This window comes from Drosophila innubila, chromosome X (genome assembly GCF_004354385.1).
Source record: "Drosophila innubila isolate TH190305 chromosome X, UK_Dinn_1.0, whole genome shotgun sequence".
Lineage (NCBI taxonomy): Eukaryota > Metazoa > Arthropoda > Insecta > Diptera > Drosophilidae > Drosophila > Drosophila innubila.
In genome coordinates this window covers 30381696-30670053 of record NC_047626.1, presented here as the reverse complement: position 1 = coordinate 30670053, position 288358 = coordinate 30381696, and the positions used below count along the sequence as shown (strand labels likewise).

General features: G+C 34.6%; 16 protein-coding genes, 4 long non-coding RNA genes and 1 other non-coding gene across 37 annotated transcripts; 9 read left to right on the top strand and 12 right to left on the bottom strand.

Moving 5' to 3' along the window:
- Window positions 1-46788: 46788 nt before the first annotated feature.
- On the bottom strand, window positions 46789-48058 carry LOC117793619. The gene is made up of 5 exons (XR_004618292.1): window positions 48018-48058; window positions 47461-47574; window positions 47253-47310; window positions 47072-47178; window positions 46789-47010 (listed from the first exon to the last, which is right to left on the bottom strand). It is a non-coding gene; the product is annotated as an uncharacterized LOC117793619 (long non-coding RNA).
- Window positions 48059-53524: 5466 nt separating this feature from the next.
- Window positions 53525-53596, bottom strand: Trnam-cau. Its single transcript has one exon. It is a non-coding gene; the product is annotated as a tRNA-Met (tRNA).
- A 16216-nt stretch (window positions 53597-69812) lies between these two features.
- LOC117793445 (zinc metalloproteinase nas-7) lies at window positions 69813-72763 on the top strand. The gene is made up of 4 exons (XM_034633758.1): window positions 69813-69985; window positions 70055-70228; window positions 70295-70731; window positions 72510-72763. The coding sequence occupies exons 1-4, from the start codon at window positions 69835-69837 to the stop codon at window positions 72687-72689; spliced, it is 942 nt and encodes a 313-aa protein (XP_034489649.1). The 5' UTR covers window positions 69813-69834; the 3' UTR covers window positions 72690-72763.
- LOC117793444 (serine/threonine-protein kinase fused) lies at window positions 72703-75651 on the bottom strand. Its single transcript, XM_034633757.1, has 5 exons — window positions 75304-75651; window positions 74487-75235; window positions 73798-74421; window positions 73162-73730; window positions 72703-73101 (listed from the first exon to the last, which is right to left on the bottom strand). Exons 1-5 carry the CDS (start codon window positions 75412-75414, stop codon window positions 72752-72754), a joined length of 2403 nt encoding a protein of 800 aa, XP_034489648.1. The 5' UTR covers window positions 75415-75651; the 3' UTR covers window positions 72703-72751.
- Window positions 75652-80008: 4357 nt separating this feature from the next.
- Window positions 80009-84079, top strand: LOC117793687 (C-mannosyltransferase dpy-19 homolog). The gene is made up of 7 exons (XM_034634070.1): window positions 80009-80176; window positions 80236-80497; window positions 80994-81315; window positions 81396-82772; window positions 82839-83032; window positions 83110-83235; window positions 83310-84079. The coding sequence occupies exons 1-7, from the start codon at window positions 80131-80133 to the stop codon at window positions 83512-83514; spliced, it is 2532 nt and encodes an 843-aa protein (XP_034489961.1). The 5' UTR covers window positions 80009-80130; the 3' UTR covers window positions 83515-84079.
- A 12094-nt stretch (window positions 84080-96173) lies between these two features.
- Window positions 96174-118488, bottom strand: LOC117793993. Its single transcript, XM_034634456.1, has 6 exons — window positions 118422-118488; window positions 111713-111849; window positions 105872-106399; window positions 105637-105766; window positions 104968-105117; window positions 96174-96746 (listed from the first exon to the last, which is right to left on the bottom strand). Exons 1-6 carry the CDS (start codon window positions 118486-118488, stop codon window positions 96508-96510), a joined length of 1251 nt encoding a protein of 416 aa, XP_034490347.1. The 3' UTR covers window positions 96174-96507.
- On the top strand, window positions 118487-119569 carry LOC117793992 (putative gustatory receptor 9a). The gene is made up of 3 exons (XM_034634455.1): window positions 118487-119203; window positions 119260-119436; window positions 119495-119569. Exons 1-3 carry the CDS (start codon window positions 118487-118489, stop codon window positions 119567-119569), a joined length of 969 nt encoding a protein of 322 aa, XP_034490346.1.
- Window positions 119570-131480: 11911 nt separating this feature from the next.
- On the bottom strand, window positions 131481-147106 carry LOC117780887 (uncharacterized protein DDB_G0283357). 6 transcript variants are annotated; one of them, XM_034617584.1, is made up of 12 exons: window positions 146540-147104; window positions 143944-146483; window positions 143179-143859; window positions 134871-135306; window positions 134729-134805; window positions 134196-134664; window positions 133723-133911; window positions 133391-133579; window positions 132643-132738; window positions 132432-132483; window positions 132256-132371; window positions 131481-132188 (listed from the first exon to the last, which is right to left on the bottom strand). In XM_034617584.1, exons 1-12 carry the CDS (start codon window positions 146894-146896, stop codon window positions 132027-132029), a joined length of 5364 nt encoding a protein of 1787 aa, XP_034473475.1. In that variant the 5' UTR covers window positions 146897-147104; the 3' UTR covers window positions 131481-132026. The 6 variants fall into 6 exon arrangements, with proteins under 6 accessions (XP_034473475.1, XP_034473467.1, XP_034473483.1 ...); XM_034617576.1 differs by having other exon boundaries at window positions 143179-146483; XM_034617592.1 differs by lacking the exons at window positions 131481-132188; window positions 133391-133579; window positions 133723-133911; ... (1 more) ...; window positions 134729-134805; window positions 134871-135306 and having other exon boundaries at window positions 132264-132371; window positions 143179-146483; window positions 146540-147106.
- A 4354-nt stretch (window positions 147107-151460) lies between these two features.
- On the top strand, window positions 151461-153129 carry LOC117782868 (RNA-binding protein NOB1). Its single transcript, XM_034619951.1, has 2 exons — window positions 151461-151619; window positions 151684-153129. The coding sequence occupies exons 1-2, from the start codon at window positions 151545-151547 to the stop codon at window positions 153064-153066; spliced, it is 1458 nt and encodes a 485-aa protein (XP_034475842.1). The 5' UTR covers window positions 151461-151544; the 3' UTR covers window positions 153067-153129.
- A 1198-nt stretch (window positions 153130-154327) lies between these two features.
- Window positions 154328-155940, bottom strand: LOC117782873 (NAD(P)H-hydrate epimerase). Of its 4 annotated transcripts, none has more exons than XM_034619973.1 (3): window positions 155921-155940; window positions 154716-155192; window positions 154328-154635 (listed from the first exon to the last, which is right to left on the bottom strand). In XM_034619973.1, exons 1-3 carry the CDS (start codon window positions 155923-155925, stop codon window positions 154413-154415), a joined length of 705 nt encoding a protein of 234 aa, XP_034475864.1. In that variant the 5' UTR covers window positions 155926-155940; the 3' UTR covers window positions 154328-154412. The 4 variants fall into 4 exon arrangements, with proteins under 4 accessions (XP_034475864.1, XP_034475873.1, XP_034475855.1 ...); XM_034619982.1 differs by lacking the exon at window positions 155921-155940 and adding an exon at window positions 155418-155516; XM_034619964.1 differs by lacking the exon at window positions 155921-155940 and having other exon boundaries at window positions 154716-155369.
- On the top strand, window positions 155503-157091 carry LOC117782898. The gene is made up of 2 exons (XR_004617337.1): window positions 155503-155688; window positions 156264-157091. It is a non-coding gene; the product is annotated as an uncharacterized LOC117782898 (long non-coding RNA).
- Window positions 157092-161039: 3948 nt separating this feature from the next.
- LOC117793778 (zinc finger protein 54) lies at window positions 161040-162434 on the bottom strand. Of its 2 annotated transcripts, none has more exons than XM_034634173.1 (2): window positions 161968-162434; window positions 161040-161914 (listed from the first exon to the last, which is right to left on the bottom strand). In XM_034634173.1, the coding sequence occupies exon 2, from the start codon at window positions 161772-161774 to the stop codon at window positions 161175-161177; it is 600 nt and encodes a 199-aa protein (XP_034490064.1). In that variant the 5' UTR covers window positions 161775-161914; window positions 161968-162434; the 3' UTR covers window positions 161040-161174. The 2 variants fall into 2 exon arrangements, with proteins under 2 accessions (XP_034490064.1, XP_034490063.1); XM_034634172.1 differs by having other exon boundaries at window positions 161040-161903.
- Window positions 162435-168391: 5957 nt separating this feature from the next.
- Window positions 168392-172684, top strand: LOC117788221 (probable nuclear transport factor 2). 2 transcript variants are annotated; one of them, XR_004617746.1, is made up of 5 exons: window positions 168392-168613; window positions 169129-169200; window positions 169289-169387; window positions 169539-169712; window positions 172393-172684. XR_004617746.1 is itself a non-coding variant. In XM_034626921.1 (4 exons), exons 1-4 carry the CDS (start codon window positions 168506-168508, stop codon window positions 172504-172506), a joined length of 393 nt encoding a protein of 130 aa, XP_034482812.1. In that variant the 5' UTR covers window positions 168402-168505; the 3' UTR covers window positions 172507-172684. The 2 variants fall into 2 exon arrangements, 1 of the variants encoding a protein (XP_034482812.1); XM_034626921.1 differs by lacking the exon at window positions 169539-169712 and having other exon boundaries at window positions 168402-168613.
- A 110-nt stretch (window positions 172685-172794) lies between these two features.
- On the bottom strand, window positions 172795-173721 carry LOC117788204. 2 transcript variants are annotated; one of them, XM_034626903.1, is made up of 3 exons: window positions 173591-173721; window positions 173296-173419; window positions 172795-173225 (listed from the first exon to the last, which is right to left on the bottom strand). In XM_034626903.1, the coding sequence occupies exons 1-3, from the start codon at window positions 173642-173644 to the stop codon at window positions 173008-173010; spliced, it is 396 nt and encodes a 131-aa protein (XP_034482794.1). In that variant the 5' UTR covers window positions 173645-173721; the 3' UTR covers window positions 172795-173007. The 2 variants fall into 2 exon arrangements, with proteins under 2 accessions (XP_034482794.1, XP_034482801.1); XM_034626910.1 differs by having other exon boundaries at window positions 173105-173176.
- Window positions 173722-179659: 5938 nt separating this feature from the next.
- LOC117788198 (microsomal glutathione S-transferase 1) lies at window positions 179660-180892 on the top strand. 2 transcript variants are annotated; one of them, XM_034626879.1, is made up of 2 exons: window positions 179660-179810; window positions 180382-180892. In XM_034626879.1, the coding sequence occupies exons 1-2, from the start codon at window positions 179679-179681 to the stop codon at window positions 180706-180708; spliced, it is 459 nt and encodes a 152-aa protein (XP_034482770.1). In that variant the 5' UTR covers window positions 179660-179678; the 3' UTR covers window positions 180709-180892. The 2 variants fall into 2 exon arrangements, with proteins under 2 accessions (XP_034482770.1, XP_034482781.1); XM_034626890.1 differs by lacking the exon at window positions 179660-179810 and adding an exon at window positions 180076-180270 and having other exon boundaries at window positions 180382-180858.
- Window positions 180893-182945: 2053 nt separating this feature from the next.
- On the top strand, window positions 182946-188645 carry LOC117793299 (E3 ubiquitin-protein ligase RNF185). Its single transcript, XM_034633586.1, has 4 exons — window positions 182946-183125; window positions 187468-188065; window positions 188138-188304; window positions 188388-188645. Exons 2-4 carry the CDS (start codon window positions 187539-187541, stop codon window positions 188486-188488), a joined length of 795 nt encoding a protein of 264 aa, XP_034489477.1. The 5' UTR covers window positions 182946-183125; window positions 187468-187538; the 3' UTR covers window positions 188489-188645.
- Window positions 188646-200647: 12002 nt separating this feature from the next.
- On the bottom strand, window positions 200648-236976 carry LOC117793295 (protein scalloped). Its single transcript, XM_034633583.1, has 12 exons — window positions 236581-236976; window positions 235221-235571; window positions 218042-218169; window positions 217328-217466; window positions 207954-208084; window positions 204860-205561; window positions 202654-202694; window positions 202401-202578; window positions 202226-202288; window positions 201982-202154; window positions 200912-201146; window positions 200648-200787 (listed from the first exon to the last, which is right to left on the bottom strand). Exons 2-12 carry the CDS (start codon window positions 235327-235329, stop codon window positions 200674-200676), a joined length of 2013 nt encoding a protein of 670 aa, XP_034489474.1. The 5' UTR covers window positions 235330-235571; window positions 236581-236976; the 3' UTR covers window positions 200648-200673.
- LOC117793297 (serine/threonine-protein phosphatase 2A activator-like) lies at window positions 225559-227023 on the bottom strand. Its single transcript, XM_034633585.1, has one exon. It carries the CDS (start codon window positions 226956-226958, stop codon window positions 225672-225674), a length of 1287 nt encoding a protein of 428 aa, XP_034489476.1. The 5' UTR covers window positions 226959-227023; the 3' UTR covers window positions 225559-225671.
- On the bottom strand, window positions 234748-248001 carry LOC117793296 (serine/threonine-protein phosphatase 2A activator). Of its 2 annotated transcripts, XR_004618244.1 has the most exons (3): window positions 246379-248001; window positions 238911-238919; window positions 234748-234763 (listed from the first exon to the last, which is right to left on the bottom strand). XR_004618244.1 is itself a non-coding variant. In XM_034633584.1 (1 exon), exon 1 carries the CDS (start codon window positions 247910-247912, stop codon window positions 246425-246427), a length of 1488 nt encoding a protein of 495 aa, XP_034489475.1. In that variant the 5' UTR covers window positions 247913-248001; the 3' UTR covers window positions 246200-246424. The 2 variants fall into 2 exon arrangements, 1 of the variants encoding a protein (XP_034489475.1); XM_034633584.1 differs by lacking the exons at window positions 234748-234763; window positions 238911-238919 and having other exon boundaries at window positions 246200-248001.
- On the top strand, window positions 237789-249561 carry LOC117793300. 3 transcript variants are annotated; one of them, XR_004618246.1, is made up of 3 exons: window positions 237789-237921; window positions 248875-249019; window positions 249074-249561. It is a non-coding gene; the product is annotated as an uncharacterized LOC117793300 (long non-coding RNA). The 3 variants fall into 3 exon arrangements; XR_004618247.1 differs by lacking the exon at window positions 237789-237921 and adding an exon at window positions 248710-248791; XR_004618245.1 differs by lacking the exon at window positions 237789-237921 and having other exon boundaries at window positions 248749-249019.
- A 29446-nt stretch (window positions 249562-279007) lies between these two features.
- LOC117793831 lies at window positions 279008-280508 on the bottom strand. Of its 2 annotated transcripts, none has more exons than XR_004618315.1 (2): window positions 280362-280508; window positions 279008-279626 (listed from the first exon to the last, which is right to left on the bottom strand). It is a non-coding gene; the product is annotated as an uncharacterized LOC117793831 (long non-coding RNA). The 2 variants fall into 2 exon arrangements; XR_004618316.1 differs by having other exon boundaries at window positions 280385-280508.
- Between the last annotated feature and the right edge of the window lie 7850 nt (window positions 280509-288358).

Here is a 288358-nt window from a genome sequence, read left to right as displayed (position 1 = left end):
CTTTAGAACTAGTTGTCGAATTCGGATGATCGAGGTATCAATTGACGCGTATTTTTAATTAGAATTTTCAAAAAATAAAAAATTTTAACAAAAGGTTTCAACGGCCCCATTAGCAGCAATCATTTAAATTTTCCCCTCCCACTTACACCCCCTTATCACATAATCCAGGTGAATTAGAAAAAGTTTTAGTACGCCATTTTCTTAGTTTGCACTAAGCCTAAACAGGCGTAGCAAATTGTCAATATTAGCTGAATATATTGCTAGTCGCCTTTCGCACCCTTCGTGCTGCTTTCGTCACTAGCGCGAACTGCCGTCCGCAGTGATCTCCCCCATCTATGTAGGTTAGCAGTTATAGTTGAAATTCTTAGTTGCGGCATCTCGCATGCAGGCCCCACACGGTATTTGCTTATATTGTATTTTAGACATCTTGAGATAGCGCGCACGCAAATCAAAAATTGTGAAACCCTTTGCCAGTGATGGAAAAGTGTTGTTAAGATAGTAAAGCAGCATTTACTGATATTATTGCAACAACTATCGATTAAAATTAATGCCATGCTTAGATATTTCGATATGTTGGCAGAAGTTTTGTAAATCCAAAAAAAGCCATTGCAACTTTCACTAAAGCTAGAATTCCCGTCACCCGCTAGATCACAATTATTCCCGCTTTTGGCATTCGAAAAACGTCAGATCTGACGGGAAAAAAGCTGACGTGGCAACACTGTCCAACACCTATGCCCCAGCGACTACACTAGGCAACAAATTTGAAATTTTTGGCTATTAGAAAAACCAAACCCACTTTTTTGATAAATATAGGGCCACAAACGACGAAAAACATTTTTTTTTTTGCTGTGGTGAGATTTTTTTCTTAGAATTTTTTAAATTTTTTAATACTTTTTTCAGAGGTGAGCCCACATTTGTCATCATTACTTGAGAATGCCAAAACCGATTTTAAAAAGCTTTACTTTTTCTGAAAGCTAATGAATATATCTATCATTCATTTTTACAAGTTTAAGACTTAAACCAGTTTAAGAGATATCAATTCTTGAATTAATAAAATGATGATTTTTTTTTAACTTTTTTCAATTTTTTTTTACTTAAAAATTCGAGGAAAAGTCGAAAAAAATTTATTACATTTTATTTTCTATTCTACATAGCTGCATTAATTACGCGTCGTTTAAGATATGATTCATTGAAATCTATGAAGAGACGACGATATAATATTATTTTGTGTCTAGGCATGTTTTTGTCGACGTTGATGACTTCCTTGTGGAGCGGCATGACCTTTAGTATGAAAATTTTTTGTAATTTTTGAAATATCTTAACCAATCTCACACAATATCCATTTCTTGTTATTTTACACATGTTGACCATATTTGGTTCAAATCGGTCTTCTATATCATATAGCTGCCATACGAACTATCGGTCGAAAATCCATCTTTAGGATGGAAAGTTGTGTTATTTTTTGAGATATATCAACCAATCGCACATGCGGTATATCGGGTCATGTGTTATATATCCCCACCAAATTTGGTTTAAATTGGATCACTATTCAATATAGCTACTATCAGATCGATCGGTCGATCATCAGCCTTTAGTATGAAAAACTTTTTTATTTCCTTAAATATTTTAACCAACCTCACAAATTGTGTATTCTATGTTGTCCTTTATATCTGCACCAATTTTGGTTCAATTCTGTAAACTATATCATATAGCTGCCATAGGACCGATCGGTCCAAAACAGCGGTGCCCAAACACATACATTGACAGTTGGCATTTCAGATGTTTGACATATTTTCCGTGTGACGTAGTTTTATAAAGGACAGATCTGTTCAGAAAAGGGCTAAGTTGGCAACACTGCTGAAGTGACAAAAAAGAGGCGCGAAGCCGAAGCACATGGCGAAGCACACGAAATGCGTTTATACTGTGTATGTGCTGCAGAACGCCGGCAGAGACAAATCCTATGCTTACTGTATAGGAGGCTGGGCACCGCTGCTTTAAGCCCCCTGCTCGCTTTGCTCGCCTACCGCCGGCTCGCAGTATGATACCCTGTGCCCAGGCACTCTGATGCGGTCCGGACCAACATAGGTGAATATTCTATCCATTTGCTTAAGAAATTTCAAAGAAAAAGAAAGGTTGTCATACTTATTCGAACCTACATACAAAGTTTGAGTGGGAGTTTCAGTGGGATAAAATATAATACTAATAGATAACGTTAATTACCACAAAAAACGTATTATCTTAAAAACTGTGGGTGTGGTGGTTTTCTGAGACCCTTTTGTTTATACAGACGGACGAACGGTTTTTGACTATTTGTAGGGGCGAAAGGGGCCGTGACAAAAATTTAAAACAAACTTGTCCTGTTCCAATGACTTTCTTCCTGTTACATACATTCCAAGGAACACAATATACACTCAAAAAAAAGCAGTTCGATTCGTTCTACAAAAAAGATTTCTTAAATTAATCCTGTTTCGATCTAGAAATTTTTCAAAACGATTCATTCTCTAATTTTCTTACTTTAAGAGCGATTCATTCTTAAAGCATAAATAGCCGTTAAAAACTAAAAAATTATAACAAAATTCTTAAATTAAGAATTATGTATACTAAATAAAGACTGTTTCGTTTTAAAGTATAAGCATGCTTAATCCTGATCCAAAAATACTGCGGTAAGAACGATTGCTTATTAGTTTAAGTACAAATCGTTCTTAACTTAAGAACGACAATATTTTAACATAATGCCGAAAACAAGAGCATTTCATCCAAAAAAAATGTATTTGTTTGTAAACTGTTTGTTTGTATTTACGTTTACAAAAATAGAGATTAACAGGTATTTTATTAAGTGCAATATGACTTGAATCAAGATCTTTAATTCTTATATATTTTTGCGTTTGGTGGCTAAGAATTCTCAAGTGGTTCTGGCTTGTCTGCTATGAGAAGCTGTTCGACGGTCACTGAAAAATTAAGACTGTAGTTGAGGACTCTATATAACAGAATAATTTCTGTAGTCAGTCCTCACTTACTTTTCATGATGATTTATGATTTGATCATAATACCATTTTTTTTTTTATGCAAAATGCTCATAATACCTTTTTCGTATTTTTATTTTAAGATGTTTTTGCACTCAGTTATAGAATTTAAAGGACTTGAATTGAGTATAAAATATACTTAAGTCTAGAACGTCTTGAAGTAATAAGTCTGAAAAGCGCTTAAAGTAAGTACAAACTGTTCTCAAACTTATAATATTTTGGGATTATATCGAGACAACAATATTCTTAAATCAATCATGAAACGTACTTAACTTATCCGAACTATCTTGATATCAAGAATTTTTAGAAATTCTTAAATTTAGAATTATGTTCTTGAATCAGGAATATTCGGGCTTGGCTGACTTTTGACACCGGAAATTCTTGATTCAAGTACGAAAATTTTTAATTTTTCTCTCAGTGTACCCTTTTACTTATTTTTTTAATAACGGGTGTACAATTGAATATGTATGATTACAAAATAAAGAAAAAATTAAAGCAAATTTTACGAACATGCAATTTACTTCTTATATCTCAACTACAAATTTTTGACACATTTTCTTCATGTGTGCGGTGTTGCGTTTGTAGTTGCCCTATACTGTCCCAGCACTGTGTATATTACCTTCGATTGAACTCGAATGTTTGCCTGGTTTTTGTTATGTTTTACTTTATTGCGGCGCCTGGTTTTTCTGATGTTGGTGCCCATATTTGCTGGCGATGCTTGTCAACAACATCCATGTCGTTTCAAGTGCGAATACGAATATATTCCCGTAGTCGCACTCGTAATCCCATGTACATTTTAAAAAGTTGGTCAAAAAGTTTGCGTGTTTACGCGGTAACGACAAATATTTAATCTGCGCACCGGCGAGCGGGTAATTCGACCACCCTTTCGCTTGATATGTGACACCGGTGGTAGGGTAAGGGGCCCCAGTGGGTTTTCACAATCACAAGAACTGCAACTCGCACAAGCAGAGACATTCAGAATTATATTAACATACATACCCCCGTGTCTGTTTTTTTACCCGTTAGCTTAAAATGGGTATGCATATTAGTATGTATTGTAAAATTATGTTTGAAGTAATGTTCATCCATAAACTACTAAAGGGTCAAATAGCTATCAACATACCTACTAGAATGACTCGTAACTTTAATCCTTTGTATCTTCAGCTGTGCACCATTTTACTAAGCATTGCATGAATTTCTTTGTTATTATAACAGTCTGTACCATAAATAAGTTTCGAATGTCTTCCGCTTGCTATTAAAGGCTCTATATTATTATTTCAAACTAATCTTACTAACTACTTATTATTATTATTAAGGTGGGGATACCTGCACTGCGACCCTCTGGATCTATTGTGCCCCCTTCTGTGCCTATAGCTCTTCCATCAACCCTATTTCTCTCACAAAGTCGAGAACTTTTGCGGGATTGAGGTCTACGATGAGGTCCCAAGAAAGCTACATCTACGTCTAGCTAGAGCAGTGCATCCTGCCAAAAAAAATTGTACGCCCTATTTGAATTGCCTTCGTGGCTGATTTGCTTGTTGTATTGCAGTCGTTTGGCCAAACTTACCGCTGTTCTTGGCCAGCTGTTGACTCATTTAAAATTTGTTAATGCCTACGACGAGGGCTTTCTTTAACAGTCATCTACATACATACCAGATACACACACCGTGGGGAGACTACAAGTGTACAAGTGGGCCTGTCATTTGCATTTGTAAATCACTTTGCGCACAATTTGGTGCTCATTTGCCTATTTTTGCGTATTTTGCCTATTTTTGAGAAGGTGGGATTGTTTCAGCTGAAATATCATATTAATTCATTTGTTTTCTTTACGGTTTCTGTATGACTGATTTGATTTGTAGAGTAGAGGACGGACTGTAAGATAAATAAGGGAAAAGTAAGATCAAACGATAAAATAAAAAGATACAGACGAAATTGAATCAAATCAAAAGTTATTTTGCTAGTGAGGGTGTATGAAGTCCTAACTTTTTACAAAAATACACTTAATACAATAATAAACATCTAAACATCTAACATCTCTGCAAGAGTATCAAAGCTTCGGCGTGCCGAACGGTTGAAAAACCACCTCAGTCCCAATTAAAAGGCTTTAATAATAACATTAGGCAACAGCCCAAAAATTAAACGAACGAAGCCAACTTTTTTGGATCGATTTGGGGCCACAAACGACGAACGACGGTAGTTTTAGAGCTATAAATTTTTGAATTAAGAAAATTATTATTTTTTGCTTATTTTTTTTCAGCTTTTTTCATTAAATTTTCGTATCTACTTTAACCCGAATAGCCCTAGTGTTACCATGTGGTAACAAGCGGTAGGCATTTAGTAAAAAAATTTTTATAGACAACATATTAACATTAGATTATCTTTTATATGATATTCTAAGAGTAAATTGTTGTCTTTAACTGGTAAAAAGTTGATTGAATCAATCTCTTGAAGCTAGCTAATCGAAAAATGCGCATTAAGTTGTTTACTATCTTCTGCAGTGCAAAAAAACGTCAATCGTTTAACTAATTTTAGTGCTGAACTATATGCAATGCACACGTAATTAGAAAGGTAAAAGAATGCTCTTTTTAATTATAAAAAAATTCGGAAGTAAAAACACTTTTTCTCGGTAATTTTACGCTTTTCTTTTTCTTGTTACCATATGGTAACTCTAGTACCGACAGGGTACAGGTTTTTTATTATATTTTTTATTTTATTCGCATTTCTGTATTCTTTTGTTCATAAAGTAAACCGATTTGAACCAAATTTGGTCAGGATGTACACTGATAAAAAAAATGTTCTAAAATCAAGATTTTGGTCTCAGAACTAAGATTTTTGGTCTAAAAAATGCGTCGAGAACATCAAATTCTTGAATTAAGAGAACACATCTTGATTTTAACAACATTTTAAATAAGACCAAGTTCTTATTTTAAGAATAAATGTTCCTAAAATAAAAATAAAAAAATTAAACAAAAGAAATTTATTTTTTATATTTATATTTTTTTATTTTTAAATTTTGATTTATTTATATTTTATTCTGTTTTAGTTATTTTATAAATGTTATTTTAATTTGTTACGAGGGGGATTCGAACCGCCGCCTACTGCTTCACAACTGAAGCGGCCTCTCTAACCAGAGCGCCACGGTGCCATCATTTGTTTGATACGAAATAGTACCTATTTATACTTTCCTAACAATTTAATTAATTTTAATTCTTACATTAAGATTTTAAGATTTTTTAGATTAATAATCTTAGTTTTAGTAATTTGGTCTTAAAATAATCTTATTTTAAGAACAAAATATTTAAGATGAATGTTCTTGATTTTAGAAGTTGGTCTTTTTTTTTCAGTGTACAGAAGCAACTTATATGCATATTGTGAGTTTGGTCAAGATATCTCAGATATACCAAGGAGGAGCCCCCCTGTTGGATAAAGATTTGTTCATTAGACTTTTTCTCAAATATTTGTATTTTGTAGTATTAAAAAAACCAGTACCCTGTTGATACTATCGTTGCCATATGGTAAACGACAAAAAAACGATCCTGTCTATTATCCTGACAATACGCACAAAAATTATGTTTTTTTCGGATTCACAACCTCAAATTTATCAATCCTAAAAGTTTTATGAAGAAACTCGAAAAAAAAGTGGCTCAGGGCTACTCGGGTTAAGATATGATTCGTTCCTTATGGAGCTGCATGTCCTTTAGTATGAAGATGTTTTGTGTTTTTTGAGATATCTTAACCAATCTCACACAATATTAATTTGTTATTATTTTACACATTTTAACCATATTTGATTCAAATTGCCATACGAGAGATCGGCTCAGAATCAGCCTTTAGTATAAAAACTTCTGTTGTTTCTTAAGATCTATCATCCAATCTCGCAGGTTGTGTATCTGTTAATGTGCTATATATCCCTACCGAATTTGTTTCAAATCGGATGACTATTCAATATAGCTGCCATAAAAAACTTTTTTATTTTTTAAGATATTTTAACCAAACTCCCTAACTGTGTATTCTACATTGACCGTTACATCTTCATCAATTTTGATTCAAATCGGTCCACTATATCAAATAGCTGCCATAGGGCCGATCGGTCTAAAATCAAGTCTTAGTATGAAAAACTTTTTTGTTTTTTTAGAAATCTTAACTAAACTGATAAAATATGCATATAAGTTGGTCTTATGCATCCTTACGGAAGTTGTTTCAAATCGATCAACTATATCATATAGCTGCCAAAGGACCGATCGGTAGAAAACCAAGTTTTAGTACGAAAAACATTTTGGTTTTTGGAGATATCTCAAACAAACTCAAAAATTGGGTATCTTTAATTGCCCATTACATCCTAAATAATTTTGGTAGAGATCGGACCACTGTATCATATAGCTGCCATACGAACGGACGATAAGCAACCTTTAGTATGAAAAACTTTTTTATTTTTTAAGTTACCTGTACCAAACAAATTGTAAGCCTCGTATCATCTTATACAACCTGTCCAAATTTGGTTGAAATCCGACCACTATTACATATAGCTGCTCGACCAATCAGTCGAAAATCAACATTGCGTGAAACTTTTTTTTGTTTGTATGCTCATTACTTATCCGTCTCTCCATAGATTTCAATGAATCATATATCAAACGACGCGTAAATAATGCACCTATGTAAATAAGATATGGCACCTATATGATATAGTGGTCCGATTTCAACCAAATCTATCAGTTTAGTTAACCTATATGATATAGTGGTCCGATTTCAACCAAATCTATCAGTTTAGTTAACATAACTCAAAAAAAAAAAATTTTTCATACCAAAGGCTGATTCTGAATCGATCCCTCCTATGCACAGTGATTGAATAACTCAAAAACCAAAAGATTATTTTCAAATTTTTTTTTTGTATATGCATTTTGATCCAAAAGCCCATAAAAAAATTAATGATTTTTATTAATTTTTTTTTTTTAATAAAAACAAATTTTTTAATTTAAAAAGAAAAATCTTTTTTTATTTTTTTGTTGAAAATTCAACAAGTTGTATATATAACAAAATTTACTCAGAGTCGGTGCTCAAATTCGATTCCGAGTTTTTCGGCTTATTAGAAAACTTTAATAGACAATTTTTTAACTAAGCTTCAGAGTTTTTCACCTAAATATGGTTACTAAAATGATCAACAGTTTTTACAGCTGCAGACTGCTGCAGCTAATTTTTAATCAATTTACACAGAAGACCATCCAAATTTTCAGATAAACTCAAAATAACTGTAGTATACGACAGTCCCACTAAGTTTTACTTCACCAAAGTTAACCTTCTAACGGGTAAGACCGTCTGTAGACGGTCATCCGTTTTTAAAATATAAATGGAAAAGTAATAAATATTTCTGCTATAATATATTTATTATATAATGAGAATTGATTTTCTGACGTTTAAAAATATATATAAAATTATTTTCCGATGAACCGTTACATTGAAATTGTGAAAAATACCAAATTTAATTATGACCAAATAAATTGCAATTTCAATCGCCAAAAAAAAATATATTGTCTAAGTCTATCGATTTGTGAATAAGACTGCTAGTAGGTAACATTATTCTCTAATGAAATGTAGAAAAATAAATACAAAAATACAACTAGAAGAATTCTTAAAAAGCTAAAAACTGAAGACCGTCTGTAGACGCTCTTGGCGGTTTGAGCGAAAAAAAATATGGCCGTTCGCTTGTATCACAAGGGAATATCGAACGCGACTTTCGGTGAAAACTTTTGCTATTTGTTGATTCTAAAATGTTCTTTAGTTGGTAATTACTAAAATAACTATTAATATTCAATTTTCTTAAATTTAAGTGTCTGTTATTTATAAAATATATTAATTTATAAGCAATTTTAAATGAACAATTGCTTGAGTTGATAGATTCTGTAGAAGCGATGATAAGTTTAGCAGTTATAATAGTGATAGGACTCCGATTCTGTTGTCGACAACATTTGATCTAGAAACCCATACTATTCAAAAACCATTAAAAAATTGGAAAATTATTTAAGATACTTCAAGATCCTCATTGCATACTTCTCTCTAAAGCATTCGATCTTCATTGCCCATACTTGAACCAACAAGTCCCCAAATCCAGTCAACTTCCCGCCCAGTTCTGCTCCAAGATTCATGGAGTTAACGTAAATTCGGTATTGTGGGAAGATAACAAGTGCGGTAGGCTGGCATCTATATATTTTGGAATAGCACCACTCTTCAGAGCCAATTCCAATGAGGAAAGAGCTAAAGCAGTGCATTATGGCAGGATGCTGAAGTTATATATAAAAATCAGTTGCCTGCAAATAAATAATCAAATTTGAAGGAGTCCCTTTGATGAATGGCCTTATGGGCAGTTACAATCCAAGGACGATTATAGGAAACATAATGAAAGCTATTCTACTATATGATGAGTGGCTTTTCTATCATTTCGTGAACATGAATTCCACTAATGCAAACATATTATACAGGTGGGTTCTCGAATAGAAAGTTTTCGAATCAGAGTATGTGATCGGAGAGCAGCTAAATCATGCTGAGTTCCTTACAAAAATAGCAGCAGGAATTGTTTCCTTCAAGGAAATGGCCTGTAATGACTTGACCGGCATAGAAATCACTGGAAACGAGCTGCTAATCTGATATCAGATATGATAATGCAAATCATTTTTCAATTTGGCTAGATAAAAAGGAAAAATATCCATATATTTGGTATTTTGGTAGAAGTGAATTTATACAAATCAGTCTCCCGAAATTTTTTTTTGAGACAACCATTACAAAAATTAATATATATTTTAAGACATCTAATATAAAAAAAAAACCTGTAAATAGAGACCGTCTACAGACGGTCTTCAGTACTTTGCACCTGACGGTCGTTCCAACCAACGGAAAATTATAAAATTTAAAACTTAATTTTATTTAACCTATATCTACTTATAAAATAAATATTAACTTGATTGAATGACTATATCGATTTTGCCTGTTAGAGGGTTAAGACTTACTCACAAAAAGGTTGCTACAAAAGTTGCTATTTTAAGACACAAATTAATAATATAAAACATATGCACAGGTCACAAAACAATTTTTTTTCTTTAATTACATAGCTTTAAATTTTATAAAAACCAAAATCAAGTTGCGTACTGATCAAAAATATCGATTAAAAATGTAAAAACAACATTTTTATGCTAATTGAACATTTTGGTATCGGCGGGAAATCAAATTTTGGTAGATTTCAAAGATCGAAACATTTCATTTCGTTACGCTAAATCGGCCAAATCGACCACTGTCCTATGGCAGCTATATGTTATAGTAATCCGAGTCAAACCAAATATGGTAACAATGTGAAAGACAACATCAAATTGATATTCTGTGAGATTGGTAAAGGTATCTCAAAAAATACAAAAAATGTTTATACTAAAAATCATGCTGCTCCACAAGGAAGTCATAAAAATCGAAAAAACATCGATACAGATAAAAAAAAATTTAGATCGCCGTTTCGCCATAGATTTTTATGAATTATATCTTAAACAACGCTTAATTATACAGCTATGTAAATAAAATAAAAAATTCCATGAAGCTTTTTTCGAGTTTTCCTTGAAAAAAAAAAGCTGAAAAAAAGCTAAGCAAAAAATTAAAATTTTCTTAATTCAAAAATTGATAGCTGTAAAACTACTTATTTAAATCTAAGACTGTGCATAAATGAAATATAGATATATTCATTAGCTTTAAGAAAGAGTTAATTTTTTGAAAATCGATTTTGGCATTAACAAGTAAGGATGACAAAAGTAGGCGCACCTCTAAAAAAAAAGTAAGAAAAAAGTCAGATTTTTTAAAATTCTAAAAAAAAAAAAAAACCTGTGCCATAGAAAAAAAAATGTTTTCCGTCGTTTGTGGCCCCAAATCTATTCTAAAAAAAGTGGGTTTCGTTCGATCTATAGCCAAAAAGTTCAAATTTGTTGCCAAATGCAATTACTGATTAATAATAGTTTAGAAGTCACAATATAAAAGTCATTTTCATTTATCCTTTAAAAGGACTCATTAAAACCCAAGTTCTTGGCTGTTGATACTGATTAGGAATAGATATACTTTATGTAGCTCTCATGCCTGTTACACACATTTTTATAAAACCAATATACCCAATTTCTCCATTTTTAATGATCTCAGGGTATAAAAAGTTCTAAAAGTAAAAGTGATAAATGGAATGGATACACTGGGGCACGAAGCGCTGCTGGTGCGAGCAGCAACAGAATTTCGTTTTATTACATTTTTATTCAAATTAGAATACAAGTAGGTGAAATGTCATTGAACTCGCGACAGCAACCGAAAAGCGAACGACCATAAAACAGCACCGATGATGTCGCAGCTTTCAAGAAAAATTCTTCTCATTTTCTAAACGACAAAAGTATTGGCATCGCAGAATAATGTGCAATTAATTAAAAATTAAGAAACTTATATTTTGTAAACATGCCTCTTTGTTATGTACAATAACATATTTAAAAAAGTCATGCATTCAATGCATTAAACTTCGAGTGTCTTTATTATCAATTTGTAACATTTATTAATATAAACTGATTAAATCCACGACTCGGTAGATATCGAATGTTTTTTCAAGCCTTGCCTCTTGCTATTTACGTTATTATTTTAAAAAATGGTACAGTATTGTAGGCAAGCCCTGTTCTCTCAAAAATGGGCGTTTTATTGGATCAATATCTGGTTTAAAAGGGGAGCAAGTTTTCGGCACTATTAATTATTTTAATTTATTTTCAGAATTTCAGTATAAACATGCGTGTCCAGTGTATATTCAGTTGAAACATCAGTACTGGACAAGGCTGCAAACCTCCAAAATTCGAAGTTTCCAAAGTTCGGCGGTTCGAGCCATAGAGCAAGACATCAGTTCGGTTCGCGAATTGGTTCAATTTCATACAAAAAAATATTTGTATTTTATACATTTTTCTCTATACTTTGAACTTATTAAATTTTTTTTAAGAAATCAAATTTTGAAGATTAAATTATGACTTATTTTAATCCGCAGTCACAAATAATTGCGTAATATTAAAAAACCATTAAATTTATGTAATTATTTTTTTTTTTTAACCGAACCTTTTATTTTAGAAAGCGGTTCGGTTTAGGTTCGGGTTCGCAAAGTAAATAAATTTACGAGATCGGTTCATGATCCGGTTCAAGCTGCTTAAGATCCCGAACCGAACCGGTTCTTCGAGGTTAGGTTCAGACCCGGTTTGCAGCCTTGGTACTGGACATTGAACCCCACATCAAAACAGTTCCATTATCATGTATAACATTTGAACATTAGGTTGCAATTACTGTTAATAAAGCTAAACCTTCTCCGTTCGGATATTCAAAGATTTAAATAGAAAACAAATTTGAACTTAGTTTCGTTAGAGAATAAGTTCTCGCTCTAAAACTTCAATGGATTAGGACATTGTAGTATCCACCCTACTATATTATAATCAGGGGTTTGGTTTTCGGTTGGTTTGGATTTCTGTGACACCCCTGCTGTATTTTTACCAAGGCTGCAAACCACCACATTTCAGAAAAGGTTTGGCTCGGCGGTTGGAACCATAGAGCATGACTACAATATAATAATAAAGTTTAATATACAAATTTTAAATAATAATATTTTTCCAATTGCTTTTTTTGACATTATATTATAACTATCATTAATGCAGACAGATAATAAAATATGTACATTTTTTTCTTAAATTTCTTTCATATTTAAAAAAATTGTTTTCTTTAATAATAAACAGAACAAGGGGACTTCGCCCTCTGCTCGCTTTGCTCGCGGTGAGGTGCGGCTACATTCGAGTACGCTCGACAGTAGGATACCCTGAGCCCAGGTACTCTTTTATAAAAGTTGATTTTCGACCAATTGTTCCTATGGCAGCTATATGATATAGTCAACCGATTTGAACCAAATCTAGTCAGAATGTTCAAGACCAACATAAATGCATATTCTATTAGTTTGGTTAAGATATCTCAAAAAACAAAAAACTTTTTCAAACTAAGACTTGATTTTTGTCGGATCGGTCCTTTGACAGCTATATGCTATAGTGGACCGATTTAAACGAACTTCGGTCAGAATGTACAAATCTAAGTTAAATGCATATTCTATCAGTTTGGTTAATATATCTCAAAACAAAAAAACATTTTCATACTAAGACTTAATTTTCGATTGAGAGCCTCTATTGCAGCTATAAGATATAGTAAACCGACTTTAACCAAATTTGGTCAGGATGTATAATACAGCCCAGATGCATATTCTATCAGTTTGGTTTCGAAATCTCAACAAACAAAAATCATTTCATACAAAAACTTCATTTTCGATGTATCGTTCCTATATCAGCTATATAATATAGTGGTCCGATCTAAAAATAAAAATAAAACTTGATCTGCCTATGGTATCCGGGAACCTAAATACCAAGTTTGAAGTCTCTAGCTTTTATGGTTTCTGAGATCGACGCGTTCCAACAGACGGACAGACAGACGGACGGACATGGCTCAATCGACTCGACTGTTGATCCTGATCCAGAATATATATACTTTGGGGGGTCTGTCACGCCCCCTTCTGCCTGTTACATACATTCTGCCAAGCACATAATACCCTTTTTTGCCCATTTTGGCATCAGGCCATAAAAATACGCTTGTATTTTGTTTTTACATTTACGTTGTCAAATGAAAACAAAAAAACTTGCGAAAGCTTGTTCAATCTGTAGTATTTATTTTTTTTGACCAAATATAAGGACGATCAATAGCAGTGTTAAAATTCCAAACCCATGTTGACCGCTGTCAATATTTTTGTCCCTATAAAATTACGACTTAAACGTTTAATTATCCATAAGCAATGACTGTATAAGTTATATTTAAATGTGACAAAATCCAACGGTCAATACATTTGTCCCTGACTGTGTAAATGTTGTTATCAGCGGCACCCACTTGGCAAACTGCAAGTTGCAAGTTGCAAGCTCAACCCAGAATCACACGACTCTTCACCATGGCGACGGGCTGGCGAATGGCGACTGGCGAGCAACCTTCGCCGGACGCTTCTCATAAGTGATAAGCGCAGCAACTGCAACCAGCTCAAACATGTTTGAGACAAAACAACCTAAAATCACTCAAACGTCGGCTTATGAGACAGAGAGAGAGATAAAGAGAGGAAACATCACTCTCGCAACAAAGAGCATGCAAAGAGCGCGTGCGAACACCCTGAACAGCTGATTGCAGGTTGAGAGTCCCACGCAGCGTCTACGCTGCACAATGACGGTCGGAGATAAAAGTGGCACAGAGACAGTGCGCTATGGGACATTTTCGATTTCCCGGAACAACCAAAACATTTTCCAGACGTCTGCAAATTAACTAAATTCTGATGCAAATGCAAAAAATTAACAAGCGGGAGTGTGAAAATAGATAATAGTAATAGATAACGTTATGTATAGGAAAAAAAGATTACACTAGGCAACAAATTTGGACTTTTTTCTTCTGAATTAAACCAAACCGACTTTTTTTTCTATGGCAGAGATTTTTTTTTTAATTTTTTAAAATTTGGCTTTTTTATCTTTCCGTTTTTTAGAGGTGTGCCCACTTTTGTCATAATTTCTCGAGAAGGCCATAGCCGATTTTCAATACTTTCCCTGAAAGCTAATGAATATATCTGTATATTATCTATACACAGTCTAAGATTTAAGCCAGTAGTTTAAGAGCTATTAAATGTTGTTTTTTTAAGCTCATTTTTTTTAGCTTTTTTTACTTATAATGCAAGGAAAACTCGAAAAATTCCTGAGCTTCGGTTATAATTTTTTTTTTGCATAGCTGCATTAATTGAGCGTCATTTGAGATATGATTCATTAAAATCTATGTTGAAACGGCGATATAACAAAATTTTATATCTATGCATGTTTTTCTTTATTTTTATGAATTCCTTGTAGAGCGGCTTGTCTTTTAGAATGAAATTTTTTTGTGATTTTTGAGATATCTTAACGAATCTCACACAATGTCAATTTGTTGTTATTTTACAAATTTTTACCATATGTGGTTGAAATTGGTTTACTATATCATATAGCTGCCATAGGAGAGATCGGTTCAAAATCAGATCTATCGTCTAATCTCGTAGGTTGTGTTTCTGGTAATGTGTTATATATCCCTACCAAATTTGGTTCAAATCTTCAATATAGCTGTCATAGGAACGTTCGGTCTAAAATTCAACTTTAGTATGAAAAACTTTTTAATTTTTTAAGATATTTAAATCAAACTCACAAACTGTGTATTCTATATTGTCCTTATCATCTTCACCTATTTTGGCTCAAATCTGTCCACTATATCATATAGCTGACATTGAACCGATCAGTCTAAAATCAAGTTTTAATATGATTAAATTTTTTGTTTTTTGAGATATCTTAACTAAATAATTGCACGATCGATACAAACGGTCAATAAGCTACCTTTAGTACAACCTGTCCAAATTTGTTTGGAATCGAAACACTATAACATATAGCTGCCATGGGACCGATAAGTCGAAAATCAAACATACTAAACGATGGGAAATTTGTATAGCTTTTTTTTACAAGCAAATTTTAAAGTTCAGATCACCATCCTAAAAGCATATATTTTATCAGTTTGGTTAGGATATCTCATAAAATATAAAAGTTATTCATACTATCACTTGATTTTCCACCGATCGTTCCTATGAAAACTATATGACATAGTCGACCGATTTGATCCAACTTTGGTCATAATGTGTAAGACAATAACAAATGCAAATTCTGTGAGCTTGGTTAGAACATCTCAAAAAACACAAAAAATTTTCATTCTACAGGTCATGCAGCTCTACAAGGAAGTCATACATATCAAGACAAACATGCATAGATAAAAAATTTTATTTTATTGCCGTTTCTCCATAGATTTTAATGAATCATATCTTAAACGACGCTTAATTAATGCAGCTTTGCAAAAAAAAAAAAAATTAAAACCGGAGTTCAGAAATGTTTTTGAGTTTCCTTGAATTTTAAAGTAAAAAAAGCTAAAAAAAAAATAAGGCTTAAAAAAAACATTTTCCTAATTTAAAAATTAATAGCTCTTAAACTACTGGCTTAAATATTAGCATTCTCGAGCTATGATGAAAAATGTTTTTCACCGTTTGGGGCCCCATATATGTCCAAAAAAAAAGTCGGTTTGGCTAGGTGTGCAGGGGTGGTACAGAAATCGAAACCAACCTAAAATCTCCCAAATGTCCATACATTTTTTGGAGATTTTTGGTTGGTTTCGATTTCTGTACCACTTACTGTATTTTTAAAAAACTGTATGTGGTGATTTTCTCGACTTGAAAGGGAGGAGGAAAGAAATGTCGACATATTCGAAATGTGTCAGAATAGAAAAGACAATCTAAATAAGGAATGTAAAAGACTATAGTTTATTCTATGCATTGATGTTTTCCGATGTTATTGTTGCCCTCGATATTTACCGATTTGGGGAATAAATCGGTCAATTCGTTGTTTATCATTTTTATAATTATTTAATGGCCTGAATCCCCTTTTAGGGCATGGTCACTTGGTTCTTCCAACGTATCCGACATTATCCTCTCGATCGTTTGAGTGGAGTGTTTTAATCCAAACGTACGATGTGACCCAGCCAGCGAAATCGCTGATTGTTCATTCGACTGACTATATCAATATCATCGTACAGCTCGTCTTTCCACCTGATAAGATGGGTTCCACCAAAGAAAACAGATTCAAAGATATTGCAAACAAATTTTCCTCTCGAACACCGCAGAAGCAGCTGCGCCTCATTGCTTCATAATATTTAAATTAAAGGATAATGTGCAGTCGATCAATTTTTGATTGAACGAACAAGGTTTCTATTTCAAATTTATAGATTTAAAGATTTATAGATCGATGATATCTTTCCGATACATTGACCTTCATATACGTACATACATAAATCGCTGTCAATTAAGAAATCAGCTGAAATAATTGAAATCGTTATTTCCACCCAAATTTGAGTTCCAAAAATTAATTCAAAAGATGCCATTTTAGGATGTTTTAATGTGTTTATCTGCAGATATATATAATTTTCAAATATTTTACTGTAAAGTCAATCCAAATAGCCCTATTTTGCTTAAAAGCTATTAATTAATGCCAGAAACATACAAATTTCCCATAGCGCAGAGTTGGAGTCAAGGGTAGCGACAGCAACAGCAAAGCTTGAGTTAGATAAGAGGTTAGACGAAGCAAAAGCTAAACTCACATCCGCCTCAATGTCAGCATGTGCCCCTCGTGTCCTAAATTTGAGATTTGGCACAGCAACAGCTATAAAAAAAAGAAAAATTTGCCATATGCAAATCTAGTGGAGAGTGCAACAGCAGCGCAAGGCGGATGTTGCAGCGACGGCTGCTGCTGCCGTTGTCGTATTAATTTATTCATGTAAAGTTCATTAACATTTGGTATGAAGCACGAGGGGGCGACATCAAGCAGCTCTCACCTACTGTCTCTGAAGCTGCTGTTGCTGCTGCTGCTGTTGCTATTGTTGTGTCTTTACTTTGCATAGAAATTCAAACGTTCTGCTTTCGCTCTGCAACATTTCAGCAGCTTTAATAACGTGTTCGTACCCATCTCTCTCTTTCTTGCACACTCTTGCTAACACTATGAGTCGTTCAGAATCATTTCAAATTGCAGATATTATAATATCCGTAGGAGTAGAAAGTTGGTAATCAATCAAGTGTAAGATAACTTTCGCTCTGCTTGAAAATTGTTGCAAGTTTTCTTGGGTGTTCGTTGCCTAAGTCTTTCATATTTGCAGCCCGACACAGTGAAAATCCCGGAAATGCGATATAATATAGCACACATGCATTTAACCAAGTTATCTACCCACCCTAGTAACTATTCGAGACACATTCGAGATCAATCAAAATTATTATGATTGAAGCCAGACTAATGTTACTAAAAAACTTTTAATATTTACATGAACATTTAAAAAAAAAGGCAATGAAAACATTAAAAAAAAAAAAAGTGGGCGCGGTTAGAATCGGTATATTGATTTTCTATAAAAAAAAAAAGTACCTACAATCACAAATAATTTCCTCAGTCACAATAAAGTGTAGAACTTTCTCGATATTTCGAAAATTGTAAGCTCAAACATTAATTTATCTAGTGTGTAAATTTATGTTTGAGCTTACAAGTCAAATTGTAGCAGATTGTAACATGAACCAAACCCAATTTTGTATACATATTCAGCCCCAGATGACAAATAACAGTATTAAAGCATTTTCTAATTCTAATTATAGTATAATTTGTAATTGTAATTTTTAATTTGTAAAACATTTTTTATAATTTTAATTTAATTTTACACTAAATAAATAAATAAATTTTCAAAATAGAAGAACATTTTTGACAATTTTTTTAAACTTTCTCGATTAGTAAGGAACAGTTAAAATATTACAAATTTATATATAATTTTTTAGATACTATATTCCCAGAATTTTATTTTATGTAAAATTTAAAAGAGTTCTACCTGGGGTCTTTTTAATATTGATTTTTTTTTTTTTTGTCATCTGGGACCCCATTAGTAATATGGTGTCTTAGTGCTCCCTCACACTTTACTTAACGAAATTTAACATATCAGCACATAAAACTAGGGCCAATCAGAAACGCGAACCTTAAGATTATAATTTAATTTATCTGTCTATTGCGAAATATTTAATCAAACGAATCGTACTTTGTGCGTAATATGTGGTACACACTGACTGTGTGCTTTCGCCAAATGCGTAGAGAAATAAAAAAAATATAATAATAATAATAGAAATGAATTTCCCCAATTAAACAAAAGCTAAATTGAGGATAGAAATTTCTAAAAATCTACCTGACAACCGAGTTAGACGGCTAGCCGCAGCCATATGTTGCAAGCGCAACAATAGCAAAAATGAGAAGCCAACCCAACACGGCAGCAGCAACAGTCAAGACAACTACAACTCAAAAATATACTTATAAACAAACTGCACAAATATGAAAAAAACGAGATTTTTATGAGTAAAATTGCAGAAAGCTCACAATAACTAAACTGAAAAACAAAAACAAAAAGAAAATAAGCAACTGGAAACAATCAATAAGCACAACAACAACAACATCAACAACAAAAAAGTCGATTGCAAATCATTCCCGCCAATGCAGACAGCCATGCAATTAGTCATGGACAACGACATCGATGCTGGCAACTCTGCTGCTGTTGCTGCTGCTGCCACCGCATCCACTACTGACACACTGACTCGAGAGTGAGGCAACTGTTGCAGGTGTTTTTTTTTTTTTTACCGCTCAGCTATTGCAAATGTGTGACCATGAACGTGAAACAAAACAGCAAAGTGAAAAATAATTGATTCCGGAAGGAAACTGCCTTAACTGGTTTTAGCCATTGGCTTTTTTTCATTTTATGCATTAGGATTTCAGTTTGGAATATTTTATGTATTTGGTATTGATTTCATTTTAGCCAATTGTGTTGAGAAGTCACTTTTGCTGTTGTTGTTGTTATTTATGTTGGTGTTGAACTTTGCAATTTGGTGTCGTAACAGAGGAAAGCGTTTCCATTGACTTTACTGCTGAGTGAAATTCATTTCATACTGTTGTCACACATTTCTGGTCAATAATAAAAAAGTTGCTGCTGCAAAAGCTAACAACCAACAACAGCAACATAGGCAGTAGTATTTGCAATTTATACCCTTTGCCAAGGTATTATAATATTGTTACGAAATGTGTTCCGCCATTACATATTTTGATTAGGATGATCAGCTGACTTAATCACTGCGGACGGCAGTCCGCTCTAGTGACGAAAGCAGCACAAAGGCTGCGAAAGGCGAATAGCAATATATACAGCTAACAATAAAAATTTGCTGTGACTGTCCGATCAGATCGAGTTATATACCGTTCGAAAGGTTTAGTCCTAACTAACAAAATAGCGTACTAAAACTTTTGCTTACTTCCCTGGTTTATGAGATAAAAGGATGTAAGTGGGATGGAAATTTTAATGATTGGAGCTAATGGGGCCGTTGGGGCATTTTGGAGAAATTTTTATTTTTAAAAAATTCTTATCAAAAATACGTGTCGATTGATACCTCGATCACCCAAATTCGACAATTAGTTCAAAAGATAATTAAATTGGAAATTTTAGTTTGAAATTTTTAGTGGACTTCTCAAAATGACATGAAAAGTCAGTTTGTTTGTTTGTCTGTTTGTATCAAAGCGCTAAAAAAGCTTAAATGTAATGATGGGGATGATTCTTTTTCGAAAATCTGGAAATGTTTGTTCTACGACTTTTTGAAAAAACCGCTAGTTAAGCGCGAAAACGGAATTTTCCCACTAACATTTAAACGCCAACAGTTTTAAGGAATTTTAAGCGTACCTTTAAACTTTTTTTGTAAAGTACTCAGGTAAAACTTTACAGGTAAAATAAGGTTTTATAGCTTATATTCGGGCCATTTGTGACAATATGGCTCTAACGATTTTTGTTAAATTTTAATATCTTGTAATACGTACAATTTCGCGTTTTTCGGTATATTAATACATTAATATTGGCTGTATGGTTTAGAAGATATAGCCTGTTAACTGAATATATAAATTTTTATTAGATTTGAGAGGACAGCAGCAACAAGGCAGGCGTAGCAGGCAAAGTTTGAGAGTGTACTTGACAACTTTTGCGTTGCACAAAAAACCAGTGTTGCCAGACAAATTTGTTTTGTGGCAATGTGGGCATTCATTAGTTAAACGGATTTTAATGTTTGGGTCTTCCTGCAATTATTTTTATTTATTTTTTTCGTCACGAAATTTTTGTGGGATATGATTATGCTAGAGATGTTAAAACTAAACACGATGTAACGGGCATCGATTAGTTTTTGATGATTATGCATCGATGTTTTGCAGTATTATTGGGGGCATTTAACAAGTTTTTTCATCAAATATCGCTGTTGATAAATCAGTAATCAGAACCTACTGAATGACATGATACCTTTTTATCACACTATATTTCGATGCATTATTGATGATAGGAATACCCAAAGACGTAGGCAGCTTTGTGCGTAGGGGGGGCCAAAAAATTGTTTTTTATTGTATATTTACACACCAAGAATTTATAGAGATTTTTTAAAGAAATGATTTTAAGAATTTCGGAGCTTACAAAATGTCAGTGATTTCATATTTTTGATGTACAATATGTATTTCCGAAGTCACTGAAGTCGATTGCCATAAAATTATTTCAAATTTCAACTAAATAAAATGAAATAGTTTAAATGAATGCAACAAGTTTAAAATTTTACCAAATCTCCACAATTTTTTTAATGAAATTTCTTAGTATTGGTTTCTTGATTCAGGGAATATAAAATTTTTAGATTGCTTTTAGAGATTTGTATGAAACACGTGAATATTCGTACTAGCAATACAACCTCGTGATAATATTAGTAGTCGTGAATTTTTTGCAAAACTATATAAGTTAAGATTTTTTCAGAGAGTTTTATGTGCGCACTCACCATACATTATCTTAACTTATCCATATTTATTGAATAAAATAAAATTGATTTTCAAATAAAATAAAAATACCTATCAGGGCGGCTCTACAAATTTATAAGAGGGATAGAGCAGCCGAAAAGCAATTCTTGGTGTTCCTGAAAAAAAGAAACCATGTCTAAAAAAACTTGAGAGATTTGACAAAATAAAATGTTTATTAAATTGAACTAAAATATCTTTAAATTGAATAAGAATGCAAAAAAAAAAAAAAAATACGTTCGAAAATATTAAATCTTCGACATTTTAGGAACACCAACATTTCATACGGTTGTTTTCAAAAACATTTTTCTTCAAAATCCCTAGAGATTTCTGGGACACACCTGTATAGCAAACTAAAAATTTTTTTTACCAAATACTTTAATAATTGAAAATGTTGTTAATATTTTCTTTAACTTTTATAAATAGTACCACAGCTGAAATATATACTCAAAACCTTTCAAGCACTAAGTTTGAAATTTTTTTGTTAGCTGATGTGAAGCTAAACACCTTTGATGGCCGGATTTTCAATGTCTACTTAAGAGGTTTGTTAACTATATCAGAGATATTTTGACGTAAAATGTATAGAAATTAATGTGAAATTTGAACTGATCTCTTTGATAAACTGTAAGGAAACATTGAAAACCGGCCCTGAGTGCTGTTTACCGATTTTTGGGTAAAACACCGGTCACTTCAATAACACTAGGCAACAAAATTAACTCTTTTTCATATGTGAAACATATTCAGAACACTGCAACGGGTATAAAATGTTGTGATTTTTACACTTTGGTCGAGCTATCGGATCGTGTTCGCTTGAGCGTGGGCACGAAACGAACGGTCAGTTTGAGCAACGAAACCCGAAATTATGATGTTCGTTTATGATCGTTCGTTTTTGTTCACTCACGAGTGCTGATCGAACCAGCATGCTTGTGTTCGGGTCGATCATGTTACCCGAGCTACGAGAGTCTCGAGTAGCACTCGAGTCTCGATTTTTGGGTATGTAAACGGGTATGTGTATGGGTCAGAGAGCTGCAACGGGTATGTTTGAGTATGATCGAACACTACGATTAGATTGGCTCGTGATCATTTGTGAGCTTTAGTTTCGATCCGATCACGTTCGAGTAGCAATGATCGAAATGATTTTTGAGCGTTTGTGAAAGTTCGTTTCGATCGAGTCTCGAGTCATGATCGAGCTTGCTGACTGATTTGATTTGATGCATACCCGTTTTGTTATAACTTCATAATGCCCATACCCGCTTGAATACCCAAAACCGCGACTCGTCAACTTACCCATATCCTAACATATATTTGGGTTCGTGCGTCGTCATAAACGAGCCTCAATCGAGCCGAACAACTAATCGCGCTCGTTACTCGATCAGTGTTGCCAAAGACTCTTTCCACCTCTGCGTTCGACCATGGAAGCGATAAAAGAGCTAGCGCAAATGATGCCAGTGCCGAAAATCTTTTATTTCCCGTTGTATCCACGAAGTTGGACACTTCGGCCCAAAAGCTTGTGTAATTCTTTAAATTTGACTACTTAATAAGGTGGACGTTCGAGTATTGGAACAGAATCTCTTCAATATTCGTTGATTCCACCTTGCTTGGAATATAGCTATAATTCCCGCTAGACGCTATTTTACAATTTATTCCGCATTTGCCAATTGCAACCCGCTAGATCTAGCGGGAAAATAGCTAAATTGGCAACACTGTTCTCGATCATAAACAGAGAGGCTCGGAACTATATTGAACACGTTGCGACTCATCCGCTGAGTTGATTTGATTGAATTTTTCGTACTGCTGTTCGATCATACGCGATCATACCCGTTGCAGCTCTCTGATACATACACACTTTTTTTATTGGGCCTCAGATGACGAAAGCTTTAAAACTTTTTTTAAACATTTGTCATTATTACTTGTATTCTAAAACACACAGATTTAAATTACGGTAGTTTTATAGCTATACATTTTTGAATTAAGAAAATGATGACATTTTTGAGATTATATTTTTTAAATATTAATAATTATTTATTTATTTATTTATTTATTGTCAAACTATAAGCAGCCGACACTTAACTATACATTTAAATTAACAAATAAATTAAAATATTACTGTGTAATGTAAATGTAAATATAAATATTCTGGGAGTATCTAAAATGAAAAAGAAAACGATTGGTCCAACATTTGTTGCAAGGATTGGGGAAAACCCAGAAAACCCCAATCAGACCAAGATAAAAGTTAGAGATTAGTTAGTTAGTAAGATTAGTTAGAAATACTAATATAGAGGCTTTAATAGTAAGCGATGAACACTCGAAACTAATCGTACGGTATAGATTGTTATAATCAGCACACAGAATACGAAGACGTTCATGCAAAGCCCAGTTAGTGGTGCAATGCGGAAGATACAGAGGATTAAAGTTACGAGCCAAACTAAAAGGTATGTTGAAAGTGATTTTTTCCATCAACCTAACTGAGTCTACTTGACCCTGTAGTAATTTATGGACGAACATTACTCCAAGCATAATTCTACGATTAGTAAGAGAGGGAAGATTGATTAAGCGAAGTCTTCTAGAGTATGAAGACATCTGAATTTCTGAGTTCCAGCTGAAGCCGCGAAGAGCAAATATTAAGAATTGTTTTTGAACCGATTCTAGCCTGGCACGATGTGATTCGTATTGAGGGGACCAAATGCATGATCCATACTTAAGAATCGGGCGAACAAGAGATGTATATGAAAGCCTAGTAATATAAGGATCATAAATATCGCTTAATAAACCCAAGAACTCCCATAGCTTTATTGACTGCAACAGCAATATGTTTATCGAACTTCAGTTTATGATCTAGAATTATATCCAAATCATTTACTGAGCGTTTAGAATCATTTTCGGAATCATTTAAGCATTCAAAGATAATGCCATTAAGTGAATATTGACAAATATGCCGAAAGGATCTGTAGAAAGTCATTACTTTACATTTTGAGCTATTTAAATTTAGAAAATTAGCTTGACACCAAAGAAACAGTGCGTTTAAGTCCGCTTGCAAAACCTATCAGAGAAAGGTTCACTATAGGTTAAACAAAGCTTGACGTCATCCGCATACATGAGTGAACGTGAGTGAAATAGAACAAATGGAAAATCGTTTATAAATACGTAAATATCAGTGGACCAAGATAACTTCCTTGCGGTACTCCAGACGTAGCTTTAATGGATTTTGAAAATGATGTTTTGAAACTAACTCTTTGAGTTCTGTTACTTAATTAATTGGATATCCAAAGAAGCCGGGAGAGAAGAAGATCTTAAGTATTGTTTACAGAATCGAAAGCTTTACTAAAATCCGTATAAATAAGTTTGCATCTTTTCTTGAACCCTTTAATCACAAGAGAAGTAAACTCAAGAAGGTTAGTGGTTGTCAATCTACATCTCATAAACCCATGCTGAGTAGGGAAGATAATAGAACCACATAAATGTTAGAGATGAGAAGTTATTATTTTCTCAAGCAGCTTCGGAATTGCAGAAAGCTTAGCAATACCCCTATAATTCTGAACGTCGCACTGAATACCCTTTTTGTGAAGAGGAATAATATAAGAGTCTTTCCATAGATTTGGAAAAGATGAAGAGTCAATTGACAAAGTAAATAACTTATGTAGCGGTCTACACAAGGAATCCGCACAGTACTTTAATACGGAATCAGGTACACCATCGGGACCTGGTGTATGTATTGGCTTAATTAATTTAAGCTCACAAAGATGCGAGCTCTTTGTGATTGCGGAACTGTACATACAGTTTATACTGTTCAGCATGTAAGGGTAAGAGTGACCAGCATGGGGACTACTCGTAGAGTATGTAGTTTGAAAAAAGTCGGCAAACAAATCGGCTATTAGGAAAACTAGAAACAAATTATATTAAATGGTTTGAATCTTAATTTAAATAGCTGCATATTTTGGGAGATACTTAAGATATAATTTATTAATCGATGCAGAAAGGGCACTATAAGGATATTTTATAGCTAGCGATTTTTTTTTGTCGATTTCGATAACTTCCATGCGGAGTTGTTTAGACCTGCAGTATCAGAAAAATAGACTACACCTTTCGATCGGTATATAGCTCGTTTTAATCGGACAGTCGAAGCTAATTTTCCATTCTTCCTGTATATTTTGCCTTTCTCATACTTCGTGCTGCTTTTGTCGGAAGCGTGGACTGCCGTCTTTAGTGACAAGAATAATATAAATGAGTATCAAAATAAGAATCCATAGAAAACAGATCTTCTTTGTGAGAGAAATTGATTTCGTCATAACACTTTCTTGACGAATACGTATGAATTAGTATTTATTGTATTGCAAATTAAACAATGAAATAGTAATCTTGTGTATTTTAATACTGACGTTAAAAAACTCTTCACAAGTTTTAACATTCTTCAAGCAACTTGCCCTCGACGGCAGCTTCTTCTTTTTTGAGATGTTATAATTCCAAGCAAATTAAGTAACAAGAGTTTTCGAACTCTCGTTAACAGGCGCGATAAAATTAAAAGAACCAAACCCATTTTTTTGGATAGATTTGGGGCCCCAAATGATGAAAAAAATTTTATTTTTTATACAGAGATTTTTTTTTTTAATTTTTTAAAAATCTGCCTTTTTTTTTGTTCCTCTTTTTATAGGTGCGCCCACATTTGTCATAGTTACTCGAAAATGACAAGCCGATTTTCAAAAGCTTTTAATTTTACTTTTTCTGAAAGCTTATGAATATATCTATAATGTATTAATAAAAAGTTTAAGATTTAAGAAAATTACGATTTTTTCTTTAGCTTTTTTTTAGATTTTTTTTGTTTAAAATTCTAGGAAAAGTCGAAAAAAAATTTTAGATTTAATTTTATATTTTATTTACATAGCTGCCTTAAATATGCGTCGTTTAAGATATGATTTTTTTTTAATCTATAGAGAGTTGGCTAAGTAATTAGCACTTAAATAATGAAACAAGTTTTACGCAAAGATTGATTTTCGACTGATTGGTCCAATGGAAGCTATATATTATAGTACTTCGATTTCAACCAAATTTGAACAGGTTGTATAAGGCAATACGAGGTTTATAATTTTTAAGTTTGGTACAGATAACTATAACTAAAAAACTATTTGGTTAGGATGTAATGGACAATTAAAGATATCCAATTTATGAGTTTGATTATTAAGTTAAGATATCTCAAAAAACAAAAAAGTTTTTCATACTAAAGCTTGATTTTAGACCGATCGGTCCTATGGCAGCTATATGATATAGTGGACCGATTTAAATCGAAATTGATGAAGACGTAAAGGTCAAAATAGAATACACAGTTAGTCAGTTTGGTTGAAATATCTTAAAAACAACAAAAGTTTCTCATACAAAAGTTGGATTTTCGACTGATCGTTCCTATGGCAGCTATATTGAAAAGTCATCCGATTTGAACCAAATTCGATGGGGATATATAGCACATTACCAGATACAAAACCTGTGAGATTGGATGATATATCTTAAGAAACAGCAGAAGTTTTCATACTAAAGGCTGATTCTGAACCAATCTCTCCTATGGCAGCTATATGATATAGTAGACCGTTTTGAAAATCAAATATGGTCAAAATGTGTAAAATAACAACAAATTGATATTGTGTGAGATTGGTTTAGATATCTCAAAAATCACCAAAAAAAAAATGTTCATATTAAAGGTCATGCCGCTCCACAAGGAAGTCATAAAAGTCAAAGATAAAGTACATCTTAAACGACGTGTAATTAACGCAGCTATGCATATAAAATAGAAAAGAAAATGTAATAAATTTTTTTCGACTTTTCCTCGATTTTTAAAGTAAAAAAAGCTTAAGAAAACCATAAATTTCTTGATTCAAAAAATTATTTCTCTTAAGCTACTGGTTCAAATCTTAAACTTTGTACTTATGCATTATAGGTAAACTCATTTGCTTTCAATAAAATTAAAGCTTTTGAAAATCGGATATGTCATTCTCGAGTAATGATGACAAATGTGTTCACACCTCTGAAAAAAAGTAATAAAAAACCAAATTTTAAAAAATTCTTTAAAGCAAATCTTACCATAAGAAAAATGTTTTTCGTCATATGGGGCCTCAAATCTATCCAAAAAAGTGGGTTTGCTTCTTGTAATAGCCAAAGAGTTCAAATTTGTTGCCTAGTGTAATTAATGAAATTAAAATTAAATTCAAAACAGAGCAGCGACCATTGCACTACCTCTATTTTTAAAGTTTGGAGACTTGAAATTTTGTATTTACGTTAGTTAGACTTAGATGGAATTAAAATTTTTTTTTTTAGTTTGACCATGTCCTCACCTTTTTTGCCCATCATACTGGAAAATCAGTTAGGGTGTTCACTTCACAGTGACAGCATGGCAGCGGGTACATGTGCATTACTGAAATCGTGAGCATCCCTATTCCAGTCCTGCCCAGGGATTTATATTTCAGTTACATAATTTGGTTTCAACTAGTGATGTTAGTCCAAACTTTAGATCAAGTTTTATATCGAAATAGAAAATCTCTAGCTTAATTCTGCAAATTATCTACGATCAACAATCCCCAGTTAGTTGTCGATTTTTCATGTAAATCGATTAAATCAACTCGGTAGATCGTCAAAAAAATCATAGAGTTAAAGTACTCGATAATCGTTTCCGCGAAAATCGAGTTGTCGATATTTCGAAATATTTTTACATCACTAGTTTCAACTTGTTTGAGCTTCCTGGTAATCTAGATGCTAGAGTTGACGATCTACGTGCAAAATTTGCCGGTTAAGATCTGGAAACTCTATTAATATTTTTATACTCATTACTTTAAAAATAAGTAAAAGGGTATATTGTGTTCGTTGGAATGTATGTAACAGGGAGAAGGAGGCATCTCCGACCCTATAAAGTATATATATTCTTGATCAGCATCAACAGCCAAGTCGATACAGCCATGTGTGTCTGTCCGTCCGTCCGTATGAACAAAGGATCTCAGAGACTAAAAGAGATAGAGACACCAAACTTTCACTCACAGACTTTCTAAATACCCCACGCAGATCAAGTTTGTTTCAAATTGAAGCCACGCCCCACTCAGCCCCCGCAAATAACGTAAAGCCGTTCGCTCGTCTGTTTGAGCAAAGGGATCACGGAGACTTTAAGAGAAAGCAAAACCAAATTTGACAAACAGATTTCTATATACCTCACGCAGATCCGCCCCCAAAAATCGCGAAAAACCACCACACCCACAGATAATACGTTTTTTGTGGATATTAGAGTTGCAAGTTGCTATTATCTATTATCCTATAAAATCGCTGCAAGATCGGACAAGTAGAACAGCAGTATTAACGTGCCAAAGTTCTTGAAGTAAAATAACCTCCTCAAAGTATGCAATAGTTTTAATATTATTAGACTTAACAAAAATGCATCAAATAATTCTCAACTGGTTCTGACGACGCAAATATGACATTCGGCTTGAATCGCCAATCGAGGCAACCCAATGGTACTGATGATTGGGACTGGCATCTCTTGAATCAGCTGGCCTGTTACTCAGTAGAGGGGTCGGTAACCAAAGAGATTTAACAGTTGACCTAAAATCTTATGTATTAGGTTTCAACTAAGTCACAACAGCAACACAATATGGCATTCAAACCTTTTTATCATAGTTGCGCCTTAATATTCTCAACTAGTTCTAGTCACGCAAAGATGGCATTAAGTTTAAATTGTTGGTCAACTAGCAGAAACTGTACTGAGGATGGAAAATTTACATCTCTTGAAATCATGCTCCTTGCATTTATGCAAGTGTTGTGTTGCTTGCTGAAGATGTCATATCGACAGTAAACCAACAAAAGCCACAATTTTTGTTTTTGCTTAATTTATCTCATACAATATTTTGTAAACCATAAAAGTTTGAATTGATTTCAAACTATGCAGAATTTTTTTCTTAGACCTGAAGCAGAAGCAGTTGCTACTTGAATTAAATCTGAAGCAGTTGCTAATATAAAGCAGTTGATAACCTGAGGATGTTGAAACAATTGTGAACATAAAGCAGTTGATAACCAATATCAGTTTTTAACCTGGCGAAGCTGCTAATTTTTAAATTTGTACAAAAACCTTCCTTTTCGAGTCTCATAATTAGGAGGACGAGGCAAATTGAGCAACAAGCCATGCCCCAATGGGGATTCAGGGCCTATAATAATAAATTTTAAATAAATCATAATATTAGCTAATTCTCAAAAAAAAATTTTTACAATACTTTTTTATATATTTAAATTAAGTATTGTCGGGATCTCGACTATAGCCTTTCACACTTGTTTTTATTTATTTTTATTCAATGCACCCATTATTTACGATTTTTATATTTATAATATGTAAAAATACCGTTCTTTTTTTGTTGTTTTGAGTTGCAAAATAAATTGACGGTTGCATTGTTATATTTTCCTATAGTCAAACAAATGCTTTTGTGTCGTGATGTAACCCAACAGTGTTGTCAAAACTTTAACACTAAAATATGCCAAAAATACTAACTTTCGATTGAAATTATCGACATTTAATCGTGTTATTTATCATCTTTACATGGGCATATTTGCCTGGATTTTTGAAGTCAATGGTCTGGGTCTAGCACCCTGGCAAACAAATTTTCAGTTGTTGTGTTGTGACGTCTGGCATATGTGCCCACTGCCATGCTGCCACTATCAAGTGAAAACCCTAGGTTTTATTGGGATAATTCCAGATTTGCCACATGTGTGTTTTTTGTTTTATTATAAATGAATATAATAATTTCCAGTTTACAAATTAAATAATAAGACTTTGTGTTTCAGTATTAATTCACTTCTATATTCTCTTTGAATGTTTTCAATGCGCACAAGCTCGTCGTCTAAAAGTAACTAACTTCAACTGACTCGCGTCAGACTGCCAATACAGAAAGTCACAGGAATTGTCCCGTTACATGAATGTGATGTCTTTTTTTTATTAGTGATTCAATGAGACTTTTGCATATGTCCATATATTGTCATAAGTATCGCAAAGCAATTATATCTTTGCATCATACCACATATAGGCATGCTCAACACACCATCTCAAGAATTTCATTGATTAAATAAAATTTAAAAAAAACAATATTTCTTATAAGTCGAGTTGTGCATCCTGGGATTAGGGAAAACCAGGAAAAACCTAACCAGAGCGAGCATGGGGCGGAGAAGCTCACCCTTTTTGTGCACCTGTGCTCACCCTCTGCACAATGCCAATTTTAGTTTTTTTTTATTTATATTAATTTATATTTTTATTTAAAATTTATTTTTTAAACTTTATTTTTGTTCGTCACAAAATTGCTTTCGTCACTAGACTTTTACCTCGTGTAGAGGTTTTTTTTGTGGTAATAAGATACGTTAAGATTAGATAATATTTTTTCAAATAAAGATAAATATTTTGCTTCCTTCAGGGAATCGCAGCTCTTGCTTTTGGTAGCGTATTTATCATGGCCAACTGCATGTCTGTGAACAATATTTGTTCAGATAGTCCCAATTTTTGTCTCAAATGTATAAATCTGGCTGCCGGTAGTGGTTTCGTCAGGATATCAGCCAACTGCATGTCTGTGGAAATATACTTAATAGAAATTATTTTTCTCTCAACTTGTTCTCTAGTAAAGTTATACTTAATATCTATATCTTTGTAGATTATTGGCTGTACTTATGCAACCTTGGTTATCTTCAAAAATGTCTATAAGCTCATTTAACTCAAGCTTTATACCTTTCATTACTGATTTCAACCATAATGCTTCTCCAACACTTTCAAATAGTGCCATATACTCTGCTTCAGTAGGTGAAGCAGCAACTGATTTTTGTTTCATGGTACTCCAGCAAATAAAGAATTACTCAAACATTTTGAAAATATAACCAGTAGTACTTCTCCTGTCTGTCTCACTTTCTGCCCAACAAGAATCTACATAGCCAATAATAATATTCTTACAGTCAATGCATTTTTTAAAGGCTAACTTTAAATCAACAGTGCCCTTTAGGTATCTCAGAATACTCTTAAGGCATTGCCATAGTTCCTTATTATTATTATTGGTACACCGACTTTGAATACTTATTGATGTACTCAAATCCGGTCGTGCACATAACATAATGTACATAATGTAACTAATTAAATTTCGACATGACGCTTTGCATGTTTCTTTTAATTCTAAATCTTCATAATTGAGTTTGCTTGGAAGTGGTGTAATAATTTTTTTTATTTATTTACTTGGCTTCCTAGCACTACAAGAAAAACTTATTAATTATTGTGCTAGTCACGACTACAATTACCATACATGAGCAACATATTAGTTCTTAAACCTAAAAATTTAAATTTAAATGTGAACATAGCTTTGAATTTTGTAATTTGTATAAATTATTAGTATTATAATTATGATTGTATATTATTAATTTATAAATTATTAAGTAAGTGTAAATTATATTAGATTATGTTTTTGATTTTGCATGTGTGCAAAAGTGTTGATCTAAATTTGAGTGCGCTTCTGATTGTTTTTAACTAGTTAGGTAGTTCGTTCCAGAGGCAGAAAGTCTATGTCTTATGCATAAAATATTATTTGTTCGTCTAGAGCTTATAAATTTGAGTATATCATATAAATATATTGGGACTTTTGTATCATTCATATTAAATTTCCTTAAATCATTATTTATGTAGGCAGATTTACTTAAAAACAATTGATCTTCTTTTCTGTCTACCGATAAAATATCGAATATCCATTAAATCGGTCATTTTAAATTTGTTCATTAAATATGATTGGAACCCAATACCTATATATTTTAAGAAATATCTCCATTGTCTATAATATAAATACAACGATCAACTCCTAGATTTACCAATTTCCTTTAACACATCTTCAAATACTTCGGACCAGCACCTAGCTGCTTGCTTAAGAACATAAATAGCCATATTTAATTTGCATACTGTATTTTTATCTGGTAATTGAGGAGTTGTCATATAAATCATTAGGTGCCAGAATAAATCGAAAACTAGAGACTCGTGCAACTGGTGCAAATGTTTCGTCGCAGTCAGTCAAGTATTCTTGCGTAAACCACGCGCAACAAGTCTTGCCTTATATTTCACTAATTTGCCAAATTCATCCTGTTTCTCCGTAAACACCCATTTGCAATCAACTATATTTTTGTTTTCTGGCATCTGTACTAACGACCATGTTTTATTTTCGAAATGATTTCTCAAAATAGGCTTTATCATTTCGATGCTTCACTTCTTCGTATGTGCTGGGAATATCATTAAAGGCAGTGTGAGCATTCATCAAGCATTTTTTTAATAATCTATAACAGAGGTGGGCACGAAATTTGCAATCGGGCGCACTACAACAGCATCTACAAAATCTTCTGAAGTCATAAATTAAAGCAAAATGGACACATTTATGACTCTGTGCGTCGCGACGAAAAATCTGTGTGGTTGTTGTTGGTTTTAACAAACCAAAACAATTGTACACTAAAAGAAGTTCTAATTAATTTTAATTGCAAGTTGAAGGTAAAAATCAAAACGCATTAGAACCAACTTTACTTTTTTCACACAGTGTACAAGACGCTGCTGAAATTATAAATCATAGCAAAATGAACACTTTTATGACCGTACGCGACGCAGCCGAAACTCGAGCATTTGCTGTGTGTTTGTTGTTTTGTTTTATTGGGTTGGTCATAATGAGTTGCGCGCAGCGTCAAAAGTTGTTGTTGTAGCCGGAGCACTGGGAGCAGCGAGAGCAAGTGCTTGCCCACCGCTGATCCATAAGATATTACCTTTTAATCTTTCACTTTGTCTGTTTTCTTTACTTTCTATATTTTCTTTTAATTGATGAGATTTATCACCAGCATTCAAAACTGGACCGGCATTCTCGAGTTTTGTGGAATTTTCACTAGGTTGTTAATCTGATTTTTTAATTTTCAGATGTTTCATTGATTAATTCAATATCCTCCATTTCTTTCAATGGACAAACCAACTCTTCATTTTTTGAACTTGCGTCCAGAAAATCAACCTCTTGTTCTTCATTTGGACTTTGCAAACCAGAATTTTCAACCTGTTTCACACTATCAAGTTGAAACATAGAGTCTTCAGACTGTTTGTCACAGTCATCCACAGTCCTAGAATTTAACATATTGGTTTCATCCACCACAACATCTCTAGCTATCGAAAACTTCCTCGATTCGTGACTCCACAATTTGAAACCATTTGGCTCATTTTTCATCGAGCTTTCGTTTTTTTACTTTATTAAGTATACTTAGAAAATATGACCAAAAAATATGAAGCACATTTGGCTATAATTCATGACCGCATCGTTATTTTTTTGTTAACAAAACATCTACAATGGATTTCAAACTATGACCCCAAGTTCTTGATACATGAATTTCGATACTTGAAATATAATAGACGTTTGAAATTTAACAATATTATATTAACATGCGAAACGAGTGATGCTCCGGTGGCACTCTGTAGAGTCACTGCTTCAGTTTCAGAAAACCCAGGTTCGTTTCTCACTCTGGCCAAGGACAGTTTTTAAGGGTAATGTTGGAAAAAGCAGTTCTAATAATTTATATCGATAGTTATATTTATCGTGAAGCAAAAGCGCTCTGCTCATATGTGATCTGGCCACACTGGTTCAGTGGAACTACTTGTTCTGATCTCTCTCTGTGTGTATGGAAATTGAAGTGACAAGACGTGTTTTACAAAAGAGAAAATATATAATTGAAGTTAAAGTAAATTACATTGTGTTATTAATTGGATACGGTATTGGAAGCTCTACAGACGGTGCATTTGGATTACGAATGCTGGAGTTATATACAAAGGCTGCTGCTAAGTATTCTGGTGGTTCTGGTGAAATAGTGACGCTTGCTGGTCACATACACATACACAGACGCGTGTATTTTCTAATAGGTTATGGGCCCAGACCACGCCATAACTGCAGCTAAGTAAACTTATCATATAATTTCATATTTTAAAATATAAAATGGAGAAGTCAAACAAACGAAATATAAAGCCATTTAATGGAGAGAAATATTTCATCTGGAAATTTCGCATAAGGGCATTATTAAATGAATTAGATGTGTTGAAGGTCATAGACCAAGAAGAAGAAGAAGAGAACACTTCTACGGTAGAATGGAACAAAATGGAGAAATGCGCAAAAAGCGTAATAATTGAGTATTTAAGCGACTCGTTTTTAAGTTTTGCTAAAAGTGAAGACACTGCAAAAAAGGTTTTGCAAAATTTAGACTCAATCTATGAAAGAAAAAGTTTGGCGTCGCAATTGTCTATACGCAAGCAATTGCTGTCTTTAAAGCTTAAGGGTGATACTCAGTTGTTAAGCCATTTTACTTTGTTTGATGAACTCATTGCCGAATTGCTAGCGTCAGGTGCCAAAGTGGAAGAAATGGACAAAGTGTCGCATTCATTGCTAACTTTGCCATCCTCTTACGATGGCGTTATAACGGCGATTGAAACATTGGCAGAGCATAATTTAACTTTGGCGTTTGTTAAAAATCGACTGTTGGATCACGAGATCAAGTTAAAAACTATTAGCAAAGATACGAGTTTAAAGGTTATGCAGGCTATAAAGAGAGACAACAGATCTCAATCTTCTCATAAGAAAAATAGTAAATTTGCTTTCATTGTGGCAAGTCAGGTCACTTTAAAAAGAACTGCTTTGCTCTTAAAAGAGAGATGGAGAAGAATGGAAATGACAAACAGGCACAGATGACGTGTGCACAAGTTCAAACAAACCAACAAGGGTGTGCATTTATGATGAAGCGCGCAAATAGCCTACATAATATTGGATTCTTATTGGACTCTGGCGCTTCTGACCATTTAGCCAACACTGAAAATATTTTTGCAACCATCACTGAATTAAGTGAACCTATTAAAATTGCTGTTGCCAAGAATGATGTATTCATTTATGCAATTAAGAAAGGCACAGTGCAACTGTACACAAATTCAAATGAGAAGATTGAGCTAAAAGATGTTTTATATTGTCCTGATATTCCAGAAAATTTGATCTCAGTAAAAAGGATGCAGGAAGCAGGCCTTACAATTGTGTTTCACCCAGGAGGTGTAACTGTTAAATAAGGTAACAGAAATATAATGAAAGGAGATGTTTTTGGAAATGTTCCAATAGTGAATTTCTTTTCTGAAAAATTAGCTTGTGTTGCAAATGCAAACAAAATTAATAACTATAGTTTGTGGCATGAGAGGCTAGGCCATATGAGTAAGGGAAAGTTCTTAGAACTAAAAGCTAAAGATATGTTTGACGATACAATCTTATTAAATAATATACAACCAGAAAATGAGTTATGTGAAGCTTGTGTTAAGGGGAAGCAGGCAAGATTAAGTTTTGAAAAGTTTAAAAATAAAGACCATATAAAGCGACCATTATTTGTTGTACATTCTGATGTGTGTGGTCCAATTACACCATCTACTGTTGATCATAAGAATTATTATGTAGTTTTTATTGACGAGTATACGCATTATTGCGTAACATATCTGTTGAGTTTTAAGTCTGATGTTTTTGCTGTGTTTCAAGACTATATAGCAAAAAGTGAAACACTGTTCAACGTAAAAATGGTCAACTTATATATTGACAATGGCAGGGAGTATCTATCGAATGAAATGAAAGAGTTTTGTGTTCAAAAAGGCATAAGTTACCATTTAACTGTTCCACATACTCCACAACAGAATGGTGTATCCGAAAGGATGATTAGATCTATAACGGAAAAAGCTCGTGCTTTAGTTATAGGGGGTAAGATCCAGAAATCGTTATGGGGCGAAGCTGTGCTAACAGCCACATATTTGATTAATAGAAGCCCAACTAATGCATTACGTGAATGCAGAAAAACACCATATGAAATGTGGCATGGTAAAAAGCCATGTCTGAAGTACTTAAGAGTTTTTGGTTCGACAGTATACGTTCTCAATAAAGTGAGAAAGAGAAAGTTTGATGACAAATCATGGAAAGGTATACTTGTCGGGTATGAACCAAATGGATACAAAGTATGAGATGTGGAGAATAACAAATTTGTTATTGCAAGAGATGTTGTGTTTGATGAATCAAACAAGGAAAATTCTAGAGCTGTGGTTGTAGATTACAACATAGATTTCCACAATCAGGTGGAAAATATTGAACCGGCTTTTCAAGACTCTGGTCTGATGGAAAGTGAAAAGGTTCGGGAAGAGTCTGATATTGTAGTATCAGAAGTACAGCCTAGTGATGTGGAAAATGAAATGGAAAATGCCGATCCAGAAATATCTGGTGTTATATCTGAAGATATAGAGGAACCAAGAAAAAGCGATAGATTAAAAGAAAAGCCGAAATTGTCATATAGAGATATGATTAAAAATTGTGTCATGCGTGCGCAAACTTTTATTGGTACTGCTCCTACATCGTTTGATGAAATAGATAACAGAAGTGATAAAGTACAGTGGAGAGAGGCTTAATTCTCAAGAGATTAACAAAACCTGGTCACTAGTAGATATGACTAAAGATAAAAATATAGTTGATTGTAAATGGATTTTTACAATAAAGCAAAATGAGTTTGGCATGCCAGTAACCATTACCTATTTAAGTCTTAAGACAATAATTCTAAAAATGAGACCAAACTTCTTAAGAAGAGTTATTCTTATTTATAGACCAAAAAGTATTAAGTTCCCAAGACCACAATTCTTAAAAAAAGACCAAAGTTCTTAAAATTTTAAGAAGAATTATTCTCATCTGTATGACCTAAAATATTTAAATAAGCGTTTAAGCGTTTTGGAATTATTATTTATATTTCTTATAATTACAAAATAAAATTATATTTTTGATTATATATGCTTTTCGCGAACATATGTTTTAGAGTTGTAGAGGTGGACTTGTAAAATCATTTATTGGTTTAAGGCGCCAACTTCATATGATTGAAAATGATGATCGAAGCCTTTTACACTAATTGAGTTGCAAACAATATACATTCTTTCGTTATGAATAATAAAATAATTATTTTTATATAATTCAAAATACATGCTTCTTAAAGCTAGGTAATCACTATTTTTATACTGTGTTCCCTTATAAATAATTTCATTAGCAAATACACAACATTCTAAGTCTATGCCTTGGTTTGCAGATAAAATTATATGAGCTTTGTCGATGACATTTTGACTTTCAACAGTTAATACTTTATTAATAGGTTCACTACCATTATCATTATCAAACAAATGTTTTGAAAACTTGATGCTTGCTTTTAATGCAGCTGTGTATGGCGGTTTTCTTCTAGAAGTTATATTATTAAAATATAGTTTTGATTCCTTATGCTTTGCCTCAAACCTCATCGTCCATAAATATTTAAGTGGTCCACACTTTTTTATGGCAGTTTTATAATGCACCATAAAATGGTGTTTCGGTTTTAATGCACCTTATAGTTCAGTGTATTTACTATGATATTTTTTTACCAAAAAATTTAAACGACATAAATCTTCGTCAATAAAAGATTATTTGAAAAGAATATCAATTATTTGAAGAAGAATTGTAAAAAGTTTCCAATAGGAACAAGATCTCCAATCATTAATAGAAGAAAGTGAACAAAATAGCGTACTTCGCTGGCAGTCATTTTTAAAATAAATTTTTTCAAGTTTGCAATATTTAATGGATTCGAAATGTTTCCGATTTCGATTTCGCCAATATTAAAGAGTTGCTTTCCTCCATTTTATCATTAATTAATGATGTTAATATATTACAAACATCATAGGCACATACACCCTCGAAAATGTCATGCATTATGTCAAAGCAACAGTTTTCAGTAACATTAAAGTTTGTTAAATCATCAAATATACGCACGTCTCTTACACCTGTTTCTTGAAAATCATTTTTGCGTAAATCCAATTCATAACTAACTTTGTTTCTTAATGATTACCTTACACACATCATTTTGCATTTCCATTTTTGTTCTCGAGCATGCTCGACAATATCGTTTTGAATTGAACGACTGAACAGAGCCCATTATGCTATTAACGGGCAAATTGTCTCCAACAACTAAACCAAGAATAAATCTTATCTTGCGAACTTTTCCATCAGTTACGATTTCTATGCCATTTTCCAATTGTTTCAATTCACGTACAAAATAATAAAGTGCGTTAGTACAACCCGTCGAAGTACAACCCGTTTGGAAGAACTATATCAAACTTATATAAATTCACTTACAGCTTAAATATTTGCCCACTTACAAAATTACTTAAAATGTTTTCTTTCAATAATTTTGTAGTATTTTCTAAGGTATACTCTAAGAGTTTAGGCAACTGAAAAATGGATTTAAAAGTAAATTCTAGTAGCATTATATAAATGATGGCAGTCTTAGCCCCAATGTTGGATTTCCGTTCCAGATAATTTCAGTTATATTATTGCTTATAACAAATTTTTTTTGGATATTCAAACAAATGTAAACTATGCAAAACCTTTAACAATCTGTGCTCAGTTTGAATATGAAAGGACTTTCGCAAAAATGTAGAATACAGTAGAAGTCTTTTTTACTTTTTTTTTATCTTTAATACAACTTAAAAATGCCATTCCAAAAGCAAGGATTTTATCATTATACAAACTTAAAGATAATTTTAAAGCCTATCTCTTCATCTTATTTTCTATACAGCGTATATTACTGTCATTTTGCTCATCGTTTACATTTCCATTTGCAAAACATTCATTATTTATAGATTCATTTAGTAAAGATATTTCTTTATCAATTGACATTTCACTTACAGTAGAATTACTCAAAATATTTTTAGAGTTTAGTTTTACAAAATTAAAAGTATTTTCATTTGTACCACACTTATGTATTCTTTCCAACTGAACTCAAAAATTTCGGAAATCACAAAAAATTGAATTGCAGCTATTTTCTACGCAACATAGTTTAAGATTTTTCTTAGTCAGAAGTTGATCTTCTTTAAAATGTTTAATGAGTACTTCAGGTTTAATTACTTGCTTTTTACACAGAAAACATGTGTACTATATATCTCCATGTTGACGATTGCTTTAATTTGCAGTGCTTAAATACCAGAGTTGTTCCTAATTAACTACTTTTTTAATGAAATCGTCATTTCACTAGCATTAAAAAAAGTAGTGCTAGTGAAATCGTCATTTCACTAGCATTGAAAAAAGTAGTGCTAATGAAATTTCATTTCACTAGCATTGAAAAAAGTAGTGCTAGTGAAATCGTCATTTCACAAGCATTGAAAAAAGTAGTGCTAGTGAAAAATTATTTAATTGGCATTAAATTAAAAATTTTTCGTTGGCATTAAGTAATGCCAATGAAAACCCATTTTAATTAGCATTGAAAATAATTTTTTTGGACATAAAAAAAAATAGAAAAATTTGGAAAATTGTTTATCCGATAGCTTTGTCCGATAGTTTTATCCGATAGTCTTATCCGATAGTTTTATCCGATAGTTTTATCCGATATTTTTATCCGATAGTTTTATCCGATATAAAAACTATCGGATAAACATATCGGATAAAACTATCGGATAAAACTATCGGATAAAACTATCGGATAAAACTATCGGATAAAACTATCGGATAAAAATATCGGATAAAAATATCGGATAAAAATATCGGATAAAAATATCGGATAAAAAATATCGGATAAAAATATCGGATAAAAATATCGGATAAAAATATCGGATAAAAATATCGGATAAAAATATCGGATAAAAATATCGGATAAAAATATCGGATAAAAATATCGGATAAAAATATCGGATAAAAATATCGGATAAAAATATCGGATAAAAATATCGGATAAAAATATCGGATAAAAATATCGGATAAAAATATCGGATAAAAATATCGGATAAAAATATCGGATAAAAATATCGGATAAAAATATCGGATAAAAATATCGGATAAAAATATCGGATAAAAATATCGGATACGACTATCGGATAAATATAGGAAAAGCTATCGGAAAAACAATTTTCCAAATTTTTCTATTTTTTTTAATTTCCAAAAAAATTATTTTCAATGCTAATTAAAATGGGTTTTCATTGGCATTACTTAATGCCAACGAAAAATTTTTAATTTAATGCCAATTAAATAATTTTTCACTAGCACTACTTTTTTCAATGCTAGTGAAATGACGATTTCACTAGCACTACTTTTATCAATGCTAGTGAAATGAAATTTCATTAGCACTACTTTTTTCAATGCTAGTGAAATGAAATTTCATTAGCACTACTTTTGTTAATGCTAATTAAAAAGTAATGATAATGCTTATGGACCCAACTCTGTTAAATACTTTATCAAGGAAGTAATATTTGAATATTTAATATCAAACTTTGCATTAATGTTGTAAAAATATTGTTGAATGAAAAGCCAAGAATCACGGCAAGCTAAAGGATAATTTAGTTTTATAACTTGAAACAATTTTAAGCATACGTCTATACAATCTAGCAAAGTGCGAAGTTTTATCAAATTTTTATCAAAATATATATAAAAAGTCTTTAAATTTATATCAGTGTATCCTTCAACAATTATAAAGGGCTGCACAGTCATACCAACGACATATGTTTTGTTACTGACCATAGATACCTTGTTGGTATAGTCATTAATATTTACTAATCGAAGAATAAAGCTTTCTTGCGATTCGATTAATGTTGCCTTCCTGTGTTGTCCTTGAACCGAGCCCTTGACGGAAGAACCCCATTCAATAAAATTGCCAACAAATAGTCTTCTGCATCTATTAGAGAATTTAAAAAATCATATTATTTAATTCAAATGAAAAATTAAAGTTCTTGAGTTGGTCAGATTCTACAGAATAAAATAAAAAAGGAATAAATTATTAATTTACATATTTAAACGATGATTATACAACATATACAATGTAGATAATGTAGTTTTTACATATATGTCTATATAAAATCTCAAATACACGTACCTTTATTTTTTGTCTTGGCATCGGCAAATAGTTCTTTGCAGCGCGCACTTGTAAGACTTTTTTTGGTAATAGTTAGCAACATTTGTTTTAAAATTTTTCCATTTTGAAAGCAGAAAATCTTGCTTTGCGGGGTACAATTTGTCGAACTCAATATATATCTGAAATTTTGTACTTGAAAACATGTAAAAATTTTGATTGTCATTTACTTACCAGATCTGAAACCCTTAATCTTTAAGCTTTGGCCAGTTGTTAAGAAATTCAATGGAATCCATTGAGTCCAAAAACTTTGACGCATATGAAAAGTAGCGCCCCACTTCTCTTTTACTTCTTCCCAATCGAAACAGTCTCTCTGTAGATAGTTTTTTAGGAAAATTCCAATTGATAAGTCCACCTCGTCGCTTGGGGTTTTGTCAGCCTCCGACTCCTCCACAACAGTTGAGCAAACAGATGCCTCATATTTCACCTTCTTGCTCCGGTGATTGCGATATCTGGCTATCAGTTTTCCTCCTGCATTGCCTCTCCCTTTTCTAGGAATAAAATAATATATAATAAATAAACATAAAATTTAATTATAATTAATAATCGGTACTGAAATTTGAGATAGTATTTGTGAGCTGCAATTAAAAATTTAACTGCGTTAATGTGTCAATGAAATTCTGTTGTTGTTGTGTTTTATAATATCGCCAATGTTAAGTTTGGTAATAAAAAAACAAATTTCGATTTGAAATCAATTTATTTACATCATTAGTTTAGTTGTTCATAATTTACCTTCATAGAATTTTCACTTGGAAATATGGTGCAGATTTCGTCAACTAATTTCGGAAAGTCATTTGTTTCTATGAATATATTATTCCGTACAGCGTCTTCAATAATCAGCTTGGCTAAAGAATTTCTCAGAAAGCTTGTCAAGTCGTTATTCTGTTGAGCATATTCAAGCAATATTTTGCCAATAGCGGATTCATTAAACACACAAATTAAATCCTTGATAATAAACAGAAAATAATTTTAGAAAATTTGCTCTACAAAAAAAATTATTCTTACTCGTTGTACCACTCTTGAGGTGCTTTCGGATATTCCCGACACCGACGAGGGACATTTGTGAACAACCCAGTCAAATACCCTTGAAGAAGTCCGAACTGAAGGAAAAATATACAAAAATATAAATGACTTAGGGCCGGTTTTTCAGTGTCTATTTAAGAGGTTTGATAACTATACAACAGATGTTTTGACGTAAAATGTATAGAAAACAATGTCAAATTTGACTTTATCTATTTTATAAAATTTACCGGCCCTTAGTGAGCACATACGGTAAGACTAGTGTTGTCCAAAAGTAGGATATAAAATACTTTTCGTAGCACACGTGATAGGAAGAAGTATTTTATAGTCTACTTTGGACACCACTGGTATAGACCAACTCAACAAAATTTTAGTTTGTTTTCGTAGTTTTTTGTCAAATCGCATCCAAATGTACTAATCAAATTTAAGCAACAGTAGGCAGGCAGTTAAGCAAACTATTCGAATTTAAGTTGAACTTACCTCAGTCTTTCGCCAATGAAATAATTTTTCACGAAATTCTATCCGAAGACCCATACGGCGGTATGGCCTCGCGCAAATCGTCCTTGGCAGTTACATATTTAAAAATTAAAATATTTATTTTTGATTATTTAGTAATTTATTAATAAAAGAGGCAACATATGTTAAAGGAAAAATAGCAGCAATGACACACACGTACACAATCAAATCATATCAAAATTGCTAAAAATCACAAAGATATTTAGCAACAGAGTAGAGTCGAGTAAGAATTTTAGAATAGTAATAATTGGTAATAAATGCGATCATCACCGTTTTAATGTTTTTTTTAGCACTAAACAACTTTGTATGATTGGTTAACAAACATTGTGAATATGTAGGTATACGCAAACAGTTGGTAAAGAAAGTGTCTTAACAATAACAAAAATTTACACAATTTCTGTTGAAAAAAATATATATTGCCTATGGATTTTTAATTTCCTAATTTTAATGAACTTAAAAAAAAAACAAATACGTCAAAACACTTCCTTGGCTAGCTGTATTCGAACGGTCAGTTCGAATCAAATCGTCCGCAATCATGCTGATCGTTTGTGAGCGTTCGTTTCGATCCAATCACGTTCGAGTAGCAATGATCGAAATGATTTTTGAGCGTTTGTGAGCGTTCGTTTCGATCGAGTCACGAGTCATGATCGAACTTGCTGGTTGATTTGATTTGATTCATACCCGTTTTGTTCAAACGATCGGATCAATCATCGAGTCATACTCGAGTTGACTCGTTCAGAAAATGTGCGAGGCAGAGCGCGCACGTGGCAGCGTTTGCGCTTGCAATGATATGTATTTATGCGCGTAAATATGTACATATATAAATGCAATAGTATTTATGCTTAAGACGTTTATTGTAAAATTTATTACGGGCTGCGTATACATACGTACATACATATGCGTATATATACATACATGCAATTACACATGCCCATAATAAAATAATACTATTTTAATTTTTGTAAAGACTGGAAAAACTATCAAACTTTAAATTATTTAAAATAAATTATACTTTTATAATATTAATTAATTTAATTTTTTCATTTTACTTTTAATTTAAAATTTAAATTTTTAACAGACATTTTTCATCATTTTATTTTATATTTTATAAGCTATTCTAAGTTGAAATTAAATAAATAAAAAAATATTTAAAACTAAATAAATAATTAATAATAAATAAATAAATTATAAATAATAGTTTTAATAAAATGTCTGTACATAATTGCGTTCATAAAAATATGCATTTACATAAATATAATATAATTACATAAATATAAATGTATGTACATCTATGCGCACATTTACTTAGAAGAAGAAGCAGGAAAAAAAATACAAAATCAACAGTGTCGTTTTCGATCGTACTCGAACAATCACAATCAAATCAAATCAGTCAGCAAGTTCGATCATGACTCGTGACTCGATCGAAACGAACGCTCACAAACGCTCAAAAATCATTTCGATCATTGCTACTCGAACGTGATTGGATCGAAACGAACGCTCACAAACGATCACGATCCATGACGATCGCTGCTACTCGAACGTGATCGGATCGAAACGAACGCTCACAAACAATCACAATCAAATCAGATCGTATGACTCGAACGCTACTCGACCCGAATTGTTCGAAACCAAAAAAAATCATACCCGCGACTCGATCGTAAACAAAGAGACCCGTGACTCGATCGAACCCGTTGCGACCGAGTCTCTGAGTTGATTTGATCGAACTTGTCGCTCTGGTGCTCAATCATACTCGAACATACCCGTTGCAGTTCTCTGGTATGTATATATGCACATCTCAAATTTACATTTAATTAATTAATGGATTTAACACTTAATATATTTGATTAATCTTAAGTAACGTAACTACAGTAAATTTATAGGTTTTTTGTTTAGTGGTAAAACGCAATAATTTTTTAAGCAAAATATGTACTTACAGAAATATGTGAATTTAAGCATACATATGCAACTATATTGTATATTATTCTGTGCTAGTTTGGTACATTTGTACATATGTACATGTATGTACAAATATTCATATGCATTAATATGTGTATATTGCCGACTGCAGGCTTTGAGAAAATAAGTGTACTTATGCTTTCTCAACCTCCCTTTGTTTAATAATTTTTCTTTAGTCTTAGACATATGTATTTGCAGTTACAAATTTTTCTTACATTTTAAGATTTTTTAGATTAATAATCTTAGTTTTATTAATTTAGTCTTAAAATAATCTTATTTTAAGAAAAAATTATTTAAGATGAATATTCTTGATTTAAAAAGTTGGTCTTTTTTTCAGTGTATATCATATAGCTGTCATAGGACCGAACGGTCGAAAATCAAGTTTAAGTGTAGAAAAATTGATACCAAAATTAGAACTTATGTACAATGGGAAACTTATGCTGCAAGTCAGCTATGCTTAAGCTAAAGCTTCTTTTCAAAAGCTCATATAAAACGGCTGGTGTGATCAAAAGCTCAATGGTGTAATTGAAAAGCTTAATGCTTGGATTATGCTTACGTTGCAAATAAAGCGTGAGAAGCTAGATCGTTTAATGTTTACGTTACGGAATGCGCAGACGAATCGTTATCTTTAATGTTTACGTTAGAGCTGCGCAGAAAAATCTATTTCTTTGTCTTCAATGTTTATCTTAGAAGCTGGAGCTGCGCGTTAATCAAAAGCGGCATCTAGAGGGTGTCTGATAAGAGGATGAAATCTTAGCGATTGGAATGGAAATCCAATTGGGAATTGCAAGCTGGGTGATAGATTCTCCCTTTCTTAAAAAGAATCGTCCCGATTCTTAGTGATTTCGTTTTAGGAATTCGGTTTGTTTATTTAATTTATATAAAATATCAAGCTTTGGGTTGGGGGGTGGGGTACTGTTGTGATTTTGATTACGCGGTAATTGTAATTTGAGCCATTTAAGGGGACTTACATTTGTTACTTGGCGATATTTTAAAAGCTTTATGATAATAAAAATTAAAATTATGATGAATATAAGAAAAGTGATTTTTGTATGGTTACTCTCTAATTTAATAACAATTATTGATAAGAGATTTGTATTTTCTAATTGTAGTTCGGTGTTACAATTAGCAATTTTATCGGTTACAAATAATTTCCCATCTGTTTGCGATATGGCCTTAGCTTGATATAGCTTACAATTATAATTCATAATTGGAAATTTGATAAAAACTATGATTAAACCTTCACAGAGAAAAAAAAAACAACGTAAATCTCACTATATACACTTTGATTCAAATATTTTTACGAATGATTTATCACCACATATGTTTGTAGTTGATTCAAAGTGTGTACACTTAAATCTCTGTTTTAATATGAACATATTAATATTAAAGTGAAATCATAATTAATTTAAATATTAATACAAATATTATATACAAATTATATACAAATACGTTTTATAATACGTTTTTTTTTTTTCATTATTTAATTAAGTAAAAAATATATTTTATTCAAATATGTATCATATTTAAATACAACATTTTTATAATTAAATTTAGCATTTTTCATATTATATTCTAATATGAATGGTATTGAAATTGACTAGGATTCATATTAAAATTTAATATGTATCATATTGAAACTAAGCTTGCCCATATTTTAAATTACTATTATTCAACTTTAAATTAAATAAGTTATATATTTGTTGTCCTAAATATATTACATATTTAATTAAAATATTTCAGTATTGGAATAAAACAATAGTTATACATTTTTATTTTTGTTTATTGCAAGCTTTAAAAAAAACATAAAAATTGTATAAGACGTTACATACAAATATATATTTGAAAGAATATACAGCCAAGGCAAGAAGAACCAAGAAAGTACAATACTTTTGTGCCGTCCACAAGAACAAAAGGTTGAAGCTTGCCTTTGCAATTCGTAAGCTTATGGGCCAGACTTTCAGACTCAGGCAAAGAAACCTTTATATGTTGTAAAATTATATAGTCCGACGCATCTGTTGTAAAAATAAAATAAAAATTAGTCATATGAAAATCAAAATTTAGAAATTTGATTACCAATTGGTTCTGCAAGCCAAATATCATAATTCCAGTATTGGAAGATCTCCATATATTTTTGCGCTCAGCCTTCTATGGGACATTTTCTGGAAATTTGAGTACACATTCTGAAAATAAAAAATAATGAAAGCAAAAAAATGTATATAATTATTGTTTCGCACAAGTAAATCTTGTTCCTTACAAATTGCAGCCGGAACTGATCTAAGGGTACGTTGGGTATTTTCTAAGGCAGCTCAAAACTTTGGTATCGTCGGATCATGTATCATCATCGATAGGTCACCATACAAAATTTGAAAAAAAAAAACAAAAACCATAAAATATGCATTATACAAAAGTTCGAAATGTTATTGTATAATTGTAATGTAATTAAGTGTAATTAATTTACTCACCTCTGTATATCGCCAAAAGTATAATTTTGTTCTAAGTTCTGCTCCGAGTCCAATGCGTATTTGTTTTAGTCATTCATTCTTCATTTTTGGTTTACTTCGAATCTATATGAAAATCTAAATTAAAAATTTACAAATGCTAAATTTTTTTTAATTAATTTTTTTATCAATGTTTGTATATTCATATTTGTATGTATGCATGTGTACCGTCTGTCAAAAAGGTTTTTCACCGGAGATCAAAATGATTAAGGCCTTTAATATAAATTAAATTTTGTATTAAAAATTATAACAAGAGCCATTGATATTTCTATTAAAATTCAGACATATTATTTTTCTTTGCAATAGCAGTTAGTTATATAATTTTAGTTGTCGAAAATTCACTTCGCAAAATACTTTCTTTATACACAGAATAAGCGTTTGCTATACAACGAATATCACAAACACAACGGAGAGTGAGAGCGAGCAAGACATAAATCATTTTATGCGTTCTCTGCTCACCTGTGCATTTTTTTTTTTTTTGACACTAAGCCACTGCACTAATCACAGCACTAAACACTTACCTGTTCTTGCACAAATTGTTATTATTTTAATTTGCTTTATTTTAAGATAAATATTATTTTGCTTTATTTTTTCGCACTCCTGACGCGTCCAGCTCGGCCAACAAACAATTCGCACTAAAACTTCTAAGCAGCTCTGTCGCTGCTCTGCGTCAGAGATGAAGAAGAGTTGCGATTACCGTTATGTCTTGCAGCTGCATGTGAAGATAAGAACGCGTTCTCTGCATTTGGCACAGTGTGTCAAAACATGAAATAAACACTGTAAAATATTACTTTTTGTGCGTCGGCTTTTTATATTGGTTTCAATAGAAACACTAAATATTAAAATCACGGCGCACTGCAATTAATGTTTTTATTATTTATTACCATACTAAACTGTATATTTCATAACCATAGTAATATGATATAATCTGCATTAATGTATTTGACATTTTTTAAAGGCATTGAGAGCCACTATGCAACGTAAAAAAGAATAAGCAATTTTCGTTGTCAGCATATGCATGTATAAGTGTATTCAAATCTGTTTGCAAATTGTTGTTGCTTCTTGTCTCTCTGTTTTCTACGTATGAATGTATGAAAGTTTCAATGATTTTGATGCACGAATATCTACATATACAGATACATATATACATGTATGTGTGTATGTATGTATGTACATATAATTTGGGATTTTTATAGGCAACTCCCTAAAGCTTACATACACATACATACACTCACATGCACGTACATGCATGCCACACGGACTTCTATAAAGCCCACCTGGGTCAAGTCTGAATTAAATTTTTACCATGCCACCTTTCGCCCCTGCAACAGAATTGTCTTCAGACTACACACATACGTATATACATACATACATACATATGTATGTATGTATTTTCATCACATTACCAAACATTTATTTGAATCAAATATAAAAAAAAATTATATATAATATAATGTCTTTTAAAAGGGTTGTAATTTTCGTAACTTCTTTGAAAATTGCAGAATTAATTTGATTGTGCTTATTATTATTTTGAACAAGTTCATTAACTTTAGTTTCAAAAGGTATCATGTCATCATGATCTGGTGCTCCTGTAATCCATTTAATTTAAACATTTTGTGGGGTGTAAGTTGTGAAAGAAGTGTTTTGAATAAATTTCATTCCATGGTTATTTCCCAATCAATGGTAGTTTTTCTATTTGTAAAAAAAATTTAACTCTTTTTCAAAAATGTCACTATAAAAACTAAGATTAGTTACGTGAAAAACCTCTCCATATGTTTCGTGTCAAAAAAGATTTTCTGTATCCTCAAGTAAGACATAGTCATCATTTGAGTAATTGATTATATCGGAACCGCAAATCGTCAATAAAATAGATATGACACAAAAAACGTTCATACTAAAAAGTACATAAAAAATAAATATAAATGAATTAAATTTAAATATTATCCTTATAAATTATAGTACAATACTATATATAATTTTTATACGATTGTTTATTTTTTACTTTATTTCCTAAATCTCCTTTAACTACATGCTTTTTGTATATAGGCTGTAGTTTATTTCGTTCTCCATGTATTTTCTCCTAAATGATTTCGCCCGTTTAATAGTTTTAAGGTAATCTCTTTTCGTTGTGATACCCTAACATTTTTGCTTGAGTTGATTCTAGTTTGTCTGGTAAGTTTGCATGATTTATTTATCGCAAGGTTTTTGTTGGGTTGTTGATTGGATTGAGGAATTATATTCTTTTACTGCTCGGTAAATGAGCTCGGAATGGTCCATTATATTATATTGAAATTTCAATTAGTGTTGCATGAACTCTTTCTACCTGTCCATTACTTAGACTGTGCCGGGGATCGGCATAATAAATGGTTAAGCCTGAACGAGACATGGATAATCATTATGGTTTCAACATAAGGGAAAGGTTGGATTAATTATAACCCTTTATTTGCCATTTCTGATTTGTTAGCGATTTCTTTTAAGACCAAGAACTTAGAATACGCGTCTACACAAGTTTTGAATATTAATTTTTGGGCATAGAAAAAGTCAATGTGAAATTTTTTCAGCCTATCTTTCTAGAATAAGTGCTTTAGAAATAGGGATTTGCTTAGAATTTCTGCTATATTTATTTTTGTTACAAATTTCGCATTTTCGTTTGTGTTGTTTAAGTTTCTTGTATAATGTGGGCCAATAATAGAACTTAAAAATTTGACTAAGATTTTCGTCGAATCCTCTGTGAGCTCGAGCATGTGTTTCTTCGATAATAAACAATGTACATATTCAATGTCTTGCACAAACTTCCGTGTGAAAAGAAACTTATTGGTAAGTGTACTTTTTAATTTAGTTTCAATCTCATATAAGTCTTCGAGACAACAATGAATATCTGTGGTTAAATTTGGTTGGATAAATTCTTTATGTTAATTAAGTAATCTACTGTATCGTATTCTATAAATCCACAAAAAAAAACCTCTAAACGAGGTAAAAGCCTAGTGACGAAAGCAATTTCTAGCCCCAAAATTTCTGATATCCAATTTTGTGACGAACAAAATTCATTTTAACAAAAAAATTTAAAATAAAAATATATATTTAAAAAAAAAAAGCCAAAATTGGCATTTGGCACTGCGCAAAAAGTAATTTTTATGTACAAAGAAGCTCACCCTTTTTGCGCACAGTGCATAATGCCAATTTTCGTTTTTTTTTTTTATTTATTTATATTTAAAATGTTTAGGTTAAACTGAATTTTGTTCGTCACAAAATTGGATATCTGAAATTTTGGGGCTAGAAATTGCTTTTGTCACTAGACGTTTACCTTGTGTAGGGTTTTTTTTTGTGGGATGCAAATATACAATTAGATTAAAATATACATAATTGTATTAATATTAATTATGTAATTTGCATGGCAAAATTCCATATGACGCGTCATGACGTCACATTTTTCAATAGAATCGGACAGAAGCTGATTGCTATGCATGAAATTGCATGAGAGGACAAGCGATTATTTTGCAGCACTCCTTTTGCGTCATTGCCGAGCACTGAAAGCTGCAAAATAATTATTTAAATAATTAATATTTCCGATTCCTGACCCATATATTCAATAAGTTTCTGCTTATCATCATTGTAAAAAAAAAACTTAACATTTCCGCTTTTAAAATCTTATAAAATTAGATTTTTGTCTTTTATTTCAAATTTCGCGCGCACTGCAGCAGCCTTTGGGAAGCTCAAATTTTTTGTGTGTGTGTGTGAGAGAGAGAGAGAGAGAGAGTGAGAGAGGAAAATGGGTGCTGCCCAGCTTTGCCAATTAAGCTATTTCTAGATCTAGCGGCTTGCAATTGGCAAATGCGGGATAAAGTGTAAAATAGCGACTTGCGGGAAAAATAGCTATTTTCCAATCAAGGTGGAATCAACCAATATTTAAGATATTCTGTTTCAATACTCAAACGCCCACCTTATTAAGTGGTCCAATTTAAGGAATACCACAGTTTCGTGGATGCAACAGGAAATAACAGATTTTCGGCACTGACATCATTTGCGCTAACCCTTATATCACTGCCATAGTCGAAGGCAGAGGTGGAAAGAGTCCTGAGTCAAATTACAAATGTTTAAACTAAGCTTCGAAGTAGAATGGCTGTTTAAACAATAAACTCAACTTTACACATAAGATAAGATGAGTGCTGTCATAATTATGAAGTGCCAGCAGTATGCTTAAAAAAGATAGGGACTAATCAGACCTACATAAGTTCAGCTGCAGAAGACGATATGCTTGAACAACTTAAAAAGTTTTTAAAAATACTGTATTAGATCAATAAAAAATATCGTTTCACTACTCCAGCGTTTTTTTTTATCTACCAACAAAATTTTCTGGCTATTTTTAGCTTTTTCCAAAGGTTAGCTTAGCTTTTTTATGACCCGTTGAGTTGGCAACACTGGTGCTGGCAGAATGAAGGCTGAGCAAAGTTGTACTTTGTAGATATCTTAACCAAACTGTTAGAATATGCATTTAAGTTGGTTTTGTACATTCTGACCAAATTTGGTTTAATTCGGTTCCATATATTAAATAGCTGCCATAGGAACAATTAGTCGAAAATCAACCTCCTTTACCTATTATTATTATCTATCATCCTACTTAATCACATCAAGATTAGTTAAACAGAACGGGTGAAATAGCTGCTTTAATTTTTAAAGCAATACAATATCCTAAAAGTATGTAACGGATATTCCTATAGTCGGGGTCTCGACTATAGCCTTTCCAACTACTTTTTTTTAACAAAAATTTTGTTTTCTATTATATTTATTAATTTGATTTTAAAATTTGGGTTTAAATTAACTTTTTATAGTAGTAGGCTTGCACATATCATAAAACTAGGCAACTGGCAAAAAATGACACAAACCAAACCCTTTTGACTTGATACATATGGTCTCATATAACAGAAAAAAATTTTTTGGAGCTTATTCCTTGAATTCTTAAATCAAAAAATCTTTGGAATAACCTAAATCTAATTCTTAATTTTTTTCAACTAAGATGTAAATTTGTCGGATTATATTTAAAGCTGTGTGTGAACGAATCACCTACATATAGTAATTGGGGATCCGATAGGCAGCAACTTAACTGTCATCAAAATCATACATATGTATATGTTCATTAGCTTTTTTGGAAAGTAAAGCTTTTTAAAATCGCTTATGGCATTCTTTAGTAGAGATAAAAACTGTAGGCGCAGCTTTAAAAAGATAATTTTTTTTTAATTTAAAACAATTAATGGGGACAGGCGTAGCTATCAGCTTCTGCTGATTTTTGCCATGCAAAAATACATATTTATATATTAACACAATTATATTTTTATCAAATTGTATATTTGTATATACATAAATTATACATTAACATTTTCATTACATGATATCGATAATATTTTTGCTTATCGCTTAATTCTTATTTGGTACCAAAAAAAAAATGGGTACTAATTCGTTCTGTCTTTGCGCGCGCCTTGCATACAAACGTGATCATGCTGTCTCGCTCGCACGTTTGATTTGCCATGCAAGTGTAATTATTGAATTAAATGTAAATTCCGAAATAACTTCTCTATTTATGGGTCAATCGCTTTGAAATTTTCAGGGTTGTTTAACACGCATACTTCTCAACTGATTGTTCAGTTAGGGAGTGCTATGTCAAAAATTGAGCCTGTAAATCGTTTTTTTGCAATTTGTGGGCGAAGGGGGCGTGGCATCAAAAATTGGAAACAAACTTGACCTGAGTATGGTATTCACAGACCTGCATTCCAAATTTGAAGTCTCTAGCACTTATAGTATCTGAGATCGACGCGTTCAAACAGACGGACAGACAGACGGACATACAGACAGACAGACGGACAGGGCTAGATCGACTCGGCTGTTGATCCTGATCAAGAATATATATACTTTATGGGGTCTGCCACCCCTCCTTCGGCCTGTTACATACATTCTGCCAAACACATTATACCCTTTTTTGCCCATTTTCAATGGGCTCAGGGTATAAAAATGTAAAAAAGTAATAATTTCCACATAGCAGAGCAAGGTTTCGATCCTCGGTCCTCTGGGTTATGGGCCCAGCGCGCTTCCACTGCGCCACTCTGCTCGTTGATACAGTGGTGAGAAAATGTGCTTTATAAAATCACTTGAAATGCTTGAAGCAAAATTATTATACCCACTGCTGGTTAAACGGGTATTTATTCAAACGATCAACAATTACGTGGCAAATGTAGCTTTTTTTGCTAAATGACTAAGTGATTTAATGTATGCGGGTATAAAATTATTTGCTTAAGTGGGTATTTTAGAAGGCTTTGCAATTTGTATAAAAAAAGTGGGCTTTGTTCATTCAATAAGAAAAAAGTTCAAGTTAGTTGCCTTGTGTAATTTTTGGTGAGGTCCCGTGGCTATCTAGCTAAAGTCGCTAACCTGTCACATAACAAGAACTACAGCTGAAATATAACTGGGTTCGATTCCTACACTGCCACGTTAAAAACCTGTTATATGTCTATAGCCAGGCACTCTGTACTTAAAGTTGATTTTCGATCGATCGTTCTCATGGCAGCTATATAATATAGTGGCCCGATTTGAACCACATTTGGTCAGCCTGTGTAACACCAACTTAAATGCATATTCAGTGAGATTGGTTGAGATATCCCAGAAAACAATAACATTTTTCATACTAAAACTTAATTTTCGACCAAGCATTCGTATGGCAGCTATATTATATAGTGCACCGATTTAATCCAAATTTGGTCAGGATGTGTGAGACCAACCCAGAAGATGTGTTAGGACATCTCAAAATACAATGAAATTTTTTGTACTGAAACTCGATTTTCGACCGATCGTTCCTTAAGGCAGCTATATGATATAGTGATCCGATCCAAATATAAAAACAAACTTGATCTGAGTTCGGTATCCAGGAGCCTACATACCACGTTTGAAGTCTTTAGCTTTTATGGTTTCTGAGTTGACGAGTTCAAACAGACGGACGGACGGACAGATAGATGGACAGACAGATGGACAGATAGACAAAAATGGCTCAATCGACTCGGCTGTTGATCCTGATCAAGAATATATGTACTTGTGGTGATCTGCCACGCCCCCTTCTGCTTGTTACATACATTCTACCAAACACATTATACTCTTTTTTTGTCCATTTTCAATGGGCTCAGGGCAGGGGTGCTCAAAACTGCCTTATGGATGTGCACGCACCAATACAAATAAAATAAATCGCACGCACACATAAAATTTAATTTTCTTTTGTTTCAATGTGTACACTGGAAAAAAAATGAACATGTTTCTCCAAGTGAAAAAATGAAATTACAAATAAAAAAATTAGAATAAAGAACATGCGTAAAACAATTCACAACATAGTGAAGCTTTTCGTTTTCAGTGTATACGGGAACAATAAGGCAACAACAAATTACATTCGTATTAGCGACGAGTCACTCATGCAACAACAAAGGCTTACACTCGGGAACAACTGAACGCATTAGGGGCAAGTCAGTTCACAGTATGTACGCAGGTAAAACGCTGGGACGAGGAACTAGGCCAAGACAAACATCCTGGTTTGAACTGGGCGATAAAAGTTCAAGAGCAATGGGAATTGTTCAAAGCCCAGCATCAAATCTTACAGACAAATGAATCATTGTTGAGAGGCGAATACTTCTCAAAAGGAGCATATGAAAATACTCAATTTATCAAAAATAGAATAATGACTGAGTTAAATAAGAAAACAATTAAGCAATCATTGAATGAGACAATGATAAACGAAATGGAAGAAAATGAATTTCGAAAAGAAGAATTTAACCAAGCGGTTTGCACATTACAAAGAACGATGAATCGTGTTGGAAAAGACTATAAACAGCATCAAAACGACTATGACGAAATCAAGGAAGATTTCGATAGACTGACGGAGCTTTTCAAGGAAATAAGGAAACATGGCCAAGCAACTCCATCAGTACGGGATCAATATGAAGAACTCAACGAAGCGAAAAGGGAAAAGATACGATGGCTAACCCAGAACAAACCTTCAGAGCAAAAGATAAAATTGAAACCAGTGGAAATACCTGCGCTTTTTGGAGATATTACATCATGGTTCAGCTTCTAGGATACGTTCACTCAAATGATAGACACGAATGTCGATAAGGCACATCAGCACCGAGAGCTACGAAAATTTGAGAAAGCTATTTTCAAGCCATTGGAACCGCATTTATGTTAAGATCTGCCAGTGAATTCGACAAGAGTGTTCGGAATATGTTAGATACAACAAACAACAGTCTGCACGCAATAAAAGGAATGGGAGTCCCAGTCAAGGATGCCGATATTATTTTTAATTTCCTTTCAATCTTGAAAAAAAATATTTTAAGTACAAAAAAATCGTAAACTAGCTTAGTACAAATAACTGCGATGTTTCTGGAGGTATCTTTACGAGACTCACGGATAATATATTTTCCATGGTCTTATATATTCTGACTTAGTTTGGGTAAAATCGGACAACTATTTCGGATAGCTGCCATAGGAATGTGAAGTCAGAATTTTAAATTTAAGATCGATTTATACTTAATTCAAGATTTTTAGTACACAGCAATCTTAAAATTTTAAGATCGAAACGGTATAAATTCAAGTACGGTCGCAACTAATTTAGGGATGGCAAATTTTTCTGAGTGTACATACTGACCAAATTGGTTTAAATCGGTCCACTATATTATATAGCTGCCATAGGAACGATACATAGAAAATGAAGTTTTAGTATGAACAAGTTTTTTGTTTGTTGAGACATCTTAATCAAACTGATAGAATATGCATGTAATTTGGTTTTTTCCATCCTGGCCGAAGTTCGTTTAAATCGGTTCCATATATCATATAACTGCCATAGGAACAATTGGTCGAAAATAAACTTGTATAAGAGTATCTGGGCTCAGGGTATCCCACTGTCGAGCGTGCAATACAAGTCATTTCTTTAAAGTATTTTTATTTATATTAAAATAAATAACGGGTATCCTATGGTCGGGATCTCGACTATAGCATTTCCGACTAGTTTCTTTTAAATATCTAAACCATCAAAATCAAATTTGTAATGCAACAATTTGGCCACATTTTGTTCATGGCAACTGATATTGCCCGATCTGCGGATGCATCAAAAGGCCTGAGCCGCAGTAGCAGCAATATCATCACCCAAACATATTTTATGTATTATCTGAGATGTACTTGTTCTTTGTAGAAAACTTGACACACTTTGTCCGTCAACGGATGGCGACTTAGCTTTGGTCTTATCTCCAGTGAAGCGGCTCGTTGAGCTGCGGAAAATTCAAGGGAAATCGCTGCTTCATTCGTGCTGAAATGCAATTTTCAATTGAGAAAGTTTGGCGGTCAAAGATCGCAAATTTAACACAAGCTCCAAAGAGGGTCTAAGTTGAAGGGAAACATTATTTAACTCTATTTCTGCAATAATAAGGCATCAAAACTTTTCGAATGGCTTAGAGTCAACTACACTAGGCAACAGCCAAAATCTCAAATGAACCAAACCCACTTTTTAGACCCCGTACCTAAAAAAAATACAGGGGTCTTTTAAGTTTGCTTACAAAAGTGTGCGTAACAGGCAGAATGAGGCGTGGCAGACCCTATAAAGTATATATATTCTAGATCAGCATCAATAGCCGAGTCGATATAGCAATGTACGTCTGTTCTGACGTTGGTATAAACACCTAGATCTCAGAGACTAAAAGAGATATAGACACCAAGCTTGGTAGGTAGGTTCCTCTTCATTGCAGACAGATCAATTTATTTTTTTTTTTGTTTTTTTTTTTATAGTTGCCATAGGATCGATCGGGCGAAAATCAAGTTTTAGTATGAAAACCTTTTTGGTTTTGTGAGATATTGATTGAATAAGCATTTTAGTTGGTCTTAAAATATACATCCTGACCGGAATTGGTTCAAGGCGGTCCATATTGCCAGCGCCGTTTAGTGGGGGGGCAAGGGTGGCAACCGCTCCGGGCGCTAAGATATTAGGGACGCCGAAAACATGACCAAAAATTTAAATGACAAGTTTGAAATATTTCAAGAAGAGAGTTTGAACTTGGCAAAAAGATAGGATCTTCCAAAAAAAACCTCTTTACGAGGTAAAAGTCTAGTGACAACAGTCTTTCCATGCCCCAAAATTTCTGATATCCAATTTTTTAACGAACAATATTCAAACGAATATATAAATTCAAAAAAAAATATATAAATTCAAAAAAAAAAAACAAGTGGGAGAGGCTATAGTCGAGATCCCGACCATAGGATACGCTTTACTTATTTCAATATATATAAAAGTACTTTAAATAAATAACTACCTAGTAAAAACTACTGCATACTTATAGGTGATTATATTTAAATAATAACTTTATTAATAACTTTGGTTAGCTATTACTACCGTTGTACTTGTCCCATCTTGATGCGGTTAAGTAAAATTATAGATAACATTAATAGATAACGTTAATTACCACAAAAACTGTATTATTTTAAAAACTGGGTGTGGTGGTTTTTCGCGATTTGCGGGGGCGGAAGCGGGCGTGGCATAAATTTAAAACAAACTTGATCTGCGTGGTGTCTATAGAAATATGTGTGCCAAATTTGGTTATTCTGCCTCTTCTAGTCCCTAAAATCCTTTTGTTTAAACAGACGAATAGACGGTTTTTTGTGATTGCGGGGGCGGAAGGGGGTGTGTCAAAAATTTAACAAACCTGACCTGCTCCAACGCATTTGGAGTCTGTGGGTGAAAGTTTGGTATCTCTATCTCTTATAGTCTCTGATCAAGAATTTCTATACTTTATAGGGTCGGTGATGCCTCCTTCTCCCTGTTACATACATTCCAGCGACCACAATATACCCTTTCACTTATTTTTTAAGTAACAGATATAATTACATTCTGCACCATGCGCACAAAGGTTGAGCTTTTTATTACCTTAAATTTTGTTTTTTCGCAGTGTCGAATGGAATTTTTTTTATAGATATATTTTTGTCCTAAATCTATATATTCAATTGAATACTGTTCGTCACAAAATTTTATATCAAAAATTTTGGGGCATAGAAAAACTCGTAAAGAGTATTTTTTTTTTTTAATATATAAGAAATTTTTGAATTTAATATGCTTTGACATTGATACTTTGAATGAATGCTATTAATAATCTCCAAATATTACTCCAAATTTAAATCACTGCGGACGGCAGTTCGCGCTAGTGACGAAAGCAGCACGAAGTGTGCGAAAGGCGACTAGCAATATATACAGCTAATATGGAAACTATGACTGTCCAGTCGAGTTATATACCGATCGAAAAGTTTAGTCCTAACTTACAAAATGGCATACTAAAACTTCTTCTAACTCACATAATTCATGAGATACGGAGGTGTAATTGGGAGGGTCAAAATTTGGTAAATTTTTTTATTCTTTAAAAATTCTAACCAAAAATCACCCAAATCCGACAAATAGTTCATAAAGATAATTAAATTTGAAATTTTTAGTGGACTTCTCAAAATGAGATGAAAAGTCAGTTTGTTTGTATGTTTGTATCAAAGCGATAAAAAAAAAACCTTAGATGTAATGATGGGGATTTACTCCATTTCGAAAATCTAGAAAAGTTTGCTTCAGGACTTTTTGAAAAAACTGCTAGTTTAGAAGAAAAATGCTTAAGCCCCAATAGTTTCCAAACCAAAAAAGCTACAGTTATGTCCTATATATCATTGGAAAGGTGAGATTGGCCATTAGGCGTACTTTTAACCTTTTATTTTAAAGTACTTAAGTAACATTTTACAGGTGAAATAAGGTTTTTTAGCTCACATTTTAGCGATTTTTGAAGAATTGACACATGACATCTTAATCAAGTTTAAATAGGTTGAAGTCAATATATTTTGTATATCACACTTATCTGTAAAAGTTCGTTCCGGCAAGGAATTACCGATTAAGTGTATATATACATATTTTTCGTCACAAAATTGGTTATTACAAATTTTAGGGCTGAAATATGCTTTCGTCACAAGACTTTTACCTCGTGTAGAGGATTTTTTTGTGGGTATCAATTCACAATTACGTCAAAGCAGGATACTTTATGCTCAGGCAGTTTGAAGCCGTTCGGCACGCCGAAGATTTGGGGCGTTATATTTTTGACTGATTGTTTTAAACAGCTATATAATATAGTCAGTCAATTTGAATAAAGTTTGGTCGGAGTGCAAAACACCACTTTAATGCATATTCTGGCAGATTAAGATATCCCAAGAAATAAAAAAGTGTTTCGTACTAAAACGTGATTTTCGGCCGACCGATCGTATTAAAGCCATATGATATAGTTGACAAATTTGAGCCAAATTTGGTCAGGATGTATAATATCAGCCCAGTTGTATATTGTGAAAGATTGGTTGATTAGCTCAAAAAACCAAGAAGGTTTCCGATAAAAAAAATTAAAACTAACCTGATCTGAGTACGGTATCCAGGAGACCGCACACCAAGTTTGAAGTCTCTAGCTCTTATAGTCTCTGAGATCGACGCGTTCAAACAGACGGACGGACGGACAGATAGATGGACAGACAGACGGACGGACAGAATAAAGGACAGACAGACGGACATGGCTAAATCGACTCGGCTGTTGATCCAGATCAAGAATATGTATACTTAATGGAGTCTGTCACGCCTCCTTCTGCCTGTTACATGCATACATGGGCACAGGGTATAAAAACCTTAAAAACTGAAAATTTTACAAGTTTTTTTTAAATACCTTAGAAAATTTAAACAATTTATTGGCGGTTATTTTTTAACAAGTCGTATAAACATTTCTAGGATTCCGATAATTAATAATTTCTCATCATAAATTCTAAGCTTTCTTAGCACTTTGATACAAACGAAACAGACAAACTGACTTTTCATCTAATTTTGGGAAGGCCACTAAATATTTCAAATTTAATTATTTTTTGAACCACTGTCGGATTGGGATGATCATGGTATAATTCAACGCGTATTTTTTATCATTAAAAATTAAAAAATTTAATCAATATGCTTCAACGGCTCCATCCACTGCAATAACTTCACTTACACCCTTTTATCTCAATTACTAGGTGAGTTCCCAAAAGTCTTAATATGTTAGTTAATACAATACCTTTCGATCGGTATATAACTCGATCTGATCTGATAGTCGAAGCCAATTTTCCATTCTTCCTGTATGTATTGCTAGTAGCATGACGCACTCTTCGCGCTGATTCCGTCACTAGAGCGGACTGTCGTCCACAGTAAAATACGCCATGTGTTTCATAACGATCGGGTTAAGATTTAAAATATTTTAAGACAGACGGAAGCTTATTTTGCTACGCCGGACTTATGATATCCTTTTAGAATCCAGCGAGTTTGGTTAAGATATCTAAAGGAAGTATCATGCTAGTTTAGACTTTTTTGAATATTAGTTTTAAATTTTAGTGTTCTGTACTTTAGTTCTGAAATTAAATTGTTTAGTTTTCTTGCCCTAATAGCTAAGTAGATACATACTTACGAAAAAAAAAAATATTTCATTATGTGCTGTAGTTTTGTTAAAGTTAACAAATTAACGTATGGTCCTGGCTCCGGTTTCATGAAAATTGTAAAGTTTTCCGTTATTAACTAATTTATTAACTGAAAACTATTATAATCTTATAGTCATGGGCTCGACAGTAACTTTCATACTCGTTTATTTTACAATAAATAAATGAATTTAGCTAAACATTTGGCACAGCACTGGCTGTAACTAACTTCAACGCCAACTCCCACACCAACTTTAACTGCATTTATGCAATGCCAGCACCGTGTCGCTGCGTCATGGTTAAGAGGTCGCTGAGCCAACTGGTGGACTATGGGTTTGGACATCGGTTCTTGCATATACTTCTGTACTTTTGCGACCTAAATATTTATGTATCGTCTACAGTGACCTACTGTTCAAAGTAATATTGGTGTGCAGGTCTGGGTCAGAGAAAGGGAGAACTCGTTTGTGGCGAGAGTTCACTTTTGCTACAGTCGCTTAGATAGTCTCATGCACTGATTGCTCAATGATAAAGTCATCCAAGAACCAATCCAGTAGGAAATCTCAGCACCGATCCAACATTTGTCTGCAGCAATCAGCGCAGCAATCAATCGACATCCGACAGATACCGTCAGGTTCAAAGAACTTTGATTATCACCACTCACTGTCTCTACTTGATCGATGATTAGCCTTTAATGACGTCACCTGTTGACATGATTGCGTATGATCACATTTGCCGATGTGAAAAACAAAGAGTTTTTCACCTGTCGACATGGTTGTGAATGATCACATTTGCTGATGGGAATAACAAAGTTTTTCATACGGCAACTTTTTATTTACTCGTCGCTAATTATTTTAATCTAGGTTTTAAGCTCAAACCTTTCTTCATATATATTCTTGATCAGGATCAACAGCCGAGTCGATCGAGCAATGTCCGTCTGTCTGTCCGTCCGTTTATTTCAATGCGTCGATTTCAGAGACCGTAAGAGCTAGAGATTTCAAACTTGGTATGTAGGTTCCTGGATACCGTACGCAGATTAAGTTTGTTTTTAATTTTGGATCGGACCACTATGTCATATAGCTGCCATAGGAACGATACATTGAAAATGAAGTATTAGTATGAAAAAGTTTTTTGTTTGTTAAGATATCAGAACCAAACTGATAGAATATGTGTTGATGTAATATGTTAAATTTAAATGTATCGATAAACCATATGAACTAGTTCTTTAAGTTTAAAGTGTCATCTCAAAAATGCATACGCACTTACTCATAAGCGTCTAATTTGTTTAAACTCCAATTCTAAAGAAAGAATAAAAGATCTACTTTAACAGGTTATGAGCCGCAGATGCGTGTTAATGCGCAAGGCTAAAGAAAGAGTTATGGGGATTGCAAAAGTTTCAAGTATAAACTCATTGGCTGGTGAGGCAGATTGGCCGCTTTGGAAGAGGAAGATACGTGATAAGCTAGATTATCACGATGGAGCTCTAGATGTACTGGATAATAAGATTGTAAAACCAGAGCCACTACCAGAAGGTGCAGCTGCTGCTGAAATTAAGAATTACAAAGCAAAGTGTGATTTGTAACGTAAAGCAAACAGCTATGCTAAAACAATGATTTCGGGTGCAGTAACAGATGCGGTGTATCAGAAGATAATGGACAAAGAAACAGCACATGAAGCATGGAAGGCTCTAAAGCAGCAGTTTTAAGCCACGTCCAAGGATCAGTTTTTTAAGATCTGTTCGGATTTCTTTTCATTCCATTGGTCACAAGGTAAAGATGTTTCGAAACATATTGCAAAGCTTAAGAATTTATGGATCGAATTAAGCAATGGACTAGAGGCAAAAGATGAACACAGACTTCCGGATTTGATTTTTGTAAGCAAAGCGTTGCATATTTTACCCAAGAGTTTTGAGAATTTTCGTCAGAGTTGGATGCTTTTGACTAAAGATACTGAGAAAACAATTGACGAGTTGAAAATGCAGCTATGCATGTCAGAAAGAACATTAATAAAAACTGATTCAAGTGAGATTGAAAGTCAGGAGGCACTTGTGCTGAACACTGGCAAACGAAACAGACAAGCTGACTTTTCATCTTATTTTGGGAAGGCCACTAAAAATTTTAAATTTAATTATCTTTTGAACCACTTGTCGGATTGGGATGATCATGGTATCATTAAAAAAAAATGTAACCAATATGCTTAAACGGCTCCATCCACTGCAATAACTTAACTTACATTCTTTTATGATAAAAGTTTTATCTCAATTACTAGGTGAGTTCCCAAAAGTCTTAATATGTTAGTTAATACAATACCTTTCGATCGGTATATCACTCGATCTGATCGGATAGTCGAAGCCAATTTTCCATTCTTCCTGTATGTATTGCTAGTAGCATGTCGCACTCTTCGCGCTAATTCCGTCACTAGCGCGGACTGTCGTCCACAGTGATATGCCATGTGTTTCATAACGATCGGGTTAAGATTTAGAATATTTTAAGACAGACGGAAGCTTATTTTGTCATGCTGCACAGTGGGGCAGATCCTCATTTTGCGTGTCAAAAATCAGATCTTTTGAACCAGTGAAGATATTTTCAAAATTTAAAATGCATTTGATAGAAAACTTCATAAGCTTTAAAATGAATGTTTATACAGGGTGTTTGGCCCACAGATCGACTTAGGGTTGTTGGCCAAAGTTGAAAAATATTTTCGGTGCATTTTTGACATGTAAAATTTAAAAAAAAAAAACATTTTTTTTGTGTGTAGTATATTTATTTTAATCTTATTTTATTATTAAACAATATTTTTTAACATATTAAATAGTTTTAAAAACCTAATAACAAAATAAACAAAAAAAAAATTTTTAATATTGCATGAGCTTAGCTGTGTAAATATTTATTTTATGCCTGATTTTCTTCAAAATATTCATCAACATTTCGATTAATATCTAATAAACTTAACACTTCGGGACTATAATTATTTTCTTCTAAATCCTTTCGTGATTTAACATGTCTAAAGGATAAAACAAGTGGATCTGAAGAGGCCGACAGCATATTGAAAAGGTCTTCATTCTGTCTCTCACGTGAAATCTTGCAAGTATTCGTGTATCTAAACTTTTTATATTCCTTGTTTTTGCAATCATGTGCTTCTCCAAGCGGTAGGCATTGGTACTCAATTAAATCTCCGCCATGATCCAAAATCCTGTGAACGTTAGGTGTAAGCAACTTCTTGGGGTACATTTCAATCAAAAGTTGCTTTGTTTTTGATGCATACTCTTCATATTTTGAGCAATTTATCATTTCCTAAGAATTTATGACATTAAGGATAACAGACAACCTTTTAATAATATCATTGTGATCAGCTGTTATTTGAGAGGTCACTTCATCATTAGCAAAAAATCTTCTGGACGTATTCCCATCATTGGTATTTCCATAATTGTGCTTTGGGTAGTCCACCTTTAATCCAAGCCTGTTAGTAAACTCTGCTTGAATAATCTTTTTCCGGTCAGCTCTGATTTCCATCTGTGTTTGTTTATCGTCATATTTTTCTCCTGGCCGTGGAAGTGTGTACGCAAGCTTCAAAATAAAGTCCATACACTTTATTCTACAATGTAATGGAGAAATTCCATGCTTATAGCATTCCTTATCCTGCGTTGAATCGTCCAGATTATTTTCCTCCGTTGAATCGTCCTTTAAAGAATCATCGAGATAATTTTCCTTCATTGAATCGTCATTTGTAGATTCATCCAGATTATTTCCCTTCGTCCAGATTATTTCCCTTCGAATATTGTGATTGAGTCTTTTTACAAATTGCACACCTCAGGGGTGACTTATTATTTGCAACATCATTTAAGACTTTTCCATCAATCATGCATTTACCTGTAATACATACCTGCTCAAAATTTCCCAAACATAATTTGCGCAAGTTACAATAATGCTAATGCATTCTATTCGCATCTTTATTTTTTTGCATCTTATTCATTAACAGACAGGCATACCGAAAACGTATGTAATTGCACTGCGCTCATCTTCTTCTCACACTAATAATTGCGAGGTTGCTTCAGTTTTTCGACTAAAAGTGTGCTTAAGCGCACCCAGATGCATGAAAGACCGGGGTTATTTCGTAAGAGAATTGATTAACATAGACTCCTGTGGTAGTGGGATCGAGTCCAAATGAGTCCAACTTCTATTCCATCAAAGTCAAAAAATAGCCGGAATTTTGTCAATCTGAAAAGTGATTTTTTTTTTGGTTTGATCCCATTTTTGTCGTTTTTCGCTCAATGCTTGGCTTAAATCGATCATATGTTTTTGGTAATCATATGTTGTTGGTTGACTCTTTCGCCGAATTTCAGAAGCTCGAGGTACACCACTCCCTTCTCATCCACCCAAACATAGCATTTTCGTGATCTTTTAAATTTGGGATAAACATTAAATTCGCCACTTTTAAAAAATTGAAAGCCACGTTCACAAGTCTTGACAATAGGAAAAAGATCGCCGTAAGTCTACATAAGCATTTCATGACTTTCCGATACTTTTTTTTTTTTGTTATAAAATTTAATCATTATTCCCCGCAAAAGCTCTTATTTTTGCTGAAAGTTCGACATGGTTAACTCGAAAATAAACTATGTTACTAACTTGTAAGCAAGTAAACTAATATGTTTAAAGATGACAGTCTAACCAACAAAATGACGGTTGAAGCTTGCAGATATCTTGTTTAGTTTTTATTCTACATCTGCTGAAAGCAAATCGACATTTTAAACTTGCACACCTGGTATGTAACAAGCAGAAGGCGACGTGGCAGACCCCACAAAGTATATATATTCTTGATCACGATCAACAACCGAGTCAATTGAACCATGTCCGTCTGCTGTCCGTCCATCCGACTGTCGATTTCAGAGACCATAAGAGCTTGAGACTTCAAACTTGGTATGTAGGTTCCTGAATACCATACGCATATCAAGTTTGTATCCAATTTTGTATGCCACACCCCCTTCGCCCACAAATCGCTCAAAAAGATTTACAGGCGCAATTTGTTAGGTAGAACTCCCTAACTGAACAATCAGTTGAGCAGCAAGCCTATTAAACGACCCAGAAATTTTCAGAGCGATTGACCCATAAATAGAGAAGATATTTCGGAATTAGTTTTAATTCAATAATTACATCTGCGTGGCAAATTGAAAGTGCGAGCGAGACAGCATATATCCGTTTATATGAAAGCCGCGCGCAAAGTAAGCGCACAAAGAGAGTACGAACTGGTACCCATTTTTTTGGGTACCCTGCAAAAATGAGTACCCATTTTTTTGTGTACCTACTAAAAATCGAGCGATAAACAAAAATGTTAACGTTATCATATAATGAAAATGTAAATCATATAATGTAAATTGCGCGCGCAATGCAGCAGACTCTGACAGACTCTAATTTGTTTCGAGAGAGAGAGTGAGAGAGGAAAATATGTGCTGCCAGAATTTAGACAAACTAAAATTGTAGTTTGTGGCTACTCCGATGGATCGGTAGAAAATCAAGTTTTAGTATAAAAAAGTTGATAGAATATGCATTTATGTTGGTATTGTACATTCTGACCAGACTTGGTTCAAATCGGTTCCATGTATAATGTAGCTGCCATAGAAACAATTGGTCGAAAATAGACTTTTATAAAAGAGTACCTGGGCTCAGGGTATCCTTCTGTCGAGCGTGCTCGACTGTAGCTGCAACTCATCGCGAGCGAATCTTTATCTTGCAATTTAATAAGGAACTAATGTTTCAAACATTTTGTTGACTGCATTTTTTAAGTAAATTAAAGGAATGTAACTAATTATAACTCATTTTTTTCTAGAAGTTTGATATATTAAAGTATACTTTTATGTTTTATTATAGTTATTAACTAAATTCTATCGGTAAATTACACTAGGCAACAAATTTGAGCTTTTTGGCTATTACAAGAACCAAACCAACTTTTATGGATAGATTTGGGGCCCCATATGACGAAAAACTTTTTTTTTTATGGTGAACATTTTTTTAGAATTTTTTAAAATATGGCTTTTTTTTATTACTTTTTTTCAGAGGTTTGCCCACATTTAGCATCATTACTCGAGAATGACAACCGATTTTCAAAAGTCTTAGTTTTATTGATAGCTAATGAGTATATCTATAATTCATTAGTACAAAGCTTTAGATTTAAACCAATAGTTTAAGAGACATACATTTTTAAGTAAAGAAAATTATGATTTTTTTAATTGTATGAAAAAAGAAAGAAAATAAAATAAAAAAATAAATAAAACCTCACCATAAAAAACAAATGTTTTTCGTGATATGGGGCCCCAATTCTATGCAAAAAAGTGGGTATGGTTCTTGTAATTTTTTGGCTGTTGCCTAGTGCTATTATTGACCTTATTCTAAAATATAAAATTACTTGAACAAATCTTATTATTAATAATACGTTTTTTAAGTATTTTCAATATAAAATAATTTATATATAATTAATTACTAATTCTATGTCTAAAAATTATTTGGCCATTCAATAATGTTATCTAACTAACATAAGTACAAAAATGTATACGCGTATGTAACCGCTTGCATACTTGCATATCCATACACAGGCTCGTTAGATACCCAAAGTAACGGTCGAAAGGCTCGAAATTTGTAAAATACAAAAATGATAATAACACATCAAAATAATTCCTAAAATGGAAAACTACATTATTTAATTATGGATTAAGAATAGTTTTATCCAAATTACTCTTCACATTTCGCAGACTTTCGCATTTTTCTCGATGCATTGTTTTCTATAAATAATCCGAAAACGACAAGTCTTCAAAGCTTGTCTTTTCTAATAAAAATAGTGTTGATGAAATGCATTAAACACGCAAGAAAAGATTTTTAAAAATGTACTTTTTAACATTTTTTTTCATTTAAAAATACAAATGTCGCATTCTCGATCCTGGAAATGCCTATATGCATTTTCATACATACATAAAATAAAAATAAAGACACTATATAATTAATATATTATTATAACAATTTTTTTTATTGAATTAAATTTTTACATGCTGTTCTTATTATTCCGCAAACGTCTGTACATACACATTTTGTTCCTAATTGCTTTATTTTATAAGCAGTCTTTATGTATGTATATTTTTCTTACAGGCCGGAACTATAGATCTAAACTAGCAATGTATACAGGAAGAAAGGAAAATTTGATACGACTGTCCGATTGGATCGAGCTATATACCGATCGATAGGTATAGTCTTCACTAAGACTTTTGGCAACTCGCCGGGTTCTTGAGATAAGGAGGTGTAAGTGGCAAAGGGTAAATTGCAAAAAAAAAAAGAATTTGGCATTCGCCACATTGCGCAAAAAGATCTTAAAGATAACTTTTTTTTTTGTACTAAATTTAATATCGTTCGTCACAAAATTGGATATCTGACATTATAAGGCTTGGAAATACTCTCGTCACTAGACTTTTACCTCGTTAAGAGGTTTTCTTTTGTACAATATACCCTTGTATTCTAGAAGTAACGGGTATACAAGCGATTATTTAATGTTGCATGCAACTTTCGAAATCCCATACAACTTGCATGATGCCATCGACCATGTTCAGACGGGGCTCAAGCGGCACCTGGTGATGGGCGAACGGCACACTGGTGACTGTGCTATTTACATATGCGCGCACTGTTGTCGCTGATAACCCAATATCCCAGTTAAATATGAAATGAAAAGCCGTAAAAGACAAGAGAATTTAAATACGCAGCGAACGCCGAAAGAGAGAGCACAATGTCAATTATTTTAAGAAATAAAAGAAATAGTCCTCACACTGAAACTTAGATACTCTATGAGTATCAAAAGAGTAACTCAATAGTTAAATTGATTCACAAAAAAATACTAAATATAAGTTTGTTAAAACCAAATAATAAGTAATATGTATTACACATAATTTCGAGTTAAATAAACGAATTGTGTAATACAGCGGTGGGCAGAATATTTTTAGTCGATTAACAACATTTACAACAAAAGCCTCAGCTAGAGGCTATAGACCAAATGTGCGATCAAAAAAATAACAAAAGTTCACCGTCGGCGTTATTTGTTTTTGTAAGCTCGCTCATGATCAGCGGTGTGCTTGTGCGTCTGGCTGTCGCCACTTACCAAAACATAGCGGCCACAGCACTAGAATCCGATTAGATTAATTGAATTGAAAACTTTAAACTCGTTTTGAGCTTAGATACTTTTGAAGTAAACGGGCAATATATGGATACATTTTAGACCAAGTATTAATTATATGTTCCAAGAAAATTTTTACTATTTTGTAGAATAAAAAAAAACAAATCAAATTATTTTATTCCATATTTCGTCGGGCTTTGGATCGATTGAAGTCGACTATTCCCTTTCCTACTAATCTAAATATTTAGATAACTCAATTTGAGCGGATACTTTGGAGAATTGTATATTAATAATTGACACCTTCGGTAGGTTTTACAATATGTAAAAACTATTCAATTTTTTAATGTAATGACAACAAGGTATGTATTTCACTTTCCAAACGTTTCATGTTATACCTGTTAAATAGCTGATATACCTGCTTACCATGAGAGCAGAGTTAATCCGTTATGCATAAATCCAGAAGTGTGGGCGATGATATTGGTTGGTTGGTTGGCGGGTTGTTTGGTGGTTTCGTAGGCACGGTCAATTACGAGTACTTAAGTTTTTCAATTGTCGCTTTGTCGCCACCTTTTGTTTGTTACCGTCTCCGCCTCCGTTTACAACGCTTCGCGTCTAATTGTAGATCGTGGACACATATAAAAGCAACGAGACACTCGGGCCGGCGTTTCTTTTGCCAAGACAATGTGGAGAAGCGAGCTTATCATACACTGGCTGACATTGGTCCTCAGCATGGACATTGCAATAGCCATGGCTGACAAGGGACGCTTTGAGTCGGCGGTACCACCCGCGCCCCGTTGGGGCGCCAACATGCAGATGCTCCGACGACACAACAGTATGTGCACATAAAGAATCAATGAATGAATGATTGTGAATTATAACCATGAGCAATGGCTTCTTATAGGCGCTGCCTTTGACTATTGGACGGACGACAGCGATAGCAACATATGGGAGCACTGCGGCCTCTTCGAGGGCGACATTATGCTCCATCGCGAATTTCTGCGCAATGGGCTACTCAACGAGCGACAGACGTGGCCAGATGCCGTCGTGCCCTTCTACATAGATTCACAGGACTTTAGTGAGTAGCTACATTTATTGAGCATATATATAAGATGATTCAAGATTTTAAGAAAACTGCGCACAGCGGCCAATCAGACTATGGTTATACTCAAAGGATTAAAGGAATATCACGAGCGCACCTGCATACGCTTCCGGCCGTACGAGTCAGGTGACAAGAATTGGCTACTTATCAAGGGCAACTATTCAGGCTGCTGGTCAAGCGTCGGTCGTCGCCAAGGCGGTCAAATTCTCAATCTTAATACACCGAAATGCGTCACGCACGGCGTTGTGGTTCATGAGCTGTTGCACGCTTTGGGTTTTTACCATCAACAGAGTGCCACGGAGCGTGACGAGTACGTTAAGATCAACTGGGAGAATATCTTGGACGGCCATGCACACAATTTCAACAAGTACTCGCGCACACATATCACCAACTTTGGTGTGGAGTATGACTATCAGAGCGTAATGCACTACAGCTCCAGGGCATTTAGTAAGAATGGCAAGGCCACTATTGAACCACTGGTAAGCACAGACAAGCCATACCTTGAAAACGCGCAATGAGAAAAAATAATCTTAAAATTGAACTCATAAGGATAATAAATGAAGGGATTAAAACCGAAATCGAAACCATAGTTGAAATTAAAGAAGCATTGTATATAGATAGACTTTCTTTTAAAACTTCCCCGAATTTTTTTGTAAACCGAAATTTTACCAGTATTTCAAAACCGAAACCCACAAAAAACCCGAAAACCCCATTTACAAAGAGTTTTCGTATCCGATAACTGAAAACCAAATCCTAACATAACCGAAAACGGTTCGATTTGGGTTGATACCCAGAATAAATATGTCAATTGATATTATAATATTGTACAATGCAAGTAAAAGTTAGATAAAGTTTATTTCTAAACACTATAATTAGTCCCTATGTCTTATATGTGTCCGTCAATCTTTTTGATTGATTGAAGATTGTGATAAGTTTTGACTAACTCAGATGCCCATAGTTAAAATAAAATAATAGGGCTCCGCCCCCTTCTCGCTTCGCTCGCTCTAAGGTGCGGCTACAGTCGACCACGCTCGACAGTAGGATACCCTGTGCACAAGTACTCTGTACTAAAAGTTGATTTTCGACCAATTGTTCCAATGACAGCGATATGAAATAGGTAACTGATCTGAACAAAATATGGCCAGTATGTATAACACCAACTTAAATGCTTATTCTATCAGTTTGGTTAAGATATAAAAAAACACTTTTTCTTACAAAAACTTGATTTTGACTAATCGTATCGATGGTAGCTATATGATGCAGTAATTCGATTTGAACCAAATTTGGTCAGGATGTATAATACCAGCCCAGATGTATATTTTGTCAGATTGGTTGAGATAGCTTACAAAACCAAGAAGTTTTTCATTCTACCACTTCGACCTATCGTTTCAATGACAGCTATATTATATAGGGGCCCGATTCAAATATAAAAACAAACTTGATCTGCGTATGATATTCAGAAACTTACATACCAAGTTTGAAGTCTCTAGCTCATATAGTTACTGAGGTCGACGCGTTCAAACAGATGGACAGGGCTAAATCGACTCGGCTTTTAATACTGATCAAGAATATATATTAGAGTGTACCGATTTGTATGGGCCAAAAAAAATTTACAAATGGTACCCCATATTCGTAATCTACGGTCAATTCTAAGATGTTTTCACCAAAAAACCATAGCTTTAAAATCAATTCTTAGTCCCCGGTTTTTGATTTCTTTTTTTTATATTTTTAGCATGAATTATTACAATATCTTTAGTATTTTTCTGATTCTGAAAAGATTGGTTTCAAAACTCGTGTTAGGACCAGAACTTTCAAATACAATGACAAATTGTTCCTAAAACATAAATTTCTTCCTTGCAAGGACTAAAAACTCAAAATTTTTATTCTCGAAAAGCGGGGACTAGGAATCGATTTTAGAACTATGGTTTCTTGTTTAAAACATCTTAGAATTTACCGTAGATTACGAATATGGGCTACCATTTTTTTCTCGAAAAAATCGATGCACCCTTATATATATACTTTGGGGGTCTGCCACGCCTCCTTCTGCCTGTTGCATACATTCTGCCATTCTTCTTGCACCCTTCTTGCACATTTTGAATGGGTATAAAAAAACAACTTTTTTATTTAAGAAATATATTATATAGGTATGTTAAAAACCAGGTATAGTACCAGATCGGTAAATTTTTTCCACTCCACTACACAAACATTATATTTAAATATTTGTTTATCCATTGCTAAAACCAATTATTTTACATAGGATCCATACGCCTCGTTAGGCCAGCGACGCGGCTTGTCTGATAAAGATGTGTCCAAACTCAACGAGATGTACGAACAGGACTGCAATGGAAGTTACCTGTTGGGCTTTGATAGCTTTGGCAACTATCTAAATGAGCTGATTGATTACTTTCAGGGTAATCTGCAGGATTTGTTTGGCTAGACAACAATTATAATTTACATTTGAACAAATCAAATAACATTTAATAAAGTATAAGCAGTTGTCTAGGCAACAAAGAAGCTAAATTGGCTGAGCTCATCCAATGTCTGGGAGGCCTCAAAGCGCGTCAATTGACATGTTTGCTGATCCGCCAGTGCTTGTAAAGCACTCTTTAGCTCTCCATTCCAGATACACTGGACGCCACGTAGACTGAAGCGCGCTAATAGTAATAGCATCTGACAAGCACGCTGACGCAAGAGCTCGTGACGACTCTGCAGCAGAGTACTGAATCGCAGACGCGGATCAAATACAATCTTTTCTATAAGCTCAGCATTCTCTGGTAGCTCACGCAATACGCAACAGAAAAGAGCTAACATACAGCTTGTCAGACGAACCGCATTGTTGTCCCTAAAATCTAAAATATAAAAGACAGATTAAAAAGTTTGAATATTATTGCTGTCAGTTATCCACTTACCATGTGTAAGAAAATTGATAAACATATCGTTGACTGCGAGTATTGCCATAGCATCGCAGAATTGACTAAGGAACTGTTGCTGCTGATGCACCAAATGGCAAACCAGCTCGTACAGACTGCATGCAGTACTCATCTCCTCAGTATTCAAGTCGGAAACACTGCGTAGCGTTCGACTTATCGATACTCCGGTAGCCGTTGGCAACGATGCAGCCGAATCCGTCAGCTGTCGCTGCGAAAGAAGTAGTTTGCAGGCGTACATAAGATTAGGTACCAGCTTGACATCAATATAAACGCTTTTAATAGACTCTGCTGTCAAATGCTCGTCCAGTACAAAGGGTAGAGAAAGCAACTGTGCAACGCTCTGCAACACTTTGGGTATGGCCTTAGAGTTGCGCAATGGCGCCACAATAATACTGACTAAATTGTGCTGTTTAAGAGAATCAAATTCCCCGTCAAGCAGCTCCTGTATGGATCGATGCAAAAACGCCAGCCACTCGTCGTTTTCAATGGGTGGACTCTGGGATTCATCACAACTATCCCACCCGGGCAAAAGACAGGGAGGCGAGTTACTATAAATAAATACCAAAACAAAAATTAGATCACGATTATTTGAATTATGCAATATACGAGACTTACTCGCTGCTGAGTTTCTCATCGTTGTTGGAATGTATTGATTGCTTTAGCTGTTGAGACCTCTTATCTTGTAGCTGTTGTGAATGCGAATGCGATTGCTGTGTTAGCATCTCAGTGGTTTTTCGCTGAGTCTCTGAGTCAATGCTTTGGCCCAGCCGCAATGAGAAGTTATCCAAATTTTGGCTGAGTTTTCGTTTCTCGAGATCCTTGTTACGAGATTGTTTAATATTAAATGACATCTTCAGCTTAGACTTCATACATTTAGCTGCGCTTGTGATAGGCATTTCGATTGGAAAATTGTCGTTAAGATGATTAAGTATCATATTTGAGTTTCCGCTAACGAAGCAAGTCTGTGAATTAATTAGTGGCATAACATCACCACCACCAACACCACCGTCAGCAGTAGCAGCAGCTATGACTGCATGGACGTTTGGCATCTCCCTGTAGGAGACATCTGCAAATGGCACAACAACTCGTTGCACATTATCCTCCATATCAGTTTCAAGCTGCTCAATATCACTGGGGGCAATTGCGTTGATACTGTCCCGAGAGGTTGTCAAGTTTTCATTGATTACATCGCTCAGTTTAAGCGCGGCCAGAACATCACCTAATTCTGCACCTATATGGCTGCAAACAAATCATGTTCAGTTAAGAAATCTAATATATTGTACATTGTATGTTTGTAAACACACCTTGAATGATGTGCCTTTTTGATGTCCTTGGCTAGCTGGGGATTTATGAATGGTGAGCTTTGGGCTGCCTGCACTTCGGCTATGTAGAGTTTGCCCTCAACAAATGGATGACACAGCAGCTGCGTCCAGGAGATTCGCATGCTGGGATCCTTTTCGAGCAGACCCTGCAAAAAGGAGCGACAATCGCTACTGAGTGTACTTGGCCATTTGACCTCCTCGTGTTTGATCAACTTCACCAAATGAAGTATGGACGTGGCACAGAATGGCGGCTGCGATGCCATGCTTTCATACGCAATGCATCCCAGTGACCACATATCCGCCTGATGATCATACGGCTGTTCGGCAAGTAACTCGGGTGCCATATAAAGTGGGGTTCCCTTAATAGATGTCAATACATGAGTGCCCATTGTCATGTTGCGAGCCAGCCCAAAATCACAAAGCTTCGCGTGCATATTTTTATCTAAAAGCACGTTTTGCGGCTTTAGATCACGATGAAGTATGCGATTCGAGTGCAGATAATACAGTGCCGAGACCAAATGGCAGACAACTCGCTGTGCATGCTCCTCAGGCATAGCACCATTAAACGATAAGTATCGATGTAAATCCATAACTGCAAACTCTGTAACCACAAATAAATCGAACTTGGACTCGAAGGATTCGACCATTTCAATCACATGTGGATGCTTTAAGCGCGCCTGGATGTCGCATTCTCGTCTCAAATTTTTAAGTTCACGATTCGATCGCCCACGCTGCAAATAAATGGCTTATTATCAGCAACCTATTACATTTGGATATTATATGAATTAATTAAACACACCTTTGATATGACTTTGATGGCAACCACTTTGTCATCACCACGCCGCTGTGCTTTATACACACAGCCAAATGAGCCTTGGCCTACCAACGAGCTCACCGCATATCGGTCCATTGCGAATAATCAGCATAAACAAATTCCAATTAAAATGCGACTTGAAATGAGCTACTGTGAGACTGTAACTATTCTGTTTTTGTGTTATGCTGCCACCGTACCTTAAGGTATTGTGATCTTATTTGGCCGTCCAACAGTCTGGAAATCGTCAACACAAATTATGTTTTGCATGTCGAAAATAATTATATATTATAATTAATCTGCTCTTCTGTTAAAAAGAATATAATTGTTTGATAATGCAGTAGGCTTGTTGATAATATATCAAAATATCAATATATCGATATTTTTACAAAAACTGATATATTTATATCGATATTTTTTGAACAAATATCGAATAAGCGACATTTTTTTGGGATTTTTTATTTGTGCGTTGGTCATTTTGTTATCTGAACAAAATTTAGTTAATAGCCTATTTCCACGACAGCACACTTGGCTCATTAGACGCCATTTTCATCATTTGACCCAAATGTGGACTTTATTTCAGTACAAAATCCGAATGATCATTTTGGCTCATTCATAATGAATGTGAAGATTTTTTGTCATTCGCCCCGGCGAATTTCAGTATTTTTGTATCGGGCACGCGAGGCTTATCGATAAGCTCGTGAAAAAAAGCAATTATCACCTTAACCAGCTGTTTTCTTCAATAAAAACGGTAGGCATTAAATTTGCGCCAATTATAATATCAAAATAAATATTAAAATGTTGTTATTGTCTGCTTTTTATAATTTGTGCACAGAAACCGAACAGCTGATTTGCTTTGGGTGTCTTAACAGTTTCACATTTGGTCGTGGAAGGCCAAATATGAGCCACATTCAAATGTGAGCAAATGTGGCAATTGTGAGTGGTCGTGGAAATTGCCTATTATAGCATACCAAAATCGAACTAATAGATAATATTGTAATGTATGCTTAATGTAATCTAGAATATATAAATATTTTATATCATTCCTTATTGTATAGCAGAGAAGCACTTTTTGTGAGAAAAAAGGAAATAAAATAATAATATCAATTAAATCAAATATATCAATATTTTAATGCGATATATTAAATACCATTTGGATATATTTTGAATACAAAAAATATTATCAATACGATATTTTAAAAATATTCGACAGATGAACTTATTTAGTACTTCATGAACTATATCGTTTATTTTGTTCCATATTTGTATTTTATTTCTTATTATTTTATTACATATATCAATGAAGTGCCATATTGTTAGTCGAGTTTTTGCTATTATTTTAAATAAGAAATTGATTCAAAAAAATTAAATTCTAAAACTTATAATCATTTGCTATTCATTCCTATCAAAAGCTTACTATAAATTTAATGTTAACAGCCTATTCATCGTTCATTGTTCATTAACAGCTGACCATCTGACTAGAAAGACCTATCAATTCATATCGTTCATCGTTCATGAACAGATGATCAACTGAATATAAAGACCTATTCTTATGGTGGGTTTACAAAGGGGCACGGAGAGTCATTTTTGACAGTGGCAAGGAGCAATGTGAACACAAATGATGTGACATAAAATTCAAGTGGCACAAAAAATGTGTCACTTTTAATGTGAACACCTGTGCCATTCCGTGTCGTTTATTTTTTTGCGCACGAGCTTGTTCAATGTTCAATTTTTGTGAACTTCCTGAAGCCGTGGCGCTGTGTGAAAATTACAAGTATTGTTCACATTGACGGCAGTCATTTTGGCTTGGCACACCGCTGTGAAGCACATTTTAAGTGAATTTCAATGTGAACACTTTGTCTAGTCACGGGCTGTCAGAAATTGCCTCAGAATATGATGCCGCATTGTGCCCCTACGTAAACACACCATAAGGATCAACGGAATTGAACCAACGGAACTTATTGCGATAATATATATTTTAAACATTGTCAATAAAAAATTGTTAATGTTATGAAAACAAAATTTGCATTATTTTATTAAATTCAAATGATAGAAATACGTTATCAACGCTTAATATTTATCAATTTTTTTTATTGGAATTTTGTTAAAAAATAGGGAACATCGGACACAATCGATACATCGAAGTTTTTGACCGATGTTTTATGTACCATCGAATTTTCATTTTGTAAACATCGATAAGCATCGACATCGAAGTTTCGACCCAAATTTACATCACTAGTTCATCGTTAATGAACAGCTGAATAGAAAGCTGTGTTCATTGCTCATCGTTCATGAAAATAAAAAGCTGAACTAAATGACTGGCTTAGTTCACAACTCAAAAACGATTCAACGATTGAACTTATTCAGAAAATTGAACGAGAAATCCCACCTCTATTGTTGAATGTGTTGCCAACTCAGTTTTTCCCCGTTAAATCTGGCTTTTTTTAAAGTCAAATTGCGGGAAAAAATCGAAAGCAACGGGCAGCGGAAATTCTAGCTTTTTTAAGATATATATTACTTTTTTCCGCTTTTTTTTGCAAAACGAAAAAAAATGTTTAATTTCCAGGGCTAACATAATTAAATACCAGTAGTATGGATGATTTATCGAATTTTACATAAGCACTTAAATGCGTTCTATTGAAAAAATTGCCATATTGGATCCGCCATTTTAAATTTTTAAAAATTGACTTCAAATTCGTAATCAGCGACCCCAAAAACTCCCGAGTACCGAGTTGTGTTGAGTTGAGTCCGCCATTTTAAATTTTTAAAAATTGACTTCAAGTTCAACATCGGCGACCCCAAAAGCTCCCGGCTAACGAGATTCAAACGAATCCGATGAATTTTTCAAAAAAATGTCCGCCATTTTTTTTTTTTGTGTTATTTCGAAAACCTGAAGTGCTGGGGCAAAATGGACTTCGGGTTCGGATTCAGCGACACAAAATCCATATAGTAAGCATATTGAGACCCCCAGTTCAGAACATCACTTTTCTTGGTGGGCCGTTGTTTTAGTTCAATTTACTAAATATTTAATTTTGTCAAATCTCTCAAATCTTTTTAGATAATCAAAAGCAATGGTTTCATTTCTTCAGGAACACCAACAATTGCTTTTCGGTTGCTTTATCGTTCTTATAAATTTGTAGAACACACCTGATAGGCATTTTTATTTTACTTGTAAATCAATTTTATTTTTTTCAATAATTTTGGGGCATAGAATATTGCTTTTTCTATTCTTTTTTATATAAAATTTGTGGAACATGCCTGAATCCTCTTTTAAGATAATGTATGGTGAGTGCGCACATAAAACTACTCTCCGAGAAAATCTTAACTTATATAATTTTGCAAAAAATTCACGACTACTAATTTTATCACGAAGTTGTATTGCTAGTACGAACATTCACGTGTTCCATACAAATCCCTAAAAGCAATTAAATTATTTTATTTAGTTGAAATTTGAAATAATCTTCTGGCAGTCGACTTCAGTAACTTCGGAAATACATATTGTATATCAAAAATATGAAATCACTGACATTTTGTAAACTCAGAAATTTTCAAAGGGATATTCTTAAAATCATTTCTTTAAAAAATCTCTAGAGGTTCTTGGTGTGTGGATATACAATGGAAATTTTTTTTTTTTGGCTTCCCCCTGCGCACAAAGCTGCCTACGCCCTTGGCTGTGTAATTTATATCCCACAAAAAAACCTCTATACGAGGTAAAATTCTAGTGACGAAAGCAATTTCTAGCCCCAAAATTTCTGATACCCAGTTTTTTGACGAACAAAATTCAGCTTAATATTAAAATGTTAAATTAAAATATAAATTAATTAAAAATAATAAAAAAAAAACGAAAATTGGCATTGCGCAAAAAGTGTGAGCATCTTTTTACATAAAAATTACGTTTTGCGCAGTGCCGAATATGTGTTTGTTTTAGCCAAAAAAAGGAAAATGCGTTATCGATAAACAGCAGAACGTATCGCAATTGCTATCGTTTAAGACCATAACTTTTGCGCAAGTAGGGATGTCGAAATATCATTGAAAATACATTGATGGATATTTTATTGTGATGATATATTTTTGGGCAATATTTTTTTCTGGCGATAGTATCAATATCGATATAATTGTGCGAAAATCTTGCTTTTGCCGTTGTCGCCAAATTTTTTTCGTGTAACATGAAAGCAATATTAATATAATGAACTGTGGCAAAATGGATAACACTGCATCAAAACCCAACCCGTGTTATGAAATATGAAAAATTAGTGGAAACACAACTAATTTTAAGTGAAAACACGGCAAATTTCAGGTCGCGCCCAGATATTTATATCATCGATATTATCGCAGTTTTTTTAGTCAAAAATATCAAAAATAAATAGTTTTTCATATCGATATATTTTTGATATTGATATTTTATAAAATATTAACAAAGCGTTCGATACAATGACACAGCTCTATAGCTAAAAATGCATCTTTTTTATATTATCCCAAAGGAGTTGCTCAATTTATTTTTTCGTGCGTTTTGCACGAAAAAAAAACCAAACAATTGCTAAATATATATTTAACATGGCCAGATTTCGGGCTAATTTTCAAATAGCCAGAACTATCTATAAAATAGCTAAGTTGGCAACAGTGTCTGGTCATCAATTGTGAAACAGCTGTTTTTTCATATAACGAAACAAGTCAGCTGTTTTAAGTACTTTGTTTACGAGTAAACGCTACATCAACATCGAGGGGGGATCAACTAATTAAATCAATCAGTAGTCTAATCAAATAATGATAAAACGAATCTACTGAACAGATAAACGCAACCCCAAAGGACTAAATATGCGCGAGCCAAATTTCTACGTTATTTTATCGCACGCGCTAATTGGTAAGTAGTGATGACTGATTTTATAGCCGGCCGCTTCAAAAATTCTTCGTTTCCAAAAGGCTCGGGTTTTTTTTTCCTGTACATGCATCATGTACGCGTCATCTTCGAAACACGCACTAACCTACGGCATCTCAACCAATTGGAGCGTGAGTCGATGTTGCGCCGCGAAGATGCTCTCTATTACACATTCTACAAGAAGCTAGCCGATGGCCCGGACTTCTGGCATGGCTATGAGCAGCTGAAGAATGTCACCGACATTGAATACCCTCATAGCGTCAATGTATTGCAGCGTTTTTATGTGCTGCCTGAGTTGGTTACCGCGTAAGTTTTAAATCGAATATATTTTATTCAGCACTTGGAGAAAACTCTAATCAGTGATGATTTAACTAAAATATCTCAGATATCTCAATGATATCAGCGCAATGATATCAGCGGTTAGCTTCTAACTCATTATATACAATGTCCATTATTCTTATATGCATTTACAGATACATATAGAGCCATTATATTCGAATCTTTATTTAAGTTTAAATCGAATATGTATCACTATATTTTTTCCAACACTTGGATAAAACTCTTATCAGTGATAACTAAATTGAAAGAGATATCTTAGTGATATTAGCGCAGGTGGTTAGCCTTTAACTCATTATATACAATATCCATTATTCTTATATGCATTTTTTGTTAATATCTAACATATGGATACATATAGACATGCTCAATTCAGAAGCTTTATACTCGAATCTTTATTTTAGCACCGATGATATGTAATGTAACTACATAGCTCTTTATATTTTCTCTCTCTCTTTGTGTGCAGATACTTTTTTCATGTGGTGAGAGCCGGCTTTAATCCAAGCGTGCAGCCCATGCAGTTTTATTTGGATTTCGTCTGGCTAATGGGCGGGGTCACGCTGCTGGTTCTTTATTTATATGGGACGCTTCTGAGTGAAAATGTATTTGGTGGCATTTACGGCGTTCTTTCTTATTTGATGTTCCACAGCTTTGCTGCCAAAATCTACGAAAGGCCGTTAGCTCGTGAAAATTTTGCATTTCCCTTTATATTCCTTCAAATGTTTTATTTGTGTATATGTATTGGCCGTGTTTTACATCGGCAAAAGCATACCTCGCGCCTCGTTATGGTGAGTGTATACCTGATTTCTAATGATTCCTAAAAAAAAGACATCTAATCATGTACATATTTTCTATTTTGTTACATTAGATATTTGTGATGTCACTATTTACAGCTTGTGCACTGTTGTCGTGGCAGTTTTCCAACTTCATATTCACAACACAGATTTTAATTGTTATGACCTCATGGAACATCAGCTCGATGCCACTGGGACTGGCCAACGCATTTGCTTTGGATTATTCGCTGTCCCATTTGCTCGGAAATTGCTTAGCCTTTGTGCTGTCACATGGTAATAGCCAACTGCTCTTCACCTGGCAATTAAGCGTCTCCCTTAGCCTGTTTCTGATAACAATTGTACGGCAAGTCCGCAGCCAGCGATCTTCCAATGATCTGCTGCAGTGCGACTATTTCTCGTTTAAATTCATATTGCTGGCCTTTCTCTTCGCTAGCAGCATGCAAGCTAAGCTAGTGTATGTGCTAAGCAAATCTGGACTGCTGAATTGGCAGGAGAATATGAACATGCACTACTGCGATTTGTGGGCACATTGGGTGCTACAGGCCAAAGTTAACTTTGTTACGAATCTGTCTGCCTGTAATCCGCTTTATGCCCGCGTCGCTTGGTCGGAGCTATGGCAACTGGTTAAGACGCTTATTGTAAAGCCATATTGCATGTATGGGGTCGTAATGCTGGCCATGTTTTTTCGTAAATGGCGTAAAAGCAATGTTCCAACATCGCCAAGTCAAGAGCAGCGCGAGCGTGCTCGCAACTATGTGCTGGAGGACTTTCTCGAAGAACATCATGTATCCATGAGCGATATGTCCAACAAGCAAACTGAACAGCAGCTACAACAATGCTTTGCCCTGCTGGAGAGCTGCGATCACGACTATGAGCGTTACAAGCAAGAGAAGGTCAAAATGCAAGAGGAGCAGCAACCGGAGCGTGATGATTTCATGCAGGATATCAAACGCCTAAAGGCGCAGATACATCGCAATAGTGATAAACAGCGTAAAGAGCGCGAACAGGCCAGCGAGCACAATCTCAAAGATGCTGCTCCAATTGAAACGGACACTAAAACAGAAACAGAATCGATAACGGAAACGGAAACGACATCTGCAACGAACGAGATGAACGAACCTGAAAGGGATGACGCATTACCATCAAAAGCCTTTAGCACAGAGGCTACCAACGGCAAGCGCCGCAGCACGACAAATACGCGTCGCGATTCTATTGTGCCTACAGCTAATGCTCAGATACTGAATCTGCATTATATGTACAGTTTTATGCAGATGATTGTCTTCACGCTGATTGGCCTCACTGTGCGCAAACTGTTTTTCCTCAGCTTCACTCAAGGCTGTGTGATAGCGCCAACGATATGCTCCAAGGTCTGGTATCATCGACAGCGGAACATATTTTGGTCTGTGTCCTTGGCTGTATTCCTGCTCAGCATGTTTGACCCGGGCATGACGGTAAATTGTTGACCATACATTTACATAAATATATTTTAATCCATTGAAGGTTTTTATTTTGTGCAGAATATTCGCGATGAGTATTTTCCCTCGCGATATGCAAACCCATCGGATGATCTTGAAGGCATGGTCGAGTGGATAAAATTGAATACGGAACGCGATGCAGTTTTTGCCGGTCCGGTGGAAATTATTGGCACCGTGCACCTCACCACCAAGCGTCCAATTGTTAACCATGCGCATCTCGATATGCGTCAAATGGCGTAAGTCATCTTAACCACATAATTGTTTATTAATAGTCTAGTTTTAATTTGCTTTATCACCGTTTACCACTTTAAAGCGATCGCACGGAACACGTCTACTCGGTGTACAGTCGACAACAATCATCAGATATTTATAATCAGTGCACGCAATTGAAAATTCAATACTTGATCATATCGCTAAACGAGTGTACCAATGAAGTGCGGTAAGTCATAGCCCAGTTCAAAGCTCAAATAACGAATTCAATGTAATTGACAATTTCATAACCTCCACTTCCAGGGACGACTGTGACATCTTGTCTATTTGGGATGAAAAACAACCAGCGTTTCGCAAGTACCCTCAATTTTGTCACGAGCTGTTGCATAAAAATGTTCCCAGTTTTTTGAAAGTTTATGCCAATGAAAACTATGGCATTATTAAGATGTTCTCCCAAAGTGTGCAGATCAACTTGAAGCTCAACAAAATGCCAGAAATGTCTATGTGAGACCGACAATAGGCCCAATTTTAAGAGACCGCCATGTGTTGCGCTATAACTAACTAAGAGCAAAAGGCAAATGTGACTAGAATATTTATCGAGTATAATTCAATTGTATTAATACTTAAAAGTGACCAAGTTGGCGTACACAGTCACACGTACACACACACATCCCTTAAATTAAATTTCGACACCAAAAACCAGATAAAACTAAAAACAAAGCCCTATAACTACTCTGTGCAAGTCGATAAAAAAGAGTCCCTCTACTTCGGGCCCTAAGAATCGAACTGCATCGTTAATTTTTTTAGTTTTTAAATTGGTATCAGAAAAAATGTTAGTTAGTTTAGTTTTTTTTTTGTCAAGTTTAACATTTTCAAGGTAATAACGACCAGGTTTATGGCTTTACACTTAGATATCTTAACATCGGAACACACAAACGCCGAACGCTCTTCTTTTATCACCCAAAATATTATACTAACCTTTGCGATCTGGAGATGGGAAGTCCTAGAAGGAACAAATTTGGTACATAGAACCCTTGTTTGTGAAAGCCTCTTGGCCTCTTCGTCATCAAATCGAATGAAAAAGCTAATTATAAGAGCTAGGTTTATACGCGTGTTTATGCCTAATGCTAAAGGTATGGGTGTTATTCCATTAAAAATCAAGCACCGTAAATAATAGTTATGAATGCAAAATTAAACTAAAGAAATGGACTTTTATATTATGATTTTTAAAATAATATGTACGGAATACCTTTTATTTGTAACTTTTAAAGCAAAAATAATAAAATTTTTAGCTATTTTTTTTTTTTAATCAAAGATAAGTGATATTTCGTAACTTTTAACTAAAATTTGTTACTTAATTATTATTCTGCATTTGTTAAATAAAAACTAAAAATATCTGTTATTTCGCAACTTTTGAATTAAAATTTTGAAATAATAACTTTTAACAGTTACGGTCCCTGTTAGAAATGGAAAACTAGAAAAAACAAATTAAAAAAAAATAATTTATAATGCTGTTCGATTTCTAGGTCCCGAAATAGGAAGAAAACGTTGAGTCTGGTCGTCTTTATTTTTTTGTAACACTATCAAAATTCTATTGAACGAAAGAATGCACATATGAATTCCAAGACTTTAAACTGTTTTGGTATTCACATACACTTTAAAACTACATTGCATTTAAGTCGCGTCCAGCCTTTGTTCTATTTTGATTTGTTTAAATTTATTTTTTAGAAAACATTCCCCCCATCACTTTTTTATAGGTTAGAATGTTTAACTGTTACTACGCATTATGAGCTAAGTTTAACTGAGGATTTAATAACATAGTTTGGCGAGTGTAGAGCTCACTTTATGCATTAAGTTTAAGCTAAGCTTTTTACATATAACGACTAATCCACACAGACATCCCTTGGGCCAAGCCAATAGATGTCAATAATAATTTATGTATTAATGTATTGTGGTCATGGATAATATGGCCTAACAGACAAGACCCAGAGGATAAATTATTAAAAATCTTTGAAAATAAAGTTAAACGAAAGAAGTTCAAATTCAAATATCAAGCTATTTTGAGTTTTCTTGAATAACCACTTAAGACGTATAAGTGAGTTTACAGCTGCACATTAAGCAAGCGTATCAGTTGAGCGCACTCGACAGTAGGATACCCTGTGCTTAGGCTCTTAGGTGCCGTTCGACACATTGAAAATTTTAAGAACTCTGTATTATTTCGACTGATTGTTTCAATGACAACTATATGATATAGTGGACCGATTTGACACGAATTTGGTCAGAATATATCAACATATATATGAACAGCCCCAATGCATATTCTGTCAGATTGGTTGCGATATCTCAGAAAACAAAAAAGTTTATAGTACTATAACTTGAGACCAATCGTTCCTACGACAACTATATAATATAGTGGTCCGATCCAAAAATAAAAACAAACATGATCTGCGTATGCTATCCAGGAACCTACATATTTAATTTGAAGTTTCTATCTCTTGTAGTCATAAGACTGTTAGGTGTTAAAAAAATTTGTATATAATTTTTACCTTATAAATTTTTTTTCCAAATACTCAGAAAAATATGCCATCCTAAAATTAGGTACGACCGTACTTGAATTTATACCGTTTCGTTCTTAAAATTTTAAGATTGCTGTGTACTAAAAATCTTGATATAAGTATAAATCTATCTTAAATTTAGAATTCTGACATCACATTCCTATGGCAACTATCCGAAATAGTAGCCCGATTTTATCTAAACCTAGTCAGAATATATAAGACCATGGAAAATATATAATCCGTGAGTCTCGAAAAGATACCTTTAGAAACAACTGAGTTATTTGTACTAAACTAGTTTTAAAGTTTTGTTTGTACTTAAAATAGTTTTTTTTCAAGATCGAAAGGAAATTAAAAATAATATCGTTTCGTACTTAAAGCAAGTACGTTTTGGGATATTTCTTATTCATTGTCGCACCTTAAAATTCTCAACTGGTTCTAGCGACGCAAACATGACGTTAAGCTTGGATCGCTCGTAAAATCAGCACCTATTCCGAAAGGTCGCTAACCAAGAAAATACACCATTATTTAATGGTATTTAATTTTGGTATTTTGGTAAATTTTAGTACACATTCTAGTGTATGTTTTAAGATTAAAATTAATTAATTATGACAATGCTTTGTACTAGAATCAAGTACATTTTTGGTTTAGTTCAAGATATTTGTGTACTTAAAGTAGTGTTTTCATTGTAAACTCTGCTCATTTAGGTGAACATGTTCACTTGTTCTTTTTTCTTAGGCGGAGTCAACTCACTCAGATTGCTCAGTTGCTCACTTGCTCAGTTGTTCACTTGGATTGTTCACTGCTCTTAGCACACCTCACACAATTAAACAAAAATAACATTTAAGTTCAAATATGACTCTTAAATTAATGATAATATAAAATAAATTAAAAAAGAATTGTATTTTTCTTCCTGCATTGAAAATTCTTAAGATAGTACATAAATCTGAAATTATAAAATTATATAATAAAATAGTTGCCTTTAGCTTCCTGGCTTCCGACAACTTCAAAATGGTTTTGAAGTTCGCTATAATTTCTAATTAGCCAATTTTAAAATTTTTAAAATGACTATTTAACTATGGCGCTAATTCAATAAGCGTGTATTTTCGTTGAAAACAAACTCAAAGATGAGCAAGAACGCAAAATGTCCTAACTACGAGCGCAGAAGAAAACTCGAGCAAAGTGCGCAGAAATGAGCAATAATGAGCAAGTCAGAACAACTGAGCAATACAGAACAACTGAGCAAGAAAGAGCAAGTGAGCAAAAAAAGAGCAAGTGAGCCATAAAGAACAACTTGAAAGGAACATGTTCACTTGCTCACTTCAGTGAGCAACTCATTTTTGTTCACTCACTCATGAGCAACTCAACACTAGTTTTCAATTTTTTCAGACTTGAATTAAACCTCATTTTAAGATTTCCGCACTTGCGAAAACCGAACTAGAAATAAGATATTTGGTTTCAACTTTAGAAATTCCGAACTTAGACAGCTTTTGAGATAGTTTGTTCTTGAAAATGGCCTGTTAAAGTACGGAAATCTTGATTTTTTTTCTGGGTGTATATTTTAAATTAAAAAAAACATGTTTTAAATTTACTTGTTGTTGTGTAAAACACTGACTTTTTTCTTTGCTTGTTTTAGCGATTCACACTTTTTCCCCCTATAGGGGCGATTGACGCATTTGATAGGTAGTAATATAAAGCTTGATAAACATATCTATGCGAATCGATAAAAGAACAGAAAAATATTACAGAAAAAATTGTATCAATCCATATAAAAAAGTAAGTGATAAATCGTGATTTTTCGAGCATACCGGGCTTCGGACTTTTTGATGAGGCCCGGAGCCAATCGAAAAAAAGTTCGTTTACGATTTTTAGGCCCATACCCCTTGGATTTTTTGAAGAGACCCACGGGTCACGAAGCCCAGTGCCCGTGCCTATCTCTAATGCTGATCAAGAATATACAGGGGTGCCACAGAAAACGAAACCAGCCGAAAATTTTTCAAATCTCCATACATTTTTAGGAGACTTTCGGTTGGTTTCGATTTCTGTGGCACTCCTGATATACCTAATGGGGTCTGCCACACCACCTCCCTGTTACTTAGAATACTTTGGAAAACACCCTCACAGGATATAAAAAAGCACATTTTTCTTCGGTTTACTTATGTAAGCTTAGTTTTATTTCAGTATTTGTGTGTGGAAAGTTGATTCTTCAATCTACTGTAACCATATGTCATTTTACATTTTTACATCTCGGCGTTGATTTACATTAGCATAGGAGCTTTTATGTTATTTGGAATATAAACTCAGTTAGATAGTTAAAGATTACCGTCTTTTGTGTGGGAAAAGATGGCTAAAAATAACCGTGTTGGGATAATCTTTAGGCAATAACTACTTGATCTTATGCGTAGGTTAAGGCATAAGCGTGCTTTGAATACATAGAAAAACACTCGGTCGTATAGTAATATAAGGTTCTCACCTTAAATAAATGAGAAGTGTGTGCATTTCGAACCACGAGTACTTGTATCTATGGCACTTTAATTTAACGATAATGTGTGCATTTCATATAGAAAACAAGAATAATAATATAATATTGACAATAGTTGTTATTATAAGCATCATTAAACAATCGTGCTTAGTTTCTTATCAGTTAGCTACAGTCTTTCTTAATTTACATTTATATAAATATTGATATTTATACAATTTAAAAGAATAATTAAATTTTGTGCTCGTTTTTTTTATCATTTGATTCTAAGTCAATTCAATTTTTTGCTGTTGGGGATATCATAACAATTTTTGTTTCTTTTATTCTAGATTTTTTTATGTATGGAAGCAGTTATATCGGTTATACTACATGGTAAGTAAGGTAAGTAATTTTATACACATGTATATAAGTTTTAAATTGCTTTATAGTATGTAGCTTCTAAGCCAAACTAAAGCATAAGGCATTGTTACATTAAAATGTTTAAAAAACCCTTATGCACGCAAGTATATTGTTCTCAACAATCGACTTTAATATTAAATTATAGCACATTTGTATGTAACAACTACAATTACTATATATTGATAAATGTACACTTTACATATACATCTTTTGGTGCGAGTTACAGTGCAAAATATTTGCTTTATTATAAAACTTTTTCACAGTTGTGTTATTTGATTTTATCTAATGTTATTTAAAGCTAAAAGATTCAAACACAAAAACTATAATTCTTTTCACGAAATTTAACAGCATCTCAAAAGTATTATTCTGACTAGAACTTGTTTTTTTTCTTTCCAATCCAAACATAGTTTTATAACTTTTACACAATACAAGAAATAAATTCATTTGTATGAGCATTTCCGCTGAAAGGTCATTCGTAATAGGCAAAATAGAAAAAATCGGTCAAAAACTCAAATCTTGTGAGATTTTCTTCCAGAAACATTTTCAAGTTACTTATTTAAGCAATCTACACATGAATTAATTCACTTGGATGAAAATACCGACAGCGTCCTTGAATAAACTTAGTTTTTCTATATCTTTAACCGTTTTCTTAAACTAATGGAGATTTTGTACTATAATGATTAATCAAGAAAAAAAAGCTAATCAAAATGCAAATAAAAATAAAAGGCTTGGTAAAGCCTAAAGAAGTTGTATTTTCGAGAAACAATAAACCTGAATAAAAACACCAGAGTTTCAATTCAACGGTATAAGTTTATTTGTCTATTGAGATGGCAATGGCGTTTAAGAAAATAAGTGGCTGCTGCGTGTAATTACACTAGGCAACAAATTTGAACTATTACAAGAACCAAATCCACTTTTTTTTTTTTATAGATATGGGGTTTCAAACGACGAAAAACAATTTTTTTTTCCATGGTGAGATTTTATTTTAGATTTTTTTGAAATTCGGCTTTTTTTAATACATTTTTGTAGAGGTGCGCTCACATTTGTCGTCATTACTCGAGAATGCCAAAACCAAAAGCCTTACTTTTTCTGAAAGCTAATGAATAAATCTATAATTCATTAAAACAAAATTGAGGATTTAAACCAGTAGTTTTTAGAGAAATAAATTTTTTAATAAAGAAAATTATGTTTTTTTATCCTTTTTTATTTTTAGCTTTTTCTACTTTAAAATTCGAGGAAAAGTCGAAAAATTTTATTTGCGTAGTTGCATTATTTACACGTCGTTTAAAATATGATTCATTAAAATCTATGGAGAGACGGCGATATAATATTATTTTGTGTCTAGGCATGTTTTTGTCGACTTTGATGACTTCCTTGTGGAGCGGCATGACCTTTAGTATAAACATTTTTTGTGATTTTTGAGATATCTTAACCAATGTCACACAATATCAATTTCTTGTTATTTTACACATTTTGACCATATTTGGTTTAAATCGGTCTGCCATAGTATATAGCTGCCATAGGAGAGATCGGTTCATAATCAGACTTTAGTATGAAAACTTCGCCTGTTTCTTAAGATATATCATCCAATCTCGCAGGTTGTGTATATGGTAATGTGTTATATATCCCTATCGAATTTGGTTTAAATCGGTTAACTTTTCAATATAGCTGCCATAGGAACGATCAGTCGAAAATCCAACTTTAGTATGAAAAACTTTTTTATTTTTTAAGATATTTCAACCAAACCCACAAACTGTGTATTTTATGTTGTCCTTCACATCTTCACCACTTTTGGTTCAAATCTGTTCACTATATCATATAGCTACCATAGGACCGATAGGTCTAAAACCAAGTTTAGTATGAAAAACTTTTTAGTATTTTGAGGTATCTTAACCAAGGCTGCAAACCGGTACTGAACCAAACCTCGTAGAACCGGTTCGAGTAATGGGCCCACCTCTAAAAAAATTTTCGAAAAAAAGCCAGATTTTAAAAAAATTCTAAAAAAAAAATTACCATAAAAAAAATGTTTTTCGTCATATGGGGTCCCAAATCTATCCAAAAAGGTGGGTTTGGTTCTTGTAATTTGTTGGCTGTTGCCTAGTGTTATTGTATTCGACCGATTATGCTTGCGAAAGACGACTGAACTGCAGCTTACACAGCTACTAGCTTGGACCTTTTATTCGGCCGATTGAGTTGCCCGTGTGAATTTTATTAGATGCAATCGAAGTCTTCTTATATTTTCCGTACGTTCGTAGCCGCCAGTTTATTGATATCATTATCAAAACCGTTACCTTTTACCGGTTTCAACCGATTGAAATTGGTAACCGTAACTAAAACCCTAGCCGAAACAAAACTTTTTTTTTATACAGAAAGCGAAAAACCGAAATTATTCAAGCCGAAATAAGCGATAAGTAACCGATTCATGTATAATAGATAGTTTCGGTTTAATCAAGCCTTAAATTCAATTATGTTGTTAAGGCTATATCATCGTTTTCAAACTAATTTTGGTGTTAAATTTGAATATCGATTTTATTTTATTAAATCAAATTAATTTTTCTTTATATAACTCTAGACAACAGCCAAAAAATTACAAGAAACAAACCCACTTTTTTGGATAGAAATGGGGCTCCAAATGACGAAAAACTTTTTTATTTTTTATGGTATGGATTTTTTTTTTGAATTTTTTCTTACCTTTTTTTAAAGGTGCACCCACATTTGTCATCATTACTCGAGAATTTCAAACCGATTTTCAAAAACTTTACTTTTCCTGAAAGCTAATGAATATATCTATAATTCAATAATACAAAGCTTAAGATTTAAACCAGTAGTTTAAAAGACATAAATATTCGAATTAAGAAATAATTAGTTTTTTGTTTAGGTTTTTTTTTTAATTGAGTTGGTTAGCCGGCTCGAGGTCTTGATGTTTATTTTAATTTAAATTTGCCAATATATTTCGACCACCATCGGTAGTTGTCTTTAGGGCGACTACAATGAACATTTAAACATTAAAACATTGAAAACATTGAAACTTATAGATAATATTAATTCTATTTAAATAAATTAACGTACATTCTATTGTTGGATTTAAAACTCCGCTTTCGTCGGCTTGGAGCTTGAGACTGATTTTTATGTAGTAAGTGTCGGTAAATATGAGCGCAGTTGTCAGTGTCTGTTTTGTAGTTCATTTGTTAACTTGTTGGTGTGTTTATTAAATGTAACATTTTCAGGGTGTTACGTTTTTTGTATCTTCTAAATTTGCGTATGTCCGCTCTCTACGCAATGTGTAGCTAGCGCTGGTTGTATGTGTGTTTGTAGGCGGAGTTTGGTGTCTGACTTATGTTGTGAAAATCGTGTTTTTAATTTTGATTTGGTTGTGCCAACATATACTTTGTTGCACATATTTGTAATATTGCCACTGCATGGTATTTTGTATATTACATTGCTTTTGTCCATTGGGTGTATTTTATCTTTTGTTTTATTGAAAAAATATTGTGTAGTGAGTGTGGGCTTGTGTGTATTTGTATTAATTGTATTCTTTGTTTGTCATAACATTCTGATTAGTTGAATCTTTCAGATAAATATATAAGTTATCTGTATGATTTTGGTTGTTCTGGTTGTTGTTTGTGGGTTTTGTGTGTATTTGTATTAATTGTATTCTTTGTTTGTCATAACATTCTGATTTGTTGAATCTTTCAGATAAATTGGGTATATATATAAGTTATGTGTATGATTTTGGTTGTTCTGGTTGTTGTTTGGGTTTTTTGAGTTGTTGTTTTTTAATAAGTGATATAATTAGGTGGCAAGAAAAACTATTATTTTTAAGGATGTCTATTATTTGATTTTTTTATGTCTTGATAGTATATGGGATCGCTCAAAGCTAGCATTCTATTAATACAGCTAAGTGCTGTGTTTATGATCATTGTTTTAGGGTGTTTTGAAAAGTAAATAATAATTCGACCAGATGAAGTTGGTTTTCTGTACCATTTTTTTTTTCGATTTTTTTGTTTAAAATTCTAGGAAAAATCGAAAAAACATTGATGACATTTTATTTTCTATTTTATTAACATAGCTGCATTAATTACGCGTCGTTTAAGCTATGATTCATTAAAATCTATGGACAGACGGCTAAGTAATTTGCATATAGACAAGTTTTACGAAATGGTTGATTTTCGACTGATCGGTCTCATGGAAACTATATGTTATAGTGGTCCGATTCCAACCAAATTTGGACAGGTTGTAAAGGATGATACGAGGTTTACTATTTGTAAGTTTGGTACAGGTAACTTAAAAAATAAAAAAGTTTTTCATTCTAAAGTTTGCTTATCAGCCGTTCGTATCGATCGTTCCCATGGCAGCTATATGATATAGGGTTCCAATTTCTACCAAATTTGGTTAGAATGTAATGAGCAATTAAAGATACCCAATTTATTTGATTGATATATCTCCAAAAACAAAAAAGTTGTTCATACTAAAACTAGATTTTCTACCGATCGACCCTGTGGCAGCTATATGATATAGCGGACCGATTTGAGCCAACTTCGGTAAGGATGCATAAGACCAACTTATATGTATATTCTATCAGATAAGTTAAGATATCTCAAAAAACAAAAAAAAAGTTTTTCGTACTAAAACTTGATTTTAGAAAACAAATAAATATTGCATATATATTACGTTTCTTTAATTTTTACAACAAATTTTTTTTTTAGCCGAAATCATACTGGTATTTCGAAATCAAAATATAAAAAAAATCGGAAATCAATATACAACGACTTTGCGTTACCCATAACCGAAAATCAATATACAGACATAAACTAAACCTTAACTGAAATCGATATTCGTGTCGGTTTGATACCCTGACCAAAACGCTTTGAATTACAAAAAAAGGCGGTGAACATTTTTTAATCTAAATTTTTTTTGTACATTAAAAGCGTATCAGAATGACCCACGGAAATGCCCATATCTATCTTAAATAAAGATTTCGAGCCCTGTTTGCATAAATATCGTAAGCGCCATTTTTTTTCGGAATTCGGTTTTTTGATGCAAGTGTTCATAATTACCAACCGCATCTGCATCAAAACTATTAAATTTTAATTTTATATATTTACGGAGATATTGGCCTGTCAATTATAACGTAAGCGATAGACGGCGTACGAAACACGACACACGATATCTCAAAAAAACTCTCTCCTGTAAAACTTGCTTTTTGACGCTTACGTTATTTATGCAAATAGGGCTCGATATAATGGTGGAGAAAAAAAAAAGCCAACTAAAAGTTTAGTAGTAGTAGAAGCCACTACCAATAACAATTTAGTGCAAACAAGTGGGATCAAGAATATATATACTTAATGGGGTCGATGCCTACTTCTCCCTGTTACATACATTCCAACGAACACAATATACCCTTATACTTATTTTTAAAGTAACGGGTATATAAATCAGTGGAAAAAATCAAAATAATTTTAATTGATTTCCAAAAATTGTGAATATTTAAATTAAATCAACTAGCTTCAAGGTGATTTATTGATAGTTGACAAATTTCACTAACTAGTTCTAAAAATTGTAGTGTGTTGGAAAATTCAACTATTCGAAATAAATAAGTAAAAATCATTTTTTTATCACTGTTCTTTGATGTTGCTAACTTACAAAACACTTTAATTTTTTGCTTGGATATTGAAAAAATAATAAAAATAATGAATTTCAGTATATAGACTTAACGAATTGTGTTTTTCGATAAGATTTTGCTATGTATCAATATTTAAAAATCTTTAGAATGTACGTCAATCGAATTTTGTATCACAGCAATATATTTTTGTCATTTTATTATGAAAAACACACATGGTTATTAGCAATGTTTGTCTGCAAGCTGACCAATAAAATGAGCACACAGTGTTGAACATTTCTTTAAACAAATCTTTTAAAATTCAAATTCAAGTTAATTCTTAGTTGACTTTAGTTTAGCATTTGTAAACACGAATAGAGAGCTTGCTTTGCGAGAGGCATGCTATGGTATATTGATGAAAAGCGTGGTAGTCACATACACTGCGCGTCATCAGGTTAGCGCCCCCCCTTCCACTCATTTGTTTTTGCATTTTTCTTCATTCCTATTGCACTCAACTTCGTAGTTTTTATTTTGTTTTCGCAATAATTATATGTGGTCGCTTTTACAAGAAAAAAAAGCTCTTTGGAACAACCGTTATATTTTATATTCTATTTTGTTTTATTTTCTACGAAAAAGCTTGCATTTATTTTGCGTCATCAGGTTAGCGCCTGCAAATTCAATGTTAATTATCTCGAATGTTTCGGCAATCACAGTTACCAAATTTTTTGTGAGTTTCAAGCAAGTAATTATCCACAAATAAACGCACAACATGGGAAGAGGAACTGTTTTATCTTTGGAAGAAAAATCAAAAATTGAAGCATACTATGATTCTGGGCTATCCTTTCATAAAATTGCTGAAAAAACAGGAAGACACAGAAAAACTATTGCCAATTTTCTTAAAAATAAGGAAAACTATGGAAAAAACTTCAAAGGCGGCAACAATCAAGTGGTTTCCCAAGCAGACAGGAGAGCAATACTGAGACAAGCTTCAAATTCGCACGACTCTTCTTCGAAGATCAAGGAAAAAACGGGTGTTAAGGCAAGCTTATCAACGGTGCAACGAGTTATTAAGAAAGCAGCACACCTACAACGACTAAAATTAAAAAAAAAACCACCACTTAATATGCTTCGAAAAGAAATGCGCCTAAATTTTGCTCGCGCTCACATGACTTGGTCTACCCAGTGGCAACACGTTGTCTTTTCTGATGAAAAGAAATTCAATTTGGAAGGTCCCGATGGATATAACTATTATTTTCATGACCTACGCAAAGAGGAGCATTACTTGGACCGCTTGCACAGCCGGGTGGGTGGAGTAATGGTGTGGGGAGCCATATCGTACTTTGGCACCTGCGAGCTGCAGTTTTTAACATCGCGCATGAACGCGCAGAACTATAACAGCGTTCTAAAAACGGCTTTTCCGCATTTCCAAAATGTGTTCCATAATCTACAGTGGCATTTCCAACATGATAATGCTCCAATCCACACTGCCCGATCTGTGAAATCATGGATACATGACCAAAAAGTTGATCTCCTCGATTGGCCACCATACTCCCCCGACCTCAATATTATCGAGGACGTCTGGGGATGGTTGGCCAGAAAAGTGTACGAGTCCGGAAAACAATATAGTAATAAAACCGAGTTAATCGAAGGCATCAAACACGCTTGGTCCACGATATCATTAAATTACATTAAACAACTTTACAATTCAATTCCCAATCGAATTTTTGAAGTAATTGCAAACAAAGGCAGGACCACGCATTACTAATTTTACTTAAAAACTATTAAAATATAACATACCAGTGGTTAAACGCATCATTGCTGCTCAAAAATTTAAATAAATGGAAATTATCGCAGGTGGCGCTATCTTGATGACCAATTTTTCTTTACATTAATTTTGTACCATTTTCGTAAATTAATTATTAAAAAAATATCTGAAGTCTTACAGAAGCCATTTTCGTTTTATTTTAAGAAGAATTGTTAGGAGTCAAATGGATAACAATTTTAGGGCTATAGCACAAATGGTTCAGATAATATTTAGCTTTGAGTGTGAGTGTAAGGGGGGGCGCTAACCTGATGATGCGCAGTGTATGTATACGGTAAGGATCAGTTTGCAATCCCTATAATTTCCATATTTATTAGGTTTCAGTTCTTCTTGAAGCTCACTTTTTATTAGAACGTTTAACAGTTTACAAAACTTATTCAATATGTAGGAGTACTCATGATTAATCGCTTTCAATGATTTTTCTTGATGCGTTATGAAGCGAGCTTAAATAGCGTCTTTATTAAATTTATATCTTATCTCCTGTGTCATGGCAACTGAAACCGAACGGAAATAATTTTCCTATAGCAACAACAATAAGCTGTACATAGTATATTACAAATATATGCATATGTATATGGCCTCGACCGCAACACAATCAAACACATAAATAGATCTGTATATGCATAATCATAAAATTGCACTTTGTACTTTCAAATACGTTTAATGGTGGGACCTGTAAAAAATACCGAGACTTTTCGCTTGAATTTTTCCATAGTCGGCTCCTGTTCCTCCTCATAATCCTCATCCTCATCGTACTCTTGTCCGTTGTGGCCAAAGATAACTGTACGCGTGAAAGGCGGCACGCTCTTAGCTCCATCGGATTCGCTGAAACCGGGATTAAGTATTATATTCGGTATAAGCTCAATGCTGTCCCAACCATCTTGCAGTTCTATGGGCCGCATACAGTAACATTGAATAATAAAGTGAAAGTAAGTAGAGAGTTAATGAAATGGGAAGAGAATGCCAAAAAAAAAGTAGAGAGAAAAAGTAGAACGAAAAGAAAGTGAATTAGGTATTAGAAATTAATTTTATTACACTATTTATTTATTTTATGGTATGTGTGTGTGTGCTCTTACCCTTCAGTACCAGACTTCTCCTGCCCTAAAATTCTCTAAGGCTGACGTCAAACGACCGTTTATTCACCGACACAATGAGTTTTTTTGGTTTGGAATCCGTTAGTTTAAACTTCAGTGTCAGTGAAAAAGCGGTCATGTAAAATCAACCTTTAGCAAATTGACAAGGACCAATACTGCGTATACGGAACTTACACGTCAAATGTTTTTCTAATAAAGTCACATACAATATGTGTGTATATACTATACTTATGTTTTTGTCAATGTGTGTGGGTGTGTGTGCGTACATATATTTAGCAAAAAGCACATAACAAAAAAAAAAGACGGTTATATGCCGATAGTTGTATGTATTTATCTTTTAATATTAGATTAAAATATTTAATTAACGTGTCATAAGAAAAGCACATAAATATATTATATCACTACTTATAAAATTTACATTACATTCAGAGTACAACATCAATAAGCGTATATTTAAACATTTTGGCATTTCAACATCAACAAGAACGACATCAACCAAACAGAAAAGCATAAATCATAGAATCGCTCTTATCACAAGCTTATATTCTCGACTATTTCATACATAACACACATAGGTATATCATCATTTAATAAGTATAAATATATATGGGACGTTCTTCGTTAAGCCGATTATTGCTGGTATTGAATTTAACGTTATTGATTCCCCTTTCGGCGCTTGTAAAATTTAGTATGTACACGTACACGAATGACGGCCCAATATGGCCAAAAAATAACTGAAGGAATCGAATTTAAAAAAAATTCAAGTCCGATTCGACTGGTTTGGTCGCCAATCGTTGACAATCAACGTCACTAATAGTAAGTATGCTAGATAAGCTAAGTACAACATGAATAATCTAAGCTAATCTAACTAATATAAACAGAAGTTACAAAAATATACATTCTTAATCAGGATAAAGAGCTAAGTCGATATAGCTATGTCCGTCCATCCAACTGTCCGTCTGTTTGTATGAAATTTTTGAGCCGATCGTTAAACAACAAAATTTCTGGTCAACTGTTGGGTTGACTGCAAATTTTCGACATTGTGAGTGTTAACATTGTGTGAACGGTTTATGTCAACGGTTAAAGTCATAATTGGCGCGTTGATAACAAACATTTCAACTTTATTAAAAATCATAAAAAATTTTAATAAAAAAAAACAGTTTTAATTATTTATATATATATGTATAAATACATATACTTGGGATTAATAGCTGAAACCGATCACTATCACAAGCTATTGATTGATGGCACATCGACGATATTTGGCAACCTTCAATAATAAAAAATTTAAAATTAAATTCCTGCAGTTTCTATTTGTGAATTGTTGAAAAGTAACAAATAAGTTATTGAGTTTGCATTTTAATTTTTTGCTCTTCATCTTTCTCAAGACATAAATGCAAAATAACTGCGTCGGTAATTATTCGCTTGCTTGCTGATGCCATAGTATAATGATTATACTATACTCATTTTATCTTTGTAAATTATGTATGAGTATATGGGACGTTCTTTGTCAAACGAAGAAAGCCTCTGGTCAAAATTCCCGTGGATGGATTTTTAACGATATTCGTCTTAAAACTTTCGTTCTTGATCTTTCTTCCGATAGCCGATGGGCACTTTTGAAATTTCAAAATGGCGTCTCGAAAACACGAAAAAATAACGTTTCCGGATTGAAAATTTTGAAAAAATAAAATCTAAGGCTGATTTGACTAGTCTTGAGCTAAAGTTATTGGCAATGAATGCCACTAAAAAGCTAGTGTGCTGGCCCTGCCGTTCTTATTTCCGATCTTTCTGCGATTAAGGAGGATAATAGATAATAATAGTAGATAACGATAGTTGCCACAAAAAAGTGTTATCTGAAAAAATGTAGGCGTGGCGGTCTTTCGTGATTTGCGAGGGCGGAAGGCGACATGGCAAAAATTTAAAACAAACTTAACCTGCGTGGGGTCTATAGAAATCTGTTTCACAAATTTGGTTGCTTCATCTCTTATGGTCTCTGAGATCTAGGCGCTTACACGGACGGACAAACAGACAGACGGACATGGCTATATCGACTCGGCTGTTGTTGCTAATAAAAAATATATACACTTTATAGTGTCGGAGATGCCTCCTTCTCCCTGTTACATACATTTTAACGAACACACTATACCCTTTTACTTTTACTACATAAAGGGTAATAAAAAAGTTAAAAGGTTAATGTAGCGAAATTGGCATTCTTTAAAATTAGTTGTCATTGCAGTTTAGTTAACTGCCGGCTAAAATAACTATCTGAATTAGCCAATCAAAATACATAGCTACATGTAAATAAAACTCATTATTATAATACTAAATAAATATTATTCAATGTTAATTACACATTTAATAGGCAAACTATTGGTAAATTTGCTCATTGGCACTGTCAAATTCTCTGTGGTAGAGTCCAGAACTCTATGTGATTTGTTTGATAGAACGTAGAGCTGCTCTAGAGCTTTTAAAATATCATATAATTAATATCACTGCGGACGATAGCTCGCGCTAGTGACGAAAGCATATTTTTTGGTAAAAAGAAGGTTGACTTTTTGCGCAATGTGCACGACTGCTTTTATTTATAATTACCTTTTTATATATTATATATATATAATTTATATATTATATATATATAATTTATATATTAAATTGAATATCGTTCGTCACAAAATTGGATATTATAAATTTTTGGGGCGTCCAGTTTCGACACACTTTTACCTCGTGAAGAGGTTTTTTTTTGGAAGATAATTGTATTATCTTGTAAAGTTTCTTTCTATGAATCAAAAATAATTGTATTCAAAAAACTGTTGCAATATTTAATTATTTAATATTTTGAAAATTACCTATGTATTTATTAAAAAAACAATTTTAGACCCATAATTACAATGGGGGCAAGTGACACATTTAGACATTCCGGTTTAAAATGTACACGTTCAGTACATGTTTGGGAAACCTGGGGAAAGGGAGCCTGTTGTTCACCTTTTACCAACTAAGTAGTTAACCTTTACGGACGTTAATTGCAAAAAATTTGTGTCTAATCCAGTTGAACCGAGGTCTTCATTTTTTTTTTTGGTGTCCGGCTTTGAAAGTAGAATCAATAACGACCAAGATCATAAAGGTGTATCAACATGAATTTTGGTCCGAGACCATATATAAATGTACATATGTATATGTTTAATTATATTTTTCTTTTCGTTCTTTACACATTTTAAAGCTATTATAATATATTTGCTATTGAATACATTTTTTTTGTATCTGTTATCAAACCTATAGCACTTTTTCTCATGTAGCCTCAGATGGAAAAACTCTGCATCTGGATTGAAAAAATGTTTGGTTTCTTGAAATATGCAAGGTATACTACAATGGAAATATCAATTATGTAAATATGTTAGATAGGTGAGAAAGAAGATATAAACAGGGAATAATACCGGGACCGATACCAGAACCGTTAACCGAAACTAACCGTTTCCTTTTAAGAACTGGAACCGGAATCGTAACCGAAATACGTACAATACCGAAAATCGAAATGTTTGTACCGGTACGCTTTTGCTACAATTTTCCAAAAAGTATTTGTTGTTTTCTGTATGTATATCATTCTACTTACTTTGCTTTATATTCAAAAATAACTTTTTAACAAATACAATTTGGCTGTTACCTAGAGTAATAATTAAAAATTTGTGTAAAAGCTTAGTGTGCTAGCTATCACAGTAGTATCTAATGATTTCCATGACCGTTAAGCTGTTTCCACTAGTGATTAATAAATAAAGAATTATCTATGATTATTTCTATTAAAATATCATTATTTATAAACTTTATACAAAGTAATTTTATGAGTAGCACCTATACAAATACATACTTGGAAGTTCATTTAAGCGGCTGTTAACCATCAGATTTGCCTATTTTTTTTTCTTTAAAAGGTTATAAGTGTCTAACCATGATGAAACTAGACTCACATGAAGAACTTTGGTTAAAAATAAACGAAATTAACCGTTTCATATTAAGTACCGTCAACTGAGCCAAAACCGAAAAAAATCAAGTTCAAGAGCCGAAAACTAAAGCGTTGTACCAAATACGAGTTGATACATTCATCCAAAAATTATTGGTTGTTTTCTGTATGTACTATATATAATATTGCTTAGTATTAAAAAACTTCTACTATAATTTAAGTTACGTTTATCTTGATCAAATACACACATACGTATGTACATATCTGTAAATATATTATATTTTTTAAAATAATGGTGTTTGTGTACCGGTATCGGTACTGATACCGAAACCGAAAGGAGAAAACTGCAATAGGTGTTTCGGGACTTACCGGAACCGATATTTATTTCGGTTCGATTCCCGGATGACAATAAAAAGATAAGTTCACCATTGAAAAGAGTATAAGCACTATGAGAGGTCGGTGTGCCAAATATGTTCGCTTTAGCTCATATAGTGTAAAGTGCATACAATTTTATTAAATTGTGGGTCCGAGCCCAAAAATTGCAAACAAACTTGATCTGCAGGGGCGTGGTACCCAATATCGAAAACAATCCAGACTTCAGTATGATATACAGGATGGTTCCTGTATATATACAAAGCTGAGAGCTTTATAATCTTTAAGTGCGATGAGCTCGTACAGACGGACAGACAAACGTGATCAAGAATATATGTATTTACTTTATATATTTGTAAATAACCATATAAGGCTCTGCATCTTAAAATCATGGTAAATTATTTAACATAAAATCTTTAACATTTTATTGGTTGGCTAAGCCCGTATCAATCCTGCACTGTGTATACTAGATCGTTCAAAAAGTCCCCTGACGGACACATAGGGTACGCCATTAAAATTTTGAAATACATTTTTTTTAACAGACTAATTCTGCTGTCAAAATTTGATAGAATTTTTATTGTGGTGCAACTTTTTAATTTTTTTGAAAAATGGGAAAAGCTGAATTTCGTGTTTTGATTAAACACTGTTTTTTGATGGGAAAAAATACCGTGAAAGCGAAGACATGGCTTGATAAGCATTACGGGGTCTCTGCTCCAGGTAAATCAACCATTTGCGATTGGTATTCCAACTTTAAGCGCGGTCGTACAAGCACCGAAGACTCGAAACGTTTGGGAAGACCAAAAGAGGTGATTATCCCAGAGATCATCAGACAAGTCCGTCAAATCGTGTTGACTGATCGAAGAGTCAAAGTGCGTGAAATTGCTGAGACTGTATGATGGCATATGACCATTTGCATATGAAAGAGCTCAATGGAAAATGGTTGCCGCATTTTCTAGATATTGAACAAAAGGAAAAACGAGTTGCCGTTTGGAAATGTATAACCGCAATCGAAGCGAATTTTTGTTTCGATATATCACCATGGATGAGACTTGGATCCATCACCAAATTTCCGGCATGTGGCCGCCGCGGCTGACTCGAATATAGCCAAGCCTAGAGGTCCAATTTTCAAGCAGTTTTTCGAACATTTGGGGCCATATGTCGGCAATAACGCGACGAACGGCCCAATGACTCCACCAGCCCGTAGAGCACACCAAACAGTCAGTTTTTGTGGATGTAATGGTGTCTCAAGGGTCTCATGTGGATTATCTTCACTCCAAATTCGGAAATTTAGCTTGTTGACGTAGCCATTCAACCAAAAATGAGCCTCATCACTGAACAAAATTTTGCGATGAAAATCAGCATCGAGATCAATCTCATTTTCGGCCCATACACCAAAATCACAACGCATTGCATCGTCTCGTGGCCTTGATTCTTTAACAAGGTGGATCTTGTAAGGTCGTAAGCCAAGATCTTTGAGCAAAATCTTCCATAAAGTTGATGGACAAAGCTCCAATTGCTGTGCACGGTGGCGAATCGATTTATTCATCTTCAACACTTTGCTGTACAGCGGCAATTGTTTCTTCGGTGCGCACTGTTCGACGTCTCTGCGGATGCGTATTATCACATAGAGTAAACGTAGTGCGAAAACGATCCATGGTTAACCGAATTAATTGCTCTGATGGACGATTATGTCGACCATAAAATGGACGGAGCTTGCGGTAAACTTCGCGAACTGAACCATTATTTTCGAAATAAATTTGCACAATTTGCAAGCGTTGTTCTTTTGTCAACCTGTTCATGATAAAATGGCAAATCAAACTGAACATAAATGACATTAGAGTTGCCAGATTTAATACAAAAATGTCAGCTTTATCTCTCAAAAAACCAACCTCTAAAAAAAAACACCATTTAAAATACACATCGACTATCTTAAAAAGAGGAAAAATGCAACAACAAAAAATTTGCTTGATCGTGTGAATGACAAAATCAAGAAGAAACGCAAAAAAGACATCCAAATGTTTAAAGACCGTGGGACTGAGTGTGTTTAGCTAGACGGAGACTATATTGAATAAATATATTGTTTAAAAAAAATAAAATGTTTTTTTTCATTGTCAGTCCGGGGACTTTTTGAACGATCTCGTAGATTTAATTGTTAAACCAATATTCGGCTAAGCTTGTTATTTACTTAATACACATACATAATTTATGTAGTAGTATTATGAATGCAAAACGAAAATATGCATTAACTTAATTTTTTACGTATGACGTGTGTGCTATGCATTTAGTGATCTTTTATAGTTATTTATATTCCTGCATATGCATGTAACTGATGATAAACCCTCTCTAAGCAATTATTATTCAATTATTTATGCAAATGCTTCTATGTACAGAGTCATTTATATATTAATTCAAGGAATTAGGGCTCAATGTGATGTAAAATTGGTTTGTAAATAAGCATAAAACGGACGAATACTTTGTATTGTTTAATGCTGCCACATTTGTAATTAATGCAAATCGAATGTGAAACACGCAAATTAAATTAAATATAAAAACAATAACAACAACGATAACAACAACATTTTGAAAAGCTTTGTGTATATCATTTTATATAAATGGGCATTTCCACAGAAAGGTCCACCGGGGCCAAAAACCTACAATTGATCGAAATCTCGAATTCAGGGGTGCCACAGAAATCAAAACCAAACGAAAATCTCCAAAATCTCCCTACATTTTTGGTAGATTTTCGGTTGGTTTTAAATTTCTATCTTAAATATTAGCGAGGATATATGCAAGGACTTATATTCAAAATTTTCAAAAAAAAAAAGTCTTTAAAGACGTTATTGCTCCAAAATAATTGTCCTTTAGGACTTTAAAATGGTTAAATCTGACTTTTATGTTATTCCTTTTAAATAAGATTTTGAAGACTATTAAATTTATTATTCAAAAATAAAAGTTTTAAAAGATTTTTATTTTTTCCTCAAAAATTATAGTCTTTAAAGACTTCTATTTAAAAATAAAAATGTAAAACAACAATCATTTTTATTTTTATTTTTTTAACGAAAAATAATTATTAAATTTAATTTATACAAAAGAAAAGTCGCAAATAATATAATAATTTTTAAGTAAAAATGTTTGTCAATAATGATTATTTTTTATTTTATTTCATACTTAGATATAAAAAAACTTTTTTAAAATGTGACTGTTCGCTTTTTTTATGTCACTGTGAAAATGTCCATATTCATTCAAACTCAATAGAATCAGAAGAAACTAAAACTAAAATATAGTCACTTCCATGATCGCTAACGTGGCAATATTATGTGGAAATGTCCATATGATATTCAAATCAAACAGCGGGCAAATAATCGAGCGGGCAGGAATCGAAAAAGTCTCTTAAAAAGCATTCAATTTTTGTGGTTAATCTTGAACATTTACAACACTGGCATTGATAGCACTAGCAAGCATCAGTTATATTACAGTTGCATTAGCATCAGCATTTACAGTTGCAATTTCAATAACAGTTTGTATCTTTCGTTTGGTTTGCTTTCATTTCAGGGCTAAGATAATTGCAACAATAATAACATAATGATAGCGTTTTCCAAATCATAAATGTACATTACAATATTAACTATGTCTGTCTGCTAATTATGATTTGGATTGTGTGATTGTTATTGCCGTTGGCGAATTATTGGCTGTACCCATTTGCGTTGATTGATAGCACTCCATAGAAAGCACTATACAGAGTCCAATGGCTAATATCACAAGTGTTCCCAGCACTATACTGACGGCGACTATCCAAATGCGTGGGTCGAAATTATCTAAGTCGGGTTTTATAAGGCGTATGAGATCTGCACAGTCGTCGAGCGTTTTGAGATAGACAAGAAAAAGAGAGATGACAACAAAGTTACCAAATACAATGACATACTTAAATAACGGTATACATTAAAAAAAAAAAAAGTTAAAACAAAAATGTAATTAAAAAAAAAAATATATATCTAGCTGTAATAAAATATATACTATAGTGAGAAATAAATTCTAATACTGTATCATACATAAATAAATAGCTAAATACAAGCGACGCAGGGTTCATCCTCGTACTTCGAACACAAATGTGTTACAATACAACCCTGCGTTGCGTACAGTTGACACCAAAAAAGAGCAGCTACTACATAGATGTACATACATATGTACGATAGATGAACGACATCAAGGAAACTATCAAATGATTATTTAGTATTAGTACCTATAGCTATAACTATTATTTAGAATTTTATAGTAGTCATTTTACCCAAATTTCGTACGCTAGTCACTTGTAAGAAGCTAGTTGCAATATGATAGATACATTGTTTTCTTAGTTGTCTGCTTACCCTCCTCCTTGGTCTCTGGCAATGTTGTCACATTGGTGGTGACTACCTCCCCGCTGCCCAGCTCATTGTTGGCCCATATTCGAAACTCATAAGTGGTGTTCGGTGCCAGGCGATAGACCTCCATTTGGCGCTGTCCCTCGGAAGTGATTATAAATCAGAATTGATTGTTGTGAATTGCCCAATTTATGTTATACACACATTGACTTGAATGGAGGAAACTTCGCCTAATACTCACCACATTGGGCGCTATATTAATAGGATCCATGCGAGTCCACTCATGTTCGTAGCTGGCATTAGATGACTGAACGCGATACGAAACATTGCGATATTCGGCTGTGAAACTGCGCACGGGATATCCACCTGATAGGGTCTTATTAAAACGCCAAATGAGAAAGCCCAGAATGGTAGAGGCCTTGAAATAGAGCTGTGTCACCGGCCCGGGAGTGGTGCGCACATTTAACCTGATACGTTGAAAAGCCTGATACGATTCCTCTTTTTGCTTTTCCTCGTGCTCCTGCTCCCGATTCAAATCCTCTTGTAGCTTCTGTTCATGCTCCTGCTCATCCACTTCTATCGGTTGCTGCCGCTGCGATGAGGTAGTTGCTGCTGTCGCTGGGATTGTTGCTCCCTTCGTCATCGTTGTGATGGGCATAGGTGTAGTAATTGGTGTTGTTTTTCTTGTTGTTGCTGGCACAGTTGCAAAACAAACGTAAATGCCGCTATCCAGTGAACTCACATTACGCAGCACCAGCACACGGCCCGTCTATTAAAACAAAATCGAGAAAAATATTCCAATTTAAAAAATTATATACAAAACATAATGCAGTTTGATAATTTCATGTTTATTGTTATATTATTTTTCATAATAAAGCATTTAAATACTAGCCATGCTTATGTAATCCTAATATGTAAAATTTTCTGTTGTGTCTGTCAAAAGTAACAAAAACAAACAAAATAAGATAGTTCACTAATTTAGTCATCAGTTATTTGACGCTCTAACTGTATGTAGTACCTAACTACATAAAAAATAAAAAAAGTTATTTTGTATGAAAACTTGAAAGATTTTTAGACCCCATACTTAAAAAAAGTACAGGGGTCTCTTGGGTTTGTTTTAACGAAAATATGCGTAACAGGCAGAAGGAGGCGTTGCAGACCCTATTAAGTATATATATTCTTGATCAGCATCAATAGCCGAAACGATATAGCAATGTCCTTCTGTCCGTCTGACCGTCTGTCTTTCCGTCTGTATGAGCGCCAAGATCTCAGAGACTATGAGAGATAGAGACACCAAACTAGGTATGTAGGTTTCTCTATATTGCAAGCAGATCAAGTTTGTTTCAAAAATCGGCCGCGCCCCCTTTATCGCCCACAAATCGAAAAAAAAAATTTCATATCCAAATTTTAAGAACAATTTAAAAGCTAGTGTAGATTCCTCTATATTGCAGGCAGGTCAAGTTTGTTTCTTTTTTGAATCGGACCACTATATCATATGGCGCCCATAGGAACAATCGGTCGAAAATCAAGTTTTAGTATGAAAAACTTTTTTGTTTTATAAGATGTCTGAAGCAAACTGATACAATAAGTATATGACTTAGTTTTGTATATCCTGTCCAAAGTTGGTTCAAATCGGACCACTATATCATATAGCTGTCATAGGACCGACCGGGTGAAAATCAAGTCTTAGTATGAAAAACTTTTTAGTTTTATGAGATATCGTAACCAAACTTATAGAATATGCATTTAAGTTAGTCCTATACATCCTTACCGAAGTTGGTTCAAATCGGTCCACTATATCATATATGAGATATCGTAGCCAAACTTATAGAATATAAATAAAACTTGGCTTTAATCAAGTCTTAGTATGAAAATCTTTTATGTTTTATAGTCTTTTTACACTGAGATCGGTATGACGCCGTAACAAAAAAAGCCGGTATAGAGCCCTTAAGTAGGCCTTTACCATACAAAAATTGGACAGTTATGTTAAAACACAAAAAAAACCTCTAAACGAGGTAAAAGTCTAGTGACGAAAGCAATTTCTAGACCCAAAATTTCTGATATCCAATTTTGTGACGAACAAAATTCAGTTTAAAAAATTTTAAATAAAAACGAAAATTGGCATTGTGCACTGTGAGTAAAAGGGTGATCTTCTTTGTACATAAAATAACTTTTGCGCAGTGCCGAATGCCAATTTTCGTTTTTTATATTAATTTATATTTTATTTAAAATTTTAGATTAAACTGAATTTTGTTCGTCACAAAATTGATATCAGAAATTTTGGGTCTAGAAATTGCTTTCGTCACTAGACTTTACCTCGTTTAGAGGTTTTTTTGTGGATATCAGAAATTTTGCAATTGCTTTTGCTTTTGACATTGTAACTTTATCATTAATGCAGGCAAATAGTAAAATATAAAAATTTAGTTGTTGAACGTATTTCATATTTAAAAAATTTTTTTTCTTTAATTATAAAGAAAAACTAGGGGGCCCCGCCCCCTGCTCGCTTTGCTCGCGTTGCTACAGCCGAGCATACTATACTGTCGGAGACCTCGTACTTACTATGAAAAAAAAAGTTTTTCATACTAAGACTTGGATTTCACCCGATCGGTCCTATGACAGCTATATGATATAGTGGTTCCGATTAGAACCAACTTTGTTCAGGATATATAAGTCTTAAATAAATGCATATTCTATTAGTTTGGTTACGATATCTAGTAAAACAAAAAAGTTTTTCATACTAAGACTTAATATTGGACCGATCGGTCCTATGACAGCTATATGATATAGTGGTCCGATTTGAACCAACTTTGGTCAGGATATATAAAACCAAGTTAAATGCATATTGTATTAGTTTGGTTAAGATTTCTCATTAAACAAAAAAGTTTTTCATACTAAAACCTAATTTTGACCCGATCGGTCCTATGACAGCTATATGATATAGTGGTTCGATTTGAACCAACTTTGGTCAGAATATATAAAACCAAGTTAAATGCATATTGTATCATTTTGGTTGAGATATCTCATAAAACCAAAAAATTTTTCGTACTAAAACGTGATTTTCGACCGATGGAAAAATGTATTTATTCACTTAACAGGTAATATCTTCCGAACCCCTCAACCAAAATTTATGTTTCATATACCAAAAAACCCGAAATTGTACGTATTACAACATATTAAAATTTAACAAAAATCGTTAGAGCCGTTTTGTCAGAAATCGCCAAAATGTAAGCTAAAAAACTTTATTTCACCTGTAAAATGTTACCTGAGTACTTTAGAAAAAAAGTTTAAAGGTACGCGTAAAAGCCATCAAACACACCTTTCTAATGATATATAGAACATATCTGTAGCTTCTATGGTTTGGAAACTGTTGAGGTTTCAATTTTGGCGGGATTTAGCGTTTTCCCGCTAAACTAGCGGGAAATTGAAAAAGTCGTAAAACAAACATTTCTAGATTTTTGAAAAGGAATCAATCCCCATCATTACATTTAAGCTTCTTTAGCGCTTTGATGCAAACAGACAAACAGACAAACAGACAAACAGACAAACAAACTGACTTTTCACTTCATTTTGAGAAGTCCACTAAAATTTTCAAATTTATTTATCTTTTGAACCAGTTATCGGATTTGGGTGATTAAGGTATCAATCGACGCGTATTTTTAAGTAGAATTTTTTAAAAATAATAAATTTTACCAAAAAGCCCCAACGGCCCCATAAGCTGCAATTATCAAAATTTTTCCCCTCCCACTTACACCCCCGTATCTCATGACCCAGGTTGGTTAGAAAAAGTTTTAGTACGCCATTTTGTAAGTTAGAACTAAACCTGTCGATCGGTATATAACTCGATCTGATCGGACAGTCGGCGCAAATTTTCCAACTTAGCTGTATATATAGTTAGTCGCCTTTCGCACCCTTCGTGCTGCTTTCGTCACTAACGCGAACTGCCGTCCGCAGTGATATAAAGGCTTTTAGGCGAGCCCGTATCATTAACGGCGTCATTAACGACGATTTTTTTGACAAAAGTTGGCAGCCCTGGCTAAAAATTGATTAAAAATCGATTTACCACCACAAAAAAAGGCCAGTTCATATTTAAAATATTCCTTGTAAACCGCCAATTCCTCATTAATTCAACTATGCATTCAACTAGTCGTCGGGTATACATAATGGATCCGTTATATACATTTAAATACAAAACTTAATGTACAATTTATAATAAATTTAGTAATGAGCAATTTACAATTTGACAGTTAGACTTCAAAATATCGTCCTTTTCATCAGTGTAAACGACTTTCGCCGTTAGCTAAGGCTTTTTGCTTACCGGCCTCAGAGTAAATTTACTATTATGAGACCTTGTAACCAATATGATAGAATGTGCATTTAAGTTAACTAAATATTTTTCAACTTTTTCCATTATTAGTTTTTGCCATAGTGAGTACGGGGTCTCCGACAGTCGAGTATGCCCGACTGTAGCACCGGCCCACTAGTTTTCAAAATAAACTAGTTAGGATTTAAAATTAATTTTGATGGCTAAATTCATGATAAATCGCCCTCTATTTGTATTTGTATTTTATATTTATGACGTTTCCGAATGCCAATGCGGGAAAATATGTGATCTAGCGGGTGACGGGAATTCTAGCTTTACTGAAAGCTGCAAAGCCTTTGTTGGCTTTTAGAAAATTTTTGGTAACAAGTCGAATTATCAAAGCATGGTATTACTTATTTAACAAGAGTTGTTGCAATAATATCAGTAAATGTCGCTTTACCATCTCAAAAACATTTTTTTTTATTTTTAATTTGCGAGCGCACTCCGATGGCTATAGTCGAGATCCCGACCATAGGATACTCGTTACTTATTTCAATATATCATGGGTGCCACAGAAACCGAAACCAACCGAAAATCTCCCAAAAAAGTATGGGGACTTGGGAGATTTTCGGTTTATTTTCGTGTTCTGCGGCACTCCTGTATAAAAGTACTTTAAAGAAAATCCTTGTTTTACTTTGAAAACATTAACTCGCCATAACTGCAGTTCTACTTGTCCGATCTTGATGCGATTCGGTGGGATAAAAGATAATACTAATAATTAACGTTAGTTAAAAAACGTATTATATTAAAAACTGTGGGTGTGGTGGTATTTGCGTGGGCGTAAAGGGGCTTGGCTTAAATTTGAAACAAACTTGATCTGCGTGGGGTAAATTTTAGTGGACTTTTCAAAATGAAATGAAAAGTTAGTTTCTTTGTTTGTCTGTTTGTATTAAAGCGCTAAAGAAGCTTAAATGTAATGATGGGGATTTATTCCTTTTCGAAAATCTAGAAACGCTTGTTCTACGACTTTTTGAAAAACCGCTGGTTTAGCGGAAAACGCTAAATCCCGCTTAAATTGAAACCTCAACAGTTTCCAAACCATAGAAGCTACAGATATCTTCTATATATCATTGGAAAGGTGTGTTTGATGGCTTTTAGGCGTACTTTTATTTTTTTCTAAAGTACTTAGGTAACATTTTACAGGTGATGTAAGGTTTTTTAGCTTACACGAAATAAAATCGGTTAACTATATCATATAGCTGTCATAGGACCGATTGGTAGAACCTAACCAAACTGATAGAACATGCATTAATGTTGGTTTTGTACATTCTGACCAGATTTGGTTCAAATCAAAGCTGCCATAGGAACAATTGGTCGAAAATCAAATTTAATAAAAGAGTCCCTGGGCTCGGGGAGCGTGCTCGACTATAGCCGGAGCTCACCGCGAGCGAAGCGAGCCGGGGGTAGGCGAGCAAAGCGAGCAGAGGGCGGAGCCCCCTTGTTTTAAATTGAATTCGTATATACGATTTGAGCTGAATTCATTACTCTACATCAGTGGTGTCCAAACTCATAATTCAACACGAAAAAACACGAAGGCAACGTGACAAATCAAACTGCGCGTTTGACTTTCTAGCTTCAGCCGAACACATGCGTCGTGACATGATGAAATTATTATTTTTATTTCATACATGTTGATACTAATCAAGAATAGACCAAATAGGCAAATTTTTTACAAACGCGATAAACAGCAAGGCTAAATTTGGCTTACAATGAATTACTTACCTGAATAATGGTGCTATTGCTGCCGTGTTCCTTTACCCACATAATATTGCCCTGTGCTACGCAGGGTATGCTGAAGTTACCTCCTTTATCCGTCGCGTATTCGTTATACTTGATGGTGATACTGAGCACCGTTAGCACTGCAATATTTATAAGAAATCGATTTCCTATTAATATTTGTCAAATAAAAAAGTATACTAGGTAACAAAACTGCACTTTTCCAAAAATGTGATCAATAAAAATTTACAACAAATGTATAGATTTTGTGAAATGTAAATAAAGTCGTACGTGTTCCAAAGAGCTTGTGGGATGGTTCGGAGGGGGATTAGCTGAGGCCACCAGGCGGGTCGCGGGTTGCGGATAGGGAACGGCCACCCTTCGGGGATGTTAGCTGCGAATAGCGAGTCTACCTCGTAATAAGCAGTCCCGGACAAACAGCGGGTAGGATACTGCTCATCGTACTGACAAAGAACAACTCCCTCATAATTACTGACCCAATCCAGTGCTGCAAGTTTAGCAATTAAGTTGCTAGATCTGGCAACTTTTAAAAAAATTTGCAACTCTTTTTTTTAAATGCTATTAGCCACAAATCTAGCAACTTTTAATTTTTCGTTAGCAATTTTAGCAACTTTATTACAAAACTAGTTATTTTTTAATTTTCTTTAACATGTTTGCCTATTTTTGACAATTTTTGCAATTGATTGCACATATTACAATAAATAATGGTCACAAAGATATCGGAGCTTGAATTTAATTCAGTTCCTCGATTTAATGAACTTGTTCGCTCACTCACTCTCTTACTGACTTTTGAATTTTGCTGGCTTTGGAATTTGAGTGTTTAAAATGCCAAAAATTTACAAACAAAATTTTCGCGATGCCTGGCTGCAGGATGTTGAATTTAAGCACTAGATTCGCAAGGATTGCACGGATCCAATAAGGGCGTATTGTGCGTACTGCAAATCCTCAATAGGAGAAAAACTTTTTGATATCCGCCACCATGCCACTTCAAAAAAATATGTGGCTGCAGTGGGCGCATTCAAGCACAAAAAAAAACAAAAAAATTGCCTTTCGTGCGAAAATCAACAAAAACGGAGGAACAGGAAGCGGCACTTTGCCTTCACATTGCCAAACACACTGCGATTGCGACATGTGATCACTTGTCAAAGTTGTGTGTGGAGCAGTTTTCTGCTTGCAAAGCTGCTGCTAACATTAAATTAGGCAGAACCAAGTGCACCCACATTATAAAAAATGTACTTGCAGTACATTTCCTAGACGACTTACGCACCGATCTCGGAAACGCCTCTTCTGTTGGACGAGTCCACTGAAATTGGGATGACAAAAATTCTGTCTAAGTATAGATAAAATAAGCGTGTATATGTACATAAGCCTGCTATTGTTAATGTTCTTTAATCTTTAGGAGTAGCTATTAGCTAATTTAGTAAGACTAAAGGGGATATAATGTCGACATTTTTAGGCCTCGAACAAATCGAAGCTGGAGAAGTTTTTTCCATAGCTAATGGCGTCAAAAAATTGCTGGCTGAAAAAAGCGTGTTTACACGGAGTTGAAAAAGTCAGTTCCCTCTTTGAAACTCATCAAATGTGTATGCCACTCAATTCAGCTAGCCGTTACAAAGTCTTGCACAAAGGTGTTACCAGACAGCCTAAAATTTCTTGTGCATGAGAATTACTCATGGTTCTCCAAAAGTTCTCGTCGAAAACTACATTATATATAGACATTATAATAAAAAACCGCATCAAACATGAATCCCACAAAAGGTTTGCGCCAAACTATCTACAAGCCACATCTACAATTGTACAATCGGACATCAGCAATCTTACTACTGCCGCTGTATACTGTCCTCCCCGCTTTACAATCTCTGAAGATCAAATCATGCAATTCTACAATTCACTGGGACAGCGATTTATAGCAGCAGGAGACTACAATACGAAACACCCGCACTGGGACTTTCGCCTTGTGACCACAAAAGGAAGGCAGTTGTACAACGCAATCATAAAACCAAGCAACAAACTCAACTATGTTTCCCCGGGTAGTCCTACATACTGGCCAGCAGACCCTAACAAGCAACCACACTTAAAAGATTTTGCTGTGACAAAAAAAATCCCACGCAATCTGATAAGTGCCGTAGCACTTTCGGATCTTTCGTCCGACCACTTCCCCGTGTTATTAAATCTACTACAATCCCCGGAATATGTGGAATATTCAAATAGACTTACAACACACAGAACCATGTGGCTCAAGTACAAGAAATACGTTAGCTCTCACCTCGATATTGCCCCGCAGTGGGCGAAGAGGACATTGACTGCTCTGCTGATTTACTAGAATCTCTACTTGTTGCAGCAGCTAAAATCTCTACTCCACAACACGCACATGTGCAGACAAATCAACGCAAAACTAATCTTCAAATAGAACAACTTGTTCTGGAAAAGCGACGTTCATGGCAGTCTCACCGGTCGCCATCTACAAAACAAACGCTCTAAAGATGCTTCACGCAGACACAGCAAAGCTCTAAAGCAAAGAGAAGCAGATGCCCAACGCCGCTACATAGAGCACTTATCACCAACCAGTACCAAGCATCCTTTGTGAAGGGCTCATCATACCCTAAGTGCTCCGATCGACGCGCATAATTTCTCATCTGAGAGCACAAAACACAATCCCAGCACATCAATTTGGCTTCCGGGAAAAGCATGGACCTATCGAGCAAGTTAACCGAATAACATCAGAAATACGTACAGCATACGAACATCGGAAATACTGCAGTGCAGGGACCAACACTTTACGTAATGTACACAGCGGACATCCCCATAAACGAGCGGCTAACAGCATCTACGTTTGCCGACGACACCGCAATTTTTAGTCGCTCCAGATGCCCCAATCAAGCAACAGCACGTCTAGCTGAACATTTGGCGGTAGTAAAGAAATGGCTAGCCGACTGGCTTATTAAAATAAATAAACAAAAGTGTAAACACATCACGTTTACTCTCAACATACAAACATGTCCTCCGTTAGCACTGTCTTATACGCAACTCTTGGCTTTTGAGCCCCGATCTCCTCTTAGCTTTGACTACAAGGTCCTACTTTACAATTCCACCATAAACCAGTGCTCGTAGCTATGGGGAAACGCGTGTAGTAGCAATATTGCATTCATCCAGCGAGCGCAATCAAAAATCTTGAGGACTATCACTGGGGCACCTCGTAACGAGAAAATTCATAGAAATTTAAACGTTTTATACGTCAAAGATGAGATAGCACGACAAAAGGCAAACTACAACATTAAACTATCCTTGCACCCAAATCCTCTTGCTCTGCGGTTAACTCGGGCTTGCAGTCGAACTCTTATATTAAGTCAACATGACTGTTTGTTAAGCTTTAAATATAAGATTTGATAAACTTATTGTAAGTCTCCCTTGGAGAAGATTCAATAATAAAGGCAATGTAAATTTAAAAAAAAAAAAACTACATTATAGAAAAATGTATGAATGTATAAATGAGGAGCAGGTAAACATACAAACAGATGTATTAACAAAAATAATCCAGATTGTAACTGTCTAATACTAATGCATTAACGATTTATAGATATGGTAGAGCTGATTGTTATTGTGGTGTGTAAAAGTTATATGTTTATTTTCTAACACTTTCTAATATGCAGTTTCACGTATCGTGGATCAGTGGACAGAGTTGAAGCTCCATTTCGAACTAGCAGCTACTTCGGAAAAGTGTCACAAGGCACATATTCTGAACGGGCTATATAAAGATGAGATTAATTATCTTTATTTGGTGTTTTTGGGGCCCATATTAAAGGACATGCAAAGCCTCAATAAAAATTTTCAAAGTGCGAATAGAAACCCCACCCAATTAATTTCGGATGTAATGGTTGCCATAAATTCACATAAATCGAAAATAATACCACCTGATTATGAAATCAACATTTTAAAAGATGATTTGGAAACTGCAGCAGTGCCAGACTTGTATTTTGGCTATGCATTTGAAACAAAATTAAAGAGGCTCAATTTCAATCGCACGAGATTGAAATTAGAAAAACTTGCATGGAGTTTTTAAAAGAGCTAATAATCCAACTCCGCGATAGGTAATATGGTGATTTTGTTCCTGGTACATATATATACATATTTTTTTTTCCAGATTGCCGGATAATATTGACAATGGCTCACGTCAGTTTATTTCCAGCTCAAAATATGCTACGAACTTCTAAGAGTGTTTTAGAATATTTTGAATGTCAAAATATTGACGATATAAATATGCAAATTGATAAAATTACAGGACACCATAAAATTTTAGGCGGAAGTCCTCAGCTACAAAGCACCGGTAACAACAACCCACTCAGTGGCCTAGCGGAATTTGCCCTAAAAATTCTTTCGCTGCCATGGTCGAATGCTGAAGTTAAGCGTATATTCACTCAGATGAATGTTGTGAAGAGCAAACGACGCAACGTCTTGAGCATAAAAGCATTGAATGCAATTTTGTATTTAAGGTAAGGCTTAAAAATCAATAAATATAATAGAAATACAAATTGACCACTTAAACTTCAAATATTTTAACAGATATGGTCTACACAGACATGGCAAATGTTGCCATAATTATGATCTCCCCTATGAGTACTGGATTCAGATTACAGGAAATGAAAAGTACGCGGACACAAGTGAAACTGACGAATGAGATAATTGATAATGAGATAATTTTCAATATAGAAGCTGATAGCTATGCATGAAATTGCATGAGAGAAAAAGCGATCATTTTGCAGCACTACTTTTGCATATTTGCCGAGCAATGAAAGCTGCAAAACAATTTTAATTACTTATATTTTCGATTTCTTACACATATATATAATAAGTATCTGCTTATTATCGTTGTAAAAAAAATAACTTAGCATTTTCCGCTTTAAGAATCTCATAAAATTAGACATTGCCTTTTATTTCAAATTTCGCGCGCACTGCAGCAGCCTTTGGCAGGCTTGAATTTGTTGCGTAAGAGGGAGAGAGTGAGAGAGGAAAATGGGTGCTGCCAGATTGCAGGCTGAGCAAAGTTGTAGTTTGTGGCTACTCTTGACACACGCTACATCGATTGCAAGCGATAACGATTACGACTTGCGATTTACCAATTTATCAATTTCTAATTAATTTTAAATAAGTTTAATATAATACCGAGTGATATATTAGCTCAGTGGGGCATTAATAACGTAGTCTGCAGTGATAAACCCAGTTCATAGTTTCGCGTGTGTAATTTTTATACCCTGAGCCCATTAAAAATGGACAACAATCAACTTTTATTAAAGAGTGCATGGGCTCAAGGTATCCTACTGTCGAGCGTGCTCGACGGCAGCCGCACCTCACCGCGAGCGAAGCGAGCAGGGAGCGGAGCCCCCTTGTTTGGTTTGATTTTTGCTAAGAAAAAATATAGTAAACTGAAAAGTGGACAATAAGAACACAAACTCATATATTAGGCCTGTTCCGGTTTTCACTTTCGGCAAGATATGTCGGAATGAAAATCTTTAGCCTGTTCTTATATCTATATAAAAATATTTTGCGTATTGAATTCATTTTGAGTTGGTGAATTTTGGTCCAATAAGTGATAAAATATAATTTTTAAAACTTTAGCTCAAATGCAACTTAAAAAATTAAATTTTTTTAAATCCGATTAAATAGGAAGTGAAAACCGGAACAGGCCTGTATTATGGCACCAAATATTTATTTTAAATACCGCAAGAATATTTATCCATATTAATCTTATTTAACTTTTAACAGTTTTGCAGTTCGTGGATTGCCAGCCATTTTATAAGTAGTACCTCAAAGTCGATTAGTTATCGATTGCAATAAGACGCTAGCAATAGTTATAATACCATGAGCCCATTGAAAATGGGCAAAAAAATGTTTAATGCGTTTGAAGAATGTATGTAACAGACCCCAAAAGTATATATATTCTTGTCCGTCTGTCTGTCCGTCTGTTTGAACTCGTCGATTTCAGAGACCATAAGAGCTAGAGACTTCAAACTTGGTATGTAGGTTCCTGGATACCGTACGCAGATCAAGTTATGTTGTTTTTTTTTGTGGATCGGACCTGTATATCATATAGCTGCCATGGGAACGATGCGTCGAAAATGAAGTTTTAGTATGAAACAACTTTTTGTTTTTTGAGATATCTTAACCAAACTGATAGAATATGCATATGGGCTGGTATTATACATCCTGACCAAATTTGGTTGAAATCGGTCCACTGTATCATATAGCTGCAATAGAAACGCTCAATCGATAATTAAGTCGTAGTATGAAAAAGTTCTTTGTTTTTTAAGATATATTTACCAAACTGTTAGAATACGCATTTTTGTTTTGTACATTCTCACCAATCGGATCCATATATCATAGCCATCCATATATATAGCTGCTTTAGGAACGATTGGTCGAAAATCAACATCAGTACAGAGTACCTGGGCACAGAGTATCCTACTGTCGAGCGCACTTGTTTTGTTCTTATGGTTTGCCAATTAATTTTAATTGATTAAATCTAGTTTTACTATCCCAGCCAATAAGATAAATTGTGCTGATATTCCAACTACTTACATCAATATACTTATGTATGTATTGTAGACACCTGGCAGAAAATGGAAACAAACGCTCTGGCTAGTAAAGTTGATCATGTCAAGGCGAACGCTACGCTTTCTAACGGTTTACTTTCGGGTACTTGCGATTAGTTGCAGTGCACAGAAGCGAGCATCCCAGGGGTTACTCAGTGCCTTCCTGGCACTCATGCTCGGTGATATGCTTCTGCAAATGTGGAAGTACTTTAATAGTGGCTGGCAGATGAACGACTTTCAGCTGCGACGGCAACAGTACCTTGCCTTCGTCAAGATCTTGGACGCGATGAACGTTGCCTATTTGCTGACACACATGGTCATGGTGGTGCAGGCGCTTCTGTGGCGCAATCAAGAGAGAACACTGTTGTCCCAACTACCTCCGATTGGCGTTGGAATATCTCTAACCAATATGCGCATTCATTTGGCCGTCGATTGCATAATCACAGGTAGCACCCTATTGATGGGAGTGGTGAACTCAATCCAGGCTAAACAGACGATTGCCAACATGCGCTACTTGTACAGCACCCAAGCGGTTCGGGCGCGCTGTCTACAGGTTGCTCTCCTCGTTATGCGACTGGACGCTCAACTGTTGACGCTTCAAGCGCAGTTATCCAATGGACGTCGCTGCAACCTGGAACTGCGTGCAACCTACGCACATATTGTGCGATTAACTCGAAAGATTTCTGACCTCTATGGACTCTCAGTGCTGTTAATGAATATGCTCTGCATCGGTGACTTCATCATGGTATGCTATGCGTATATCGTACTGTGGGAAATTACAGATACGAATCTCAGCTGGCTGCTGATTTGGCAAGGCTTTTACGTTCTACTACCCACAACGATGAAGATCTGGATACTCTGTGCCGCTTGCCACAACTGTGCTAAGCACGTAAGCCCCTATTTTTAGCGTTATCAAGTCTTTATTACCAACATAGCTGCTTACAGTCGGAGCAGCTACAGACACTACTAAGAGGCTCTTGCAAAGAGAACAGGACAATATATGGAATCGATTTGAGAGCCTCTCGTGATCAAACCAATGAATTCGCTCTGCAGATTATGCAAAATCCTGTGCACTTCGATGTCTGTGGAATCTACCATCTGAATTTAAAGACACTGGCTGGGGTAGGGCATGACTGTGTCTCCATCTGTCTATCTTTAATCAAGCATTTCCCTTTTACAGATGTTTCTCTTCATACTAGAATCTTTGGTCATATTTCTACAGTTTGTAGCACTCGTCAAACAGCAGAGCATTTGATTCACGACGCATAGAGCTATACAAGTGCACATTTTGCTTTAATTTATGACTTCAGAAGTTGTGTTTGTTGTAGATGTTGTTGTAGTGCTCCCGATTGCAAGTTTCGTGCCCACCGCTGCTTTAAGACATCTTATTACTTATAAGTTGTGACATTTTCGACCTATGGCCCAACGTTTTCATTGCCCCTCCAAGTCGGGAAAATTATTTAGCAAACTTTCATAGCTTGTTTTAAATGTTGCCACGACACGCAATCGCAGTCACAAGCTGATATACTCTTACTTACTTAAGAAACGGAAAAATATATTTTTAGTGAAATGTTATACTTGTTGGTTATCCGCGACCTAGCTCCCATTGTAGACTCCTATGAACATGTATATGATAAAGGTACATACAAATATATAAGGTACAGTCTCAAATAGACTCTTATGTGAAATATATGCACTAGGAAATTTACTTTTTTATTTTCGATCATTATTATTAATAGATGATACAATATAAAATCAATATCTGTGCTAAAAATAAATTTTTATGGAGATCATCCAGAGATGGCGCATCGACATAATTGAGATTTAACCCCAAACGATACTTATTTTAAATATATTTATAAAGGCTGCAAACCAGTTTTGAACCGAGCCTCGCTAAACCGATTCGGTTCGGGTTCTTAAGCAATCCGAACCGGATCAAGAACCGAACATTTGATGTTATATACTCCGTGAACCCATGAACGTGAACCCATTTATTAAATAAAAGGGTCGGTACGAGAAAAAAAAATTACATTCTTTTCACTATAAGTTCACTTAAATTATACTATAACATAAAAATCATAAAATAATAGGTCATCTTAACTAATTAAGACAATTATATAAATTTTTTTTAATTAACTTTGTTATAAAAATCAAGAAAAATTTTATACAATATAAATATTTTTTTTTTGCACATACATAAGTGAACCAAAGCTCGAGCCCAAATCTTAAGCCTGGGAGGTATATAAACCGGTTTCTGAACCGCACCTAAGACTTGCTCTATGGTTTGAACCATCGAACCGAACCTTTACCAATATTTTGGTGGCTTGCAGCATTGATAATTATAATTTTTCTTAGTTAGCCCATACTGTTTTCTTTTCAAGACAACATCGACTGTTAGGATCGGAAAAAAAAACTTACAGAATTTTCACGAATATCAAAATCAGAAAAAATTCGTCTAATATGGCGCAGGCACGTTTTTTTGGAAAATGTGCAATATATGAAGAAGACACGTCTTTTTTGGCATTTTGAAATGACCTGGCACTATAATGATCATAATATTTTGGAATACAAGTACCTGTCAAAAATAACGGGGGGCATTCAGTAAGTTATGAATGTTATTTTTTTTTTTTTTTTTTTGTATGTAACTTTATAGATTTGCATGCATATGTATTTATTCAATTTAATTTTTATACAATTATCATTAAATGGAACTTTTTTTTGTTTCAGTGGGTTAATCTTTAATTGCGCTTTTCATTTTATCGCCGTTCAGCTTTACGTTTTCAACATTTTTAAAAGCATGAACACAACGCTTTCCTGATGTACTCATTATTGGCGCCTCTTCTTTTTGTCATTGTTGACAAACGAAAATAGGGTTGAAACTTATTTCCAATACGTCACTGCAATGCGTTACAATATTGTCATGTTATCACTGCGGACACTAGTTCGCGCTAGTGACGAAAGCAGCACGAAGGGTGCGAAAGGCGACTAGCAATATATACAGCTAATTTTAAAAATTTGCTACGACACTCCGATTAGATCGAGTTGTATATTGATCGAAATGTTTAGTCCTAACTTACAAAATAGCATACTAAAACTTTTTCTAATTCACCTGGGTCATGAGATACGGGGGTGTAAGTGGGAGGGGAAAAATTTAAATAATTGCAGCAAATGGGGCTATTGGGATCTTTGGGTAAAATTTAATTTAATTCTAATAAAAAATACGCGTCGATTGATACCTCGGTCACCCAAATCCGAAACCTGGTTCAAAAGATAAAAAAATTTGAAATTTTAAGTGGACTTCTCAAAGTGAAATGAAAATTCAGTTTGTTTGTTTGTCTGTTTGTATCAAAGTGTCTGGAAGTACTGTACAGTAGTGAAGTATAATTTCAAAATAATTTGTGCAGCTCTTTATTGTATACTGATCGAAAGGTTTAGCTAATAAAATGGCAAACTAAAACTTTTGCTTACTCATCTGTTTCATGAGATAGAGGGGTGGAAGTGGGAGGTGAAAATTTTTAATGATTGCAGCTAATAGGGTCGTTGGGGCCTTTTGGTAAAAATTTGTATTTTTGAAAAATTCATATCAAAAATACGCGTCGATTGATACCTCGATCACCCAAATCCAACAACTAGTTTAAAAGATAACTAAATTTGAAATTTTTAGTGGACTTCTCAAAATGAAATTAAATTAAAGTCAGTTTGTTTGTTTGCTTGTTTGTATGCTTGCATCATAGCGCTAAAAAACTTAAATGTACTGATGGGGATTTATTCCTTTTCGAAAATCTATAAAAGTTTGTTCTACGGCTTTTAAAAAAAAACCGTTAGTTTAGCGGGAAAACGCTAAATCCAGCTAAAATTGAAACCCCAGCAGTTTCCAAAGAAGCTACAGATATGTCCAATATATCGTTGGAAAGGTATTTTTAAAGGCTTTTAGGCCTTTAAACTTTTTTTTATAGTACTCAGGTAACATTTTACAGGTGAAATAATGTTTTTTCCTTTACATTTTGGCGATTTATGACACAAAGGCTCTAAAGATTTTTAATTGTGTTCAATATATTTTATAACGTAAAATTTCGCGTTTTTTGGTATATGATACATACATTTTGGCTGAGGGGTTTGGAAGATATTACCTGTTAACTGAATATATACATTTTTCGGTCGGTCAAAAATCACGTTTTAGTACGAAAAACATTTTTGTTTAATTAGGCTTGTCTTATACATCCTGAAAAAAATTGGTTCAAATCGGTCCACCATATCATATAGCTGCCATAGGAACGATCGGTTAAAAATCAAGTTGTACTATAAAAAACTTGTTTGTTTCTTGAGATATCTCAACCAATCTGTCAGAAATTGCATTTAAGGTGCTCTTAAGCATTCTGACCAAATTTGGTTCAAATCGGTTTACTATATCATATAGATTCCATAGGTACGAACGGTAAAAAAAATCACGTTTTTGGAAAAAAAAACTTTTATTTTTTGAGATCTCAATCTGACAGAATATGCATTTCTGACATAACATTGTGTGACGACCAATATTCAGTTTAATTTATAAATTTAAAACAAAAATAAATAAATTACCAAAAAAAAAATTTCATTCGGCACTGCGTAAAAACTGATTTTTATGTAATAAGAAGCTCAACCTTTTTGCGCATGGTGCAGAATGTTATTTTTTTTTTGTCATTCTATCGTTCAAATTTTGTTTTTTTTTTTTTTCTTTGACTTAATTATAATGATTAAAGTTGGGTTTTTTATAAAATTACTCAATAGTAATCATTCACAGGCGCTCCACAAATCTCTAACAGTGCCAAAGCAACCCAACGGCAATTGTTTGTGTTCCTTAAAAGCCGCAACCAGGGTCTACAAAAATTGTTGAGAGATTTTACAAAATGTAATATTTATTGAATTAGATTTAACTATTTTATAAATTGAATAAAAATGCATAAAATACATTTTTAATAATTTTGTTAATTTTGTAAAATATTCCTTAAGGCCTGACTCCAGCAAGCCCGGAAATTAAAATTCCTGTCAAACTTCATATAAAAAAACGAAAAAATTCCTGGCAAAGTTTTTTTTAGCACAAACAAATGTATTAGCATTTCAATAAAACCATGCGATATTCATCGTTTATTATTCGATATTTTGAATTTTTTAGGAAATCGAGAAAGTATTATCACTAGATTACACAAAAATGCAATAAATAAAAGGCGCTTAATTTGAAACGATACAAAAATTATACAAAAGGAAGTGGTTATAGCTAAATAATACAATAAGTGGTGTGCAACATAATTGGAATTATCAGAATTTCAGACTGTTGCGCTTGTAGCACTTGCACTTTGTCTCCAAACATTCGTTGTTCCACAGATGATTCTAATGCTGTTTTCTTTTTTTAATGTGAGCAAACAGAACTAGTGAGTCCTTTTTTACCAGGGGGCATATTGCATCACAACCTGCTCCTGAATATTCCGTACCCTTTTAAAACCTATTTTCTCAGGCGCTTCGCAATGGTTTTTCTGAATGGTTTTCAATCCGAAAGAGTTGGAAAACCCTTTGCACATTTTTAATTCTCTTTTAAGCAGCGAAATGATCTCCAAATCCTTCAATTTATTTTATCAAAATATTTTAATTTCAGTTGTCAAACTAAATGCAAATGCTTTACAATGAGAACAGGATGTTACATAAATACTTATCGATAGCACCGATTTTTTCTATAAATGTACATTAGTGAGGACAGGGCATTAGCTGAAATTGTCCAGTTGACATTTAAAATGCTTGAAAACTTAAGCTTACAGTAAATTATTACTGGCACTTCCCAGTAGTTTCAGATTTCAAGGACAAGTTGTGGAATCCATGTGGGCTTGTCCCTAATCGATAGGGAAAACCTAGGGACATGGTATGAAAAACGTTGAGGACTTTAACATTGTCATGTCCTAGGATTGAGGACAGAGGACACCTCCCTAGGTATTCCCTAACATAGTCCTCACGAAAACGTTAGGGACTCCTCGTGGAACTCTGCCGAGAAATCCCTAAGCATTCAAGTGAAAAAAAAAAATATTTTTAACTTTTTGATGTTTTTTTTTAATTTTTTGTTCGCTTTTTTTATTTTAGAAATTAAAACTACATGTTTGATACTTTGACGATGGGCGTGTATATTTATTTAATTTTATTTAAGAAGACTGTTTAGAGCGGGACTCGAACCCGGGAACCCAAACTGAATAGGTCTGCTTGTGGCAAGTCGGCGACTCTAACCATTACGAAAGAATTAATTTTGAAGCAACCGATGGAAAATTTCCGAGTTATATAAATGTTACTTTAGGTATGTTTTATATAATTAATAAATTAATTCAAAATACATTTTATCAAGTTTTAAAAAATAATTTAAATTACATCAATAAATTTAAAATTTTATTTAAGCTATCCAAAATATTTTTGTTATTTGATAGCATTGCTTACATAGTTTCAGAAACACCACCAATTGGGTTGCTTTGAGAGTTTTGTAGAACACACATTCCTATGAGCAATATAACTTCGTAGTTAAATTAGTATTTGTAGTCATTTCAAACTTTACATAAGCTAAAATTCTTTCGGAGACCAGCCTTTCTTGCGCATTCAGCATACTTACAAGATCCCTTAAAAAAGATTATACAGTAGAATGAGTCATTTTTTTTTTTTTTTTTGTGACAAAACTGTTTTCAAAATCGTAATCTACGATTTTGCTCCACTCTACCGACTCTATTATACAGGACTAATTTAGTAATTTTGTACAACCCAAAAGCACAAAAAATCCGTTGTTGAGAACATAGAAATGAACAATGGTTGCTGTTAAATGTAAAATTATAATATTAAATTAAATTGTTTTTTCAATTTAACTACGCCCTCGGCCAGTAAAAATTTACTGTATGCTTGAATTTTCAAGCATTTTGATTGTCAACTGGAAAATTTCTACTAAAAGTACAATTGATATAAAAAGTAGTTGAGACAGAATTGAAGCATTTTCAAAGTCATTTACTGTAGACTTGAATTCTCAACTAAATTTATAAACAAAAAAGAAGAGAGATTTCTGTTCGGTTTTATTCTCTGCTTTGTCCGTTTGTTTTTGCATTTTATATGAGTATAATCAAATCATAATTCAATGATGGGCAGTGGCGCGGTGGTTTGGGTGGCCGCTTCAGTCTCAAAAAATGGGAGTTCGAATACCGACACGGGCAGAATTGAAAATTTAATTTAAAAACGAAAAACAAATAACTTAAGCATTTCAGACGCCTATCGCTTCTTACCTCTAAGCTCCAATCCAGAAAAAAATTATAAATAGAATATATATCCAAGTAAAAAACAAGAAAATTAAATATCTGCTCATTTTTTTTATTTGCAATAGTTATTTTGTTCTAGCGAAATATCCATCTACAACGTCTTCACGATTTTTCGCCCCACTTGGTACCAGGGAAGTTGCTAGCTAAGGGTAATGCAGCGACGTACCGCTCGGTACGTTTTGCGGACATGTAGAGGAAAAATTCGTTAGAAAATTTATATGAAAGTGCTCCATGTGCTACTCTGTACTGTACCAATTCCCTAGCTAATTCCCTAGGTTTTCTCCGGTCACCCGAGCCACAGGGATATTACAAAAGTAATCAACATAAAAAATGCACTCAAACATGTGCCAAAAATAACGTGCTTTCTTCATACATTGAACACATTCCAATAGAAAAAAATAGTTTTTTATTGCTTTTATATCGTATCATCTATTGATGATACAGCGTTTTCGAAAATAAATAAAAGGCCCAATTCATTCCACCCTAATGTACATATGTGCCTTCAAATACTATATGTCTATTGTATCTTAGAGTCTGGATACAGGATATCCTACAGTCGAGTGCGCTCGAGTGTAACCTTTCCAGCATGTTTTTTGTGAAATTGACAGGAAACATTTTTAAACATTGAGTTCTCGCTTTGGCGTGAGTAAACAAAAAAAACAGTAGGAACAGGTAAGTCCAGGTATGTATGTGCCTATCAACTAACATATTTTTCGATGTTGTATTTTTTTGCCCAGCTTTGTTTTATTTATTTTTAGAATAACCTTAACAAGAGTTGTTGTGCTTCGTGGATCCGTTATTTTGCAACACAAAGCAATAAAAAGAAGACTTAAGTAAAAATTAATTTACTTAAGTGTGCATGTTGATAAGAACTTAGTATCGAGCCCTATTTGAATAAATAACGTAAGTGCCATTTTTCCGAAATTTGTTTTTTGATGCAATTTAATTAATTAATAATTAATTTAATTTGCATTGTACGAGTATATATTTACGAAGATATTGACCTGTTAATTATAATGTAAGCGACAAGCGGCATACGAAACACGACATACGATTACTCAAAATTACTCTCTCCTGTAAAATTTGCTTTTTGGCGCGTACGTTATTTATGCAAATAAAGCTCGATATTTTTTATGTTGCAAAATTTGTCCAGATTAAAAAACGCGCTTTTCTGGTACAAAATAAGTTTCTTTTTTCTCAAAATGAAGGAATCACCACATTACCACCACATCAACAATCACCATTAATGCAGAAAATTTAAACAGAGTTTTCATATTTTAAAATTTAAAATACATACGTGTATAACAGAAAATTTAAAAACAAAGTCGATCAGATCAGGCGATACTTTTTAGGCCATCATGGAAACGCAAAATATTCATACAAACTTAAGTCGAAAGAAATATACTATAGTGCAGTCCTAACCTTTCGTTAACTCAATGCCCTTGAATGCAAAATCAAAGCCACAACATGCGCTCATTCGTAGTAAGTACACAAATATGCATATGAAATCTTTTATATGAATCAGCTTTTTCATGTGGAGAAAAAAAACAATTCCTAAGATTTGACACTTAACCTTTTGCTTTTGGTATGGTATTTTAACTCCAATAGCTTTCACGTAACAATAGCTTGGGCAACCTTTTAGCTGTTCTTGTTGTATTGGCAGGGCTGAGCACTAATTGCGCTTTGTTTTGTTTCATGACCCTAAAAATAGTACCAATCCACATGTTGAGCATAAATTGTTGGCCTCTGGGTGCTGTGTGGAAGACAAGAACAAACTAGTCGACACTCACAGCCAATTCACTGAAGTCATTGACAACTAACAAGGTAAACTGCAAGACGCCATCCGTTCCATGCACATGCATATAGTCATACATTTTAACTCAAAAATGTATGCCCTGTTGCGACGGGCACTTTTTAACTAACGGTTAATTGTGCCATTCACACAATTTACATCGGATGTCAAACAAAATTTTCATAGCTTTTGATTCACAGAGTCTGGTCACACTATGAACAATTTAATACAAAAATGCATTATAAAAAACGATCGTCTGACCGGGGAATAATGGATATCATTGAATATAGAAGATGATAAAAAAGTTCTGATTTTGTGTAATAGTGTCTTGAATTCAATAAAAGCCTTAATCGGCAAGTCGAAGACTATGACAGTTGCAAAGAAAATACGATCCGTACGCTTACTATAAAAATGTTTTGGGTTGAAAGCCACCAGTACTTTGTCCTGGATAGCTGAATCGCACAAATCAAAAGCATCTAAGGCTTCGATTCTTAGGTTCTAGCCATAAAGTAAGATGGATATTAGTTGAGATTTGGTTACAGACAATTTTAATTTATTAGTCAGAAAACTTTTTGTCACATATAATTCTCTTAGTAATACTTACATTTTGCAAATAGCGCATGACCACATTTTCTTTAAAACCTAGGTTGTTAATTCGTTTTATGTTCTTAAGCTTTATTTTATATAGTTGGTCAGTATTATAAAATAGGTTAAAGATAACAATGCATTTTGACTTTTGGGTTTAAGGAGTAGGCCATTACGAAGTGATCATTTGCCCATACCTGCGTACGCCCTTGATTACCACTGTAAAGTCCAGATTGGCCAAAATGTTTGAAAATAATATGGGAACTTCTTCATATTAAAAAATCTGTACTCGCAAAATATAAAAACTTTCAATCGAACTATCGAACACCAAATTTTTTAGTTAACCCCCATTTGAAGAATTTTAAGACTGCGGACGGTAGTCCGCGCTAGTGACGAAAGCAGCACGAAGGGGGCCAAAGGTTACTAGCAATATACATTTACAGGAAGAATGAAAAATTTGTTAAGACTTTCCGATCAGTATATAAATACTAACGAATTCTGAAAGCTTATTTAATATAACTACTATAAAAATACTAAGATTTTATACTAATTATTTTAACAACGTTGTTGGGCATATTCTGCTGTTCTGGCGCTCGTAGTGGTGGCCTCTCTGACTAGAGCATTAATTATTACGCGCTAGGAACCTTATTAGCACTATTGTGCATATCCTGCGCCGGTGCAAAATAATAACAGTGGCGGCTAATGGCAAATATGACGTATGAGCAACAATTGTTATAATTAAAATTAATGATAAGGAAGACAAGTTTGATGCAGATTATTTAATAAATCAACCAATAGTTGTGCGTACTATTTATTTTGGGTTGCCATTGCCTTACCTTGGGTGAAAAATATTATATTGAACGATGACAGCGTTAGCACGGAGCTTGATGTAGAAGACATGCTTCCATATTACACTTTACATAAGTGTTCGTGTACGAGCCGCAAAACCGGCTGAAAATTAGCAATAGGTCAAATGAAAAACAGCACGTAATAAAGGCCAAAAATAAGTTACAACTAATGTTAATCGTGACTCTAACGGGAAAAGGACGCGACAAAGGCTGCTCTTGGACTTTGCGTGTCGCCCTTGCCGTCGCTTGTTGTCATTGTTGTGGCTCCTTTTGACGTAACTTCAAAGTCGTCACACAGCAAGTTCAACATTTGGCAAACACAAAAAAAAAAAATTGCTTCGAATCAATGAAACAAATGTCAAACTACCAAAACAAAAACAAGAAGAACAGCGAGTCTAACTGAATGCGTTGGTTGTTGTTTTTAGCGTTTCGTTTCGATTGACGTATTTTATACTTGTCATTGAAATTTTTGATGAACTTGCTATTATTGTTTTTATTGTTGCTGTTGCTCGTGTTGTGAATGCGCGCGGAACGGTCGTCCGTTGCGTTCGAGTTACGTTGCTCGACTAAACTGCTGCTCTGCTTCGTCGCCACGACTTCAGCTTCGGCCTAGATCCATTGTCGAGCGCAATCCTTGGCGCCAGTGTTGACCCTTCCTTTTCAAAAGGGAAAACACTAAAATTCTTAGTTTAAAAGATTTTATAATATAAACAATATCTTGAGAGTAAAGTATTATTACAGTAAGTAAAGGCGGACAAAAGCCATAAAATAAATAAATATAGAAACAAAGCACTAGCCAATATTTTTCACTTTTAACCCACTAAAGAAAAAAAAATGTAAGGAAGCTCTGCGAGATACCCTGTGCCTAGGGCCTCAGATACCCTTAACATAATTTCACACACCTTATTCCTTTGGCCAGATACTGAATACTTCATCTTAAATAAATTCTGATGCTTTACATAACTTGTTACATAAACTTGAACCATACCATACCATTACATCCCTTTTTGGCCATTTTCAATTGACTCGGTCTAAAAGCCACTAAATATAGTGGCAAAACCGCCAAAGTGACAACACAGCCTGCTCCTCACGCGCATGTTGCACTACCTACGCAGTCGGTGGTCGGTCGCCTGGTCTAAGTTGGAGTCACATTATTTGCACAACAGCTGCTGCTACTGCTGTTGCTTCCGTTACTGTTGGCGCCGGTGAAATTCGCTACAATCCCGTGCCAGATCCACGCCAGTGAGTTGTGCAACTCCTTAACCTTTACAATAAGTTTAATTAAATACCACTACACACTTACTTATTGACGGAAAGAAATCAAAGAAACTCACGCTGAGTACTAATGTGATAATATGATTATCATTGCGCAAATTGATTTTAACCATGAATATTTTATGTATGTAAGTATAACGAACTCCCTGATGCTTGAAAACAAGAATACTTTTATAAGGACTAGTGAATTATTCAGACTATGTTTCAGTTTGAACTTAAAATGCTGTAAAATAAATCAGGAGTAGTCAAAGAGTCAATTTCTCAGAGAATACACCATTCACCATTAAACTGATTGACTAATTTTTTAAAAAAAATTAAAGAAAAAAATATTTCAAAGTAATTGATATTTACGCTTATATTTTTATTTTAAGCAAGTTTTTTCAACAATTGAAATGTAAGCTTATGATCTTTCCATCCGACCTCATGTAACTTCAAGCATACCTACAAGCAAATCCTCAAATTAAAAAGGTTAATTTCGGCGATACTTTTATATTTTGGAAATGCCTGCAACAGACATAACATTTGACCTTGAAAGTTCGTGTATTACTTTATTTCCAGAATACCTCTACTATCCGAATCCGACAAAAACATATTCACGTGTATAACTGTTTTATATTTAATGTAAGTGTACATATTTAAAACACATCAAATTAAGAAAAGAATCCAACAATCATAAATTCGTTTAACTTTTAAGTCTGCTGATAACACAAGGGAACAGGTGCATACAGACAACTAAAAAAAACTAAACAACTAAACAACTAAAAAAAAAAATTTAAAACAGAATAACTTCCCAAATAAAAAGTTGATAAAGTTTAAAAACTTTAATACATAACTGATATTGACAAAAATGCCTGGAACGAATTCGTTTGGGATGCACAAAATTTTCTGTGGAACAAAAAGGATGAAAGCTATGCGGAGCAACTTATGTTATTACAATTCCAGCAACTTGGTTGCAAGATACACTACCTCTACAGCCATTTTACCCGCTTTTTTTGACCGTTTAAGTGGAGGTTTTTCAAATGGTTTTCTTAATAAAAAAAATATATTTTCTTTAAAAACGTGTTAATTTTTTCTCAAAAACTAAAGCTGATAGTAAGAATCTGACTTCAGTTCTGAAATCAGCAGCTTGAGAAAATATAATTTCAGTCATAATATTTCATGCAACAAATATGCTGTTCCCTTGTGTAATCAGAATACAATTTTGTAAAAAATGTACTCGCAATATATCAAATAAAACATCTGCAGATGAAATGTACATGGCTCATTAAAATGCGTAATAAGTTCTTGTATATATTAAATTTTATATATTTGTAGAGGGAAATGTGTTATATTTACTTAATTTATTAAATTTAATGTGTGTATTGTATAAAAGTTTTATTTTTCTTTGCAGTTTTATCTGCAAACATGTTAGAATGCATCATTTTTGAGAAAAAAAGAAAAAACGAATAATAAAACAATTAATAATTGTTTTTTGGTAAACAAACTGAAGGTAAATGAGAATCTATAAATTATGTGAATTCAGCTTTGTTTGCAAATTCATACAAAATCAAATTTTCACCTAAGTTCTGTAACAATTAAATAATAAAAAAAATAATAATACATGCCCTGCAAATCATGAATTTTTGTTTGGGAAATTGAGCGCAAAATGTATTGAAAATGTTATAATTGGATTCATTGTGTAATTTCGCAGTTACTTTTGCACGCAATTGGTAATATCGGCTGACATTAAAAGCATGCAAACTTTTTGTTGGACAACAAATAAAGTCTATATTATTAACTATTAAATAGGATCATTTCCTATAAGCACATCCAATTACGATAACAAAAGGTGTATCTGTGTAAGAATGGTTGTGTTGTCGATGCCGACTTCCAATTGCCAATTGTAATTTGCCACATGAGCGACGATCAGCGCCGTTTATTTACACGTTCAATATACTTCGTTTTGTTGAGTGCACGATTGCCAGCATTGGGATCCATCATTCGCTTCCAATCTGTCTGGCCAACAACAAAACCGATTGCACGCATCTTTTGCTGGGCACGCTTTTCCTCAATGTCTGCCCATCTTACCTGAAATACATGTACATTTAAATAAAATATTTATGTAAAGTTTACCACTATAGTCAGAGAAACTTACGCGCTTTTTACCGTCAGCGCCACTTATAGGCGGTTCCCAATCATCTAGCTGCAAAAATTCTGCCATGCTTGCCGTCTTACGCTTTTGCATAAGGCGGTTGGTGCCGTCGAGACGGGCTGCAAATAAGGAGATTGTAATATAACGTATAATATTTGATTGGAAGTGAGTGCACTTACCCAGATTCTCCTCGGTAGTATCATTTTCCCACTTGCTTTTCAGAAAGCCGCACTATACAACACAACCGACACGCATGTCAAAGAATTATACAAAAAAAACAACGAAAATTAATCAGCTGAAGAACGCACAGACTGTACTCATTAGTCATAAACAGCAATATACCAATAATAGAATAAATACGCATTTAACGGTTGCTATAAGCTGACTTACATCGTTGACAGCATCGGCGCTGTTGCTGTCCTCCTCTTCGACGCCAACATTGACAGCATCCTCGAGAGCAGGCTCCTCGTTATTCGCATTATCATCCTGCAAAGAACAAGCCACAATAAATGAACAAAGGGTTGCTGACCAGTGTTTTAGTTGCCTTTACTTAGTTAATTAATTTCATAAATTGTTATTTGAATATTTCAATTAATTGCTATTAAGCAGTTGTAGATTTCTGAGACGTCAGTGCCTTGAATTGTATAAAGGTCATACATGTACATACCCATGTATTATGTAAATACATTTATGTATGTGTGTTTGCAAATATATATACCATATACTCATGTGTATAGGCATTTAACTTAATGCATATACCATGTATATTATACAAACATTTGAATATAATTTGAGAATTTCAGAGAAACTTAAATTAAGAGTTGTATTAAACAGTTGCTTATACTATATAGCTTCGCCAACTTTACGATACTAGTGAATAAACTTTAGCTTTTAGGGTATACATATATATTAATATTTGGTTGAATGTATACATTTAATAGCTCAGCACTTCTAACAGCTGAGCACTTCTAACAGCCTTCCACCGTGATTTCCACACATTGCCAGCCATCGTGCAACATACACATACACACTCACTGATGGCCAGCATGACAGATTCTGATGTTACGTTGCCCAGGAAGAGGGTTGCCTTTTGTGGACGGACCGAGGCCAGTACCGGGAGGCTTTAGAGCATAGTTACCGTTGCCATATTCTCTACATCCTCCATTTCAACGACATTTTCAAGCAGCGTCGATACATCCAGTTTTATATAGTGTAACGGAGTTATACACCAATTGTCCAAAACAGCGCGGATGTCCTCCTCGCTGCGCTGATGACTGTTGCGACCCAAGCAGGTCTCCACAGCACAATGCAGATCAATGATGTACGGCTGAAAAAAAATACCAAATGTGAATACAATACGAGACCGAGAGAAAGAAAGGGAAAAAAAGAGAAAGAGAGCGATAATGAAAGTGAACTACAATGAATAAAAAAGAGACAGAGCGATATGTTGTAAGGAACAGAGCTACTTACCACGAAATTCGAATCCTTGGCATGACAATAGAACTCGTTGAGCGTTCGTAGCGAGCTGTTGTTGCAGTCGACAATTATGAAATCATAAAGATTATCACTTAATGTCTTTTTGAAAGATTTTATTAAATATTGCATATAGGTCTCTTCCATCGCATCATCATATTCGTAAAGTATTTCCTTTTTCGGTATCTACAAATAGAAAATATCACGGAATTAGAGTTAAATACTTCTCACATTCACTCATTATTTCGTTTTGGAGTATACAATTCTTGAGAGATTTGACAAAATTTTATATTATTTAAATTGAATTAAAATATCTTTAAACTGAATAAAAATGCAAAAAAAAAATATGTTTGAAAATATCTCTGTTCTCTTTGTAGTAGTTTTATGTTAACTTTGATCTAACATCTTGAGCCAAATATTTCGAAAAATTAACATATGGCAGTCAAAATAGTCTGTTTTACCACGCTCACCTTTTTTCCAGTCTTGGGACACTTTTCTTCATAGTCGTTCTCAATAATGAAATAATCGTCTATGCTTAGTAAGCGCGGATTGGCACCACCCATTTCCAACTCTTTATCCTTAATCAGCCGGGCCACGTAAGACTTTCCGCTGCCTGGGGGTCCCCGAAGTATTATGCAGACGCGCTTGGGACGCGATAATCGACCCGGAGGCAGGAGAACCTCATCAATGGATATGGTATTTCGATTCTCATTAGTAGGAACGCTCATTTCCAAACGACGTGTATCTGCTTGATCGGGTATTTGTCGGTTAGCTGCTGCTGTGGAAGGAAAGAGGGCAGCGGGCGGATCGCCGAGCACGCGACGTTGTGGATTGGCAGGAAATGCTTTACGAGGCTCCTGCTGCTGCTGATGTTGCTTATTCATTTTCGGAGGTGATGGTGGTGGTGGTGATTCAATACGTGTCACATCGGCCAGATTACTAAGTAATAAGGTTTTTACTAAGGTAAAATGTAAACATAATCAATTTAGTCAAATCATCTTACTCCTCTCCATCGGATATGTCCTCGAGATCATCCGGCCTGCTGCTCTGGTCAACAGCCTCTGTACTTAAGGAATTGGGCTAGTAGGCACACAAATAAAAAGTTATGTTTATTTTCAATTCTATCTACATAGCTAGTCACTTACCTCGATGTTGGTCGACATAGACGATTGCTGCTCTTGTTGCTGCTGCTGCTCTTGTGGCTGCTGCTGCTCTTGCTGCTGCTGCTGCTGCAGTAGCAATCGCTGTCGATTCTTATTCTTCTTTTTGTTTTTCTTCTTGTTGTTAGTGTTTGTGTTAGCATTTCGATTTAATGGGCCCTCTCCTGGTCCTGCTGGAACGGCATTATGTGAGGCGTGTCCATAGTCAAACGTATTAACGGGTCTAAACTCCGGTATAGCAGGTGCAGGGGCGTGTGCTGGTACAGAGCCACCAGTTCCAATTCGACTGCCAGCAACATCAGCAGATTTGTGACCATAATCAATTACCTTTGCGGCGGTATTGCGGCTGTTCTGATAGTCAAACACTTTCATGGGACGATAGACGGGCTCGTTGGAATGGACATTGCCGAAGGATTCCGCGCTGCAACGTAGCGTGACGCAGTGACGAGTTTGATTTTCATAACAATTTTATTTCGTATTATTTTTGGCAATTGATTGATTATTAATTTTTGTGTTTGATTTTTTTTTAAGTTACGTATTTTCAAAAAAATTGTTGTTGTTCGTTTGTTGTATTATCGGTTTATGTTTATGATATTAAACCAGAAAGAAACACTTAAACTCATACATTTATTGCTATTTTAATACAACACGCAATTGTGGATATATGCTATTTGCATAATAAATTGGTCGGTGATCTAATGGAGGTGTTGGCACTTGGGTCAAAATGTTAAGGAAATAGACTTGTCACTTAGAACATGATATCTTCATCGTGAAGTAAGTCTTTGGGGTCCTGTAATCTTAGTTTAATTGCAAGAAAATAGGCGCTGTTATTCAGTTCAGGGCTTCTTGTGCAAAGCCTATATTAAATAATAGAACGAACCGATATATATATATATATATATATATATATATATATATATGTATATAGCCCGAGGTTCTTATAAAAATATACCAAACACGGAGTTTTTATCATTCTGAAGGACACCCTCGACAATAAAAACATATAAAAATGTAAGGTAAGAATGGAGTGCAATTATATTTAATATAAAAAAAACCCCATTAACTACCGCACTTAATAGAAAATCGCATTAATTTGATTTATTTTTTTTACTATTTATTGAGAAATATGTATGCTTATTACGGATGAAGAGAATTCGGGAACAGACTAAACTATGAACAGACACTCAGGCATATACAGACTTGAAATTTTTTTTTAAATTTCCTGTCTCAGATTTTGAGTGTGTGGGAGAAGAGAATGTGCCAGCAGATTTATCGTCTGCTCATCATTGTGACTTTAAATCGTTGTGGTCAATAAATTGGTACAGACACTTAATTTGTCTTCTCAAATTTTTTTCATCGAACGCTCTGAACTCATCAGAATACACGAACTTTCGAATCCGACCTCAATCGCTCAACCCGATCAGATGCAAGCTCGTGGGTCTGCATGCTGATTTCAGTTGATTATGACATCTAAAAAGTTCTCAACAAGTATGAATCAAGCAGACCATGCTTACTGAATATAAGAATATGTACATAAGGACAAAACAAAATATTAAAAAAAAATTAACATTTAAGGAACTAACAAAACGTTTCATTGCAACTAATAATTAATCTTTTTCGCATTAAAAATAATGCTAGTTAATAGCTAATATTAATTTCAATATATTTTATTTTTTCAATGTTACTCGAAAATTTCATTTGATTATCCCTAATATTTGCAATGCTAGTGAAATGACATTTCATTAGCTGTAGATTTGTTAATCCTAAAAAAAATGTGATTTCATTATCATAACTTTTTAAACTGTAATCAAAAGATAATGATAATACTTTAAGGCACAACACTGCATGTTACAGCGTTAAAAAAAATCTGGCCGTTATATCCATTAGAGTTGTCGGTCTAAGATCTATTGAACTACTCCCTTAATTGCACAAACGTTCTAAGTCTCAGATTGTAGGTCTTTTAGTTCAGTTAATCCGATTCTCATTTTACGTCTATCCTCAAAAATTTAACTACTGATCCAAATTCTATTATTTATCTACGATATGTCCAACATAAAACTCAAAAATCATCTTAGACCTAAAGGCCAACAAAATTTAGGACATAACTCCCAGATTCAGTTTTGTACATAGTGATTAACACTTAATTATAGTTTTTTTTGTCAAAGCTAGCTTCAAAATTTATTCCAAAGACAAACAGTCACGGCTATATCAAATCGGCTGTTGTGTATTACATAAGTTGCTACAAACTTATGAGCCCTTGTGTATTGAATTTCATGATGCAAGGATATCAGAAATATTTACATTTAAACGACGAAGATTTGAAATATATAAATGCACTCGCGCATTTAAGTTAACTTAAAATCACTTTATTCATATTCGTATTCAATGTGTGTTTTTATATGATTAATATAAATCTTTCTTATCTAAACCAATTTTAATTTTAATTTTACCTTCAATATTTTTGAATTGGGGACACTCAAAATTGTTAAAATTTGAATGAAACTTGCTGATAATTATTTAATGTTAAATTCGGAATAAATTGACGATTCAAGAAATTTCATTTGAATACCCCAATAGATTGGTTCAAAATATTTATCAATTATGTAAAAATCCGATGTCTCTTATATTGAATATCGAATATATAAACAAAAATCATAAAATTTAAAACTATTCTCTTTTTGCACAAATAAAAAACAAAACCGCAAATAATAAAGAAAAAAAATGTAAGAGTAAGTTGAATGTTAATTTATACTATAACAAAGCTTAAAGTCTCAGTGAAGGTGTTTGTATAGGTATAGGTATATGCGGAGATTGTGCATATCCTCTGTTGCTTCATCGATGATTCAGGTGATTGCTTAGATTCATGTTGCGAACATCGAGAAGAAAACGTAATCTAATCGTAACATTATTGATCTTCATTCTTCTTCACCTCTATTTGGACCCACGATGCTGCTGCGTGTTCTTATTGCTCCTTTTTGAGTTTTTAAAATTTGCATTGGCTACACCCCCACCACGAAAGGATCGGCCGCTGCTCAGACGCACGTATCAGATGATATTCATAATATGATTTATTTTTTGTTTTTAAGAGTTTGTGTATCGCAGTCATGGATTTGATGCGCCATAAAGAATTTTTATTTTGGGTGCATAAAAGTAGAAGAGAAAAAGAGAAAATGGGTATGGAATCGAAATTCCAGCGTTAACGACGAGATCAAAAAAAAAAATGCCTGCACATTTTAAACTACAAACATGGAGAACATGAAAAATGGGATAAAGTGGTTGTCGGTCAGGTTTATCCAAATAAATTTCACATTTCAAGGGGCTATCAGAAAATCACAATTGCTTGAAATATACACAGTATTTAGATCATAATTGTAAGTAACTGTAGATCAGATTGTTTTTTATATATTTATACTACAAATTAAAATGAAATACCGCTTTTTTATGCTTTTTGCATTGCTTTTATATATTTCTGTAAACTTTGATAGAACTTATTCAAATATGTATAAGGTGCAGGTTGTTTTAATTTTGTATTATTTTTTATATGACCGAATTTGTCGATCCAACCATAAATATCAATATTATAAATCTGAGTTTTCTCGTTTTCTCATTATAAAGCTCTAAGTCATCAAAACAAATCAAAAATCAATGCTCGCCAAATGAGCAGTTATCATTCAGTCAAATCATAATTTAATATTGAGATATGAGTGGTATTATGTAGTGTAGTTAGGCGCACCTGAGCCACGTAAGTTCCAAATTCTGAACCCATTCCCTATTGCATTAAAATTTGATGAAATTCTTTCTCGCTACAAAGAGCTAAGACAAATAGCGTGTACAAAACGTAATCTTTATATTTATACACTAAGCGGATCCAAGAAAAATTTGGCTAAGCCCTTCTTTGCGGGCGTTAACCATAAGATTTGTTAAACATTAACATTGGGTTTACAAACATGCTGAAACATGCCCACTTAAGTAAGGCAAATGCCAGACTTGGTGGTCAACTTTCGGTCACTGTTTGCATCTAAACGAAATTATTTTAACTATCGGAACGAATTAAAAATTCGAAACACTCGAATTGACGTGGATTAATACTATTTTTGGCAATGTATCGGTTTAATTACCCTGGAATCGCAGTGTCAATTTTATTATATCTATGTACCAAACAAATAAGTTTCTGAGGTTCCGGAAACTATTTGTCAAGCACAAATAAAAATGTAAACTATAATGGTTAATTGATTGTTGCAGCCTCTTCCGTCTTACAGGCAATTGTATTCATTTTTTTTTTTTTGGCTGGCAACGAATCCTTTGCATTAAATTAACAGATTTTAAATGCTGGAAATTATTGATAATTTGGCCCCACCCAATTCGAGTAAAGTCGAAATTTAGCAAGCTGCGTTTAGCTGCTTAAAAAAATCACTTTCAATCCAATTAAAAACATTTTGAACTTAACCATAAACCAAAGCCTCTAAATCCCTGTTAAAAAGTACTTGTTTTAAATTCTTCTAAGAATTAAACAAATTTGTGTTTTAAAATAGATTTCCACCGAAATGTTGACTAAGGTATTAAGTACGGAAACGGACCAAGATAATTTAATTTGAATATTCTATTGTATTCAATAAAGCATTTGAATAAAGGCTTAACTCTGTAAAATTTTAACGTTAAATTTAATAAATAAATTTAATTCAATTGAAGGTTTTATTCAACATATCGTATGTAATATTTTTGTGACAAAGCAATGTGCACGAAAATATCGTGTGTAATAAATTCTTTATTACTTCTATTCTACAATTTTTTTGTTGTTAATAATTAAGTTCTATATTAGCCTCGTCTGAGAAATCCAAAAAGGAGGTTATTGTAGCATACGAGTAGAGTTGGGTCGTTTCATTCTGAAAAAGTTCAAATGAACGGGTCATTGAAATGAGCGAGTGAACTTATTCAGTCTTTCATGAACTATATAGTTCATTTTGCTCAGCGGGTCCGTTGCATGTAAGTGCATTTTTTTAATCTTTTTCAACAGTGGAGTCATTATAATTCGAAGAATCACATGAATTTTATAATAACATTTTTTCTATTAAGATGTCCAAAAGAAAGCGCAGTTCTGTTTGCAATTTTGTATATATTGCAAGGCCAGTTTTAGGGCCGATTTTTCAATGTATATTTAAGGGGTTTGATAACTATACAACAAATATTTTGACGTAAAATGTATAGAAATCAATGTCAAATTTGAATTTATCTATTTTATAAAAAATTAAGGAGACATTGAAAAACCGGACCTAAGTTTAAGTATTCTAAAACTAACAAACATTTATTTTATTTTCTAATTATAAGCTTTAAATAAATTTTTCTATAAAGGAACGGTTGTAAAAGCACCTCAGTCAAGCAAATTGACCGGTCTCGACGTTTATAAGCAACTGACCAACTGATCAGAATGACCTATTCATCTTCGTTCATGACAACTGACCAACTGAATAATGAACTTAATGACAACTGAATAGAAACCAAATCGTTCTTAGTTCATGACAACTGACCAACTGAATATTAAACTTAATGACAGATTTAGTTTACGATTGAAAAATGAACGAGTGAACTTATTCAGCACATTGAGCTAGAAATCCCAACTCTACATACAAGGAGTAGACATGTGTTACTAGACTTGTGTGAAATGTGATCAAAATGTGTCCATAATTCACTGAATTTCTTATAAAGAGATATTGTATTGCTTTATTTTGAGATATTGTTTGTTTGGCGCTTACTGACATTGTGCAATGTAATCAAATGACGGGTCAAAATGAACAAACTTTATATCAACATCAGGTTAGCCAAATTGAACAGAGCAAAATTGAACAACTTATTCAAATTAAACAAAAGAGCGAAAGTGAACAACTGAGCAAAAATGAGCAATCATAAAGGAACACGTTCGCTAACTCATTTCAAAAGAGCACCTCTTTTTTGTTCACTCACTCATAGACAACCCAAGTCTATGTGTTACCATATCATTGAACAAATCACGTTTACGATTAGATTTCGACGAAAGATTTGGTTTATACTCCACCGCACAGAAATGTACAGATATCTCAGTAATCACGATAAATAAAAATCGTAAAGGCATTTTTGTTGTACTCAATTTGACGGACATGATACTACTATAATTATTGAACCCATTATTGTGCAGTATATGCATACGGAATAAAACATATACAGTATGTCAAGAAACACTTAACCCACTGAAAAAATATATATTTTTTTGTCTTTAGATATGAAAATAGTAGTTTTTTGTTCATAATAATCCTATTTTTTTTATGCATAACAATTAAGTGATAAGTATGAAATTAATATCTGAAAAAAAAAGTTACAAAACCATGAATAGTTAACTTATAAAAAAACAAAAACACTGTCAAGAAACTCTTATATTATAATCTTTTAACTTAATATGCCCTCCCTTAGCATTAACTACATGTTGGGGCTGTTTTTTTTTTTATTGAATGGACCCACTTTGGTAGGTCAATCTCAAGGGGAATCTTCTGATTCACAGCTTTCAGCAGTATTCGGTATTGGACTGCCTTTTTCCCACTTTTTGCTTCAAGTGGGCACCCAATTAATTATGAGGTTAGGATCGTGTCTCTGGGGTGGTGTATTGATGACCTTGTCACAATTGTAAAGCAGCAAAATCCGCACATTTAGCGCTTTATGTTTGGGATCACTGCCATGAAAAAATTTGAGAAAATGTGACGCATTTCTTTTCAAATTTTATTTCAAAATTTCGAGGAATACATGGCTAGAGATGCACCCCCATATCATAGCAAACATTTTTCCAAGCTTTACAGTCGAAATAATATTTTGATTTTCTAGCGCAGTTAATGGCTTGCGGCATACTCTGGGTGGAGCATCATTATAATTCAGGATCTAGAATATAATCAGACGTCATCCCAATATTATGCAGGCTTATTGCGGTTTCTTCCTAGTAACTCTTAAAGAGTACTTCTGCCGTAGGTTGGCCTGGCGTACTGTTTCATGTGATACAACCACGTCACACTCTTCTCTAAGCTCCTTGGCAAGAGTTTTAAGCGATGTTTGCGGATTTTGGCTATTTTTCGCATGATTAGGCAAAAAAAAGGAACCAAAGCAGAAATCGAAAACAAAATATGTAAAGAGTTTCTTGACAGTGTCTAAAATGTGTAATCACTGCTTTTGTTGTTTTATAAGTTAACTATTCATAGTTTTGTAATTTTTTTGTTCAGATATTAACTTAATACCACCCACTTAATTATTATGCATTCAAAAAATTTGATTACTATGAATAAAAAGCTACTATTTTCATATCTAAAGTCAAAAAATTATATTTTTTTTTAGTGTATAAAGTGTTTTTTGACATATTGTATCTTTACTGTGCAACATTAGATTAGCACACCTCTGGCGTTTGTAGATTTGACTTAATTCCATCCAAACGGACAATATTAAAACTGTTATTGCTTATAGCCCATTCAATTCTCTGTTAAATGAAACTAAAATTTATTTTATATAAACTCTGTTGCATATCCAGTTTCCTTCCTAAGATCGTGAAAAAACATTGAATTTCATTTATTCATGACATGTGCTCTCTTACAAAATTAAACCGTGCTGGCTTTCGAGCATCATTCGGAGGGGTTTTTTTCAATTTCAGTCTCTTTAAATATGGACCGCTTTGTATTACTCTTTCATGTTATACAAGTTTGACGCTTCTCTCAAAAAAAAAATCTCATATTAGCATTAAAAACTAATTTATTACTACCATCTTTATTAATTACATCCGACTGATGCCAAGGAATGTAGAGTAAACTTGACGAATTCTGTTGATTTTTCTTTTTATATTTAACTAATTGATATTAAAGTAAATAGATTACTTGAGCAGTTGTCTCACGGGTTTGAATGCCAATGATAAATAAAAGATAAGTTGAATGGTCTAAACTGTTGACCAAAATTTAATTGAAATTTTTTCAGACGACCTTCATATATAATTATTTTAAAAAATGTAAGAAAATATGTACAAAATAAATTTTAATTTTATTAAACAGAGAAAGGTATGGGCTATAGCCAACCAAAAATTGTAAAATTTTAACATCGTCCATTTGAATGGTATTGAGTCAAAACTACAAACGCAAGAGGGTGTGCTAACCTGATGACGCGCAGTGTACTCGTGTATATGTGAGTGTGTATAAAAGTTATGAGCCCCGGTTTACAAATTTATCAAATTTAGAGAAAAGAATGAAGAGGTCAAGGATAGAGCAAAAGCAAACTAAGCAGGTATTATGAAACATACCTATCAGCCCAAGGCTTGTTGTTGTGTCCCACGTTGCCAAAATTGTTCCTTATCTGCCCTTTGACACGTTCTTCAAAGCCGGGTCCATCTCGAGATTTACTATCAAAGTTGGGTGCTGGAGGTCCTCCGTTACGTCTGAATGGATTATCAATAAACGAGTTGCTTTTGTTGTTGCTCATGTTAGGGCCAATGAAATTGGGATTATGAGGTCCGGAGCCAAAGTTGCGTTCGTTTGGATTATTAGGTCCTAGTCCAAAATTGTGTTCATTTGGATTATTGGGTCCTTGACCAAAGTTGCGAACATTTGCATTATTGGATCCTGGGCCACAAAAAGGGACGGGACCTCCAAAGTTAGGACCAGACGCCGGCCCACTCGAGACACAAAAATTCGGTCGAAATAGACCTGGACCTGGTCCGTTTCCATGGAAATTCGGACCAAAATTTGGTCCTCGGTCATTAAAATTTGGGCCAGGTCCCAAAAAGTTGGAATTATTGGGTCCACCAGGTCCGAAATTTCGTCCAAAGGGACCGTTAAATCCTGAGCCGCCACCAAATGGTCCAGGAGTGGGTCCGTGGCCTGGTCCTGGTCCATTGCCAGAGCCTTGTCGATCAAAATTAGGAGCACCAAAATTCGGTCCAGATGGCGAAACCTTGGAACAAGGGTTTCCACTGGATGGACCACTGAAATCGATAAAATTGGGTCCCATCAACTGTGAGTCCCCTGGACCTGCACCATGCATTAATGCGGGACCGTTTGGACCATACCTCTGTTGTTGCCGTTGGTCAGGACCAAATCCTCCGCCCGGTCCAGGTTCGTTGCCTGATCCTGGTCTAAAACTGCTCAAGTTTCTAAAGGGCTCATCTTGTTGGTCACTTTCCCGGTTATTTTTCTTTCGTTGCCATTCGGCAAATGACATCGGACGACCGTCATTATTTCTATCATTGTTATTGTTGTTGCTATTGTTATTGCTACAATGCTTTGATGGTTCATTGGACTGTTGCTGCTGTTGTAACTGATCTCGGTCACGACCTTGCGCCTGGGCCAAGGCCTGAGACAAGTTGTTCATGAACTCAGGATCTTTGAGTGCATTGCTTACATCATCTGGAAGCGTTTCGCTGATCGTTGGATTTGTCGCCACAGGGTCCTTTTCTGATTCGGAGACCGGCTTATCAATAACAACATCAAAAAGTGATGGTATTTTTTTGTTATTATCAGCACTGGGAGCATCCGTTGCTCTCGATGCTGCACTAACAGCAGCAGGGGGAACTGCAGCTTGTCCATCAGCAACCAAATCAAGACCTGGTATACCGTCCGATTTTTTGAATATGTTTTTCATCGGAGTATAAGCAGCAGAGTCATCCTCCTTCTCTATCTGACTCTTTTGTACATAATCAGCATCATCGTCATCGTCATCGTCATCCAAGGAAATTATTAAAATGTTATCTTCCTTGGCTGTTTTAGCTGGGGTTGACGTTGCTCCCACATTGCCTCTTTGATCAGTTTTACGCTTGCCTAGAATATTAGCTGTACATTTACTATTTTCCACTTCCTGATGTGGCTGCTTCTGTTGATTTCTAGAAGTGGTACTTGGCGTGGGAGTCTCTGACTTTGGCGACCTTGTCCCTTGTTGGTGCTTTTGTTTTTGTGATGATTGCTGAGATGGTTGTGCAAGTTTCGCTCCCACTTTTTCCTGCTCTTTTTTTGCGTCCGAGTGGTGCGCCTCTTTCTCCTCAAGTGTGATAGGTAACACATGTTGATTTTCTAAGGTCGCATCCGAGATCCGTTTATTTGTTTGATCAATATTAACATTATTGGGAGTATTGCCACGATTATGCTGTTCCTCATAATTGTCATAGCCCGTCCTAAAGTTGACACCTTGCTGACCCTGATGTTGTTGTTCTGCTTTGGGATATGGTTGCTGATTAGCTTGTTGCTGGTTTTGTTGTGGATTTTGCAATTGCCGTCTACGTCTCATTTGCTCACGACGTTCTGCAATACGACGACGCTGCTTCTCAAATTCTTCCTCATATCGACGATACTCATCACGATCTGGATGATTGGCATTGGCGCGTTTCCAATCCTCAAATTGCTTCTCCCACTGATCGAACAAGCGATCAAAGCTAGCTTCATCCAAATCTGGTGCACGCTGTTGTTGTTGTTGTTGCTGTTGGTTAAAATTATTCCGATTGTGAACTTGGTTATAACCACCGCAGTCATTATTACTATCGTGTGAGGGACCAAAGTTGACTCCGCCTTGATTCTGCCGATTATGTTCCCAACGTGCGTTGTTGTTATTGTTGCCACTGCGACAGTTGTTATCAAAACTTCCAGATCCAAAATTATCTGCCGGTCTCTGTCCTGACCCGTTATTGCTAAAGGAATTAATTGAATAGCTTCGACCATCTATTCCTCCAGACGAGTTGGAATTGCAGCCTGGATCACCTGGATCCGCCGCATCACCACTATCAGAGCCATAGTGGTTTGGCGCAGCTGAGCTGAATGGATTGTTTCGATTATTGCTGTTTTTGTTGTTATTGCCGGGTGGATTGTTTTGCCAGTTGCGTCGATTGCCAAACTGATTTGACTTATTGGCACTTTTATTCTTATTGTTTCCCTGCTCATTGGATTGCCAACGATTGTTAGGTGGCGGTCCTTGCTGCTGCTGATGTTGTTGTTGCCTTCCACCATCAAGCGGTGGCCCATCCCATCCGTGTCTCCGTTGATTCGCTTCATTAATATTACCCCTGTCATTTTTGCTTTTGTTTTGATCCTTTGCCCAAGGGGCATCAATTTGATTAGCTGATAACGGTGGCTGTTGCATAAAGGCAGGTGGTGGTTGCTGTATGTTGGGAAACATACTGGGATCACCAGGATGTGGAGCCTGATTATAGTTAACAGGCGGCACTTGATTAAATCTACCCGGCGTCGGTTGCTGTTGCTGTTGCCATTGATTTGAAGGTGGAGGCTGTTGCTGGCGTTGCATTTGTTGTGGTTGTTGTTGCTGTTGAGGATGCTGTTGGTATCCTTGTGGTGGCGGCGGTGGTGGCTGATTATACATCTGCGGCTGTGCCATTATTTTGCCGGACAACTGCGACTGTGTTTGTGGCTGGGGCTGCTTTGGCTGTGGAAAATATGCCTGCATCTGTGGCTGCACTGTTATTTGTTGTGCGAGTTGAGCTTGTGGATAGATGGTTGCCATCGTAGGCACTGTGGCTGTTACTGGTGCTGCAACGGGCACAGGTGCCACAATGGGTACAGTTGTTGTTGTTGCTGCTGCTGCTGCTGCGGCCATTTCTCTCTTGTACTGAAAAGATTGGTCAATATTGGCAAACAATTAACACGAAAACGATAACAACTCACCTGTTCACCATACTGTGCATGCCACTTTGCATAATCTTGCTGGTATGTTTGCCACTGCTGCCAATGCTGTTGCAGCGCGTATTGTTGCTCAGGTGTCATGGCTGCATACTGTGCGGCTGTGTATTGTTCGTAGGGATTGGAGGCGGACTGAGTTCCAACCGGCGCCATGTAGCCGGTGGCAGCATTGCCTACACCAGGAACACCAGCTGCAACAGCTTCTGTTGCTGTTGTTGCCAGTGTATTTTCTGATGGCGGTGGTGGCGGTGGTGCATCGGGCAGTGGTGGCGGTACTGATGGCTGTGGCGGTGCTGACATGGGCGCAGCAGGCACCGCAGCGACCGGCCATTGATTCCACATTGCCGATATTTCTAGATTAACTTGTTATATCGTAGAACTTTAAATAGCGTACGAAAACGGGAATTACAAGATTTATAATTTTCTATTGAAAACCATACAAATCACATTTCATGTTGCTTTGGCGCGATCTTCACATAATTCGATGTAATGAATATATTGACATAAAAATCCAAAACCAAATAATAAAACTGCACGCACTCACTTCGCCATTTTTGGCGTGAAAAATAGTGATGAGAATTGAACAGTAAGAGATGAAAAACTATCGATGGCTCTATCGATGAGTTAGCTCTATCGCAGCGCTATCGAAGATAACCGTTCACAATCGATAGCTTTCGACTATTTTGTTTATTCACGTAGTACATTGGTCGCATTCGCCAGAAAACATGCTCCCTGATTAAGTATCACAATAATTGTATGCTTCTGATACTTCCTAGTCAACGCCTTGATACATTTTTCTGTCAACAGCTGATAGTCAAGTTATCGATAATAAAAGTTATAAGCAGTGGAGATAGGATATTAAATCTAAACTATCTAATAAATGAAAATAAATTGTATGTAATTAAAAAACTGCTGCTACAGTTCCACATTGGTAATAGTCTTCTTACACTGAGACCGGTATGACGCCGTAACGAAAAAAAGCCGGTATAGAGCCCTTAATTAGGCCCTTACCATACAAAAATTGGACAGTTAGGTTCAAATATAAAGGCTTTTAGGAAAGCCCGTATCATTAACGGCGTCATTAACGACGATTTTTTGACCAAAGTTGGCAGCCCTGGCTAAAAATTGACTAAAAATCGATTTACCACCACAAAAAAAGGCCAGTTAATATTTGAAATATTTTTTGTAAACCGTCAATTTCTTATTAATTCAATTATGCATTCAACTAGTCGTCGGACATTCATGATGGATCCGTTATATACATTTAAATACAAACTTTATGTACAATTTATAATAAATTTAGTAATGAGCAATTTACAATTTGACAATTAGACTTCAAAATATCGGCCTTTTCATTAGTGTAAGCGACTTTCGCCGTAAGCTAAGGCTTTTTGCTTACCGGCCTCAGTGTAAATTGACTATAATATTTGAAATATGCTTTGTAAACCGTCAATCCCTTATTAATTAAACTTTGCAACCAACTAGTCGTCGGACAAACATGATCGATACGTTATATACATTTACATACAAATTTTATGTAAAGTTTATATAAATGTTGAAATAAGGAATTTACAATTTGACAATTAGACTTCAAATATCGGCGTTTTGCAACCCTATTTGTCGTGTTCAATATTTTTACAGTCGTAAGAGAAATATTAGCTGTTTGTTGTCTTCACAAAAGAAAACAAAACAAACTGAACATGTCTGAATTGCAAGTGAAAAAAGGGCTCTTAGACCTCTTTACCACTGAGGAGAAGATCAATTTAATTAAAGAAGTAGAAAAGTACCCGATTCTCTACGATTTTACCGACAAAAAGCATTTCGATGCAATTTTTATGGAGTTGGAATGGGAGTATGTAGCTGAGCACATCAGCAGAAGCGGTAAGTTTACTTTGATTGCCAATCTCGTAAAACATTACTGAAGTGGTCATTTTAATTTCAGTTAATGAAGTCAAGACAGCGTGGAAGATCCTTCACGATTGCTACCGTTTCCATTGCAAGCAGCCCAAAACAGATGACATAGTGCAGTGGCATATAGCCACATACATGGCTTTCCTACCATAGTTATCGCCACAGAGTCGGTGGGTAGAAATTACTTATTTATTACTAACTGGTATACAATTTCAATTTTTGTGCTTTTTCTTGCAGTACGATGAGCAGTGAGCTACAAGGCAACAATTTCCTTGATTGGGAGGAGGCTCAAGTGGACTTTGACAATGGTCAAGAGGCTAATATAAGCACATCGTCATCATACTCCTATGTAAGTCCAAATGCTAATTTCAAAAAAAAATGATTCATATAACATATTTATATTCAAAAAGAAGTCAAGCCAAGCAAGCAAGAAGCTGGAACGTAAGGTGGAGCAGACTAAGTCTTCCCAGGAGATGATGGGAGTACTGGTCGATATTATCGGACAGCATATAGAACTTAAGCGCAGGGCGAACGAGACTCCTCTGTCCGATATATGTTCGTACTGGCAACATACATTAAATAAAATGGACCCAGCTTTTGCTAATCAAGCCGAAGAGGAGATGACTCAAGTGATGTGGAAGTACCGGCGATTATCCGAAAATACAAATAAATAAATTTGTGTATACATAATACATACAGTATTAGCCAAAATAAAGCACTTCTCGCGCTGTTTTTTTTTTTTTTTAAATAATACCCCTTACTTGGAGTTTACTGATGAATATGTGACGCCTAACTTTTTGACCAAGTCAAAAATCGAAGAGTGTGTGCAAAGATTTAAAGCCATAGGTTTTGCCCCAGTATCTTGGTGCGTTTGGTAAGTATAACACATAAGCATTAAAAGTTAATTGTTAATAATTTAATTGCTTTCATTAGATGGATGCCACATTGAAGTAGAGCCACCAGCAGCAGACGCAGTTGACCATCACAACTACAAGGGCTTGAACTCGGTTGTGCTTTTTGCTATGGCTGATTACCGGTAAGTTTGTAAATAAAACCCCCAAAATATATTTTAATTTTTTAATACTCTTTTAATTTGTTTAGCTACAGATTCATGTTTGTGGATGTCGGCTCGCCAGGTCGGTGTAACGACTCTTTGATACTTCAAAGATCTTCGCTTTGCGAAATGATTGACTCGTGCCCCTTGCTGGAGCAGCTCCGATTGGTAGTCCTGTTTTTTGCGCTTAGCTTCGGGAGAACTGGGAGCTGCAGTTGGACGTGTCCGGTTCGAACACAATGGGGTCCTCTAAATATTCAATGAAATCTGCAATTTTTGCGTGATGAGTACATAAAAAAGGTTATAATAAATTCAATCACAAATACATACTCGTGTCTGTTAGTCGCGGGGAGTCGTTATCATGTGCACTTTTTTGTCCGGACATCTGGCCATGTGCCACTAAAGCCGGCTCACTGAAGCTTTTCTTGTACCTCTCAAATCTCCAATGCACTCACCACAGAGGTCCACAACCATCTCGTCCAGCTCTACAGACCACTTCACCCGCTTCGAAGTTGATTTGTTGGTAGCTTTTTATTAAAATAAACGAATTATTATACAAATAAAATTTATATCATATATTTACTTACATGACGCGACCATTTCGAATTTCTTATTCTTCTTTTGTTGCCGTTCATTTCAGTTGACATTGTTAACATTTTCGTAGCGAATGAAAAATTTCCAGTGTTGCATTCGGAAAAAACGTCCTAAAACTGATGGGGAACGTATGGGATAGGATCATCGATAATAGATGTTGGAGCGAATGACAAAATTTCGGCACGGGTAAAATTATGGGCCAATAACAAAAATTTATGGTAGATGGTAGATTTTGCTCAGTGTGAATTGACTATAATAAGAGATGGAGTAACCAAATTTGGCACACCAGATATCAAGGGCGTAGGCAGCTTTAAGGTAAGGGGGGACGCCAAAAAAATTTTTTTTATTATAATATCACCACAAACCCTGCCTAAACGAACTGTTTAAAAATTTTCGAGTTATATGTGTTATTTTAGGTATGCCTTATATAATTAACAAATTAATTCAAAAACATTTCATTCAATTTTAAAAAATACATTAACCTCTCCAAAATATTTTTGTTATTTTAAAGCATTGCTTGCATACTTTCAGAAACAGCACCTTTTGGGTTATTATTAGAAATTTTTAGAACACACATTCCTATGAGCAATATAACGTCGTAGTTAAATTAGTCGTTGTAGTCATTTTAAACTTTATATAAGTTAAAATTATTTCAAAAACTAGCCTTTCTTGCGCACTCAGCATACAAGATCCTTAATAAAAAGAATTTACAGTAGAGTGGGTCATTTTTTTTTTTTGCGTCAAATCAACGAATTCTAAGAAGGTTTTACCCAATAAACCATCGGCCTAAAATCAAAATAGAGCTTATGAAATTAAATTAATTTTTTGTTACTCCATACAAATTGACCGACTCTATTATCCAAGACTGTTTTACAATTTTTTTACAACCTTAAAGCACAAAAATGGCGTTGTCGATGCCCTAGAAATGAACAATGATTGCTGTTAAATGTAAAAATTTTAAAGGTAAAATACGTTGCCCCCTACTCCCTGCGTACGCCCTTGCCAGATTTCTTTATACGCCACGCTGATCAAGTTTGTTTTAAATTTAAGCCACGTCCCCTCCGCTCCCGGCAGTTATGCCCTATGTTTGGGATCTTAACTATAGGCTATAGCCTTTCCGACCAGTTTTTTTCTTATAAATAGTATTGGCGGTATTCCTGAAAGAGATTCAGATTTGGTTTTGTTACATACTTTGTTTCGCTGATCAGCTGTTCACAGCTGCTCTGTGTTTCAGGAATACCCCCATAAACTGCAAAATTAATGATATGGTTCCTGAATGACTAAATGAACTCCCTCGTTCATTTCAATAACCCGTTCACTCGAACTTCTTCAGATCGAAACGACACTGCTCTAATTGGAAGCAATTTTAGTGAACAACACGTGCAAAAATAAAAAGCTATTTTTCTACATTATTAAGTCATTTAAAACATAATGAGTACCAATAATGCAAAAATCAAATATATAATTGCAGATACAACTGCTTTCATCAATGCTGTACCACTGAACGTAAGTGTTTTTATACATGTATCATAGATATTTACTTAAAAGCATTACAATATCCATTATCTAGGAATATGCTGAAAATGTGCTCACCGTGCCAGAGGTGGTGGCTGAGGTGCGCAACAAGAGGCAAATCCGCCGTCTCTGTGTGCTGCCATTTGATCTGCAGGTGCGCGAACCGCGTCCAGAAAGTGTAAAGTATTGCGTGGAGTTTGCCAAGAAGACGGGCGACTATGCGAGCTTATCTGGCATCGATTTGAAAGTAATTGCTCTCACATATGAACTGGAGGCGGATATGTTAGGTACGGAGCATCTGCGGAGCGAACCAGTCGTATCACAAGTGATAGCCTCGAAGGAGAAACCTGAGGAAATGCAGGATGTCAACAATAAGCGATTGGTTGGCTGGTACATGCCCGAAGGCAACGAAGACGAAGAGGAAGATGACAGTGACAGTGAGGAAGAATGCGATAACGGAGAAGATGAAGCTGATATTGAATCAAAGTTAGATAAAGGCAGTGACAATGTGGATCATATAAAGGCAGCCATAGAAGCGCAGCTGAGAGGAGAGCACGTACAGAAACCAACAGATGCAGATGCTGAAAAGGATGCTTCTGTCGACTATGATGATGACGAAGATGATTTGACTCAGGAGGAACTAGATAAGTTATTTGAGAAACTTAAATGTTCTCCATCTGTAGATGAGGAGCAAGCTACAGCGGATATATTGGTTGCACTGCCTACAACGAAAGCCGAATCCGATGATGAGCATGAATCACAACATCAAAACAATGTCAATGTCAATGACGATGACGAGGTTGGTGACGATGGCTGGATAACACACTCAAACATCAAAAAGGCCAAAAAGGCGCTGGAGGGCAAAGTGGAGACAGACCTGATTCCGCCAGTGGCATGTATGACAACAGATTATGCGCTGCAGAATGTGCTCAAGCAGCTGAATCTTCAACTAGCCGCACTCAATGGACGCATTATTAAACAGTTGCGCACCTACATATTGCGTTGTTATGCTTGCTTTAGGACGACAAGCATTATGACCAAGGTCTTCTGTCCCAATTGCGGCAATAAAACGCTTAAGCGTGTGGCGGTCAGCCTGGATGAGAACGGCAAACAAGTGATACATATAAACACACGACGCCCCCTGACGTCCAAGTATAAGAACCAAAGCCTGCCACGCTTCCATGGCGGCAAGCATTCGCGCAATCCCATACTGTTTGAGGATCAGCCAATGCCTCGACAGATGCCCTCACGCGTTGCCAAAACAAAGACAAATGCCCTTAATGATGATTACATTGCCGGCTTCTCGCCTTTTGTGATGCGTGATGTGGACTCGAAATCGGCAATGCTCCGTTCCAAGGGCAACTTGAAGGAGTGGGCACGCAACAACAACTTTGAGGAGGATCGCAGACGCAAAAATTACAATCGCTTGTATAAATAATGAATAGCATGTTACGTTTATTATTATTCTGATGAATAAAACGTTAACTGCAATATCAAGTCTTGCATTTTATGCTAATATTTTGTTATAAAACAAGTATTTAGATTTATGAAATCTTTCATCCAGATTTCCACTAAATGACAAACTAGTCAATTTTATCCTACTGGGTTGAAAATTGTGATGTCTAGTTAGTACAAACAGTGATCAACTTTGGTAATGTACAATTTAATAATTGATTGACTTGGTAATCAGCACTGGCAACTTTTCTAAAATGTACCACGCAACTAGTATGTTGGACACTTTTAAGAAGGATAATTCGTCTTGTCCAATATTAAGCAAATTGAACCAAATGTGTATAGGAATTTATTTTAAATTTCGGCTGACATCAATTGAAAATCAGACTTTAATAATTTTTTTTATATATTAGATAGTATTTAGTCCAATTACTGGCGTAAATTCTAATTTTGGATTCATAGAAGTCTTTGTGTGTAATTTGGTTGCTTTATCTCTTAAAGTCTCTGAGACTAAGGTCTTGTCAAAATTGTTCTAATTTACTCTCCTTGAAAGTATATTTATGAAAAAAATCAATTGATAACATAACATACAGACGTGTGCGGAATAATAAGAGCAGCTTAAGTGAAAACTTGATTCGATCAAGAAAATCGTTAGACAGGGGTGCCACAGAAAACGAAAACAACCGAAAATCTACCAAAAATGTTTGGAGTTTTAAGAGATTTTTAGTTGGTTTCGCTTTCTGTGGCACCCCTGATATTATTTTTACATATTAATTTATACATATACATATTAATTCAAATAGTATTCATATTAAGCTTTTAAACTCCAATAATAATGCCTATCCTTTTATGTCCTTATCTTTCATAATATCAACTGCGTTGTGTGAAACCCCGGATGGTGTACACTAGAAAGCATTGTAGTAGTTCTAAACTCCATATGAAAACAACGGTGCCGTAAAGAGAAGCAGAAGAATTTGACAACTATTTTATAGAAAACTTTTCGACGCGGAAATTTCTGTTATACTCCATTTGGGTCTTTAAGTCGAAAATCAGGTGTGCGAAATTACAAGAATGATAGAAAACAACGGATAGTTGAATCCCACATCAGTTTTTATAATTTATAGGTATACATTTAGGTCGGTACATTCAATTCGAAGGAGCTCAACCAGTTTTCCGGATCATTTCGACATATCTGGAGTCCTATAGCAACTCGGCTTCTGGAGATTATTATATTGATTATAATCGAGTTATTCTAGTAAATTTGTTTGTATTTTTGTATTACATACATCACACATTTTTGGATAGCAGCCATAAATTTATAGAATGTTTTTATTACAATTCGACGCACAGTTCATTGCCAGGATAGGCGGGTAGATTTAGCTCGTATTTGCGTTCAAGTGCTGGCGGCACAAAGCGTCCACCTAGATAGTGATATTTACCATTAAAGTGTTTGGCGCATAGCTTTGGTGCAGTGAGTGAGATGAGCAGAGTGGGCTGCAGGTCACAATCTTGGAGTTTGCCCTTCTCCACATCCCAACCGCTTGGTATATCTACACTGTAAAAAAAACAAATAATAAGAAAGATACATGATCTGTATAATAGGATATTTTGTTCTACATGGATACCACGGATTACCTGGCAATAGGGAGTTTTGTCTGCTGCAACAGCTCCACGACGGACACAAAGTCGGCCCGTACAGGTGGCTTAAAACTAAAGCCGAACAGAGCATCTACAATTATATCGTAACTATTGACAGCCGTCTCCACGGTGGGGCAATCGACAATGTCCCTAATCTCCATTTGTTTACACTGATGTGTTAGATTCTCATAGAGTGGTTTTGGAGTTGGCTTTGGATAATAAATGGTCGGCTTGTATCCCAAAAGAGCCAAGTGGCGGGCACAGACCAGTCCGTCGCCGCCATTGTTACCGGGACCGCAACAAACGAGGACACGGGAAAAGCGATCAGCAGGAAAGCATTTCGTTACGGCGTGAGCGCAACTGAGTCCGGCTAGCTCCATAAGCTGATCCACACTAAATTTGTATTCATTGAAGAGTTCCTGGTCCACATTGATCGCCTCGATTTGATTTAAATATTTTATCATGCTGTTGTTTCTGCAATGACAAAACGCTTTCCCTTGTTTATTTTGATGTTGTTGTAATTGTTGTTCTTGCCGCATAACGATGTTTGCAAAATTGCACTGTGCACGATTTTGTAGCCAGCAAGTTGCCAAACTGTTGAGCTTGACAAGTTGCCTTGTGAAAATTCGCATGATTTTGTAAAACTGTTTTTAAAAATTGTATTCTATTAAAAATAATAATATTTATAAATTGCTTTACGTTTCTGTTTGCGATGTCTATCTTGCCATAAAATCAAAAGTCATGTATCGATAAATATATCGATATACATATTCATATCGAGCCCCATTTACGAAAATGATGTAAGCGACACTGCCGAAATTTGTATTTTTATGCAAATTAGTTCATAAATACCAACAGCATCTGCACCCATAATATTAAATTTTAATTGTATGTATATTTTTACGGAAATATTGGCCTGTTATTTATAACGTAAGCGACACGCGACTTTGTTGGTGGCCGCAAAAATAAAGTAAGCGACACAAAACCAAATATCGAGCCTTGTTTGCGAAAATGACGTAGGCGACATTTTGTCGAAATTTGTATTTTTTTATGCAAATTTGTTTATACATAAATACTAACAGCATCTACACCCATACTATTAAATTTAATATTTACAGAGATATTGGCACATAAATTATAACGTAATCGACACACGATAATTAAAAAAAACTCTCCAGTAACATTTGCTTTTTGGTGCTTACGTCATTTTCACAAATAGGGCTCAATATGTACATACATACATATGTATGTATGCAAGTGCATCGGAGGGAAATGTTCAAACCAAGATTAAGAGAGACCGAATTAGAAATAAAAGGAGACCGAAAAAGTGCCGTTGGTCTTATCACTGAGTTGAATCTTGGTAAATTTTTGCTTTTGTGTAGTTTCAGATTTTGAAGTGAATGATTCTACTAAATACAGTACATAGTACACACATACATATTTGCATAAAAAACGTAGCACATTGATGTAAAAATTGATTATTGTTATTATTGTACGTGTATGTTACAAGTTTTCTGTTGCTAATTTGTACATATTTTGTTTCAGATTATCGCAATGTCACTTGTGCCTTACAGTGATAGTGAAAGCGAGACAGATATAGATCCCGTTCCAATTAAAGAAGAGATTTACGTTGGAAAGCGGAGTTACAAAAAGCGAAAGGCAGACAACGGAACTCCAAAAATTCAAATTGCAAGATCTGCCCAAATGAATCCCTGTTATAATAAGAAATGCGGTAATAATTGTTCCAAGTTTAGTGAAGAAGATCGGCAAGCCCTGAATGAACACTTTTGGAGAATGAGTAAAAGTCAACAAAAGACTTGGTTGGCCTATTGTATTGTGGAAAAGGACGTGAAGAGAAGGAGAGTGCAAAACAGTAGACGACAGTTAACTTACGAGTATTTCATAAATTTTGGCGGAAAGAATTTCAAAGTTTGCCAACAATTTATTTTAAAAACCTTAAGTATTTCACAACGAATGATGAGGAGCATTGTTCTGAATTCGAGGACAACAAATGCTAAAAAGCAAAAGAAAATTGCGCATAACAAATCAGATGAAGGAAAAGTAACGATTTTGAAAAATTATATCGAGGCATTACCAGCTGTGCCATCGCACTGCTCCCACAATAATAGCAATCAATTATATTTGCCCGAAGAATTCGGCAACGTTTCGGCTTTATATAAATGTTATATTCAAAATTTAAAAGATCGAGAACTATTGGACTCTTCACTGTCTTTACAAGTATTTCGCAAAATTTTCAAAAACGATTTCAACATTGGATTTCATTCGCCAAAAATGAACAGATGCAATCAATGCGATCAAGCTAAGGACACCGTTATTGATTTGGAAGAATTTAGGGACCACATAATAGATAAAGATGAAATCAAATGTATTTTCTTGAAAGACTAAAAAAATAAGAGGAAAGTAATCCATTTTTGTGTGCCAGTTTCGATCTTCAAAAAGTATTAAATACTCCACATAGTAAAAATAATACAATATTTTATGCCATAAAATATGTATTTTACAACTTGAGTGTTTATGAAAACGGCACCAGAAATGGAGATTGCTTTCTTTGGGGAGAAAAAGATGAAAGGAAAACTTCGAAGGCCATGTTGACCTTGATTTCTTATTTTATAAATTCATTAACATTTGTTGAATATATTAAGATTACATATTTGTTGCCAGGTCAGACAATGATGTCCGTTGTTTATAGCACAATAGAAATGTTTTCAAGAAAACACATTTTTTTTTATTATTATTTAATATTTTAATTTATTGGTTTAATCTTTTGTTTTTTTTTTAAACTTATTTTTCTAAATTTATTGAAATGTGACTAACATAGTTATTTATAAGTTGTAAATATTAAAAGGTAATAAATTATATGTATGCTTGCTGCGGTCAGCTACTTAAAAAAAAATGCTTTAAATTAAAACACGAGTTTTTTCAAAGCAGCCCAGAAACAACTATAAACCTTTAAGCACCTAAGACCGTCTACAAACTGTCATCCAACTTTTTCACCTGGCGCTTTCAGGTAAACTTTTTTCCACAAACCAACTTTAAATTCGTGTTTTTCAACCCAAGATCAGATGCTATTACAGAATTAGAAATATCTTTAAATAAGTTAAATGATTTAAAATCGCTTTGAAAAAAAAGTATTCCAAACTTTAAACGTAGTCGAAGAAGATAACTAAAACAAAATCAATTTAATTTCTTCATTTCAGTCTGTGGGCTCACACATATTATCGCTTTTATAAAATATTATGATGATTGATCAAAATAAATTAAATAAGATACATTTTACTCAACAAAGCCATCAAAAAGACTTTACAGAAAAGGAGCGGGCGATTTTCAACACTGTAGTCAACAGTAAAAATATATGGCGCGTTCAATATATCGACATGTTGAAAGATAAAGTGAATGCAAGAAAATTTTATAAAAATGGATTAAGGAAGTGAAGAAGTACAGAAGATTTTTTAATTAAAAATTACGTTCAACTGATGGGCGCTCTTTAAAATGTAAACAAAGCATAGCTGACGCACCAGTTTGACCACTCAACATCTGGTTACTTTTTGGTGTCGCGTTGGTCACACTTAATTTTGATCATCAGCGCTAAAATATATGACACTTTTTTCCCTCTGTCTAATTTCTGGTGAGTACTATCACTAAGCAAATAACCTATTGGAAACCCACCTCATACAGCTGAAAGTGGCTGCACAAAACCCCAAACATTAAGTACACTGGTGAAATTTACTATTGACCTGAAGAAAACGGACCGTATGTGCTTAGTGATACTAGGCTTTAACGAGAAAGTGCTTTTCGTCCAAATTAGTTAAGTGAAACAATATTTGTTTTAATAATCACGCGAAACAACACAGAAAAATTATTTCTCGAATATGACCAAATTGTATTATCAGTATTTTCCAAACATGACGCAATATTCTTCGAGATTTTTGTTTCTGACAAAAAAAAAGTGTAAAACCAAATCTGAATTTGTTTCAGGGATCCCCTAGTAAATAATTGTAGCTTTTTAAAAGACTTGATTTCATATTTATCTCGTCGATCATGGGTATATATAGGAGATTGGACCCAAGAACCACAGCCAGTGTGTTCATGGCTGTAGCCAGACTTTTCTCCAGGGAGGGGTGGGGCAACAAATTTTTTTAATCCCATAAATCAAACATAAAATTTCTTGTTAAAAAAAACCATAGCAGAAGTTCACAAATTTAAGTTTTACTTCTTATCCAGTCGTCTCTTATTCAGTGCGAAGATGTTTAATTCATCTTCCTCAAATATTTCGTGCATCTGAACAACCACGTTGTGATTTACACTCAGAAAGCATATGCCTGGTTAAAAGTATCGCACCCTTCGTGCTGCTTTCGTCTCTAGCTCGAACTTACTTATTTCAATATATATAAAAGTACTTTGTAGAAATTACTATATAATTAAAACTACTGCATACTTTTAGGTGATTGTATTGAAATAATAACTTTGGTTAGCTATTACTCCCGATCTACTTGTCCGATCTTGCTGCGGTTAAATCAGATTATAGATCATTTTAATAGATAACGTTACTTTCCATAAAAACTCTATTATCTTTAAAACTGTGGGTGTGGTGTTTTTTCGCGATTTGTGTGGGCGTAACTTAAACTTGAAACAAACTTGATCTGCGTGGGGCATATAGAAATGCCAAATTTGGTTACTCTATCTTTTTTAGTCTCTGAGATCCTTATACAGACGAACAGACGGTTTTTCGCGATTTGCGAGGACGGAAGGGAGCGTGTACAACGCATTTGGAGTCTGTGGGTGAAAGTTTGGTATCTCTATCTCTTATTGTCTCTGATATCTAGGCGCTCACACAGACGGACATGGCTATATTGACTTGGCTGTTGATGCTGATCAAGAATATATACACTTTATGGGGTCGGAGATGTCTCCTTCTCCCTGTTACATACATTCCAACGAATACAATATACCCTTTTACTTATTTGTTAAGTAATAAGTGCAGTTTTTAACTCCAGTCAAACCTGTGCACACTAGAAACCACCAACTCACTGAAGATCCTAGGACTCGCAATAGACAACAAATACAGATGAAACAACCATAATAACAACCCAATTACACAAATATCAAAAGGCTTACCATTATGAAAGTCGTCTCTAGCAATAGATACAACTGCAACACAAAGATAATTCTCTACGTTCTTAACTCAATATTAATTTCACAAATAGACTTCGGCCTGCACTTCTATGGGAACTCTCCCAAATCTACCTAAAGCAAATTAAAAACATTATATACGTATAAAGCAGCACTATGGCTTGCCTTTGGGGCACTCTGAACAACTTCGATAAAAAAAACCTTCTACATGAGGCCAACCCCATGCCAATAGAAGAAAGAATAAAATACCTAACTCTCAAAAACGCTAAGACTATTCTAAATTCCAGGCACTCGTCCTTAGAAACCGCCTAAAAAAAAAAATACTGTAATCCAAAAAGACACCAAAACTCTCCTCAACACTATATATAACTATATAATAACATCAGACACTCCACCGATTATATACAGAACCAAATTCATCGAACTCCAACAGTCTTTGAAGGACTACCAATTTCTTTTTACTGACGGATCCAAATCTTATTCAGGCACCTCCTAGAGTGTCACCACCGCCGTATAAGCACCCTACCAAATTACCACAGATCACCTTCGCCCCAATCTAGTAAAATTCGCCCGACTACGTCTAGGGCACACCCTCATTACCCACAAACATATCACAAACAAAAATGCCACACCAATAATCCACATTCTCTTTGACTGCTCCAAATTTCAAACACAAAGATCCAACTACCTTAATTTTCCCCCAGAAGATGCATTCTCTTACAGAAACATATCCCAAACAACCTCCTTCCTAAAATCAACCAGCACCAAAAACATCAAAAAGCAAAAATAAGTACACTAAATCTAAAAAAAAAAACTATACATATAATAAAACATGTCAAGCAAACACAATACCGCAAAATATGTAAAAAGAATGTATACCCATAAACAAATTAACATAAGATTAATTAAGCGAATGTACATATTTAAAACGAGTCCTAGTTAAGCTTAAGGTTGCTACAGCCTATTAAAATGAATGTAATTTGAAGTCTGTTATATATAATAATAAACAATAATAATAAATTCGATTGGATTTAAGTCGACTAACTACGGATAACCTTTATATTTTGAAATACATAACATTGAAATATACAATGGGGATATGCACATAATTAGACAGGTTATAAGGGAATTAAGCATATTTTAAAGAAATGGGTTTGAGACGCTTCAGATAAGTATTTAAAAAGGCGATACAATTTATTTAATTTCATTTAAATCGACTAACTACGTATAAGCTTTATATTTTGGAATACATAACATAAAAATATATAGTACAATGGGGATATGCACATATTTAGTGTCCATCAATTAAAATGCGGTTTCAATGTGCAATCGCTCGTGTCGCAGCTGAGAGGCGTGAGTTCCAAATCGCTTGTGGCAGTGTCCGCATTGAAATCGCCTCTGTCCCTCGTGGACAACTCGCACGTGCCGACTGATGGCGCTCTTGTGACGAAACAGCTGAGGACATTGCTTGCACTTGAACTTCTCCCAGTCGGGATTGTGGATGCGAAGGTGTGTGAGCAGTTCGGTTCGTGTTACCTTCGCTACACCGCAGTGCTCACATATGTGCGGTTTCTGCTGCGCATGTCGCTTCAGATGCTCGCCCAGGGCATTTTTGGTACTATACTTGCGATCGCACTGTTCACATTTGAGGTCCAGTTCCTCGTTGGTCATTGCTGTTGCAGCGGCTAGAGTCGGATGCACGTTGCGCATATGCGATCGCAGTTGCTCGTATCGAGTAAACGCTTTGTCGCAGTTCCGGCAGAGAAACGGCTTCGGATGGCCCTCGTGCACGCTGCGTATATGTGCCTCGAGATAGGGTAGCTTATACACCTGCTTGCCACACTGCTGGCAAGCAAGCAGTTTGCGTTTGTTGACACTCGAAGTATCTGCTGCTTCACAGTTCATGCTCGTTTCCTCCTGATCCTCAGTGTTATCGTCCGCATCTGCATCTGCATCTTTATCGAGCTCTGAGTCGTACTCTTGTTGCTGCTGCTGAATTTCGTCTTCCACGGGCTCCTCTTTCACGAGCGGCAACTGCAAAAATGCTAGCTCAGCCCTAAACAAGCTGACTCAACTTTAAACATGTGTATATACCAACCAAATGTGTGTCAGCATCAACATCAGCATCAGCATCCAGGCCTGCAACTGCGGCTGTTATTGGATGTTCCGGTTCGTCAACGTCTAGGGAGATTGTCAGGCGCATCAACATCTCGTTGCTTTGCTCGGCTACGATGCACAATTGTTGAAAATATTCGACGGCATTGTAGCACAATGCGCAAACATTCTGCGGAAAAGTGTCGGGTTGCTGAAACACGTCAATGGCAAAAAACCGACTCAACATCTTGGCCAAATCGGGTAACGTCTTTGAGTTGTAACTGGCTTTGTTCCGTAGCAACTGTTGACTGTTAGTTGTAAAATTCTGCTGCTGTTCGTTAATCTGCCGCAAATGACGCAGGCATATGCGACATAATTGCGAAATATTTGCAAAAGTTAACATAACAGAAAATAAAAAAAAAAAACAATTTAATCGTTTTGCGCACGAAACGCACAGCCGTTTTGATTTTAGGGAACGTACCAATGTGACCAGTTAATGGTAGTGCAAAAATACGATATTTTTTCCAATTAACAGTATTTGAATATTTTTAAAAATATCAATATCCAAACTATTTCGATATGAAAAAATATCATTTATATTTGATATTTTTGACTAAGAAATATCGATAATATCGTTTATATAAATATCTGGGCGCGACTTCAAATAAGCCATGTTTTTACTTAAAATGAGTTGTGTTTCCACTAATTTTCATATATTATTACACGGTTTGGGCTTGAATGCAGTAATTTCCATTTCGCCAAAGTATAATATTGCTTGTATGCTTCACGAAAAAAAAATTGGCGACAACGGCAAAAGCAACGGCTAAAAATTTCGCACAATATCAAAAAATTATATTGATATTAACATTATCGCCAGAAATAATATCGCCCATATATATATATCATCACAAAAAAATATATCGATATATCGATGATACCAAATATAGATATGTGAACGGTACATAAGCGGGATTCCTGAAACAGATTCGGATTTGGTTTCGATTTGGTTTAAGTTTAATCTGAATCAGTTTCAGGAATGACCCTTATGCACACTGATTTGATTTTGATTTAGAGAATAAATAAAATGACAGGAAAACACAAATTGACAAATGAAAGCGTTATAAACGTTTTTCTTAGACTATTTATTAATAAATTGGTTGCAGAGCAGAATAATTAGAGCAATACTATTTGTTTATAATGCTTAATCTGCAATTTTACACAATATCAGCACCTTTTTAATGTGCGTCTTTATAAGCTATTTTCGTGCATCAGCCTCAATTCTCACAGCCCTTTCTAAGCTATCATATCCATCTGGGACATCTTTAGTTATTATTCTGCATGAAATATATATATATATTAAATTATCCGTTCTTGAAACTTTTAACATTCTCCCAATTAAAATCACCACAAAATGTAAGCAAACACCAAGTGTGGCCAAATAATGTTATCGAAATGAACGGTCTCACACATTATCGAAATGAAATCCAAACGAAATCAGCCTAAAAGCTACTTTCGTAAAATCTGTTAGGTTACCCCACTTTCCGTATTATTTTTCAATTTGCCTGGCAGCCCACCACATTTTGTATGGAGCAGATTTGAACAGCTGATCGGCGAAATCAAACCTGTATCGAAACCAAATCCGTATCTGTTTCTGGAATTCTACTATAGTTAAGCTTACGATAATAACACAATACAAATTACATATGATTTAAAAATCTTAGCTATGGTATTTAAAATCCGTTTGAGATATTAACTAATCGATATTCATAAATTAAATTCGAATAATCGAAGCTGAAATAAGTACTCACATAAGATAAACGCCTACTGATAGCACTAGGCAAAAGAATCGATCTGTTTAAATGCATATTTGCTAATTTAATAGAAACCCATATTGGGGATATTCCTAAAACACCTTCAGATATGGTTTCGCTGCAGATTTGGTTTCGCCGATCAGCTGTTCACAGCTGCTCCATACAATATGTGTGAGTGGCTAGACAAAATAAAGTTTTCACGAAATCTGATTTGAGGCAGATTTCGTTTTTAATTAATTTCGATATTTTGTTTGACCGTTCATTTCGCTAACATTATTTGGCAACATTTGGTGTTTTCTTACATGTTGTTGTGATATTTATATGGAAAATGTTTTAAGTTTCCTGCATATCAAGAATTAACAATTAAAAAACTATATATTAAATGCAGAATATTTACTACTGATATCCCAGATAGATTTGACGGCTAAGAAAGCAAATGCTCGAAAATAGGTTAGCAAGACAAAGATTAAAAAGGAGATGATAATTTATGAATTGCAGCTAACGCATTATAAACGACTAGTATTATACTATTATACTATTCTGCAAGGAAACTATTATTAAAAGGTCTTAAAAAAATAGTTTTCACACCTTCCCTTCTCAACTTGTAGTTTCGCGCCATTTCTTAACTCTCGAATTCAATATAAAATCGGTGTGCAATATGGGGTCGTTCCTAAAACTGAATCAGATTTGCTTAAGCCAAATCGAAGCCATATATGAATCTGTTTTAGGAATACCCCAATTATTTTGCTTATAAATACAGCTAATCAATTGCAAATGCTTTAATTCTCTCAGACGCTTTTAACGGTACTTTTTTTGGACTTGCACATGTCAAATTATTTTTTTTAACGTTACATACACGTGAGTTTTTTTAATTAATACAATTTAAAAAATAATCGATCAATTTAACTTAGCTTTTTTTTCGTGAAAGATACGTTGAATTACTAATCAAATTAAATATCATATGTGTGAAAATATTGAAACTGAGCATATTATCACTAAAAACGTTGAAATTTTTTTACATTTTGTCACCCTACAGGTAAAGCTAGGTATGGCTATAAGATTAAAGCTATGCGCTAAATGTTAAATTCAAATAATAAAAACAGTTGCTCAATTAGCTAGATAAAATTAATCCATGGTATTAGATGATTTGTTCGGAGAACGGATAACACAGAGTTGCCAGATCAAGCAATTATCGTTTTTCAACACTGCCAGCCTTAGCATGGGGGACTGCGAATATGTGGAATTGTTCAAATATTTTGCACCTAACAAGCTAAAAATGGCAGTTATTAATTTGAAAACTAAACAAAGAGGTCTGAAGTTTTTCAACCAGGACAATATTGAAAAAATATTAGCTAAAACTGAAACAATCTATCATCCCAAATTATATAAATTATTAATTTTTAATATTAAAATAGAAAAATACACACATAACTTTTATGTTGCTTTGCAAATTCTTCCTACTTGAATAACAACACACTAAATATCCTTAACTTTTTTTATTTTCCATTCCCTATGCCCCTTTAATGTAAATTAATCAGTTGTGCGTTTTTAAAAAGGTAAACAAAACACAGCTGACGTAACAGAGTTACCATTCAAATTTTGGGTTTTTTTTTGTATTGATTATGCAACACTGCTTTCGCTCGCCAACAGATAAATATTGAGCAATTTTCCTTCGCTAGTTTCAAATCTAATGTACATACTCAGCTTAAACGATATCTTCTACAAAGATTCTGAGATCGTTTTTGAATTCAGACTATTCAGAATTATTAGACTAAGTTTTGCTCAATATTTTAGAAGTTAGTTTTAGAGGGTTAAGGTAGGTACTTATATCAAGAAAATTCCGTTCGCTGGGATAAACTCCATATAAAAAAGCAGTGGCGAAACGAAAGACACTGCTTTCGCTCGCCAACAGATAAATATTGAGCAATTTTCCTTCGCTAGTTTCAAATCTAATGTACATACTCAGCTTAAACGATATCTTCTACAAAGATTCTGAGATCGTTTTTGAATTCAGACTATTCAGAATTATTAGACTAAGTTTTGCTCAATATTTTAGAAGTTAGTTTTAGAGGGTTAAGGTAGGTACTTATATCAAGAAAATTCCGTTCGCTGGGATAAACTCCATATAAAAAAGCAGTGGCGAAACGAAAGATAATTATCTCGCTTAAGTTCTGGTGCGGTACTCAGAAAAGGCAACAATGAGCTGCCAAATAAGGTGTGGAGTTTTTCAACACCGTAGGCAACATCTGATATATCTCTGTCGACTGAACAAATTTATGGCGTGCTCGTTATTTGGACAGCCATTAGATAAATATCAGCTGTTTGTTGTGAACACAGGGGAAAATACATTGAATTAAAAATGGCTGAATTAAAAGTGAAAAGAGGACGCTTGGACTTTTTTACAACAGATGCTAAGACAAAGTTGATAAAAGAAGTGGTGAAGTATCCGATCCTATATGACTTGAATGATAAAAGCATTTCGATTCAATTTTTATAGATTGACCCAATATTCTTCAGCATAATTTTCTTTCGCTCCTCCCAAACATTAGTGAGTACCTACCATTTAAATAATTTTAATCAGCTGTTATTACGTGCTTTTCGGGTTACATTTTTGTTATATCGATACGAAAATTGGGTTTTTTCTTAGAATTTTGCTTTGTAGCACTGAAAATACTTGGTGAATTTTGGTCACACACACTTATTTTCAAAATTTTATTTTAATTTTAATGCCATTGAAGAAAGTTTTACTTAATTTTTTTGTGTTTATTCATATCTGCGCTCTTCATTTTATCGGCATTTATAAGCTGCACCTTATCCACTTTTCCAAAATCATCAAAACAACGCTTTCTTGTTGTGCTCTTAATTGGCGCGCTCATTTTTTTCATTTTTGACTGACGAAAATAGGTTTGAAACCTATTACCAATACGTAATTGCGAAGAGTGGCTTTAACAGTGCCACGTTATAGTTAACACAACGTTATGCCGGTACGTAGCGTTACGTAGCGAGAAGTGTGAACCAAATATCAAACTGCAAATCGTAAAATTTTCTTTTTACCGTTTGTTTTGTATGAAGTTTTTGATTCCGCGGTCGTTTTGCTCTAAGTGTAACCAGGCCCTTACACATGAAACGAAAACAACAAATTTCTGCCAAAGTTTTTTTTATATGAAGTTTGACAGGAATTTTTATTTCCGGTCCTGCTGGATACTATGCTTTAGTCAGCAGTGCACAGCTGATCGGCAAAATTTAAATCTAATCTTAATCTGTGTTATGAATCCTCCTTATATATATAAGGGATATAAGGGATATATATTGGGATTTTTATAATTTGCATAATAAACTATTGCCAATATTGTTTAAACAATTTATTATTTATCACATTGGAATGTAATATAATTTCACCACAAGCTCACACTAGAAGTGTTTGGGGAGAAATAAAGCATTTGACCCAATAGGCTACAATACTGAATGCAGTTTGAGTGGGAACGTAGCGCTATACCCAATTTATACTGACCGCATCATTGATGATATCGCATCATTTCGAAGGTGCCTGAATATTCCCATAAGAAACCTGTGGATAGAAGAAGAGTCACATTTGTCAAGATGCGACGAATGTTCCGAAAGTGTGACCGTATTCGACTAATATTTCATAGAAATGTAGTACTTTTTCGTGACAAAAATCGAAAGAGTCGATGAACAACAGAAAACTTCATGCCGGTAAAACAAAAATAATTTGAAGAAAAAACATATTTGAAAAAATAGAAAAAGAAGTAAAACGAAGCACCAAAGAGTACTCAAGGTCCGTGAACATTCTGGCTCACACATAAAAAATTACAAGTAAGTAATAAATACACGTAACAATAATTTAAATTATATTTAATAACAATTTTTATTTATGTGCTAATTCACACACCATCCTATCTCTGTATTGACGAGGCCAGATATTCATCAACGTCGGCACAAAAAAGACAAACGTTGACTTCGCAGGCCGAGTTTTAGAGCATTTGAAGGGGACGAACAATTACTGCCGAGAGCCTAGTAGAAACTGCTTGAAATCGAGGCGCTGTGGATAAAGAGTAGATCCTGACAAAATCAATTTTAAGACATGTCAAAAAAAATAAAAACTTATAAATGGAAAGATATCGAATCTCTTATAATTTGCGCATACTTTCTCCCTCAGTGAAATCCAAGCATAGCTGATTCCTGACTTTGGTAAGAACCTCTGCGGCAACTCCCGCATAAAGCGTTCTTTACAAGCCTTCAATCCTTTCGTCCACATTTTATTCTTTCTTTACGAGCTCCATTATCATATTGGTAAAGGCATTGTAATAACCGAATGCACCGTTTCGCTCACTTTGGATCTATATCATTTTTAGGAGTTTTTGTTTTGTTTACGTCCCGAATTGTTTTTGACACTGACAGCAGTTCTGAATGATGCGACTTCAATGTAAACACTTGCATCATTTTTTCGCACCTTCGACAATGATGCAGCCAGTATAAGATGGATATTAATAGATTCAATGAAGTATCGATGAATCGGCAAATCGAAAAATGACTGTTGAGCTAAATAGGGAAATATCGCCTTTAAAAATCGATATAAAGTTGATCCGATGATTTCTCACATCACTATAAACTTGTCGCTAATGTGTTTTCTGCCTTGCGAATTAAGGTTTAAAATTTTTGTTGATTTGTTATAAAGTTGGAATCCTTTTAAAGCTTTTAAACAATAATAACATGGCACTAAACCCACAATACGAGGACATTGGAAAGGGATTTGTTCAGCAATATTATGGAATTTTTGACGATCCGGAGAACCGCGCTAACGTGGTTAACTTCTACAGTGTAAGTAGCGTCTATAGCTGGCCAGTTCTCTCGAGGGTGTTGTCGTCATCCTAAATTTGTGAGTTAAACCTATATACATATAAACTTACACATATGATTAAAAAAAAGGTCACTTTTGCTCCTTGTCGCACAGGTGACGCGCGTTGCGCCCTTGACAAATTGCCTGAAAGATATATGAAATTGCATGGAGCTGGGGCGACAAAAAGAGCGCGAAAATTATTCTTGTACAATGTAGTAAATCGAAGCTGTATAGGCTTAATATGTTAATAGGTTTTGTTAATTTGTAATAAGTAAAGTGTACGTACATACATACATCATTATGGATGTCATTTTCGAAATTGTCCATGCAAAGTATGACACACACATCTTTATATGTATAAAGTATGCATATATACATACATACATACATACGTATCTAAGTATATGCAAGTATGTATGTACATATGTCGGATCTATGGCTATGATTCTGTACTTATCAAATGTTTCGACTTTTTTCTTCTTTTTTATTTTTGCAGGCAACAGAGTCTTTTATGACTTTCGAGGGACATCAAATACAGGGAGCGCCAAAGATTCTTGAAAAAGTTCAGGTACATAAACCGTATTGGCTTATATGCATACAGACATCAACTCCAATTACTTATACATATATTGTTGTTATTCCATTTGCAATTCTAGAGTCTTAGTTTTCAAAAGATCACGCGTGTTATCACCACTGTCGACTCGCAACCCACATTCGATGGTGGCGTGCTGATCAATGTGCTTGGACGTCTACAGGTGAGTTACATTGGTTATCATTACATACATATACATATGGTCGTTGACTATTTGGTTGATTAATGTTTGGGCTATTCGTTAAGCATATCTATATTTGTATATATTATATAAAATATATATGTCTATATATATCATATATATATTGATGCAGACAGATGAGGACCAACCGCATGCGTATATTCAGACCTTTGTGCTCAAACCTGTGGGTGTTAGCTTCTTTGTGCAGCACGATATCTTTAGGCTTGCGTTGCACGATGTGTAGCCCAGCAGAAACAATCGCAGCAATCGCAGCACTCAGAGAGCGGTCAGGCGGTGGCCAGGCAAAGTAATTTTGTTTGTTTTGTTGAATCTACTCGTAACTGTAACCAATCAACAAAAAACTACAACATCGACCTATACTAAATGAGTTTAATAATTTTGTGTAATTATTCTATTGAGCCTTGCTAACAAATCTTTATGCATACAAGCCTACATACTTATGTATAAATAAATATACATACATATGTACTAAATAACACATACATTCCTACACAAGCACCTACTGCTCCGGCTCATCGTGTTTACCATTTCTATATTTCTCCGCGTGGGCTGCCATTGCAGAAAGGAAATTGCAAATGCCTTAATAATAATAATAGTTACATTTCCATTCCTTAGTGCTTGTACTTAAAACAATTATTTCGCAATTTATTATATTAAAAATTTTTATTTGGCTTTGTCCTATTGCCTTTACAGTCGAACAAACATGAATCATATATATACATATGTATAGAAAGAGATGGCCAAAAGTATTTTATATCAGGCCTGTTGTGGTTTTCACTTTCGGCAAAATTTATCGGAAGTGAAAATCTGTAACCTTTTCTAATTTCATTCTGGACATTTTTTGTGTTGTTGAATTAAAGTATGATAATATAAAAAAAGATAATTTTAAAATACTTAGCCTAAATGCATCGTGAAATGCTGCCTTATTAGAGTATGTAAAAGAACAATCATTGCTTTAATATTTACATAACATATATACATATGTACGTTTAGGCCTCTCGGTTAATGATTTGACCATTGTATTCTATCAGTTAATTCCATATTCAATAGCGCAACAAAGTCGACATTCTTTTTACCCAAAAATAGCTTTTTTGTGCAGTGCCGATTGCCGAACTATTTTTATTTATAATTAAAATTTTTATATTAAATGTAATATCGCTCGTCACAAAATTGGATATCAGATTTTTGGGGCGTCTAGAGGAGTTTTTTTTTTTTTTTTTTTGGAAGTTTATGTAATTCGGTTAGTTTCAGTTCAATCACGCCTTAAATTCAAGTATGCTGTTAAGGTATAATCGTCGTTTTTCTTACTTATTTTGATTTGAAATCATACGAAACCGATATATACAGGGGTGCCACAGAATACGAAACCAACCGAAAATCCCTCAAATCTCCATACATTTATGGGAGATTTTCGGTTGGTTTTGATTTCTGTGGCATACCAGATAATGATATTGCGCAACCAATAACCGAAAACCAAAATTGATTCGGTTTGATACCGTGCACAAGAGGTAATGGTCGCATTCACCAGTAAAACATGCTCCCTGATCAAGTATCACAAAAACTTTATGCTACTGATACTTCCTGGTGAACGCCTTGATACATTTTTCTGTCAACAGCTGATAATCGAGTTATCGATAATAAAAGTTATGAACAGCGCAGATAGGAAATTAAACTAAAACTATCTAATAAATTAAAATAAATTATTTGTTTTTGAAAAACTGCTGCTGCAGTTGCACATTGATAACGAAGAAAACTTTCGATATACATTTCATGTATTTCGATACGAAAATCTGACGGGAGCAGAAAAGTAGCACAAAGTAGCAGTTTTTTTTACGATACATGCTCAGGTATTATGATACACAAAATTTAGTATCATGATACGGTATCAGTCTCGTTCACCAGAAGTATCAGAGGTATCACAAAAATTATCAGGGAGCAAACGTGCCTGGTGAATGCGATCAATGTAATTTATCTTTATATTTTAATTGACAAACAAGCAAATTTATAAGGATTAAAGTATTCTCGTTATAATACACGACTTTACATTAATGTTATCATCCAAAACTAAACTGGCATAAATAATGAAAAATTGCATGTGTACTAATGTGCACCCGGACTGCTCATCATGATAAATTAATGCATGTGCAAATAAATTAAATAAAAAACATTAATATGTTTCAGACAAAAATAAAATTCACAAGATGTGAGCTTTGATCAATTTTAAGGTTTCGTCTCCGGTAAACATTTTTACAGAAATTCCTATAGTAACAGGGAAGGAGGCATCTCCAACCCATATAATGTATACGTGTATATATATATTCTTAATCAGCATCAACAGTTGAGCCATGTTCATTTGTATGAACACCTAGATAACAGAGGCTATAAGATCTAGAGCAACCAATTTTCTGACTGCCCACGGAAATCACAAGGTTTTTAATAACTTGCCACGGTCCCTTCCATTTGAATTATTATTATCAATTATCTACATTACTCGCATCAAGATCAAATTAACATAACGGCAGTTTTACGTTTTTAAGTAAAGCAAATGTCCAATAGTGTAGGGTAAAACCTTAATAGATAAAACAAATTCATATGAATTGCGTAGAGTATCTCATTGTTTGTGTTATATATATAAAGCCTTGCCACTTGTTTATTTCTGTTAAAATTATGATGATAGTCTAGAAAATTGATCTCTGTTATTTATAATTCATATATATTTGTTTATGTCATAGATCAACATCGATTAAATAGGTTTCTATTCCGTCTGCAATGGTATGCCACCTTCAGTAAACCGAAGATAATTTCTGTCTATTTTATTTTTGGTACATTTTTCGTTTTTATTTTAATGTTTACCCATTCATTAACCATCTATTTGCACACATTTGCACATTGTTTACAAACATTCTTTATTAACCAGTTTGATAATTATGGCATATTAATACAAATTGTTTTCAATAACTTTGCAGTGCGATGATGATCCTCCACACGCTTTCTCCCAGGTATTTGTGCTGAAAGCCAATGCCGGTACCTACTTCGTAGCTCATGATATCTTTCGACTTAACATACACAACTCTGCTTAAGGGACGCACCACAGCCACCACCACCAACAACAACATCCAAAGAGCCTCTCGATTGAGGTGAAGAAGAACATTCAAGAAGAACACTTTCTCACGTCAATCAAACATGAAAATCATAACAACTCAATAAAATACAAAAGCTAACAAAAGCTATTTTCATGATTTCCATGTCAGTAGCTAATTGTGTGTGTTGTGGGCGGGCCTCAGTCTAATTATAATTACTTTTGATGCATGTGTAAGGTTTTAATTTTTTTTATTGACACAAAAAAAATATATATACTATATGGCACACTAAATGTTTACATATAATTTATGGAAAAAGACAAAAAAAAAAAAAAAAAAAATGATGCTAGTGAGACTATGCAAATAAACGCGCCGTTTTCTTTGCTATCATTTGCTATGAATATGGTAATGTAATGAAGTTAATAATCAATAAATATGTAGGCATAAGCTTGTTTATAAATATAGGTGTAAATGCATGGGTGTAGTTAGTAAATCAGTATTTCACTTATCCTTAAATGTGAATATGGCATCGAAGCCAAACAAAACGCCATTCACAATTGACAACGAGGCCTTGATGAGTGCCAGATCACGGGTACGCGTCCGAAACGAGAACTCCCATGCTTCTATAATAAAGATGCCACTGGCCACAAATAGGGCACAGCCCAGAACACTGAAAAAAATATCGATCCGCTTATGAATGGGTGCTCGCATTAGAACGCCTTATGAAAGATATAAAAAAGTTTTTGGGGAATTAGTTTATGCGGAAGGAACATAAGGACAGACGCTCACCTGCAAAAACACCAATAACCACAATAATGTAACCAGTGAATGTGCCTGTAGCCATAAACGATGTCATAATGTCGCGATCGTTGAAACTGTAGAAATGCAACACAAGACAGGCAATGGAAAATGCCTAAAGATAAACAGGATTGCGATTTAAACTTTACTGGATATATTACTTATATATATGAATTGGTTTTTATTGTATAGTAGTTATTATGAGCCAAAGTACTTTTAGGAATATTTTTGTTTTCGAACTACTTAGACTAGAAATTAATACAGCGAATTGAAGTAAAATCTTTACCAATTCTAAAAATTTGACCACATTCAGGCGGCCTTTGCGTTCACCGTGGGACATTTTTAAACCTTCGTGAGTAAACAGTTTAATTAATTTAAGTCCTTGGGATCTTTTCAGCCACGTGGTCAGTTGGATGTTGTTTCAGCGTCGACGCACGTTCACGATCAGAGTAGAAAGGTTACTGAGCTGCAGCCGTTGCCCCAACGAATGTTATGCAAATGTGCACATAATTTTTTATGTTTTATAACAACAACAATGAGTAGGCATTGCCATAAAGCAGCGCCCTCACCGCGCCCAGTAAAACGAGCCCGAAATTAATTAATTACACTCAAGAATCTGAGGAAAAAGCCATTTCATTTTTGAAGTGCATGCCGCCTGCAGTTTTCTTTAGCAAAAAGTTGACAGTCAACCACAAATTCAGACAATGATCAAAACGGAGACAGAGGATGCAGATTACAGCGCACTTTAGTTTAATAATAACAAAAAAAAAGTTTATCTTCGGCACGTCGAAGATTTGATACTCTTTTGAGTCATGTATTCGCTTCTGGGTTACCCGAACCGGATCATGAAATTAACCCTTGAAATTATTTACTCGGCAAACCCGAAAAAATACACTTTCTTAACTAATAGGTTGGGTTCGAAAAAAGGGCATTAACATAATATTCATACTTTTCTAATGTCGCGACACTATTTAAACCATAATTTATTTTTTTTTGCATTAACTTGAAGCAAGGTTCGATGTAAAGCCTTAGTTTCAGAGAGTACATAATCCGGTTCGCGAACGGAACTTAAATCCCGCTCTAGGGTTATCCCATCGAACCAAACCATTTCGAAATACCCTCAGCAAGGGTATAATAATATTCGCAAAAACGAAGTGCATCTGAATCTGAATCTGATTGAGTTAAGTTGCGACAGGCACTAAAACTGGAAATAGAGATTGTTTTCCTACAATTTTGTACAGCATAATTGTGTCTCTTAATGGAGCAATCACAACAAGAAAATCAACGTTTCGGGATGCTCTAGAACAGAGGTTGGCTCCAAAACTGTTCAAGCAAATTTAACAACAAACACATCAACTTATGGAGTCGCGCATTTTAGCAAAATAAGATCATCAAATCACTGCGGACGGCAGTTCGCGATAGTGACGAAAGCTGCACAAAGGGTGCGAAAGGCACTAGCAATATATACAGCTAATTTGGAAAATTTGCTACGACTGTCCGATCAGATCGAGTTATATACCGATCGAAAGCGCTAAAATACTTCAGATGTAATGATTTATTTCTTTTCGAATATCTAGAGAAGTTTGTTCTACGACTTTTTGAAAAAGCCGCAAGTTCAGCGGGAAAACGCTAGATCCCGCTAAAAATTAAATCCTTAACAGTTTCCAAACCATATAAGATACAGATATGTCCTATATATCGTTAGAAAGCTAAGATTTTTTCTAAAGTGTTTGGGTTAACTTTTACAGGTGAAAAAAGGTTTTTTGTTCAACATTTTGCCGATTTTAGAATGCATAAAATTTTTGCAATTGCCTTTTTTGACATTATATTATAACTATTATTAATCCAGACAGATAATAAAATATGCAAATTTATTTGTTGAATTTATTTTGCTTTATAAAAAATTGTTTTCTATAATTATAAAGAGGACAAGGGGCCTCCGCAACCTGCTCGCTTCACTCGCAGTGAGGTGCGGCTACGGTCGAACGCGCTCGACAGTAGGATACCCTGAACCGATTTGAACCAAATCTTGTCAAAATGTAGATAACTAACATAAATACATTTTCTATCAGTTTGGTTCCGATATCTCATCAAACAAAAAACTTTTTCATACTTAAACTTCATTTTCGATGTATCGTTCCTAATATTTACTCGGGTTTCGCTGAAATAAGGGTTTGAATTGCTCGATGTGAAAGCGACTCTGTTTTTCTTGCAGTTGGATGTCTTGGTTTTTTATACTTTTCTTGAAAACGAACCATTGCTCAAAATCCCGCTAAAATTGAAACCCAAACCATAGAAGCTACAGATATGTCCTATATATCGTTGGATAGGTTGATTTAAGGACTTTTATGCGACCTTTAATTTTTTTTATCTAAAGTAGTCAGGAAACATTTTACAGGTGAAATAAGGTTTTTAGGCTTACATTTTGGCGATTTGTGACAAAATGGCTCTAACGATTTTTGTTAAATTGTATTAGTTTTGTTTTTTTGTCGATTTTTTTTTAAATATGAAAGAATTTCAACAAATAAATTTACACATTTTTCTAACTACCTGCGTTAATTATAAATCAATTTCAAAAATTTCTGACATCCCACAAAAAAAACTTCTACACGAGGTAATAGTCTAGTGACGAAAGCATATTCCAGCCCCAAAATCTCTGATGTCCCATTTTGGTAACGAACAAAATAAAGTTCACTATAAAACTTTTAAATAAAAATAGAAATTAAAAAAAAAAACACGAAAATTGGCATTCGGTACCGCGCTAAAAGTATTTATTATGTTTTTTTAATATGCATTTTTATTTAAAAGTTTTATATTAAACTTTAGTTTGTTCGTCACAAAATTGGATATCAGAAATTTTGGGGCTGGAAAATGCTTTCGTTTTCTAGACTTTTACCTCGTGTAGACATTCGTGTACAAGTTCTAAAAAATATTATGCAATATGATATAAGTTCTTTATAATAAGAAAATACATAGAGAACCATAAAGTATTAATAACTAAACAAAGAAACTCTACAAGGTTAAATTCTAGTGACGAAATATTAATTTTAATTAAATATATTAATTATTCTTGAGAAAAAGTTTTGGCATTCACACTGCACAAAAATGCTTTTTATACCTGTTACTTAAAAAATAAGTAAAATGGTATATTGTGTTGGTTGGAATTTATGTAACAGGGTAAAGTATATATATTCTTGATCAGCATCAATAGCCGAGTCGATATAGCCATGTGTGTCTGTCTGTCCGTCCGTCCGTATGAACAAAATGATCTCAAAGACTATAAGAGATGGAGATACCAAACTTTTACTCACAGACTTCTATATACCCCACGCAGATCAAGTTTGTTTCAAATTTAAGCCACGCCCCCCTCCCCCCGCAAATCGCGAAAAACCACCACACCCACAGTTTTTAAGATAAAACGTTTTTTGTGATAGTTTACGTTATCTATTAGTATTATCTATTATACCACTGAATCGCTTCAAGATCGGTTAAGTTGAACGGCAGTTATGGTGAATAAAAGTTTTCAGAGCATAACAAGTATTTTCTTTAAAGTACTTTTATTTGTATTGAAGTAAGTAACGGGTATCCTATGGTCGGTATCTCGACCTTAGCCTTTCCGACTAGTTTTTAGGTATAAAGTAAAGTATAATTTTTCGACATGTGCCGAATGCCAAACTCTTTGAACTATGTATTACAGATTACAGATATATTCATTAGCTTTCAGAAAACTTAAAGCTGTGTAAGATCGGTCTTGAAAAAGTTTTTTTTGTCACATGGGGCCCCATATGTATTAAAAAAGTAGGTTTGATACCCGATAATTGAAAAAAGTTCAAGTTTGTTGCATAGTATAATCATCACTCATGATTTTAATTTTTTAAACCGGATTCTTAAGCTGGTTTAAAATGGTATTGTGATGAAGATCAACTCTATTAGCGATTTCTGGAATTCTAGTGCTACATTTTGTAAGACTAGACATTTTCACATGGACTTAGTCATTTCATACAATTTTGTTAATGTAATTGTATACTTATTTTGTATGAACATAACATAATTAGAATACTTTGTTTTTTGATTCTACTCATTAGAAAAATTATTTAAAAAAAAAAAAGTATTAAGATTTCCATTCGTTTTACACGATTTGGTTTTATTTCAGGCAATCAAACCGAAACAAATACCGGTTCCAGTTTCAGTTCCGGCACGTCCCGAAACAACTATTTCGGTAAACGGTTCTATTTTGGTATTTTCCTTTCGGTTCCGGTATCAGTACCGGTATGTACCGGTGCAGCAATTAATTTAAAGCAAAAAATAATTTAATGTTATAAAACAAAAATATGTTAACAGATACATACGTACTATTTGTTCGTATATTGTCGAGATAAACCTAACTTCAATTTAAAGTTTTTTTTAATAGAAAGCAAAATAAGCAAAATTATATAGGTAAATACAGAAAACCACCAATCATTTTTGGAAAGTGTACCAAAAGCGTACCGGTACAAACGTTTCGGTTTTCGGTTTTTAAAAAAAAATTTATTTCGGTTACGGTTCCGGTACTCAAAATTAAACGGCTAATTTCGGTTACCGATTCCGGTACCGGTTTCGGTATCATTCCCCGTTTTCCTTAATTACACAGCCACAGAAAAAAAAGTATTGTTCTGATCTGGGGGTCTCACTATGCTTACTATATGGTTTTTGGGTCGTTAAATCCGAATCCGAAGCCCATTTTGCCCCAATACGTCAGGTTTTCGAAATAATCCCAAAAAAAACAATATGGCGGAAACTTGTTACTTGGTGGTTTTTGAGGTCACTAATTACGAATTTAAAATCAATTTTTAAAAATTCAAAATGGCAGATCCAATATAGCAGACACTTTTTTGAAAATTCATCGGATTCGTATGAAACTCGTTAATCGGGGATTTTTGGGGTCGCTGTTTAATTGTAGATAATCTTTTCGCGCGGACAAAAAATTATTTAGGCGTTATGTACGTATTTACTTCACAACTGAATTTGGGTGTTATGTCCGAAATGGAAACGGTCAAAATGCCCGGAAGTCCTTAAGACCTTGGGCGTCATGTTAAGCCACCGTTAGATCAAGTTTCGAATTCTACCATTATGAACTAGGAGTACATTATTAAAGCTACAGCCTTTTGGCAAATGATTCCCATATGTCCTGACAAATTCAACATGATTGGATAAAAAACTAGAAACCTATTTAAGAAAGCGTTTAATGTAGCGTTGATCCAGAAGAAGATGAATCTAGGTATGTTAGATTAGGTCATTAACATTAATTAATTTGTATCAAAATTTACTTTTTACAGAACAAATACAGGGTTGTCATAGCAATTTTGCGCGACTTAGCCTTTCCTACAAGTCTATATTCACAGCTTCTGAACTAATTCGAAAATTATTCGCTTTTTGTTTTCAAGTTAGGGTAATTACAGCAATTTGTTAGTTTTTGTATGTTCATTTAATAGTTGTCATTCACGTGACCACAAGTATAGTTAATAGTCGACATTGTGATACGCTTTTTATAGCCTGTATGACTGTTTTGATCTGTGGAAAGGTATTTTATAAAAAAAAAAGAAATGTATGAATTCATAAAGTATATGTATGTAATTATATTTAGCATCGATTTAGCCCCGGCCTTCAGATAGTCTTTCTAGGGACACAATGTTAATTAGAGAACTTTTATTTGTATTTATTTGTTTGTTTATTTATTTGTTTTTTATATAAATACATACCTATGAATTCAAATGTGGAATATTTTAGAAAAGCTTAAGCCAAGAGTGGAAAGGGGCTATTTCATTTCATAAAGATGCAAGTGGAAAATGACATTTAAGTTAACAATCTAACATATAATTATAGAATATTCTAGAAACTAAATAAGTGTAGTTCTGATTACACTGAGAATTAAATTGGCATTTTTTCTATACCTTTACCAAACCCACTTTTCTAACACAAATGGGTCACCAGATAAAACTACCGCTTTAAAAATTTGTTTATGGTTGAACTTTTTTCGAATTATAATCTAGCAGATTTTCTTAAAATGCTCTCGATAATTTTTTGTTGTCGCGTAAAGTTGCATTTTCTGACATCTACTTATATTTATGTACATATATCTGTTAAACATTCATATACAGTTTTTAATTAAAATCAATAGTTTGACCGGTTTACAGACCTACCTTACCTAATGTTATTCAACCTGACACTGCAACAACGTTGACATGTGTATATCTGTACATACATACATATAATATGTACGTTAAGTGAATACGATTTTAATGGAATAGTCGTCTAAGGGAAGGCAGCTTTAAAAGCAGCTTTGGATAGAGATTAAATGACAGTCGTAAGTTGCAGGTGCATCTAAAAGAGTCATAATGTCACTGCATCTAGAACTAATCTCTTTGGACAACAGGGTGTTTCGCTGCTATATGGGGTGGACTGCACTGCTGGTGCTCAAAATGTTTGCAATGAGCCTATTGACTGGTCTATGGCGATTTATTAGTTTGGTGAGTTTTGGTTTGGTGCTGTCAGTGTGACTAGGCGCTTTTTAAATACTTGAACCTAAAACAAAATATACAAACATATACTTACACATGTATTTATGATTGTATGTATATATGTATGTATGGCGCTATCAGTCGGTGAGCAAAGCGCGAATGAGCGAGCGCAAGAGAGCAATAGAAACCGGCATATGCATACACAAACACATACACATGTGCATACACCCGTATATACATATAAACTAAGAACTTTCGATGCTCTCATGCCAGTTGAAAGTGTGCATCACGTAGAGACGGTCGTTCAGTAGATTTGTTAAAATAATTCAAACTAAAAGCAAATATGAGTTTGGAACTACTAAGTCTTAATAACCCGGTATTCAAGAGCTATACGTTCTGGTCCGGTGTTTTGGTGCTTAAAATGTTGGCAATGGCCATGCTCACGGCTATGCAGCGCTTCAAGACAAAGGTAAGCGGGGGAAGGGGAAACCGTTTGGTGGCTGGGTCAAAGTCCGTTTATGGTGAAAGCGCTTCGATTCGGACAATATTTAACTTGTTGTTGTTGGTCGGTACTTTTCAGACATTTGCCAATCCGGAGGATTTGATGTCGCCAAAACTGAAGGTTAAATTTGATGACCCCAACGTGGAGCGTGTGCGTCGTGCTCATCGCAATGATCTCGAGAACATTCTGCCCTTCTTCATTATCGGCTTGCTGTACACTCTGACGAATCCCAGTGCATTCCTGGCCATTAACTTATTCCGTGCCGTTGGCATCGCCCGTGTCGCTCACACCTTGGTGTATGCCGTTGTAGTGGTGCCTCAACCAGCTCGGGCGCTTGCCTTTTTTGTGGCACTGTTGGCCACAGTTTACATGGCATTGCAAGTGGTCCTGGCCGCTGCCTTCTAAGCTGGCGAATATAATTTTATGACTTATTATTATTCAAAAGTAGTCGATTAAACAAATGTTCAGTACAGCAAGTAAACAGCAGATATTTATACTGACTGTCATATCTATACACAATTACAATTTTTGAAAAATGTTTACTTGAACTTTAATATTCTTATATTAAATTTTTTAATTGAAAAAAATACGAATTTGAATTTAAAATAATGTAATTGTTTTGAACTTTTTTTATTTACTTATAATTTATTACTTTTTTTTTAAATAGCGTATAAGAGGAAAGGTAAAAGTCTGTTAAGCTGGGCCAATTCCAAAGAAAAACTCCAAAGAAAAAGAAACACCGAATGGAGGCCGATTTATTATGAATTTAGCCATAAAAATTATTTTAAGGGCTTAACTAGTTTTTTTGTTTTTTTCTTTGAAGTTTCCAATCAAAATCGCCTATTTTTGTTGTTGCTTTGTGCAACTTGTCAGTTTACAGCTCGTATACCAGCACTGATTTTTCACACAGTCTCAAGTAGCTTCTTAAATATCTCTAAAAACTTCAGTCTAGATGTGTTGGGAAGTGTAAATAGAGGACCGTAGACAAAAAACTTAAAAAAAAATATCGCGCGAAATAAATTAAAGAAAATTACATTCTGCACCATGCACAAAAAGGTTAGACTTCATATTACATGCCGAATGAAATTTTTTTTTAAATTTATATATTTTTGACTTAAATTTGTATATTAAATTTAATATTGCTCGTCACAAAATTGGATATTAGAAATTTTGGGATATAGAAAGACTTTCATCACTAGACTTTTAGCTCGTAAGAGGTTTTTTTTGGAAGATGTCAGACAATTTTTAATTTCATATGCTTTTGACATTGATGATTTGAAAGAAGGTTATTTTTAAATTTGGAGTAAGCAGGATACCATGTCACGCCGAAGCTTGAGGCATTAAATTTTAGACTGATTGTTCCAATGGCAGCTATATGATATAGTCATAAAGTTTGTGCGGAATGTATTAGACAAACTTTAATGCATGTTGACAGATTGAAATATATCAAAATATACGGGCCTGTTCCAAATTCCGAACGCGAGTGGAATTGCCGCAAATCGAGTTGATTGCTGTTCCGAATTCTGCAAATCGACAAGAATTGTCGTTTTCAAAACGTGTGCTGTTTTAGAACGGAATCAAAAGTAAATGCTACATAAAGCATTCAAATAATTCCCTAAAACAATAAACTAAAAATTCATCACTACTTCAACTGTTTAAGGTTTAAAGTTCATTGGCTAAAACAACTGATACGGTCGATGACTTACTGCTATCGAAACGTTTGAAAAGTAAAAACAAGTCTATTTCGGTCGGAATTGGGAACAGCAAATAGTAAAACGTTCGTTTTGAAAACGTTCAAAATTCGGAACAGGCCTGATAAAAAAGTTTTTCATACTAAAACTTGATTTTCGACCGATCGTTCCAATAGCAGCTATATGATATAGGGGACCGATTTGAGCCAATTTTGGTCAGGATGTATGCAGCTGACGAATATGCATTATCGTTAAGAGTGGTTGAGACATCTCAAAAAAAAAAACAAAAAAGATTTCCATACTAAAACGTGTTTTTTTTTACCGATCGTTCCTAAGGCAGCTACAGGGTTGCCCATCTAGCATGCTATTTGAACTACCTATTATTTCCATTTTGAAATGCATTATCTGTCAGATTGGTGAGATGTCTCAAAAAACAAAAAAGTTTTTCGTACTAAAACGTGATTTTCGACCGACCGAAAAATTTATGGATTTAGTTAACATTAGTTGAAAATAAATAAATATTTATATTTATTTAAAATAAATAAAAATTGTTGGAGCCGATTTGTCATAAACCGCCAAAATGTAAACTTAAAAAACCTTTTTTTCAACTGTAAAATGTTACCTGAGAACTTTACAAAAAAATTTAAAGGTACGCCTTAAAGCTCTTAGAAATATCTTTCCAACAATATATAGAACATATCACTGCCGTCCGCAGTAATTTTTATTTTATTTGCAATTTCAGCAATTTTTTGGGAACAGCTACTTTTTCCTCTAAAAAGTGGGCAATACTGGCCTCAGAGTTGATTTTGTAAAATCTTCTAGTGTGACCATAATTCACTTAAATCAAAATAAGGAAAAAACGTAAAAACTTACTTATCGATATTTATTGTGACATTAACCAGAAAAATCGAAATATCGATACAACAAATAAATATATCTAGGCTGATTCTCACAACCCGTCAAATAAAAGGCATCGCTTTGATTCTGGCCACTTAATTTTTTTTTTTATTGCAAACTGTTTAAATTACATTAAATGTAAAACACAATAATTAGTTGTAGCGTCTGTTTTGTGAATGTCTGTTGAACATATACGGAAATTAATTACGTGTGCATATGATACATTATTGAAAGGTATGTATATATGTATGTGTATGGTTGCGTGTATTTACGTAGTAGGCACACATATACTGGCCAGACCCGACCAAATTTGCTTGGGGGGAAAAACAAAATAAACACAATTGTACTTTACGGAGATCGTGCAGAAATTTTTATCATCAACATCTCATGTGACGCCAGCAAAAGAAAGTAAATGTGAGTGGCCAAAATACTTGTAGAATGGATTGCAGTTGGACCAAAACAATCCAACAATAACAGTAACGTATCGCATAGAACATGCAATTGTGTGTGTGTGTGTGTATTTATTGTGCGCACAAACATTTGTAGCTCTGTACATGTATGCATATGTATATGCATGTGATAGATAATCGTAATATTTGTATGCACTATAATATACACACCCTGTGGTTCGCGTGACCGAAGAAAACCTAGGGAATAAGCTTGGGATTGGTGGTAGTACCTAGTAGCACATGGAACACTTTCATATAAATTTTCTGACGAATTTTTCGACTACATGTCTGCAAAACGCAACTTCCCTAGTACCAAGTGTGCCGAACAATCGTTAGGACGTTCTAGATGGGTATTTCGCTAGAACAAAGTAAAAAAAACAAAAATTTAATATAGTTTCTTATTTTTTACTGCGATATATATATATATTTATAATTTTTTTCTGGATTCGAGCTTCGAGTTAGAAGCGATATGCAGAAGCTATATGTCTGAAATGCTTCAGTTATTTGGTTTTCATTTTTAAATTAAATTTTTATTTCTGCCCGTGTCGGTATTCGAACTCCCATTTTTTGAGACTGAAGCGGCGACTCTAACCACTGCGCCACTGACCGTCATTAAATTATGACTTGATAAAACTGAGATAATATTTGCGCCAAGTAAAACGTGCAAAACAAGTGGACAAAGCAGAGAAAAAACCGAACCGAAATTTCTCTTCGATTTTGCTCGTTTTCTTTGGGTATCTCTTGCTTGCACTGTTTTTCGGTTATTTGCCTAGCGCCCTCTGCATTACTTGAAGCTAACGAATTAGCTAACTACCAGTGGTGAATCACGGAAATAGAATTTCCCTAGCACCTCTGCATAACTTGAACCTAACCACTTAGTTCGCTACTAGTGACGCACCACGGAGCTAGCACTGGGTGATGCCTCAACACTAGCCGAACTGCAGGGCACTCATATGTATGTTATGTGTGTATAAGTGAAGAAGTGTATGTCAGATACAAAGTACACACTTGCTCTTATAAATACACATATATAGACACAGTCAAGCTAAAAGCTTGCCTACTGAGTCTGCCTCGATTAAATAAAACCAGACCATATATACATAGAGACATTCTCAATATGCACAAATGTGATTAATGTTAGTTAAACGAATTAATTGGTTCTCCCAGGTACGTAGTATTGATATCCGGAGCTGATTGTAACTCCAAGCGGCCGGTGTCGTCGTTATCTTCAAAACATCACGTGGTTCATATTTTGGGTGGCATTCAGCAGATTCAGATAATTGATCGCCAATTATGATGCGTTTTGCAACAGAACGCACTTGTGAAAGATGTGGTCAAATTTTATAAAAATCTTGATTCTCCCTCAGGTCGTCTGTACAATTTCATAGATCTATATTTTCCTAAATATCCATGCGATCTTAAGTGCCAAAGTAGCTCAATCGGGGTCTTTCTGCAAATCTAGTTTTGGTCGGTCAGGACTTCCCCAAAAATTGCAATTACTTGATTACCCCCTCCTTACATATTTTTTTGTGGGTCTGTTATGTACTTCCTGACAATGTTCCAGATCAATGTAAAAGTGTGCCTTTTCGCACGATCGCACTAAATAAATTTGATAAAAAATTCTGATAGCAAGCTGATTTGTATAGGTATCACGTGATTCGGCAAGTACTGATTAAGATTATACATCAATCCAACTTGTATAGACGATACATAGAAATAATGATGCATTAAGAGGCGCTAAAATGTGTGCGTTTGCTATCATTATACCGTTGCAGAGGGAATTATAAAATTATTAAAAAGTAGAATGGTCGCTAACCACACAAAAACACCATTATTAAATGGTATTATATTTTGTTATTTTGCTTAATATTATTATACATATTTGTACTTGAGTATCTTTTAAGATTAAATGGAATTGAATATGAAAATGTTTTCAACTAGAAACAAGTACATTTCGAGATTAGTTCAAGAATTTTGTGTACTTAAACTAGTATGTTTTGATCTTATACAGACTTGAATTGTACACAAATCGTACTTAATGTATGTCAGAAATATCTCGTTTAAAATTTCCGGATTAATTTGTTGACTTAAAAATTCTTGGAAATTTCAGAAAACATGGTTTTTATATCGAGCCCTATTTTCGCCATTTTTTCCGAAAGTTGTTTTTTGGTGCAAATGTGTTCATAATTACTAATCGCATCTGCACCAAAAATATTAAATTTTAGTTTTATATATTTACGTAGATACTGCCCTGTCAATTATAACGTAAGCGACACTCGACATACGAAACACGACACACGATAACTCAAAAGACCTTCGAATGTAAAATTTGCTTTTTGGCGCTAACGTTATTAATGCAAATAGGGCTCGATATGGTTTGAACCTTTATAACATAGATGCATAACAAAACACAGGCGTCTTTTAAGATAAATCTTACGTAAGTCAATGGAGAAACGGCATTAGAACAACATTTTATAGCTAGGGATGGCTTCCTTGTGGAGTGGTTTTGACCTTTAGTATTAAAAAAAGTTAGTGTTGTCGAGATATCAAAACCAATCTCACAGAATATCAATTTGTTGTTGTCATACACTTTTTTTTTTACCATAGGAGAGATCGGTTGAGCATCACTCTTTAGTGTGAAAAATTTTCTTATTATATATGAACCAATCCCACAGGTTGCGTATCTGGTAATGTTTTTATATATCCTGACTAAATTTGTTTCAGATCGGTTCACTATTTTATATAGCTGCCATAAGAACAATCGGTCGAATATCAACCTTTATTATTAAAAACATTTGTTATTTTTAAAGATGCTTCAAACAAACTCACAAATTGTGTAATCTATATTGTCTTATACATCTTCACCAATTTTAGTTGAAATCTGACCACTATATCATATATTTGCCATAGGAACGATCGCTCAACATTAACCTTTTGTATGAAAAACTTTGTTTTTTATATAACATATCTTAAACAAACAAGCAGATTGTATATTTTCTATTGTTTAAACATCCTGTCCAATTTTGTTTGAAATCGGATCACTATTCATTTAGCTGCCTTACCAAAATCAACTATTAGTAAGAAAACCTCATATTTTTTAAGATATTTTAACCAAACTCATAAATAGGGTATTTTGCATCGACTGTTTTGAAAGCTTCTGTTGTTTTTTAAGATTTTTCAACCAAGCTTTCTAATTACCTTATATATCCTGATCAAATTTGGTTTAAACTGAATCATACAGCTGTCATAGGAACAATCGGTTGAAAATCAATCTTTAGTTTTAAAAACATTTTTAGTTTTTAACGATATTTTAAACATCTAAATTTAAAACAATTTGAAATATATAAGATATAATTTTTCCTTATTTTTATAGTTTTGCCTTAGTTTTTTTTTACCACTTCAGTGAAATTTTCACCATGTCCCATTTTAAACATAATCACACCATTAAAAATTTGCGAATTTTGCAGAAATCGTTCTGTTGGTCATAATTTTACACAATAATATCTTAATTGAGTTATTTCATACGTTTAACATCAATTTAATATAGAAAATTATTCCCGTTTCTATTATTTTTTCCAAGTCAGAAATGAGGTCATTTTACAGCGCATACAGGAACTATTTCGCCCGTAATAGGCCGAATTAAAGTCCCGATATCCTGGAACCATGGACACTAGATTTAAAGCGTGACCTTTCAAACCTTTGCAAACCTTTCAAAGATTTTTTTAGCTTCAATTATAAAATCCGTAATATTCTTAATAGGCCTATTTTTTGTAACCAAAAATTTCTAGTAGTATACTACTTAAAAATTAAAGTCATTTTAGGCATAAAATCAAAACATTATTTTTGAATTATTTGGAGAGAACGAACGTATTTAAGTGCAGCTGGGGTATTTCATCCATTTTAGTCCATTGACCGCTTATGTTGAAAACGTGTTCACTATTGATTGGTAGTTGAGTATTTGTAGGTTTTCAGCTCACCACCCTCTACCTACACGCACAACAAAACACATATATACACACTCACGCAAATATTGTCAATTAGCCGAAGTTGAAGGTTCACACCAGTTAATAATATATATATTTGTTGCGGTTTGTTTCTATTTTTCCCTAATTGCCGTCCTACACTAGAACGTTAATTCATCCAAACAAAATATATCCAAGGCAAAGACTCATTTGAAACAACGTTTAACGTGTCGACCATGGAAGCAGCGACAGCGACTCTGGTTGGCGAACCACAGATGCCAACGGCGCCAGAGCTGCCCACGACATCACCCAATGGTAGCAACACTTCCTCCGCCGGTACGTCGGATCGCGTGGACACCGACAATATTGGCTGGACTCGGGATAAAACAACAACTGAAAACACATCGGAGTTGCGGGCAACGTCATATTCCTTCACAGGCAGCGCTCTATCCAGCGGTAACGTTGCAGACCTCAATGAAACGGGCGCTTCTGGTGCGACGCCGTCGTCAACTCCAAATGAACCGAGCAACGACAAAGACAAGGAGCAAAATGATGAATCGCTGTACGAGTGCAATATCTGTTTGGACACAGCCAAGGATGCTGTGGTTAGTATGTGTGGCCATTTGTTCTGTTGGCCCTGCTTGCACCAGTGGTTGTTGACGCGACCAAATCGCAAACTCTGTCCCGTTTGCAAGGCAGCCGTTGACAAAGACAAAGTAATACCGCTCTACGGTCGCAATAGTACGCGCCAGGAGGATCCCCGGTATGCTAGCAATTAATGCAGTTATGCGATTTAAATCAGTCAACTGAATTTTGTGTTTATTTTTTGTTTTAGTAATAAGGTGCCGCCACGTCCCGCCGGACAGCGTACAGAGCCAGAGCCAGCACCGGGCTTCTTAGGGTTTGGCTTTGGAGATGGATTTCACTTGTCATTTGGTATTGGTGCTTTTCCTTTTGGATTTTTTACATCTACGCTCAATTTGGGCGAACCACGTCCGGCACGTAAGTTCCAAGACAACGAACTAAATCACAGCCATCAAAGTAGACGCATAGTAACTAATACTTTTCTTTCTTGCAACTTTTAGCTGCTAATCGTGGTACCACACAGTACGAGGATGAGCAGACACTGTCCAGACTATTTATATATCTCGCCTTTCTCTGCATCGGGTGGCTGCTATTTGCCTAGCAACTTTTCCGCACCACGGCAATTCAATGAACACAACCCAACAACACCTTCAAAGGAATCAATAGGAATAGCAACAACAGTAACAACAACAACAAAAAAATGAAATAAAGGCAACAACTCAATAACATACCCGGAATACCGCTAAAACCAAAACAACAGGGACTTAGGAGTATAATCCAGCCCCCAAAATCCAGCAGTTATTCCCTTTGTGATTTCACGACATGCTGTCTTTTGGATATTTTGAAACAAAAATTGTTTCTTTTAAAGTTTCGCGTGCTATAGTTTCAGCATCGTAGAAAGGATATTTGTTCACCCAAAACACTTCAGATATTTGATTGTCAAGAACACTTCTCAAATGAATTATTTGGTGTACCCCATGCTTATACAATCCTTTCTGCATGTACTTTGATCGTAATTGAATATATAAACGAACCTGTATTGTATAAATTAATTAAAACTAAAAAAAAAACTTTTAAAAGACACATGCATTCTTATAATAGATATTGGATTTTTATTGAACAATGCTCAAGTGCCAGTGCAGTTTAAAGCTTTTGAGTTTAATTTTGTGAATGTATATGTAACAATAAACAATAGTTCGTGGCAATGAAATATGCAAGGTCTCTGATTCCTTTCAAAATCGGTTTTGAAATACCAGAATATGTGTACTTTATAATGACTTATTTACTATACATCATATTCAAATTTCAAAGTGTACGATCGATCGAATTTCGCAAGGTTTTTTATTTCTAAATCAGTTTAAGAAACTACCAGCAAATTTAACCGAAACGAATATTGGTTTGTTTATTGTCGCCTTTCAAACCGGTAATCGGTTTGTTTTGGCTTAAAAACACCGGCATGATTTCCGTACGAAAGTAAAAAAATTGGATTTAAAATTGTTAACAACTTTTTCTTCTGTAAATCTTTCCTTTACATAGTTTATTTTAGTAATGTTTATTTAGTATTTAGCAGAATAGTGTTAAGCAAAAACCAAACTATACAACAAAATTCTTTGATTTCAAAGCAGAAGATCTGTCTAATGAGATCAGTTTTCTTATTACAAATAAAAAACAAAATTAGTTTGAAAAACGATGATTTTACACCTTAACAACATGATTACATTAAATGTTTTACTGTCCCATTCTCTCTGCGTTGTATTTAGCTCGGTAGACAAAAATGAATACTAGAGCCTATTAGATTCGAGACAAATTATGGTACACTATATTGAACACCTTTATCTCCGAGATTTTAAGAGTAAGAGGAACCAAATTTGGTGACAATACTCTTAGGATATGAATGTTTTTTTTTAAATTTGGCCACGACCACTTCCGCCCACGTAAATGAAAAAAATGTATTAACAAGAGAAATCTTAAAGCTACAGCTTTGGAACTTCCCACACATAATGGGGGGGACGAGTCCTAACGTGTGCTGAAATCATCTAAACCGGTTAATAAACAGAGAAGATATTTAAGGAGATATGTTGTTGTCATATGGATAATCATTTGAATCTCATAGACTATAAGAGCTAGAGCTGCCAAATTTGACAGTACTGCTTTGTTATGCACGCAATTTATTAGGTACTAAGTTCAAATTCAGCATACGTATAGATTACCATCTTAATGATGTATGCTGCAATTTCATTGCAATCAAATAGTAAGCAACAAAGGTTTTTCTCTTTTGTGCTTTTTCTTGCTCCTTTTAGAACTCCCATAACAAATTTTTTTTTGTATCAGCTTGAAAATATCCTATGGTCAGCATTTTTAGTAATTGTAAGTGTAACTAACGCTAAAAATTGAGGTGCAGTTTTGAAAATGTATAGAGCTTACTAGAAATAGGTTTAAAGATATGACTAAGTTTTTTTTTAAATCCCATGTCTAATGAATTAGTTTAGTAGTTCGACATTATTGAGGGAGCCTCTTAAGCCTACAAAATCTGACTGCAGAATTCAGACATCCACATTAGTAGCAAAGCATCCAATCACTCTTACTACTTCTATTGAGGATATTATTGAAGGCACCCTCTATATTGAGGAACGCCGCAACGCAACATCTTTCTGTTTAGGGTACTCTCGATACTGCAGTGCGAACGTAAGTGATGTCCGGTTCTTAGATACAGATATAGCAGTCGTTCCAGCGCTCTCAGTCATAATTATGTTGGACTGATTGGTCTGTAGTCCTTTGCAGAGCAGTGGCTTATCTTTTCTGCTTTTGGAATGAATTTCACTCTCACTTCTCAGATTTTTGGGATGTGTCACTCTGCGAAGCATGACAAAAAGACATGGCAAGAGATTCCTTTCGAATCGCTTCTGTCGATAATGAGTACCGAAGCTCAGGCTTCGAGATTAAGTTGGCTAGAGTCCAATTCGCTAGGCGCATTCGCTTGCTTTCAGAAGCCTTCGCCGAGTCGTCCGATTCGTGACAGAGCTGTTCCTTCTCTATTTTCTGTACGTTTTTGCTTTTTGGTGCCGGGTTGGATAGTCCCATCAAAGTATTCACGGTTACCTCCTGAGTCCTTTTATCAACCGGCTGTGGTGACTGCACTAAATCTAAATTAACATTTATTCATTAGATTTGCACTTCGCAGCAACGGACAATGTTGCAACAGTTACAAAATTCACCAAAAATATTTAAAATTGATTGGAACGTCCTCAATATATTCTAGCAATACTGATGACGACGAAGATATTGATGGAACCTTAAAATTATTATCTAAATAATTTTGTTCTGTTCTGCACATAAAAATTTTAAGAAAATTTTAATTTTATGATTTGTCCAGTTTTTCTGACCCTTTTTAAAATTGTTGTCCTTTTTTTGTCCTTTTCTTGAGATCCGTCAATCCAGTTATCTGATCGAATTATGGCAGCACTGATTCGCTGTTGCATTTCGTTTTAGTTAAGTAGCGCGCTCTCACAAGCAAATTGTTTTTGTGTTTTGCTCTCTTGTTTAGAGCTTCATTTGAGTGCCTCCCGCTCTTTTTACATGCGCAATTTCTGCCTTTCTGCCTGTTGATTATCTGTTTAACCCCTGTTAGAAATATGTCGTGCTGCAAGAAAAACTGAACTATCAAGTGCGCTGATGATTCTGAGCAACCGAGATTTATTTATTGTTGGTGGTGTGAGAATGTCATGCATGCAAAGTTTGAGGGACTAACAGGTCGAGATTGTGATAGGATCATTGCCGTTTCTAAAGAGGAATGTCGTAGGGATGTCGAAATGTCATCGAAATATCGATGGATATTTTTTGGTGATGATATATTTTTCTTCGATATTTTTTTCTAGCGATAATATCAATATCGATATAATTATTTGATATTTTTAGCGATATTTTTAGCCGTTGCGTTTGCCGTTTTCACTAATATTTTTTTCTTATTTCGTGAAACATGAACGGCATATTTTAGGTTGCGACTGGATATTTATATCATCGATATTATCGATATTTTCTAGTAAAAAATATCAAATATAAATAATATTTTTTTATATCAAAATATTTTTGATATTGATATTTTTTAAAATATCAACATTCCTAGAATGTAGTGCAGTGAAATGGTCTTCTCCAGTATGAGTTGACTTACTTATTGATTTCTCAAGAATGTATAATTCTGTGAGAAACCAATCCATTGGCTTCTCGTCCCTATCAAGACGCTTCGCCAACGATGTCCTTATCGGCCTCTCCGAGTATTGTCAACCTATTCAATTCTTCTACACCTTCTGCAGGTGATTCTATCACTCAGGCAACTGAATCAGCCCAAGTCATCGTGTCTTCGGTGCGGGCTGGATCTGGTCGGAAAGGTAGACCTCCTCGCAATGCAAGGCCTAACAATAGGACTGATAACGTAGCTGCCTCTACATCGGAGATCCCTATTTTAAATGTTTTTGCTTCTCGTAAGTAAGTATTTGTGTGTAGGTTATCCTCGGACACTACTTGTATATCTGTAGCAGTATACATTTATAGCAAAGTCTCTGCTAATGTCTCAATCACTAAATTTAATTTTGCCACGGCCCGTGAAATAGCATCTTTTAAAATAAGTGTCACTCACGACTCATTTACTGTCATTTGTGATCCAACATTTTGGCCACCACATATGATTGTTTATGAGTTTAAGCCCAAAAGGCGTAGTGAATCCTTGCCTGTTTCTCTTACAGCCGGCAGCTCCAATGTACAGGAGCTCGCCAGTACGGCTTCAAAAAACAAGACCTGCGGCCTGATTTTGCCTGTATTCATTATCAAAATGTTAGAGGCCTCCTTACTAAGATCAGAAAACTATAGTTGAGTAGTATGTCCTTTGATTATAATTGCTTGTCAGAAACTTGGTTAACTCCCACAGTATCTGATTCTGAAGTTATGTCAAGTAATTACCTTTTATATAGAAATGACTCGAAGTGGTGGCGTACTTATTGCCACTAAATCGGTACTTCAGACAGAACGCATTGCTTTTAATGTGAGTACTGATATTGAAATTGTTGCTGTCAAAGTAACTTTTTCAACACGCTAAATTTTTATCACCTGCTCTTATATCCCTCCAAAAGCTCCTACGGCAGTTTACATGCAGCATTTTGCCTGTATTGAAAAAATTAATCTTCAAGTCAAAGTGGTGGTCCCCCTCTATTATGTCAGCAATCACCTCGTCGTTGTTTTGGCAAGGGAAACTATTCATTGCTTAATGAACTAATCCTTGCTACCGACTGGTGCTTTTAAGAAAAGCTACTGACATCGATATTGCCCTTAGTTCTTTCTATGAGACCCTAAATGCACTCTTAGATGTGTGCATTCCAAATTAATTTCCACCGTCTGGTTCTATAAAGCTTCCTTGGCTTAAACCTAGACTTTCTTATTTAAAGAATAATAAATCTAAATATTTTAAAAAATATAAGAAGTCTGGTTCAAGTCTTGACTGGTCTAAGTACACAGTAGCCAAGTCGGACTTCGCCAATTTAAACTCGCTATGCTACGAGAACTATCTAACTCGATGCAGAAGACAGTTTTCCCGTGACCCTAAACAATTTTACAAATTTGTTAACTTGAAGCGTAAGTCCCCCAGTTTACCTTCCTCTTTTTTTTCATGGGATAAATAATGCCAACAACGACTCTGCAGCCGCTGAACTATTTGCTATCTTTTTTCAATCCACCTACTCTGCAATCTCCACTTCCAACTCATCTTATCGTTATCACTGCGGACGGCAGTTCGCGTTAGTGACGAAAGCATCACGAAGGGTGCGAAAGGCGACTAACAATATATACAGCTAATTTGGAAAATTTGCTACGACTGTCCGATCAGATCGAGCTATATACTGATCGAAAGGTTTAGTCCTAACTTACAAAATGGCATACTAAAACTTTTTCTAATTCACCTGGGTCATGAGATACGGGGGTGTAAGTTGGAGGGGAAAAATGTATATGATCGCAGCTTATGTGGCCGTTGGCCGTTCAATCTTTCCATATCTTTGGAAAGAATCTTATATCATTCCCCTCCACAAAAAATGAGGGGAAAAAGGTGGTAAGTTTGATATTTCGAACTACAGAGGCATTGCAAAGCTATCAGCCATTCCTAAATTATTTGAAAAAATTCTTGTTTCTTCCTTGCAGCATCTCTGTAAATCGATAATTTCCCCTGCACGACACGGCTTTATTAAGGGTTGGTCCTTTGCGACCAACTTGCATGAATTTACCTCCCTGGTAAATGATGCATTTTCAGAGAAAAAGCAATCTGATGTCATATACACTGACTTCTGTAAAGCCTTTGACTCTGTGAACCATGACCTCTTACTTTACAAACTTAATTGCATAGGTTTCCCTCCCGCCTTTGTACGTTGTGTTTCAACCTACTTAAAAGGTAAAACCCAAAAAGTGCTTCTTAGGTCAACCATTTCGAGTTCGGTTAATGTTAATTCTAGTGTACCTCAAGGTAGTCACTTGGGGCCTTTATTTTTTACTCTGTTCATTAACGATCTTCCCACTATTATGCCCCATTTTTATATATTAATGTATGCGGATGATGTTAAGCTTATCTTTTCATACACTGATCCCCTTCTTCATAATCGTCTGCAAGACGATTTAAGCGTTGCATCTCAATTGTTCAAAGTGTATGTTCATGACATTTAGTCGTACTAGGCTCTATTTAAGTTCTTATACAATTGACAATAGCCCTTTGCAACGTATAAAATCTGTAAAGGATCTTGGAGTTTTATTTGATTGCAAACTATGCTTCAATTTGCACATCTCCACTATAGTTAATGACGCCAAAGGAGTACTTGGTTTCATAAAGCGCTGGTCGAAAGAATTTAATGATCCTTTTACCACTAAACTCCATTACGTCTCTTTAGTTCGTCCCATCTTGGAATACTGTTTATGCATTTGGAGCCCGCAGTATCAAATAAACTAGAATCGAATTGAATCAGTTCAAAAGCAATTCTTGCTTTTCGCCTTACGTGGTTTTAACTGGGATCCCAACCTTCGTTTACCACCGTACTCCCATAGGCTTCGTCTTCTCAATATTCCGTCTTAAATTAATCGTAGGAAATCTCTTGGTGTTGTTTATCACAAATTAGTTAATGGCGAGATCGATTCTAGTTCCCTTCTGGACCGCCTCACCTTTTCGGTCTCCCGCAGGTCTACTAGGAATTACAAGCCTTTATTTTTTATCTACATGCACTACTGATTACGGTTTACACAGTTCCTTTCGTGTTTTATGCACCAACTACAATAGCCTCTTTCACGTTTTCTCCTCAGAGCTCTCTCTTCCTTCCCAGTGATAGCTTCTTTGAAACTAAAATTTTACTTAAATTACTCCAGCTTTTGCGCAATCTAATTATCACCGATTGCACTTGGTTAAATGCTCAAATTAACTGGTAAGTAAAAACCGATTGCATAATCTCGATGCTTGTGACGAATTAATTCTTTTGTACAATCTCGGGAGAAAAAAATTTAGCCACAGGATAATGAAGCTGTTGACCTTTTTAAAGATGCTGACGGTTTTCTTGCCACGATATTTATCTTTTGTAAAGCACCTACCATGCACAACAGCGACTGTGGATCGTTTCTTTAGTAAGTAAGTTTAAGTTTGAGACTTATGAGCGTGCTGAGAACTCTTGGCAACCAATATCATGAGCAGATAGACCAAATTCAAATATTTAACAAGTTTGCAGAATTTTATTTGAATTTAAATTATACATACTTTATTAAAGCGTCCTTACAAATACACCAGATTCGAACAGTAGCCGAAATCCATTCACCCGCCAGACTTTGCTTGAAATAAATGCAGTATATTTATAACCAAAGTTTTATATACAGGGGTGCAACAGAAAACCAACCATAATTCTCCAAAAAATGTATGGAGTTTTGGAAGATTTTCGGTTGGTTTCGCTTTCTGTGGCAACCCTGATATGCTGTAGTATATAGATTAATAGACAACGTCTTTTCAATATATTAAAATTTTTATTAATGCATTTCAGTGTAAAAATTAAAATGACACATTTTTCCTTACGTAAATTTCACATGTTACTTTCTCCCTTACTCGAGCTCTGTCGCTTTCTTGCATTTTGTTGAACGATAAATATAAAACAAAATACTTATTCATATACATATGTATATATTGTATATAGTATATACTTTTTTATATCATAAATTGCAATTATTTATGTAAATATAAGTAACTGCAATTTTATTGTTTTACATATTCACTGTTCATCCTTGCCTTGTTATTGTTTTCAGTTATCTGTATATCTATTTATAAATTTATTAATAATTGATTTAAGAACTATTATTTGCTGATGATGATAATTCAATCTTGCTTATTACGTAGTACTCGTACCAAAAGTGTATGCATAAACTACAGTGTACTTCACAAAAAAATTTAATGTTCTATTTAGCAAAGCTCCAACATGACTTAAAATGTATTATGAACTGGCAAAGGAACGTGACGGATTGGGGGATGGTTGCAGGAGGTTGGAGGTGAGAAAGAAAGTAGGTGAGTAGGTGAAGGACCTGTTAAACATTACACATGTCCTGCTTTGCACATATATTTAAAAGTTCCGTATGTACACAGATTGCTTACAAACAATTGTTATTGCATATTGAATATGAAACTGAAGCTGAACTTTGAAAAAAAAAAAAAACAAATAACATATATAAAGTTAAACTTTCAAGTGAAAAGAATACCGATTTTAGATTGACAAACCAATTGTACTAAATTATTAAGTTGCAGTGAATACCAGAATCATAAAAAATATTATTATTTGATGTACTCACAATCTAACATGAAGTGTGGATACTGATTCTGCAACTCACATTTGTTCAAAAAATGTCAATCAGTTAATGAAGAGTTTATGTACTTGTGCAATAGACGAATACTCGAATTTTCAGATGGTTTAAAACTAAGTAGCTCTCCGTTTGCTTTGTGGTATAATTTGATTGGGTGTTGGTGGGATGATGTTTGGGGGATAATTTACAACAAATATATATAAAACTAAGATCTTAATGTGGGTACTAACTTGCTTGTTAGCTATACTGTATGGACTTATTTCTTTGTAAATATCGTTATTCAGATTCTTATATAATGTGAGATTTTGCATTGAAACCAAATATAATCGAGCAAAAGCGAAGCAAATTGAACCGAATCGAAACAAGAACAAAAATGAAAACGAGCACATACACATTCTGTAAATATTTGGTGTCACATCTGTAATATTCTATTTACGTGAGGTGTGTGTGATTGTGTGTCTAACCTATACATATTTTTTTCAACTTTATAATCTTGACTTGGAAATACATCGAACAATTGCTCATGATTGAAACAGTTGTCATGGCTGTTAAACCCATTTTAGCTGTACGCCACTTGGCTTGTAATACTTTGCTTCAGTTAGGCACTATTTTATTTAATTTCATTTTGTATATTTTTGTTTTTATTTTTGTTATCTAAACGGTCTCTTTTCTATTATGCAGTTACACTTATCTCTTTTGATTGTTTTTCTCTCTATTTTGTTTGGGCTTTTGTAAAACAATGTCCGTAATTTTAACTGTTTCATGATTAAAAATTTTTAAAATAGTATTTTTCATTCTTTAGATTTATTATTATTGTTACATCTAACCCCTTTTCAAGTGTGTGTGTGTGTGTGTGTTTGTATGTGAGTGTGTGTGTATGTGTGTACGTCATTTATACTAATATTTGTATCATCAAATTTTTTTTCAATATTTCTTACTATTGTATTTGTTTTTCATTATTGTTTATGCCTTCTTGTGGATAAATGTACAAATTTCCCTTAGAGTTCTCTCTCTTTCTCTCTCTCTCTCTCTGCATTTTATATTAATTCAATTGTTTAATTTTTGTATGCAGCTGAATTTCATTTAATTACTAACAAAAAAAATGCGTATTTGTTTTAATCGTACAACAACGAAATACTTTACATTTATAAATATGTATTATACTTTCTTTACCTTTATATAGTTATAGTTTAGCCTTAGTAGCTACATATACATACGAAAACGATGCTATTTTACATTTACAATACATTTGTTTTACTTTAATTTAGTATTAGTTCTTTTTTTTTTTTTGTTTGTTTGTTTCTTTTGTTTTGTAATCTTTTAAATTGTAATCCTTTGTAATTACTGGTGTAAGTCGCTAGTTGCACCCAATAAAATCAATCCGAAGCATACCGCCATGTCTATCCTGTAAAGGCGCCGCAACGGAGCACGAATTTCAGGACTGCGACCGGATGTGTTCATGTAGTGTTATTGCATCAATTAATTTGTATATGGCATTAGATCACGATACACATTAAACATAGAGTCTCATGCGTAACCAGCTGCCATTGGGGATGGAGAGTTAGGATTTGATTTTATTTGTCCCGTCATTGGCGAGACTTGAATGCGCTTTACATTGAATTTGTTCATGGTTTTTGTAGATTTTTTGTTTGTTTGTTTTTTTTTTTCATATAGATTTGTGTTAATAATGCATTTAAATCAATAGTTAATCATTTAAATAACGGTGGATCGTTCGATTCATGTTGAAATGAATTGTTTTACAAATACATATACCTTTATACTAAAGTTACATATGTATGTAAGTATATAGAGAAATAACATTGTGGTTTACACGCATAATTGCATGCTGCTGTGATTTTTTTTGTTTTGTTTTTATTTGTTTGTTTTTGTGTGTTCGTGTTGTTGTTTTGAACAGTTATTTACGAAATATATCTTCGTAGTACGCAATTTCGAGTTTTAATTTTTTGTTGTCGTTGTGCATATTTCGTAGGTTTCTAACTCAAAAACAATGCACTCTCAGCTCAGCTCAGCTTAGCTTATTCTATCAACCTGTCAGCTTATCCATTTGTCAACCTATCGTAACTGCTGTCAACCCATAAATGTGACTTAAACTGCGCGTTTACATTTAATTAAAAATAACTATTGTAATTTTACTATACATTATTTTCATACACTAATAGCTAAAAACAAAAAAAAAAAAAAAAAACAAAACGAATATGATAAAATAGAATACAATATGCATGTTTTTTCTTTTGTTTCTTGTGGTGTACAATATTACTTTCATTATAGTTTAAAAAATATAAAGAAAATGTTCATAAACTTGCATTCATTAATTATTAGAAATCAGCGTACGGCAACTGTTTCATTTTTGTTTAGCATTCAGAAATAAAAAAATTCAAATTACACACAAAAAATATGTTTTAAGTAACTTTGAGATCATTTAAATGTATTTTTTTATGCATGTAAATATGTATGTAAAAATTTCCTGTGATGACAGTGTCAGCAGACAAACAATCGCAACGCACAGCATAGTGGAGCATACCACATAAGGATACAATGGGTTACAAGGGGACACAGCAATTGCAATTAGGCAGGCAACACGCACACAAAATACAATAGAAAATATTCGGCTGGAGGATTGTCTTGCAGTCTCAAAGGCAACATTCAATGCAACATTCATTTTGTGAATTATGACAGCGTATTTCAGTTAGGTACAGGCTCAATTGAAGTGGTAATAAGTTCTTGGATATCCAAATACTTATACTTGTAAGTTAAGTCAATGATATCGCTTGCGTGTGCGCTTTTCAGTAATAATACATATAGTACTTTAACAACAATAGGCCTAATAATTCCATTGCAGGCTTAACAGTATGCCACGCCACCGTCTAGTTACTGCTCGCAGTCAGTGTCGGGGACGGGTTCATTGACGTTCACATTTGCATTAGCGGCCACATTGACCACCACTGCCATTGCGGCGGCAACATTCACTTGGCGCAACATGCGTAGCTCATGTGTCGCCTCTTCGGTGACTTCATCGCCGACGGATTTGCTGACACCAATACTGCTCAAATTGAGAGCCGCACTCTCAGCAGCTGCATTCAGTTGTGTGTATTCTTGAGCGGACAGTTTCAAAAACTGTTCGTATGTATTCAACTGCTGCTGCTGTTGTTGCTGTTGCTGCTGTTGTTGCTGCTGCTGTTGATCGACGTCAAACTGTTGCTGATACTGTTGTTGCTGTTTGCCACTATTGTTGGCGACACAGACGCTATAGGGCGGCGGCGGTGGACGGTCCTGGTAAGAAACAAGTTGCTGCTGCTGTTGTTGCCGGTGTGTAACATGTTGCTGCAACAATATGTGGGTGCTTAGGGACGACTGTTGCTGCAATTGTTGTTGATTTTGTTGCTGATGTTGCTGTTGTTGCTGCTGCTGCTGCTGTTGTTGTTGTTGCAACTGGTAGTTGCTCTCTGGTTGCACCTGCGCATAAATCACCTCATCCACCTGCAGGCTTGAAATATCACTCAGCCGTTGATGCTCCGGCGACGTTGGCGACTGTTTTATAATGGTCGACACCGTTTCCTGGCTGCCTTGCCGCGTTGCCGAGCTGTGGGTTTCCTCTGTGGCTGGTGCATTCGAGCTGATGATGTTGATGTTGGTGGCGTTGTTGGTATTGGTGTTGCTGCTGCTGTTGGTGTTGCTGTTGTTGTTGTTGTTGACGGCATTGTTATTGTTACTGTTGCTGCTGGTGTTGTTGTTGTTGCTGTTGATAGTAGTTGTGTTGCTGCTGCTGCTGTTGTTGTTGATGTTGCTACTTCTGTGGCTTCTACTCGCATTGTTGTTGTTGTTGTTGTTGTTACTGTTGTTGTTGCTATATTCGCTGACTTGTGCATTGGTGGGGTTCGCGGACAGAGTGGGCGCTGCTTCATGCAGCTCATGCTATTCCTTTATAAGGCGATAGATGTGGTGCGTGGTTCCGCTATTCTGCGCCGCCACTTCAAACACATACGCTATACATAGCAGTGTCTCTTCCGTTTCACGCGCTCGCATTACCTATCCCAACCGAAACGAGCATGACACACATAGAAGAGAAAGAGAGAGAAAGATCAATTTTTAATGTGTGTGAGTTTTGGTCGGGAGAAGAAAGTGATTTGAAAATATCTCAGCTTGCACTCACTTGCAATATTGTAAAGTTCTCGAGCACACTGTTCATCATATAGCGTTCAGGTAAATTCTTCAGCTTTTGTATGAAATTAATCATATATTCGCACATCGGCGACCGCTGAATGCGATACACGTAGCGATTATTTTCCAGGCGTGAGTACTCTTTCTCGACTTTTTCCACAACCTGTTTGCCAAATGAGCAAACAATTGTGGAGCAAACGAGCTCAATGTTCTCATTGCTTTCATATCTAAAATAAAATTGATTTCGATTATTATCGCATTCGTACATATGTACATAACATATATGTTACGGGGTGACCAGAAAGAATGGGGCAAACTTAAATGTGTCCTAGATTTAATTCAATGTTCATTTTTTGTACTCTCCATGCCTCTTAGAACTACTGCAATAATTATCGATTTATAGATCTTTTATTTTCCTGTGGGTTCATAATGTGAAGTAACAAGGTGCAATTCTAGATCTGTTTCGTCAATGAAAACGTCAATGTAAAATCGTTTGGTTGCTCGACGTGACTTTGGCCAACGCCATCAAGCTCTTTATTGAGCTTGGCCATCAACACGATCGTCCGGGAAGAGAAAGACCCGTCAACTCTTCTGCCAATCTTCAGATCATACTAAAGCGGGAGAAGCGAAACCCGAAGGTCTCTATAAGAAAAATCACTTGTGAGACTAGAATGAAACGTGAATTTGTTTGGCAAATGGCAAAGAAGAACCTTGGACCCAAGCCGTACAAGCTCCAAACCGCAATGTTAGCCATTGTCGAACACCACCAAAATCCAAAGTCCGTTATGGTCTGGGGCTACATTTGCGCCCCCGTGATTTCCTAGATCAAGGGATTAAAATCAGCAAAGATGTCTACTGTCGCGACATTCTGAGCGCCGTGGTAAATCCGTTTGGAGTCGCTGAATCAAGTGATGCGCTTGGAGTGGAACCGATTGTCTTGATTCGAAACTGGCTGACAATATTATTACCAGGGATGCAAATGATCAATACTAATTGTTGTTTATCTCCGGTTTTCTGGTCTCCCTGTACATCTGTTGATTTAGATTGCTCTGATTAACTTACTGGCTTGTAACGCCATAGAAATCACCCGATTCGCTGCCGGTCGTTACGTCCGTGTTAAGATCCGCCCAACATTTTACAAGGTAGAACGCATTCTGCGGACCTTTTTCATAGAGATCTTTGAGACCGCCAGATTTCTCCGGGAATTTGTCAAATATTTGTCGAATGTCAACAGTCTGTAATGTAAAATAAATTATCATATTAGAAATATAAGTTGATCGTGTGTCCAAATTTGGGATATGCTCACCTCAAGTAACGGATCGGAGAAGGATGGCTTGCCGCTCAGCTGTACGAAAAGATGTCGGTGATACTGTAAGGCAGACAAAAGTAATGTGAAAATAATTTCATGAGAGATTGTTTAACAGATCGTTAAATACGAAATTCGCAACGAATTCAAGTAAGAGATGTTTTAAGGTACTTACGATCTCATCTCTTTGGATTTCCACGAAGGCCATAAACTCGAGCAAGCGGAATTTGTGCGTGGCAATGGCGCGGCCCTCCCATGGCAACTGTGCAGGCGGAATACCAGCCTCGATCTCACCGGACACCGCCGTCGAGGGCTTGCCGGGGGTATAGGGCGGCTGGGCGAACGGCTTAATGCTGTAATCATAAAAACTATTGGTCAATGCAAATGCGTTGTTTTTTATTGCACTTAAATGGGGCAATGCAACTTACTCTTGCGATGTGCTCGGCTGCAGACCGGGTTGCCAAAATTGCTAATTCATCCAAGTCAAATTGGAGAGAGAGAGAGAGAGAGAGAGGGAGGGATAGAAAGAGCGGGAGCATGAGAAACATATTAATAATTTGTTTTAATTTTTGTATACTTATGTACAATAATTATTTTATAACACTAAGCTAAGCACGAGTTCTTTGAGTTGACTTGGTTACACAGCTGATGATAGTAGCACGGATAAATGATAAGGCGATTGATTAATTGATCGACTGATTAGCTGATTGATTCGGCGAGCTTACTAAATGTGTATTACATACAAAAACGAGAACATACAAATTCTAAATTCAAAATACATATGTATTATTATGTTAAAGAGCTAACAAACATTAATGCTAAAAATTAGTGCTGTAAAAATATATCGAAACATCTACAACTCGATTTTTTCGGAAGCGATTATCGAGTACTTTAACTCGATGATTTTTTGACGATGTATCGAGTTGAATAAATCGATTTCCATGAAAAATCGACAACTTACAGAGGATTGTTCATCGTAGTTAATATGTAGAATTGAGTTGGGTCTTTCAATTTTCGTTGAACGACCGTAATAAATAACCTAACAAATTGACAAAGTTTGAATTAAACATTAAAACGATGCAAGAAAAATAAGATTTCTAATAAAAGTACGCGTGTATTTTGTGATTACAATTGCGTTTTCAAATTAAAAAATGTTTCTATTGAAAAAACTCGATATTTGCAGCTCGATCTACTATTTTCCGATATATCGACAACTCGATACTTAATTTTGGCGATTTTCTATTTTGATATAAAACTCGTTCAAAAGTTTGGATTTTCATCACTACTAAAAATACATAAATTTAAGTACAAATATGTTACATATAAATATACTCGTATGTAAAGGAAATAAAACCATTCTTCTGGTTGTTGATTTATTACGTTGTGCGCTGTTTTTGTTGTTGTTGTTGTTGGCATATACAAAAGCAAGGAGTCGATTTCAATAAGCAAGCGAGCGGGCGCGCGTTTTGAGCAGGTGGATTTCGTTTCTTTTCACGAGGACTGGCCTTAAAAATCACGAGTAACGATGTACGAGTAACGAGTGAATGAAAACAAATGAACGGTAGCACACGCATAATGATTAAAGCGAGAGAGCATTGGGAGCCAATATGACGAGAGAGCTGAACATTGCGAGAGCATTGGGTTGTGGGCGTCGGGCAGCGACAGTAACGCGAGGCTTACACTATGTCACAGACCGTCACAGCCTATTGTCCCAGTGCCTCTGTGCTGTGGCGATCTGCGACGCAGACTGAACTTAGCATAAGCTGCCATATGGTATTTTTAAGGATCATGAGAGAGAGAGAGAGAAAGAGAGCACACAAACAAATATGAGTAAAAAATGTTGGCATTCAGAAAGTAATTTTAATCGGTAATCGAACGATTACTTTGCTTGTGATGAATCTGTTATCAATACTTGCTTATTGACATGTTGTCTTTTTATGCAAATCAGCCCATTACATATTGAATATTTCGTAACAAATTCATATTTGTCGTTTGCAAAAAGCAATCATTATAATTAAATTGTAATTGTTTAAAATTTCTCTTGCTAAAAGCAAAAAGAGTAGTAATCATTTTTTATGATTTATGATCAAAATCACCCGCTGAATGCCCCCCAATTAACAAAAACAGATGCATCCCGAGCAAAAGATAGAGTATACACTTCTTTGTGATCATGAGTAGTTATTACAACCAATGAGTGCGATTCGTGTGAAATACAGTTATCGACGTTGATATGAGGTGAGTTTGAATTCAGTATCAATGATTCTAAGCTAAGAGCAGTGCATTGCTGACGTGTAGTGTTGTGTAGTGTCGTGTGTTGTTGTGTGTTACATATGCATGTATGTATGTTTTGATATGGGACATGGTGAAATTTTAACACTATGGCATATTCGCTTCACCTCGGTTCTTATTGTTTTTACCACAGTTAGAGAAATATATGAAGTAAGAAGTGTAGTTCCATACACTCTAAAAAAGAGTGCGTGGTGAATGAATACACCACCTTGTTTATAATTTCACCATGAAATGGAGAATGCTGCCTGTTAGTGGCACTTGTTGGATTGTGCAGCGATATGAAGATTTCTTTTGACTGTGGTGTGGTTCGATTGCTTAGCTTGGGTAACTTGAATAGTTGCTTACGCCCGGATACAACGGCGGATGGTGCAATGGCTGCGCTGGTTGCGTCAGCCCATGAGCCGCAGCCCCATCAACGACAGTTGGTGACACTGCACCTGTTGTTGTGCCACTTGATTGCTGCTGTTGTTGTTGTTGTTGCTGCTGCTGCTGTTGCTGCTGCTGCTGCTGCTGCTGCTGTAGGTGGTAAACTGCTGCAACTGCCACCGCATGGTGGTGATGGTGCGGCTGCATGTGGCTATGCGTGTGATGCGGCAAATTATGATGGGAATGGTGGGCACTGTGGTGTCGCGGCGACGACGCCGTCGACACTGCAACGGAGTTGGAAGTCGCACCAACATTAACAGCAGCAGCAGCAGCCGCCGCCGCCGCCGCAGAAGCTGCCGGCGACTGCGCTACTGCGGCAGCAGCGGAGGCGGCAGCTGCCGCGGCGGCAACAGCAGCCACACCCACCTGATGGTGGTGGTGTGGATGGTGGTGGTTGTGGTGGCTGTGGTGGTGGTGGCTGTGGTGGTGGTGTGGGTGCTGATGATAGGCGGGATGCGGAAGATGCTTCGAATGGTGCACGCCCGCCGTTAGCGCTGAGGCGGCCAGGGCAAGATTATTGGCCGCCTGTGCGGAGACAATTTGTGAACTGGTCATTGAGCTCATGGCCTGCAGGGTCTGCTCTTTCTCATTGAGTAAATGCAAGGACACACCATTGGGTTCCTGGAAAAAGAGTTTCATTTTGATCGTGTCCATGTGTTTGTGTGCGTGCGTGTGTGTGTGTGTGTGTGTGTGCGTGTGTGTGGGGGTTGCGACACCACACTCATCAAGCTTAATTAACTTGCTGATCAAAACGAACGGCACGCGAATTGGGAGTACTGACATATGAATGGATAACTTGTACATTAATCCACACTGTCATAGGTTTGTGAAGATCTTCGGCTCAAAAAATATGATTGACCATTGATGCTGACTGATGGCATGGCCCAACTTGCAACTGAGATACTCTTCCTTGCTTTTCATGCTCATTGATACTATACATACATACACGTACGTCAATTTGTAACTATTCATTTATAAATACAAGTACAATCATATCCAAATTCAGAGGAGTTAAGTTCACGATGCATATTATATACGCAATGAAAGATATTTTAATCAGGAAATAATACTAGAACTTTAACCGGACAGTTAACTTAATATTATGTATTACTTATTTGAATTAATATTTCCTAAGTTAATTTTTAGATTAATTGATAGCCTCACGGCTTTATTTAATTTACGGCTTCTGTGTTAGACTTGTCACCAATATTATTGCATATCCTTGCGAATTTTATTTTGACAAAAAAAAAAAAATAAAAATAAAAATCTCTATTGATAATCATTTTCGATTTTTTTTTTTTTATTAAATTTAATGATCATTTTTAAATTAATTTTATTTTTTTTTGTTATCAAAAATTATGATTATGGTCTTAGTTTTAAATTACTCAAATGTAATGATTATCATTGAAGAAAAACGTGAAAATTTAAACATAATCATTACCAAGTAATTTTTAAAATATAACTTATAATGATCACGGTCCTTGCTTTTAACTTAAGGATTTGTTATAGTAATTTATGCAGAAGGTGTTAAGTTGAGGTAATTTTCACAAAAGTGATCAATGGAAAAAGCATTTGCTTTATAAAACCTAGATGGAAGCATTTTATCCAGGGCTTGGTACCCAACTTATTTATTTTTGTTATTTCGCTTATTTTTAAACCTTAAGCCTAGAATTTTAGTTGTCCAACATTTAGAGCTCAGTCACACTACTATTTTCATGAACACAGCTGTAGTTGCCCCCTAGATCCTTCAAAATAAAAAAATTATAAAGAAAATTTTTATATATTGTATTCCAAAAGGGAAAAATTAAAATAATTTACTTTAAAAGATGCTAACACACCTCAAAATTATCAAAATCATTGCAATAATACAATCAGTTGAAAAAAAATATTCACGGATTTTTAAACATAATGGATGAAAAAAATGAAAAGAGTTTTCTTATGCTTGCGTAGAACCAAATGTTCTGGAGCCCAAGTTGTCACCACCTTTTAACAAATATTTCTGTAATAAAACTTTTTTTAATTTTAAAAATCGATCATTTTTTTGAAGCTTATCTCTAGAGGTGAGCGTGCGTTATTCAACATTACTTAAAAATCACTCAGCCGATCTTAAAGAGCATTATACTCGTACTTTCACAAACTTGTATAAATTTTTAAAACAATAAGCTTTCGATAAGATATTAGACACTAAAATCTATGGTGGAGAATAGGCTGGGCATATTTACAAACCTGCCCAACGTGAATTGAGGGTTTTTCTTTCTGAATTATTGTACTAAGGCATCATTTAAAATTCAAAAATATTTCTAGGACGGCAAAATGCATCTTACTATAAGCCATAATAAAAACACTGCAGTTTGAGTGATGTTTTGTGAATTTTATCTTAAGTGATTCAAAAACATGCCTTCACTTGGAAAACAAAATTCACTTGGAATAAAAATTAAAAATTAAATTAAGTTTTTTTATCCAGTAGGGAGCTTCGCCCCCTGCTCGATTCGATCGCGGTGATTTAGTTGAGTCCAGGTGAGCCAAAGAAGTTATTTTACTTATGGCAGCTATATGATATAATAGGCCGATTTTAATAAAATTTGTTTAGGATGTATAAGACATAGGCACACACTTGCCAGTATTCACATATCACCACAAAGTTTTTATTAGTAGTCTCGGATTTTTGGTAACTATTACGAACTGTAATTATTTACAGGATCTGCCTGAAATTATAGGGAGGCTACATTCCAAATGTTCGCCTGACTCTTACCATCTTTAAGTTCATACGAACAGACGGACATACTTATATCAACTTGGCTGTTGGTGCTGATGAAGAATATATATACTTTGGGGGTCTGGCACGCCTCCTTCCCGCACAGGGCATTAAAATACATACTAAAAAAAATTGTTTTGCACCCCCTCCCCCCCTAATTTTCATCCTGCGTACGCCCTTGGTTAACACAAACATTTGTTTGTATCTTGTGCTTCTCGTTATTGTTGTTCTTGGTGATATATTTATTTGCAAACTTACGACTTTGATTTTGGCTTGGATTTCACGAAGTTTTCGTCTGGCGAGCACTTGTATGTGGGAGCTCACTTGCTTACGGGTTCTCGTTTTGCCGGTACGCAATTTGATGTAACGCGCGATAAGCTCGTTGCGCCCTGTAAAAATTCAAAGATAGAAAAAAAATTATATAAATGTTGCAGTCAAACGTAAACAGAAAGCAAATTAAGTTATTATTCGTGCATATATGTAAGAGTGTGTTATCCTAATAAAAAGATACACATTTTAAATGTCAGTTTGTGCATTCATTTGATTCACCTATCATGAGAGTCGCTAGTCTGCAGACTCAAATATTGACACAGATTTAAAATAAATTTTATGTGAATGGAATGAAATTAAATCTTAAAGATAAGGCTTTTTAATTAAAATTATAATTTAATGGGTTTTAAGTTTTTGAACCCAAAATTCTATACTGAATATTTGACCGAAACTGTTTTCAAAAAATAACAAGCCCTAAAAAAAGGTTCTCAAAAAGAATTATTTCGTCAACTTTTTTGCATTGTTTTTTTTGTTTATATCATTTAAGTCTTATGATTTATTGCACAAATTATGTTTTAATTATATGACAAAGAAATTTCTATGCAATTAATTTGTAGATTTTGTCGAATTTCAAATCGAAGTATAAAGAAGAAGTCACAGATTAAAAATATTTACTTGCATACTTCGGTTTGGCAATAAATGGAATTGAATTTAATAAATGAATAAAATGCCCTAAATATAAATTTATGTAAATAGAATACGTTTGGACTCCAGGACATCTTGTGGGGTGCAGAATAAAAGGTTGTTGGTTGAATCTATTGCTGCTTCAGTTGGGTACAAATTGAATTCAAAGAGCCTGACGACATCTTTACGTACAAGCTAAATGTGCCCACTGACGTCAGAGTCGGAGAGTCAGCGTTGCCTTGCCATTGGTCCGATTGCCGGCAGAAGGTAGCCGTAAGCCGGGGGCATAAGGCAAGCTTCAACCTAGTGCTTTGCTCACTCCCTACACCCAGAAAGCTATCCAGCTTTTATTGTACATACGCTTATGCGTTCACTAATTACATTCTTGGCATAGTTTCAGTTCTAACCGAATAAAATTATTTTCAGCGACTCAAACCCCTTAAAGCACAGTCAACCAACGAAGCATACGAATATTACCAGGGATTCGGCGTACGAAGCTCGTTCTGGCACTTTTGGGGGTGAACTTACTTACTAGAGTGCCGCACAGACACCAAAGTCATACAATCGACCCACCATCCAACCATCCATCCCAATACCCAATGAATTGTTCGCGCCAGTGGAGCCAAGCAGGGAGGAATGCTACCAAGAAGATAGATGCTCAGTTATGTCAAGTCGGTGATACAAAGTAGCTTCGTTTGAAAGCGATGATGCTCCGAATGAACATCAACGATCAATGAACCAGATTCCTAATGGGAAAAATTTGTGTATCAAATTATGATGTTCCAGTTTAAAATCGAATCGTAAAAATCTTCAATAAAAGAATCGAATAGTCGATTCATCAGGAAATTACAACGATTAATTGAATTTCCAATGCAAATTCTTAAAATTGGATAAATTATAGTGTGTTTCTTTATAGATATGATTTTGTGCAATTATTTCTTAGAACAAATTAATAACTTTGAATTGCAAATATACAGATTTCAATTACAACATGTTAAGGATTATATTTAAATTTTTTACGTTTTTCTTCACTGATAATTATTCGTTTGGAGTAATTTAATGAAACTTAGACCAAAATCATTATTTTTGATCAAAAATAAATAAAACTCAAACATAATATTTATTCCTTGAGTTTAGTTCTTCTTTTTTTTCCAAAAATTTGAATTTTCTTATAAATAAATATATTCGATACTCAAGAAAAAATAAGAATTGAATTATGACTAATGCTCTGTTAACTAGAACCAGATAGTGTAATAAATAATTTATAAAGTTTCATTAAGAGGTGAATATTTTGACTGTTTTGTGAGCACTTGAATTAATACTTGAGTCAACTGACATAGTTCACAAGGCTGGTTCTGAATAAGTGCCACCCTAAAAGTGAACTGATGACAAGAAACATCCCAAGTTCTTAACGCATAGACACACACATATAAACACATACACATACACAGATATAGATACACACAAACATATACAAAGGGGCGAACAATACGAAGATACTTAATATGAATAAGAAAAGAGCTGCATTTCAATTTCTTTACGCTTTAAATCTTAGCAAATCGATGCGCCATGGCCCAAAAAAGGAAGAGCTGAATTCAAATGGAATTTATTGCCAAATTTTGTGTTCGGAAAAAATATGCACAGCTAAATGTCTGTGTGTGTGTGTGTGTGTGTGTGTGTGTGTGTAAAATGAGTAGTATGATATACTTTAATTAAAAGGAATCGTTTGGTTCCCCTTGTATGTATAAAGGAAATAAATCACGTTAAATGATTCTTAGTAATTCACACGACTACCATTGGATAAATGCATTGGAATCTATGATTATTTCAATTTTCGGTTTACAGTCCTATACTTCTTCCATGCTACACTTAAATCAATTAGAAACAGCTGCAAACTATTGATTGTACTCTGATGATTCGAAAGCTGTGCATCGCGACGTTTGTCAATTGAATTGCTTCTATCTGCCTTCGAAAATTTTAATTATTTATGTGATAAGCTGACCCCAAGGTTTATTGCAGGTCGCATTCAATTGATAGATAAAGATATGTACATTTAATTGAATGAACGCAAGTGTAAAATATGTATGCATACTTGCAGATACTTTTCCAACTGAAATCCAATAGGATTTTTTTAGTTAAGAGAGCTTGAACTTAGAATTCTCGCCTTTAAATAAGGATTCTTATTAAATTAACGAAGTCTAATCCGAATTTCCATCACCTTCTCTGCACATCGTTAAGAATACAATTATTAAAAGAATATAAAATATTTTAAATTATATTAAATAAAGATATTCATAAAAAATTACCATAATGTCGGTTGTGTACATATAAAGGGTGTTTTTTTAGAGGTTGGTTTTTCGAGTAGAGATAAAGCTGAAATTTTTTTGTTAAATCTGGAAACTCTAAACTCATTTATGTTCAGTTTAGTTTGCCATTTTATCATGAACAGGTTGACAAAAGCACAACGCTTTCAAATTGTTCAAATTTATTTCGAAACTAATGGTTCAACGAAGGTTACCGCAAGCTCTATCCATTTTAAGGTCGACATAATCGTTCATCAGAGCAATTAATTCGGCTATGTGATAATACGCATCCGCAGAGACGTCGAACAGTGCGCACCGAAGAAACAATTGCCGCTGTAGAGCAAAGTGTTGAAGAAGAAACGAGTGAATCGCTTGCTTTTAATAAAGCCAAATAGATGGACATTAAATCGATTTTCTTGTGTTTTATTTTAATTCGAAGTTCTATACATCTAAAAAAAACACCCATGTGATTTCCCTCATCAATTTTCTGTACCAAAACCAATAATTTACAGCTTTAAATGATTGTGTATTACGACATGTTGTCTTATTTTTTTGCAGAGTAAAATGTACCATGACTAAATTGCAAATCCAAATCGAAACAAGTCGGAAAGGCTATAGTCGATATACCGTCCCGTTACTTATTTCAATATATATTAAAGTACTTTATAGAAATTACCACCTAATATAAACTACTGCATACTTTTGGGTGCTTGAACTGCCTTAAGTTTTAATAACTTTGGTTAGCTATTACTGCCGTTCTACATGTCCGATCTTGCTGCGGTTAAGTGAGATAATAGATAATATTAACAGATAACGTTTAATATTATAAAAAGCGTATTATCTTAAAAACTATGGGTGTGGTGGAAGGGGGCCTGCGTGGGGTCTTTAGAAAGCTGTGTTCCAAAGTGGGTTGCTCCATCTCTGAGATCTAGGTGCTCACACAGTAGGACGGACGGACAGACGGACATGGCTATATCGACTCGGCTGTTGATGCTAATCAAGAATATATATACTTTATAGGGTCGAAGATGCCTCCTTCTCCCTGTTACTTACATTCCAACGAACACAATATACCCTTTTACTTATTTTTTAAGTAACGGGTATAAAAATATGAGCCTCGATAGATTCTCACCAATGCATATACGTCTACATCACTAGTGTGAGTACATTTTCGGATATCTAAGGGCCTGATGGGAACCCTCAAATACATATACACACATACTCGAATACAAGTCAGTTAACATATATAATCTACACACACATAGAAGCTTATAAATGAATATATTCATGCAAGTGTTTAATGTACTCATATTCAAATGTGACAAAGGTTAATCAATCAATTAAAGTGTCGCTGCTTTTCAAAATATATGTAAATAAATATTGAGCATACTAGAATTAGTGTACAAACGTTTATAAGTTTACAATATGTGTGGAGACTTATGCGTTTCGAATGCTTCAACGCGATTTCTAAAGTTCTAAAATTCAGGATTTCAGGATTCTACTTTAAAGGCGAGCATCTTGTCAGTTTCGTTATATTCAGGGGAGCCACAGAAATCAAAACCAACCGAAAATCTCCCAAAAGCTTATGGAGATTTGGGAAACTTATGGAGATTCAAATTTTGAACAATTTTTTTTTTAATATTGACAAACCACTTTCACCACGAATCATGGTGAATCAAATTTATTCCGAACTGGAGGCCTGTGGTGAGTGAGTACTCCACCTTGTTAATTGCATCATGCATTTAGTAACAAATACATAAACTCTCTAACATTTATGTTCAGAAACTTTATGGTCATATCTATGTATTAGTTTATATAAACTATAATTTAATAAACTCACATTGAAATATATTTTTTACTACCGTACAGGAACAATGAATCCTACCCATCCAATCTGGACACCATTGAAAATCAGTGGCTGAAGCTAATCGAGATAAGCCTCAACAGCGAGAAAATTTAACACACAAGTTCACATTCACACACACACACACACTCATGTACACATGGGTTTATGTATGTAACAAGCCAAGTCGGAACGAGCAACGTTGCATATTTGTGGCAGCAACTGAGGGAAACGACAGCAGGCAGAAAGTTTTAGGCCACAAATTTCACAGGATTCAGGCAGCCACCAGCCAGAACGCAGTTTCTCTCAATAGAGCCAAGCGCTGGATGCAGCTGTCCATCCGCCATGTCAAGTGTCATAACCAGCGCCAGTTAAGTGCAATTCTTGTGGGTCTGTTGCGGGTGGTGCGAGGTGCGAGAGTGTATGTTCATGTGCCGGTGTGTGAGAGAGGATTTGTGTAAGAGAGACTGAGTAAATATTTTGAAAATTAGCAACCAAACAATGGTTATATTTTCACACATAACGCAGTAACGACAGCGACGCACAGTGGTCCATTTTCTTTGATACTTTAGTTCGGATAAATCAATAACTCTGTCAAAATTAATAATATCTAAGTTTTTTGCATGCTTTTTTTTAAAATTCAATTGTTAAAGTTTACCATATACTTATATGTACGTGTATATTAGATCACAATACTCATTATGTGTACCAAAAATCATTGTTCTTGGCATAAAGTTGCTCTTTTAACTCGTTTTTTCGATCTAGGGGGCGATAGATAGATAGCTCTAATTCTTATAGTCTCTAAGTTCAAGGTGTTGCTACAGACATACGGACATGGCTCCTTCTGTCTGTTAGCCCCTTTTTTTTTTTGCCAAACTTAATATGAATATCTCAAAGAATGAGAAAAAAATTAAGATTCTCGGTACTGTTCACATTTTAATAAAAAAATTAAATACATAAATTGTTGCATCTCACTATATTATAATACCGTAAGGGTTAAATTCTGTGCCGATTTACCGCTACCACATCGACGCACGGAACATATAAATATATATATATGTTCCGTCGTTAATGATTGATCAATCGATAAAATAAAATTATTTGTACGTTTTTTTTTCACTGCAAAGGGCAAGAGAACAATGAAATGCACTTGCAAAAGCATATGTTTACGTGGAAGGTAATAAAATACTAACCAAAAAATCTACAAATATTAAAAATCAGTTAACTATCGAGAACACAAAAAAAAAAAATTATTATCAAAATTTAAAAATTTAAATTTTGAATCCCAGCTAAAAATGACTAAAAGAATCACTGTGCAGCGCTTCGGTTGTGGCCTGACCCACGTCATGCCAAGCCGTCGTAGTAACACATACTGATCCTCCAGCCGCCAATGTGCCACGCTGTTTTGCCAATATTTGGTTGCCAAAGCAGCAGGCAGTTGGCTCATGCTTTTCCCGCAGCCAAAACATTTTTCCAATTTCCGAACAACAAAAATAAAATTCCTCGCTTTTGTCCTTTTTACTTGCCGACTTTTGCGGGCAACTTTTATAGTTGGCGGCCGGCAAGGAACTTCCGGAGTGGCTGCATTAGCCACCTGTTGGAAATAAATATAAGTTTAGTCGCCTCTTGTCACATCGATTCTTATTACATCGATTCGCATATTTAGCAACCCGTTAAAAGAGAGAGAGAGAGAGAGAGAGGGAGGGAGAAAAAGAGAGCGTCCAGCTCGAACGAATCGATTGTAATAATTTCATAGTACACAAACACAAATTAATGCATAAAAACATGCATATTTAAATAATAAGTTGATCTTATTTTGTTTCTTATATTTGTCTGTTGTGTTAATAATTATCAACAAGCAACAAAAACAAAGCAAAAACTAACAAAAAAAAACACATATGAGTCGTAGTCAAAATTTCCGAATGATGATACGATCATCGATTGTCTTACAAGCATTTTGGAAATGTATGCTATAAGGTGGACCAATATCGTAATCTTGTGGCGCTGACAACTAAACAAATAGCTTGATTTTGTTTTAACACAGGTCCATTCAATGTCTGAGAGCCTGTTGGCCACTAAACAACAAGGAGCAAACAGAAGCCTGAACAATGAAGGTGTCAGTTCGTGCTCAAGTCAAGGTAAGCAAGGTGAAAAGTGAAAATTAATTACTTGCTTAAATACAAACACAAATACAAACACAAACGCAAACATAGATACAAACACAAATCCGTACACAAACACACAATTCAAGCAATATAATGAAATGACTCCGGAATATAGGCACGACACGGACATAAATACGGATACGGAGGAGCAAAGGAAAGGGCACGGTGTATAAGCTGTAGCATAAAAACAAAGTGAGCTTTCATGCAACAACATGCAGACAAAGGACATGGCAAGCTTTGGGTTAATGTACAGTGGGAATTAAATTAAAATTTTTGCTTTCAAAATTAAAGTACTTTTTCGTTGTCTTCAAATTTAAAATTATAAGGAAAACTTGAATTGCGAATGATATTTCCCTATATTGTTCTTAAATACGTTTCTCTTTATCTATCGATAGGTCCGAGCCAGAATGAAATAATGACAAAAATATTCCTTTACTTACATTATAAATATGTAATCAAAAAACAAATAAAAAAAATAGCGAGAAGGGCTATAGTCGAGACCCCGGCATATGGGGTACCCATAACATACTCTTAGGGGCTTACGTTTTAAAAACTTTGAATAGCCATAACCACCAATCTATTTACCGAATTTAGATACTAAAAATAGCTACCGTTAATTACCAAAAAAGAAAGTATTGTCTTAAAATTTGTGGGTTTGGTGGATTTGGGTTTTCGCTATTTGTGGGGGAGGGGCGTGGCAAAAATTTCAAGCAAACTGAATATGCTCCATTGTCACAGAAGTATGTATGCTAAATTTTTCTACTCTATCACTTATGAACATGGCTATATGAACTTGGCTGTTGATGCTATTCAAGAATATATATACATGCTTTATGGAGGTGAGACGCCTGCTTCTTATATACATTCCAACGAATACAATACAACTTGTTTTTTAAGTAATGGGTATGATAAATGCATTGTTGTGCTATTATTCCAGAAAAATTATTCAACTAAAGATAACTTAATTTTTTTGTAAGTTATTATCAGCCGTTTGGCCCACTGTACAATGGGCGGTCTGGCAAGTGGATCGGAATCAGCTTTTCTGCTGTTGCCGCTTTTGGTGTTGGGCAAGTCCGAACATAAAATGAAAACAATATCCTCTGGAACATAAATTACAAAACTTGTTGTTTATGCGTGTAGACGTCTCGAAAAAAATAACACACAGGATGCGGCTAGCATCAGTAGCAGCAACAGCAGCAGCAGCAGCAATAGAGGCAGTGGCAGCAACGAAACAGCAGCGGGCCGTGCCTACCTTTGTTTGAAAGTCAGACAATCAGAGGACATATGTCCAAAACGAGGGGAAAGGGGAGCAGCATTCTCACAATTTGCTGTCGTAATTCCATTAAGCCGCCATTTGGGTGCGGCCAACACCAGCAAGAACAGCAGACGAAGACAACACGCCGCCGGCGACATGTGTCCTTTTAGCTCTTATTATAAATACTGCAACACACACACATACACACACACATACACACACACACATACAGGCAGCACAGTTCACGTTTACAATTTAAGTTGTCAGCACATTTAGCCCAGCTAAAACGTTTGCTGCACGGTGTCAAGCCTTAAACACCACTGCCACCGACACCGCCTGTTGTCATTCTCAACCGAACTCAACTCGACCCAGCCCAATGCGAGCCCACCACCCACTGAGTTCAACCTGGCCACAAAGCGCTTTGACACAACTTTCAGCTCAAGGTTCAAAGTACGGAATTTATGTTTTCTTTCCACGGACCGCCGCAAACATACGCCAAAAAAGTAAAAATAAAAAAATAAAGATTTAAAATGCGCAGAGGCTTATAGGAATGCTCGATCTGGTAATACCCTTTAAATACTTGTTAATATTTATATTGACCTTTTTTTTGCGAATGTATCGTATGTCACATTTTTTCCAAAATCCACTTGTTGATGCAATATTGTTCTAAAACTCCAAGCGCATCCTTATACACATACTATAGGGGGATTGCCAAGCCTTCAACAACTTGTTCCACATTACGTGACAAAATTATTATACCCTCTGCAAGGGTATAACAGCAAATAAAACCAACAACGGCAACCGCAAAATTCCTGTTTGTTTTCTGTATTGCGCCACCCAACTGATGCATCCACACACGCACAAAGAGATGAAGAGAGAGGGGAGAAAGTAAAAGGGAAAGAGATAGAGATAGAGAGAGGGGGAGAGAGAGCGGCGAAGAAACTTTTGTGGGCACTTGAAATTCATAGCAAACCAAAGTGAAGAGCTTTAGTACCTGCAAACATAAACTCCCATACCTATGTTATGTACATGAATATACCCATAGTACAAGTGTTTGAGTATATCCGCAGTTGATAAGAACTATGCTATAGTAATTAAATTTGTGTACTTACCATACATTTTACCCTCGTCTGATAATATAATTTTCCTGCGTCCACATGGTGGATATATTGACAATGCCTCTTGAAAACTTTGCTCAATGTCCGGACTCCAGACACCCTCGGCATCGGCAGATGATAAATCCTTTTCGTCCTGCAATCGAAACATGAATATCATATAATATTCAAATGTGACTTATATAAAAGTGTAATAAAATAAATATGTGATAATTCTGTATTTAGTAACTGCTGAATGATATGATGGAGGTTATAGCCCCGACAATACACAATTGAGATAAATAAAAAATAAAAAAAATACTGCATACTCTTAGGCGCTTGTCTTGTTTAAAAACTTAAAGCAGCAAAAAATAAATACTTTTATTTACTCGAACTTTATGCAAAAAGGGAATAAAATAAATAATAATAAATGATAAACCTATTCACCAAGAACATAGTTCTATCTTCAAAGTGTGGGTGGCGTGGAAACAATTCTAATTTGAACTTCATTTACGTTGAGAACTATAATCGCTGAGATCTAGGACGGACGGACAAACGGACATGGCTATATTGATCAGCATGATCAAGATCATATATACATTATAGAGTCGGAAAATACAATGTTCTCCTATATTATTTTTTTTAAGTAACGGCTATAATAAAGAGAATCCTAATATTTATTTAGATTTTTAGGCCGGAGATGATTTATGAATATTTAAGTTCAGTACTTACATCGCTCATGTCGCCAACATCCAAGTTTTTACTGTCCACCATGCTGCCATTTGTGTCTGCCGATCCAAGTGGACCCGGAGGACCGGCATTTACTGGTGCCCACGGGGATGGTATGGTGCCGGGTCCGACTGCAACAAAAAAATCAAAATGAAAAGTTGAAATTAGAAGGGACCTTTCCACACGCTTTCAATGTGCGGTTTAAAATTCATAGATTTGTGTCATCATAAAGTCCGTGGAGTCCACCCTTAGCACATTGTATGTACATTGTACCATATATGTACATTGTACATAATTGCCATCAACCAGTCTAACAACGACGACCGTTTACGGGTGTTGATATGTGGTATGAATTTGCGTGCTGTGCCAGATGAAATGTGCTCCAGCACGCACTTAAGTACGTATTTCATTTGATATATTTAACAATGGCGCCAGTGGGGACTATAAGGGGGCGGGGGGCGTTAGATAAGAAGACAATCATCGCGCCTACTCCTAATTGATGATAATCAGTCGTGCTGACAACTTTGTAGAGAAAAAAATAGTTGTTTCTGGTGGGAAAGCATCCGAAAAATAGCTGAAGTTGCGCTACAAAATTGCTGAAAAAAGCCAACTTGTTTAACATCAATTTTTTCATAAATTTAACAAGCATCCAGTAATTTGTCTAATTTGATTCGAATTTATCACGCCACGGATCCCGATACTTTTGCTTAGCTCAATTTCAATTAGCAAAATATCAACGCATGGTGATGACAGTTTGTTACAAATTTGAAATTGTGATATAACTAAGTATCGATACACACCAAATGCATAGTTTAGGATGCATCTTTTTTTATATTATCACGGACAGTGCTATTAATTTTTTTTTGGAGTTTCAGAACACAATAAATAGCTAAATTAATGTTAAAACTAGCGAGATTTTCAGATAAAAGCAATTTTCAAATTTCAACACCAAAATAGCTAAGTTGGCAATAGTGGCGATGATAGTTTGCCTTAAACTAGTGGTGTTGGTATATCGATAAGAATGACGAACCTGATAATTTGTTACACTTTTTATATAGCCGGTGGCAACATAAAAGCGAAATTGGCAGACCTGATAATTATCTGATCATAATCAGATTTTTTACACTTTCATATAGACGGTGGCAACATAATAAAAGCGGAAAAAATGCAAACACTTTTTAAAAAATCCATATATTTCCCGCAGTTGGCCTTCCAAAAAGTCCAGATTTGACTTGGAAAAAGCGATATTGGCAGCCCTGATAATTATCTGATTATAATCAGAAATGTAAGCATATAAGCAAGTACAAGTACTTGAGCAAATGCATGTATACATATATATGTATATCCATGCGTACTCAATGTGAGTGGTACACATATACATACATAATTCACAAGTGGCATCATGTTGGGTATCTTGTTGTCCAGTTAGTTGAAAATCTACTAATTGACCAGCTTAAGTTAAATATGCCGAATCGGAAATTACAGGGCTTGCATATGGAATTCCTCTGTAAGTTATGTTGTGTTTAAGTAAAAGCTGCAAACAACCAATATTGTAGAAAAGGATTGATTCGAAGATTGATTGATAGAGGAAGATTTAGGTTCGGTTTGCGAACCGGTTTATATACCACTTAAACCAGCGGTGGGCACGAAATCTTAAACCGGGAGCCCTACAACGAACACAACTTCTGAATTCATAATTTAAAGCAAAATGAACACTTTTATGGCTCTCTGCGTCGATGTGTTGTTTGTTTTTATGAGGGTCTGTACATACTAATGGATTTTGCAGATTCAAAGTCGAGCGCTCCATGTATTTTGTTATTGTTAAGTGGCTCAATATCGGTATTCTAAGCACTGCATTTATATTGGAACTGCAGAATTTCCGAATTTTATTGTTTTCATTTCTTCTTAAATCTTAAAGCCAATTTATACAAAATTTCTATTACACATGATTATTTTGAAAATAATCCAACTTAATTTATGATTTAAATATGACTTATTATAGTATGATTTCTATATCTATTTTTCCATTGGTTTTTTTGCTCTAGGTCTTCTGACAGTTCCAAAGGGAACATGTTTCAAGAAGTTGCTTTACCTGTGCCTCAGCACAGGTAGACACATTGTCATAACAATAGTAGGGTCTATGTTTCTCAGATTAAGTCTATGATTATTGAGTCAGGCAATGAGCCTGAGATCCAAGATATCAACTCACCGGATAGGGTCTTGAATTCCTCAAGGGAATCCAAATGCTTGGAGAACGGCGCCAATTTGGAGCCGTTGTCGAAGTCGTTTTTCAAATAAATGTTGAAATATTCTCAGCACAAATGCGGAAAATCACATACACACACATACACAAGCACAATAAAAACAAAATAGCACAGAGTTGACTTGAAAATTATGTAAAATATATCATTATAAAATTACAAAATTGTTCATCTCTTGATTATCATTTGTGGAAGGGGAACCAGATCGGGAACGTAAAAGAGAGCGAGGGTTCGAAGAAAAACTAATGAAAGCAACCGAACTGAACGGAATCGAACGAATTTCCCAGCGACACACGCACAATAAATAAAATAAGAAGAAGAAAAACGCGTCTGTTTGATTGGAACGCGCAGTGAAAACTGAAATGCCTTTCATTTTTCACTAATTTTTGCTTTTTGTTTTGTACGCTCCTTTTGGCTTGGGTCTGCTCCTGCTTCAGCTACAAGGGATGGTTGTACGCGCGACAGGATGCAGTCCCAGTTTCAGTCACGCTCGCACACACAATCACCCAAACACACACACACACACACACACACACATACAATTAAGGGAAGACGACCAAAAATACCAACGGCAACGTCGACTGCGAAGCGTTGCGTCGTGCGTCATGGTACATGAGAATCAGGGAAATTCCAAGAACCGCCAGCAAAGAAATTTCATTTCAAATAATGTTTTTTGCAAAATCAACCTCCTCCCTCCTCACCACTTCCCTCTCACTACCCCAAACCCATTATATTATGGAGTATACCGACTGTCAATGGTCAAAGCTTTAAGGTTCGCTACCAATTTCCAACTGTACATTGCAGTTTAGCTAGATCAGGAGTTCGTATATGAACGTAAATATGTATGTACATGTGTATGTATGTACATTTGTACAGATGAGTAGAAAACAATAAGAACAGCATAGTTTCCGCAATAACGTTAAAATAATTATGTTCTAATATAATCTCTCATTACTTTTATAGTTTATTTAAATAAACTTCTAAAAATCTGTAGGCATTTATCTCGTGATATGTCCATAATTTTTTGTCTCTTAATATGACGTATTGTGAATTGCGTTTCATTCCTAGGCAGCTTAAAAACACTTTTAGATCAACATAACGGGGAATCGAACCCGTTGTTTTCCAACTGAGGTTCTAGTCCACAGTTTATAATCATAAAATAAAATATTTGGTGTCCGTAAAAGACGAACGAAGACGGAAATCTTACACTTTGTGAGAATACACACAAATTTCCTTATATTTAATATGGAAAGTTTCAATATATAGAAGCGGCTTCTGAAAGTTGCATATTTTTCAAGATTTACGTTATTTTTGTCATAATTTCTAAGCATTTTCTGGTGTTAGCATCTTTCACTTCTTTTTTAACATCTCTTGAGTGATGCTTTATTGGATTCATGTCTGGCGATTGAGCAGTTCACTTAATATCATGAATATTATGGTAAGGTGTTCATATTATTTTGCAAATGGGTGTATGTGCATTTGCGTGCATATGTATCTGTATTTAGTAGGGGGTAAAGCACACACAGCAACCCGATAAAAACTGGGCAACTATATTATAATAATGCATGCAGCGGCTGCATTGCCCGACTGCAGGGTTGCTCGTGCTTCTGCATAGACCTCAGTTTTAGGGGTGACTGTGCCATTTTTCATAATCTCACAAGCACACACACACACTCACACACACACACACTCACACACACAGAGTGTGTACATATGCACAATATTATCATATTAATGTTTAGGCAGCAACATTTCCGGTTCATTGTAATTTCCAATTAGACCAAAAACCAAATGTCCTAGGCTCGGCTCAGACTTGGAGTAGGACTCAGACTCAGACTCGGAATCAGACGCAGTCCTGGCTCACAGCTGCTGCTGCTGTTGTGTGTTAATAAGGGAATGTGTGTGTGTGTGTGTGTGCGTGTGTGTGTTTCGGTTTGTCCCTGCTACCCTTGATGCCTTGCTGGCAATTGGAATTTATGGTATTTATTATTTTGTTTGCATTTCTCTATTTTCTCTTGCGACCATGAACAGCTGTAAGCCAACGCTTCGGCTCGTTGGTGGTGGTGGTGGTGGTCGTGTTGATGATGATGATGGTGGTGGTGGCGTCCTAGTGTTGGTGGTGTTGATGCAGGATCAGTCACCCCACTTAAAGAGCTAGTGAGTTCACGATGTGTGAGGCTGAATTCAGCCCTTAATAGGGTGATCGCTATTCAAATCTCTACTGCACCCCACAAATGTGTCCTGCAATGTGCAAAAGAACAATGTACTCGTAAAGTATGTGAAGGGAAATTCACCCCGAACCTACACCAAACAACACTATACAACACGGGAGCTCAATCCGCATTCCTTGGTGTGCACGAGTTATCAAAAATATGTATCGCATATATTTGGCAGGATATGTATGTACGAAGTCAGTAACAAAAGGACATACACAAACAAATGCATTCAGAAGAGGATAAACCCTTACATAACATATCGCTTATTTACTACAAGACAAAAACACAATTTCTAATTACACTGAGTGAAAAATCAAGAACTTTCGTACTTCAATCATGAATTTCCGATGTCAAAATTCAGCTTCTGAATTTAAGAACTTCTGTAAATTCTTGATATCAAGAGCGTCCTGATAAGTCAAGTATGTTTTTTAGGAATGTTTTAAGAATTATATGGTCTCGACATACTTCCAAAATACTTAATTTTAGACTGTTATTACTGTTATAAGTATATTTAATACTTAATTCAAGTCATTGAAACTCTTTAACTGAGTACAAAAACATCTTACAATAAAAACATCAAATGAGCATTTTACAACAAAATAAAACTATAAAATTATCATTTTCATAAATCATCATAATTAGTAAGTGAAGGTTGACCACAGAAAGTATCCTGTCAAATATCTTAGGGTACACAGTTCTTGACTTAAGATTTTTGTTCTTATTGTTTAACGGCTATTTATGCCTTTAAGAACGATTCGCTCTAAAAAATTTCTAGACCGAAACAGAATTAATTTAAGATTTCTTTTTTGTAGAACGAATCTAACTGCTTTTTTCTGAGTGTACTAAATCGAAAGTATTTTAACACTTTTTGTGTTATTTTAATAATTTTGTTTAACGTCGACTAAAAGCAATCTACAAAAAATTATTTTAATTTTATAATAAGTTTAAATTCAAAGAAGGGTACAGGGTATTAACAGTAAGAATACAAAAAATCAGAATTAAAATGTTGATGTAGTTTATCAAATAATACAAAAATTGTTGCCAATATTGGGGAAAACGATATAAACAATGTAGAGTATTCTAACAATAACATATTTAAAAAAAATTGACTTTTTTGAAATTAAAAAAATTATGTAAACTTAATTCAATTTAAGCAAGGTACCCTTTATATTTATATATTTATGCGTGTTCTTATGACACATTTAATTTCGTCCTAGGGATCCTTTTACATGAGCTGAGTTTGGCTTCCTATTCAACAGGTACAAAAGACTTAATATTTTAGTCCGCTTTTTTTTATTAAAAAAGTATTTTAAATCGAAATATAATATTAAATGTTTTTTTTTTTATTTTTAAGTATTTTTTTTTTTATTGAATTTTGATAGAATGCATCAGTATGGTGATAGTTTATCATCAATCAACTCACCCTATATCTGTGTATAGACAGCTGAGTATCTTAGTATTTGAAAAATTCAATTATCTCATATAAAAGCTTTGCCGTTTTGCAGATGCAATTGTTCCTCGAAAGGGTTCATCCCTTTCATGTTTGTCAGAGGACAGGTTAGTTTCTTTTTAGAATATTGTAATTTTAAGGGTAGCTAACTCTGTGTCTAATGAGTTTTTTGACAAGCGAATAACTACTGTGAGATCCACTTGAGATTACAATTCAAATTACCAATTAAGAGACTGTACCTAGACTGAATAACAAGTAAAATCATCCACACTTGAGCTTTTGAGATTTGACCCTATATTTAGGAAATCACATAATTTTATTAAGGTGCATTTGTACTTGATAATTATAAAATAAAACTATTCATTGGGGGCATATAGCAGGTAATTTTGATCACCAATAATGATACCTCATTACTATTATACTTTTCACATTCGACAGGATATTTTTAACAATCAAAAATGTAAAATTCTGGTGCCGATATCGCAAAAAATGTATTGTACAAATAGTGAGATACCTGATACCATGATGCATTTATAATGGCCGGATACTGATTGTTCACTACGAACGATAAAAGGAGATTTTTCACAAACATAGTAGGCTGACTCGAAAATTAAGTTTTAGTATGAAAAACTTCTTGGTTTTTTGAGATATCTCGACCAATCTGACACAATATACATCTGCTCTGGTATTATACATCCTGCCCAAATTTGGTTCAAATCGGACTTCTATATCATATAGCTGCCATAGAAACGCTCAGTCGAAAGTCAAGTTTTAGAATGAAAAAGTTTTTTGTTTTTTAAGATATCTTAACCAATCTCATAGAATAGGAATTTAAGTTCGTGTTATTTATCATGACCAAATTGGGTACGGATCAGTTTCCTATGTCATATAGCTGCCATAGGAACAATCGGTTTAAAATCAACTTTTAGTATAGAGTACCTGGGCACAGGGTATCCTACTGTCGAGCGTGCTCAACTGTAGCCGCCTACTTGTTTTTACTTAACGTCAACTAAAAGCAGTCGACAAAAAATCAATTGAATTCAAAATTAAGAAATCTGATTTAAGATTAATATTTAAAATAAATCAAAAGTACTTTTAAAAAATTAAAGAATGTCACAAGTCACCTCAATCCTTCAATCCATATACAAAAATATTTCTATGAAGGACAGATATTAATTTTTGGACACCAATTCCTCTCTTCCCCAACATAATTAATATACTGGCTACTGTCTGACACGACAACTCTGAGATCTGTTCAATCTATTGGTATTTAGTTGCTTTGCCAAGAGCCGTAGGACTCATTTCATAATATGTATATCGCCTATGTATAACAGTTCTCAGCAATTCTCAGCAGCAATAGCAGTTGCAGCAGTCACAGCCTGAGCCAAAGCAGCTTTTTTAGTCTGTTACTAAACCGGTTAACAGATTTTTAGTCGCTTGATCTGCGCAATTCGTTAGGAGCAAAGGGGAGCAGGGGTGGGCGGTTTAAACCGAAACTGGTTTACATTTAATGGACAGCTGGTGAACGATGGTGATACATCAGCAAGAAATGTCATACGACTGTTTGCTGTTGGCCAAGTTAATTTTATTTCATTTCATTTGATTTAAGATTTGATGCCATTTCGAGCATCGCTTCAGGAGCACAAAAATCAATACAGCCAGACATTTTTTTAATTGCACAAACACATTACAAAGATATCTATTCTCTATGAAGAATTATTCTTTCTGAGCGCCGGACGTATGTAGCGCTTCTTGCCCAAGTAGCGCAAACTGATGCTGGTGCCGCTAATATTAGAGCTGACCAAGTCCGTGGTAAGGGCAATGCGCGAGATCTTATACTTTGAACGTTCCGGCTCCTTTTCCTGTGCCTCCTGCACCTCCTCCTGCGACTGATAGACTTGACTTTCTAGACGTTTCTTAAGGTAATCCCGACGCTGCTGCGACAAATAGCCAAGATGAGGACGCACCAATTGGCTGGCAGGCGGTGCTGGATCAAAAGACATCAGTTGGCCAAAATAGACGTGACGCAGCATATGAAACTGACTGATGACCTCCTTTATATACATATTGTGCAGTCCATGATAGACCTGTGTCCACGACGACAAGGTCACAATGCTCCACAACTGGCACGAGTGCGTGGCAAAAGTGCCCTGCTTCGTATCGGCCACGAAAGCCACACAGCCGGCAAGTAAATAATGATTTCGCCACTGTGCCAACACTTCAGGATCGAGCAGTTGCTTTGGCTTAAAGGGCGGATCGTAACTTAGTTGCGCAGTTCCCCACAAATATGGAATAAACTGATAATCGTCTAAGGAATAGGCGCCCTGGAATCCCGCCGGCTTCAGGCCGAACTGCATCTGCAGTCGCCGAGCACAGTTCAAATAGCGATTAAAGAGCATCAAGACGGCAGCAGGCTCATCCGATGGCAAGAGCACCTTCGCTCGGAACAGGGCGCATAGAAAGAACAGAAAGCTTAGCTCATGCCCAGTGCCATATTCCAGACGAGACTGATTGCCAAACGAACCGGCCAGATACTGACCCAATTCACCGACATGCTCACACATTTTGGAGGGCACCGCCTGCTCCACCATGCTAAAGATACCACGCAGCATTTGACGCGACCAATTGCGGTACGATTCAACTGTGCTCGGACGCTTCACCTCTGAGTAATGATCCGGTTTGTCAGTAGATGCACCTTGCTGTGATGTCAACATTTGGGTAAGGCGATCAAAGATGTTGCACAGACGCTGCATCGTTGGGCTAATGGGATAATCACCATGATAAAACTGACGTACACCCTGAATAGCAGTGCTCGTCCTGCTAATGAAGGCAATCAGTTCTTGGTAGGCTATTGAATTGTGCCAAAGCACTGTATCCGATTCCCTGCGCACCCGTTGCACAGCCCCATAGTTGGTTTTTCCAAAAAACCTAGACACCTTGGCATCCGTTGGGTGGCAATATTGGTTTCTGGACTCAAGAGTTTGCTTATCCATTTATGTTTTAATTTTCCTTTTTTTTTCGTTTTCTTTTAATAGAGAATTCTATCCGGTGTGCTTCGTGTATATTTCAAATGGGGAATTAAATAAACTGAGAAGAGATTCGAATTTCTAGAAATCACAGATTTAACATTAATAAATGACTTTTTAGACCCTGTTATTACAAAAATACAAATTTAGGTCTGAAAAGTACTCGTATAGATGTCAAAGTATATATGTATATTCTTGATCAGAATCAACAGACGTGTCTATGCTGATATCCGTCGGTCCTTACGATCTATTACGAAAGAATCTTCGAGATGGTAAGATCTTGAAGATCCAATATTTGCAGCACATCAAGTTTATTTCAATTTTTAAATGACAAGCCAACTAAAAGATCATTTTTAAATGTAGACTAAAAGACTTTAGCAATCACTCCGTATTAAGTTCTATTCAAACTTCACAGCTTTCTACGCTCGTTTTTCTTTGCTTAGCAGCATTATCGACACTCTCTTTTTAGGTGACGGTTGGATATGTTGAGTGCGCGCACGCCGCGTTCGTTCATTGACTAAGGTCTCGAAATAGTGTTCAAAATTAAATCGATGAGTCAGACACAGGTGACCGCCTCCGCTCGCCGGCACCCGACACCCGGCATCATTCAGCTGATATCTTCATCGGTGTCTGCACTGAGAAATTTCCGAATGCGATTCGTATCGTACCGTTTAGCTGAGTGCATGAATGCACTGAGAACGTCTCACTGATTTCGTTTGGACCAACGCGGCGTGACGATGGCAGCGCCAGGCGGCAAAATTGTCGAGTCGCAATCACACAATTCGCTCACACTTCGTATATGTATTAATATATACACACATATATTTAGATATATATCTATGTGTGTATGCTTAGTTATTAGTTGTTTATTTTATTTGTCTGTCAACAGTAGCAACAGAAGCAGCCGCCACACTTTGAATAATTGGCAACATTTCTCCGACCAACACAAAACGAACAGGAAGTGCGAAGCAAGTCACGTACTTCAAAAACAGAACACAGCAGAGAGAGAGCGAGCAGCAGCAGTGGCCTAACACAAAATGAGTGCAAAAGAGCACCAGTTAGTGACAAAAGAGAGCCGAGTCGAAGCAAGAGTTGAGTCGAGAGCATCAGCTGCAGTTTTCATACACATAGCACATACATACAAAGTGTGGAGCCAGGTTGAGGGTGCTTCGCACACGATCTGCAGGGGCGCTTGAATTGCATGTTAATAACAGTGCTTGTCATCGGTCATCATCCAACTGACAAGCGACTTTTTTTTTCGTTTTCAAAAAGCACATAATAAATATATTTTAAATGTCAGTATATACATATATACATACATACATACATACATTTGTATCTACAGTTTTTCTTTTTTTTTTTTCACAAAGTATAATGATATGTGATATACTCGCATATGTGAGAGGAAGCTTAAGTGGAATATTTGCAAATTTTTCTTTTATTTTTGGGAATGAAAGGATGAGTGCCAGAAACGCAAAAGCGAGCAAGAAATGAGAGATACCAGACCTAAAATTTACGAAGAAACGACTAACGATATGTGATACGTACAAAATAAGATTGTAGAAGCATAGATGAGTTATCAAAGATACATATTTTATACATACATATCAGCACAAAGATGTTCGAGTTTTTATTTCAAATTTAACAATAATAATAATCAAATCATCTATTATAATCATATTTAAAATAGATCAATATATTATACAAATCACATACATATAAATATGAATATATATATTCACATTAAAAATATATAATTTGACGTAGCAAAGTCATGTCTAATACAATTTAATGTTCTTATGTGACTTTCTATTTGAAGCAGTAAAATTGCCAATACTTTTGCTAATGACTGTATGTAAGTTAAAACTTTAATGTTTTTTTCATTTGTTGGTAAGCCAACTTGAGATCTGATTCTTATAAAAAAATATGACTTTATAAATAAATAAATATTCATTGATGTAATTTAAGGGCACAGCTTACATTTTAGCTTATTAAAAAAAAAGAGATGTACTAAGTGGCAATATTTAAAATATTGCCAGAACGAAAATAGCTTCAATATAAAACAAATTTTTGTAAGAAGAGAAAATAAGAAGCGCTTGATTGTCACTTTGATAAAGCAACTTTTCAAGAATAACAACAGTTTCAAACAAGAAAGGACATCTTTGCCACGCCGAAGACTTAATACCCTTGCAGAGCCCTGTATTCAATATTAATCTTATCGCGCTTATTACATCTATAAGATATAGTTATCCGATTTAAGCCGAATTTTTTCAGGCTGTATAAGCCAAAACCAAATAAAGAATCTGTAAAATTGGTTGAGATATTTCAAATTACTCATACTCTTTTCTTCTGAACAGTTTTTTTTTAATAGGATCAACAATTCACAAATGTATAAATATTATGGTATTATTACGCAAGCGCCGGGCTTATACATAAAATAAACGTAACTAATGGTCAATCGATCGTTCCTATATCAGGTATATGATATGCTGATACGATCCGACCGGCAAAAAGGCGGATAAGCTTCCAGATAGCTTTAAAACTGTCTTTTCAGCTCGTCGTCCTGATTAAGAATATGTACATTATTGTGGGTCAATTTTTTTCGCAACAAAGCGGTAATGAAAATCGTAATCTACGATGAATTCTAAGAAGAATTGCCCAAAAAACCATGGGTCTAAAATCAATATCGAGCTTCCACTTTTTACAGAGAAGTTATTCGTGTTTTTTATATGGGTAATTGTCTGTCAGGTGGAACTTACCTCACAAACATTTTTAAAAAAAAAACCCAGATAGGACCAAATTTTGATGAATTTAGAGATAAGAATTAGTTGGCGGTCTTAAAGAGTTGTTTTTAAACTGAATTTTAGACACAAGCACTTTTGTCAAGTTTTAATATAAATGTACATTTTGCATTAATTAATTTAATTAAAATTCAATTGAAAAGAGACCGTTAGCTTATTCTTATAGCTAAGTTCACCATAAATCGCCTTCTATTTGGGTGTTTAATTTTTTTTTTGTTTTAGAGGTAAGTTTCACCTAACAGACAATTACCAATATATGAAATAGGTATACCTTCTTCGTAAAAAGTGGAAGCTCGATATTGATTTTAGATCCATGGTTTCTTGGGAAATTCTTCTTCGAATTCATTGTAGATTACGATTTTCATAAACGCTTTGTGCATTCTTTTTACTCCATACAAATTGACCCACTCTAATGTACATATATATAATTGTTGCGTTACACATTTCTGGACAAAATTGTAAGACCCTCTGTAAGAGTACGAAAACATCAATTATAAACAAGCAAGAATAGACGGATAATAACAACAATTGAAACATTGTTTCAGTTTTTCCACCGCTGTCTGATTGAAAACTTCTTGTCGGCTTGTCGCTGCTGATTGCAAATGTTGTAGTCAAAGAGAAAAAGAAGAAGAAGGAAAAAGGGGTGTGGAAAACTGAAACTGGTTTTTCGACTAGTGCGACTTGGTGCTGGCAATAGATAAAGCCGAATGATGTCTCGTGGCAAACCGTTTATTTTTCGTTAACTGATATAGAAGGAACAAGAAATGTATTGTAAGATGAGAACTGAAATAGGTATATAGTACGGATCAAATCGATTGGACAACAGTCGACACAATTGCGCAATTGGTGGGGTGATATTCGAAGGGTCATCCAGTTGGCTTTGGGGAAAGGACGGAATCACAAAATACTGTGGAACCGTTCAAATCAAATTCGTCGCAAGTACCAAGGTAAACACAGTCATCAATATAGCGAGCAGTATAGAGGAAAACAGAAGAAATCACTACAAGCAGCAACAACAAAAACATCAACAACATATACTGCAAACAAAAAGAATTGCCCCAAAAGTAAAAGAAGAAACAAAAATACAAAGCAGAAAAAAAAACTGGTAGGACAACTTTTTGTTTCGCTGATAGAAATCCACACACGTCCACGTCAAACTCGAACTCAAGCTTAAAGTCAAAGCTAAAATCAGAAAGAAAAAAAAAACCCAAACAGCTTTTGCTATTGCTATTGGAATTAGTATTATTGCCGACTTGCCTCCGACTCGTGGCCTCAGTGATCGCGCCAAATTTTGCATAACAGACTGTTATGTTATTAACAGTCGAATGATAACAGCGCAGCAGCACTCGCATGCACTTAACTCGATTAAGGTAGAGGGGGGATAAACTCACGGCCCCATGATTGATGAGAGTGCCCCTCAAGACACACGTACAGAGAAAGAGAAAGACCAGGACATGGCAAAGTGGATGAGCAAAAAACATTGCGCAAGATAGACTCAATAGGGTTCTGTGAACCCCACCTAGCACACGTACACACACACACACACACAGTTGTGACTCGCATGAATAGACAGCAACGTACATACAGATATTGTATACCTGCATATTATATCTGTGTGAGCGTGTGTCTGTTCGTGTGCATGTATATATGTATATAAGTAGGTAGAAACCAGTATAGTATCCAATGTGATCGTTATTGTTGTTGGGAGAATTGGTAGTCTTTGTCACCACCGTTAACTTGATTTAAGAACGCGTGTGTACAGCTCAAAAGAGAGCTTAAATTCAAGCAAAGAGAGAATGAGCTAGGGCGTCTGCACGTAAGAGCAAATCTAACAGCAAACCATTGAACTTGGCCAAGGTATGAAAGATCTTCGACTCAATTGCATCTGTTTGCTTTGGCCCATCACACATACATAAACGCATTCAAACAACTGACTCTGACGCTCTTTCCATGCTTCAGGATATTGTTTTACAAAATAAATTACGATCAGGGTACCATCTGTTAGCTAACAATATTGGGAATCTGTGTTGCAATCACCAAAAATAGTGAATACTGGTAGAAACAAAATATACTCTTACATAGTATATGTACATTGCCTACAATGTAATAAATACGCTGAACTTCCCGCCAAATTCCAATTCAAAAATCTAATTAATATTGATTGTCATCCAATCGAAAGTTCAGAGCAACAAGTATATTAAAAAGTTAAACGTAAATTGAAGCAGTAAATGTTTGTGTTTAATTAAAAATATTTACTTACAATTTTCGTTCAACTCTAATCTTTTTAGATCAGGCGTATCAGAAGTTGGTTTTTAGTTGTAAAATTTAAAATTCTGCCTCTTAAATGAATATCAAAATGCTATTGCCCGAGTATTTGCGATAAGTCTTATTAATAGAAGCTTATTAAACTATACAAAGATTAACATATAAAGGGTGTTTTTTTTAGACCCATAAAACTTCGAATTGAAATAAAACACAAGAAAATCGTTTTAGTGTCCATCAATTTGGCTTTATTGGAAGGATAATTTTATGCCATTAATGTTTAAATATGATTTCCGGCATGTGGCCGCCGCGTCTGACTCGAATATAGCCAAGTCTAGAGGTCCAATTTTCAAGCACTTTTTCAAACATTTGGGGCCGTATGTCGGCAATAACGCGACGAATGGCCCAATGACTCCACCAGCCCGTAGAGCACACCAAACAGTCAGTTTTTGTGGATGTAATGGCGTCTCAAGGGTCTCATGTGGATTATCTTCAACCAAAAATGTGCCTCATCACTGATCAAAATTTTGCGATAAAAATCAGCATCGAGATCAATCTCATTTTCGGCCCATACACCAAAATCACGACGCATTGCATGGTCTCGTGCGGATACGCGGATGCGTATTATCACATAGAGTAAACATAGTGCAAAAGCGATCCATGGTTAGCCGATTTAATTGCTCTGATGGACGATTATGTCGACCATAAAATGGACGGAGCTTGCGGTAAACTTCGCGAACTGAACCATTATTTTCGAAAGAAAAAATTGCAAGGGTTGTTTTTTTGTCAACCTGTTCATGATAAAATGGCAAACCAAACTGAACATATATGACATTAAGTTGACTTAACAAAAAAATGTCAGCTCGAAAAACCAAGCTCTAAAAAAACACCCTTTATTATTGCCGATCTTGAAATTAAGACGACTTTCTCACCGACGAGTGAGCAGACAATCAATGTGGGAGCCAATAACTTGAAACCTTTTCAAGACGAGATTTTTTTTGGGTTGAAATGTAATCCTCAAAGCACTATGAGCGATTTTTCGAATGATGCGGCAATGATCCCAAAATTTTTCTTACCATTTCCAATAAATAAATATCAACCTAACATGAAAATATTTTTCAAATATTTTTTTCGCCAATCCCTGGTGTTTGACTGCCGTTTAAAGTCAGCTGTTCGTTCTGCGCTGAGTATGGCATAATTTTGCTTGAAAACTTAGCGAATGTTTGAATATCAGCCATTTGCAAAATACTGTCTATTAGACTAGTAATTAATATGCAGAAAATAGATCAAGGTATGTATAATATGGTTCAGAGTGCTTTAATTTGATTTGCTTTTGTTTCGTTTTTAATTTTGGGTTTTTGTAGGCACATGTTTTATATAAAACCTAAACTCAGCAGACTTGCGTTTCGGGGAGTAGATCTAGCAAGATTACGCCGGATTACCAAAACTGCTAATGTGGTAGTGTGTATTATTATGTATATTTTTTTTTAAATATAATTAACAACTTTTGAGCAATTTCGAAATTTTGTAATGTAATGTCGATGTGTATTTTAGTTCAATACTAATAGCTGTGTTCATGTTCTGTGGTGCATTACTTTTATACAAATAAAGATATAGAAAAAGTTGAGATAAAAAATTATTAACAGAAACATCTGGAATGCCCTTTTTCCTAAAAATACACATGTTTCAAATGTGCAATTATCCCAAAAAAGAACTGTTTTTCCATTACGATGGGCAAAAAAGATGAGGGCATGGTCAAACTAAAAAAAAATTGAAATTCTATTTAAGTCTAACTAACGTAAATCTAAAATTTAAAGGCTCTAACTTTAAAAATAGAGTTAATGCCGCATAAATCGAAATATCGCCCATAGTGCAACGGCCTTAGTGAAACAAGATGGAAAGGCTATTGTAGAGATACCGACTATGAGATACAAATGATAGAAAATAATAAAAGATAATGTTAATTACCAAAATCTTAAAATCGGTATCAAAATTCTAAAACAAACTTGATCTGCGTGAGTTATCACCTTTACCATACGGGAGCGGAGATGCTACAATTCAGCCTTACACTTATTGTTTACGTAACGGGTATACAAATTTATTCAATTAAATTAATCATTGGAATAAAAACAAAATTAATTAATTGAACAATCTGCATCTTTTTTTTATTTATGTCGAAAATTTGTATTTAAAATGGTCCATATAAACGTAGTAATCGATATTAAAATGATTTACATTGTCTGAAAGCTACTGAAAATGTCTGTAAATCTGAATACACTGTTTATTGAAATTAAGATCATCAAAATGTTGTTGTCTTACACATACTTTAATTATTGGGTTAAATCGGATTACTATATCTTATAGGTGCTATAGGATCAATCAGTCAAATATCAATCTTAAGTTGGACACTCTAAATAGATATTTTTCATAATACATGCAACATTTCAAATAATTTTAATGTAGTCTACATAATACAGATATATGTACAATGTGAATATACATAACTTTTGTACAAAAACATTTATGATTGAATGTGAGTAATCTTAATAAAATATTTTTTGTGATATTTTAATCGTTATAAATGATTTAAAAATAAATGAATCTAAAAATACTAGTATGACGGCAAAAACAGTTGGGAAATATTAATGTATTGCATCGACCTTACAGATATTTAATATTACCACTTAGATCTGGTATATATGTATATACATATATTTGATATATATACATATGAACAATGTTCATTGAACATGTGTAAGTGTATGTAGTTTCCAATATCCCTTTCCCAACAGCGCATACCCGGAAAGTAATACGAATCCATAAGAATACTTTCAATTTAATAATTACTACTTACAAATGTATGTATGCGTTCATACATATGTTAATACATACAAATTTGCGAACTAATGTTAAGGGTGGTCGGCTCTCTTATCCCCTCTCTTTTTTTTTTTTTTTGGATGCAGTCTTATTCAAATGAGATACGAAAAGAGCATGTGTATTTAACATACGTACGTACATTTGTAATTAAGAGAGGGGAAAGGTGAAGCGAGAAGAGTATAGAAGGAAGAAAGACAGAGAGAGAGAGAGAGAAGAGAGAGAAAGAGAAGAGAGAGAGAGAAGAGAGAGGGAGAGAGGGAGAGAGGGAGAGAGAAAGATAATAACGCACCTGCTTCTGGTTTGCCAACAACAGCGACGTCCAATTCGCTGTTGCTGAGATTGTTCTGCAATTGCAGCAGCCCCGTGCCGCAAGTGCTTGAGCTGGTGATGTTTTTCATGCAGCCAGTTTATATTTATGTTGTTTGTATTGTTTAGATAGATGTATATATATTATTAGGGCTCTGATGTCACACACACTATTAATTGTTGTTGTTGTTAATGCCGTTAACTGTTTTCACTGTTGTGCTTTTTTTTGTTATCAGAATTGATAACGTCCAACGCGTTGTACTTGGTACCGCGCTTTAAAGCACTTTCCTTGCTGCTTGCACTTCACACTGCTTTTTTTTTTGTTTCTTGGCAACTAGAAAATTTACAGAGATTTATGAAATGCCAGTTGGACAACTGAAGTTGAGATCCGTAAGCTAAGAGCGCACGCTGCTCTTGCTGCTGTTTCTCTGCGTGTGTTTGTATGTATGCCACGCCAGTGTAGGTATCCAAGCATGTGTATGTGCCTTTCAGGAGAAAAAAGGTGCAGCAGACACTGCGAGAACACAATTGTAAGAGAAAAAAAAGGAGCGACGCGTCGCGACGCTTTCTGCACATTTTCTCTTGTACTTCTGCGAGCCGAACTTATGTATGTATGAAGACGTGCATAATTGAAGCTTCTGCTCAAAGCGCTGTTTGTTCTTCTCTTGTGTTTGTTATTGTTTTGTTTGATCCACGCCACGCATTGAGTGTCTTTTTGATAGATTTGTTGTTATTCTTTTGGGCGAGTGCAGTTACATATTTGTGCATGTATTGTGTGCAAAATACTTACAAACATACATACATGTGTGCGTATTTCTCAAGTTGTGGATCCACACATAAGCCATGCAAACTTATCTTTGAGTGTCGTTTGTATGAGTGTTTTTTATACATACGCATGTATGAATGTATTAGCACACAAACACATACAGAACAAGCGATCCTAATTGAATGAAATCTTAAATTTTTTTTGATCTTATGTTTGTTTCATTTTGATTAGTTTAGCTGACAAAGGAAGCAATTGGAATAAGAGAGCGGTGGCGCCTCCTTTTGGCAGCGATCGTGCGAAAGAAGAACAACAACACAACATGGCCAGAAAAAACACGCGCAACAACTAAATTTAACTGAATGAGCACATGCACAAACATACATACAAATGTAAATACAAAATTAAAAAAAAAAAAAAAAACACGAAACAGCAGCAAGTAATCAAATCTTATACACAAATGATATTTTCAGTTAAGCAACACTTAAATTATTGCAGAAACACAACACAGCAGAAAAATTAACAGAAAACACGACAGAAAAAAAAAAAACAAATAATACACAACTATGTATGTACATACATAAAATAAAATACAAGTACAAACACACACTCGCACACTCGCGCACACGTACACAAATAAACGAAAAGAGTCGCACGGCGAGTGAAGAGTGGGTGGGGGTAGAAGCGCGCAACGATGACGACAACGAAAAAATCGCGGAAACACTGCGAAACACGCAACGCGCAGAAGCGAGAGAAACTCATCGACTGAATCTGAATCAATACAAAGAACGACAGTAGCTCGCTCGCTGCTCGCTGCTCGGACTGACTGAGTGGCTGGCTGGCTGGCAACGGGGCTCCGTGTCTCGGCTCTGCTGTTGCTGCCTGTTTGACTGGCTGGTTGGCTAGCTGGCTCAGCCTGTTTCTGTGTATAGTTTGCTAACACACAAACGATGACAACCACAACCGCACAATGTGATCAAGCCCCAACGCAATACAACACACACACACAAAACAACAACAAAACTGAAACGTGCACTCATACATAGTCATACACTCTGGCAGAGCTAGCGCTCTCTTCATTCTTCTTTTGCCTGTTGGTTATACGTGTGAGTGTGACTAATACAGCGTTGAGAGCCGAACTACGCTCATCAGGGCTGCCAATTTCGCTTTTTTCCCCGTCAAATCTGGACATTTGGAAGGCCAACTGCGGGACAAATTTGTAAATTGCGGAAAGAGGGAATTCTGGATTTTTGTTTAGAAATGTTCTTGGATTTTCTCCGCTTTTTTATTTCGCCACCGGTTACATAAAAAGTATGAAAAACTAGCAGGTTCGTCATTATTTTTGTTGTCTATATTTGCCAATTGAGCTTAGTAAAAGTATCGGGATCCGTGGCGTGACAAATTATAAATACTGCCACAATTGGGAAGTGCCCAAAAAGTACCTACGCATAGTAGGTACAAAAGGTACCTACAATACCGATTACGTTGACGATTTTGTCGAATTGGACAAAATAATGGATGCTCTATAGATAAATAAAAATGGTTTTTAGCAGCTACCTGTATTTTGTATCACAATTTCAACTATTTTTCGGATGCCTTCCCACCAGAAGAGCTAATTTTTCTTCTAAAAAGTTGGCAGCACTGACGCTCGTTGCCGTTTGCCGCTCATTTACTTTGCGCTCAATTTCGCTCACTTGTTGTTGACGCGGCCAGGGCCTAGAGAACACCAACAAAATCACACAGATACATGAGCTTAAATCTGTGTGTGTGTGTTTATGTCGTTGAGTTGTTGTGTATTTGTAAAGAAAAGCAAAGTATCAGCCAGAGTCGACAGTGGCGCTGTGTTGCTTGGCGGAGAGAGAGGGAAGGGGCAGCATTTTGCATCTTTACCCAAAACAGGCAAAAGACTTCACAAAAGCAGGTAGGCCAACTACATACACAAATATTACAAATATATATATATATATATATATATAAATATATACTGTATATATATATATATATATATATATATGGGGCAGGTTCGATTCAAGTTACACTCAGTACGTAGTACGTACCTATAGTTGGAAAAAAAATTATATCACCAATATGATAGTTTATTTTTTAGATCGAAAAACTTATATTTGGGGCTTCAATTTTTTGTTAAACATATTATTTAGTATATCTCATGTATAAAAAATGTATTAAGTTTCATTTAAAATTTTGGTCAATAATATACAAAAAAAAATAATGGCATGCAACTTTCATAATACGTTTTCATATCAGTTAGATTTAATTCATTATTGCGAAAAGGATTTGAATTTGGATTTTTTATTTTAATGAGATGAGATTATAGCATAAATAAATATACATTTGTATACATACATATGTAAATATGTAGAAGACAGTGCTGGGACCGATATTTTCGAAATCGATTTTAAATCGATTTGTAATTCTATTTTGGGGAAAAAATCGATTATTTGAAACAGTCGATTATGTAAAAAATTTGAAAAAGAACCGGTTCTTTTTTTTCCGGCCCATAGATTTTTTTTTTACCGGTGGACACAATGTCTGATTGCATTTTCTTTGTATGAAATGAAAACTCTGTAGGTTATTTGCTTAGTGGTTGTATGAAATGAAAACTCTATAGGTTATTTGCTTATTTTTTTTGTTTTTGTTGAACTAGATTTATTCATTACAAAGCCTAGTTTCTATATTCTCGTCATACGAATTAAGCGAGCTTTAATTCTTTAGTCATATAATTTGTATCCGTGTTTTTTAATTTATAATTATGTTATTATTTTCCTTTGTTTTTTTATTGTTGTTATAAATGATGAACTGGAACTAAAATATATTCTTCAATTAAGAAAAAAAATATAGTGAAAACAAACAATTTAAGACATTTTCTCAAAAAAAAAATTTAATTGGTCCTAGTATATGAAGTCACAGGTTGTTCTGATTAATTGACAATTAACTACAAAAAATGGATAAATTTGATGACTGGGGCAAAAATGAAGTGGCAATAATTTGTTAGAGCACAATAGAATTAGAATAGAATGGTACAGGTGGAGAGCTTTTTAGCGTTAAAATCTACATACATACATATGTATGTACAGTGGGTCCCAGCTAAATTGACCAGCTTAATTGATTAAATGAATTAATCTTTTAATATAAGAAGATATAAATAAAATTTAAACTCAGCATTGGTTTGTAGCAGGAATTAAAACCGTAATCGAAACCGAAAACTTTAACCGGTATTAACCGATATTCAAATTAACCGAATTTCGTAACCGTTAAAAGATTGTTATTATACCGAAACCGAACATTTTTAATTTCAAATTTTTTGTTAGTTTTTAATCATCGCATTTCAAACTACAGTCAATCTAAATCGAGTGGCGTTTACTGAGCAAAGACCATACAGTTATGCTTCTGTAACTGGAACTTCCATAAGTCAAATATCTACACGTGCATTAAGTGCAGTTACTGATTTTTGATTTTTTTAGTTTTCTGTAACTTGTAAAAAAGTTAAAAGTGCTCAGTTTGAAATGTATATAAAATGTATGTATGCTTTCTTTTAATACACAAAAAAAAAAAAAAAAAATTACATTAGTCGAAGTTTCTATAAGTTGAACTTTTCTTTGGATAAAAGTGATTCGAGTAAGGAAAGTTCGACTGTAATTTGTATTTTAAATTTTAATGTTGAACTTTTTAGATATATCTTTTTTGGAATATAAAACAAGAATATTTTTTTTTCAAAGTATTCATGTTTTTTTTTTTTTACTTACAACTAATTTTAAAATAAATTTGTTATATCCAAATGGTATTTCGAAACCGAAGTATACAAAGAAAAATACATCATTATACATAGAAAGATAAAATAATCCGACGTTCGTTTAGGTTTAATGTTTAATCATTTTCATTTTATTTTTTAGTATATAAAGTATTTCTGAAATATAGTACGCAATAAAAACAAAACTGTAGCTATAATGTAGTGGGTTAAATAAGCTGTGCGCCACTGTATATTTAGAGAATCTTACTTGCAAACACACATACATATGTACATACGAGTTCGAATGAAGTTAGCAAGCAAGTTTAACAACTACTAGATATGTTTGTATGTATGTACGTGTGTGCATACGGACATATATCTGCATATGTGTGAAAGTATGAATGCGTTTTCTATGTTTTATTTCTTGCATGTATTGTGGGTACTGTCACACGACCGACAACACTGACATGTGTGTGCTTTGCCTTTGTTGTAACGCTGCAGCGCTGCTGCTGTTGCCGTTGCTGTTGCAACGCTTTTGGCTGTCCGAGAGTCGTTTGTCGTCAGCTGAATAAGAAGAAGAAGACGAAGCTGCTGTGCAGGTGAAGGCACTGTCAGAGATGGGGAAGCACAAAACTGGTCGTTGTTGTTGTAGCGCTGGGCACCCAGCCAGTTGGCCAACTGATGATGCAGCAAATGAGCGGATAAGGCGTCTGATCTTGTCGCTTATTGTTAGAAAGGAACAAGTTTTTTTTTTCAGTTTCTTTCGATTTTCCCCATTTTCTCAACAGCGTCAGACTCAACTTTGCATTGGTGTGACGTTCGCTGTGGCCTGAGCTTACGCGCATGCGTGTGTGAGATTATGAGAGAATTGGGAGAGAGCCAGCGAGGAGGTAGAGAGTGAGCGAGAAAAGGAAGAGAAAGAGAGAGAGTAAGACTAAGAGCGCCAAGTAGGGCGTAATAACAGCGACGCTCTTTGGCGTCCAAAAAGCTCTCACGTGTTGTTGTTCACCAGCTGAATGAGATCGCTTAAAATCGCTGTGCAGCTAACAGCGGTACTGTTAGTTAACAGACATTTTTGAAATATTTCTACCATGACTGTGCCAACGAACAGCGGCAACAGAAACAGAGAACAACAACAACAGCGGTTAACTTCTGCATGCCAATTGCTGACGTTGAGTTGTTGCTCGTACATATATCTATACGAGTATCTGTGTACGTGTTATGTGCATGTGTGCTTTTATAATTGTTGTTAATGTGTGTGTGTGCGTTTGTTAGTATGCTGACTTACTTATTTTGTTAAACTCACTCACGTGTTGTCTTTGTTGTCTTGTATGTACTTACATCCCAGTGGAGTCACTAAACAAAAACTTTCTTACACAAATTTCTACTCTTAGACTAGAGATGGGCACGGCCCTTTCGCGCTTCGTAGCTCGCGGGCCTCTTCCAAAAAGCCACAAACTTAGGGCCTACAAATAGTAAACAAAAAGCCTGGTAATTTGTAGATTTTTGCGATATCTCAAGAAAAAACAAAGAACCGTGATGAAAATCTAAATTAAATCAATATCTATAGTTAATTTCCAAAAAAAAAGTTTTTCCACATTTTTGTATCAAACAAGTTTATCGTCTTAAAAATTCAAGAAAGCATATCATAAAAATACAATTTTTGGGTGGCAATGAACATACCCAGCAGTTCCAGACCTCGAGGAAAAGTTGTGGAATTCATGTGGATTTGTCCCTAATCGATAGGGAAACCTTGTGGACATTGTATAAAAAAAGTTGTTGACTTTAACATTGTGAGTTCCTAGGAACGAGGACGGAGCAAACCTCCCTAGGTATTCCCTAAGGCTTTCCTCACATAAAACATTAAGGACTCCTCGTGGAACTCTGCCGTGAAATCCCTAAGCATTAAAGTGAAAAAAAAAAAATATTTAAAACTTTTTGCTTTTTTTTTTATATTGTTTTTTTGTTTGGTTTTTTAATTTTGTATTTTATAATTATAAACTACATGTATGATACTTTAACAACGGGCAAATATTTATTTAAGTTATTTTTATTCACTCGGCCTAAAATTTCTCGGCTAACAATAATGTATAAATTGACTCAAATTTTAAAGTGAGAACGAGCAGCGGCCAGTTGACGCTGGCAGAATTATTACAAAACTAACAATGAAAGGTCAAGAAATGACAACAACATCAGGGACAACGTTAGGGACAATCAAGCAAAGGGACATTTAGTTCTGCTGGAACATAACAACACCTTGGTCATTGAGGGTTTTTCGCAATTGTATGTATATCAGAATGTATGTATATATTCTTGATCGCAATATTCTTTAACCCTGCCTGTCAGATCCGCACAGAGTTGTATTTTAAAGACATCAAAAAGCAATAACAAATTTAGAAACTTCGACCTTTTATTGCTTGAAAACTATTTTTAATATATTCCAATAGTTTTACCATTCATCGAACAATATTAAAGATTCAGAAATATCAGAAATTTGATTTATCGAAATTATTTGCGGAGACACAATTAAAGCCCTACATGAGTGCACACTAAACAAAAAATTATCCCATATTTTTCTAACAAATCACGTGATACACATAACACTATCAATCCTCACAATGTCTGTACAATGACTTTGTTTAAAAACTCATTCATGAGTATGAGTCTATTATCCAGTCAAGTCATAATTCAAAGCTTTTCTTTGCTTAAAAAACCTTTAAAAACAAAAAAAAAACTTTCTTACTAAAAGTTGATTCATGACCGATCGGTCAGCTAAGACAGCTATATGATATAGCCGTCCGATTTGAACGAACTTCAGCCAGGATGGACAAAACCAAGATAAATGCATATCTATCAGTTTGGTAAAGATATCTCAAAAACCAAAAAACTTTTTCATACCAAGACATAATTTTTCATTAAGCTATATGATATAGTGGACCGATTTTAACCAAATTTGGTCAGGATGTATAATACCAGCCCAGATGCATATTCCATCAGCTTGGTTTCGATATCTCAACAAACAAAAAACTTTTTCATACTAAAACTTCATTTTCGATGTATCGATTATATGGCAGCTATATGATATAGTGGTCCGATCCAAAAATAAAAACAAGCTTGATCTGTCTATGGTATTCAGGAACCTACATATCAAGTTTGAAGTTTCCAGCTTTTATGGTATCTTAGATCGACTCGATCAAGCAGACGGACATGGTTCAATTGACTCGGCTGTTGATCCTGATCAAGAATATATATACTTTGGGGGGTCTGCCACGCCACCTTCTGCCTGTTACATACATTCTGCCAAATACATTATACCCTTTTTTGCTCGGGGAATAAAAAGCTAAATTGGCAACAGTGGAGCAGTCTTCACTACGGCTGCTCTCTTTTGGGGGTCATGCTTTTGACAGTATGCTTGCAAACGTCGTTTGGTATCTCTTTTTAGCGCTTGCCGAAAGAGCCTAATACTGTTTTGGCCCCTCACCAAATCGGAGGACGTAACCTAATTTGATTTTCGTAACAGTATGAGAGCACACCATACGAAATGACTTGAGCCACACGACTGCTTAGCTTCGAGTCAATGAATCCTATAAATAAATAACTCATAAGGAATTAAAATAATTATTTGAAAACAAAAATTAGTCGTTTTAAATGTGTGCACAGTGTGATTTCTGACTGTTAACTCGATTTAGTGTGAGCTTGTACAGGGCTCTAGACACAATAAACGGTTGCCATAATTTCATTTCAAATTTTAAACTATTAGTTTATTTGATACAAAATAAAGAATTCTTTTACAGTGTATTTAATGCTATTTTATTCAATTTCAAAGCAAAATTAAGAAACATAACATAGCTACCATCATTTTTGATCAAATTCGAGTCTCCTTTCAGTCATACTGTTGTCATACTTTTGTCGTGAGAAAAGGGTACTCTATTCTCGACCTCTTGAAGAGCTGGTTTTTAACCAGATTTTCTGATCAGCTTCGACTTATATTTGAATCAAATTTGCAATCATTTAAGAGTCTTTTTTCAAAGAATCATTTCAAGCATATGAATGAGTCATTTTTTGTCTTTTCGCTAGCGCGCATAAGTTAGTTCTTTTTTTAATAATCAAAAGAGCTCAAAAATAGACTCATCCTGGTGATATTTGCTACAACGATCTTCAATATGCTTGCTGGGATATGACATTGTATCCATATACATACATATGTATGTATACAGAAGTAGACACATTCGTGTCCAATGGCGACAGCAAACGAAACGATTCTTTAGAATTGTAGTACACTCTGCAATTGGATAATTAACTACTTATTAAAGACCCATCTCTGCGGTTCTGTAACTGGGTCTTACTATGAGTTTCCTATCGTCTAAATACATGTATAATATATAGATGTACACACACTATAAGTGAATACATTTCATAGTTTAAATCTTTCGACAGTGAATTCCCAAACAATTTGTTCAAAGAATTTGCTGATACTTAATATGATATGAATATATTGTTTGCTGTGCCAACAATTTAGCTTGTCAGTGTAATTATGTTTATTGTAGTTGGTGAGTAGATTTTCATAGTCTGCTTCTAAAGTATCTGTAAGTTCAGATGTATCTGTATCTCATTAAGAGACGTGTTCTTGTTATTCGAAAGCAATTAACAATGAAAAACAAAAGGGTAAAAGCAAAAAATTAGCAAACAATCGGAAATCTGCAAACATGCGCTGGTCACACAGGGAAATGGACATCTGTATCTTGACTTATGTACAAGCTAGCCAGAGTGCGTATGCGCCTCCTTTGTATGTATGTATCTATGTGTGTATGTGTGTACGTGCAGTTTATCAGCTGCCATAACAATGATGTGCTGTTCTTTATGGACTTCACATTTTGTGTGAAAAGCAAAGAAGCGACAGTGACAGTGGAAATACAATAACAATAACAGTAACAATAATAACAACGGCTAGCATATCGACATCAAGAACAACAACAACAACAACAACACCAACTACAATAATAATAATAATAATAATAACAAGTTGCGTGAGACGACAACACAAGCTACATACATATGTATGTCCGTCTGTACGTCTGTATATGTATATTAGTGTGTGTGCGCTCGTGTTTTTGTAGAAATTAATAAGTTCCAGTTAAAGACCAACTGAATCATTTGTTGTCGCACAATCAGACAAGCAAACATAAAGCACAGATGAACACAAGCACACTCACAAAAAACAGCTGCGAATTTTTTATGCTAGAGCTAAAGCAAGCGAATGAGCAGGCTTGAGAATGAGAGATGGAGAAAAAGATAGATATAGAGAGAAGACGAATACTAAGATACTTAGAAATACATACAAACACAGGCGTGTGCATGATAATACGAACAGCATATTTTTGCCCAACAACGATAATTCATATGATACACATTAATCGATTATTTTTATCAAAATTAGCTATTTAAATGTATCTTCGATTAATTAAATCGATTATATGCTCAAAAAATCTAATCACAATTTTTGCGTAAAAGCAATATAAAAATTTTGCTATTGGCACTGAAAAGAGGAACAGGTTGACCACCAAATTATTGTCCAAATTACTGTTCCTCAATTCCCTATTAAATAATCATCATTTTGTGCACTTTTATTTATTTGTTAAGTGTTGCCATTTCACAATATCAGTTGTAACAATACCAAAAATGGAAAAATTGGTGCAAATTAAAAACAAATTATTAAATTAATCGTTTGTCATTTTTATTCGATTAAATGAGATTAGTAATCGCTCGGCTTAAATTAATCATATGATTCAATAACCGATTAATGAAATTTTTTTGCCATCACTATTTCTAACTTCTCTCTAAGAATTTGTAAAGTATTTTATATAAGCTATTCAAATACATATTTTATAATCCTGATACATTTTTTGGAATAACTTAAAAAATGTTGGGGTCGAAAATAAGGTACAAAAAGATTCGATATTCAGATTCAGATATTCGATTCAGATCATTTAGGCCTATCTGGACTTTATAGAAGCTATATAAAAGAGGCAGTATGACTTTTTAGATAAAATAAAATAATTTCTTTGTGCATTTCTTAATTATATAAAACATGTCTGAAATTAATAATTTTTTGCAAAATTCGAAACTAATTTGTGCCAGTCAATTTTTGTATTCAAAAAAATTAAATGACATTTAAGAAACTGACATTTTAAACGGTTGTTTTAAAAAGCAATTCTCTAGAGATTGGTGAAATACACCTTATAGTAATCAATAGACCAATGACATTTAATATGAAGAAGCCTCCTAATTATTTCCGATAATGTTCGCCCATCTGGACTTTATAGAAAGAAGCGGCATCTGCAAGTGTCATATTTTTTAGGTTCCCCGTTTTCTTTTCATTATTTTGAGCAATTTCTGATCCAAGCCTCTTTCACATCTTTCTTATTAAGCCGTTCATTCAATAAAATCAAAATAATGGAAAGGTGTTCTTATAATTTTGCGCACCGGTGTGGATATGTATGTTGATTGCGATTTATCACACCCAAGGAGAGTCGATGTTGCTTAATTGTTGTCTTAATAAGTGAATACACAGGAACTGAAATTATTACATTCGAATAATATGTACATTAATGTAGAAAGTACGTATGTATATATGTTAATATGTAGCATGTAATCGACGGTCCTCTCAGAACACTTCCTAAATGCTGTAGTACGATAGGGTTGTGTTACTTTGGCTCGAGTTGTCTATACGCAACAGTTCATTCAACTGGCGAGTGTCATAGTTCGAGTCGCCCGATTCCAAGTTCGTTCCAGAGTCAAGTACCGTCTTTATCGAGTGGCCCATCGACGATGTCTTCCTCGCTAGCGAATAGTGATAATAATGTGGACGTCGCAGCGGTGTAACATTTGTATCGTCGGTGTAATCACTCAATTTACGTGGATCCTGAAAGCCTAAGAATACATCTGTGTCCAGACTGTTGTGTCGACTCACAGGTGGATTTACCGGCAATTCATTCTTTTGAAAATCATGACCCTTCTGCTTTTCTTTCTTTTGCTCTTCCTTATCCTCCTCAATGATGGCCTCCTCATCGTGTTGGGAGGACGATGAAGTTGCCTGTTTGGGAAATTTACCCAGATAAGCCCGCTGTAAGACTTCCGAAGGCTGACGATTAAATGACATCATTTCGCTAAAGATGAGATCCTGTACAATGTAAAAGTCATTTAAGATATTCTTGAGAAATGTCCGCATTAGGCCAGAGTAGGCATCCGGCCAGTTCGAAAGCGAGAGAACGCACCACAGTTGATACGAGTGGACGCCAAGTGGTGCATCCTGCATTGTCTTCTGGAGATAATCAAGGCTGCTGAGCAACATATAATCCCGTCGATGGGCCACCATTATCTCCGGCATCTCCCATTGTGGTGGTGTAAAGGGCGCTTCGTGACACAGCTGGGCGCAACCCCACAGATAGGGCAAAACGTTGCGATTATCGATGATATTGTTATCGAAATTATGGGCCGATAAGCGATAGAACAGAATGATACGACGCACGAGATCCAAATAGCGCTGATAAAGCAATAGGGCTGCAGCTACCGTGTCCACACTTTGCAGGATGCCCGACTTGAAAAGGCCGCATAGGTAGAATAGGAACATTAGCTCATTTCCTGGACCATAATCGTAATTTTTCAAGCTTCCAAAAGCGCGCGTCAGATACTGGGCCAATTCATTAATGTGCTTGCAGTGGGGTTTCACCTGCTGTTCAAGTATGGAAAAGACTTTCTCTTGCACCTGTAGCAACCAGTGACGGAAAGCGCGATGGCATTTATGACGTAGCGAATTCGTTGAATCCATTGAATCCATCTTGGTCTCACCCACACAGCGGAGCAGTCCCTGACCCACGCCCAACGGATGATGCTCATAGATAAGCCGTTCCAGCCAATTGAAGATTTTGCACAACTTCTGCATTCGCGTCGTGATAATATAACCGCCCCCTTGTCGATAGCCCTGTATGGCCATGCTTGTATTGTTAATGTAGGCAACCAGATCATAGTATGCTCGAGAACGCTTCCAATTGCTCAGATCCTCTGGACTGTGTAGACGTTTTGTATAGATTCGTTGTGCAAACGTCGATGCCTTTATGGCATCTGCAGTTGGCTCAGTTACCTCGTACATATCTTTTTTGCTCATTTCGAATTGTATTTATGTGATTTTATGATGATTTGTGATTTTGATTTCAGTTAACTTGTGTGTGAAGTGATAGATTCGATTGATGAAACAATGCTTCGTTTCTTGTCTACATACTTTTATTCAAAATTAAATTCATTTGTGCTCTACAAATTTGTAATTTTAAATTTTACGATTAGCAAGCAATGCTTTCAAATGTCAACAAAAACTGTTAAGAGATTTCAGAAAATGTAAAATGTATGCATTAAATTAAGCACTTTTTTTGAATTCGTTGATTATATAAAACATTTCTAAAATACAATTTTTTTTTTATTATTCAAAATTAATTTGTGGCAATTGAGTTTTGTGATTAAATAATAAATAAAATGTCTTACATTTAAGAACGGTTGTCTTAAAAAGTATAGTTTTTCCTATATAATGTGAAACTTGAATGTTTAAGCATCTTTTTTGTGAAGTGCAACCCGACTTTAACATTTCCAATTGGATCCGTTAAGATTTCCTATAGCTACCATCTTTATTTTCATTTACCATATACTGTTGCACTGTAATAATAAAATCTTTATGATTGATTTAAATGAGATCTCTACTTGATTTTATTTAGGTTATGTGTGGTTCTGTATGCCTTGCTGAATGCTACCTGGTTGTTCAGACATTATAGCCGTAATCAGTCGCAAATAAACACACACAGTCGAGAGAAGAAAACTTCTCTCTGTCCGCTATCGCAATAGACGGCTCTCGGGTGCGTGTCTTGGTCAAAGCTTGCACTCAGATTGTAGAAAGAATCGAAATATAGATTATAGACGTACGACAGTCGCTCAATAAGTTTATGCCCGTAACCATAACATACTATATGAGAGTCAGCAGAAGCTACGATTTAGAAAGGTTCGTTTTGCGTGTAGGGTATTCAATTGATAAAGCTCTTAAGATACTGATCTACATATGTATATTAATTCATGATTCAATAGATTTATTAAATAAAAAATGAGAAATCCGCTGTGGTTCATCTTCTGGCTGATCATACTGTTGTGTGTATCCTTAATTGTCGCGTTTCTCGGCGCTTTTTTCTACATTTGGATGTATCTGTTGTCCCAATGCTGCGTTTGCTTTCGGGTAAGTTCTGATTTATCCAGATTTCGTATTCCTTATTTTAACCTTTTCTCTCAGAGTGTTGCAGATTTCTTTTTGAAGTGCGCCCAGTTTCCAGGTTATTGTTGTGCAGCCATGTTAAACTGTCAATCGTTGTGTTAATCGGATCTAAACATCGTCTCAAATTCGATGACTTCAACCCACAATCTTGGCCGTTCCTGACGACAGCGAGTGCAAGAGTATGTCTTATTACTTTTGCATTTTAAAATTGGCCACACTTACACCTACACCAATATATATGCATGTATGTATGTACGTACGAGTGCCACGTAATCAGCTAAAGCTGCCAAACAGATTAGCTGTTAAGATAACGTGCAGCGGGCTTTAACTCGTAACACCCATGGCACACACACTCAAACACATTAATACTCACATACCCCTTGTACTATACGTATGCATTCAAAATAGATAAAAATCCATCCAAATGAGCTGGATATTGTTGTTATGTTAGCTTGTTCATTTGTTGATTGATTTTAAATAAACTATACTTGAGCATTATTATTTTGTATTTCTTTTCGAGAAAGCTTTTTTAAATAATCAGAGCTTTTAAAAGATAAAGCTTTCTCTCTACGTTTATTGTAGAACAGTAAGTTAGGAGAAGTAAAACGAAATAATAAATTAATTTGAGCTGTAACCGCCAATATGAGCATAGCCTACGAATCCCACTGTAAGCTTCCGGAGTTTTCCGTATTAACACAAACAAAACAAAAAAAAACTTTTCCGCTGATCCCATTGATTTAAATACTGATTTATTCGGAATTCAGCTAGTATGCTGTTTACAGAGAGATAGAAGTATGAAACTCGGTTAATCTTAACAAGTTTGAATACAATTTGTACGCGTTAATGCCATTGTAAAGGGTATAAAAGAGTACATAATAAAAATTATAAATTAAGACTGTACAGTGTACACATTTAATCTACAATCGTATGACAACTTTCAAGTTAGTTTCAATGACATCATCACCTTATCAACATTTATGCAGTAACTTTCACTCAATGAATTCTATATTCTAATCGATATTTTCACTATAAAACTTATTCTTTAGATAAAGTATTCATAAACCAAAAAAAAATACTAATAGAATAAATATTGTCATTTAAGCTGAATTCAATATTTATTTATATTAATTCCGAATTAACACTTTTTCACATTCTTATCATTTTGGAATTAACTTAATTTAAAAGTTTTAATAAGTTATCCACCTACGGGGAAAGAGTTCCCAGAAGTGGGGCAATAAATTCCTTTTTAAATATTTAAAAAGGAAAAAGGAAAAGGGCACTTAAAAAATGAGCTACAAAACAATAGGACCAAATAATATTTAATTTAAACCAACTTCGAGGACAATACATTTTGTGAAATCTGTAAAACATGTGCCAATTTCTTTTTGGCAGATATCGTTGATGAGTTTAGAGATGATCGGCTGAAAAAAAATTGTTTAATATAACAGCTTTCCACCTATTTTTATCTATTGCGGGTGGAGTTTTCAAAACTACTGTTGGCGACTTAGCTTATTGCGCTATTAGAACAAAAAAATTATTTTCCAATCTTTGGAATAATATTATCAACAAAATACATGGACAAAATTAGGCGGCTAAGCTCCCTGCTAGCTTCGCTTGCCAACCCCCGATTCGCTTCGCTCGCGGTGCTGCAGTCGAGCATACTCGACTTTCGGAAACCCCGTACTTACTATGGCAAAAGCTAAGAATGGAATAAATTAAAAAATATTTAGTTTACTTGACTGTATAAGACCAAATTAAATGCATATTCTTTTAGTTTGGTTACGATTTCTCTTAAACATAAATGATTTTCATACTAAGACTTGATTTTTGACCGATTGTTCCTATGGCAGCTATATGATATAGTGGACCGATTTGCACCACCTTCGGTCAGGATTCATAACACAAACTTATATGCATATTGTATCAGTTTTGTTAAGATATCTCAAAGAACAAAAATAATTTTCAAACAAAAGCTTGATTATTGACCGATCGGTCCTATAAGAGCTATATGATATAGTGGTCCGATACAAAAAACGAAACAAACTTGATCTGCTTGCAATATATAGAACCTACCTACCAAGCTTGGTATCTCTAGCTTTTATAGTCTCTGAGATAATGTGGATATGAAATTTTCTATGTAGATTTTTAGGCGTTAAAGGGGGCGTGGCCGAATTCTGAAACAAACTTGATCTGCTTTTAATATAGGGGAACCTACATACCAAGTTTGGTGACTCTAGCTCTTATAGTCGCTGAGATCTCGGTTTTCATACAGACGTCAGGACAGACGGACAAACGGACATGGCTATATCGACTCGGCTGTTAATCATGAGCAAGAATAGATATGCTTTATAGGATCTGCCACGCCTCCTTCTGCCTGTTACGCACATATTCTTTAAAACAAACCCAATAGACCCCTGTACTTTTTTTAAGTACGGGGTCTAAAAAAATAAAAATGGGATCTTACGTTCCGGATTTTACAAAAACGGATTACTTAAGAATTCGGAGTACATTTTTATCAATTTCTGATAAAACAATTCAATTTTCTGTGTGGTGTTGTAGTCTAATCTTTAACAAATTTGATCATCACACGAAACGAGATTACCATTCATGATAAACCTTAATTTTGGACATCTCGGTCTTTTGTCAAGAATATGATATAGCAGTTCAATCTTAACCAAAGTTGGTCAGCACATATAAGGCAATATGGAATTGATGAGATAGGTTAGTATATCTTCAGAAACTACAATGCTTTTGTATATAGATTTTGATTTCTAACCGATTTTTCCGAAGGTAGCTGGTCAATATGACAGAAGTAGAATATTATTTATAACTGGTAACTTTGTGTCAAGTATTTTGCAACACTAACTTGTTTTTTATTAAGAGCTCCAAGATTTTGACCAAAATGAAAATCTAAAACACGAATATGTTCTAAACCAATGGTAAACAGATTCTTTATTTCTGAATTCATAAAAAGAAACACCATTTGTTATATTGTTTTGCCAAAATAATTTGAAAAAATACGTTTTTAGGAGTTGCATACAGCAATTCCAGCATTACATCACTTTATTAAGATGTAAGATAAAAAAGAGGAACATACGTAATGCTTGATATATTTTTATTTTAAAAAGAAAAACGAATTATAGCAAATAGTAGAAAATTCTTGGTGGTGCACATCTAGGCATTTTTATTTCATGAGATGCATACCCAAAAAAATATTTTGGGTTCATATCTATGACGTTAGATATATGGACATTGAGAAAATCAGTTTTGATTTAAGTTTTTTAAAATAGGACCATGTGCACATGGGCTTTTTACGTGGGAGGGCATGTAAACTTCGGTTCATTTTGAGATTAGCGTTTTCGCTTGATATTACTATGATTTTGCAAAAATCTTGATTTTTTTTGTGTTTGGATCCGGGCCAAATGTGAAGAGGAAGAGCAATTATCTAAAAATAAAATGCGCTGTGCTGTGTCGGCAATAGATAGAGAGCTAGATCTATATACATATCTATGTATATTTATACGATATAGCTACATATGCATAAGTGTGCTCTGGCCATGTTTGTATTTATGTATGTGTGTGTGTGTGTGTGTGTTTCAATATACCTAATACTCGTATGCCACGCAGTTGCGACCGTGGGCGATTGTACAATGCCCTGCAGCCAAAAGGAAGACAAGAAATGATGAGACTGCGATACGAGTAAGTTATATATTTATTTATTTTTTTTTTGTTTTTTTGCATATACACGTACAGAATCATAACGATCCCCATCCCGTAGCCATACACATGCCCAGGCCGAGGCCCAGGCGCAGGTCCGTAGATGATTATGGCTATTATGCGGTCGCCCCCGCATTGTGAGAATCTGTGCCATAGCGCGAAATCCACGCAGCGTAATGACTGAGTAGCGTCTCTTCGCTCTACAGACTCCCCAGTGGCGCAAATTCACTATACAGGCTCAAGCACATATAGTATAGTACACTTCGTTTGCAGTAATCAAGCTAGAGTCAATTATACTTTATTTTTCTTTTTCATAGGAATGGCCGTTGTGTAGGCAGCCTTTCTTTCAAAACCCCTTTAATCGGATACATCGGTTTGAATACTTTCGGTATTTCGGTATTCGGTATAATAAAAAAGTTTTGTTTCGGTTAGCGTTTCAGTTACGATTACCAAAGTTTGATTTCGATTACGGTTTTATTCCGTAATTCCGCTTGGTTCACTTTTGGATAATCAGCCTCTTTATCGTCCATTCTTATATTTTTGTCTTTTGTCCTTTTTCCCTATCATATACTCGGTCTGTCCTTTTTTTTTGCTGTTTCCTCCTATGTCTTACCATTTTTACAGCTCAAAAATCAGTCAGTCAGGAGAAACATTTTCATATATGGAATGTTCTTTGTCAAACGGAACAAACCACTGCCCAAAATTTGTGGAAATGGATTTTAATTATCTTGGTCTTAGAATTTGCGGTTTTGATCGCTCTTAAACAAGCCGATGCGCATTTTTTGAAATTTAAAAATAGACCGTATTAAACATATTTTAAAATTCATAATTGAAGTCAGATTCGACTAATTTTATGCTGAAATTAAGTAAGTTTGATAGACTAGCAAAATCCAAAATGGAGCGCCTTCTTATTACACAAAGAATTTGACTTAGCTATGTTGTTCCAATATTTCATAATTTTACGTCTTACCGTTTGGGCTGCACATAGACCAGTCAAAGAACACCAAATTTGATTTCATGAAAAATATTGAATAGAATTTGTATGTTTTATTCAGTGAAATCAATTTGGCCTTTTTCGGATAGATTTATCCTATTTTTAACTGCATCAAATTGGAGCCATGGCGGCATATGATTTATAAGAAAAGGCCGAGAAGAATATTATCAATGATGCCATTAAACTGTTAAACTAAATTTATAAAAAATGTTGTCCCATTTTCTGTACTATTTTTAATTTTTTCACCATTTTTTCCTATTTTTTTTGGTCGTTTTGTTCTATTTTTCTGAAAAATAGTTGGCATCACTGGTTTTATTGCCGGCAAACATTTAACAAGCTATTTGGAGAAGTTTCATTCAGATAAGTTTTATATAGCTAACATTGTTATCACTAGCTAAACAATTTGCAGACTCCATGCTTCAGACCCTCAATCCAAGAATGTCAATCAAACCTAGGGAATATGAAGGTTATCTAGCAGACTTCGGGATTACAGAATCCAAATCAAGTTAAGAATGCTTTATTCAAGAGAGTAATAGCCACTTTGATCTAACATTTTCAGAAGCTGTAGCGTTAAAAATTTTTAATTACACACTGGTAGATTCTATATCAAAATATTGAAATATCTCTGATAAATGTATAGAATTTAATACCAAATTTGAAAATAATTCTTTGAAAAATTTTAAGGACACATTGATAAACCGGCCATTAATGTGTTGATTATTAAATGTTGTGAAAAACTTGTATTGCTTTCTATCTAAGGAATATTTATCCATATGTATAAGTATGTATGGTATACATAACTACCCGGACCTCGAGGAAAAGTTGTGGAGTCCATGTGGATTTGTCCCTAATCGATAGGGAAACCTTGTGGACATTGTATGAAAAACTTTAACATTGTGAGTTCCTAGGACAGAGTAAACCTCCCTAGGTATTCCCTAAGGTTTTCCTCACATAAAACATTAGGGACTCCTCGTGGAACTCTGCCGAGAAATCCGTAAGCATTAAAGTAAAAAAAAAATATTTAAAACTTTTTGCTTTTTTTTTATATTGACTTTCTTCGCTTTTTTATTGTTTATTTTAGAATTCAAAACTACATGTATGATACCTTTGACGACGGGCGTATATTTATTTAATTTATTTTTATTCATACTGTTCAGAGCGGGACTCGAGCCCGGGAACCCAAACTGAATAGGTCTGCTCTGGTGGCAAGTTGGCAACTCTAACCATTACGCCACTCGGCCTAAAACTTTTCGGCTAACAATAATGTACCAATTGAAAGTGCGAGCGAGCAGCGGCCAGTTGACGCTGGCAGAATTATTACCAAACTAACAATGAAACATCAAGAAATGACAACAACATCAGGGACAACGTTAGGGACAATCAAGCAAAGGGACATTTGGTTCTGCAGGGGATGCATAGGTTTGTTTGTGGGTAGCTGTATTTGTATCTACAAATAAATGGCATTACATAAGTCAGTTTATTGGTTGAAACGTGTGTGCGTGTGTTTTTAATGCATTCGATTTGATATTGAATATTTCTGCCTTGAAATGTGCAGAACTTGTGTACGTTTCTTATCAGAGGTTTAGGCTTTGGTTTTGGTTTCTGTGGATGTGGCTTGCACTTGTGTGTGTGTCTTATTTCCATCATTAAATTGCCACCTTCTAAAGGGGCTTTGCAATCTATTACTTTGTTTTCGCTTGGTAGGTTAGTTCGGGGAAGTGTGAAGAGAGCACACCAAACAAGTGAGCAATTTTTGGTCATCATTCAACAAATAAATCCGTTCGACAATTGCGTCTGCTATCTCATTCAGTTGCGATGCAGTAGCCCTGTTTCGTGCCTCCGGGTGCTAATGGGGGTCTTGGTCGGGTCCCTACTCAGCAGCCTCGTGCGGTACGTGCTCAAAGTGCTCGACTACTCGTAATGTGCGGTGTAATGTCAAGTGTCATGAGCAGAGACTGAGAACTCATTCCATTGCCAATGCCATTCATGCAGCTCAAATTTACCCAACCACCCGCACACAATGTATTTTTAATTCAAATTTACACTTAAATGCCCACTCAAACATACATATTATATGTTTATACAGACAGATTCCCATAACACTCATTCGGTTCGGAAACGGTTCTATCCTCGACTAAGGGTTACCCTCTACCATTGTTTTATATTAAATGTTTCTTTTCAAAAGTCTAAGCAGATGCAAAAACAGATAAATTACTGTTCAACAGCTTAAAGGTTGTGAAAGTGTAACTTACAATAATAACTAAATATTCTACAACTTAAAATTTACTTCTTTTATTTTCAATCCACAAGGCAACAGGTTTTCTAGATTTCACATGTCTATAGTCATTGTTTTTTTGGACAAAAGTTAACCTTTGTCATAGTCATACTATAATTATTAATAATAAACTTACTATATAATTATCTTAAATGTTGTAGCAATTATAACAGAGGTGACACAAAAATATCTAGAGATTTTCACTCGAACTTAAATCAAACTGGAGGTGATTTAAGAACTTTGATAGATTTAATTTATCGGAGAAGGTAAATGTAATTAATCCCGGTGACATAAGGCCCTATATCAAAACTTGAAATTGTTTATGTTGGATATTTCTTGCTGAATCCAAAATGTTGTGACCAGGTATAATGGCTGGTGATCGAAGTTACTTTTTGTGACCTTTTGTCTTAGAATGTCTTTTTAAATATTAAAACAATTTGGATCGAAATGCTTGATTAATTAAAAGTCAAAAGTTCAATAGACATGATGGTTACGGGATTCCTAATAGTACTTTAAATTTCATAAAATATAATCTAAATAAGTTCACGGCCGACTAAATAGAGTTGACATCGCCAGAATTCTCACGACCTTAAGTTTTACAAATATTCCTTTAATATTTATTACGTTTTCATTTTTAAAAATTGTTTTTTAAAGTTTTATTTCGGAGTAAAATTTGTTTTAAAAAACATATGTAGTATCATACCTTTTGTATGTCCCATACTTACACATAAATTGAAAAAATGAGACAGCAAGACCGGACCATAAAGACAATAAAAAAATAGAAATACACACTTAAGGAGCAAATAAAACGCGAGAAACATTGTATGCCATTTTTTTTTAAACAGACAGAGCCTAGTTTGGTATTAACCCAGTTCCTTAAAAAATAAATTTATTAAAAATAAAATTGTTTCCTTATTCAAAGTTTAGCTTAGTTTTAAATCTATTATTATTTTGTTTACATTCAAATTATCAATTTTAAATAGTTCATATGACTGATAATAATCTATAATCAAGCGCAAGGGCGTAGGCAGGAGGGCAATTAACCGGCTCCCTTCACTCTTGGCTAACAAATTTGGAACTTCCTAAATTTACACAGAGTGGTATTACATCACATTCATTCTCATTCATTTTAAATATTAACAATTTTGTTCATTATTGATATATTTGGTAAAAAAATATTAATTTAAATTGTATTTGATTCCCCTTTTTAAATTTGAAAATAATTTTATGAAAATAAAATAATTGAAAATAATTTATTTTTATTTACTAACATTTAAAAGCAACCATTGTTCTTTTCAGGGGCTTCAACAATGGCCTTTTTGTGCTTTAGGGTGGTAAAAAATTTCAGAAATTTTCGAACGGTTGTTTTCACAGTTAATTCTTCTAAATAATCTTTAGAGATTTCTGGTGCTTGATACATGTACTATAAATAAAATTAAAAAATTAGTAAGCAACCCCCTCCCCTCCCCCCAAGGCTGCCCACGCCCTTGATAAAGCATCAGAATCTGAGAATTATAGTATTTAATTATTTTGAGTATTTTTTTAGTCATTTTTGCGAACGCTCCTAGTTCCACAATAAAAGCATATACAAATATATATGCATGTACATATATTTAAATTTAAATTTTTGCACAATATTACACACACATGCGCACATGAAAACATGCATACACAGATATACAAACACGTGCATACACAGATATATTCAGATGGGCAGACAGGACCGCAGAGAATAAAAGTGCGCGGTTCGCATTGGACGGGTTCATTTGACCAATTTAATTATGAAGTTAATTACGAGTGCAGTGAAATTCCAGGAAAAAAGAGTGTGTGTCCATTTTATTTATTGTATAAACCTGCAAACAATACAATATTTTCAAAGATATGTATGTTGCATATATGTATGTACACACTTATGTTTGTATGCACAGTTAAACAGAAATAAATGAACTGCATGCGAACAAGAAATTAGGCTTGACCAAAAAGGATGTACTCATGAATACATATTTATTTTGTAATACAATAATATAGGGGATTGTGCGTATACGCAATGCATTGCCTACATAAGTATGTATTACACGCCACGTGTGGTCGGCGTGGCAAAATGAACAACGGGTCAGATCAAAGGCGTATCGTTCGATATGAATGCGTTCTGTATTTGGGCAGGTTGTCTGTCGACTGCCTCAAACATTTCAGCTGAAATTGGAATTCAATCAAAATTGTTAATTAACATGTGCAGCCAACATGTCTGACAGCAATCCCCCACTATGTAGCACCACCATCGCCGCCAATAGCCAAATGACAGGACAGGACAGGACAGGACGACTGTGCCGACAATGCCGACAGTGCCTGTGCCATTGCAGATGGAGCTGTTGGTCGTCCTGGACCTAAATGGCGCTCAGCAGGCGCTTTGTGTCGACATTTAAATAACAATGAGTGCCTGACCGTTGGTCGTTTGATTGCTGGGACCAGCGAAATAGGGTTGATCTCTCTCTCTCTCTCTCTCTCTCTAGGGGTATGCACAAAAAATTGCGGCCCAATGCAGTTGTTGTTCCATCGAAAGGAGAAAGAGATCAACATTGGAAATCAGTGGAATTCACATATCAAAGAAGCAGTCTGTGAAATCAACTGATGCTGATGCTGATGCAGTTGGTTCGTTCAACAGATAGTTTTGTTTGGATTTTTTCATTTTTGACTTTTGATTTTTGTTTTTCACATTCTGAGGTCGCCTGGTGAGAGACAACGAATTGAGTTGTGTGGGTGATGACAACAATTTGTCAAATGTGATATGTGTGTGTGTGTGTGTGTGTGTTTGTGTGTGAGGGGGTGTGGGCCACAACTTGTGATAACCATGATAAGTGAATGAAGAGAGATAGGGAAAGATGGAGAGAGAAGCGTCTGTCAAATGTTTATTCATCTCAAACAAAACGTAATGAAACGGAACCCAATGGAAACGAAGACTAATGAAAATACCAAAATGAGGAAACTACATACCTACACTGAAAAAAAGACGAACTTCTAAATTCAAGAACATTCATCTTAATTATTTTCTTCTTAAAACAATACCATTTTAAGACCACATTTCAAATTCTTAAAATATTAATCTAAAAAAGCGAATTTCTTAAAACAAGAATACAAATCTAAAATTGTTAGGAAAGTATAAATACGTCATGTTTTATTATAAGACAATATTTGGTCCCGTGGCTTAACTTAAATTTTTAGAACACTTGCTCTTATAACAAAAACTTGGTCTTATTTGAAATGTTCTTAAAACCAAGATGTGTTTTCTTATTTAAGAACTTAATGTTCTCGACGCATTTCTTAGACCAAAATTCTTTGTTTTGAGAACAATATCTTAATTGTAGAACATTTTTTCTATCAGTGTAAATACGAGAATATGTACATATACAAATTTGAACATTTGAATGAGTACAAAGCGTGTACGACGTGTTGTCTGCAAATACGAAAGAATGCAAATTTTGTTTATAACGCCGCAACAATGGAATTTAAGCTCTCAGTTGTACCTCGACTATGTGCACGTGTATGTGTGTATGTACAATGTACATATGTATGTATGTATAAATGTTCCCTCTCTGATTTTCGGTCAAACAATGCGCAACTACGAAAGAGCCCAGACGGACAAATAGACAAACAGACAGACACTTCGCCTGGTTGACTGACTGACTAAATGCTTGGTTGAATGACTAACTGAATGACTGCCTGCCGACCAAGCGGACAGTATCTAGCCCCCAGCCCTCAGCCCTCAGCCCCCTGTCTCCTGACACTCACTGCAGTCAAAAGCCAACAGCCAAATAGCCAACAGTCAGACCTAGACCCAGGCAATGGCCGAATGGGATGCATGAGCTGAGCATGACACAGAATGGAATTTTGATTGTGTTTGTTGCATCTGCATCATATCACCTACATACACCCAATCCAGTGAGTCATCCAACGCAACCCAAGCAAGCCAAGCAACCACCCACCCATCCAGCCAGTCAGTCAGCAACGGCATCGGCAAAGCAACCACCGGGCAAACCACCCATCCAGCCCCCAAGCTAGAGTCTGTGCGCTCGTCCAGAGATTGTGCAGTAACGTTGAAATTAATGCTGCACATATTTTCATTTTCATTTTCGGTTTATACTCCATTCTTTCATTCATTCGGTTTTAAAGACCGCTGCACACATCAAATGAAAAGCAAAATGTTGCACGCCAAAGGCATTTGAGCATATTCGCTATGCTCAGCACTATGTTCGCGAATATATCGATGTCCAAAATAAATATCAAAAATGCAATTCAAATCGAAACGAAATTTAAACAAAAACACTTAGCTCCTATAGGAAGATTATTGGGGAATATGTAGGATTTGCAAAATAGTTTAATAAATTGAACGGATTGAAGATAAGTTTTGAATCTAAAAAATATAGGTATTTCATATTACAAGTTTTTAGCTGTGATGTTAATCCAAACTGTGCATCGACTTTCCAATCTAATAGTAAAAATTGTCGGCTTCTATTCAAATCTGGTTCGAAGTTCTTGAGTTTCTTTATGGATATGATTTATATGCGATTTTCAGAAGTCATTACAGTCATTAAGCACGTTCACCAGGCTGAATAGCTCTCTGATAATTTTTATGATTGCTTTGATATAAATATAAGAAAAATAACAAGAAGTTGACTTTTCATGTTTTTTGTTTTTTTCTTATATAAATGTAAAAAAACTTGCACATTTTTGATGAAAATCGATTTATTTAATTTGATTCACCGTAAATAGGTTTATGAAAGTATTTTAAAAAAAGTTTCCGCGAAAATCTATTTATCGATGCTTCAATGTGTTTTTACCAGGGAACTCAATCATTATGAGTTTTATTATAAAAAGTTAGACAGTAATGATTATTTAATGATTTAGTAAAATTTTCAAAACAGATGACTACTTTTGAATAATTTTATAATAATCTAACTATAATCATTATATTTGAGTGAAAAAAATAAAAATCATTATGATAAAAATCAAATTAAATAAAAATCATTACTGTCATCATTTATGATCTTATAATTACGATAATTTTTGCAAGAGTATTAAATCTGCGGCTTTGTGATAAAAACGTTTCAGGGTTTTATTTTTATTTCTTTTGCCATTTTTTCATTGTAACCGTCAAATTGGTAGGCAGACAAATGGACAGCTGCATGACCGTGCTGGTCCGCCCGACCGCTATCCAACTACATTTTGATTTGTGCTCCATTTTTGGGCAGTGCACTGATAACGTTGTTATCGTTGGGCAGAAAACGGAAAAAATCAGACCAAACAATGCGGCACACAACATGAAGCAATGAGGCAACAGACACTTACGAACCCAAACCCCAGTACAACATACGACCCCCAGTTTCCGCTCAGGCTACTTATAAGGTGAATTTTTCACTCCATGATATACGAGTAGGAGTATAAATATATGTACATACACATATACGTAGACTTTTGGGTTTAAACAGAATCCAAAGCTATCGTCTTCTTTTCCAGAGTGAAATTATATGCTGTTTTTAGATTATATCGCATTTCGAGTAAAACTAATTTTTAGTTTTATATAACATTTTTAAACAAAGGAATATTTCTGCATCATTAACTCAGAAATTATGATTTTTGGATAAGACAGTCCGATAATGACATGTTGATAACCTTTTACTAATTCTTGGATTTTGCCAATCCTTCAGACGAGATGGCTGGTCCTTACCAAGAATAAATATCTCTGTCGAATTTTTTATACTATATGTAGTTAATTTCAACAGTGCAGAAAAGCTACAGTCATCGCCAAATTCCATTTTGGTCTAACGGTTTCAAATTTTGAAAACAGAAATCTAAAGATTTTTTCCAAGTTTTCAAATTTGTTGTCTATATTTTTTTTTTTCAAAATGCATTAGTGTAACCGAACTTCATGAAACTAAGCCTGCCATCAGTCGATGAATTCTACTATCAAACAAAATTATAATTTGCCATTGACTTTCCAATCGGCTCTCAAACTTGATTAAAATCGGTCAAACCATGTGGTTTTCCGAAAAGTTTGAAATTAGGGTACAACAATTGGATTTTCTTCCCCAAACAAGTATATGTATATTAGGGTGGCCTTTTTAAAAAAAATTGTTTGATATCAATGAGCACTGGGCTAAAAAATATTCGTTTATACCCCTAGCATACACCTTCAAAATTAGAGCTCGATCGGAGGTCAAAGGTCAGCACAGGGCAGTTGTATGAAAAAAAAAACTTATTGTATGGAAAACTCTTTTGTTTCTAAAGATATCTTAATGTGGGACGGCCTGTTATACCCTGAACAAATTTGGTCAAAATGGAATTACTACATTATATAGCTGCTATAGGAACAATCGGGATCAAACTAACCTTTAGTATGAACAACTTTTTTTGTTCCTTAGATATTTCAACCAAACTCACAGATTGTCTATTTTGCACTACCTATTACACTCTGATCAAATTTGGTCAAAATCGGAGTTGTGTGACAAACTTTTTTGTTTCTCAACGTATCTCAACCAAACTCGATAGTGACAAGTGGTATTTAGTTCTATACATTTTGACCAAAATTGATATTCAAAATTGAGCTACTATATCTTATAGCTTTCATATGAGCAATCGGTCAACAAATTAAAATTACAAGAGATAAGTGTAAAACATAATTGTCCTAAACACAGATTAGTAGTTGAGTAACTTAGTTGGAGTTTAGATTTCGTTTAGTTGAGTTCGATTCGGCTCGGTTTGGATCGGATCGGATCGCGTCTAATGGCCTTATAAAGAAGCTTTAGTGTTGTTTAAGTGGTTACATTTCAAAATTGAAAACATTTGCCATTATTGCACGTTTTGAAGACATGTCACCGTGATAATTTGACAGCGCCAACAAAACTGTGAAAAGTCACATAGTTAAATGCAGTTGTCATCAAATTATGCATTTTCATAATACTACATCCATATATTCTCCGTCACATTCTGACCCCTCGCTCACCCACTCTCTTTTTTCCCCTCTCTTTCTAGTGTCTTTCCTATCCACAATACACATACGGTGTGAGTATTCATGAATCATTTGGTTAGCGCCTGGAGCCCAAATGGACACTGCGACAACTTCCCCGCTAAGCTCCCATGTAATCCCGCTGCTCGTCGCTCTTTGTCGTCGTCGTCGTCGTCGTCGTCGTCTTTACAATATTCGGCTTACGCCAAAAAAGAGAGAAAAGTATTTAAATGAAATAAAATTGTTGCTGATTGTTAATAAAACGCTGCGAAAGTGACCAAAAAAGTGTCAGTGGTTGCAAAAAGCAGCTGAGCTTTGGTCTTCATGGTAAAAAACACATGTACAACTGATGTCCACATATGTACGAATTTGTGTGTGTGTGTGTTGGTTCATGATGGTTACATGTTGGTTACACTTTGAGTGGGTGAGTATGTGGCTCATCGTTTATGACTAATAAATGTATGAATTTGCTGTTGCAGTTGCAATTGTTGCTGCCGTTGCTGCTGCTGTTGTGGCAATTGCATTTAGCCCAACGTTGCTTGCAACAGCAAAATGAGTGCAAAACGAACATTTTGAAATGCTAATAAAACATATTGGAAATGAAAATGCAACAAACGATTGTAAGCATAAACTACGCCACACACAACAACAGCAACAACAACAACAACAAAATCAAAGCAAAAGCAATAGCAACAATAGCTGCAGCTGCAGCAACAGCAACAGCAGCCACCACAATTGTTGCTGTAATGGCTGTGCGGAGATTGCGCAACAGCGCAAGCGCAACCTCGCAACGATGCAACGCGTTGCAACGGTGCAACGGTGCAACAGTGCAACAGTGCATGCGCAAGCTTGCAGTCTTCTTTCTATCTTTATATGAGTGTAATATGTACAGTGGCCCGCAGCTTATTTCATCCAGCACCTCAAAACATTTTTATCCATTTTTTTTTAAGTTTTGTTTTCAAAGAAACGAGAATAAAACTTTCAAATGCAAAAAAGAATTAAAAACGGAGAATAATACCGAAACCGATATCAGAACCGTTGACCGAAATTAACCGTTTAATTTAAAATACCGTAGCCGGGTCCGTAAGCGGTACACTTTTCCGGTACACTTTCCAATAGTAGTATGTATCATAAATCATTAAAAATAAGTTATATTATATGAATCTTAAATATAAGTTTTTGGTTAATATCGCAAATGACGACTAAAATATGAGTTTAAGTTTTTTTTCATCTTGCCATAACATGTTTCCTTTACATGAATTATTAAGTTAAATTTAGCATTTATAACTATTATTTGCGGTCCTTGGTTATAACAGCTTAACTAAAGGCGATATAAAAAAAAAACAGGTTTTTAGAGTAATGTTAGATTACGTAAGATATCCACCAAGAATAATCTTATGACTGTATTACTAGAGGAACGGGTCAAAATTACGCCAGAGCTGACCCGAAAGCTGGTCAAATCTATGTCAAAGAGACTCAAAATGGTTACTAACCAGAGGAGGATCAAATATAAAAAGTATATTAAAGTTTATGTTAAGTTAGTTTAAGAATTGAGTTTTTTACCTGGTTGCAATAAGCTGCTACTTTACTAAACCCGTTACATAATATACTATGTAAGTATTTGGGTATAGACTGACTGACTTTTTTAAGCCCCATGCCGATCAAGTTTGTATGATATTTTTGATAAGCTCTTTCCGCTCCCACCGACAGTTTTTAAGATATAAAGTTCTTTTTTTTTTTTGGAAAATTAATGTTAATCGCAATTATTTCGAGCCAATAGAAGGACAGTAATTGCTGTATTAGGTTTTTTTAGTTGTGAATTGCTTAAAAGTTCTAATAAAAATACATAATTAATATAAATGAATTGTATTTGATAAATTCAAGCATTAGGCTAACAACAACCTGCGTTAATTTGATATCGCTTAAAAGTGGCTTAGTTGATTTTCTAGGTGATGATTGAAATAAGCTGTGCGCCACTGTATGTCTGTTTGTGGGTGTGTGTGTGTGTGCAGTTGTTTGTAATCAGTAGCTTGCAATCGAAATCGACAACGAGGCGACGCACAGTGGGACATTAGGGCGAGAAGGCGGTATAAAAATCATTTTTTCGATGAAAGCGATTGTAAACGAAATAAATGCAACTGATAGAGAAATCTTCAAAGATTACAAACCCAAATGTTTTTGAAATCAGGTAAAAATTTTGGTCGTGACAGTCTCTCAAAGTTCACCCATTTTTCAGAACACTCGCAAATGTGCAAATTATACTGATAAAACTTAAAAACTGTTTTGTTGACAAGTTATACGACCGATCTTTATGTTTTTGGTTTCATATGAAAAGTACGTTCATTTCTAGTTAAATGCCGTTGTTTCCACATTTGTTGACTTTTTATCCCAGCAATGTTTAAAAAAAGAACTAAAATTAGTTTTTTTTTTTACTTTAATGGAATAGAACTTCTAATGGACTCCATCCCACTACTACAGGAGTCTTTGGTAATCAATTCTCTAACTAAATAGCCCTGGTCTTTCTTGCGTCCAGCTGCGTCTAAGGAAGCTATAGAGCAAAAACTGATGCAACCTCGCAATAAAAATATTTTTTTTTTTTTAATTTGCGTATGTTAATTCCTAATTAATGTTGTTAAAAAGATGAAAAAAGATTGAAATGTGTATATTGGGCAAAAAATTGATTTCGTTTTTAATTTTACATGTGAACTGTACTGCACTCTAAATATTTTTCAACTTTGACTGAAGACCCTAAATCAACCAGTGAGCCTATCACGCAGTGCAAACACTCATTTTAAGGCTTAAGAAGTTTGTAATCAAAATTTTTCAATTTTGGAAATATCCTAATTGATTCAAAAGATATGATTTTTGGACATTAAAATCAGAGATTGTCCCACTGTGCGACGCCAGTGAATTTAGTTGACGAAACACGAGGCACAAACAAAGAACATAAAAAACGTGCAACAAATCAGACGAAAACGAAAATGCGAAAATTGTTCGCATTCGCAACAGAAAACACCAGCAACAACGACAACAACAGAGGCGTTTATAGTACGAGCGAACAATCGAACGAAGCTAAACTGCACGGCTTAATCGAGTAAATGGCGAGAAAAACTGCCATTTCATTTTACCCCATTTCTTTTCTTTTGGCATTAATCTGTGTTTCATAAGTATTCAAATTTATTAGTTTTTAAATATAATTATAAATAAATTAGATTACTATGTAACATACCATTAATGTTAACAGTACAGTCCAATGTTAAGAATACAGCTGTTAAAGTCTGCTGTTGCAAACGAAGATCTTGTGCTTTAATAAAGTGTAAATTTGCAGTGCATTTTACAATTAATAAATATCCAAGAAAATTATTTTAAAAAGTACAAATTTACAATGAATTACAATTTCAGGTTTATACTATGTGTTTGTCCTCATATGCTGTTGCTTTTGTTATGTTTAGAAATATTACAAAACTTTATTGTTTACTTATTATTTCTTCAGAAGAACTTATTATTTCGGCTTGCGCTTGTACTTGCACAATAGAAATTCAATCATCATAGTCTAGGTCCTGGACTCTAGGGTTATTGCCTAACTTTTTTAGATCGATCATTTAAATCATATGAATGTATAAATGTTCAAAGCATACTTTTAGGAGCACATGCACAATTTCTGGTGTCGAATTTTCTATAACTTGCAGTCTAGGATACTAATGTGCAGCTCTGAGAATTTAATGGATCTTGTAATTCTAAAATGAGCTTGGACATATGCAACGAAATGAACTCGAAACATGGGCTTAAAATGTATAGAAATTTATGGAAAAGTTATTACAAGTTGTTTCATATTACTTTTTTTGTTATTACAATATAGATTTTGAATAAAATTGGCTTATCAATTAATTAGATTAGGAATTCTTTGAATAATCATGTAACATAGCATCAAAAGATTTGAACAGATTTGATAAATTGATATGGGGGCGTTCTCCTGCTGACCCACAGTAGTTGCCACGTCCGCTGCCGCTTTGGTTGACACCGCCGGAGCATATTGACATTGTCATTAATGCTCTTTATTAAGCCGCGGCGGCACAATCGAAAGTATTTCAAAGTTGGTCGGTTTTTGTTATTGGTTCAATAAGTATCTGTTTTTTTTTTTGCGACAAAGACAAAAAAGCTTTTAATTTAAGACGAAATGGCGATGACGACGACGGTGCGGCTTTTGGTTCTTTTGGCTGCGGCCGGCCAATGATAAGGGGTTAAGTAAAAAAATTTTTCAAATGAAAAAAAAAACAACAACAAAACGGAGAAGAATATAAATAAATAAAAAAAAAAGAAAAACAAAAAACCTTTATCGTTGCCCTCGCCATCATTGCTGTCACCGAGTCCCGCTCCTTGGTTTCATTCCCGCGCTGCAATCTCATGGATATGCATAGAGTGCTAAACTCTAGAAAGGGTAGAGGGGCGGAGGTAGACAGGGATATAGGGAAAGATACAGAAACGGAGATGGCAATGGAGTGGTGTGTGGGGAGTGCGAGAGATGAAGACAGACAGATGTATGTATGCTATGCAGCAGTTGTTGCTATATAAGAAATTCTTTTAGCCCATACCAGCCGATGTCGGAGTCGGAGATGGAGATGGAGATGGAAGTGACGGTATAGTAGATGGTAGCGAAGGAACCAAAATAAATGCGCAATGCATACAAGGAGCGCAGCGCGCGAGAGTTGAGAGTAAGAGAGCCGCTACAACGTGACATTCCTTAAATTATTTTCTGTGCTCAAGAAAACATTAAAAAATATTTTTATCTTGTGCAGAAAAGAAGCGGCAGCAGCAGCAACAACTTCGATGGGAAGAATCCTTTTTAAAAAGTTGCTGCTTCAGCTTCAACTTCGGCTTCTGTTGCTGCTGTTGCTGCTGTTGCTTCTGGTTCAACCGTTTCGCGTACGTTCGTTGCTGTTTTTTTCTTTTCATTCTTTTTTATAGTTGAGGAAAAAAAGAAAAGAGTAACACGGAAAAAATGTGACTCTCATTAATTTGTGGAAAATTGATTTTGTAACAAGCAGATAAAAGAAGAACAACCATCAGCAGCACCAAAAGCTACAGCAGCAGCAACAACAACTAACACCAACAACAAAACTCATATAAAAAAATCAACAGAAGCTTCAACTTCTAAGCACAATGAAACAGCACTTTACGAGTACTTTTTTATAACCCTCAAGACACACTCGAACCTGAGTTTTATATTAGAAAACTGATTACCAAACTGTTTTTAAACTGCTTATGCAATTTGCTTTATGACAAACCAAACCACCGCCGAGAACTGACGGTACTTTCAAACTTGCACAACTCTATAACTACATGTATAAGGAAATTTTCTTCTGAGTAGGTACAAATTACTCTATTAACAAGTGATGTAAGTCCAAACTTTGGATAGAGTTTTGGATTGAGTTTTCTTAAAAAAAATTGTTTTACACGCGAGCTTTTATTTGAAATCTTATTTTTCTTGCATCGTTTTCATGCCTAATTCAAACGTTGACAATTTAGTAGTTTATTTACTACACTGATAAAAAAAATTGTTCTTAAATCAAGATTTTGGTCTCAGAACTAAGATTTTTGTTTTCAAAAATGCGTCGAGAACATAAAATTCTTCAATTAAGAGAACACATTTTGATTTTAAGAACATTTTAAATAAGACCAAGTTCTTATTTTAAGAATGAATGTCCTTTAAATTAAAATCTAATAATAAAATAAAAAAAAAAAATTTTTTTTTTATTTATAATTTTATTTTATTTTTAACTTTTAATTTTTTGCATTTTATCCTGTTTTAGTAATTTTACAAATGTTATTTTAATTTGTTACGAGTGGGATTCGAACCGCCGCCTACTGTTTCACAACTAAAGCGGTTTCTCTAACCAGAGCGCCACGGGGCCAAAATTTGCTTTCACGTACATATTTATACTTTCCTAACAATTTAAGACTTTTATTCTTATATTAAGATTTTACGATTTTTTAGATAAAAATTAGATTTTGAGTATTGTGGTCTTAAAATAATCTGTTTTTGATTTTAGATGTTGGTCTTTTATTCAGTATATGTATCGCAGAACAATCTTACTGTTAGGTATGGCTGCTTTTGTTGCTATATTACAATAAAATATCTCCCAAAAGAATTTTTAAGTAAAATCTTCATCATCACACGTTGAAAGCTCCCGGATTTGGATTTTTTCTCAAATTATGATATTTGAATGATGTATATTTTTTGATTCAAATATTATTTTGATATAAACATATGAAATATTTTTAACGTCTACAGCTAAATGCTGACTTTTTTATTTAAAAGTTAAAGTTGATATGAGAAGGTATGAGAAAATTATATTTATTATTTTTGTTATATATAGTTTCTAAGGTGTCTATGTTGATAGTTTTGATCTAAATTGGGTTGCGTCTGTCGTTTAACTGATACCATATTTTATAAATATATCTATAATATATATAGTTGATATACCCCGTAAGGGTATTATTACGAAATAAAGGCGGTGGCCAAGCATTAATAAAAACAAATAACAAGTGTGCACGAAGTGTAGAGAGTTGCAAGCCAGCGAAAGAGTCGCTCCACGTTTTAAGTTCCAAGTTTTCAATCTGTTCAGTGCGAAGACAGTCAAAGGGCGCAACGCACAGCTTAAAAGTGTCCCGGGGTCTGAGAAACTGACGAGGGGTTGAAACGGCAACGGCAACGGCAGCGGCAGGCTTTGGCTCTGGGCCATTATAACATTGGTTGGGTCCGTTGCCGCAGTACGGCGGCAAAAATAGCCAAAGCCAACATGGCGGATGTTGCATGGAATTTATTTTTACTTTAAAGTAAAGAATTTTTTGAATTCCTGAACGTTGAAAAATGTTTAAAACGACAAAACAAAGTATGCACGAGCTGTGCATAAGTGTTAGTGTGTGCGTATGTGTGTGTGTATGTGTATTAAATACTTTCAAGACGCTATCCTACAGCAGGGTCTGGAGGGAACGGCTATAGCTACAGATACAGCTACAGCTACAGATACAGATACAGATACGTGCGACCGGCCTGCAATTCAACTGAAATGACAGAACAGCTGACACGACGACGCGGTGGCAACGACGCGACGACAACATTAAGCAAAACAAAGCGTGGAGGTGTTGGTGCAGGGGGAGGGTGATTCGGAGGGAGATTGAGATTGAGAGGGAGAGGGGGAGGGGTTCACAAACGCTGTGTTGCCGCAACGAACAGAGACAGCGATTAAGGACGCAACATGCCTGGGATCCCGTATCGAATATCAAAGAAAATGTGGTAACGATTTTTGCTGATCGCCAGATTCTAAAGCTATTGCTGCCTCTCATTCCGATTCTGCTGATGTATGTATGTACATTGTGCATAACATATGCTCATATCTGATAAAAAGCAGCTCGATGATAAGTTGGGCTAGCTCTAACCTCTAGATAGCCAGATCGATTTCATCAAGATTCACTTGAAGCGGCGCCCAGACAGACATGTTTTTATCATATGCTATGTACTATTCTTTTCCCAAGGCTGAGCCCACATCCCTCTACCACAACCCACTCGTCTTGACTCGTCGAAATTACTTCTACTTATGATGGGAAACATGAGTTGCACTCATGTACACTAATACGTATATGCAGCAAGTGCGTCGAGCGCCCGCTTTTGGCGTTGGGGCGTTGACAGGGTCACATATGTTCAACCCAATGATGCGTAAAGGCTTCAATTCTTCTCTTGGCCAGCATTTGTATACGAAATTTCGCAAAACAGTTTCTAACCAGCTACAAGTAACCAAAATTTAAAAAAATAAATCCGAGGTTAAAGTCTAGTGTCCTCGCTTTCCATGCCTCAAAAGTTCTGTTATCCCATTTTCTGATGATCGATATTAATTTTGAATATACATACATATGAATTATTCTTTTAAAAAATTTGCTTGGCATTTGGCATATTACGCTGGAAGGTCCCGATTCCTTTACTCAAAGACTTTTTTCAGAAAAAATTCACACAAAGAATCAGGGATTAAAACTGTAATCGAAACCCTAACCTTTAACCGGTATTAGCCGATTGAAATTGGTAACCGTATCTGAAACCCTAGCCGAAACAAAAGCTAGATAATAAATCAAAACCAAAAACCGAAATTTTTCAAACCGAAATAACTGATTAATAACCGATTTATGTATAATGGTTAGTTTCCGTTCTGTCGAGAATTAAATTCAATTATGTTGTTAAGGGGTAATCATCGTTTTTCAAACTAACTTTGATTTTAAATTCGAATATTGATCACATGAAGAAGATCTTTTTGAAATCAAAGAACTTTTTTTTATATCAGGGGTGTTCGTGAAATACAAATCAAGCGAAAACCCGGTGGGTTCGGTTTGTTTACGTTCTTGGAACACCCCGGTACATTAATGTTTTTTATCAAATTCAGACCACTTCATTCCTTTTTTGTGAACCGAAATCGTACTTTTGAAACCGAAACAAAAAATCAGTAACCGCTACGAAACCGATAATCAATGATTTTGAACAACCGAAACTCAAAATAAAAACAATACCATAACTCAAACATAAGCCGATATTCGATTCGGTTATATACCATGCAAAGAATAATTCATATAATTCTTAGATTGGTTGAGATATCTCAAAAATCAAAACAGTTGTTAGTACTAAAACTTGATTTTCAACCGATCGTTCCTATGACAGCTAGTGGACCAATTTGAACCAAATACGGTCACAAGATATAAGACAAAATCAAATTCATAATCTGCAAGTTTGGTTGGGATATCTCCAGAAACTTAAATGTTTTTTCTTCTTAAAAGTGATGGTATGTGGGCTATTTATATGATATTGAAAACCGATTACAACTAAATTTGGTCAGAATGTCTAGGATCAACTTAAATGCATATTCCGTCAAAATGGTTGAGATGTCTTAAAAAACAAAATCAAGTTTTTTGTACTTAATATCTAAAATTAATTTAGATATATCATATACACCTAAAAAGACAAAATTTTGACAGATATATATTTTAAATCGAAAAACGAGGAACTTTATTAACTATAACATATTGAAATTTAATAGTGATCTAGAGCGCCATTTAAACCGCCAAAATGTGAGATAAAAAACATTTTTTCAACTTTAGAATTTTACCTGAGCACTTTGCAAAAAGTCCTTAAAATAACTTTACAACGACAAGTTGCGACATATAGAACATATCTGTAGCTTCTCTGGCTTGGAAACTGTGGGGGTGCCAAATTTAGCGGGTTTTATCGATTTTCTGTTAAACTATCGGTTTTTTTGTACCCTGTGCGGATATATAAAATTTGTGCAAAGTGTGTAACGGGCAGAAGGGGTTGTGACAGACCCTAGTAAGTATATATATTCTTGATCAGCATCAACAGCCGAGTCGATACAGCCATGTTTGTCTGTCCGTATGAACGAAAAGATCTCAGTGATGGTAAATGCTAGGAAAATCAAATTTGGAATAATGTCAGACAGCTTGTTCTGTTATTTTAAATATTTGACTCCGGTTCGGTTTGGTTCACTATATCATACATATGAACGCTCATTCGAGTTTTAGTTTAGTTTCAGTACGAAAAACTTCATGGTTTTCTGAGATATCTCAATCAATATTACAGAATATACATTTAAGTTTCTTTTATATATCTTGACCAGATTTGGTTCAAATCGGTCCACTATATCATACAGCTGTCAGCAGATTTCCGATAAGGAATAATTTCTTATCATAAAATCTAAGCTTTATTAACGTTTTGATACAAAACAAGTGGAAAAGGCTATAGTCGAGATCCCGACCATAGGATACCCGTTGCTTATTTCCATAAATATAAAAGTACTTTAATGAAATTACTTGAATTACTTTGAAAACATTAAATCGCCATAACTGCCGTTATACGTGTTATATCTTGATGCGATTCAGTGAAATAATAGATAATAATAACAGATAAATTTAATTACCGAAAAAAAACTTATTATCTTAAAAATGGTGGGTGTGGCGGTTTTTCGCGCCTTGCCTTAAATTTGAATCAAACTTGATCTGCGTGAGGTATATAGAAATCTGTGTGCCAAATTTGGTTGCTCTATCTCTTATAGTCTTTGAGATCTAGGCGCTCAAACGGACGGACAGACTCGTCTGTTGATGCTGATCAAGAATATATATACTTTATAGGGTCGGAGATACCTCCTTCTCCTCCAACGAACTCATTATACCTTTTAACTTGTTTTTTAAGCAACGGGTATAAGAAAATAAGCAAAAAAAAAATGACTTTTTATCTCATTTTGGAAAGATCACAAAAACTTTTAAATTTAATTCTCCAGTTGTTGGATTGCGATGATCGACAAATCATTTGACGCGTATTTTTCATAAGAATAATTAAAAATTACATTGGACCGAAAGGCTGCAATCATTAAAATTTTGCCCCTCCCACTTACATCCCTTATCTCATGAGCCAGACCTTTCGATCGGTATATAACTCGATCTGATCGGACAGCCGTAGCAATTTTTCCATTCTTTCTGTAAAAATCGTTAGTCGCCTTTCAGGCTGCTTTCGTCACCAGCGCAAGTTAACAATGAATTAACCCATGGTCATTTGAATGAAGAAGAATTGTCAAATGAAGTATTTAGTGCAAATATTGTATAGCCGAATGGCTTAACATATAAAACAAATTGAATAGATGATTCTGCTACATTAAAATCTAGAAATTAATACTCACATTTTTTACACAAAAAAACAATTTTAATTCTTAGTTTTCAAAATGGATTTAGAATTTCTTATGTTTTTAAATAATAAATCGTTGCTTATAAAAATTGATTGTTTTTAAAATAAATTGTGAACTTTTCTAGACACGGTACTGTTTATAAAAATAATTTTAATTAATAATTAAAGATCATTTCAGATCGCATTGAAATTTCACTCTACTTCATGGAATTATAAAGCAGTTATTATCGTAATTATTATCAGCGATTGTGTTACGCTGTCTCTGAAAACCATTCGATAAAAGCTTGAACATAAAACAGGAGAAATGGGAATAGTATTAAGTTCTAAAAAAAATATTGATAATAATGTGCGGGTGGGTGAGTCAATAAGCTCTGATAGTAGATAGTAGAGATCCTCAATATCGACCTTCAATAAAGCACCTTCAGTGGCAAACATAAACATGGGTAGATAGTTTGTTTACGAGTATGAGTATGAGTACGAGTACGAGTACGAGTACGACTAGGAGTACTCATACATGATGCATGAATGCTATGATAACAATTGGTTATATGAGAGCCCCGCTAAACTGGCGAGACGTTGTCGTTTGCGGTTCGGTGATCGGTCTGCTTATAATGAAGCAGCACTGAGCTGCCAATGCGATCAGCTTACAATGTGATCGTGTTATTCAAAACTGTCAATGGAGCTCGACTATATCCACATACGAGTACACACATTTTATTTTATTTCTCTGTTTGTTGAGGTGCAATTTAAAGAACTCCAAAATAATAAATATAATATACTTGAAACTAAACAGAACAATAATAGTAGGTATTTGTAGAAATGGGGGAGATGTTAACCCAACTTTAGTGATGTTGTTTGTTTGGGAAGCCCCACAAGTAGCAGTACCTTGATGCAGTCAAGCGAATTATTGCTGCAACATATGACAGAAGAATTAACTAACTAAGAACTAAGTACATTCGCTTGCGTCTTAAGTGGCAGTACATTTCATTGGACTTGGCCCTATAACCCAAAATTACTTAGTCGCAGCTATTTTACATACAGACGCGTGCAAAATAATACGAGCACCTACTAGTGATGTAAAAAAAACATCGATGCATCGCCCAGTGAATTTTATTTGACGATGTTTCGCGATGTTTTACGATGTTTATGCAGATATCGATGTTCATCGAAGCATCGAAGTTTGACAAAAACATCGGTCGTAACGATTAAGACTGCTATAAAAGCATAACATACAATATATATGACTGCTACGAAAGCATTAATTGTTATAATTATAATTTAAAACATTTTTAATCAAAAATATGGATCAACGGAATTTATTGTGATATTTATTTTATACATTGTCAATACAAAATTGTTAATGTTATGAAAACAAAATTTTTATTATTTTATTAAATTCGAATAATAGATATACGAAATCAACGCTTAATTTTAATTAATTATTTTTTTTTTTTTTTGAAATTTTTTCAATTTTTCAGTTTTTTTATCGAGGTTACTGAGCGAACGGCTCAATCCAGTCCTTATTCGAATGCAGTATCATTGGAAAAAAGTTAAGAAAGAAGTGAATGATGGTAGAATCAGAAAATGTTAAAGAATTATGACAAGTAAATCGCATTGCTATAGCTCCTTTAAAGTTTAGATGGATAATGATAAAAAATAATGAGTAAGTTTATTTCTTTATTTTAAATATTTCGGCCTTAATTTGTACTCACAAATGGTCAAAACTGCTATAGGAATCAATAATACGTCGATTTTCATTTTTGAGTTAACGCAGCAAAGTTATCAAGTTTACAAAATATGGACATATCAGGAGATATTAATATACTATAAAAATATAAAGATATTACATAAGAAAAGAATTATTTTAGCGACGTTAATGGACAGATTATGCTGTTCTTAGTATTTCGCCCACGTCTGTATGAACATACTATACATGCATATGTAGTATGTACAGTCTTTACTCGTATGCATCTTACATAATATACTCGAACATGCAATTTGTAAAACAAATTCAATTAGCTTCTTCTCCGACTGTCTGTGAGTGTGACTCAAGTAATGTGCAAAAAGGAAACTACATAAAATGCAAAACTGGCGAAGAGACTGACAGAGTGTCAGACTGATTGATAGAAAGGCGGTTGACAGTCTGATTAGACTTAGCGACTCTCACTTCCAATTCGTCTTCCGATTAGCATTGCAATTCGATGATGACGACAGCGACGACGATAATGACAACGACAGCGACAGCGACGATGCCAATGTCTCATTCGATGAGCAAATGTAAACAAATGCATTCGGAATCATTTCCCATTTCCAGTAGCATTACAAAATTTAAAAATTGATTAACGGCGCGTGGCTCTAACGGTTCCTGTTTCGCTTCAACCTCAAACTCAATCTCATCCTTCTGCATCGGCTTTGACTTATTTGTTGCTATCGCTGTATTTGTATCTGTATTTGTATCTGCCACAGTCGCAGGTGTCGTCACCAATAGCGTCAGCGTCATCGTCGTGGTTGCCAGCGGCGAATTTTTGCGAGTGCAAAACTAATTATCCAAACAGAACAGCAGAGCCCAATGAATAATACTGATAAAGTGGTATGGGATTCAATTTCGTATACCAATATAAATGAGCTGAGCTTGCAAATTGTGCAATAGCTATGCCCAACCCTTTAGATACGATATCTATCTCTCTTACTCTCTCCATCTTTCTACACTGGTCTTTCTTGAAGTGTACATTTCCCGAACGATCTGGCAATGTGACGCATAAAAATGCTGACATTCAGCCAACTTCTAACTAAATAGCTTTAAGTATTAATGGAAATCTGTTTTAAAAGTCCATCACAATAAATATCAAATATCCAAAAATATTGTTTGTTTCCATCGATGCTAAAATGGCAGTTACTTATCAGTCACTAGTCTTTTGTTATCATATTACCCGAGGCTTCTGCAGAACAGTCAAGTTAAGAATCTTTTACATATCCTTCTAAAATTGTATAGAAGTGTAAGTAAATCTAAAATAGCAAAATTTGCGAGAAGGGTTTCTTGTTTTGATTTAAAGAACACTACGGCTAAGAGTAATCAAATAATCCCGGAAACGTATGGGAATGATTCTCAATTAATCAGCATTTCATTAACTTCGTTCCGTTTTTAGTTTTTCTTTTTTCAGAAACTTATTTATGAACATATGCAAGTCGAAGCCAAGAACTAATGTTTCATTAAATGTTTTTGTAAAGGGAACATGGCACAAATGCAACAAATATAAATTTATACTTGAAATATTAAATTTTTTCAACATAGCTAACTATTTTAAGCTTTTTGAGTTTTTGCTACCATTATCTATCGAAATCCAAATTTCATTTGTAATATAAAGTGCCATTTGAAATTCAACACCAGCAACTGAAAATCTTTTTACATTTTTTCTGTTCATTGGTTTACCAATATTCTTTTTATATTTCTTATTGTGTCACACTAACTATTAGGCATTTAGATTAGGGCACGTGTGCTTGGAAATTCTCATTTTAGGCACCATTGTTCAAAATCCAACAATTTTAACCCAACACAATCCCTTTATTTTATTTTTCAAAGAGTCATAATAGTAGTAGGGTTAACGTGAATCTAACCATCGGTAATTCTAAGATGGAGCATTTGGGCGGAGATTTGAACAAGTCAAAAACGAGAATCAAATTAAAAAAGAGTCCAAAACAGAGTCCTCGAAAACATTAGATACATAAAGTCTTTAGAAAATTACGAGTCAAAATAAGTTCAAGACAAGTCAACGCTGTGAGTTTCACCTTTAAGGATGTGGAACAATAAATGAATTGTCAAATTCAAAGTGGTTGCGAGGGGGGGAACAGGACATTGAACAATGTGGTAAAATAGTTGAGTATACGTAATACAAGAACGACTACAGATATTTGAGGAAAACCTTTGAATAAAATTCGGATGTCGAGTATATCGAATACTCATATCATGAATGGATGAATACAATCACTTGACGCTGAAACTGGTCGTGCTTTAGTTTATTTACATTTTCATATACATACATAAATATAGTTATATGTGCAATATCAAAAAGATGATGAATATATACACATATATTTTCTTTTGGGCGATAACAAAAGCCACGCATCAGATTAAGCGATAGCTGCTGATGATGTTATACGATAGCGTCGTTCACTCTACTGCTTATATGAATCATCCGACGGGTTTCTGATTAGTAACGTTTACGGCTTTTGGGTATAGCCGATTCGCACAACAAATTTCCCGAAACACTCAACTGATGAGCTACAAATTGCTTATGAATAAGTTTATGAATTTCAAATAAATTTTACTTACTTTTGTATAGAAATTTTGAATAATCACAATCCATGCTGCTGCTGCTGTTGTTGTTGTTGTTATTGTTGTTCTTGCTGTTGTAGTGAGTGTTTATTGTTGCTGTTGCTGCTGTTTCTGGTGTTGTTGGTTTTGTTTTGATGTAGACATGAAGTATTGCTAAATGGATGCGGCGATTGTTGATGTAAATATTTGATTGATTCACTGCATTAACACTGATTTCTGCACTTGCACCATTCACGTATTTTAATAATTCCAGACATTCAAAAACCACAACAAAAAAAAAACAAAAACAAAAATAAAATAATATATTTATTATATGAAATACCGTTAGCCGGGGACGGGGCTGAAACTGCAGCGCTGACACAAAAATTTAAAGATTGCCGCCGGCGGCGGTGCAAGAAAATTGAAATTCGAATTCGAACTCGAAGCTAGCAGCCCGTGCAACCTTCTGTTTCTTATGTAGATATTTAATTGTTGTTGTTGTTGTTGTTCCCTTAGTTGTTGTTTTATTGACACTTGGTGGGCGCATTTGCCATGTATTATAATTATTATTATTATTATTGTTGTTGCTGCTGCTTTTGCTGCTGCTGTTGGTTTTTGTTATTGTTGCAATTTAATGCCACTTTACAAGCATGTATAACATTGTGATTTTTTGAATGTTACTGTGGTTGTTGTTGCTGTTGTTTTCGCTTTTGTTTTGCTTTCATTTACAGAGCAGTTGTTGTTGTAGGTGCAAATATGTAATACACACAGGCACACACACCTGCCTGTTGTTGTTGTTGCTGTTGCTGTCGGTGTTGTTGTTGCACACATGTGTGACAGTAGCATATTCTTTAGCGACTGTCGCCGCCACAGCACAATTCTTGCTATGCTTCTTCTCGTCTTATTTGTTGCCTTCTTCTTCTTCGTCTCTTGCTTCTTCTTATTCTGATTCAACTTCTTGTTGCTCTGTAAGCTTTTCTTTTGACTCTCGTTTGCAGGTGGAGCTGCTGCTGCTGTTTTTGTTGTCGTCCGTTGCTGTGGTTGCCGTTGCCGTTGTTGCTGTTGCTGTTGTTTTTGTTGTTTCTGTTGCGGTTGCTGCTGTTGCTGTGTTTTCGTTGTTGCTTTTCCGCTTAACTGTATCTTATCTGGGCGCGCCTTTTGCTTTTCTTTAACTAAATTGAAATTTAAATAACATCAACATGTGTTAAGATGTTATTGTTGTTGTAGCTGTTTCATTTATTATGCACACTGATGAGAGTAACAACAAAAAAATTATATATCTTCATACATATGTCTGTATGTACATACATACATATACATTAAAAAAAAGGCGCGCAAGCTTTTTTCGTCTATCGCTGTTGTTGCTGTTGTAGCTGTTGCTGTTGTGGCTGTTGCCGCTGGCAGCTGCTGTTGCTGTTGCTGTGTGTTTGTTATTGCTGGTTTTGTGCGTTGAGGGTTTCTTTTGTATTTATTTATTTTTGTTAAATCTCTGATTGAATTTGTGCAACAGTTGTGCTAGCGTTGTAAACTTTTACACACTACCGTCACACAGAAGCACCACAAAAAAATCACAACAATAAAAAAAACATTGCGTACATACAAAACAACAAAATTGATGTAGCAAATAATATTGTCGTGTGTGCCAAGAAGAACAACACAACTTTTTTTAAATATGTTGTTGCACCAAAACAAACCCACACACGTACATACTTAGGCACAGCACGCAGTTATTTGACATGAAGAACATATACTTAGATGTATGTACATTGTACATACATACATATACATATGCAATTATAATTTGCTTTTTCGCGCCGTCGCCGCCTGTGTCGCTGCCGTTGTGAATTTAATTTAATTTCTTTTGCTATATATTATGTTGTTGCTGTTGCTGTTACTGTTGTTCTTGTATTTGTTGTACTTTGTACTTGTTAGTTTTTTTTTGTTTGCGCCTTGCGCCTTGTATGCGGCATGCGCTCGTCAATGTATCTTTACTTTTCATGTATCTTAACAGATGATTGTAATTCGAATGCGGCTTCTGTTTCTCAATGGATTCTCGTTGGGCATTTACTAAAACGTTTTTCTTAGACACAACACGCCGCTCAATTCTCTAGCCAGAGAGTCAAAGATGTATTATGCATATATGTATATACATATTAAGAAAGATACATACATACGTATCTAGGTATGTACGTACGTAGGTACATAAACCAAAAGAAATTTTCTATGCGTATTGTCTAGGCTATTTGGATATTTGATTTGAATTTGTTAACTACGTGCTGCGCTTGCTTTCGCATACAAAATATGACGCCAACCAACCGACGGTATAAACAAAACTACCAATTCGAAATTAGCTCAAAAAGTATTTCAGGCAAAAATTAAAACAGCAAAAGCGCTCATTGCGCGCGAGCGAGCCGTGCAGTAAAACTGCCAACCTACCCACACACGCGTACAAATACACGCGCACACAACACACAGAGCACACACGAACGTACGAACCATGCCCGAAGACCGAGCCCCAACAGTTTGTTGGATATACGCGCGACACAGAGTCACACTCGCAAACACACACACCCAAAGGCATATACAGCAAATTTACTCACCGAGTTGGTCCCCATCAGCTGAATGGAGTGCACAACGAGAGCAAAATATACAGAGAGACAGAGACAGATGCGAACGGGGAGAGAGAGAGAGAGAGTAAGTTAGAGCGAGAGATGGCAAATGAGAGAATGTTGCCGCTATCTACTGCATAAGAGCGAGTGAGTGGAGTGCTCTCACAGCGCATGAATCAGCTTCCGCTGTTGCTGTTCACTGTTCCTGTTGTTGTTGCTGTTGTTGTTGCTATTGCTGATGTTGTTCTTGTTCTGGTTAGCTGCCGAATTGAGTTGCGCTCAAACACGTGTTGTTGCTGGCGTGTCTGACGTTGAGCGCTTTTCTTCAATGTATACATAAGCTGAACACTTGCTGCTGCTTAATTCTCAATAAGTATCCGCACATTTGGCGCCTGTGAGCCATGTTAATACGGTAACCAATTCTATGATAAACATTGTGAAAATAGAGTCGCAATATTATTGCTTTACGCTTGCGACAATTATTTCATAACTCTTACAATGGTAAGCTAGGAGCTAGAAAATTTATTTATAACTTTGAACATTAATAAAGTTTTCCAGAATTTTAAAGTAAAATAGTCGTAAAATCAGCTTTAAAAATAAATCATCATTGTCTTAATCCTAAAATTTATATTCATTTAGAAAATGTAAAGCATTTGATTTGTTTTCGCATTTTTGAGAAACTATGAAATTTAAATCTTAACACTGAAAAAAGGTTTATAAAAATAAAAACAGCTAAAAATAATCTAAACCATAGAAAAAATCTGGTTTGTATGTTTAAAAAAAAATTAGTTTGGCTCGTATAATTTCTTAACTGTGGCCTAGTGTAAGAAGAAAATTCGGTCAAAACATATAAGACAACAGGAAATGCATAATCTGATAGTTTGATTTGGATATCTTCGGAAACAACAACCATTCTCATACTAAACCTTAATTACACTAGGCAACAAATTTGAACTTTTTGGCTTTTAAACGAACGAAACCCAATTTTTGGATAGATTTGGGGCCCCATATGACGAAAATCATTTTTTTTTTTTCTATGGCAGAGTTTTTTTTTGGAATCTTTAAAAATTTGTTTTTTATTTCAAACTTTTTTTTAGAGGTACGTTGACATTTGTCATAATTACTCAAGAATGTCAAAACCAATTTTCGGAAGCTTTACTTTTTCTGAAAGCTAATAAATATATTTATAGTTCGTTTATACACAGACTTAGATTTAAACCAGTAGATTAAAGCCATCAATTTTTGAATTAAGAAAATTATGATTTTTTGCTTTGCGTTTTTTTTAGATTATTTTTCTTTAAAATTCAAGGAAAAATCGACGCAAATTTATTAATAATTTCGCGTCGTTTAAGATATGATTCATTAAAATATATGGAGTGACGGCTTAGTTATTAGCATATAAGCAAAGAGACAAGTTTCACTCGAAAGTTAATTTTTGACTGATCGGTCCAATGGCAGCTATACGTTATAGTGGTCCGCTTCCAACCAAATTTGGACAAATTGTATAAAACGATACGAGATTTATAATTTGTAAGTTTGGTTCAGATAACATTAAAAAAAAAAGTTTTTCATATTAAAGGTTGCTTGTCGACACTGATAAAAATAATGTTCTAAAATAAAGATTTTGGTCTCAGAACTAAGATTTTTGGTCTAAAAAATGCGTCGAGAACATAAAATTCTTAAATTAAGAGAACACATTTTTATTTTAAGAACATTTTAAATAAGACCAAGCTCTTATTTTAAGAATAAACGTTCTTAAAAATGAAATAAATAAAAATTATTTTTTTATATTTATAATTTTTTTATTTTTAAATTTTAATAAAATTTATATTTTTTGCTGTTTTAGTTTTAGTAACTTTATAAATATTATTTAAATTTGTTACGAATGGGATTCGAGCCAGAGTGCCACGGTGCCACCATTTGTTTGATACGAAATATTACATATTTATACTTTCCTAAAAATTTAAGATTTTTATTCTTATATTAAGATTTTAAGATTTTTAGATTAATAATCTTAGTTTTAGTAATTTGGTCTTAAAATAATCTTATTTTAAGAACAAAATATTTAAGATGAATGTTCTTGATTTTAGAAGTTGGTCTTTTTTCCAGTGCATATATCTGCCATAGAAAGGCTTGCTGAAAAATGAAGTTTTAGTACGAACAACCTCGTTGTTTTTTGAGATAACTCAACTAATCGGACAAAATATGTGTCTGGGTTGGTTATTTCAAATGTTCTTAAAATCAAGATGTGCTCTCTTAGTTTAAGAATTTTATGTTCTCAACGCATATTTTAGACCAAAAATTTTAGTTCTGAGAATAAAATCTTGATTTTAGAACATTTTCATGAAGTCACAAAGTATTTTGTAGTCGAGTACTCTCCATTCGGCGTTTCTTATTTAACAACCTTGTTTATGGACATGAATAACAAACTTATGTATATTGACGAAAACTGTCTTCGTGTAAACGTGAGAGACTCCATAAATGTGCTCCTTGTCGACTTATTCCAAATAATGAGACAATTGAGTGTACACTGATAATTAAAATGTTTTAAAATTAAGATTTTGGGCTCAGTACTAAGATTTTTGGTCTGAAAAATAGGTCGAGAACATAAAATTCTTCAATTAAGAGAACACATTTTGATTTTAAGAACATTTTAAATAAGACCAAGTTCTTATTTTAAGAATAAATGTTCTTAAAATTAAAATCAAAAAATAAAATATATAAAAATTATTTTTTATATTTACAATTTTTTTTTTAATTTTGATTTATATACATTATATTTTGTCTTATTTTAGTAATTTTATAAATGTTATTTTAATTTTTTTTAACTAGTAGAATTCGATTATTTATTATTTTTAAGAACAAAATATCTAAGATGAATGTTCTTGATTTCAAGAAGTTGGTTTTTTTTCAGTGAATGTGCTTGGAAACGAGTGCATATGTGTGGGTTTGTATGCGAGAAGCTCCTGAAAGGAACATACATACGTGTATGTACGTATACGTCGATTGCCGGGCTCTCATCGAAACACTTAACACATATCACTTTATTTCTATTTTGGTTTCATCATTTGATGTTTTGGCGCCGGTTCTGACCAAAGTTGATCTCGTCCCAGTGCCAGGGATTCATTTGTGGTTCGATTTAATGAATTAATTATATATACATGTATTAAATGTTAATATAATACATATCCGAAAATACTTGCATATCACATACATTACACTATAGTGTTACAACTCCAAATGTTTAACTTTTGAGATTACTGTTCATCAGAAGAATAATATTAATGTAAACGAATCGTAAAATCAGCTTTAAAAAATCACAATTTTCTTAATACAAAAGTTGATTGCAAAATTTATATTACTTTTATGTATTATTTCCTGAAAACGTTTAAGTTATGTATGTTAAACCGAGCTAAAAAAATGTAAAATTGCTTAATATGTTTATACTGGTGTCGAATGTCTGAGCTGTTGCGCATAAAATCCTGGTCCTCTGAATAGATCCTCTTTACGAAGTAAGAGTCTAGTGAAGACAGCCTTATCATGTCCCAAAATTTCTGATATCTAAGTTTTTGACAAGTGATATTAAATTTAATATCCATTTGAATTATTCATTAAAAAAGAAATAGTTTGCAAACTTTGAAAAAAGCCCAATAAAAAGTTCCTTTCCAACGATATATAGATCATATCCCCCTCCCACTTACACACGCTTATCTCATAAGCCAGGCAAGTTACCAAAAGTCTTACTAATTAAGACTATACCTTTCGATCGGTAGATTTAAAACTCCTAACGCATCACCTGGTAAAATATTATAGTGGTAATCGCTATAACTAGGCCAGCATCTTACTGTTAATACTATCGTATGTGAAAGTGTTTGTTCGAATAAGCAGGAAATCCCATACAAAATTTACAGGAAATTTATTTTAAATACCAAAGCTGAATGTGAATTTTATCGGCTGATTTTTTCGAACATATATATTTAATTTGCAGCCAATTATATATATTTTTTTATTCATCGCGCAACGAATGCATTGAAATGAGCTATACCGATATTAAAATGTAAAAAATATTTTCTAATTTAGCCCCACCAAATAGATTGAAAAACATTTTGAGAATGCTGTGTACTGGTATTTATCAAAATCCTTTGACAATCGAAATTAATGACCAATTCGTTAGATTTTAACCATAACCCAGGGCCCCTTTTAGGTAAATATTTATACTAAAAAATAAAAGGATTTAACAAATTTAGTTTTTTTAAATAATATTCTCTCAAAATATTATGTGGAATAACGAAGTCTTAAGCATTCAAGCAATATCAAAGACAACTTGGCCGAAACGATTGAAGATAGTTGAATTCAGTTAAATATTGTAAATAAAAAAAATATACTTATACTTTTAAAAGTTATATAAATTTACTTCATTAGTTAAATTTTTATTAAACCTATCGTATTGGTGGGTTTACATAGAGGCACAATGGCATCATTTTCTGCGGCAATTTCTGAAAGACCGTGACACTAGTCAAAGTGTTCACATTGAAGTCACCTAAAATGTGCTTCACAGCGCTGTGCCAAGTCAAAATGACTGCCGTCAATGTGAACACTACTTGTCATTTTCACACAGCGCCACGGCTTCAGAAAGTTCACAAAATTTGAACATTAAACAAGTTCGTGCGCAATAAGTAAGTTCCACAAAAAGAATAAGAACAAACCAGTGGCGCGCATTTTCGTCCAGCAAACAAAATTAATTTAATGCATATTCATCAAATAAGTATTATTTCTGAGCATTCCACACAACTTCGCTAGCATTCCTTCAATTTTGCTAGTCCAATAACCAATTCAATTAATAAAAATTCATTCTCTATGGAATAAATTTCAAGATCACGTTAATTTAAAAACTATAAAATGTACACCAAATCCATTTCAAAACACAAGAATTGCAAAATAAAATAAACATAATTAGTCGTGCCACAGTATCAAAAAAAAACCAACTTGCTCGATACGCTTGGCACGGGAAAAAAGCGTTCATTTGAGCTAGTTCCACTGAAACAGCTGACAAACTATTTGCTGTCAAATCCGTACCAGCCTCTAGCACAAAAAATATGATGCACGGAATGACACTGGTGTTTGCATTGAAAATGAAACATTTTTTGTTCCACTTGAATTTTATGTCACATCATTTGTGTTCACATTGCTCCGTGCCACTGTGGCTGTCAAGTATGACTCTCCGTGCCCCTACGTAAGCCCACCATATGTAATACATTTTGTGACAAAACTTTCAAAAATAAGAGCACAAATCGTATGTGTAGAAAATCATTAATTATATTAAAACTATACATTTTTTCAACCTTTTTATTGTTTGGTAACAATTAAAGAAGTTCAACATTAATGTGCAGTTAAAATTTGGAAGCGATGTTTTTACCCTAGCCCAATAAAACTAAAAAAAAATCTCCTGAACAATTTACTTTTTGTAACATACGATACTTTTGCAAAGAGGTGTCGATATATTGATAGTCGCTAGTCTCAAATCGATGTTAATTACAATTATTTCAAATGATTTTCAGTTAACGCTTTACTTCCTTTAAATAAGAATAGTTTGTCCTTATACATAGTACTTCAATTTGTAGGCTTCATTATAAAACAGAGCACCTACTTGGATTTCATCCAAACAAGTTGGGGGTAATCCAATACTTCGAAATCTAAAATCGATGTCCGCCGATATATTTTAGATGCTCTGAATTATCGACCTCAGAGATCACTAGCATGTAGATACATACATACATATAGAAGTTGCATCGTTCAGTTAATTTAAGTTTGTTGAACCCAATAAAATTGTCACTGAGCACATAAAATGCATGTCTTCGATACATTAATTGCTATAGATTGAACAAAACACACACACATACCCAATTTCATATATGTACATACATATATTTAACCAACCCAGATGGATATTATATCAGATTGGTTGAGTTATCTTAGAAAACAAAAAAGTCTCTCTTACTATCAAGGGGGCCACAGAATGGTAAAAAAAACCACAAATCTTCCAAAAATCCATACCAACAGAAAATCTCGCAAAAATGTTTGGAGTTTTGGGAGATTTTCGGTTGGTTTCGCTTTCTGTGGAGTCGCCTGTATAACTTTATTTTTGACCGAGCGTTTCTACGGCATCTATATGATATAGTTGACCGATTTTTACCAAATTTTGTCAGACCAACCCAGATGCATATTCAGTCAGATTTGTAAAGATATCGCACAAAACCAAAAAAGTTTTTCATACTAAAAATTGATTTTCGATCGATCGTTCCTATTCCAGCAATATGATACGGTCCGATCCAAAAATAATTCCTTGATCTGCATACGGTATCCAGGAACCTACACACCAAGTTTGAAGTCTGTACCTCTTTAAGTCTCTGAGATCGATTCTTTATTGGTAATTTTTAATGGTCACAGGGTATAAAAAACATAAACGAACACATATATACATAAGTTTGGCTTAAAATTGTTTTCTGCAAAAAAAAAAGCGGCTTATTAGTGAAATATTGGAATATTCCAGGTAGCACTTTGGGAAAACCCCGATATTTTGGCAAAAATTCTAAATGTAAGGCTAGAGACTTGTAATTTGGCATGGACTTATGTTAGACTAACGTAGAATTAAAAATTTTTTTAAATATAAAGCGAGAAGCTTGATACTTTGCACAAACATTTGTTATACTAAAGTTGACTTTCATATTTTTTTTCTTTGTTTTTAGTGATGTTAGTCCAAACTTTAGATCGAGTTTTATATCGAAATAGAAAACAGCCTAAAATATGCATCGAGTTGTCGCTATATCGGAAAATAGTAGATTGAGCTGCAAATATCGAGTTTTTTTCAAAAAACTTTTTTTAATTTGATTGTAATCACATTAACACTCGTACTCTTTTTAGAAATCTTATTTTTCTTGCATTGTTCTGACAATTTATGACAATTTTGTAGATTATTTATTACGGACGCTCTTAAAAAATTGAAGGACTTAGTTTAATTCTGAAATTCAACTACGATGAACAAGCCCCAGTGAGTTTTTTCATGGAAACCGATAAATTCAACCCGATGGATCGTCCAAAAATTCATCGAGTTGAAGTACTCGATAATCACGTCCACGAAAATCGAGCTGTCGATATTTCGATATATTTTTACATCACTATTTTTTTTTTACTCGATCTTATCTTTCTTCCCTCCCTCTTCAACCAATACAAAAATTTCAATAAAAAAAAATATAAATGTAAAGCTAAACATTTTAAATTTTGGATATTTGTTAGTTACACTAAAGTAGAACTTATACTAGTTTTGTTTTTTTTTTATTTGACCTTGTCTTCACCCCCCTCTCTTACTGACTTTGAGAATAATCGGATTTTTATCATAAATGTACATCCGCAACATGTGTTTTTACGCGAAAAGGGGCAAAAGTTATAAATGACATCTGATTCTAGATGGTTTAGTTAACAACCTTTCAACAAAACTGTTGTGATGCATTTTCATGTGAAAAAGTAATACTCCATGGAACATGAACAAATCTATTAGTTTTGAGCTAATAATACACGTGAGCCATACTGAACAGAATTGCACAATTAAACACAAATACTAAAAAAATTTTCTAACAACTTTTTAAAGATACCTTAATTAACAT

What these genes read in the sequence shown, in the direction of transcription:
- LOC117793445 (XM_034633758.1), top strand. Translation starts at nt 69,835, where the DNA reads ATGTGGAGAAGCGAGCTTATCATACACTGGCTGACATTGGTCCTCAGC. An exon ending in GATGCTCCGACGACACAACA is followed by an intron (nt 69,986 to 70,054) that starts GTATGTGCACAT and finishes GGCTTCTTATAG; the next exon opens with GCGCTGCCTTTGACTATTGG. An exon ending in CATAGATTCACAGGACTTTA is followed by an intron (nt 70,229 to 70,294) that starts GTGAGTAGCTAC and finishes AACTGCGCACAG; the next exon opens with CGGCCAATCAGACTATGGTT.
- LOC117793444 (XM_034633757.1), bottom strand. Translation starts at nt 75,414, where the DNA reads ATGGACCGATATGCGGTGAGCTCGTTGGTAGGCCAAGGCTCATTTGGC. An exon ending in AAAAAGGCACATCATTCAAG is followed by an intron (nt 74,422 to 74,486) that starts GTGTGTTTACAA and finishes ATTTGTTTGCAG; the next exon opens with CCATATAGGTGCAGAATTAG. An exon ending in TATCAATTTTCTTACACATG is followed by an intron (nt 73,102 to 73,161) that starts GTAAGTGGATAA and finishes TTTATATTTTAG; the next exon opens with ATTTTAGGGACAACAATGCG.
- LOC117793687 (XM_034634070.1), top strand. Translation starts at nt 80,131, where the DNA reads ATGCGCGAGCCAAATTTCTACGTTATTTTATCGCACGCGCTAATTG. An exon ending in TTTATCGCACGCGCTAATTG is followed by an intron (nt 80,177 to 80,235) that starts GTAAGTAGTGAT and finishes CGTTTCCAAAAG; the next exon opens with GCTCGGGTTTTTTTTTCCTG. An exon ending in CTCGATATGCGTCAAATGGC is followed by an intron (nt 83,033 to 83,109) that starts GTAAGTCATCTT and finishes ACCACTTTAAAG; the next exon opens with CGATCGCACGGAACACGTCT.
- LOC117793992 (XM_034634455.1), top strand. Translation starts at nt 118,487, where the DNA reads ATGCTCGGTGATATGCTTCTGCAAATGTGGAAGTACTTTAATAGTGGC. An exon ending in GCCACAACTGTGCTAAGCAC is followed by an intron (nt 119,204 to 119,259) that starts GTAAGCCCCTAT and finishes AGCTGCTTACAG; the next exon opens with TCGGAGCAGCTACAGACACT. An exon ending in ATTTAAAGACACTGGCTGGG is followed by an intron (nt 119,437 to 119,494) that starts GTAGGGCATGAC and finishes TCCCTTTTACAG; the next exon opens with ATGTTTCTCTTCATACTAGA.
- LOC117793993 (XM_034634456.1), bottom strand. Translation starts at nt 118,488, where the DNA reads ATGAGTGCCAGGAAGGCACTGAGTAACCCCTGGGATGCTCGCTTCTGT. An exon ending in TTAATATAGCGCCCAATGTG is followed by an intron (nt 105,767 to 105,871) that starts GTGAGTATTAGG and finishes TCCGAGGGACAG; the next exon opens with CGCCAAATGGAGGTCTATCG. An exon ending in GCCAGAGACCAAGGAGGAGG is followed by an intron (nt 105,118 to 105,636) that starts GTAAGCAGACAA and finishes ACGACTGTGCAG; the next exon opens with ATCTCATACGCCTTATAAAA.
- LOC117780887 (XM_034617576.1), bottom strand. Translation starts at nt 146,896, where the DNA reads ATGTGGAATCAATGGCCGGTCGCTGCGGTGCCTGCTGCGCCCATGTCA. An exon ending in GACATATCCGATGGAGAGGA is followed by an intron (nt 134,665 to 134,728) that starts GTAAGATGATTT and finishes CTTATTACTTAG; the next exon opens with TAATCTGGCCGATGTGACAC. An exon ending in ATGTAGAGAATATGGCAACG is followed by an intron (nt 132,739 to 133,390) that starts GTAACTATGCTC and finishes TGTTCTTTGCAG; the next exon opens with GATGATAATGCGAATAACGA.
- LOC117782868 (XM_034619951.1), top strand. Translation starts at nt 151,545, where the DNA reads ATGAGTACCAATAATGCAAAAATCAAATATATAATTGCAGATACAACT. An exon ending in TCAATGCTGTACCACTGAAC is followed by an intron (nt 151,620 to 151,683) that starts GTAAGTGTTTTT and finishes TCCATTATCTAG; the next exon opens with GAATATGCTGAAAATGTGCT.
- LOC117782873 (XM_034619964.1), bottom strand. Translation starts at nt 155,350, where the DNA reads ATGCGAATTTTCACAAGGCAACTTGTCAAGCTCAACAGTTTGGCAACT. An exon ending in ACAAAACTCCCTATTGCCAG is followed by an intron (nt 154,636 to 154,715) that starts GTAATCCGTGGT and finishes TTTTTTTTACAG; the next exon opens with TGTAGATATACCAAGCGGTT.
- LOC117793778 (XM_034634172.1), bottom strand. Translation starts at nt 162,366, where the DNA reads ATGTTAACTTTTGCAAATATTTCGCAATTATGTCGCATATGCCTGCGT. An exon ending in TTGATGCTGACACACATTTG is followed by an intron (nt 161,904 to 161,967) that starts GTTGGTATATAC and finishes GCATTTTTGCAG; the next exon opens with TTGCCGCTCGTGAAAGAGGA.
- LOC117788221 (XM_034626921.1), top strand. Translation starts at nt 168,506, where the DNA reads ATGGCACTAAACCCACAATACGAGGACATTGGAAAGGGATTTGTTCAG. An exon ending in ACGTGGTTAACTTCTACAGT is followed by an intron (nt 168,614 to 169,128) that starts GTAAGTAGCGTC and finishes TTATTTTTGCAG; the next exon opens with GCAACAGAGTCTTTTATGAC. An exon ending in AGATTCTTGAAAAAGTTCAG is followed by an intron (nt 169,201 to 169,288) that starts GTACATAAACCG and finishes TTGCAATTCTAG; the next exon opens with AGTCTTAGTTTTCAAAAGAT.
- LOC117788204 (XM_034626903.1), bottom strand. Translation starts at nt 173,644, where the DNA reads ATGTCCCACGGTGAACGCAAAGGCCGCCTGAATGTGGTCAAATTTTTA. An exon ending in TGGTCAAATTTTTAGAATTG is followed by an intron (nt 173,420 to 173,590) that starts GTAAAGATTTTA and finishes GTTTATCTTTAG; the next exon opens with GCATTTTCCATTGCCTGTCT. An exon ending in GGTTATTGGTGTTTTTGCAG is followed by an intron (nt 173,226 to 173,295) that starts GTGAGCGTCTGT and finishes ATCTTTCATAAG; the next exon opens with GCGTTCTAATGCGAGCACCC.
- LOC117788198 (XM_034626879.1), top strand. Translation starts at nt 179,679, where the DNA reads ATGTCACTGCATCTAGAACTAATCTCTTTGGACAACAGGGTGTTTCGC. An exon ending in TATGGCGATTTATTAGTTTG is followed by an intron (nt 179,811 to 180,381) that starts GTGAGTTTTGGT and finishes GGTACTTTTCAG; the next exon opens with ACATTTGCCAATCCGGAGGA.
- LOC117793299 (XM_034633586.1), top strand. Translation starts at nt 187,539, where the DNA reads ATGGAAGCAGCGACAGCGACTCTGGTTGGCGAACCACAGATGCCAACG. An exon ending in ACGCGCCAGGAGGATCCCCG is followed by an intron (nt 188,066 to 188,137) that starts GTATGCTAGCAA and finishes TTTTTGTTTTAG; the next exon opens with TAATAAGGTGCCGCCACGTC. An exon ending in GGGCGAACCACGTCCGGCAC is followed by an intron (nt 188,305 to 188,387) that starts GTAAGTTCCAAG and finishes TGCAACTTTTAG; the next exon opens with CTGCTAATCGTGGTACCACA.
- LOC117793297 (XM_034633585.1), bottom strand. Translation starts at nt 226,958, where the DNA reads ATGGATAAGCAAACTCTTGAGTCCAGAAACCAATATTGCCACCCAACG.
- LOC117793295 (XM_034633583.1), bottom strand. Translation starts at nt 235,329, where the DNA reads ATGAAAAACATCACCAGCTCAAGCACTTGCGGCACGGGGCTGCTGCAA. An exon ending in TGTTGGCAAACCAGAAGCAG is followed by an intron (nt 218,170 to 235,220) that starts GTGCGTTATTAT and finishes TTTTTGTTGCAG; the next exon opens with TCGGACCCGGCACCATACCA. An exon ending in TCCAAGCCAAAATCAAAGTC is followed by an intron (nt 205,562 to 207,953) that starts GTAAGTTTGCAA and finishes CTCTTTTTCCAG; the next exon opens with GAACCCAATGGTGTGTCCTT.
- LOC117793296 (XM_034633584.1), bottom strand. Translation starts at nt 247,912, where the DNA reads ATGAGCAAAAAAGATATGTACGAGGTAACTGAGCCAACTGCAGATGCC.